Source organism: Dipodomys spectabilis, unplaced genomic scaffold, assembly GCF_019054845.1.
Source record: "Dipodomys spectabilis isolate Male_0828 unplaced genomic scaffold, ASM1905484v1 ptg000169l, whole genome shotgun sequence".
NCBI lineage: Eukaryota > Metazoa > Chordata > Mammalia > Rodentia > Heteromyidae > Dipodomys > Dipodomys spectabilis.
The window spans coordinates 4,825,085-5,113,442 of NW_024870846.1; positions in this window are offsets into that span (position 1 = coordinate 4,825,085).

Genomic DNA, 288,358 nt, shown 5'->3' on the forward strand with positions numbered 1-288,358 from the left:
AACCACAGTGCCTGATGATGTCTGCACTCAAACTGCTCCTGAATTCCCAGTGACGTTGGGCTTTTTTGTGAGCTCCACTTTCTATAGTCCCCGCGTCAATTTTGACATTCCCCCAATTGCATGCTTATCTGTCCCATTTTCTCTCTGAACATTTCTAGACTTGTCTGTGTTAAAAATGGTAAGTTTTGAATGGTCCAAGAAGCATTGTACTCACAACCTGGCTTATAGAATTGTAACACTTTTGCACACTGAATAATAACAATAAGAAAAGTTGCTTTGTGAAGAACATTATCAAAAAATAGGAGTTTCAATTTGATTGCTTCAAAGTCTTGATGATGTCAAGGTATCTATAAAACACTACTAGTTCATATTTATTCATAGTTCTCGGTATGTTTCTGTGTGGCTAATTTGTACCATTTTACTTCATCAAGTTGTCACCCATCCATGAGAGGCCGGTCCTTGTGTCATTGGTGGTGACTGATTGAGCCTATCAGTAGATGGAAGAACAGCATGCCGTCCCCCAACAGAGCCAAATGTAGGGTGGCTTCTGATGTGATGTTTTTGGCATTTGTGTCGAGGCTTTGCAAGTTCATCCTGCCTTAGGAAAGAGACCATATATAGTTTTGCTTCATTATGTACTGATGGCTCCAAATTTATCTCTGCTTGACCTTACACTAGAGTCTGATCAAACAGAGCAAGGCTGGATTCTGCACCTTCTCTTTCCTGATATTTTATTTCCACCTTGAAAATCCCTCTCGTGTTGTCCTGTCTCCTTCCCCCCACCCTCCTCACCTCCACCATGCCGTCTGCCCATGGTGATCTTTTAATTACCCAGCAAGTCTCAGGGCAAATGTTTTCTCTTCTCTGAGGGCTCTCCTAGTTTCCTTCTCTGCTCCCTAAGTACTCATGTCCCACCACTTCTGAAATCCCACGGATGGATCTGTTCTCTAAAGTTGCTGTCTTTGATTTTTGTTGTTGCTCTTTCTTTGACATGGCCAATGGACTCAAAATGCCAAGTACAGGTGACATTCTTCCCCAGCTTCCTGAGAAGCTGGGACCACAGGCAAGTGGCACAGTGGCCAGCTTATGTTCACTATAGAGGATGACTTCATTGCACACTGGCCTGCATCTACAACACATGCTATCAGGTGAACACAAGCCTATCAGGTGGACGCTTTTTAAGTAGAAAAGCATTGGAGAATGAAAAGACTTATGGGATTTTATGGCAAGATGTTTTCTGGATATCCTTTTCTATTCTACTTCATTGTCTACTCAGACCTTAATTCTTAGCCAATGTCTGTAACCTCTTTACTTGTGTGTGTGAGTGAGTGTACGTGTGTGCTGTGCACATGGTGTGCATGCAGTAGGTGCCTATAGGTGCATAAAGTACTATTAAGTTGCTGAAGAAACAACTATGTGGTAGTATAATGAAACAGTGTAGCAATTTTATGTAGAGCAAAAGGCAATTTGGAAGCTTTCAGTGATACATTTCTAATAAAAGGGACTATGATCGTTCGTACAAGATGATGAGACTCTCTCTCTGGGCCTTTTTACTTTGACCTAAGGGTTCACTCCATCTGATAAAAGGCGATAAAAGAGCAGACTTTGAAATAATCCAGCTAAGGGATGTTAGGAGATGAATGGTGGACCATGTCATGAGCAGGAGGTTAATTGCTCAAATGCAAAACATCCTAGGGGAAAATGCTATGCAGAGGCATGATCTTTCAACCCTGAGGTGTGAAAATCCCAATTCCTGTCATCAGATATTCTAATTACATGCTCTGTGCAAGAACTTCTTTATCATGAAGAATTTGAAATCCTCTAATTAGCTAGGATTTAAAAAGCAAACAGAAAATTGAAGCGTCAAAGGTCAATACAAATAAAAGCAAGGCTACACCAAGCTGAGGGATGAAAAGGAAGCAGGAAATCAGAGAAGATCAGTGTATTCAAAAAGAGCTAATTAGCAAAGTCCAGTCTTTAGAATAACTAAGATAGCAATTATAAATAAAGATATAATGAATGGAGAGCTTCCTAATTATGACTGGTTTAAAAGCATGACTGAATTTTAGCAAGTAATTGCAGCTTAGTTAAAGTTTATACATAATAAAGAAATGATAAATCCAAGTCAGTGCATTTTACATTTAAATATAACCTTTGAATAAAAATGGTTTGATTTGTGAAATATACTTAATGTTTATTTGGCTTTATGGGATCACAAACATTATATTTTATGATATAAAGTCCAATAAATTCTAAATACTCTCTTTTATTAATTCTTTTAAATGCCTGGAAGATATCCATCCAATGCTTTTCTACTTCTCCCTTTCTACCTTATCAGCACCATGTGTTCAACACTAGATTCTCTGTCAGTATGAACAAAATTTTCATCCCACTTCAAAGCAGGAACAAGAAATAACTTAATTTAGCGAATACATGTTTAAGATTTAAATGTTCTCTTGTAGATGGAGGTTTCAGGATCATCTGAGCAGGTGGATGTTGAGATTTAGAACTATCTGTGGTATAAATTTGGTTGGGTTTAGCATGCTGTCCTTGATTGCCAATCTGGTACAGCTGTCACTGTCCACACTGTTTCCTTGGGTTCTTCTCTTGTTCTACCGCCTTCCACAGCCTTGAAATGGAAGGTGTCCCAAAGCAGTTACGTGTGTCCTTCTCCATGTAAAGCGTCCATTTTTGTCCTGTGCTCCAGCTTTGTTCCAGCAACAGGTCCTCCTTTCTTCTCTCCAGTTGCTCTGCTGCTCAGGCCCAATGAGCTCTATTATTATTATTGTTATTATTAATTTATTTGTCAGTCCTAGGGCTTGAACTCAGGGGTTGGGTGCTGTCCCTGAGCCTCTTGGTGTTCAAGGCTAGGGCTCTACCACTTGAGCCACAGAACCACTTCCAGATTTTTCTGAGTAATTTTTTGGAGATCAGAGTCTCACAGACTTTCCTGCCTGGGCTGGCTTTGAACCATGATCCTCAGATCTCAGCCTCCTGAGTAGCTAGGATGACAGGTGTAAGTCACTGGTGCCTGACTTCAGAGACTTTGTACCAACCATGCCTCCACTTCAGACATTTTTTAAACAAGTATCCAGAGTAGTTTACTTTCTACAGTTTTCTGCTTAAGTATACCCTTATGCACAAGGACTTCACTTGTCACCTTTAATTAAATAAGGATTGCTATCTTCAACCTAGCATTCCTATATCCGGTTTTATCTTTTCCCTCATGAAACCATGCCACATATGGATACACACATCTTATTTTTCTCATCTATGTACTTATTTATCTATCATCTGCATACATACATGCGTGCACACATGACACATGCATACATACATGCCTGTTTTGCCTTGTCTTTCCATAAAAGCAGGACTACTTTGTTCCTGGTAATTATGGAAGAAGACAGTGGTACTGGGGCTTGAACTCATGAACTTTTGTTTTCACTTGATGTTTTTCCTTTTCTACTCATGACTGATCTATTACTCCTGGTTCTCTACGATTGGATCCACACCTCCAATTCAGAGTTTTACTGGTTAATTAGAGATAAAGTCCTATGGAATGTTCTGCCTCAAGTTGGCTTTGAACCTCACTCCTAAAATCTCAGGCTCGTGAGTACCTAGAATGATAGGCATGAGCTCTCAGAGCCTGGGTAAATGCCAGTGTTTTAAAATTGATTTTTGAGTTATCCTAAATTCTACATATTCATTATCTATATACATTATAATAAGATTTTAAAATATACAAGATATAAATCTCTGTGTATTTATGTATTCTTTGTAATAAATCATGCATTCTTTGTAATAGATCGTGATGATCACATACACTCACAAACCTGAACAAGGTTCCTGGAGAATCCAAAAGACAAATTTGCCTTGGTACTATGCACTGACTCTTCAGTACCCACTCAGTCACTGAAGTCGTCTCAGGTAGTTGATGGCTTCTATTCAGATTCAAACTCAGGAGACTGATTTTGATCCTTGATTAAGAATGCATCCTGTGTGCAAATCTCAGGTTAGCCTTTAGCTGCCCACCTGAGGACATAACTTTTTTCTCTGGGTGCCTATTGGTTTCTGTTGTGTAATGCAAATTATCCACATGGAACATTATGACCATTTCATATCAAATGTATACTCAAAGCTGTGAGCACTATGAAGTGCTCTATAAATATAAATGGACCATCATTAGACTTAACTGTAAGAGTGGGATTTATGTATTTCTGCACTTCTTTTTGTGTGTTTGTCTATTTGTGTTGTGTTTTGCATCAATGAACATTTACTGGAATGTTACTCAATGCCAGACGCTGCTAGATTATTACCAGTGTTTCTGCCAACAAAAACAGGTGTGATCCTTGCTCATCTGAATATATTTCTTTCGACTCCATCCAACTGAGAAATGGTACCTGTCGTCAAGTGCTCTTGTAATGCTCTTTATGTGAATATAATTTCATGACACAAAACAAACCCCTGAAAAATGGTACTGTGTAATTCTAGGAAACCTGTGATTTCTATTATCTTATTGTTGCATTTTAAATTTGGCATAAACCATTTAATTACATGCAGAAAAAGTGCATATGCACCTGAATGTTCATGTGGTTTATTCTAGTGATCTAAAATGCCTTCAAATAATCAATATGAATTATTGTCATTTTTAGCATTGACATGGCCATGAAACCATCTGTGTGTATGCTGAAGGTAAAAATCTTGGTTTGGACTGAAGATGCAGTTTAGAGTTGGACTCAGTATCTACTGTTTCCAAATATATGTGTGTGTGTGTGTGTGTGTGTATGTATATGTATATATATTTTTTGGGGGGGGGGTGGTTGGTCATAGGTCTTGACCTCTGGGCCTGGGAGCTACCCCTCAGCTCTTCAGCTCAAAGCTAGTGCTCTGTCACTTGAGCCACAACACCACTTCAGGTTTTCTGGTGGTTAATTGGAGATAAGAGTCTCATGGTTTAGTTTATTGAGATACCACCTCACTCCAGTTAGAATGGCTAAAATCAAGAACTCTAATAACAACAGATGCTGGAGGAGATGTGGACAGAAGGGAACCTTACTGCATTGTTGGTAGGAGTGTAAACTTGTTCAGCTACTTTGGAAAGTAGTATGGAGGTTCCTCAAAAGACTCCACACAGAGCTCCCCTATGATCCAGCAATCCCACTTTTGGGCATTTACCCAAATGTTCACAAACAAGACCACACTAAAGCTACCAGCACAACTATGTTTATTGCAGCATTATTTACCATAGCTAAGATATGGAACCAACCCAGATGCCCCTCAGTAGATGAATGCATCAAGAAAATGTGGTATATATACACAATGGAATTCTATGCCTCCATCAGAAAGAATGACATTTCCCCATTTGTTAGGAAATGGAAAGGCTTGGAAAAAATTATATTAAGTGAAGTAAGCCAGGCCCAAAGAAACATAGGTCCCATGGTTTCCCTTATATGCAATATCTAGTATATGTCTGAGTCAAGCAGAAAAGGTCAGATAAGGTGATTTTAGGGAAATGAACCCTAAGATATGTATTCAAATGTTCTTTTTTCTTTCATGCGATTGTTTCTAATACATTTATAAGATTATTTCTTTGTTGCTTTGTATGTCCCTCCACCATGGTATAACCCCTGCTTTCACTGTATTTGATGTTGGTATAATTTGTGGAGGGGAAGGGGAAAAACAAATCATTTAAATAGGGATACAGACAGACCCATTGCAACAATGAGATGTACAAGTTGTTATGTTGAAAACGAACTTTACAACTTTGGTGCAGGGCGGGGGGTGGAGGGGTGGGGTGGGGTGGGGATTTGGTGGAGGGCGGGGGGGACGGATGGGAAGGGATAGGAAGGGGAAACAAAGGAGGAGGCTATAATGCTTGATAAGAAATGTACTCATTGCCCATGTAATTGTAACCCCTCTGTACAGTATTTTCACAATAAAAAAAGTGAAAAAAAAAAAAGAATCTCATGGACTTTCCTGCGTGGCTGGCTTTGAACCGCGATCCTCAGATCTCAGCCTCCAGAGTAGCTAGTATTACAGATGTGAGCCACTGCCACCTGGCTCAAGAATATATTTTTTTCAAAAATAGTTTTGCTACATAAATATGCAACCACAAGTCATTTTCATAGCTCCAAAGAAGGTTTGATAGTATTAATCCCTTTGCACTTAGTTTTATGAATAAGTGATACGTTTTGAACAGTTTTCAGAACACAAGTTGTCTATTTTTACCAATGGATACTATTTCATATGAAGTCAATGTACTTTCTTTTTATCTCCATTGCAGTATTTGGTAATTATTTTTCATTTTATAAACAAGTAAAAGCATTAATTGGCACACCTATAACTTGTAGTGTGATGACTGATCTTTAAATGGTAACTCTGGGCCTCAAACTTGCTACAGAGGAAATTTACACCTTCAGTCATGCTCCAGTTATTTTTAAAATTTATTTATTGTTATTGCAAAGATAATGTACAGAGGGGCTACAGTTACATAACTCAGGTAAATAGTACATTTCTTTTTGAACAATGTCACTCCATTGCCTGCTATCTCCTAGTTTGATTTTTTTTGTCAGTTATGGAACCTGAATTCTGGGTGTGGGCACAGTCCCTTAGCTCTTCAGCTCAAAGCTAGTTCTCTACTATTTGAGCCACAGAGCCACTTCTGGCTTTTTCTGCTTATGTGGTGCTGAGGAATTGAACCTAGGGCCTTATGCATACAAGGCAAGCACTCTACCACTGAGCCACCTTCCCAGCCCCTATTTCCTAGTTCTAACCTTCTGTTCCCATCCAGAAGTTGTGTAGTTCAATTCAACATAGTGTCTAGTGAGTACCACTGCTACATTTGTTCACCCATTGTCCTACTATTTCTGTGTCCGTCTTATTCCCCAAAGACTGATAAATGAACAAACAAGAAAAAGAAAAAAGAAAACAAAAACAGCAACAAAGAAAAAAAGTCTTGTTTCCATTTCCTGGAGTTAATTTTGATAATTATATAATTTTTGATAATTATATGATCAGATGCACATAGTTATTGAGCCTGTGTGATCCTCTCTTAACAATGTCCTCCTTCTGTTTCACTCTTTGTGAATGCCTAGAGATCTGTATAATTTATCATGTCCTAGTGTCCTAGTGTATTTTTTTCTTTTATCATCTAATGTGTTTACTTATAGATTTGTAGACACATTGTAGTTATCACAGATGAGGGAAACTATGTAACCTATGTTTCTCTGTGTCTGGTTTACTTTGTGTAATACATTTTTTCCAAGTCTTTCCATTTCCTTTCAGATGGTGCAGTATCATTCTTTTGATGGATGGTTAGAATTCCATCATATATAAATATATCACATTTTCTTGATCCATTTGTCCACTGAGGGACATCTGGGTTGATTCCATATCTTGACTAGGGTGAACAATGCTGCACTTAAACATAGTTGGGCTGATAGCTTTAGATAACCTCTTCAAAAATGGTGTTTGAAAAACTGGATATCCACATGCAGAAAACTGAAGCTAGATCCAGATAGATACACACACACACACACACACATATAATACATATATCTGTATATTTGTATATATATATATGGATCTCTATTATCTATTTATCTATTGATATATATATCTACATCTCTCTCTCTCTCTCTCTCTCTCTCTCTCTCTCTCTGTATATATATATATATATATATATATATATATATATATATATATATATATCACCCTGTACCAGAATCAATTCAAAATGGATCAAAGACCTCAATCTAAAGCCAGATACCATGAAAAAAATTGCAAGAAGGAGTAGGGCTTCTTTGCATGGATAAAATCTTCTTAAGTAAAGATCTAGAATCACAACAAATCAAAGAAAGACTGTATAAATAGGATTACATCAAACTGAAGAGTTTCTGCATGGCAAAAACATAGCTAACAAGATAAACAGAAAATAAAAAAGAGAAGATTTTTATCTATGCAGCAGGCAAAGGCCTCATATCTAAAATATACTTTGAGCTCAAAAAATTAAATTCCTCACAAATAGATCCTCAGCAAAACAACAACCCAATTAACAAATGGACTAAAGACTTAAAGAGCGACTTCTCAGAAGAAGTAAAAATGGACAATAGACACATGAAGAAATGGTCAATATCTCTGGCCATAAAGAAATGCAAATCAAAGCCAGGCCCTGCTAGCTCATGCCTGTAATCCTAGCTACTCAGGAGGCTAAGATCTGAGGATTGTTGTCCAATGCCAGCTCAGCAGGAAAGTCCATGAGACTCTTAGTTAACTACCAGAAAACTTGAAGTGGTGCTGTGGCTCAAGTGGTAGTGTGCTCGTGTTGAGCTGAAAAGCTCAGGGCCAGCACCCAGGCCCAGAGTTCAAGCCCCACAACCAACCAAAAAAAAATGCAAATCAAAACAATATTGAGATTGTTCCTCAACCCAATTAGAATGGTCATTATGAAGAAAACTAACAATAACAGATGCTGGAGGGGATGTGGCCAAAAGGAAACTTGAATCCACTGTTGGTGGGAATGTAAACTGGTTCAACCATTCTGGAATGCAGTACAGACCTTCCTCAGTAGACTAAACCTGGAGCTTCCCTCTGACCCAGCAATTCCACTCCTGGGCATTTATCCAATTGACCACAAACAAGGCCACACTAAAGCTGTAGTTTATTTTCAGATAGATACTCCTTTTTTTTTTTTTTTTTTACCATGGCCAGCTTAGTCTCATACTCAGCTTTATTTGTTGAGATAGGGTCTTACCAACTCTTTGTGCGACTGACATCAAGCCTCAGTCCTCCTGATGTCATCCTCCCATTTAGATGGCATCATGTATTATGTTTTATATATGATGTATAGGTAATTTTATAATTATATATAAACATGAAATATCAATATCTTTTCTTCCGTTTGTGGACATGTAACTTAATTAATTTCTTTCTCCTAATACTAAAAATTGATTTATTTAAAAGATATTTGTATTGCCTTGTTCAAAGGAGTTGCCATTCAACAAAGTGCTTTATGAATATAGTGCTTCCTGACCCTAGCCACTCCTTTGCACATTCTCACCCATAAACCTGACTTCTTGTTCAGAACTGCAATAGTATATTGACGTATTAATCCACTTAAGGAAATATTTTTAAATTTCTATTTTTATTTTACTGCTTTTTAAACATTTCCTTATACTTATACTGGGGCTGATTTTCATAAAAAGTAAACTGAATCATCAGAAGAAAACCCATGAGCTCCTACATACACATCCACTGCACATCCATGCACATCCACGCATACAGAGGCATTTTCTCAACAAAAGCCAGATGGACATGGGAGAAGGACAAAAGATCATTGCAAACTTAATCAGATGGTGTTATTCATTGTTGCTGGTTTTCTGGATGTTCCATCTGTATTCTAGCTTATCAACATAGCCTCTGGCATCTGGTATTCAGCTCTTGGTCAAGCAAATGCTTTCTTCCATTGTTTGAATAGTAATAATAATAATAATAAGAAGAAGAATAGAAGCAGTTTGCTTCTAAAGCAGAAGGGTGTACCTCCATGGAATAGCTTCAGAACTGGATGAAACACTTGGATTCCACACATAATAATGTGAAGAAGTATCCTGATTACTTTGGAATGACATTGGTCATTAATAATGAAAATAAGCTGGCCCAGCTATTTGATAGGCTAAGATTGGTGGGTATCACCATTTGAAGAGAGGTGGGACAGAAGTTCACAAGATAGCTCCTCAACCAAGAGGGGTGAGTATGATGAGTTCTAAGGGAAACCTGACCTGGGCACATTGTAGCCCCGGCACATTCCTGACTATAAGTAAAGCAAGACCCTGCCTCAAAACTAGCCAGCACAGAAAGGACTGACTCATTGGTAAGGAGTATCTATTTTGCAAACACAAAGCTTCAAGTTCAAACAGTTTTGTTGGGAAGCCAGGGAATAACACATCTTACACAGACATTCTTGTGAGAGAATTTCCTCTACTCCTGCAAATGATGGCATTTCATTGGAAGAAAGTTGGATGCTAGTCTGGTTCACTTTGTGAAGAAAAAGGCCTGAGGTGTGCATTTCCAAGCATCTAGACACACCCACTAATTACTGTTTAGTAGCAAGACCAAAACTTGCAAGGAACCAGACATGGAAGTTAAAATATTTTTGAAGGAAAAAAATATATATAAACCCCGACATCCCATCAAAAGAAAAAGCCTCTCAGAGGATGTTGATCCAAACCAAAACAAATCTCATTTATTAGATGGATAATTATCAATTATCTTTCTTGGGTCACTGGGGTGTTTTAGTAAGGGACACTTGCATACAATGATCATGCAAACAGGATGCCTAACCCTGTCTAATCTCTCTGTATCCAAGCTGACCTGGGAACTTCTACTTCTGAATTCTCCACCTGCCAAAGAAGAAGCTTACACTGTACCTACCTGGAAGAGAGTCAGGCAGATGACAGGTTCATTATTCTGATTCCTGTGCTACTGGCATCCTCCAAAAATGACTACTAATGATCTGGCTTCAGAATCCTAACCTGGTATAATCTAAGAGTGGGCTGGATGTAGCATATCAAATTGCTTCTGGCTGACAGATATGCTAGGTAAAAATGTGCATTTTATGCATAAAAATGAGATACATTTCTCTTTCTGTCTCTCTCATTTCTTCTTCACACTCCCCCCCCCCCACACCCTGGGGTAGGAATGTGGAATCTGCTACATTGTGAATAGCTACATGCATTGACCACATGATATGGAAGTGAATCTCCCATAATATCTAGAACCCAAGTCTTTACAAACAAATATGAGCATTAACTAGAAATGGATATAGCCTCAATTAACACTTTACTTGTAAAATGAGAGACCCTGTATCACAAGTCACCTGTATAACTTCTGTTTAGGGTCAAGACCTGGCTAGGTCTTGGTATCATTTGATGCATAGCAATGGATGAGGGATATAGATCTTGAAGCATGTTTTCATAGCAAATTCCTCAACACAAGTGTTTTGTGAATTGAATGCCTAATGTTTTTGTGCTACCATAAAAGTGAAAATTCATAATTTAAACCATCATAACTCAAAGCGAACTGCATGTGGGAGCAGCGACAGGATTTTTTTGGAAAGCATGAGTCTTATTTGAGTTGATCTTGGTGTAGGTCTCCCAGGGCCAGGAAAAAGCATTGTTGAGGATCTTGGAAACATGTATCCTTTCCCTCCTGTGCCTTGTTTGAGCCCTAACCCTGTTGGCTTTGTGAAAAGCTCCAGTGAGAATCATCTATGTGTATGACACACTGAAATTATAGGATAATCAATATTTGTCATTTAATCTTCTCAATGTTGGGCTAATTATTATGCATCAATGATAATAAATACCTCCTTTTCTAGAAAGAGTGAGTTCTACCTCTATCTTTGTTGGGATAAACATATACTCTTCATGGAGAACTGTCTGTCAAATCTTCAGGACTTCTGTTAACACTGCTGGTGTGTGAACTGAAGGTCATAGCTGTTGCCGTGGTCTCCTGCAAATATTACTTCCAAAAGAGTCCTCAGTCACTCTGACAGTGTCTCACTTGATAGAAGATGACTCAATTTTAAACATCTGCTTGAACTCCTAAGCAACTGATGCACGCGTACTGCTGCGAAGATGGTATATACTCAAGAACTGATAGAGGTTCATTTCCCACCCCTCCCCCCCAGTCATAATGTTCTGATGAGGGGGTGATAACAGGTGGTAATTGTCTTCTCATTACTAACTAAAGAGAGAATTGTTTGTTCCCTGTTTTATAAAGTCTGGACTCAGTAGCCTTAAGGTTCTCTGGCTCCTAAGATTTTCTTTCTTTCTTTCTTTAATCAGAGAACAGTCATGGCTCTGCTGAATTGAAAGTTGAAACTGCTCCCTGGCCACTTTGAGCTCTTCATATGCATGACCCAATAACAGAGAAAGAGGTCGCCCCAGTGCCTGGATGACAAGTCCTAATTACCAGGGGGAAATTGGGTTGCTGTTATGCAGGGAGGAGGCGGGTGGAGAAGCCTATGTCTGGGTTCCTATGGGGTTCACTCTGGCTCTTTTTAATATGATCTTGGCTGAAAATTCAGGTCAGGCAATAGATTTATAAATTAAAGGGGAGCATATTGCTTTATAATTTATATTTGCCAAATCAACAGTTAAGCGTAACTCAAGGAACCATTCAGATACTCATGCTGGCCTTGAGGTAGGCTGCCATATTTCCATTAGGAATTCGTTACTACCCTACATGCTTGTTAGAGTACCTGGAACCTAGGCTCTGATAAGGCCTTTGTAGGTTGAAAAGACCTGTGAAAATGTCAAAAACTCTTTATTCAACTCCGTGTTACAGTTTCACTAAAATCCGAAATTTTGGAAAAGATTGCATGCTTCCAGCTCCTTTCAGCAAACTGATGTCACTTAGGAAGGGTAAGGTTTGTCCTACACAAGAGCTGGATCTCCAACTGTTCAGTTACCCCTCTCTTCTCGACCATCCTGACATCCTCACATTCAATGCCTGATGGACTGAAAGAGATCCACAAATAAGATTCACAAGGTACAGAAGCAAGCAAGCTTTATTACTAATGTAGCACAAATCAGACAGAAATCATTGGAGAAAAAGAGCCACCCTTTGACCTGCCACAGTCAGAGCTGAGGAGTCTGGGAATTGCTTTAGACCTGGCAGCCTAAGTGGATTCAACTTAGGCTTTCCCTAGATAACGGAAGCTTAGCAACCTTTCATTATTTTACAATGTTGGTGTTTTGATGTTACTATCCTAATATAAAGACAGAGCCAAGTGACGTGATCTGGGTGTCTGCTTCTTGTGACTTTGAGCGTTCCTTTCTGGTTGAATAATTACTGGACCAGTAGTACTTATCTAAGACAAAGAAGTGTGGTGGAAGGAATGCACACATGTACTTCCTTGGAAAGGTTAATTTTAACTTGTGCTGCTCTAGTGATTTGTTCCTCATTCTCCACCCCAGCTTGATTTCAGGTGTGTGTCTGGGCTCCTGGTCGAGGGGATGTAGCTGGCCTACCTTAGCCTAGCTAGGGCTTTGCTCTTGCTGGTGGAGACTGTCTCAAAGTGACACTGGTTTTGGAATCCAGGGCGCATCATCATTGGCTTGGTCCATTTGTGCTACTCTACTAGAACACTACTGACAGATAAATAAAGAATATCTCCTTTTTATTTTTTTATGTAGTTCTGGAGCCTGGAGAGTCCAAGGTTGAGGCGCCAGGTGGGTAGGTGCCTCGCGCAGACTCCTCTTCTGCGTGAGGCCTTGGCTGCACAACTTGGATGGGAAAAGACTGTGTCCTTACATGGTAGGAAGCAGAGGGAGGGCTTCTTGCTACCAGAGTCATTTAGGAGGCACCGAAGGCTCCGAATCTCATCAGGAGGACGGAGTCCTGCCTTTCTCTCCCAAGGCACCCAAGAGTCGTGTTTTTCTCATGAGTTTGGCGAATGCACCATCAATAAAACCATAACCGTAATTCCTACAGCTTACGTCTCCAGGCATCCGTGTGCTTTCGTGTTCAGCAGGCCCGGGCTGAGGGATGAAAAGGCAAACTCAGCATTCATTAGCCGCCTTAGGGTTCCAAAGCACTGCAGAGATGTACAGCCCCCTAGGACCCACTCCTGCTGAAGAGGATGCAAGCTCTGCTCCCCGGGATTCTCTCTTTGTGGAGACCCAACCATGCCAGTGGCTTCTCCTCACTCATCCATGGGCGCGTCCAGATCCATTAGGAAAAGTTTCACAGGACTTGATATATAGAAAAGTTCCTTTGGGACCTGTGGGCCCCAGTTTCAGTATGCTGCCTGCTTCTCAATGAACTTTATCCTCTAGCGCACCCTCACACCAAAAGAAAAATTCTTCTTAAGTTGCAGGTCCCACCTCCCTGGGGACTCTGCTTCATTTGATTCCTGAGTATTGACTTTAGGGGTGAAAGTACAGACAGTTCAAATTTACCTTCTTCATTTCATAATGTGCAGCTTCGCTCTAGGTTAATTAAGATGCTTTGATGTGGTGCTTGTGAAAGATGGGGAAATCTAGCAAATTACACCAAGTAGTAGATATAGAGTAGTAAAGAAATGAAACTCATACACAGTACCATTAGCTGAAATAGATTACAAGCAATGGCTTTAATATTGATTAAGCATATCTAATAAACTTTTAGCATGCACAGAATGCTGCACAAATGTATTAAAACACCATTGATCATGGGTGTTAATTAGGTGTTGAAATTTAAACGTATTGTTTTGTCAAAAATCAAACAGTGATTTTGCTGGTGTACTAAGCTCTTAATTGTCCCTATACTCTCTCTACGGACTCTTTGTTAGAAAAACACTGTTCTGAGAGGTAAGTTTTCTATACATGTCGGTCAACAGTGTCCTTTTCTTTTTTTTCCAACAAGCAACAAAAGTTTGTTTTATTTATTTATTTTTAATTTTATTTTATTGTCAAGGTGATGTACAGAGGGGTTGCAGTTACATATGTAAGGTAGTGAGTACATTTCTTATCAAACATGTTACTCCCTTATTTTTCTCCTAGTTTCCCCTCCAATCCCTCCCCCAGTTGTAAAGTTCATTCCCAATATATTGTTCCCCTTTGTCCTTTGTCTCACCATTTTATTGTTCCCCTTCCTTTCCCTAATTTGATAAACATATATACAATACACAGGGTACCGAAACCAAAATCAAATATGGTGACAAGAGAGGATAAATAGAACTCTACAAAGATCAGTGTATAAATTTACAGTAAACCAAAATAATTGTTTTGGATCTGGCTCTTTCAGAGCTGATCTTGAGTGCAAGCATACCCTTGTTTTTTGGCTCTAAGTTGTAGAGCACAAGCATTGCTTTTAAATTAAGATCTTCTCTGATATTAATAAACTAACTAGTACCAATTGTTAATTAGTGATTAGTCTTGAAAGAAAAAGTGTATGTTTTATAAACTTTCAGTTGCTATTACAGAAAATTACTTTGTTGTTGTTTTTTTAAATCCCAAGTGGAAGAAGCATTCTTTAGAAAGAAAAGAAAAGCCATCGTGGGTTTCCAGACAATGAAAGTCTGTCCTCAGTGTGAGCTCAGGAACCCAGGAAGGAGATGGCTAATTAAATTTACTGGAGACTGAGGCCTTGGAAATGCTCAAATGCTTTGAGAAATTGTGTTGTGCAGCCACCCTTTACTTTATACCAGTATCTCTCCTTGTGTTGGTCTATTTTAAGCTGGATAATATATGATCTGGATTACAGTCTCAATTTAGTTTTGTTCTGTAGCCACAAGAACAGTTATTAATAAAATACTTTTATCTTGTTGACCTTAACTACAGGTTCTAATTGTACAGGATAATGTTTAAACAGTGTGTGTGTGTGTGTGTGTGTGTGTGTGTGTGTGTGTGTGTGTGTGTGTGTATTGTAAGATCTTTAAACTGTGATTTTGTTATTTTACACTGATATTCTGTCTGGTCTGCTCATTAGGACTTCTATGCTGGATAATACAGAACACAACATTGATGTTGGAAGAAGTCAATTATTTTGGTGTGGTGTCTTGGGCTGATATAGGAGGGAGATGGAGCATTAGACAGGCGGGAGACATTCACATCTGGTCCCTAAGAGGATACTGACAAGGAAGTCTTCGCGTCAAGGTTATCTAACGAGGTGGCAAGGGGAAAGGCAGGAGTATGAATGCAAATGGCTTCACAACTAGAAGTAACTCCCCTCAGTCATGAGACACCTTTTTGTATGCCTTTAGTTTTCTCTGTGTGGCATTGAGATTTATGTTCCGATTTAAACTATTAACATTACTAACAAATAATACTACGTGGATGCCAGCAAAGGGAGTTCCTGAGATGAAAATTGAATTCATTCATTATTGTTGTTTATGAGTTATGTTATCGAATAGAGAGGTAAACCAGTACCCAAACATGCAGCCATCCTGCAAACTCAGCAACTTCCAGCACTATAAGAAAGTAAAAGTCTACCTACTGCAGTGCCATGTTATTTTGTTACAGTAGCCAAAACAACAACAACAACAACAAACCTGAGATGAGCATTATAACCAAACTACCAGCAGTACTAGGGGTTCCTATGATCCCATTTTGATACTTGGCCTCCTTGACAAAATACTGTTTTATACATTTATATTATATATATTTGACAAAAACTGAACTCTTCATTTTATTCCAGCAGAATAACAATAAACAAAATAAACTGACGATAGTTAAGTTTTCATTTAGAGTAACTATAACAAATAGGTTTAGGTCTATGGAAAGAGGCATCTTAGGTGACCCTGCCCAGTTATCATTTGTTTCGTGATTATTCATAATGTCATGGCCGAAGGAGACATGTAGAACCTAATGATAAGTAAATGTGGATTATTCTGGATTGTTTTAAAAACTAATATTGCTTTACCACAGTTAGAGGGAGAAGGCTTTGTAAGACTTTACATGCAGATTGCCAATAATCCTCAGGCAGTTTGGATGGCATGGCTGAGATGACTGCTTCAATAGTGAGTGATTGAAAATGAAATCCGCTTGAGCGTTAGCAGTAGGTTTTGAATCTGGCCTTATTCTCTTGCAATCCATTCTCCATTAACCAAGGGTTAAAAACTCCTTCAGCTGTATTACAAAGTCTCTGCATACCTGGCCACAGGAGGTCAGGAATGTCTGCTAACCAAAGTATGATGCCAGCAGGAAAGGACACACAGTATTTTTATCCAAATACATAAAGGCCAGTTAGCACTGCTAACCTCTTAAGGAGCTGTGTATCAGGGCACCGATGTGAACGCTTAAGCCACAGTTCACATCCATTGAAAGGGTCTCGATGATTAAATCCATTGCGCCATTTTGAATTCTGTGAAGAGTAAGGTAAACATACATTTAAAATGCAGTTATAATTCTAAACTGGCCAACTTTGCTGCTACAGAGAATTAAAATTGCTCCTGGAGATGGCAGAAAATAAACAATATCCACATATCTGATTTCACTGTATTTATTGAAGAAAATTTAAAAAACATTCAAATAGCTATGACTGAGAAGTGTTTTTTTTTTTTTTTTTAAGTTAAGATGAAGGAACAACAAAACAAAAACTGTAGCACTGTTATCTTAATCTCTATCTTTTCTTACATTTAGGAAATGTATTTCCCCCTAATGAGTAGTCAATAAATTGCTTCAAAAGAGCTAAAGTGACTTTGTTTAGTTTGTAGTTTGGGGGAGTCTTAGGGTTATGACTTAAGAGTCTTTTCAATTATTCCAAGGTTAATGATGTTCTTGATATAATTACCATCACTGCTGCTCTTTGCTTTTCTTTTCTGCCTGCATTTTGATTCATTCTTTTCCCCCCTTCCTTGGTTGTTTTATGAGAAAGGGGAAGAGCAAAGAAAGCAGACACCAACTTCTAGGGAGGGAAAATGTTATATAATCACTCAAGGTAAACGCTGTAATTCTAAGATAACCTCTCTTCAGTAGCAAGGGGTCTTGGCAGGGAAGATATCTTACAGTATCAACCAATATCAGGATTTTTAAATATAAACATAAACCAAACAGTGCTTGCCTATTGTTTTATAGACCCCTGCTACCCCGTGCAGTAACCCATAGCCACATGCGTCTATTTTTAAGAAAGCATTTCTGTGCTAAGCCTTACTCCCCATACATTGTAACCACAAAATAACATTCAGTCCTTGTTTACTATTTCTAAGTGTGTACATTTTGAGAAGTATAACTCAAAATATTCTCTCAGACACATTATTCCGAATCATTTTTGTCCTCATGGGTACTTGGGTGGGTCAGTACTGTGTGGGCATCAAGAAGGACCTCCAGACATGAAGCCTTTACACATTTCTCTGATGGAAATCTATGTAAGATTTTTTTTTTCTCTTGGGCATCGCTGATAAGACGTATTTCATGGTTGGTGAAAAACTCTTGATGAACTTTGAGAGGGTCATCCTAGAGTGCTGGGCCCTTTTTATCTTACAGCCAGGGCAGGCATGGCTATGTGGTAAAGCTCCAACTTCGCAGCCCGGATTCCCCATGCTGGGGAGGTGGGGTAAGGGCAAAGCCAGCAGGGGAACCATGGAAGGTCTGAGCTACACCTTCCCTGTGCACTGTGATGCCTTTGCCGGGGAAGAAATGGCGTGGGATTCCTACCAAACCCAGGGTTCCGACCGCAGTGAGTGAGCTCCTCGGCCTGCAGCGTGATTCAAAGCATGGCTCTCCTCTGGCTGTGAGAAGCAAGCTAAGACGCTGAGGGCCCAGGTTTCTCCGGGCTCTGCACTGTCCTTCTTGTTCCTAGAGAAGCCGCAAGGCTGCTCTCTGTCACAGCCAAATTTGCAGTTCCGCTCCTGTGCAGAAGTGTGTGCCGGCTTGGCCAAAGCCCCCGACACCATAGCAGTCTGTTGGAGAGATTGCAGGGCTCCACGAGGCTCCAGGTGCTGTGTTTCTGCAGCCAGACAAGCAGGCGGAGTGCTGGCCATACAGACTGCCCCTGGCCCCAGCCAGACAAGCCAGGACAGGCTTTTCTCTTTGCCAGAGTCTGCTTTCTTCCCAGGGACAAGCCTGCTTCTGAGGGACAGATGAGGACTGAATTTCCCTTGACAACGCTGTGTTGGCTGAAACCATTTGTCCATCAGCCAATGGTGCTCTTGCCAGGTTTGTGAGCTCTGGGTGCTGATTGCACACAGGACTCGCGTGTCTGCCTCCAGGCTCCAGCTTTCAAGGACAGGTACGTTTACCTGTGTGCTCCAGCACCTGCTCCAGCTAGATCAGCTAATAGCCTTCTCTCGCTTTTGCTTTTTCTTTAAATTACAATGTGCAACTCGTGTGCTGAGTGGGGCAGGGTCTTGTTCAATTCTTCTCAATCATCTCTCCATTTTCCCTGATTTCCAGTTTTGGAAGCGCTATTTATGTGTAAATAGCACCCTTTCTATCTCAATCTTTGCTAATTAACTATCTTTTGTTAACTGTTCCAAAAAACAACTTATCCATCTGAGAAAGAATGATTCAATTACAGTTTGATTTCCAGCTTTGAAACAAGCATTATAAACTCTCTCCAATTAGACAATTCCTTTTCATATTAGGAGCTAAATATAATAGAACCTGCTCATCAGACAAAATCTTAGGAAATGTATTAAGAAAGTTAATGATTGATTTGCTAACCTGAAACTTTTAAATCTTATTTGTCATTCAATGAATATAAAATAACAGTGTACAGAAACCCACTGAGAAACTCTTAGGAAAGTTATGTTAATGTAAGTGAAGAAGGTACATTTCTTTTCTAAAGGTTTTCTTGTTATTGTTATGTTAAACATAAAGTTAATATTCAAGATGAGTGCAGGAACTCACCTCTGCAATCTCAGCTTCTCAGAAGGCTGAGATCTGAGGATCACAATTTGAAAACATTTTTTCTCGTATTATTATTTAAAATATTACCTAGACTAGTTATTTAGGAGACCTTTAAATGTTTTCTAGTATTTAACTTAATCATCTGAATTGTAAATTTGCTTTTGCAAAGGTTGTTTATTTTTGTTGTTTTTGATTTTTCTGCACTTAGAGATATTTTCAACTAATAACTAAGAATAGACAACGTCTGGACTAGGAGGATGGAGCTCATAGAGCATCTGCCCAGCAGACAAAAGGCCCTGAGTTCAATTCTCAATGACACACACACAAAAAATTAAAATAAAAAAAAACTGAAACAGAAAAAAAAATCACTTTATCCGAAGATCAGAGTGATCTAAAAATAAAGAGGAAAAATGACAGAATCCTTCTAATTCAGAATCAAGAGATGATTTTTTTTTAAAAAAAGTAGAAAAAAATACACCTAGTGTTAGGTGTTTTCTTTGGGGTTCTGATGTTATGTTTTATTTAAGCAAATGTTTTTATTTCCCCTTAGTTGACTATAGAAGCATATCAACTTCTATTAGTATATCTTCGTTTTAGTTTAGTCAAGGTTTTTGGAAAATTTTAGCATACATGTACATAGAACCATGGTGTGTGTGATAACCCAAGTAATCCAATCATGTGTGTGTGTGTGAAAACCTGTGTATACACAGTGACTGTGTGATAATTAATGTATATAGAACCATAGTGTGTGATAAGCTATTCAGTACAGCTGTAGTGTGTGATATCTGTGTGCATATAATGACAATGTGTACAATTACTAATGTAAATACATAGTGTGTACATATACATCTAAAGTATCTTCTAGGAAACCAGCTGTATCTCTATTACACTAAACGTGAGTGCTTAATAACAGCTTCAGTTCTGCTGATGGATGGAATATTCTAGCCTTCCACACAGCTTGCTGGTAAAATCTCACATTATCCATGAGAAATCCAACTCCCAACATCCATGGCCACTTACTTATTTATTTCCAGTCTACCTGTTCACTGGTAATGGCGTGGTTAGCTTCTGCTAGCCTTGTTGTTTATATAGTTATACATGCAAGCCATGGGGACATAGATTATTTAGTGTCTCCACTTTTTGATTGGAGGTGGGTCTTAGCACTGAGCTAATGACCAGACACATAATTCCAGAAGTGTTTCATTAAGTGCATCTCGCTCCTATCCAATAGCTCTAGACTTGGGCGTGTTAGGTAGGACAAAGCCCCATCATCTGGAAGCACCGCAGATGCTGACTGGGATGTGTGCTCACAGGGTCACACCAGCACACGGAAATCCTATGGCACATGGCGGGATTTGCTGTGGATTTTGCTGCATGTCCAGTACAGGTCGGAGGTTTTAGATGAACTCTTGGAGTGGGGATAACAGATCTACTTTAACCTTTGGAATATTTTGCGATTCTCTCTGCTTGGTGCCTTGTCTGGTTAACCACCTGCTATATCATTTATATAAGTACATTTATGTATTTCTGTCCCATGGATGTGTGTCGATAATGGTTTTTATGTATAATCATGCTGATGTTATAGGATGCACACAGGACATGGATAGGATGGTAGTCCTTTATACACATGCATGGTCATTTGGTCAAGATTAAAAAAAATTCTAGTCACTTAAATACACTTAAAAGATGGCTCTTCCTGTTGACCTTACAATAAAATCGAATACGATTTGCTATTCAACAGTACCTCTGGGCTAAATTTTAAAGAAAGAATTTCTATAAGGAAAAAAAGGTTCCAATTAGGAAGCCAGAGACTAAGCACATGAATCACACGACACATTGCAACTCTTCCTTTGTTTATTTGTTCTTATTCTTTCTATATACAGAATGTTCCTGCATTGAGAAGCTTACCCATCCTCGCAGGACAGAAATTATGTCTTATTTACGTTTATGAAGCTTATACCCTCCATGACTTTGGAAATATTTTTGTATTGTCGTCTATAAATGTTTGTTTAATGGAATGCTAAAGGTAATCAGAGCAATGTTATTATTCTAATAACCTCTGAGTACACTCGTACCAGATCTTTCTTCTCTGACAAGCTTTCCATGAATTTTCCGGTCTGCACGGCCCGCCTACACCCTGTCACTGTTATACAACTTTGGTACTTGGATGTTATCTAACAGCTTCATGAGTATTAGATTTTATGCTTATCTAGGGCAGCATCTCTGTTCTGTTTTGCCTTCTGAGGAGTCTTTACAGCTCTCTAGCATCCCCTATTTATGGTAAGAAGTCAACAGAACTTACAGACTGAATCCCGACCTGAAATTCAGCAGATCTTTTTTTTACAGAGTCAAAATAACAGTCAACATTTTCAAGTTGAAAGCTTAAAAATACGTCTATTAGGCGAGAGCCGTGTAGTTTGTTTGTTAGATTGTGCTTGTTATCTTCACCATCTATGTTTAAGCATTTGAGGGAAAAAGTCATTAAGAGTTGCACCAAAGCAAGAAGTACTACTTTGTTTCAAGGTAAACAAAGTACAGATAAAAATTTTACATGAAGGGAAGAGCCATATGGATTGACACAAAAGTTCTCGGATTCTACAAAGTACTAGAAAAATACAGCAGAAGCCTTCAACTACTGCAGGCAACAATTTCTAAAGTACCCTCTCTTTCATCTCTTTGACAGACTGTCTCAGGAGATAGTCCTTTAGTCAGGCAGCACAGAAGGTTGCTAAAACTATGGCAGGCATCCTCCTTGCTTTAAATTTATTTTTTACAGACTGAAAGCAGATACTAGTATGCACTTCATTATTTAGGATACAATTTATTTGTAATGAGAGATTCATTGTCATTTTTGCCTTGATTATTTGAAAGAAGATTAAATTTAAATTAAACCAATCCTCCTTTTAGAAGCCGAGCTAAATGCGCCATTTGAATTCCACTTGTGCCCGAGGGATATAAAGAATTTTGGAGGGGACTGAAAATAAAAAAATATACAGTACTGGGTTTGAAGCCAAGTTTTACATCAATGTTCTTTTGGAGTGTTGGTTAAAAGGGGCATAGACCCAATCAAGGTATATCCTAAAAGGAGACAGGCAAAGATGAGCTGCATTATATTCTCCAGGCTGGGAAACCTAGTAGTAGAGGGTACTCTAAGTTTCTCACTTAATTCAACCTTGGCTTCAAGGAACAGAAACCTCCTATGATAAGTGTAGGACACCGTTTCTTGGATATTTTAAGACTAGATTCATCTCTCAGTAAGTCATGTCTTGTCTCCTGGTTTTAAATATGTCTGCTAATGACTTTTTTGGGGGGGGGTCCAGTTGTGGGGCCTGAACTCTGGGCCTGGGCGCTGTCCCTCAGCTCTTCAGCTCAAGGCTAGCGCTCTACCACTTGAGCCACAGCACCACTTCCGGCTTTTTTCTTTTTGCTTATGTGGTGCTGAGGAATCGAACCCAGGGCCTCAGGCATGCAAGGCAAGCGCTCTACCACTGAGCTACCTTTCTAGCCCAGCTAATGACTTCTGTTTGACACTTTGCTGCGGAATCTTTCTCTGCTTACTTGTAAAATTGCAACTGAACCCACTTGCTAGCCCAATCTAATTCTCAAACCATTTTTCTGTGTGTGGGGGGTGGGGATGGGCAGAGAGACAGGAGACAGAGAGAGACACACACAGATTTGTAACACTTAAGTCAAAAGAAATAGTTGACTAGCTAAAGCAGAACAGTACCCTTATTTGATCATCCAAGGGCAAGCTCTTACCTAGTTAAGGATTAGTTGGTAGTTTCCAGCCCTAAATTTTGTTTTACTAGTTTAAACAGAGAAGATTTTGGGTTTGCTTGTTAAGAAAGCCAGGATACTGGAGGTAAGTAGGTAACTTGGCCTAATGTTTTTGCAACAATTCTTTTTTCAAATGGGGTTATATGAAAGAAACTCTGCCTCCCCAGTCTCTCCCAGACCATGTGAAATCACAGCTCCACCAGTGTCCCCCCAGAGGCCTGGGGGCCTCTCTCCTCTCTGCATGCCCCTCGGCCCTCAGTTACTGCACTTGGACTCAGTCTGCATTGGTTAAAAACCATCTATCTGTATTAACACTGCATTTCTTAATATTTTATTTAAGGTCTTTGCATCAATAATCATGAGAGATATAGTAAAAAAATGGTTAATTACTCATCCAAGTCTAAATCTGATCTTAGTACCAGGGGATAGATAAAGATAAGAACCAATAATTCTGAATGTTATTGAGTACAAAAATATAATAGAGTCTAACATATGACTATTGTGTTATGTGAGCTAGATGTCATAAACCTTCCCATAGCCAAAATTTTCTTTGCTGTAGTGTAGCTTTGGGCTTCAGTGATTCATTGTCTCTTTGGTATTTTATTTTAAAGTTTATACTTCTGTTTCACAATTTCCATCCTGGATTTTTAATAACTGATGTCTTAACTGATAAACTCATACTGGAGTTGGTTAACTTGAAACAGTCATCTAAAATCAAAATGGAGTGAGTTTTCACACAATTCAGGGGATATTTTTAATGTTTATTTTAGCTGAAGGATAGGATGGTATAGACTTCATCCTTCTTCTCTTCATTCATCTGGACCCTACCCCACTCCAGGAAGTACCTACTTCCTGGTGTTTATTTTTTGAACTTTGGCTTTCCATTTCTAAGGAATTATACTATTTGAGGGAGTTTTGGTGGATAGGGGAGAGATGGGTGAAATGTTGAAAGGGGTTACACTGAACAGGATGCTTTGTAGTTATAAAGGGCTTTATTAAATGTCTCCTTTGCACAACTACCTAAAGATAATAATAATAATAATAGATTAAAATGATAGCAAAGACCCAGTAAAAAGTATAAGAAGCTTGAATTTTTTGTGATTATAAAATTAATTAAATATAATTAAATTTATATTTTTGTGAGACTAAATGTAAAACTAATAAAAACTGATTGGAGTAACGGGGAGTAAATGTCCACTCTTAGCACTGATGGAAAACTACTGAGATTGAAGCACCATTGTGACCTTACATGAAATCCCTAAGTATATTACTGGATTGAAAATTCAGAAGTCCATGGTCCAAGAGATAAGAATCTTCTGCAGAATACTTATTTATACTCTTTATGATCAGACATAGAATGTTTGGGCCAATCTCAATGTGTCTCTTTAAAGTTCCCCAGTTCCTTTGAGTGACTTCGTAGCCTCCCACGAGAGTTTACCTCTGATCTTCTTTTATCCGAAGGACAAAGTGTTCTACTGATCCTTGGGTATGTTTCTGACATCTCAGTAGCTGACCATGATGTACTCTTTTAGATCACTTCCTCTCATTAATCAACTCAGCCTTGTGCCATTGAAACAGTAGCCTCTAAGAGCAGGTAGGATCAGAACTCCTGGGACAGAACACACATGGCTAGCAATGCTTAACCTTTGACAACTGGGATGTGCCTGCAGAATTCTGCACGTATTTTTCTTGCCCAGGGTGTTCTATGTAAGTCTGAGTTCTTCGTCTTGTAGAAATCAGGCATATGTACAAACCCAGGAAATGTATGTCTTCTGGTTATGGCCACAGACAGCACTTGAAGTATCACCTTAAGAAACACAACACGTGATTAAACTTTTCCAACAAATGGTTTAGTTCTTAGCATGTTACCACTTTGGATGATTTTAAGTATTCCTTAGTTAATTAGAGGTGCAAAGGATTATTGCATGAAGAGAAAACACTGGAACGAAAATTATAACATGAATTAGCTTATGTGAAGGAATTCTCAATCTAAGACATAGTCGAAAGGCAGCTAGCCACTGTGACTACCATGCTGATGGGGAGACTATAAAATGTAGGCCAGTTCATGTTCTTCTTGTGGCCTGGTTACCATAGAAGCTGCATTAAAACTTCCCTTTTTTTAAAAAAATATCTTTTTGGCAGTATTGGCGTTCATGATTTCTAGGTAGGCACGGCATCACTTTTGCCTGCAGATCTTTTCTGCTTTGTAGTCATTTGTCAGATATGGCCTCACACTTTTTTTTAACCTAGGATCAGCCTCACTCTACTATCCTTCTACCTAAGCTTCCTCTAGAGCTGGGATGACAGGTGTGAACCACTGGCGTAGAATATACTCTGACTCTGTTCGACAAGAAGGGCCCAGAAAACCTTCTCTTCCACTGGGGATGAAGACTCAAGAGTTCTGAGAATCTTGGTACTGCTTTTCCTTTTAGTTCAATGGTCTTAGTAGAAGTAGTTTCTCTATCACTAGGCTTTCTAAGGTAAACGAGGCTGGTGGAATTCCAGATAGAACAAAGCAAGCATTGAGTGCTAACAATAGATATAGTCAATGCATTCCAAACATTAGGGATTTCTGGTGATGCCAAAGGTGATCAATGATACCCTGTCAAGTTGGATGGCTGTACATTTGGGCAGAGCAGGAATACCAATACCTGATTATATATCAGCTTAGATTATTAGGGAGCTGAAGAGAAAGAGACTGACATTAGACTTGAATAGAAAACCAGGATCCATAATTAGGGTTTTGGATATATACCAGTTAGTAGAACCAAAATGTACTGATTGGAAAACATTTAAGTTGCTTTGAAGAAGGACTCTGAGATTTCTTTTCAATTGCTTAGGCTAAAGGGAACTCTACTACCTTTGCAAAAATTCTTGCAACAAAACGTAGATGACTAGTACGTTAGAGGTGAAGGCTTAGAATGTTCTCAGTTACATACCCAGTCTCATAGGACACTGCCATCCAGAGGTCATTTCAAGTTATCCTGGGCATTAGAGGCCAAGTGACAAATGGAATTCTGGTCATCGATATCATCTTTAGCAAAGATGCATTTGTAGAAAGATGCCAGGATGAGGAGGAGCAGTTTTAGGATTCTGAGGTAGAAATGGCGGGGTAGTAGACACATGGGAGAAAATCAATGGAGCCGGACTTGCTTACAGATTCTTCTCTTATTTATGTCTGGAATCACTTCCAGCAAAGGAGAATTTAAAACCTGCCTTAAGGCAGAAAACGGGAGGGGAAGGAGAGCTTTTCCTGCATTTCCTGCCTCTTAATTGCCTTCAGCACAAAACAGTTTCCATATCAAAGAGGCATAATTTGGGATGACATATTCTGGCTTCCTTTGATAATATCGGTAATTCCTCATGCAGGGAAGAATTAAAAAGATGAAATGCAGCATCGATGATGCGGAAGCCGCGGTCCTTATTCATCCGGGCATGGCAGAAACAGATGCTTCATGGTGGCTGACAGTTCCCTGCTATAAATTTAAATGAGGGGTCAGAGTCCAGGGTTTTGCTCTTCTTATAAGCTAGTAAGTTGTCCTGTTAACATTTAATGACTGCCAGCAGATAGCTGGAGACTCACAGGTCAGACACCAGAGACCATTTTATTCCTCACATGGAAAGCCAGATGTGCAAGGTGTCCTGGGGGGGGGGGGGGAGGAATGTTGTTTTGCATGCATGCATTGAAGTCCCAAAGAAACAATAAACACAGAGACAGGGGATGGAGCCCCCAGAGGACATTACCTCCTCCTCAAGGCTTCTCATTGCGAGCCTAACCCAGAGAGGTGGCCCAAGGAAAGCATCAGCAGGTTGTTGCATTCTTGATACACTTAAGAAACCCTGAGGGGCCCATCTACATGGACAGGCCTGAGCCACCGATGTTCTATCAGATGTAATACGAGCATCGCTGCTTCTGCATCATCAATGGTTCCTCTTTTCTTAATTCCTATCTGCATGAAGAATTACTGATGGCCCTTGGTGTGTATCCTTCTGTCTGCCAACTGTCTTCCTCTCCATGACTATCATCAGGGAGGATTAAGAATGGTTAACATTAAAATGGCAACATCACCTACCATAACATATTTTAGGACAGCTAGGGGGAGTTAAAACTTTTCCAGGAAGATTTCCTGGATTTCCCTGTCTTTCTTCCCGCCTTTACTTGTGGATAGCACTCCCTTCAAATCCAGGTGACAAGAGTCTCTCTTGAATGGTCTGCAGTCTGTCTTTTGGCTTTCAGGAAAACAGGTGAGTGTAGATGGCAATTGGTTTTTCAGGAAGTAGTAATATCTTTTTTTTTTTTTTGGTCCGGTTGTGGGGCCTGAACTCTGGGCCTGAGCACTATCCCTCAGCTCTTCAGCTCAAGGCTAGTGCGCTACCACCTGAGCCACAGCGCCACTTCCGGCTTTTTTCTTTGTTTTGCTTATGTGGTGCTGAGGAATCAAACCCAGGGCCTCAGGCATGCAAGGCAAGCGCTCTACCACTGAGCCAACTTCCCAGCCCAGTAGTAATATCTTTGAACAGTAGTTTGCCTTCCGCAGGCATTAAGTCTTTTTAGAGTTCTGTTTATTTATAACAGCTCAGGACATATTTTGATTGCTAATGCTCTACATAAACTATAGGTTAACAGTTATAGATGGTGAGTGACAATGAGTTAAGAATAGCCCCGCTGGGAGTTCCGGGAAGATGGCGGAGGAGAAGCTGGAATCTGAACAAGCTCTTGCATAGAAAGCAGTTTTAGAGTTCCAGTGAACAGTCCTAAGCCAGAGAATCACACCAAGTGTGCCATCACAGGACAGAGAGTTAGTCAAGAGAGGGGAAACCAAGGAGACACATCTGAGCGCTTGCCAGCAGCTGCCGCTGCAGCGGCAGGGTCGCGGCGGCGCGACCACCGCTGCGGGGGTCATACCTGAGCCACAGAGAGTCCAGGACTAAGGAGCCAGACGCAGCGGACGAGCGGATTCTACTCAACACCAGCAAGAACCGACAAGGAGCGGACATATTCATCCTGCATTTTGCAGACCAGAGACAACCCAGGATCCAAGACTCGGCGTGAGTAGAAGCCCGACGTCCTCACTCCTTCTCAGGGAGCAGAGGAGGGAAGGCCACCCCTTCCCCCCCAGCACCGGTGATCTCCATCTTGGATACCGACAAAGCTCAGAGGAGCGGCTAGCTCCAGCTCAGGCCTTGGAATAAAACGAGTCATTTAGCAGGTCACAAGAACTTAACGGCAAAGTGACCTGCCAGACTCAGCTACCTCCAGGGAAAAGTCACCCAGCTCAGGCGCCAGCCATTGGAGTGGCTCTCCTCACTGGGTAACCAAAGCCAGAGGCTGCCTCTCCCTCTAGCAGCCACCACAATCAATTGAAAAACAGAAACCCTGAGAATGGCTCCAGGCTGGGCGCTGTGAGTTTTTTCACAAAATAGCCCCAGGGAAAAGCTACTGTTTGTTGAAAGGCCTCAACTCTACCCAGAACCTAGCCTCATCACTGCATCCCCCTCTTTTGTGATACTCAAAGCAGATCACCCTCCCAGTAAACTAACCTGGGAGGGGGAACTCACAAGCTTGGGTAAAGCAAAGCATTTTTCTGCCTGTTCCAACAAACTGACTTAAGAAACCAATCAAGCCACAGGACCTCAAGCTGACCAGAGACTCCAACAAGAGGCTGGTTACAGACAAAAGGGAGATACAGGATTCTTCCCACCCCTCCCCCCCCAAAAAAAATCAAAGAACTTTTTTTTTTCTTCTTCTTTTCTTTTGTTTTTTGTTACCTTATATATATAAAAAATTTTTTCCTTTTCAAAAACTTTTATTAATCTTTAATTTTTGCCTCTTCTGAAAAAATAATTGTTTTCCAGTAACTTTTTTTTTTCCTCTTCTTATAATTTTTATTTTAGGAATACGTGAATGTGCGTTTTCCTTTCTTTTCTTGTCTTCTTTCTCTTTTTCTTTCTTTCTTAATTATCTTTTTGTTTTTTGTCTAGCTCTACTGAACTTCTGATCTTTTTTCTCCCTTTCTTATCCTTTCCATCTTTTCCTCTCTTTTGATCTTCTTTATGTGACTTAACTCTTGTCCTGCACATCCTCAGATAAACCCGTAATTAACTAGTAGACCCTATCCCCCATTGTGTACACACTTAATCCACAAATTTATTACTCAATTCAAAACCTCTGAGACTTAAATTCATTAATAGCAGTACTACCTCTTTATACCTATATAATATTTTAAGCATTTTTTTAAAGTTTTTCACATCTCCTCTATGTCCCTCCCTTTCTCTCAATATATTCACATTCCTCTCTAAATAGATGGTCTTTTACTCTCTATAATAACATTAATTTTTACGTTTCTATTTTTTTTCTGGTCTCTTTTCATTCCCCTTTCCCTTTCTTCTTTCTCTCTCTCTCTCTACTTGCATCCTACCCAACCTATTTCCTGCATTGTGATTAGGACATAGTTAACTCTCCCTGTGCCTCCCCACACCAATCTATTCCTATTTTTTACCCACATCTCTTCCTAACCCTAATAATTTCTGGTTTTCCAAATTCTTCTCTGCGGTTCGAAGTCCTTTAACATATAGTTGTTTGATGTCGAATAGATGTATCTGTTGAACTAGATTGTATCTGTAGACTATTGACTATACAAATGCAAACTTTGGTTGATGGTTGCCTTAAGATAGTGTTCTAGCACAAAACTGGTGCTATCTTCATCTCAAATGGGCAGAGTAAGCCGGAAAAACACAAAAAATGGCAAATTCGGGTATCTCAATTCCCAATCTTGATAATCAGGGGTTAGAACAGATAATGAATAATCCAGAGGAGAGTTCCCAAATAGCTCTACAAACACTGCTGGAAAACATGATAAATGAGAAATTTGACAACGTACAAAGGACTCTGTATGAGCGTGATAGGGAGAGAGAGGAGGCATCCCAGAAGTTTATACAGGAATATCATAAGCGTGAGGAAGCTACTCAAAAACTGATACAGGATTTGCATGAACAACTTGAGAATACTCAAAGAGAAAGGGAGGAATGGCGTGAGCAGGCTGAGAACACTCAAAGAGAACTGCAGGAATCCCACGAACGGGAGGAAGCTAATCAAAGAGTAATACAGGAATTGAGAGACCAGGTAGAGAACACACAAAGATCACTAAAGGCATTCATGGAATCCATTAACAAAGAGCTGAAGGAAGTCAGGGAGACCACAAAGGGAATGCTGAATGGAACCCAACAGAAGGAATGGGAGTCCAAAGAAACCATAACCAATCAACTAAGTGATTTGAGAAAACCAAATTAAGGAAGTAAAGAAATTCATACAAGACCGAAAACAGAGCTTCAACAAAGAACTTGAAGCCATCAAAGCTGACCAATTAGAAGGAAAACAGATAAAAAACAAAGTAGAGAGTCTTGACAGCAGGTTAGACCATGCAGAAGATCGAATCTCAGGGATTGAAGACAGTCCAAGAAATATGATAGATCTATCCAACACCTGGAAGACACCATCAGAAGGCCTAATCTAAGGATAATGGGTGTAGAGGAGCACCTAGAAACAGAAGTTAATGGTCTAGGAAATTTGTTTAACAGGATCCTAGCAGAGAACTTCCCAAACATGCAAAAAGATAGGCCTATTCAGATACAAGAAGCCTTTAGAACCCCAAATAGACCAGACCAGAATAGGACATCCCACCGTCACATTATAATCCACACAGAATCAACTCAGACCAAGGAAAAGATCCTTAAAGCTGTCAAGGAGAAAAGGATAATCACCTATAAAGGGAAACCAATTAGAATCACCTCAGATTTCTCAGCAGAGACAATCAAAGCAAGAAGAGCCTGGAATGATGTACGCCATGCCCTAAAAACAAACAACTATCAACCAAGAATACTGTACCCAGCTAAACTCTCCTTCATAACTGAAGGCCAAATAAAAACCTTCCACAGCAAAGAAAAATTGAAACACTACATCTCCACCAAACCAGCCCTACAAAAGATTCTTAAAGATGTCCTACACATAGAAAACCAACAAGACTGCAATAAAGGCCAAGAAACTGCACCCAAACTGAGAATCCAAAAACCATAGGAAGAGCCCAGTTTTTGCAGCCCCAAGAAGGTAGATAACATGGCAGGAACTCCCAAATACCTCTCAGTCCTATCTCTTAATGTTAATGGACTGAACTCTCCAATTAAGGACATAGACTGTCTAGTTGGATTAAAAAACAAGACCCTTCTATCTGCTGCCTTCAGGAGTCACATCTTGCCTGTAAAAACAAACACAGTTTCAAGGCTGGAACAAAATCTACCAAGCAAACGGCCCCCATAAACAGGCGGGAGTTGCAATCCTAATATCAGATAAAATAGACTTCAAATTAAAATTCATGAGAAGAGATAAAGAAGGTCACTACATACTAATTAAAGGATCTCTCCTTCAGGAGGATATTACAATTCTAAATATCTATTCGCCAAACAATGGAGCACCCAAATTTATCAAAGAAACACTACTCTCCCTCAAATCCCATATAGATCCAAAGACATTAATTGTTGGGGATTTTAACACACCACTCTCCCCACTAGATAGATCAACTCGGCAAAAACTCAACAGAGAAACCGCAGATCTAAACAGCTGCATAGATCAATTAGACTTAACAGACATCTACCGAACATTTCACCCAGCAGCATCAGAATACACGTTTTTCTCAGCAGCACATGGAACATTTTCTAAAATAGACCACATTTTAGGCCACAAAGCAAACTTGTCTAAATTCAGAAACATTGAAGTTATACCTTGCATTCTCTCTGACCACAAGGGAATAAAATTAGAACTCAACACCAAAAGCCACCAAAGAAAGTCCGGTATCACATGGAGGCTGAACAACACACTGCTGAATCATGAGTGGGTCATGGAAGAGATTAGAAAGGAAATTCAAATGTTCATGCTATTCAACAAAAATGAGCACACAAATTATCAGCTCCTCTGGGACACAGCAAAGGCAGTACTCAGAGGCAAGTTTATAGCTCTGAGCTCCTACATCAACAAATTGGAGAGATCTGAAACTAACAATTTAATGACACATCTAAACCTCCTTGAAAAAGAGCAGCAAGATAAACCCCAATCCAGTAGACGGAAAGAAATAATCAAAATTAAATCAGAATTAAATGAATTAGAATCCAAAAAAACTATAGAAAGAATCAACAAAACAAAGAGTTGGTTCTTCGAAAAACTTAACAAAATTGACAGACCCTTAGCAAATCTTATCAGAAAAAGAAGAGAACACATCCAAATTAATAAACTCAGAGATGAGAATGGAAACATCACCACGGAAACAACCAAGATTCAGAACATTATAAGGGAATACTTCTCAAAACTTTATGCTAATAAGTTTGAGAACTTGACAGAAATGGACCTCTTCCTAGCAAATATTGACATGCCAAAACTAAACCAAGATGAGTTAAACTATCTTAACAGGCCCATATCAAGCATTGAAATAAAAACAGCAATAAGAGACCTCCCAGCTAAGGAAAGTCCAGGACCAGATGGTTTTACAGCGGAATTTTACAAGGCCTTCAAAGCAGAGCTCACACCAATTCTCCTCCAACTCTTCAATGAAATTGAAAGAGAAAGCTCACTACCGAACACATTCTATGAAGCCATCATAACCCTCATCCCAAAACCAGGCAGGGACTCATCAAAGAAAGAGAACTATAGACCCATTTCTTTGATGAACATTGATGCAAAACTTCTCAACAAAATTTTGGCCAACCGACTTCAACAATTCATCCAAGAAATCATACACCACGATCAAACAGGATTCATTTCAGGGATGCAAAGCTGGTTCAATATACGTAAATCAATTAATATTATTCATCACATCAACAGGAGCAAGAATAAGAACCACATGGTTATCTCAATAGATGCAGAAAAAGCATTCGACAAAATCCAATACCCCTTCATGATGAAGGTTTTGGAAAAATTAGGAATCCATGGAACATTCCTCAATACAATAAAGGCTGTATATGACAAACCTACAGCCAGCATTTTACTCAATGGTGAAAAACTAAAGCCATTTCCTCTTAACTCAGGAACAAGACAAGGATGCCCACTCTCTCTACTTCTCTTCAATCTAGTATTAGAATGCCTAGCTACAGCAATAAGACAAGATGCAGACATAAAGGGGATCCAAATAGGGAAAGAAGAAATAAAACTCTCCCTCTTTGCAGATGACATGATCTTGTATTTAAAGAATCCCATAGACTCCACTCCCAAATTACTCAAGCTGATTCAAAACTTTGGCAAAGTAGCAGGTTATAAAATTAACCCCCCAAAATCAATGGCTTTTCTGTATGCCAACAATGAGAAAAGTTTGGCTGAAATTAGGAAAGCAACACCATTTGTAATAGTCCCACAAAAAATAAAATACCTAGGAATTAACTTAACTAAAGAAGTGAAGGACCCCTATGATGAAAACTTTAAAATCTTGAAAAAGGAAATCAACACAGAACTTAAAAAATGGCAAAACCTCCCATGCTCCTGGATTGGAAAGATTAACATCGTGAAAATGGCAATACTTCCCAAGGCTATCTACAAATTCAACGCAATACCTATCAAAATTCCACCCTCATTCTTCAAGGAAATAGAAGAGGCAATCCAAAAATTCATATGGAACAATAAAAGACCCCGAATAGCAAAACTGCTCCTTAATGGAAAGAACACTGCTGGAGGAATATCAATACCAAATTTCAAACTCTACTATAAAGCCATAGTAATCAAAACAGCTTGGTATTGGCATAAGAACAGACCTCAGGAACAATGGAATAGAATTGAAAACCCAGAAATGAACCTACAGACCTATAGCCATCTGATCTTCGATAAGGGAGCTAAAACAATAGAATGGAAGAAAGACAGCCTCTTCAGTAAATGGTGCTGGCAAAATTGGTTAACTACATGTAGAGAACTAAAGCTAGATCCTTACATGTCACCCTGCACCAGAATCAACTCCAAATGGATCAAAGACCGTGAACTCAAAGCAGACACTCTGAAAACCTTACAGGATGGAATAGGAGAAACCCTAGGTCTCCTTGGCTCAGGCCGAAATTTTCTGAATAGAGACCCGGAAACACAACAAATCAAAGAAAGGTTGGACAAATGGGATTGAATAAGGTTGCAGAGCTTCTGCAGGGCAAATGACATAGCTAGCAAAATCAATAGAAAGAAAGCCCACGGATTGGGAGAAGATCTTTACTAGCCATACAACGGACAAGGGTCTCATATCTAAAATATATTTGGAACTCAAAAAATTAAACCAACCAACAACAAATCCTCAAAGAAACAACTGCCCAATAAATAAGTGGGCGAAAGACTTAAAGAGAAGCTTCTCTGAAGAAGAAAGGATGGCCAATAGACACATGAAGAAATGTTCAACATCCCTAGCCATAAAAGAAATGCAAATCAAAACAACATTGAGATATCACCTCACTCCAGTTAGAACAGCAAAAATCAAGAACTCTAACAACAACAGATGCTGGAGGGGATGTGGACAGAAAGGAACCTTACTTCATTGTTGGTGGGAATGTAAACTTGTTCAACCACTTTGGAAAGCAGTATGGAGGTTCCTCAAAAGACTTCACATAGAACTCCCCTATGACCCAGCAATCCCACTTTTGGGCATTTACCCTAATGTTTACAAAAAAGACCACACTAAAGCTACCAGCACAACTATGTTTATTGCAGCATTATTTACCATAGCTAAGATATGGAAGCAACCCAGATGCCCCTCAGTAGATGAATGGATCAAGAAAATGTGGTATATATACACAATGGAATTCTATGCCTCCATCAGAAAGAATGACATTGCCACATTTGTTAGGAAATGGAAAGGCTTGGAAAAAATTATACTAAGTGAAGTAAGCCAGGCCCAAAGAAACATTGGTCCCATGGTTTCCCTTATTTGCAATATCTAGTATAGGTATGAGTCAAGCGGAAAAGGTCAGATAATGTGATGTTAGGAAAACGAACCCTTAAATATGTATTTTAATGTTTTTGTTTCTTTCATGCATGTGTTTCTAATGCATTTATAAGATTATTTCTTTGTTGCTTTGTATGTCCCTTCCCCACAGTGTAACCCCCTCTTTCACTATATTTGATGTCAGTATAACATGTGGAGGAGATGGGGACAAACAAGTCGTTTAAGCATTCAGGTGGACCTGTTGCAACAATGAGAAGTACAAAATGTCATGTCAAAACCAGCTTTACAATGTCGGTGGGGGGGACTGAGGGGGGAATGATTGGGTGGGGGGGAGGGGGAGGCTGGGAAGGGAGGTGAAGGGTAAACAAAGGAGGAGGCTGCAATGCTTGGTAAGAAATGTATGCATTACCCTGCCCATGTAATTGTAACCCCTCTGTACAGTATGTTCTCAAATAAAATAAAGTAAAATTAAAAAAAAAAAAAAAAAGAATAGCCCCGCTGTGAGAATCTATCAGCACTGAGGTTGATTTTTTAGAGTCTTTGCTTTCTGAATGACTGTATTGAAAGGCATTTGGGCAGAATGGCCAACAGGGAGTTATTTTGAAACACATATGTTCTCTGTATGCCTTCATGCATTCGCACATCTTCCCACTGCTGAGAAGATTTTGATTAAATATTTTCTGCTAGAAATTTCTGGCAAAACTTGCTGACCCATGACTATGCTTCTAAGACTAAGGAAGAGCAGCCGCACTGCTGAGGTGAATTTCTTCCACCTTTATGGCACGTATCTTATTCCATCTTGAAGGCTTTGCTTTCGTTCTGTTTTATTTCTTGTTTTAACATTTTATATCCATATAAATGGAAAATTATGTATGATAAAGTCACTGTTTCCAGTTTACGTAAACCTGTAGGGATGCTATGACATAAATCTACTTGTAAGGGTAAAAAACTCAACTCCTACAACATATATAAATATAAATATATATATATATGTATACGATTATACAACTACACAACTATACAACTATATATATGCACATATACATAAATATATATATCCTATATAATATATAGTGATTAACCCCAGATGGAGTAAAGTTAATCATAAAAAACATTATTATAGCTGAGTGCTGGTGGCTCATATCTAATCCTAATCCTAACAACTCAGGAGGCTGAGATCCAAGGATAGTGATTCAAAGCCAGCTTTTCCAGGAAAATCAGTGAGGCTCTTATCTGTAGTTAACCATTAGAAAACCAGAAGTGGAGCTATAGCTCAAAGTGGTAGCATGCTAGCCTTGAGCAAAAGAGCTCAGGCATTTCACCCAGGCCCTCCATTCAAGCCCCAACTGACAAAATAATAATAATAATAAAATAGTATTATCAACTGTATTATAATTATAATATATAATATTATGATGAATTATAACATGATAATAATATTATATAATAAAATGTGGGAGAATATTATGATAGAGAACAAACTGTAAAGACAATCCTGAAACTACAAAGTACCTCCTAGATCTCACTTACATATTTTTTTTTAGTCCACATAATAACATATGCCATAACAAAATCAGACAGCCTGCCAATTGGGTGTTAGCTTCTCACCAATGTGACCGAAGCAACCAACCTACCAACTCAAGGGAGGCACAATTTGTTTCTGCCTCTGGTTTCAGCCGTGGCTGTCTCTGAGCTCTTGGGAGAGCATCAGGGCAGCGGGGTCCTGCAGGGGATGCTATTCTTCACTTTTTGTCAGAGAAGAGGGAATGAGGATCTAGTCCAACCTTCAGGGGCAGTCCATAGCAACTAGCTTCCTCTGGCCATGGCTCCCAACATAATTCCCACAACCTTCCCAGATGGAGGCTCCTGCTAGAGACCAAATGTCCAAACCAAGCCTGGGAGGAGGCATTTTATTTCCAAACCATCCTATCCTGCCCCTGGGTTCCAAACATCCATGGCTCTCATCACATGAAATTCATTTCATCCGTCCACAAGAGTCTTCCCAAGTCGCAACAGCTCTAATACTTTTCAGAACCCCAAGTTCAAAGTCTCTAAGACTCGAGGCAGATCTTGCCCTTGACCCTGGTAAAAATGAAAAGTCGCAGATTTCTCTCATATAATAACTCAGAGTACCCATTCGCCTGTCAAAAGAGGAAGAATAGGAGAACCGCAATGAAGGATAGGACCAACGCCAGGCCGAAACCCGGCAGGGCAAATCCTACGCCATGTGGCTGTGGCTGGCAATCCAGGCTCCTTGGTGAGATGATCTGCTGTCCAATGTGCTGGGCAGCCCCCGGCCGTGGCCTTGCCCGTTACAGCCCACACAGCCTCTCTCGAGTGCCATGCTGGCCCCTGAACAGGTGCTTAGAAACGGCTTCTCATTTGGGCCTGCAAAATACCAAAAGGGTAACAAATTCTAGGACACAAACTTGGCTTCTCTGACTCCATTTTGTATCTGTGCTCTTTGCTCTGTGCCATGCTCTCCTGCAGCCACCGTGGGACCACATTTGGATGGTGGAAGGACAGGCCTGATGGGAAACATCTTAGGACAGGAGTCCAGGCTACTCCCAACTACTGACCAACCCCCACTAACCCATCTTGAGCTAATGAGCAATCGCTCGCCCATCTGACCACCCCTGGGACCGATCAGTAATCAGTCACTCATGACTCTCATTCTCTGCTGCAGTTCCTCCTCCCAGCCTAAAGCTCCCTTCCAGACCTGCAGATGAGCTGACGGACTCCATTCGATTCCTTCTGCCATATTCCTACGTCACGGTAATAAGTCTCCTTTCTCCTCCCTTAACTACTATTTAACTATTTATTGGCAGTGTGGTAAATGGTAGGAATCTCGATACTGGGGCCTTTTGTCTAAAACTCCGATGATAGTTCCAGTTGCCTGTGGCCTCCCTCAAGATGCTGGCTGCTGTTTTTTTCTGGGGTCTCCACTGCATCTTTGGCTTCATTCTCACAGCTTCGTGAACATCCGCTGCTTAGGGGCTGGCCGCAGGAATCCTGAAAAGCTTTCCTTTGAAATCTGGGTGGCAGCTCTAGGAATGCCCCACATCCCCTACCCCTGCAAATGCTCACAAATCTGGCATCACAGCCTAGGTCTGCTGTGAACCCAAGTGGTACCCGAGTCCCCTTGGACTGCAGCTGCAGTGACCTCCCCATGCCTGGGCTGCGGAGCGTGGCCAAAGGAATCCTGGGAGAAAGCCTTGCCTGAGACCCTGCAGAGCAGCATAGCCAGAGGTGTGCTCTTCTCCAGGGAAAGTCCTCCAAGAGACGGGCCCAATCCCGAGATGCCCTTAAAGGTCTTTTCCTCTGTCCCAGTGCAGAGTGCTCCGCTTCCTCTCTATGATGCTAATCTATTTAATAACCACACCCCACCCAGAGCACAAGTTTTCACTTACTCCTCCTCTGGCCAGGAATGCTTTCAAATCCTCGGCTGTTTTGCTCCCAGTTCTCCCTGCAAGCTTCGGTAATAACCAGGCCACAAACTGAAGGCTATGCTGTGTGGAAATTCTGTCTGCCAACCTGATGTGTCCATTGTCTTTAAAGCCCGCCTCCCTCAGTTGCAGCAGGACTGAAAATGTGGAGGCAGATTCTTTGCCAGAATGTGCCAAGGAGGGCCTGGGATCCTGTTCCCAGGGTCAGTCCCGAGGCCACCCAAGGGCTCACGGCCAAGACTTCCCCGCAGGCCTTCTCTCCTCCTCCGCTCCCACCAGAGTCTGCTAACAGCAGCCCAGGGTTTTCTTAGCTTGGTTTTACCAAACTCTCCCAAATTCTTCCCATAAACCTCTCCCAAACGGCAAAGAACCAAAAGGTCAGTTTAGGTCTCATCTCTGGGACTCATCTTCCCTATTAACTTCTTCATTAATTTTGTTACCTTTAAACTACTGGACATAACAGCTTAAGGGAGGATGTTCTTATCTGAGGTTCATGCAGCCCAGGGTTTTGTGGCTTCCTGATGCCCCCGGGCACACAGTAGAGGCTGGTCTTGGAATCCTGGCAGACAGCAAGTGTCTTTCATTTATTTCATTTCATTTTCATTGTATTTCACATCTTCATACAGCTTCGCTTTCTTAAGAATACTCCTTTCCTTCCAATAGTGAAGTTGCAAGAAGTCGCTCCTCACAGTACTTTGATGGCTGTTTAATTCCAGCTAGAGAAAAGGGCCCTTTACAATTTCATTGCATTCTTCTGTAGTGTTGAGGAAGACTCTGGTAAGAGTGGAGTCTGTGTGTGTGATTAGTGCTCATCTCAGCTTTGGTATACACAACGGAGCGTGAATGTTTACCAAAACATCAATGGACCATAATTTATATATCACTGATTGAATCTCTATCGATATGAAGTTGGCAGTTGCCAGAATCTACAATGATGGTTTGGCCTTCAAGTGCATGATAACTATGAGCTGTTGGACAATGCAAACCTGTAAAAGCTGTTGTGTTTATGTTCCTTGTGAAAAAACAACATTTAGGGTGTGTGGTATTCTTATAATACTGTGATCTCTTATAAATTCCAAAGAAACTAGAGAAGTTAGAGTGGAATCCCAATCTGCGGAGTTAGTCACCATAATATTAGAAATCCCCGAGGAGATTAGAACTGCCTTCATCAGGCTGATGTGGGAGGCAGTCATGAATGAGCAGGCTGGCTGGATGAGGATGTATTATGAGAACAAGGATGTTAATTGGGTAGCATCCTTTCATACATTCAAGGACTTACTTCCTAATAAATGCATAGCTCAGCAGGGTTTGATATATGTCCTCTCCTACACATGAATGATGAGGTGCATGTCCTTATAATCCAAAAGACTCATAATAGGAGCAGTAGTTATTCCCTTGTTGTGCAAGTAATTGATTCATTGATATCATAGTCATAGTTTTTGACTAATAAAATATGTTTAAAAATTAATGATAAAGCAACTAAAATTAGTTCTATATATTGGAACAAAATGGAATTGATTGGGAAAAATAATAATTATGAAGACACAGCAGCTAATGATCATGAAAATATTCCATGTAAAATTTGAATTGGACAAATGTAAAACTGTCTTTAGAAGCACCAAATACATTTCATAGTTCAAGTATAACTCAGAAATAAATAATCCAATTTCTAAATTTAAGAACTTAGAAAAATAAAGCAAGTGATCACAAATTCTCAAATGTACATCTACTTAACTCTTAATCCTTCAGAGTTCATCTGAAATGTCAGGGTTCATCTGAAATGAGGGTTCATTTGAAGTCAGGGTTCAGTTGAAGTCTCACAGGAGTGAACCTTACCAGGGTTCCTAAGTTGCAAAAAACACTGGTGGTGTTTATAATAAATACAATTTCTGATTCAATGTGATATAATTGTAAGAGAAAAAAATCAGTGAGACTGCTAATAGAACCTAAATAATTTTTTAACAAACCAAAAAGAAAAGACAGATTTTGACAAGATTTACTAGGGAAAAAAATAGAAAAATAAACAAAATGCAGAACTGAAAACAGGTAAATAACCACAGATTTTTTAAAAAAAATTAAAATGAACAAAACTACATAACTAAATTTGAACATCAGATTTAAATAAGAAAAATTTAGAATGTGTAAATTGATACAAGAAAGATTAGATAGTTGAGTAAACATCACAGAGATCAAAGTACCAAGGAAAGACTGACTGATCCTCAAAGACTCTAAAAGACCAATTAATTCTTGAATCTGATAAGCTATTCTAAAACAGAGACAGTTAATTTCACTTCACGTTTCCAAGGCAGTACAGTATTAATCCCAAGGTTTGTTAGAGATAATTAAATGCAAGAACGGAATTAAGTTGATTCCACTTAATTTCACTCTGTGGAAATTACCACAGACCTGGGTCGAGTGGCGGATCTTTCCTTAGGCTAGCTCACAGACCTGCCACGGCATCTGCAGAAGTGAAAAAGAAATCTTGCCTTTCATATTACAGCTTTATTTTATAAATACAGTTTATTGTTATTGTAGAAGTGATGTACAGCGAGGTTACAGTTACAAAGTCAGATAATAACTACATTTTCTTCTTGAGCCATTTTACCCCTTCCCTCACTTTCTCCCAGTTTTTCCCTCCCATCTCCACCCACAAATTGTATCGTTCATTTTCCACAGTGTGTCTAATGAGTACCAATCCTGTATTTGTTCACCCTTTGTCCCTCCATTTCTGTTCCCCTCCCTACCCTCCCAAAGTCCAACTAACAAACAAGACAAAAGGAAAAGTCAACTTAAACAGCAGCAACAATAACAAAAATCACTTCTTTCCATTTCTTGGGAGTTCATTTTGTAACCTGTTATTTTATATGATCATATGCATATAGCTGTTGACCCTTTGTGATCCTCTCCTATGAATAGCCTACTGTGGTCTTGTTGTATGGATGTCTAGAGACATGTAAAATTTATGATATCCCAGTGTATGTTTTTCACCATTCAATGTGAATACAATCTAAGTTTCCTTGGGTCTAGATAACCTCACTTAAAGTATTTTTCAAGTCTTTCAATTTTCTCACAAATGGTACAATATCATTTTATTGTGGAAGAGTAGAATTCCTTTGTATGTATATACCATTATATATATATGTGTGTGTGTGTATATATATATATATATATATATATATATATATATACCACTTCTGAGAAGTCTCTCTTTAAGTCTTTAGCTCATTTATTCATTAGATTGTTGATTGTTTCAGGGTTTATATTTGAGGTGTTTACTTTTTTTGAGCTATAAGTATATTTTAAATATGAGGCCCTTGTCTGATGTATCGCTTATGAAAATCCTCTCCCGTTCCGGACTTTCTATTTATCTTGCTAACTATGTCCTTTGTCATGTAGAAACTCTTCTGTTTGATGGGTTCTCAGTTATCATGCCTTTCTTTGATTTGTCGTGGTACTGAATCTTAGGAAGTTTTAACCCATGCCTATGACCTCACGTGTTTCCCAAACCTTTCTGGTAACATTTTCATGGTGTCTGGTCTTACCTCCAGGTCTTTGATCCATTTTGAATTGATTCCAATGCAGGGTGATATACAAAGATCTAGGTTTCACTTTTTTTGCGTGTGGCTTGGCAATTTTGCCAGCACCATTTGTTGAAGAGGCTGGTTTTCTTCTAACCTGTGTTTGTGGCTCCCTTATCAAATATTAGGTGGCTAATATTCGATTCATTTCTGTGGGTTTCTTTCTGGGTCTTCTATACTGTTAGGTCTTTTTACATGCCAGTAGTAAGCTGTTTTTGTTACTATGGCTTTGTAACAGAGTTTGAAGTTTGGTATTGATATTGCTCCAGTACTGTCCTCCCTGCTAAAGATTGTTTTTGCTATTCAAGGTCGTTTATTATTCCATTCGAATTTTTGGATTGCTTTCCTTATTTCTTTGAAGAAAGTTGTTGGAATTTTGATGGGTATTGCACTGAACTTGTAAATTGCTTTGGGCAGTGTTGCCACTTTAACAATGTTAATTCTTCCCATCCAGGTTTTTCCATTTCCTTAAATCTGCTTCAATTTCCTTTTTTTGTTTTTAAAGTTTTCATCATAGAGGTCCTTCACATCTTTGGTTATGTTAATTCCTAGCTATTTTTTAAGGCTATTACAATAGGAGTTGCTTTCCTGATTTCAGCCTCACTATTCTCATTGTTGGCATATAGGAGAGCTACTGGTTCTTGTGGATTGGTTTTATACCTTGCTACTTTGCCAAAGTTTTGGATAAATTCAAGTAATTTGAGTGAGGAATCTATAGGGTTCTTTCAATACAGGTCATGTTATCTGCAAAGCAGGAGAGTTTTACTTCTTCTTTCCTTATTTCAATCCCTTTTTGTCTGTCTTTTGCCTTATTGCTCTTGCTAGGAATGTCAGTACTACAGTCAAGAGGAGTGGAGGGAGTGGACATCTTTGTCTGATTCCTGATTTTAGAAAGAATGGTTTTAACTTTCCACATTAAGTATAATGCAGGCTGTAGGGTTGTCATATGCAGCCTTTATTATATTGAGGAATGCTCCATGAATTCTTAGCTTCTCCAGAGCTTTCCTCATAAAGGGGTGTTGGATTTGGTCAAATGTCTTTTCTGCATTTGGTCTGATTTGATAGTGGGGTTCTTGGCCTTGCTCCTATTGATGTGTTGAATTACATTAAGTGACTGATGTATATTGAACCAGCTTTGCATCCCTGGAATGAATCCCATTTAAATCTGTGTATGATTTTTTTTTGTTTATTTGTTGAATTCATTTGGCCATAATTTTATTGAAAGGGTTTGCAATGATGCTCATCAAAGAGATGGGTGTATAATTCTCTTTTTTTAAATGAGTCCCTGATTTGGGGATGAGTGCTGTGCTGGCTTTCGTAAAATGAGTTTGGTGGTGACCCTTCCCTTCATATTACCTCTTTGTTTTCTGCTGGCTCACAATCTTGCTTTAACAACTGTGGCTTCTATTTGTATAAAAGGAATCTTAAATAAAAAATCACCCAAATGACTCCAACCATGCTGTTAAAAATAATGCCATGATCAAGATAAAGTGTGTTCAGGAATGAAAATAAGCTTCAACATTAAAAAGTGGACCCTCGCAATTCATCGCAGAAACAGACTAAAGAGAAAACAAGGCATGTGGTCATCCTGATGCAAAAGAAAACATGCTAAGACCACGCCTAGAGGAGGCGGGCCTTGTTGTCACTACTGGTGGTCACAACTCTGTGGAAATTCTCACCAGAACTATGAGAAAGCGATCTGAAAGTGATGTGTGAAATAGATCAGCAAAGCCACCCTAGCATTGTTTTGGATACTAATACAACAGAGAAAAAGAAGATAAAAAGGACAAATAGGAAGCCATAAACTGAATTGTAAGATTTCCACTAAAATCAGTTGAATTAGATTCATCTCTGGAATAAAATACAAATTGTATAATGAATTAATATACCCATTAATTATGCCATAAACTATCTGAGATTACATTCACATACACATCTCTACTAATGAACAAAAAATATCTGAGTAAATAAAGAGGAATTCTGAATTTTTAGGTCAGATGACCAAATACCATAAAAATAGGAACTCTTAAAAATTAACCAGTGTATACAGTAAAATCTAAATAAATATTCCAAATAAACCTTTAACTAAGTTGACACACTTGCTTTCAATTAAACCCCACATCAGTCTAGTAAAATAATAGTACAGAAGAACAAGAAAGTTGAGTATGGTGGGTGATACTTTTATGTCTCAGCTAGTAAGATACTGGGGTGGGAGGACTGCAGTTAGATAAGAGTTCACATAAAAATTGGCATGAAATCTTGTTTATAAAACAAACTACAAAGGAAGACAATGACAGAAGGCATGACCCAAGCAAGTAAGAAGCTCTGAGTTCAATACCCAATACCCCCAAAAATATACACAAGAAAAATGTAAAGATGTGCTATGTGCTTGGTGCTTCATCAATTGTTCTATAAAGTGTTAAATAGCACAATAGTTTTAATAGTAAGACTATATAATGTGAGAGAATAAGAAACACAATTCAGATTCATAATACCTATCTACCCACCTATATCTATATACCTATGCGAAGATGAACAAAATTAAAATGTGTGATAAAAATAGTATCACAAATTAATCGATCAACATCAATGGTTAGTATGTACTAACATGACATTGAGGAAAAAACAAGACTATCTGAAACTTTTAAACACATTAAACCCAAGACAGATTAAAGGCAATTCCATAGATATTAACTACATGTAAGAGGGAAACCCCTACACTGAACTTCAAAAGGACTAATAATATGATTAAAGAAGAAAATAAATCTAGACTTCAGGAAAGATACTATTTTATAGCAATAAAGAACATATGAACTAAGTTAAACAAAAAGATGAGAAGAAAGAAAATATTTGCTGTCTAAACTGCCAAAAGAATATTAGGGAGGGGGCTGGGAAGGTGGCTCAGTGGTAGAGCGCTTTCCTTGCCCGCATAAGGCCCTGGGTTTGATTCCTCAGCAATACATAAGCAAAAAAAAAAAAAGCCGGAAGTGGCGCTGTGGCTCAAGTGGCAGAGCGCTAGCCTTGAGCTGAAGAGCTGAGGGACAGCGCCCAGGCCCAGAGTTCAGACCCCACGACTGGACCCCCCCAAAAAAATAATAGGGGAGGCTAAATGAGAAATCACTATAAAAAAACAAGAAGACACCAACCTAATTAAAAAATGGGAAAAAAATAATATATTGGTCAAGAACAATGTAAGCTATGCAGCAGAAATAGGCAACTTTGAAGTCTGATGGCTTAAAGTCACAGTGATGTATTTTTGGCTATCACTGTGTCAGTCAGAGATGATCCTGTGTCTTTGTTCAAACCACCCAGGACACAGCCCAGCTCAGGATCCCTGCTCTGTTAGCAAAACAAATGGATAAAAAGAACTCATGTCAAAATGTGCAATGTGTGCTGTCTCTTGAAATTTCTCCTCGTAAGTGTCACACAATATGTCTGTTCTTTTCTCTCTGGCCAAAGAACTACCACAGTCAGAGATAAATATAATAGGGAACAAAAGTAAAATACTACACTGTTCTTTCACTGTATTTAAAAAAACCCAACCCAACCCAAATGAGCATGATAATGTCCAAAATGATTAATGAAGAAAGTGAGCATTCATTAGTAAATGATAGATATAGATGTTACCACTTTATACTGTCATTTGCTGCTCAGGGGCTCTATCATGTGAGTCATGATCAAGCCCTGGAGGAGTTGGAAACAGGAAGACAGCAAATAAAAAACAAGGAAGTAATCATGTCAGCGCACCCCCCCCCCCCCAGGGGAGGGCCTTGTGTGGTGCAGTGGTAGTGAGCACCATCAACCATCCCTGCCAGTGATCCTCACTCCAACAACTGCCACTCAGAGTTCGCCACTACCTCAGATGGCCATAAAGAAAATGCATGAAGTCATTGCTTAACACTTACTCCCACCGACTTCAAGTACCAATATTGAGGCAACCTTATTTTTCCCTGAGCCCTTTTGTATTCCTGTAAAGACAATATGTTATGTCTGTGGGTACAATGTATTATGTAATATACAGATTGTATATAATTTTAAAATTTGTGACCCAGTTTGAATGCTCATTGTGGGTATTTTAAATATTATGCAGTGAGTTTTAAATTCCCTTCCCTCCCTTCTCTTTTCTCTCTCCCTTTCTCTCTCCTTCCTTCCTTCCTTCCTTCCTTCCTTCCTTCCTTCCTTCCTTCCTTCCTTCCTTCCTCCCTCCCTCCCTTCTTCTGTCCCTCCCTCCCTCTCTCCCTTCCTTCCTTCCTTCCTTCCTCCTTCCCTCCCTCCCTCCCTCCCTTCCTCCCTCCCTCCCTCCTTTTTTACTTTTTTACTTCCTTCCTGTGGATAAATATTCTTTCACAATACCATTTTGTTATTTATTACAATTTTTGTATATTTTCATACTAATTACTTGAGCCATGACAATATATGTATACGAATTATTACAACCAAATAGAATGATATTTTATTGTTCCAAATGAAGTTTAGAAATTTTATTTTCATTTGTTTCTATTTTTAAGATATAGCTTTTACACTTTTTTCTACATACATTGAATCCTATAATAGCCACTTTATATTAAAACCGTATGAAGGAAAGAAAGAATTTTTCTCTCTAACTTCAGCCCTTTTTTTGTTTATTTCTCCTCTCTCAGGTCTTTACCTCTTTCTGTTACCACCTCCATTCCATTCAGAGATTTTCTGCCAGTTTTCTTTTTAGAGAATAGGGGTTCCTGACTTATAATGATCATATTCCTCCCGGCCCCAACATGAGACAATGACTTTCATTTGTCTCTTTGTGGAAGGATATTTCCTGCATATAGAACTCAGGACTGATAATTCTCCCTTTCAGTGTCTGGAGAGGCTTCTGTGATTCCAAATGAAATCCTGCTGTCCCTCATATTGTTGTTCTACTGCAGATAATTGGCCATCTTTCCAAACTTTCAAGAGTTTTCCTTCTCTTTATTTTTAAAAGATTGATTGTGGTGGATCTTTGAGTACATTCTGCTGGAGTTTTCTTAGCTTCTTGAATTTGTAGGTTAATGCCTTTGGCTAAATTTGCCAAATTAACCATGTTTCCCTCAGGTGGTCTTCTAGCACATCTTTATCTTCTGCACTCCAGTGAAACAAATGCTCTTTTATTTTCTCCCCATGCTTTTGAGATTATGTTCATTTATCTTCTTTTTTATTGTCTCATACTCTTGTTCATTCATAATTATTTCTATCAATCTGTACTTGAGTTTGTTTTTCTTCTATCATCTCTTTCTAGCTCCATTTTCATTTTGGTTTCTTTATTCCATTTCTTTAATTTTTCTTTTGCCTACTTTTTATACAATTTGATTCCTTTTCTGAGACTTCCTATATGGAAATATACACTTAATTGGGCATTAAAATGTCACGATTGTCATTTAAAGAGTATTCCGTAAACCCATCCTCTTAGCTATCTTACCGTTGGCATCCATTCATTTTGTTTTCTTATTCAATAGTGGTTAATCATTGGTAGACGGAAGCACTTCTGTTACTGGGTCCTCTATGCACTTTGGTTGGAATGCTGGGAGGTGGGTGTGGTGCTCAGTCTTCATCTTCACCACTAAGTCTCTGCGCATGTGCAGTGCAGCTTCAAGTCAGAGGCGTCTGCTCAGCCCCCTTCCTGCCCTTATTGGCAGCTCTCTGGGTCAGGGGAGAGATCAGCTGATTCACCTCCACATTCTCCATGCATGGATCTCAAAGTCCCTGCCCTGTGGGGCCCTGCAGGTGGGTGGAGGAGACACAGAGGTAGCTCACAGTGTCCTGGGATTCTCACTTACAAACTGCTCTGGAGATATGTGCAGGAGAAAGAAGGGAGAATTGGAAGGAAATTGATCAACTCCATTCTGGCTCAAAATTGCTCCCATTAATATCACCTAAATTTTATCAGTTTCTTGCAAACATACTCTCTCTCCTTCTCTCTCTCTTCATAACTTTGTCTGTCATTCTGCCACTACTATTCTTTTTGAAATCTTTCCTCTAATTAATACCATTCTTATTTTTCTAAATTCAATTGTTAACTTAATTATAGAATGATTGTTACCACAAAAACTGTTACGAATTTATATTAAAACAACTAGTCCTATTTGATGCAAAGAAACTCAAGTCTGGGGGTCATGAAGGGCAAAAGATATCTCTTGGGGCTGGGCGCTGGTGGCTCACACCTGTAATCCCAGCTACCCAGGAAACTGAGAGCTGAGGATCACTGTTCAAAGCCAGCCAGGGCAGAAAGTCCCTGAGACTCTGATCTCTAATAAACCACCAGAAAACCAGAAATGGCATTGTAGCTCAAGCTGTAGAGTGCTCGCCTTGAGCTGAAGAGTGCAGGGACAGTACCCAAGCCCAGAGTTCAAGCCCCACGACTGACAAAAAAAAAAAAAAAAAAAAAGAAAGAAAGAAAGAAAAGAAAAGAAAAGAAAAGAAAAAAAGAAATTTCTTGGTGTAGAAGATTTAGTAAAAGAAAAGAAATAGCTACGGAAGAAAGATAGTATTAAAGATAGGGAGGGATGTCAAGGTCGGAATAGAGGAATATCCTGTGTGGAGCTCTGCTCTGCTCACATGCACTCAGAGAGTATGAGAAGTTCTTCACACTTCTTCAGAGACTAGCTAGAACCCTCTCTTGGTTCAAGAAAAATAGGTATATATTTATGTAGTGAATAATGAGAGATGATTAAGTTTGGATAATCGCTGATCGTTAATGCTTAAAGAAGATGTTAGAACTTACCTCAGTAGACAGAGGGAAGTTGGCAAATATTTTCAGCCTTTAGGAGATGATTTGAATTTCATACTTCTGTACTAATTAAGTCTACTCTCCATATGAATACTAATTCTTTCGTAGAGACAGCTATGTTCAATCAACTGACTTTAGGGAAAAATAATTTTACTGTTAAAAATTTGCTAGTAAATGAGAAGCTCTTCTCTCTAAATGCAACTGTTAAATATTTCCATTTTGTTTGTACTCCATTATTTCCTTTTGCTTGATATTATGTTTCTTTGGTATTCAAGACCATTGGGCACTACATGGAAATATGTGAGTTTTTCTTTTTGTTGCTTTCTTACTGTCCCTAACAGTAAGACCAGATTTGAAATCAACCTCTGACTTGATTACCTTAAAACTCTCCTTTGCCTAGTCCACATGATACAGAGAATAGTTCAGAATTGAGATTCTTTGGCACCTGAAAACACAGTTCCCAAATAAATGTTGTGCAATGCACAGAAATGACATTATATACGATGAACCATTTCTGTCAGCGCCTCTCACTTGGCGGCCGTCAATGGGAACCTCAGTAACACTGAAGTTGGTTAAGGTGGCTGCCCTCCTCCCTGCTCTTACCACTGCACTGGGAGCACGAAGAAGCAATGGAGCCACTGAATGCCAACAGGCAATCCTGGGCAGATAAAGATACATACGATTATCTCATTTTATTATCTCATATTTAAAATCGGGTTTTGTGTTCTGAGTAAAAAACGTTCACCTTGAGTTTAGAATATTAGCTTTATACCGATCTTCTGAAATACCTTTCAGATTATTAACAGGTCTCAAAACTATGTAAAAGCTAACATTCAACACCTCATTTTCTAATAAACTCTTCAAAGCATTAGCCATTCTAAGTCAAAGATAAAAAGAATTTTAGTCCTCATTGGGAACCTAAGTGACAATGACTTCCAGAGATAAAACATCCGATCTCTTTTAAAACAGATTAAAAAGTTTTATTTCTAAGGGACTCATCCCTGATTACTGCAAGTGAATTTAATACTTCCAACACTCAAATTACAAAATGTACCACTTCACTTTATGATAGCAAATTTAGAAAATAAACTTCTAAATTATATATATAAAACTTCTAAATTAGATATAGATATAATATGCACAATATATGTGCATAATATGTAATTGCAATACATTATGTTAAAATATATAGATACTATTTTAACTGACATGTTTGCCTACAGAATTATGAAATAAGAACAAATTCCACATTCCAGTGACAAATGATAAATGGCTTCCGTTCTTCTACTCAAGAGTCCATCAATTATTTGTGGTGGTCTACTCTCAGATTTTAAAGTCAATCTATTTATTTGAACAGAAGATTTGATAGGTGCTGGCTCTGTATACACTCTGCATGATTGAGCAATCCCAGCACGCGAAGGGCGCTTTGATTACAAGCATGGCTAAGAGGGCCACGCCCGCAGTTGTAGCCAACCTCCTGTCTGCTTGTCCCCAGGTATCAAAGATGGCCAGCACACACAGCAAGCTGTCTGTCCCCATTGAGGTAATACAGAAAAAACACATCATATTAACAGATGCTGCATAAACTAACCATCTTTTGCAGTTTATTTATATGAACGAAGTTCCAAGTTTTCTCATGAAGACAAAGAAGACCCGCAAGCAGTTTATCCACTCCCTCTCCTCCCAAAATATTAAGTTTTTTTTTTTCCATTGGGAGAGAATTTATTGATCCACTTGCTAGATCATACTGGAAGTCAGCAACTTCTTTTTTTAATTTAATTTAATTTTTTTATTGTGAAAATACCATACAGAGAGGTTACAATTACATGGGCAAGGTAATAAGTACATTTCTTATCAAGCATTGTTGCCTCCTCCTTTGTTTCCCCTTCCCATCCCTTCCCATCCCCCACACCCTATCCTCCCCTCCCCATCCCACCCGTGTTCCCATCCCCCAGCCAAAGTTGTAAAGTTTGTCTTTCGACATAACATCTTGTACATCTCATTGTTGCAATAGGTCCACCTGTATCCATATTTAAACAATTTGTTTTTTCCCTTCCCCTCCACAAATTATACCAACATCAAATACAGTGAAAGCAGGGGTTATACCGTGGGGGAGGGACATACAAAGCAACAAAGAAATCATCTTATAAATATGTTCGAAACAATAGCAAGAAAGAAAAACCACTTGAGTCCTTATCTTGGGGTTCATTTCACCTAACATCAACTTATCCGTTTCTGCTTGTCTCAGACATATACTAGTTATTGCAAATAAGGGAAACCATGGGACCTATGTTTCTTATATTTCAAACCGACTACAGGCAAGAGTTCTTGGAAATGAAGGAAAACATTTTCCTCAGAATTCATGTGTTTTGTTCAATGATACGGTTTCTCCTTATGATATGGTTTCCCCTTGTTGAGATTTAGAAAATCTTTTCCTCTGTAGATACAACCCATTCATTTTTTTTTTTTTTTTTTTTTTTTATTGTAAAGCTACTATACAGAGGGTTACAGTTACATGAGTGAGGTTATGAGTACACTTCCTCTTGAACATTGTTACCCCCTCCATTGTTTTCCCCCTACCATCCCCTCCCTCCCTCCCTTCCCCGAGGTTCTTTTATTTTTTTTTTTTTTGATTGTGATTAAATGATTACATAATTTCAAAGTCACAAGTTCATTCTAACTTCCCTGGAGCAAATTGTCTACCACAGTCTGTAATATATAACAGTGTTCACATGTTATATACCATACTTGTGATCAGCAGCATGAGGATATTTAGTAGTGGTTCAACCAGATGAGCGGGAGTTCTTTGTTTCTTAAGTCCTGTTAGTTTTGTCGTATCACCTAACCTTTTGGATTTAGCATCCACTTATGAGGGAGACCATGTACCGTTTGTCTCTTCGTTCTTGGCTTACCTCGCTCAACATGATTCCTTCTAGCTCCATCCATTTCCCTGCAAATGCCATTATTTTGTCATTTCTAATGGCTGCATAATATTCCATTGTGTATAGATACCACAATTTTTGGATTCATTCATCTGTGGTGGGGCACCTAGGTTGTTTCCATATCCTAGCTATTGCGAACAGTGCTGCAATAAACATGGAGGTGCACGTGTCCTTGTATATTGGTTCCTGTTGTTCAGGGTAGATGCCTAGAAGTGGTATGACTGGGTCGTAAGGGAGGTCAATCTTTAGCTTTCTAAGGACCCTCCAGACTGCTTTCCAAAGTGGTTGTATAAGTGTACATTCCCACCAGCAGTGTAATAGGGTTCCTCTTTCTCCACATCCCCTCCAGCATTTGTCGTTGGCTGATTTGTGGATGTGGGACATTCTGACTGGGGTAAGGTGGTATCTCAGGGTTGTCTTTATTTGCATTTCCTTCACCACCAGGGATGATGAACATTTCCTCATGTGTTTCTTTGCCATTTTTATTTCTTCATTTGAGAAGTCCCTCTTTAGTTCCCTTGCCCATTTAGTAATTGGTTTGTTAGGTTTGGGAGGGATTAGTTTCTTGAGTTCCCTGTATATACAGGATGTTAACCCCTTGTCTGATATATTGCTGGTAAATATTTTTTCCCAATTAGTTGGTTGTCTTTCTAGCTTAGTTGCGATAGATTTAGCTGTGCAGAAGCTTTTTATTTTAAGGTAGTCCCATTTGTCGAGTCTCTCTCCAACTTGTTGTGACCCTGGGACTCTGTTCAGGAAGTTCCTTCCTGTGCCTATTAGTTCAAGTGTCTCTCCTACTCTGTCCTGCAGTAGTTTCAGAGATTCAGGTTTAATGTTAAGGTCTTTAATCCATTTTGAGTTGATGTTGGTGCATGGTGATAGGCTGGGGTCCACTTTTAGTTTTCTGCATGTGGCTGCCCACTTTTCCCAGCACCAGCGGTTGAAGAGGCTGTGTTTCTTCCATTGTATGTCTTTGGCTCCTTTGTCGAATATCAGCTGGCTGTAGGCCTGTGGATTTATATCTGGATCTTCTATTCTGTTCCATTGGTCTTCGGGTCTGTTTTTGTGCCAGTACCATGCTGTCTTTGTGATTATAGCTCTGTAGTAGAGTTTGAAGTTCGGCATGGATAGCCCTCCCATATTGTCTTTATCCCCTAGAATTGTTTTGGCTATTCTAGGTCTTTTGTTGTTCCATATAAATTTTTGGACTGTTTTCTGTATTTCAGTGATGTACGTCATTGGGATTTTAATAGGAATTGCATTGAATTTGTATATTAGTTTTGGAAGTATCACCATCTTTACTATATTAAGTCGGCCTATCCAGGAGCATGGGAGGTCTTTCCATTTCCTAGTGTCTTCTGCAATTTCTTTCTTTAACTTTTTATAGTTCTCATTAAATAGTTCTTTTACATCTTTGGTTAGGTTAATTCCTAAATATTTTATTTTTTGGGAGGTTATTGTGAATGGGGTTGCTCCCTTTATTTCCCTCTCTTCCTGTGCGTTATCAGTGTATAGGAAGGCAACTGATTTTTGTGGGTTTATTTTGTATCCTGCTATTTTGCCGAAGTGACTTATGATTTCTAAAAGTTTGGGGATGGAGTTTTTGGGATCGTGGAGGTATAGTATCATGTCGTCTGCAAAAAGGGATAGTTTCACTTCTTCTTTCCCTATGCGGATCCCTTTAATGTCTTTTTCTTGCCTTATTGCCCTGGCTAAGGGTTCTAGGACTATGTTGAAGAGGAGTGGAGACAGTGGACATCCTTGCCTTGTTCCTGTTTTTAGGAGGATTGGTTGTAGCTTTTCCCCATTAAGTATAATATTGGCTATTGGTCTGTCATAAATGGCTTTTATTGTTTTTAGAAATGTTCCTTCTATTCCTATTTTCTCCAGAGCTTTTAGCATGAATGAATGTTGAATTTTATCAAAGGCCTTTTCTGCATCTGTGGCGATAATCATGTGATTCTTGACCTTGGCTCTGTTGATATGCTGGATTACATTTATTGACTTACGTATGTTAAACCATCCCTGTGTCTCTGGGATGAAGCCTACCTGATCATAGTGTATTATTTTTTTTATGTGTTTCTGGATTCTGTTAGCTAGAATCTTGTTAAGGATCTTTGCATCTGTGTTCATCAAGGAGATTGGCCTGTAATTCTCCTTTTTGGTTGGGTCTTTGCCTGGTTTGGGGATGAGTGTGATATTGGCTTCGTAGAATGAGTTTGGGATAGCTCCCTCCTTCTCTGTTTCTCTGAAGAGCTTGAGGAGTATGGGTATTAGTTCTTCTTTAAAGGTCTTATAGAATTCTGCTGTGAATCCATCTGGTCCTGGGCTTTTTTTTGTTGGAAGACTTTTGATAGCTTCCTGTATCTCATTATAGGATATTGGCTTATTTAATTGGTTAACTTCTTCTTTGCTCAGTTTGGGTAACTTGTATTTCTCTAAAAATGCATCCATTTCCGCCAGATTTTCTTCCTTTAGAGAGTATAGCTTTTGAAAGTAGTCTGTTAGAATTGTTTGGATATCTTGGGTGCGTGTTGTGATGTTTCCCGTGGCATCCCTAATCCTATTAATATGGGTTTCCTCTCTTCTTTTTTTAATTAATCTTGCCAACGGGCCATCAATTTTGTTTATTTTTTCAAAGAACCAGCTTTTTGTTTGGTTTATTTTGGTTATGGTTTTCTGATTTTCTAATTGGTTAATCTCTGCTCTCAATTTGGTTATCTGGCTTCGTCTAGTAGCTTTAGGTCCCATTTTTTCTTGTTTTTCTAGCTGTTTTAGTTGCAACATGAGATTATTTACTTGGTCTGTCTCCATTCTCTTGATGTGGGCACTGAGGGCAATAAATTTGCCCCTCAGGACTGCTTTTGCTGTGTCCCACAAGTTTCTTTGTGAGGTGTTTTCATTTTCATTGAGTTCTAGGAAATGCTTTATTTCTTCTCTGATCTCTTCTGTTACCCAGGCCTTGTTAAGGAGTGTGCTGTTCAATTTCCATGTATTAGAGAAATTTCTGCGGTATGCTTTGTTATTGAGAGCTAGCTTGATTCCACTGTGGTCAGATAGGATACAGGGGATTATGTCGATCCCTTTGTATTTGCTTAAGTTCCTTGAATGAACTATGATATGGTCTATTTTGGAGAAAGTTCCATGAGCTGCTGAGAAGAATGTGTACTGTGTTGTTTTAGGGTGAAATACTCGGTAGATGTCAGTTAATTCCGCTTGAAGTATGGCCTCACTTAATCCGGTAGCTTCTTTACCAATCCTCTGGTTGGTAGACCTGTCCTTTGGTGAGAGTGGCGTGTTAAAGTCTCCTAGTATTATCGTATTGGGATCTATTTTATTCTGTAAGTTTGAGAGCATTTGTTTAACATATCTGGGTGCACCAATATTTGGGGCATATAAGTTGATGATGGTTATATCCTCCTCTTGGATTGTTCCCTTTATTAATATGTAGTGTCCGTCCTTGTCTTTCTGTACTGATTTTAATGAAAAGTTTATTTTGTCAGATATCAGGATAGCTACACCTGCTTTCTTATTGGGGGAATTTGATTGGTAGATCCTTTTCCACCCCTTCACTCTGAGTTTGTTTGTATGTTTGGCTGAGAGGTGGGTCTCCTGAAGGCAACAGATGGATGGGTCTTGTTTTCTGATCCAGTCCTCAGTTCGTTTTCTTTTAATTGGCGAATTCAGCCCATTTATATTAAGAGAAAGTATAGAGAGATGCATTGTTGTCCCTGCCATTCCGTTTTCCTAAGTTTTTCTTCTTTCCTTTCCTCCTGTGCTTGCTCAGTTAGACTTTGAGTAATGCCTGTTTGGGGCAGGTCCCAGTTCCTGGTTGCTTTCTTCAGGTTGTGTCCCCCCTCTTAGAATTCTTTGTAATGCTGGCTTAATGTTTATGTATTCATTTAGTTTTTCTTTGCTATTAAAAGTTTTCAGTTCTCCATCGAATGTGAATGCTAGCTTTGCCGGGTATATCAGTCTGGGTTGGCAGTTATTGGCTCTCAGGGCTCGTATGGTGCTTTCCCAGGCTTTTCTTGCATTCATTGTTTGTGTGGAGAGATCTGCAGTGATTCTAATTTTTTTCCCGTTGTAGTATAGCTCCTTCTTCATTTTTGCTGCATGCAGGATTGTTTCCTTATTATTCAGATCCATCATTGTTACTATTATGTGCCTAGAAGTGTTTCTCCTGGGATCTTGCTTGTTGGGTGTTCGATAAGCTTTTGTGATGTAGTTAAGATGGTCGTTTTTGAGGTGGGGAAAATTTTCATTGACTATCTTGTTAAATAGGTGTTGCATTCCCTTGCTCTGGAATTCCTCGCCTTCGTCCACTCCGATTATGCGAAGGTTAAATTTTTTAGCATTATCTGCTTGCTCTTGAATTTCCCTTTGGTTTAATTTGAGTGATTTTTCCATATCTGTCACTTTTTGGTCCAGTTGGTGTATTCTGTCTTCTGTATCTGACACTCTACCTTCCATTTCATTCACTCTGTTGACCGTGGCTTCTATTGTGGTTTGCATGGTGGAAATGGATCCCTTTATGGATTCAATGTTGGTTCTCAGAGTACTGATCTCACCTCTCAATGAGGTGATATCAGTATGCATTACCTCTAATTTGGCGTTTATCTCACTTCTTACTGAGGTTTGTGCAGCTTCTATTTTTGCATCCAATTTTTGTTTGATATCCTGTATATCTTTTGATAGTTCATCCTTGTGCTCTTTCAATTTCTGATCCATTTCTCGCTTTATTTCTTGAGTCATTGCCTCCAGCAACCCTTGGATGTAGTTTTTGTCTTCCATTCCTGCTTTGCTCCCACTGGGGCTCTCCCCTGCGTGGCTGCTGGCTTTTGAGGTGAGCTTGCTGTCCTGGGTAGTGGTAAACCTTGTGATTTTTCTCTGTGATTTTCGCATGGGGGTTCAGGAGACTGCTCTTCAATCTTGTTTTGGTGTGTCTGTCTTTGCTTGGTTGCTGATTCTCTATTGGTAGAGAGAGTCTGTGCCTGATCTGGATTCTGTTGGGAGCCTATTTCCAGCTGCTATTCACTTAGGATTCTCAGCTCTCTGCTGTAGCAATTCCCGCCTTTGGAAGGGTTGAGCAGCCTGGACTGCTTGTGTTTGCTCCTGCGGGTGCTCTTGGGAAGATCAGATGCTCTGGATGCACTCTCCCAAATACTGGAGTCTGCTATGGGCTCCTGATGTGTTTTTGTTTGTTTGTTTTGGGCTGGTTGTGGGCTTGAACTCTAGGTTTGGGTGCTGTCCCTCAGCTCTTCAGCTCAGGGCTGGCACCCTACCATTTGAGCCACAGCCCCACTTCTGACCCTTTTTGCTTTGTTCAGGCGCCGGTCCCCTGGCCTGGTTCCGGCCCCAGCCTGGAGCGCGCTCGTTAGGCCTGTGCTAATGTGTATACCACCTTGGTTATGCAGCCTGGAGGACACAGTTCAAATTTCTTCTACTGTTGGTAGTCTTGACCCAGGGGCACTGTTCCTGGCTTGAGCATTTAAGCTCCCTTCCAGGGGCGCTCTTGCTCTGGCCTGGCCAGCAGAGTGTGCTCTACCAGCTGGTGGAGCTCTCGAACAGTTCCCTGTTTTAGTGGGTCCTGTGGTCCGGGTGTTGGGGTAGGGAGTCTAGGTCAGGGTCTGGGTATTCCCTCCAGCTCTGGTCTCCCTTGATGGATTCCCTGTCCCCTGATGGGTACTCACCCTGTAGGTCGTCAGTTGTTGTTGCAGTCCGTCAGTTGTTGTTGCAGTCCGAGTTCAGTTGGGGTGGTTGCAGGCTGGGTTGGGCGGCCCCCCGCCGGGTCGTTGCGATCGGGATTGGGCGCAACCCATTCATTTTTAAGTAATATAACTTTATGCGTAACAAGATTCATTCATAGGGTTCCTGACAGGAAGTGAAGTCCACAAACACCAGATTCCAGCCATTCTTCCTTCAAGCTTAGGAGATGCTGGAGAATGGACACGTATGTAAATCTTGATTTCTTTGCCAGCTTTTTATGAAGGCAAATGTTACCCTACTTCCAGTTTTCTAATCAAAACAAAATAAGAACAAATGGAAATTAGTAACTGACAACAAGTCTTATATTCCAATGTTATTTTTACTTCCAAAGGCAATACTTTTCTTCGTTTAAAATGTTGTAATTGCCCACAAAGCAACAAGAAATTAATATTGCACATACTTTTCTCTGTGTTTTATGTTTCAAATTTAAAATAAAACTAATGAGTCATAAATTTCATAGAAATAATTTTGTTACATGCATCATGGTAATGGCTCTGAAGATAGACAAGAGATTGGATATCAGATAGACAAGAGATTGGATATCAGATGTTTATTCTTGGCTATTATTTCCTTGCTATTTGTTTGTTTTCTGCAGTGTAGAGTAGCTTGAAATAAACTAGGCTAATACCTCTTTATTATAAGAATAGAAAGAAAAAATCTAGAACATGATTCTTGTATTGTCAAAGCCTAAGGACTTTAATATATTGGAGTTCAAATTTTGAATTATTTTCCTTAAAGTGGCTAAGAAATTTTACTTTAATAATTACTGATAGTAGGTGGGATTTGTGCTAAACATATTGATGTGTCTGCTTATTTATTTGTAGTTCTACTAATTCACCCTATAAATCCATGTATGTTTTGCCATACTTATTATAGATTGTAGCTAAATAATTCATAATGAGGTAAGAAACAGCGTAATTCCTGGAATAAACATTTTTATCCTCACGGAGTAGTTTAAATGTAAGTTGGGTAAATCACCTCTCTGCTATAGCCTCTGCTTGCTTCAAGTGAAAGGTAAATCCTGAAAATAACTTACACAAAGGGACAGCATGCAAATCAGTTTTCTCAGAACACTGCCAATTAGTGGCTGTTACCCAAACATGAAGAATGACCATGGTACCACTGAGTCTCCTCCGAGCCCTTCTCAAACTATATGTGGTGGTCACTGTATCTACGGAGCCTTTCCTAATGTGCAGCTTCTCAGACCTCAGCATCAACCTCTCCACTCTTGATCCTTCTGAAACCCAGCCTCTGTTCCTCCCCTCCCACATATTCGACCCGGCCAACCTCAGGGCCTTTGCATTGTCAGGTCACTCAGCCTACAGGCCTCTTCTGTCTATGAACAGCTCCTCCCTCTGTTGAATAACGACCTGAAACTGAAGACAGTTGCTTTTAATGCGGTCATAGCTGTGCCATCAACACTTCCCAATGCTCCCTGTTTCCCTCCTGGATTTATTTTTTGCTTTAATGCTTCTCACTTAAATACGATGCATTTCCCTTCTATCCATCCCTATGAAGATGCAAAGGTTACTGTGAATATTTCATCCAAGGCATTATTGAATCTAAAATGAACTCTTGTCACAAAGGAGGTCCTCAACTCATGTTTCTAAGTATTAATCTTAATAAGAAATAGCCCCTTTAGGATAGTTACAACATGCTAAGGCTAGAACATGCAAGGGCCCCCTCAATAGAATCATGTGCCAGAGTTATGTTCCCATTGATTACTGATTCTCACAAATAAGGAAACTGACGCCTAAAAGGTTAAGCATGTGAATTATGTCACCTAATTAATAAGATGGAAAGTCAGGCTTCGGAGTAGGAAAGCTGCTTCTGGAGGCTTCAGTGTGGCCTGTTGTGCTACACTGAGAATTAAATGAAACCACCAAGTGCATTCTTTCAATCACGCCCATGTGGCCTCGTATGGTGTGAGTTCCAGCCAAGTATCCGAGCGGGCTTCGCGATGAGGCAGACGGATTGCTATTGGACTGTCTTTAAAACGCTCCCCTTGAAATGAATGGCAAGCGGACTGGCAGCGTCTGTCCTCTGGGATGAGCTGCGAGTCCTCAAGGGGACACATCTCATGGCTCTCAGAGATGCTGGCCGGAGTCAGAATGCCTTTGGAACACAGCCTTCTCTTGGTTCCCTACAGCAAGGATTCAAGAACAGCAGAGCCTTCATTAATGCGGTGTCAAATGGTTTGCATTCTTCCACTCAGACTGCCCAGTGTGGTGTATATGCACACACACACACACACACACACACACACACACACACACACACACAAAATCTTCAGACCCAAGCCTCTATTTTTCTTGTGATTAATATTTTATTAAGCATTAATAAATACAAAAAAAGACTGTCTGGAGGAACTATAATCACATTCATCTGCACCGACGCAGAGGGAGATAATCTTTCTTGATATACAGCACATATATACTACTGTAATATTTATCTTGGAGCTTCTCCCTCAGATTTTAAAACTGTCTCAGAACAAAAGACATTTATTTAAAAAGACAGTACATTTTTTATTCACCAAATGGGGAAAATGAGTCAGTTTCAAATGATCTGAAAACCTTTTCAAAAATATCTTAGGCTGCTTCTTCATTTATAAAATGAAAATTCGTGTGTCCTCCCTGGCTCTGTCTGCGCCCTCTTGAAACTAGGAAGAACTAGATTAAAGAATTGACATGTGAAGACAGAAAGGCCACACTTCAAGGTCATCATTAGACTTCTGGAGATAGTTCTCTGGGCAAATAACTGCTCACACACACACACACACACACACACACACACACTTTTTTACATTTGTATCTTCTTGTGGAGTTTTTACATGTTATGGAACTTTGTATCATTTAATTTAGGAGTTCTAAAATCATGTTCTATCACTATTTCAGGAATGACAGGAATGACACGTTAGGCCCACACCTTACTACATATCTATGAAATAAGTGTTCTTTTTTGTTTTAGAAAACAAAAGTACTGAATATTCTGAATATAAAAGCTTTTCTTTGCTGATTGGGACACTTTTCTGCCACAAAGGTGGGATAGGGAAACTACAGGAGACAGACACACTGCCTCTCTCCTGCCTCTCTCCAGCCTCCTGGCCTCCGTGCTTCTGTTATTGAGCCAAACAGGTGAAGAGGAGGGACAGAGTTCTCCCTCGAATCTACCTTATTTCAGTTCATACATTTGTATACACTTCTGTACCACCCCACATACTCACTTTAAAGTTTATAAGTGAAATCGACCTTCCATATAGAAGGGAAACTATGGATCCTTGTTTCTCTAGGCCTAACTTGCTTCAATTAATGTAATTTTCCCAGGTCTTTTCATTTCTTTACAAATGATGCAATATCATTCTTTCTAATGGATGAGTAAGATTCTTTTCTTGATTCTTTCTTTGTGTTTTTGACATGGGAGAGTTTAGCCTCTTCATGAAATTCTGGGTCCATCCTAGGCATGACTGACTGCTTATGCGGTGAGAATGTGGAAGAAGCCCTGTGTGATGTGCCTGACTTCAGGCTTCATGGAAAGCAGATTCTTGGCTCTGAGAAGAATAAATTCAGGAAACTATTGACAAATGGGACAAGCACTGTTCACGAGCAATGCAATAATCATTGTAAACAGAATATTAATGACTGTAAATATCTGATCATACTAAAATTTTATTATACTGAAGACCATAAGACAAACCATTGCAAAAAGAAATATACAGTCTACCAGATTCAGATTTACACACACAGACACACACATACACACATACACATATATACACACACACATACACACATATACACACATATACACACATATATACACAGATACACACATATACACATACATACACATATATATTTACACACAGTGTTGTGGTATGTGTGTAAATCTGAATCCGGTATATGTGTGTGTATGAGTGTGTGTGTGTGTGTATATGTGTGTGTGTGTGTGTACACATATACTTTTCCGGACAGTAAGGAACAAAGGAGAGCTCAACTCTAAAACTGAGAAGCTAGGTTGTCTATTTCCCATAGCTGATTCCCTCTCTAAGAGAACATTTTAGCACGTCAGTCATCTAAGGAGTTTAACTAAACTTTGTTTCTCATCTTCAAATGCTGTTTTGTAGATTTTTACATCCATTGAGATCATCATTACATGTCTACTATGAGTAAGGCTGTGGTTGTCAACATTTGGCATAAAAAAGTAGATCACTCTAGTTAAATTTCAGGTATTTCCTCATGACGGCGGCTTCCTGTTTGGTAGATAAAATATTACCCTTTCAAGCAGAATGATATACCACATTATTTTCCTTAATGATTGAGATCATTAAATAAATACTTTGATAACTCAACCATATATAAAAATGAAGCTCTGTCAGGAGCATCAATGTTGTGTGACTCTTGTAAATGATTTATCAAGAATTTCAACTTTTTGTGGGATGACAAGTTGGGAATCATGGATATATAAGTTCATGATCAAGCACACAGGAAATGCAGCCTGATCTTGATGGTGTATTGGCTGTTGTGTTTATGTTTCATGGCTGCTTCTCCACATTCTTTCTGGTATTGTCGAGATCAGATTTCTTCAATGCATCAAACAACATCCATTAGAGAATATTTTGAGCAAATTGCTCAAGGTGTCTTGTTCCAAAGAAAGAATAATTCCTTGGTTAATATTTTATAGCTTCATGCTAATGAGGAGATTCTTCAGCTAGCACGAGAGCAATTTAGGCCACAAGATAGAAGTAACTTCATAACTAGAAGAAAATAAAAAGAATATTGAACTCCTCCCTAGAATGTTGAATGCTTCTGCAATGTTTCCAGCTTCTGCTAATAAGATATCCTGCTTTGCTACCAATCTATTTGGTCTTCGGTGTCTCAAGGCTTGATTTTGAAGACTGAAATCTTCCTTAGTTAAGGGAAGAGATGAGACGAGGCAAAGGAACATTAAAGACAACAGTACAAATGAGCTCTGTTAGCAATGATCAAAAGCGAAATGTGAGGAAAGGTTAGCAGGGAGAGGGGGGCACTGCTTTTCCAACTCAAGCTAATGATCTCTCCTCTGGGTTCCACTAAGGACCTAACCTCAAAGCCCCCAAGAGGGAAGTTTTTGTTCTTGTTTTGGTTTTAAATCTTATCCTTAAAAATGAAATTTCTAAACTATATTAACAATGTGGAAAGAACAGTGTATTTGAAATCTAAGGATGATCTTTATTTCATTTATTTATTTTTCGGCATGCGTTTTAAGCTTTCTGGGTCACTAGAGAAATTTGATTTATAATCCTAGACAGAAGTATTGTTATTATTAGAGAGTTTAAGAAACATTTCCACGCGTTTCCTTGACCTATAACCTAGATTCAGGTGTCTGTGGAATGGAATTGCCCTATTAACTGTGTTAATACATTGTCATTCCTGTGTTGAGTGGCCCTTGTTCTCCTGGCTCAGCAACATGAGAGAATCATTGTGCATCCCATTGCATTTCTTTAGCACTACTTGCTAATCTTATGAGCCGTGTAACGAACCCCCTGTCCTTTGTCACACTTCAGATGAAATGTAAACGTTGTTGCTTTCTCATTGACTTTCATGTTCTAATCATGACCTTGAATACAGCTGGCATGATACCATGCCACATGCCAGATTTTTGATATTGAAGCAAAATACACCATTTACCTGGTGAAAGGGTACATTTACCTGGTAAAATTTCACTAGTTATCTGGGGCAATCTGTTAGTAATTATATTAAACAGGAATTCATACAAAGTAGCTATAAACCTTATGGTTAGAAACGCCAAAAATACTAACTTATGGGGTGTATACATATAGACAGATATAGAGGTTGTTAGGAAAGCATTGGTAATCTCACTGAATTTAAAATAATATTAGAAAAGTTCTTCTTCGTTTGATTAATTTTGTTTTAGGATTCTCCAAAATGACTTCTTATAAAATAGAAGTGATTTTTTAACCACTACCTCTTAAAAAGCTTTGAGGATAGACTAAGATTTTTTTTTTCCACAATACCTGACCAAGGATCCTTTTCAGAAAAGAGAGGTTTTGCATTTTCTTTTATCCTTTTTGTTGTTGTGGTAATGAATTTGGACTCAGGGCTCATGATTGCTAGACAGGTGTCTGCCTCCTGAGCCAGGCCTTTAATCCATTTGTCCTTTTAGTTACTTTTAAGTTTGAGGGTTGTGATTTTGCCCTAGGCTGGTCTTGGATTATGATGGGTTACAGCTTCTCATATAGCAGGGCTTACAGGCACAAACTACCATGACTGGCTTATTTATTAAGATGAGCTCTTGATACTTATTTTTCCTAGGCTGCCTTCAGACTTCAATCATCCTGATTATTACCTCTCAAATAGCTGGGATTATAGGCACAAACCACTGTGCCTATAAGGAAACGTATTTCAAATCAGCTTGTTATTTGATGTTGAACACTTACATACACCAATACAGTTTATCTGAGTAATAAATATTCTCTTATCTCTACAGACCCAATGACAGAGGTAACGGCATTTGTTGTTTAAGGTAGTGCATACTAAAACAGAATGGAGAGCATGAGGGAGCTGGTCAGTGTGTTTGTTCCCTATTAACCCCTGGCTGTTTCCTGGAAAGTGGTCATTTTAATGGCATGTAATTGTATGATGATAGATAAGAAAAGTTCTCTCTCAGTCTCTGCTCAGTTGCTGTGAATAGCAGTATGTGGACCAAATTAATGGAGATGCCTTTGTCTTTGTCTCCAGCTTCTCCATCTCCCTGGGGCCACTGAACTGACGTGCATACACAGGCAGAAGGATTGGCTGCTTCATTCTGGAACTGTCCTTCGGAATGACCTTGTTCCAGTCACATTCTTGGAAGGGAAGGTCAGGAAAGTGTAGGCCATGATCAGAGGTGGGGCCATATTGGCCTCAGGAGCAGGAAGGATGCAGGGAAGTGTGCTCAGTGATGAAGAGCATGATTCCTACCCACAGAGAGGGGACAGTGATCAGCCAAGATCACTGGAAGCCAAGATTCAAGTCTAGAGCTGTTGGCAGTGTCTGTTTTCAGTGGAGGGGAGGGAAGCTTGCTGTGTGCTACGTAGATCCCTGACACCTTCTCTGCTGACAGCCTGACACCCTCGGGCTGAGTTGCCTTGAGGTCTCTGTCTGCTTGACAGGCCCTGGACAGATGGGGAGATTTCTTCAAAGATCTAAAACTCAGAAGCTTGTCATTCATGTCTTCACACTTATATAAGGATGGCTTTTTCATTAGGATGCCATAGCACCAGGACATGGTGGTCCTCAGGTCACACCTACGGGAGATCACAGTAAAGATCCATGCTAGTTATAAGCGATGGAGATTCAATAGGATTTACTTCTGTCATTCATTTGTTTTCCAGAATCCATTCTTACTGAAATTAGGTCAAGCTGTTTGTGTAAGGGATGATGTATGTCCATGGATCTGACGTGGAGCACAGGGAGCAGGGGACGGTCAGGCATGTGAACAGGAACTCTAACACGTCTCTGCAAGGGCTCTTCTGAGAGCTTCATTTGTTTATTTGCTTATTTCCTCACAAACAACTGGAGTTGCTTCTTTACCAACTGGTTTCCTTCAGCTCTTAAAGGAGAGGTGTATGTAACTCTTCCCATGCATTGGAACCATCGATTCTGAAAACAGTCATTTCATTCTTCCTTTGAAAAGAAGAGTAGTTTCCACATCTGTATGTTTACAAATCTCAGCATGTGTACGGGAAGCTGAATGATCTCCAGGGGGTCTGGGATACCTAATGGTGCACCTGAACAGACAAAAGGTGTGTACAGTTGTGAGTTGTATCACAAGCAATAGCCACCAGACAACCATAGACAGTCAGAGAGTGTTTCAAGTGCAAATAACTTATTCCAGTAAGGGAGCTTTCCATTGTATCTGAGCACATGTAGCACAGGCTAATTCTCACTAATGATGCCTGTGTCTTCTTTCTGCGGGAAATGGAGACCTGGAGAGTCCTCCCCAGATGAACCTCCAAGTGAGGACCCAGCCCAGCCCTCACTTTGATTGTCCCCCATGTGGTCTTAGGAGAGAATCCAGCAAATATATTTTGGATGGGCCGCTCAATCCCCAGAGGCTGTGAAGTGACAGGTAACCGCTGTTTGGATCAGCGATGCTGTAGTAATTTGTCATGTAGCACAAGAAAACTCACAGGTGAATCTTTCCATTTCAGAAGATAGAAAGATTGACTTCAAACACATGGCATGACCCCGATGTAATTCAAACCCACGGCTAACGTGGGTGACTTCCGAACAATCCTTTATTCATCTTGCCTCTCTTTTGAGTTATTTTCATCATATTCCTTTGATCAAAGTCTCTTCTGAAATCCGTCTTAATCTGTAAATCAGACATCGAATGTATTTATTCATGTTAATTTAAAGTCAGTGGACATCTGTGATTGTTAGCAAAATAACGCATCGCCTGCCCCGAATAGTCCTGGTTGAAGCTGGGGCTGAGGTTCAGGCCTCCTGAAGTTCCCTCCCTGTCAGCCCCTCCCTGGGGACTCCTCACCGTGTCCTTTGGGAATATCAGCACACCCCATCTGCCTCCCCCTCTCCTCTTCTCTCTTGCTCATGGCATTGTTTGTCATCATAGACATCAGCGTATTTGAAAATCACAGCTCTCCAAGTAAGGATGACACGATCCTAAACACAAGGTATCATTCAGTCATGCCTTGGTAGTACTTAGGTCCCACAGGTAGTCAGCTGGAGAAGCTGTCTGGGATCAGGTCAGTCCTGGGGCTGTTCTGGCCTATAGTCGCCAATCCTCTGCTGACCGCGAGGGCAATTGCTAGAGTCCCCGCTCAGGGCCTCGCTGTCATCTGCTGCTCTCCTCTCTTCTCTGTCACACGGGACCTGCATCCTTTCATGGACAGTTTCACACAGTCATGTCCAGGGCCATCTGTAGTGGCTGTTCAACGCCATTCCTCCCAGGCTTCTGTCCAATGGCTCACTCCTACCTCGCTGTGTGGTCCTCCCCCTCTGGCAGCCTTGGTCGGGCGGAGTCCAGCAGGGGACCGCCTAGCTGCAGGCAAGCGATGGACCTGAGCTCCTCAGCCAGCACCATGAGGCGGCTACCTGCAGTCGGTTCCTCAGGAACTATGGCTTGCTGCTTCTGGATACTCTATCTGTTCTATGTACGAGTAGATAGAATTGTGCTGCTCTATGAATGAATTTAGATAGAGTAAATGTGTTTAGATAAGTATGTATTTATAATAGATAAATAAAATCATAGGTAAGTAGATAATAAATATATAAAATACACAAATCTGTATTATATACATATGTTATATATGTAGATTATATATATATATATTTGCAAAACATTCTGTTTCACATTTTCCTCATGGTTCTAAATAAGCATTCACTGAGTGTCTCACCACACATGGACATCTAATCTTAACCCAATTTGTCACCAGTTATCCACCAATGAAGTTGGAAACGCTACATTGGACTAGATCCAGTGGTGGTGTTGAGCGACATGCAGGGTTCACAGTGTAGAAGATGCTTCGTGAGTTCCGTGGACACTTGCATCCGGCCTGCTTCTCCCCCTCCCCCCTGGCACTCCAGAGCCTCGCATGTGAGTGCCTCATTTACGAAGAGAGCTAGAAGCAGGCGTGCACAGACATGGTGTGTTCTGAACTGGTCTATCCCTCCGTGCAGGAACTTCACATGCAATTACCTTCTCTTCATGGTGGCCTTGCTGGGCACTTTCCACCGCACACAATTACTGATTTGTTTCCTGGGAGGATTATATTTTTCTGTCTCGTTTCCCCTCATTTTAGTAAGTTGTACTAGGATGTACTGAAAAATGATTTTTGGTCTTCCCTCTTAACTCCTGAGGGTGTTGGAGGATTAACTACCAAACAAAATTGCTATTTTTCCCTTTGCACACAAGAGCCATCCACTGAATGGAGACCGAGGCCGACAGCTCTCCCAGAGCACCGTGGCGTGCAGTGAAATATTGGTATTCGAATTAGAGTCTAATCAGGAAGAACAGACAAAGTGACGTGTCTCAGCCTTGTCTTTTTTGTAGCCAATTACCCCAGACTCCAGCGTTCATGCCTTCTGTGTACTTTCTTTAATTAGTACTCTAATAGCCTGGCTTCAGAGAGCTGGTTCAGGGGAGAACTTTCCCCAAGCTGCCAAATGGTCACAAGCAGGCGCTGATTAAATTTAGTCTCAAGCACCAGGCATCTGCATGAGTTCTCTGGCACAGTGTGCCTCACAAGACATGTTTCCAATAATGCCCAGGCCAGGGACAAGGTGCTGGAGACAGCCAGCGTCCTCAACCACAGGCTGATAATGTCCATTCCCATCTATGTTCATAATGAGGTTCTTGACTTTCCATTAAGCACTGGCTTATGCTGGATGGACAGGGAAAAGAAGAAGAAGAAGAAGAAGAGGAGGAGGAGGAGGAGGAGGAGGAGGAAGAGAGGAGGAGGAGGAGGAGGAGGAGGAGGAGGGGGAGGAGGAGGAGGAGGAGGAGGAGGAGGAGGAGGAGGAGGAGGAGGAGGAGGAGGAGGAGGAGGAAAAACATTTGTGAGAAGATTATTGTTTTATTAGCCTTGAGCCAGGAAAAACAAAAGAGAAAAGAAAAAAGCAAAAGGAAAGCCCACAAAATTCTATGCTTGAACTTTCTGTTAGACTTTCCTGTATTGTTTATGGGTGGTCCATTGTTTGTTTAGAAGCTCAGTTCTTTCCATTTTAACACTCATTCAACTTTAGGGAAATTGTATTGATAACCAATAATTGAGGCCTAGAAAGCTTATTTTCATGCACCACAGAGGATCGGGTGCAGTAGGTTTTATAATGCATGCAAAGAATAGGGCCTTCCCTGAGCTACGGAGAACCCTTCCACGTTAAGACTTTGGATGTTAATATTTATATTTCAATAATAGTGGCAAGAGAATCACTTTTACCTTAATTCTGCAGAAGATATAAAATAGTGCTCCACACAGTACCACTAGTGGCATTTCATAGTGAAAGTATAGTTACTTCGTAATTGTCCTGCCATACAACGTAACTTCTATTAAAGACTGTGTGACTTGTTGGTTTCACAAATTATTTTACCCACTTTCTTTGCTTCAGTTAAAATGGTTTCTTACCTTACATTATGCACATAGCAAAATTCTCTTATGTGAAGCTCAAATGACTGGTCGTATGTTTTTCAAGATGGAGTTAAAATGCCTACATTAAAGCAACTTGGTTACTCGGGAAGATTGAGCCAGGCTCACGGAGTGAACGAAGGGAGGATGGATGCTCTCTGTGCTCACAGTGCGGGTAGAGGGGGCACATGCTCTCTTAATTCTGTGGGTAATGTAACTTGGAAACGAGATTAAGGTAAAGGGGGATGGCATTTTTAGTAAAAAATTATACTACGTTATGATAATAAAATTTCTATATGCACACTTTAAAAGAGTAAATTCAAAGGAAAATATTAATATCACACATTAGTATTTGGTCTATAGCATAGTAGATAATTTTTATAGTGTACAACAGCAGGATAATAGTATAATACATTGCTATTTAAAATAAGTTTTTCACTTTAATAATATTATTGCTTGTATTATCTTAGAACCAATGTAGATAGACTGTAGATGGTACTAGTGAAGTATAATAACTATAGCATTCTATTTTTGTGGGTAAAAATTAATAACCAAATGAGAAAATGAAGAGATATACTTAAAAATAAATTGATTGTTGGTGCTCTGATAGTACAATATTCCTTTATAATATCATACATTTGCCAGTACTATTTTCTTTTAAACTTTACATTTTTTATCCAGCCACGTTATTTTAGGCTGAAAGAAAAAATTCAAGAAATGTACAGACAATACTAGTTTCCCTTCAATCAGATTTTCCAAATGTCAGTTTTCTCTCTGTCTGTCTGTCTTCTGTCTCTGACTCTCTCTCCTCTATAAACATTGCTGGCTCATGAAATCAGAAACATGATGTAGAAACACAGTTTGCTCCTCTGTAAAACTTCCACAGATTGTCTCACACTGTCCTTGGTAGGACATCTCACACCATTCCTGTCATTCACTCTTCATGTCCCATCCTTCTTCAATCAGATCAAGTCCCTCTGCCACTTAAAAGAGTAAAACAAATACCCAGATGTGTACAGAAAGCCTTTCAGTACTGGGACATTTTGTGTGAGACTAAATACAAGAGCAATTGTGTTTTTGAGTAACCACTTCCTGAGGTGTGACATGGATTTGCTCCATTTCCTGTGCTGCTGCCACGTCCAGCTCTGTCTGTTGAAAGGCTAATCACTGTTTCTTTATAAACAATAAATTGATGGCAATATTTTGTACAAAATGAACATGTCCTTTATCCCCTCAAAATTCAGTCCATTTCACCACTTATTGATGCCTCTTTAATTTTTATTAAGATAAAAGCTGAATAATGATTTTATAATTATTCCTTCCCCATTGATTTCTGTGACGATCTTCCGTTATCTTCACAGGGAGAGGCAGCTGTACACCGATGAATTAATTACACAATGTGTGCAGCTTTTGTTCATCATTGAGTGACACTCCTCTTTTCTCACATTTTCAGTACTCAAACCCTCTCATAGTTGGCCAGTGGAAATGCCTACAATCTGCTCTGTGTCTTGAGATGTTTAACATGTCTTCTTAACCTCTGTGTACTCTACTGCTTGGCAGAAGTGTGCTAGAATAACCGTACGTTTTTCCAGTTTCTGCCTGAGATCAGTCATTTCCCAAGTTTTGTTGTAGTAGATAATGTCATTCAGAACACAAGATATGAGCTCTGAAAGGACCCTTTCAACCAGGCCCTTCAAATGCATACATTCTGAATGATGAAACTTATTTCTCTTTCCTTCACTCCATGTGGCAGATATATATCTATTTAGGATATATCTGGAAACATAGCTTAATTATATATATGCACATATATTAATTATATATATATATATATTTATGGAAACATCACCATTCCTGCTTCATCCATTAACAGTCATGCTGAAAATTATGAAGCCCAGTTCATTGAGAACCCCAGTATCCATAGTGTACCTACGATATCTGGCACTGGAGAACCTTGTTCTCCATAGGAAATAAATACATACTGAATTATTTTCTTCTTCTCAGAATGCACAGGAAGTTAGATTTTGAAATTCTGGTCCATGACTTCTACACACACACACACACACACACACACACACACACACACACACACACACACGGACACACATTTCTGATGAAATTATTACCTTGCAGCGCTAACACACAGCGTAGCTCCTTGCGGGAAGGACTGTGTTTCATCAGATGCTGGATGTCACCAGGTCCGTGTATTTTGAAGGCTTGGTCTACAGAGTGGAGCAACTGGAACTGGTGAGGGTAGAAGGTGGGTCTCACTTCTGAGGGGTTCATCACTGAGGATGTATCCTCCAGGAGCATCACGGGATCATGGGGCCCCAGCGGATCCTTCTTTTTCTTCTTGGCTCACCATGAAACCAGTTTGCTCTGTCATTTTCATCCACCGTGATTTGCTGTCTCTAGCAGAGGTCCAAAAGTAAAGGGAACTCCATTACAGAGTGGAATCTCCAGAACTATAGGTCCACACCCTTCCTCTCCTTAACTTGACTGCCTCAGGCATTTCTTTGTAATGTTGGTAATCTGAGAAACAAAGTTGACAACGTGGCTCACACTACTCCCATGTCTTCAGTGGGTTTAGTCTACTGGGTGGTCTAATCTGAGAGGCTGCAGTATGGACAGATGGTTAAGCCATGTTTTGTTGTTTATTTTGAATGCATGTAGACTCCTCAGCATCATTTTGTCTGCATTTACATATGTATTTACTATAGCACCTTCACTTTTTAAATTATATCTCTCTTAAAGTACACATGTAGGAATATATACTCATTGAAGAGCTTAGTATTAGAGCTAGATCCTGATACAAGAGATATAGTAGCCTCTAGAGAGACTAACTTTGAAAAAAAACTAAATTGTAGATTTCATTGATAAGCTGAACAAATGGTCTCTTGACATGGAGTGAAGAAAAGGCTTTATATAAAAATATTATAATTCAAAGTAAATGATGTCACATTCACATATTTCTAGGGACAGATACAAATACACACAAGCGCACACCTGTATCCTATACATATAGACTTATAGACCAGAATTTTTGTCTTTAGTCATTCTTATTCTTGACAAAATGTATTCTCATTTTTTTTGGTCAAATCAAGCCTACAGAAATACTAAATGATTTGTGCCCTTTTTTTATTTTCTGGAAATCTGGGTTGTAATCCCAGGCCCTCTCCTGTTCCAGTTCTTTCTGTGGTGTCATGACGCCAGCCCTGGCTTTCCATACCCTTCATCGCCAGCTCCTCGCCTTGTGTTTGCCACACTCACGATAGCACAAAGCAGTATGCTGGACTTGGGGCACACAGAGATGCAAAGTGACTTTAAGTAATCATAGCTGCATAGATTTATTTCTAAATAAGTTCCAACTCACAGGTAGAGGATGTAAGAAATTCAACATTTTGTTGGTGGAGGAAGGACACAATTATATCCATTAAAATAATCACCATTTTTAGCAAGCTCATACTTATTCCCAAATTAAAAACAATATATAATATGATAAAAGAAAAAAATCTCTTCCCAAGTCAGAAAGCTCTTGATGAAAAGTAGGAAAGCAGGAAAACAACGTATGCTTGAATAAACCTTAAACGCAGGAGTTTACAAAGATGGTGGGCGTGCCACCATTTCCCATGGTCAGCAGATACAGCTAGCACCCCGGGTTAGCTCTTCCTCAGGGAAGGCACAGTTGGCCCAGCACACACCAGGGCACTGTGCCCCTGTGTGGGCTGACCGCCTTCTTCCCAAGGAACAACAAACCCCACCCATCCCTGCAACAGGAAGGATTTCGCTCCTTGGAGAGAAAGCTGGAGGAAGCTAGACACCCTCCTTCCCAGAGCAGGTGAAGCTTTCCCACAGGGCCTCCTAAAAGTAGGGAAAGAGGTCTCTTGGCTTAAAGCTGGTAAAAGCCCTTCCTTAATTTTAAAAACATTTACATTCATTTCAAAGAGACAGATAAAGAGCTTCTAATTAGCAAGGTCTGTAAAGTAAACATAAGAAAAGGGAGGTTGACCAGACTGTTCTGTGATTTCCAACAGGCAACATGAGCCTTTTGTTTTCAAGTTGCATTTGTAGTTCCAATTTTCATGACTTAAAAACATAAATAAGTGAATCAAAACAGAAGAAAATGAAATGGAAATACATGGCACGAACACATTCCCTGAGGAGTTGAATGGGCATAACATATGTTTCAATAAATTGTTTTCCATTTTTACATTAGTCTTTCCTTTTGCCAATTAATGAGAACATTTAGAGGACAATAAATTAGAAGGGATCACATTTCAGTTCCGGTTTTGTCACGATTCATATTGGATTTGAAATAAGTATTTTTCAGATGATATTTTAAAAATTTCATTGGAAGTTTTATCTCTTTAAAACTAATCTTAACCAAATTTGATTTAAAGATGTTATTAGGGTGTTGGTAACAATTCATCGCATCTAAACACTTGGGAATGGACTCACTGGACCTGACAGATGCTGGGGGAGAAAGTAGAAGGTCACTATTCTATCAAGAAAAGGGGACATCAGATCAGGAAAAAGTGAGTTGGTTAGGAGCAAGTTGCCCCTGTCTACCTTCATTGTCAAATTGAGATGAGGAGTTCTTGAGCATCATGGCTCAGGCGGGCTTTATATACACATGACTATTCACCATCTCCCTCCTGATCCCTCCTGGTGTTGGTGAATGGAAAACACCTCATATTTCTGCAAAAATCTTCTCTGGTTGCTCACCGATGTCAGCGTGATTGACTCTATTTTGATTCAAGCTGTTGGGTGTAGTACTAGATCAATGGTCTCCCATCACTTGAACAGTATCGAATTTTTAACAGCCCAAATTCCTTTGGGGCCAGTAACACCTCATCGATGTATGAATCTTGAATTTCAGAACTGATGCCTTTTTGGTGTTGAGCTTCCTATCTTTGCACAGGTAATAAATGCTCTAGATTATTCAGTTTTAAGGTTTTTGAGTAAAATTTTATTATTTTCCATTATAGGCCTTGTGTAACTTTTGTTACATTTATTCTTGGGTATTTTGTAGATTGAAACTTTAAATGCTGACCTAAAACACACATAAATGGTTTATTTGCTTCTGAGCAAAATAAACTAGTTTGCAATAGGGGTGTTTCTAATGAAATATGGGGAAATAGATTTTAAAGCATACATTTAAAGCCCCTGGGAAATGGATGGCTCCAGAGCTCATTTGCTAACTCTAGCCTCGGCCGGAGCAACAGCAACTGGGTTTCAACAGAACACAGAGCTTCTACCTTGACACAAAGCTAAGACCTGACTGTTCTCAGACACAAGGCTTGTTGCCTGGGTGGCACACAATGCATCAGAAGTTTACTGACTGAAAGATTGAAGGGTTAAACTAAAACTCTACATAATCAGGTTAGTGTTTCCTGTGCACTCACGGCTATGACAGTCAAGCTATAGCATGAACTCAAGAACAAAACCATACTTAGGAAAACAAAAGTATTTATTACATACTATAAGGACAAAACTGTATCTATGACTAAGCTTATTATATTTTGTTTCGGCCAGTTGTCAACAGTACTTTATTCACACACTGAGAGGTATCATATATATATATATATAGATAGATAGATAGATAGATATGATATGATATGATATGTATGATATACATATGTACATATATATATATGTATATATATATATATATATATATATATACTCATATGGTACTGAACATGGGGTTACAGTTACAAAAATAAGGTAATGAGTACGTTTCTTTTTAAACACCGTTACCCTTTCCCATATTTTCTCCCACTTACCATTCCTCACTCCCCTCACCTCAAGCTGTGAAGCTCATTTGCAACAGTGTCTAGTGAGTATCATTGTAGAATTAGTCATCCTTGGTCCTGCTGTTTCTGTGATTCACTTGCCCTCCTATAGATCAGAAAAGATTATATACAAGACAAAGGGTACAGAAAACAAAAACAGAAAGAAAAAATAGAAATAACTACATACAGGACATAAAAAGAACCTCTTGTTTCCAGTTTTTGGAGTTCATTTTGATACCTTTCATTATATATGGTCCTATACACTTACCAATTGGGTTATTGTGATCCTCTACTAAGAATATCATAGACATAATCTAGTTATTAAAATGAGGAAAACCGTGCAACCTGCATTTCTTTGGGCCTGGCTTACTTCACTTAACATAATTTTTCCAGCTCTTTCCATTTCCTTATGAATGGGGCAATGTCATTCTTTCTGATGGAGGCATAGAATTCCATTGTGTATATATTCTACATCTTTTTGATCCATTCATCTATTGAGAGGAATATGGGTTGGTTCCCTATCTTAGCTATGGAAAATAAATGCTTCAATGAACATGGTTGTGCTGGTATCTTTAGTGTAGCTTTGTTTGTGGTCATTTGGTTAAATGGGTCATAGAGGAGCACTATGTTTAGTCTGTTAAGGAAGAGAAATGTGTTTTTATCCACCCTATCTGTACCAAATAGTTATTTATGTTTGTATTTATTTGAACTCTGACAGCTAATAATCATACATTCTTTTTCTTTAAATTCAACTGGCTTTAAGTCAACCATGTAATAAAATTCTGAGAAGTACCTGGGCTGGTTTTAAAAATCAGATTTCTCAGAAAAATGAAACTGATTCCCCTAAAAGAAATAGAATAAAGAATAGAATAAAATAAAAATAGTCTAAGAATATACACTTTTAATTTGATGTCATAAGATTTGAAGATAAGCAACCTACAAATATGAATATAAAAATCACTATAAAAATAAATAATATGTAAAATATATCAGATATGAGAGGGTTCCAATCAAGGAGATTATGACTTAAAAAGTAATATACTATTTTAAAAAGATAATCAAAAATAAGAGTTATGTCAAAGGAAAATACAGTGACATTAAACAATTAAATAAATTTTGAAAGAACTGAATGATTATTGCAATACAAGTCAAAATGTTTTGCTTTTATTATCCAAAATAAATTTTATAAAATAAAGATTCCAGAGGATGAATTATTCATCTCACATGGGTGGGAAATCACCAATAATAGTTCATTCCTGCTGTTTATAATTAGAGTAATTTATGTTCAAATACGTTGTTTAAATCCTTGAAATTAGCAATCAAGGGATTTGAACATATCTATTTCAAATCATAAGGAGATAAATAAAACAAAAATAAGACAGTGAAGCAAGAGATAAATAAGACAAAAATATGGGAAGAAAATACAAAAACAAAAATAAAATAAAATCAGAGATTCCCATGGGTGTGCTTTGGTTTGGTTCACGGTTTAAGGTTGACCCATCCTCCTTAATATCTTCCATCATATTGTCTAGGACTTTTTTTTGATAATGAAAGCAATTTTTTAAAATTACAATTAAATATAATATAGTTTTTAACCACTTACCACTAGCATTCCTTTTGTGTTAATAATGTATTTAAAATTATGTTAAATGGACTAAGCGAGACTCAGAGAGACAAATTACACATGCTTTCTCTCAGATGTGGAAGCTAGATCAAAAGCACAAACTTACATGATAGCAGGGCACCATGTATACGCACTAACTAAAGGATGGATTCGTAGGTGCACTTAGGGGCGGAGACCAAAAGTATAACTCCTGTGAAAAACTAATATACTGTTTATCAAAATGACTCCCAGGAAGTAGAAACATGTTTATTTTGGGGGAAGGGCAATGAGAAAGGGCACAGGAATGAAGAAGGGTGAGCAAATGTGTTAGAGCAAAATTACGTTATATAAAAACCGACCAGTATGACTTCAGTCGGGGTTGGGAGCGGAAGGAGGGGGAGGGGGAGATGGGAGAGGGGTGACACTGATCAGGAAGAATGGTACTCAAAACCTGACAGATGGAGTGGAAACTGCTTTCTGTAAGTACTTAAGAATAATCCGGAAAAAATGTATTTACTCTTAAAAGCAATGCTTTTTGAGTTTTGTTGAACTTAATGCCAGTTTGGAATTAGCATATTCACTTACAAAATATACATCTGTCACTAACATGATGTCCAGTCACATTACAATAAATTAAACATGAATTCATAGGATATGTCCAGTCCATCTGATATATATTGATCATTTCCAAATGTTAATAAGTCAGAGTCTGAATGGCCAGCTTTATGCAAGTATTAGATATTAGAGTCAGAGAAGAAACTTACATTTCTTTGTCTCTTCCCTCTTTTTATCTTGAATTACTATAAAAAATCAGAGTATTGTTATAAAAAAGATAATCACATTTTTCTTGAAATAGAGAACAACTTTACAATTCTTTTTTTCTGTTAGCAAATAGTCCTTAAAGTATAAAATACCTAACTTCATAAGTTCTGGAATTGCACTCAATAATTTAGGCAACTCTTAAAACAAATGGAGAGCTTCTTTAAAACACTTGTAAGCCAGGCATGCTGGATCATACCTGTAATCCTAACTACTCAAGAGCCTGATAAGATCTGAGGATCACAGTTCAAAGTCAGCCTGGGCAGGAAAGTCTTTTAGACTCTGGAGAAACAGACACAGAGCACGTCATAAGATGAGAGAACCTTGTAAATTAGTGCCCATTTCAAATGTCACCCAAGCCCTGAAGGCAGACCTCACACAGCCACCAGGGAGGGTGAAATGGAAGCTGGCTGACCCTGTGTACCCCACACCTCCCCGCAGAGGTAAACGCAAAAAAAAAAAACCCTCGAAAATCTCACATTCTCCCCACAGTTTTCCCATTATAAAAATGAAGCCCCATCCAAGAAAACTTTCCAATAAGTAAACTTGCTCGTAAGAAAAAGAAATATGCCAGACACCAGTAGTAGCTCATGCCTGTCATCCTAGCTACTCAGGAGGCTGAGATTTGAGGATCTTGGTTCAAAGCCAGCCTGGGCAGGAAAGTCCGTGAGACTCTTACCTCCAATAAACTACCAGAAAACTGGAAATGGTGCTGTGGTTCCAGTGGTAGAGCACTAGCTTTGAGCTGAAAAGCTCAAGGGAGAGCACCCAGGCCCAGAATTCAAGCCCCATGACCCTCCCTCCAAAAGAAATGTATCAAATGAAACCAGCAGGTAGAAGCAACAACAGTGATTTTTTTCCTTACAAAAATAGACAGTAGAGCAAAGATATGATCATTTTTTTAAAATATGAATGCAGCAAGAGTTAATGGCAGAGCATTATAGTTTTAATAGACTTCATTTTAAAAAAGGATTTGTAAGTGAATACAATTTACCTTGATCAGTGTCAGCCCTTTCATCCTTCTCTCTCATCCCTCCCTTTCCCACCCATCTTAATTTTGTAGGATATCCATTGCTAAAAAGAAACTCTAGTAAGAAAGCACACAACTGGGAAAGGTTTGCAATCAAGCACTGATCCAAAAAGAATTCCCTTAAAATAGGAACAGGGAAGGGCTTCAAAGCCATGACCTTGTAACTCCTTTCTGCCCCATTGATCAAAGCTGAATTCTTGGTTTGCTACTTAGGTTAATGCCAGTCCTCTGGGAGGTGGCCAGCTATGAGAGATGACCCACCAATCTGACCCTGCTTTGTTCAGAACACACCTGAGGTGGGATTATGTCCTAATGGGCCCAGGAGGCTGAAGGGTCTGCTTAGGATTGACATCAGAATAGTGCACAGATGCTCAGAAAACATCCATTAGAGTAAAAACAATAAACTCACAAGAATATAAAATAAACAGGCTCAAAATGGGATTGGGTATATGTTTACTTATATTTATACATGCACAAATGCACCAACTAGAATAATTGAAAAGATCAGTAGTTGGATTGAGGTAGTTGAAAAAATTAAGAGTCAGAAGTAGTAAGGTGGAAAACAAGATGGAAATGTCTACCCAAGATGCACTACACTGGGGTAATGTTTCAAATCTGATAGATTCCTTATGCTTATTTATTGTATATTTTGACCAATGATAAGAATGTATCTTCTTCTGACAAAGCCAACAGGTTGTCATAGGTTTCAGAGAGAGAAAACAAAAGTTATCCTTGGAAATGGATCCCTTAATAAAACGGATGGGAAGATGCATTGAAAGTTGCCTACCCAGGGGCCATAGATCAGTTCATTAATTCTCCCATGAATACTGCCAACCAAAGAACAGACTAGTCTGATTTCAAAGCATTGTCAGGCTATTTGAAATGATCCCAAATAATACAATTCAATCTAAAGGTCCAGAAGCAAAGAGAGGATTAGAAAAATAACTGACACAGAAGAGGAGAGCAGACTAGTTTGTATGTAGATAGATGGGAAGACAGGGAGAGGAGAGAGAGGGAGAGAGAGATGGAAGGGGGGAGAGAGAAAGAGACAGAGACAGAGAGAGAGAGACAGAGACCAAGACAGAGAGGAGAGAGAACAAAAGAATAAGTACAGGAAAAATAAATAGCAAAAACAAGCATATTAAAGAAAAGAAATAGAGATTGTAGCCAAAGGTTTTTTCCTTCAGTGGAATAAAACGTTTGAAAGTGAGAATCATAAACGCAAAGTATAAAATTCAAAGCTTGAAGCATTCGGAGGAATCATTAAAATTAATGAAAATATTTTTCACCTCACTTGGCATTGTTTTTCCCTTTTCATAAAACCCTGACATAATGTTTTCTTACTAAATATAACTATTTCACTGTCAAAGAAAAGAGAACAAATGTGCTCCAGCTAAAATAAACAGAAAACGGGAAATAAGAGCTTTCCTTTCCATTGAAATTGCTCTCTGCCAGATGGCTGACACTTTAACAAGAATATTAAAATAATGCTCGCCGAGTGACTGCCGCCGTCTCTCCCAATCCCTGAGTTGCTCCGATTCCTCCAATGTCACTCACCCAGGGAGCTTTGGGGAAGGAATATTGGGAAGAGCTCGTTAGCATCATGACACTCATCGTTCGTGTATGTGGTACCGACTTCATGTACTTTATAAAATTACATCATCATCTGCACTCCATACCCCAGTGCATGGGGGACACATTCACCAGGCATCTGCCCAAAGACTGAACTGGCTGTTCTTGCAGCTTAGTTAACTTGCTTCCTGAACCATTTGAATTCTTTTTCCACCATGTTCTCTTGCCATGGATGGAGATATTCCTGCCTTGAGTGGCTGAGGATCACGGTGAATATGAAATGATAGGATGATGCTGTTCAAAGGGGAGGCGCTTTATTGATGAATGCAAGCCATGGGGGCGGTGATCAGGTTGTCTGATGGAGAAGGTGACAGTGACATGGTAGAGAGGCTGATGGTGAGATTCAGAGTTTAGGAGGTACACTGGATTCATTGCAATTAGGTGCGTTTTGCACTTACGGTGATGTCCCCATAAAACACTTCTGACAGACTGCTACTACTCTGGGGAGGGTGTTTTTCAAAATGTCACTAGTGCATAGACCTATTTTTAATGGTCTAAATGAGAAACCAGGATAAACGGGAACTGACATATTTATTTTCCAAGTACTTTTTTGCCTGACAGTGGTTTGCACACTCCTTGCTTAGCAGCTGGATTCACCATCCAACGGCTCTCCTCAGTGTGTTTTGGGGGGGTTAAGAAACCCAAGATGTCATGGTTTTACTTTTCATCCCCCAAATAGGCAATGCCTTTAAGTCAGGCAGACAGAGTCTCCAGTGCCTGAGCTTATCCTATGTCTGGGCTGAGATGCTGCAGAGCTTTCTATCCTAGGCCAAAGTTTGTTTGAGAGTAACACGCCCCAACATCTGCTCTGAGATGGGAGGTCATTCGCTCCACATTGCAATTCTTCCGTGCTGTAAAGTTCTTCTTCCTTTCCAAAATATTTCCTTTAAGAAAAGCCAAACATCATAACCATTAATACTGAGCTCCACAGAGCAGCTCACTAGTACACATCCACACCAACCACAGAGCAGCTCACTAGTACACATCCACACCAACCACAAAGCAACTCACTAGTACACATCCACACCAACCACAGAGGAAGCTTCCTTTCTCCCTATCAGGACCCCCAGGTCTCCGCACCATTTTTTGTTGTTGTCTTCTAGAAACACAGATCTTGTGCCACTTGTGTAAAATGCTGGGGTTTTCTGCTGCTGCTTTCCTTGCCTAAAGCACAGAACCTTTTTACAACGAAGAACAAAACAAAACAAACAAAAACCTCCTGACAAGTTCTCACCGACTCCAAAGCCTTCTACAGATGTATTCTCATCTCCGGTCCTCTAGATGCATGGTGTAAGGCTCTGACCATGCTGCCACACGGCAATGAGTTGTGCTCCCAACATGTTCTGTCTGATCAAAGATGCTTTGCATCTGTGTTTGTCCTCCAGCACTTGAGTTAATTTTCTAAACACAAGGTTGGGATATAAATCGGTGGTGGGAACATAAATTAGTCTAGGCATGGTGGAAACCAGTATTATGGAGATTCCTCAAAAACAGTAGGAGTAGAATCACCCTGGGGGCTGTTTATTTTTACTCTTCTTGTATTTCCCCCACAGCTGGGTCTACTGCACATTAGGGTCCAATAGTGACCATGACCTACTCTACTATACATCTATCTACACATTATAGTGGGCATTATAGTATACAATAATAAACTATACATGGAAAAATACAATAGGAAGGATTTCATCATAAAAACATTGTGGTGAGAAATGTGTTTAATACCTCATAAGCTTATTTGTTACTAAATATATATGTATGTATTAATTTACTAGTGAGTGTCATAGTGATACACTGTAATATACTAATTCATTTATTAAGTAGCATATATATATATATATATCATGTCCCATTACCTCATTAGCAAGTAAAATTTCAATGTCTTTATGTATTAATAACAAAACAATGAATCTGATAGAGGTGGAGAAGGTTGTAGGCCCTGATTGCCAGTCCTGGCCCCGAGGTGCACGGCAGGACTTTCCACTAGATTTCACTGAAGTGTGGTCAGTGGGTTTAGAGGAGGCAATGTAGGCTCCTTTAGTTTGAACTTTTTCAATGCTTACATTGTCTAACCCAGGGACAATGATGTATCAGGGCAAAGAAAGTTAACTGTTTCTTGCCTCCACATTTCCAAAACTCAGTGGGTGGCAGACAGCCTGAGTGGGAACACGAGTGGACAAGACCCTGTGGCTTCTCTGCTTGCTCCTTTCTGACACAGGACTGTTGGCTGCAGCTCTTCAAAATAATGATGCAGAATTCGGTGGAGGTGGGTGCATCTAGAAGATTCTCCTGGAAGCGGCTCAGTCAGGTTCATTCCCTGTTGGTTCTACAGCATAGACCTTCTCTAGGATTTCCTGGGACAAAGGGTTATTATTTATTCTTCAGCTATTTCACATTTATTTAATCTTCCACTTAGCTTTGCACAGTGTCCTGAAGGGAAATTTAAATACCTTGTTTAGAATTCTACTTTAGAAGGGATTTCCTATCATTAAATAGTTCCCTGGCATGATGCTTCTCCGGTTCTGTCAGTTACAGCTGACTTGAATGGTAGAAGAATGATCATATTGAAGTCTGGTCCGACAGCACTGCAGGAAGCTCATGTGTCACCCAGCGTCATCTGGCAAGCACCACTTTCCCAGCCTGTGCCGCCCTCTCGGGCAGAGCTGCCAGTGCCGGAGATGTGCTCTACCCACAGGCAGGCATTATGACAGTCACTCTTTCCCCAGACACCGGTGCCAATCTCTAAGCATAAGAGAATTGTATACTGCCAATTTTCCACTTTATTGTCTGTCTCCTAATTCATGTTTATAGCTTGATCTAAGAAAGTATGAAATGTCACTAGCACTCCAAAGTGGGTTCAGGTCAGACGTCTAGAAAAGCAATACATTACCTAAACCTCTTAGTTGTCGAGAAAGAAAAAATTAAAAAGTCAGATTTAAAACTTTCCTAGGAGGTGCCACACACACACACACACACACACACACACACACACACACCCCGTTTCTAAATGAGTTCTATACATGACAGTTCTCCACAGTTTGGGAATAACAAAACTGTCTCTGAGTTAAACATTCATTTGCTAGATGGTAGTTTAATCACATAATATTTAAAAGAAAGAGAGGGCATGACACTTATATCTAGGCAACTAAGTCACTGTTTTAACAATCTCTGGTGCTCATTTTTTTTTAACCTGGACTGAGATAGTAAGATAGATTTCTTAGGTTCAAGGTTACCATGGCAACGAGTCATTATTTCCAAAAGTAATTTGACACATCTCAAGATTTTGGCTCTTCAGTATTCCTATATGGTGCTACAAAGAAAAAGTGTTAGTTAACTTTAGAAATATTTTCAGTAGTGGCAGCAAGGGAGAACTATAATATTTTGCTTCAAAGCTGCTAGCCCTAGAGGAAAGTTAATCTAGATTTTTAGGAAAAGTGTCTATAGGGGAATACACCGTGCTGACACCACATTTATTTTTATTAACCTTGCAGACTTTGTAGGAAATGTATATCTGATTAGTTGCATTTTTCCGTTAAAATTAAAAGCAATAAAATATAAACCATAGCCCACTTAAAGTTTCATTTCTTACATCTTACTTATAAAGATAAATCATAGTGCATTTTTTTTACTATGTGCCTAGTAACTCATGGGAACTTATGCTGTCTCACAATCTACCTTTTGCCTTTAAGGTTTAATGCTAACTATCAAAATATACTCCATAAAGAATTGTTTTGATGATACACTGATTTTATTTGGTCATTATCTTCTAGTTTCCAATAATTTCTAATATTTCTAAAGCCTTAGGAAGTAAAACTATCAACTAAAGTACAATCTAGCATCTGAAGATATTTGGACACCATCAATATTGAAGGATATTAACTTTTGTTTCAGATCTACTCATGGTTGTAAAATTTTATTGTGTACTTCAATATATTTAGTCTCAGTAAAGTTAAATACACTTTCTATATTTAGTCAAATAGAGAAGGTAGTATGTTGTGAATGTGTGTATATAAGTGTGTGTCAGTACTGGGGCTTGAACTCAGAGCCTGTATACTATTTAGCTTTTTGCTCAAGGCTAGCCCTCTTATACTTGAGCCACATCTTCACTTCCTGCATTTTGCTGGCTCATTGTAGTTAAAAGTCTCTCAGATTTGTCTTCCTCTGCTGGCTTCAAACTCTAATCATCAGACCTCAACCTCTTGAGTACCTAGAATGCAGGTGTGAGCCACTGGGTATAGAATATATACTATGCTTGAAACGATTTATTATGACATTTCCTTCTTTAAACTATTTCCTTTTCCTTCCTTCCTTCCTTCCTTCCTTCCTTCCTTCCTTCCTTCCTTCCTTCCTTCCTTCCTTCCTTCCTTCCTTCCTTTCTTCCTTCCTTCCGTCTTCCTTTCCTCCTTCCTTCCTTCTTTCCATCATTCCTTCCTTCCCTCCCTCCCTCTTTCTTTTTTCCTTCCTGTTGTCTATCATTTACCTATCAATCCATCATTTGCCTGTCCACAGACAGGACTAACTTTTCCTGATAACGTACTGGCTCATGACAGGGTATGACTGAATGTTCTCCATTGGTTATAGGCAAAAACCTCGTAACATCTTATTTTTATCTTCTATATTCTTAGGAGAAGTATGCATTCTCACCATTTACATGTAAAACCTTTGTGTAATAATATTTGATTTGTATTTTATTTTCAATTTAATGCCAGTATGTTTATAAACATTTTAATGCATAGCAGTCTTTGAGGTTGTGATGACAGTGATGAAGAAATGGGCAGGAATTCATGAACTGCCTTTCAACTTTGCAAACTGTTTCATTAATGACCTAAATTTTATTTTCTCTTTCATTTCTTATATATTTGAGAAATGGAAGTTCACAAATATCTATCAAGATAGCAAAGTATCACAACATAAATTAAATGGAAAATAAGTAGACATTGAATCTTGGAATTTAAAAGAAATGAACATACTCAACAAATATTAAGATGTGTTACCTTTCCACTTAGAGTTAAGCAGCTTTCAGATGAATTAATGACATTTACAGTTATATACAAGGTAGAAAATAATCAAAGCAATTAATAATGAAAAGAATGAAAATTGTTAACCTAGAGTAATACTCTCCTCTAAATTAGTGTCTTATAAATGAATAGATTATTTTGTTTGCATAGTATACAAATCTCATACTTTCTATCTTTAGGTACATATTACTTCTAAATCCTGCTACTTAAAGCAATGCGAAGTGGGGTTATTGGAATCTAGAGAGCCTTATATTAGCAATAAACTACAATCTACTAAATTTAATATTTTTCACATCCTTTAAAAAGGCTAGGGTATATGAACAAAACATTTAGAAAAGTTGCTAAAATCCTCAGCTAGTATGAATTCTTTTGATAATTTTTGAAAAGTGCCACACTATATTAAATGTACTTTACTAAAATGATGCAGTTTCTTAAAAGGGTTATGTTTCTCCATCTGTGCCCACTGGAAGTGCTCCTTTGACTACTGAACACCAGATGCTAGATGCAGTCCTAGTAGATAAAAATCTACTTTTTATTATTATTTCTGTGAAGACACACTTCTATTTCCAACAGCTTTGCAATTAAGATGATCCATATGGGAGAGAAACTGAAAAAAAAAAGATTTTTGGCCATGATAATTTTCTATTAAAGTATGGACAGAATTTATATGGTAAAAATTAGCTTGATATGTAACAAGAGTATGTGTCAGTGTAAACTTAGTGCAGTATCATGAAATTGGAGGTTTGTATATCTACCATGACTTGATCTACAATGTAAATAAGTTGATTCATGGAACTGTAAAAAGTACCAAGAATTTGTAACACAGATAGATAAACACACAGATATTATTTTAAAAAAATTAAAAACTAATTATGATGGATGTAAACTTGTTCAATTTGGATGAGGGTTTTCGATGTTTTCTCAAAGACACAGATTACACAGAACTGTGAAACGGAAGCTGGCCAAGTCATCTCAGTGAGGACACTCATCCGCATTGTGGCAAAGAAGCCCTTAAGATTGTGGCTCCGAGCAGGTCCTTAAGCAAGAGGACCCAGGATGCTCTAATTTCACAGGGCAGCTTTTCCTTCCTCCACCTCCATGTGCACTGTGTTCTGCAGAAATCAACGTGTGAATGCCTCCAGTTTGCAGACTTGCTTTTGACATGGCTATCCAGAGAGTATTCATAGGGCAATGGGTGTCTACTTATAAAGAAAAGTACAGGTCATTAGGAAAGAATTGTTCTTCCCAAAGAAAATGGCTTCACAAATGTGGACAGCCAGGCAGAATCGTTGGGATTAAAAATAAAGAAAACTGATCTTGAGATTGTAAAAGGAGGAGCCATTTAGATGGCTAGTCATTTGGAATGTTTCTTTTCTTATAAGACCACATAAGCTAACCTTTGTCACAGTTCCCTTTTTCAACAATTATTGCACTAGCATCAAAGACTTGACTTTCCAGTCAGTGAACATTCTGGGCCTTCCTGGACCAGGGAGCTCTCCAGCTCATAGATTATCCTTCTATTGCGCAATGACAGATAATGAATGTAACTTGCACATTGGGAGCAACTATCAAAGTTGTTACTGTAGCCAAAGAAGTTGATACTGTATTTAGATTTGATTCTGCTCTGTTTACAGCTTGGAGCTGCACCCTGTTCTTTTATCTATAAAATTTGTGTGGTCTCTACTAGGAGTCTAGTACCTCAATTAAGATCATGGGAAAGATCTACTCTTATGGAGCAAAGGATACGTTTATTTATTTATTTATTTTTGGGTCCGGTCGTGGGGCCTGAACTCTGGGCTTGGGCACTGTCCCTCAGCTCTTCAGCTCAAGGCTAGCGCCCTGCCACTTGAGCCACAGCACCACTTCCGGCTTTTTTCTTTGTGCTTATGTGGTGCTGAGGAATCAAACCCAGGGCCTCCAGCATGCAAGGCAAGCACTCTACCACTGAGCCACCTTCCCAGCCCCCAAAGGATACGTTTCGACAGGGAACACAATGCACCTAATAAATTCCTTTTCTCCCTCGATGCAGGTGCACACTGTTCCTTCCTGGTGGCAGTTGTAAAGTTTATTCAGCAGTTGCATCTCCTTCACATTCACACATTCTTTTATAGATAGTTGAAAAATATACCTTCCTTCTAAGTGCAAATGAGAGAGAGATGCGAGTCAGGAGGTCAAACATCCTCTGGTTTCCCGGCTAGATTTTTCCTCCCCATTTCTCCTTGGTTAGAGCCACAGCGGAGAATGACAAAGACCTTGCCATCTGACCTGGATGCTGGTGTTTCTCAGCCATGACCCCATGCGATATAAAACCTACCTCCAGGCGTCCGGTACAGAAGAGATACAGATGGTGCCAGGTACAGCCATTTAAAGTCAGGATTTCTGTTACTGTGGCTGTTTCTGTTGCCAGACTCTGCGACTCATTGGACTCTGTGTCCCTTCTCAGCATTAAAAGCGACAGGAAAGGGGAAAAGTTTTCAGGCTGGGTGGCAGTTTTGTATCCATTAGTTATCAGTGTAGGAATATTGGGTAGATTGAAAGTTAGATCTTTCACACATGAAAGGAATCAAAGACATGCAGTAATTTTGGGGTGTGGGTGAGTTACCTATTACCTTATCAGGGAGAAGAAAGAAGGATAAGATATGTGAATGCATTTTATAATTCATAATCTGTGAAATGAAAACCTGATGACCCTAAGGAGAGAGACTTACTTGTCACCTGGCATTTAGTAACAGGGCCAAAGTGCTAGCCCTGCTCTCCCGACAGCTCACCTCCGCTTTTCCTCACGCACACACTCCATCGCAAGTTTTTCTATCACAGTGGTTTTCTCATCCAATGATTTCAATGATTTGACCTCCAGCCTCTCTCTCCTTCCTTCCTTCCTTCCTTCCTTCACACTTTCTCTTTTTATTGGAGAGGTTATTTACAGAGAGGTTACAGTTACGTAAGTCAGGAAATGAGTACATTTTTTTTTTCTAACAGTGTCACCTCTTCCCTCATTTTCTCCCAGGTTTTCCCTCCCAACCATCTCCCCCACAAGTTGATTACTTCATTTCAACATAGTGTCTAGTAAGTGTCACTGTTGTATTTGTTCACCCTTTGTCCCACTATTTCTGCAATCTTCCTTACCCTCCACAAAACAGATAAACTTACAAACAAGACAAAAGCTACAGAAATCAAAAACAGCAACAAAGGGGGAAAAAATAAAATAACAAAACTCCTCTTGTTTCCATTTCTTGGAGTTCATTTCAAAAATTTCATTTTATATAATCATATGCACATAACTATTAAGCCTCCAATGTGTTTCTTATCTCTTAATATTTTTAATGTGACTTGATGTTTCTTTCTGTCCTTGCAAGATCATTTATAATCTAGGTGGATTCATTTTGGAGACATCAAATATTTAAGATTTTTTCTCAATATTTATAAAAGTTTCTCTCTACTCTACTTGTCCATATAGACATATACATATATAAACTAATTCATTAAGTATGTATACATATATTAACTAATGCTTCTGAGGAAATGCTTAGTGCAAGTTTACAAAACCTTTAAATAGAAATGGACAGCCACTGACAGCTTGAGGTCTAGTCAGGCTTAGCACCATTCTTGCTAATTGCTACCATTGCAAATTAATGGAAGTGTTTTGAATCGCTTGACAGTAGTTATGCAACTTTCTACGGATGGAACTCTAAGCAAAATATAACAGATGCAGCCATTAATATGCAGCTGCAGAGGCTTCGAAGCGCTGAGCTTTTCTCTACTTCATTATATGTCTCATTGCCAAAATAGATCAACGAGTCCTCGATCTGAGAGAGAACAGGACATCTAGTCAGACGGGTCTCAGCCCTTCCTGTTAAAACTTGAAGCAGTAACAATTCAACCTGCTTATGTCTACAAGCATATGCTTACAGTATTATTATAAATTCTGAGACTAATTTAATTTTGCTTTTTATTCTCACTCTGATTACTTCCGTACTTAAAATTCTCTTGGGACTTTTCATTGCTTCGTTCACATCACCAGTCTTTTGAGAAAGTGACTGGAAATGCCACACAGAATGTCATTAAAATAGCATGAATACAATGGGATTTTTCTAAGCAGCTCTCGTTTAGGTAGCCATTTATAAATGTATGTATATTCATGTGAATAAGCCGACACAGGTATATTTGTGTCTCTTTATATAAATACATATATGTAACCATGCATATATAGCTACTATATGCAAAGATAACTAATAATGAGTTAATGAGTAATATTAAATTTGCATTTTCCCTGTTCTATCTTTAACTGAGAATCGGATATTAGGTACTCTTAAATATAAATTGATCTATTAGATCTTCAAATGGAGAGTTGCATAAAGAATATAGGAAAATTTACACAACAACTTCATCATGGAAAATCAAAGAATTAAAAAAAAAACACACTAAAAACAGCTGGGTGCTAATGACTGGTAATTGTAGTTCCTCAGGAGGCTGAGATCTGAGGATTATGTTTTGAAGCCAGCCCCGGGCAGGACAGTTCATGAGACTTTTTCTCCAGTCAACCACACAAAAACTAGAGTGGAGCTGTGGCTCAGAGTGGCAGAGTACTAGCCTTGAGAAGTAAAGCTCAGGAACAGCAAGCACCTGGGCCCTGAGTGCAAGCCTCATTACAGACCAACAAAAGAGTATCAAAGAAACAAGAACACATGGACATCAAACTCTGATGTTGGAAGAACAGCATGTTAGTGACAACTTAAGGAAGCCGTAATGCTTGAGAAAGCCCCACAGGAATCTTTCCTAGAGTCTCCTGTCCTTCATCTGTCTCCCAACTTTATAGACTTTTTGTTTTCATTCCAAATATCAAGAGCTCTGTATTTCTGACTAATCTGCCACTCTGCTAAGAACTTAGATCACAAGATGATGAACATAGCTTCTTTCTGTGTCCCTGCCCCCAGCCTGTCCCGCACACTCAGGCCCATCAGTTTCCAGCACTGTGGACAGAGTGATCTTTTGCGTGGTATAGTGGCGTCCTCTCTACTCTTCTGCATGGTATAGCAGCCATCCTCTCTACTCTTCTATGTGAACTTGGCGGCTTTCCCCTTCCTCTCAGATGAACGTTGAGGCTCAAGCAGTCATCCCACATGGCCATGCTCAATACCTGTTTCCCACTGTTGTCATTGCCACAACTTTCTGTGCTTGTATATGAGGATCCAAATCCCATTTCCGTCCTGCTCACTCCATTGATCCTCTCCACCTTCTGCAATGTCCACTGAAGACTTCCCCAGCACCTTCCCGAGGCTCTTACACCATCCATAGCTCCGTGCCAGGCCGCAAGAAGCTCACATCCCTTTCCTCTGTCAGATCCTGTCTGTGAGATCTACTGACTGCCCTCCTAGGCCACCTCCCTGCATACTCTCAGTACCCCTTGGTTGGCTCTGTTTGCCAATTGCGTTGGTCACTTTACTTATTATGTTTAGTAAGAACCTCTAGGAAGAAATGGATCTAATTGATGAGAGAGAGCGTCCTCTTTCAACAAAGCTGTGGAATTTCCTTTGATGTGCTCAAAATATTGGTTGTGTTGCCAAGATGACATCTGAATTACTCTAGCATTGGTACTTTTTACTGGTACTTGGGATTGAAAAAAATACAGGAAATACTGAAGTTTTTCTGGGAGGCATGGCTAGAGGAATAAATACATTCAGAAAAGGAGGAACCAAGATTATATTTGAGATTGACAAACAGATGACAGGTTCATAATGAAATCAAAACTGGAATTTGGGTGTTCTAGAAAGGAACAACAACATCATTTGAAGGAGAATGTGCTTTAAAAAGCACAAGGTCTGACCTCTGTGGCAGAGTTTTCCCCTGCAATGCAGCTTGGCATGGTGAGCAGCCATCCCCAGCTGGGACCTTGATAGACGGTGTCCTGAAGGAATGCTCTGAAGGTGGAGAAAGTTCCTCAGGGGGTGTAGCAAGTAGAACTGCTCCAGGGGCTGTAAAATGACCAAGACAGTACAATAATGGAGCTTGATTAGGGGTGCCATTCAGAGTTACTTTAGAGCAATTTAAGGAAGTAAATTTAGATGGCTAAGGGAATTCACAATTTACAGGATGGAGTAAGGGCTGGCGCATTTCAACGGATGGCAAATGGATTGGCACATTTCAATTGGATGATGAGTGGAGCATGAATTCTCTATGGAAATTAGGTATTATGAAAGGGTCATTTCCTCGAGATCTGGAGAAGTGGACTCAGCGCCTCAGACAGACAATCCCAACCCCTGTCCACACCCCAGGTTCAAAACCTCTGTCAACTTAAAATCGACTACGTATTTATTTGTGATGTCTACCCTGTGAAAAGCAAAAAAGTCTGGTGACTCCTTACAGCGACGAATAACATATGGATACATGTGTATATATTTTTATGAATCTCTATCAATATTTAATTCTATGAGTTGAAGTGAGTTCTGCAGTTGATCTGAGAAAAAAATAACTTGTGTTCTGATTGTTTAGGAAAAATAATTAAGATGAATTACTAAGGAGAATAATTTGTATTATGTGTTTCCTTTACTGTAAAGCAGGTGTCTATGTTCTACGTTCCACTGAAAACTCAACAGACAAGATAGGTGCAGGTGGAATGTGTGAGATAAGAATTTCCTTGGAATTGTTCGTGTAGGTGCTTATACAATGGGTATTAGGAAATTCAGTCGTTCATTTGGCCAATCACAGGTTTTCAGTGATCAACACATTCCTTAAGCTTCCATGTACTTGCATACACACAAACGCATCCTTTCCCATTTCCCTATGAATTTCCACTGTGCGTTTAAAAATGTTCCAAGTCTCTGATGTTCAAACATGAGAAGACTGAGATATCAAGAGGAACATATTCAGCAGGCAAGCAGAGGAACGCAGTCTATGGCACCAATTGTTGAAAAGAAATCCTTTGGCTTTTGCAAATAGTAGATTGTGATGAACTCGTGGTCATACTGGCTAATGAGATTCACAAGAGATTATATCCAAATTCTCATTAAAGACAGATTTGAATATGCCGTGGGAGTTCATCATAAGATATTATTGTGGAATTGCTTCTGTGGCAGATTACATAGTTCACTGATCGTTTATTCAATTTCTTTCTTTTCTTACCAGAGTATCTTGAACCAAATAGAACATTGTAGATATGATGGTACATTTCAAAAAGTGAAAGCAGTCACTAGCTACCATAACCCAGTTTTTTCCATTTGCCATTTTTCCTCCTTTATTCTCCTATCCTTCTAACATCAGACCCCAGAAGGCAACACTGGTCACAGAGCGGGTCCACAGGAGTCTTTAAATCAGACATGCCATGCAGCATCTCCAAGAGCCTCAGTGCACATGGGAAACCACAGGGGGCTCCCAAGCCTAAACACAATAGGAACTTTGCTACATCAGAGGTTAATTTATAAGCAAGTCACCACTGGAGTTAATAACAAAATAGAACAACTGGAGCAGCAGACAGCTACTGAAAGTTATCAATTGTTTCTATTTGAAATTTCCATGGAATGTTTTAGCATGGCTGCTGACCAGGGATAAGCGATACTGCAGGATGTGCAACTGCAAATGGGGGCTGGAGAGACTTCCACGTGGTCTGCATGAATGACAGAGAATGTCACAGGAATGAACCAGAACCGTGATGGCTGCTGAGGGGAATTCTCCTGTGTTCCAGTAATAGGGTACAGCAGAGTCAGCAACTGTGCATGTGGGTGCACTTTTTAATAAGGTCTGAAAAAACATGTGTGCGTGTCTGCTGTGTAAACGAGCATAGAATTATTGCTGACATGGGTTCTCTACTGTGTTGGAAGTGTTCAGAGAAGGGAGAATAGAAAGATGGCAGGTGAGGGCAAGAAAGCAGAGGTTGTGCAAGAAGGGAGCCTGTAGTAGGAGACCATTGGGATAAACCCAGTGAGCAGGCCACAGGGGCTCAGGTGTGCTTCTTCTGGTGTCTCCAGCTCTCCACCTTGCTTCCCTCCGCTCTCTCCAGTGCTCTGGGCTTGTGATTTTAGTCCCCTCCAGAAAACACATCTCCCCAAGGATGAATAAAGCAGTAACTATATACCAGCCGTGGTGGAGCTCACCATTTTCTAGAGCAACGCATAATTCTCAGCTACACCTGGCTTCCTTGGGTGTTTCTTTCCCATGGTATTTGCATCCTTGGACTCATAGCCAAGCCCACTTCACTGCAGGAAGGTTTTGCCTTTTTGTCAGCAAGACCTTTAAATGGAGCTTGGAAGGTAAAATTCAGGAAGAGAACAGGAGCAGGTAGCTCACTATGGTAACCGTTGCTACCCAGGAGGCTCAGGCTTTAGGCCAGTTTGGATGTGGTGGTGTTTGCCTCTTCACCTAGCCCAATGCAGAAGAATCAGGCCCAGTCATGTGACTTGGCCTGGAGAGAGGAACTTCAAAAGGAAACGAATTACCCCAAATTAGGACTAGAAGCATGGTTCGGGAATAGGAGTACTTGGCTAGCAAGAGAATGGACCCAAGTTTAAAACAGTATTACCATACACAATGTCCTGTATTGGTATGAAATTTATTCATCTCCTTGTTCTTAAAACAATCTTTAGCATAAATTCATCATACAGTGGTCTTCCCTTATGATATTTACAAAATGCATATGGTGGACTTTGGTCAGTTTCACCCCGTCTATGTTACTGTTTCATAACTGCTCTCCTTGCCTTTTCCAAACGTATTTTTTTGGTGCTTTTCACAATGTCTAAAATAAAGTCATAGAAATATGACAGCTGATTTTAAAACACACTACATTACAGTTTTATTGAGGAAGCACTAATCTATCTAAGTCATTTCACAGGGGTAGGATTTCCCCGAGGATAATAATAGTGGGATTCCTGCGCCTCAGGTTTCCGCCAGGATTACTACGTCAAAAAGGAACTCGAAGAAGTGGAAACTAGAGGGTTTTTTTCATTGAACTGTTTGCAGTCATTTCTTTTGTCTTTCTTTTTCCCTGCTTTGGTTTATTCCCTTTTATCACAGTTTTTGTCTTGTTTACAAGGTTATCTGGTTACGGAGGGGAAGGGGAATGACAGACGTGGTGGGACAAAGGGTGAGCCAATTCAGCAGTGACACTCACTAGACACTGCGTTGGAAATGAACTGTACAGTGAGTGGGGAGGGGTTGGGGAGGGGAAAAATGAGGGAGAAGATAACATTATTCAAAAAGAAATATACTTATTACCTGACTTATGTAACTGCAACGCCTCTGTATATCACTTTTACAATACAAATTTAAAAATGACTACCAAAATAGTTTTACTGAGGCGTAGATGTGTGGACCAAAGCTGTGGAGGTGCTGTAGAAGCCAAGCCTAGGCACTGTATCAAATGGGACAGAATTAACCTACTTGGTAAATTTACTAAATTAAGAATTTTATATTTATTTACTTATTTACTTATTGTTGGTCATGGGGCCTGATCTTTGGGCCTGGGCGCTGTCCCTCATCTCTTCAGCTCAAGCTAGCACTACCACTTGAGCCACAGCACTACTTCCAGCGTTTTCTGCTTATGTAGTCCTGAGGAATCGAACCCAGGGCCTCATGCATGCAAGGCAAGCACTCTACCACTGAGCCACCTTCCCAGCCTGAATTCTATTATGTTTAAAATGCAGTTGAATTCAGGAATATCATCTTCTTAGCTGTATTGAGCACAAATAAATAAAACCAACCTATCAATGGTTTGCTGTAGAATAAAACACAACTGTCCTTAAAACTAGAACACTTATTTCCACTATTTGTTTTCCATCTCTGGACCTGGAAGGAAAGTTAAAGTAAGCTATTTATTTAATTAGAACAAATATGGGATTGAAGATGCTGAAGTTTGTATGACAAATTCTCTCTTTTCATACAGAATATTATCAAATATTTCTGCAGATGTAAACAAATCATAAAGTAATAATGTGAGTAATATCTTGGCATACCCCTAAGAAGAACTCAGATAAGTGGGCTGTGTATCTGCATCACATTGCCTGATTCCTACTTTATTCTCCTCAATGTCACCTGCAAATGACACTATTTCTAGCAGACAGACATTATCTGCAGCAGACAGAATATCATCCTATTGAGTGAGGTCTTTTGTGGAGTGTGACCAAGTTAAAGCTGGAAGAGGCAAAAAGGCTTTCTCCTAAGTTCTCTGAAGGGATGTATCCCTGGCCATTTAGATGTCTGCTCTTTGTAACTGTCCAAGAGGAAATTTGTACTCTTTCAGACTTCTCCTGTGGGCATTTATTATGGCAGTCCTAAGAAACTTGTGTGATCTTTCATAGCAGAAACTGAAGTCTTACGTGCTTCTAGCATTGTTTCTTGACATTAGGAAATGAAAAATGCTTATCCTAATAGGCTTTTCTGAAACCAGTTTTCTTAATTTGACCCTTTATATTTCTCCAAACAGCTTTAGGAGCTATTTACTTTGAAGATGCATGTCAACAATACATTCTTTTGTTTTTGTGGGTCATGGGGCTTGAACTCAGGGCTTGGGCACTGTCCTTCAGCTCTTTTTTCAAGTCTAGTACTCTTCCACTTTAAGCCACAGCTCTACTTCCAGTTTTCTGTTAGTTAATTGGAGATAAGAGTCATAAGAGTCTCAAGGACTTTCCTGCTGGGGCTGGCTTTGAACCGCAATCCTTAGATCTCAGCCTCCTAAGAAGCTAGGATTATAGCTGTGAGCCACCAGTATTCTTCCTATGTGATATCCTACTTTTGTATTTTCCAATTCATGTTTTGTCTACACACATACGCACATATACACACACACACACACACAGAGTATCTGGAATTTTTTGTTTGACATTCCATATTTAAGCACTTGATTTCCTACTATATGAATTTGAATAGAAATTCTCTTGTTTTCTTTTAAGTTGGCTTATTTGCATCTCTAAGGAGTTCAACATCTAGTATATACAAAAAGGAAATAATTCTCTAGACTGTTGGGAAAAGACTGATAAGCAAAAACATCCAACAGAAGCTTCCACATTCCCAGAGAGACATAATCTATAACGAGTAAATAAAAAGTCAATGACAACAGCTAACAAGAAACAAGTGGCCTTCTAAGAACACAACACTGGAGCTGGTCCCTTCTTGACTCAACCACAGTCAGAGCTGAAGAAAAGAGTTGTAAGAGCCTAAGGCTGTGCAGACCTTGCAAATCATTATAATAATAAGACAGATCATACATCCTCCCAAGCCTTAAAACAACAGAAAGTTATGATAGCAATGAATTCGGAGGTGAGCTTGTGACCAGCCACTGAAAGAATTGAGATGGATGACATTTTTCTTCAAATGTACTGTGATAGCATCGAAAAGTTGGAAGAGATGTGGGATTTGTCCTGACTTTTGGCTTTGAAAGTTGAGGAATTTTGTAGAAAAAATACATCTTCACATGCTTGTCGCTGAAGCAGATATGTGAGGGATTATGACGTATTGGATTTGAGCATTCTAGTATGTGTGGGTATGTATGCTTGAAGATGGCTATGATGTCTTTGGAGGTGTGCTTTTAGGCTTTGATAACAGAATGAATTAGAGAGGTCAGCTTGAAGAAATCAGCAGAGCTGAGGAAGCATCTAGGTTTTCTGATGTTGTCATTCGCTGACGTGTGGAATGGTTACAGAGGTGTGGCGACAGTAATGATGTACCTTTGAAAAGTATTTTTATTTACACCAGACACAGCCTCTACAGTAGTCTGAGAGGTCAATTTGAGAAAGATAACTTAGTTTTAGAACTAAGCCTATCAAAAATATTAATGCCTATCCATTTGTGTTCTGAATCATTAATGAACTCCTTCATGTTTGTCAAAATGAAGTTTAAAAATGCAAAAACATTCAAGCTATAAAAACAAAACAGCAATGAAAATGGAAATATCTCACGAGGGCCGAATAAGAATTCTTGGCTAAAGTAATAGACTAAAAAATGCTAGACGGTGCCCTCGGGCAATTCATGAGATGAAACAAACCTTTTCACTAAGAGGAAACTTCCTAAGAAGAGGGTGACGTACTGAACACCCGGCTTGCACTTAAAGGGCATTCGTTTGACAAATCCAGCCCATATTCATCGAGGTCAGTGAGATCCAAGCAGAGAACCTTCAGGACAGGGGCTTGTGAATTTTACTTCTGGGACAGGGAAGGTGGCTTTTATCAGCAGACGAGGCTCTGGCTCAGCCCTAGATATGAGGATTCTTCCCCTATTCCCTTCTGCAATGGAAGGCCTTCGGTTTTCAGTAATACCTGGACCCCACAGTTGGAAAGAAGGCTCTGGTTGGCTGGTACGTCATCATGAACTCTTCCAGTTATGAGATGACCACAGCAAAACTTACCTTGTGATCACAAAATGCTAGGTTCTATTCTTTCTTTATGTGTTCTCACCCGTCTCCTGTGAGATCTGAGCTTAGGAGTGGCCTGTGCTTTGCAACGAGAGTTGTAAAATGGCAATGATACTGGCCGGAAGGGGAGGCTTCGCTTGGCTTCTGTGCTCCACGTCTGGGGTGCCAGACCTGACAGACCGACTCAGAGCCATGAGTCACAGACATTGCTTCAATGGACAGTCATTGTATTCCATCTCCTGGCTTGAAATTGGGCTCCAGAGCGGAATGAGAGGTTAGGGTACTCCCACTGGTGAGTGGGAGACGGGTGGCACAGTAAATCAGTATGATTCTGAAAGGTAAAGGAAGTTCTTTTGGGTGTGAGTAATGCCAGGCACATCCATTTGGACAGATAGATCAGGAAAGAGAACCAAGAAAGGGATGAGACGGAGAGACTAAGAATCTATCAGGGGAAACAAGCAAAATTTATTGCTATCATCATCATCATCATCATCATCATCATCTTAGGTCCTTAAACAAACTAGGAATTGTGATATTTGGATTTGTGAGCCTGGCATATTTTACCAAACATTTTTATTCATGTTTTATGAGAACTCTTATACAATGACACATGGTATTCAAATACCATTTATTTATTGGTGTATGGGCACTTTATCAATTCTTAATGTTCACTATTTTAAACTAGAGTGCAACAAATGTTCTTCCTTATATGTACATATGTTGGTATATGTAGGCATTTTTCGTATGTACATACATGTGGAAAATCGTGCCATTTGTGTGTATTTGCCTATGATATTACTAGGTTTTAGCAAATGAGTTGGAATGAGTATAGAGATAGGCTCATTCACTGTAGCATTTAAATGTTTCTCTTCCATCTATCATGTTAGTACTACTTGGAGTCTGGTAATGAACTATTTTCTAATAAAACGAATGGAAAAACATGTTTAAATTTGTTTTCTGGAATTATTAATGAGGTAGAACAGATATTCATATTGCTGATAGATTTCCTCTTCTGGAATTGCCTCTTCCTGTGTGTATTTGTGTGTGTGTGTATGTGTGTGTCTATGTGTCTTTACATCTCTGTATTTATGACTGCGTATGTGTGCATGCATATACGCATCTGTATTTATGTTTTAGGTTATGTGTATGTGTGTGTGCATAGATTTGTATGTGTGCAGGTCTGTCATGGGGCATCTTCTTTTGCAGACATGTGTCAACCCTGAAATATGTTCTGCCCATGACTCTGTCTCCTGGAAGTGCTATAAATACCTTCTTGCAATCTGAGTCTTGTCTTTGCTCTGTATTTATACTTTTCCAGGCTGCACACACATACAAAAAGCACATTTGTCCACTTTGGGTACAATTTTCTAGCCTATATTTGCCAGAGAATTCCTTCCCTACACTGACATTCCTCTAAAAGATTAAACATTTTGCTGTCCCCATTATAGACTATGAATCACTGAAATTAGTTCGACTCTCTCCTCTTCAGCACTCCTATTTTTCTAACCTAACCTCTAATCCTCACAGCAGGGGACTACATCTTTCTTCTAGAATGTTCCAAACCAAGCAATAGCATCTCCACACTTCATTCTTCCTCCTATTCACAAACTCATGCCCCCAGGCTAGAGCATCACGCAAGGAAACCTTCCCTGTCCTGTCTTCCCTGTTGCTATCATGGACAGGGGGGAAGCAGGTCTCAGCCATCACACTCGCTCTCAAGAGAACTGAATTCCCAAATGAGTCATGTGAGGAGGACCTGCCACCGGGGCCTGGAGGATCCCAAGGGGTCCAGGTCCTCTCTGAACTGGGCTACAGATGACCATAACCTGATTACAGCAGCTTGGTGGTTTGTTTCCCTCATCACAGGCGGCAAACTTCCTGCTCTGGGCAGGCAGGGGCAGCGACTCCTTCCTTTCCAGGCCGATTCCATCCTCAGAACATGGTCCTTGCACACATCCTATGTAGGACCTTCAGAGACGGCCCTGATAAATGCACACTTCCTGAGTGATGCACTCATCGGGTGGCGTGATCTCAGGGCCCTTTGCTCTTGGGCACTCACAGCTAACTTTGTTTCTTTCCAACAACATAGGTGGTAGATGAACAAATGTCATTTTTTTTCTTTTTCACCAATAAGTGACATGTGAATGTGATTTTTGTAGACGTACACGTACTGATTGAGTGTTATAAAAGTATAGACAGAAATATTTTAGGGAATGTCCAGATTCTTCTTGACTCTTCGCTGAGTAACATTACTTGAAAAATGTCTGGAAAGGTTGTCTAAATAGCAAAAATGAATCTGTTTATCCTCAAATGAGAGCTGAGATGTTCACTCTTGGCTCCTCGGAGTATTCATTTTAGCTGATAAGCCTATTTGGATCCACTTGGTTAACTGTGACAGAAAAACAATCTTCAGCTACATCAACAGGGTCTTTAAGTATGATCAGACACAAAGAGCCATAAATAGACTGGAAAGAAATATTAATGCTGAGCACAGCGCTATGAATAAAAAATGCTAAGTGTCAGCTCAACCTTTACAAATTCTCTGCTACAGTGCCTGTACTAGGTGCCTATGGAAATGGTAATGCCGCGGAGTTTCCAGTTAAATCATGTTGATTTTATTAGGAAATGAATTGATTCTGAACTCATTAATTTATAAACATTGAACAATAATATGAATGTGATCTCCATCAAATTACATGGCCCATAATAAAAACTGAGAGACATTTTGCATTTGAATGACTTAAGTGGTCCTTTTTAAATGGTGAGAGAAATAGACTCAGAGGAACAATTACTTAGATTCCGACTTTTTTTTTAAGTAACAAAGTGGTTTGAGAAAATCAGCAATAATTCAGCACTCAAATGCATTTTTAAAGTTTAACTATAATCAGTTTAAAAATTGCAGCTATCCTGTACCTTAATATGAAATTTTACACAGTTGCTAAAGATAAATGATTCTTTTCCTGATCAAATTATATGAGGATGAATAATTTTATACTATATAATTGGTGAACTGGATAATTCAATAAGTCCATTTGCTGTGGTTGACTTCATTTCACAAGCAGAATTTCTATAATGAAGAAAGCAGTTGTGTCAGAACAGCTGCCTCATAGTGATAGCATTAAATTATTAACCAGTAAATTAATTAAACATTCTCTGGATAGAAAACATGTTACACATAGGAAAATGTAAGCAGTGTGACAATGTTTATAATGTTTTTACTCACGGGTTGTAGGAAACAATACCAATATGATCTTTTTGCAAATAGAGACATCTTTGTAATGACATCTTATTGAAATTCTCTTATTTTCAACAAATTTAATTATTGACTCAATTGTCCACATGCTACAATCACAGGTTGAGCAACAGTTATGTGTGACATAAGCTCTTATGTAGAGGTCTTCATCTCCTACATCTCTCTCTTTTCAAAAATTTATTCCAATATATTTTTTTGAAAATGTATATGTAAGATAGGATCTTGTCAGAGTAGCAAATTTTATCAACTTGCAGAAGTAATTATTTGTGACTATATATAATGTTTATGCTTCTTAGGTAGTTGGATATTCTGCTTCACACAAATCAAATCACCCATACATGGTGAATATTTGTCATCTTTTCAAGTAAACTCTCTCGCTCTGTTGGGGGCCTTACATCATAGTTCATAGGCTCTGCATGTTTTGTAAATACATGGAAGCTAGGATTATATATCTTATATACCATATTTTGTCTGAATCAGACTTTTAAAAATCAGAATTCTTTTTAGAGATAAATGATCGATAGCTATCTTTATTTCTTTTGACTCTCTAGTTTTCATTCAGATTCAGTTTTTCAGATTGGCGTGTAAAAATGATAGTCCCTGAAAATAACTGGGAACGAATTCCTAGTTCTCTTTTAAGGAGATCAACTTTTCTCTTTTTTTTCTTGGAAAATACTGTACAGAGGGGTTACAATTACATGGGCAAGGTAATGAGTACATTTCTTATCAAGCATTGTAGCCTCCTCCTTTGTTTCCCCTTCCCATCCCTTCCCATCTACCCCCCCCCACTCCTCCACCCAATCCTCCCCCTCCCCTCCCCACACCAAAAGTTCATTTTCAACATAATGACTTGTACAGGAGATCAACTTTTCATTCATGCTGTTTCACCTCTTCTTGCCTAGCATCACAAGAGTGTTCCACCTTGATCATGTGTTTTGCTGTGGCCAGGAGAACATTAGCAGATATAAGAAATCAGAGGCTTGAAAGCTACTTGCATGGGGATCTTTCCCTTCTGTGATTCTTCAAGTGAAGAAAGGAGCTTCTCTGAAGCACCTCAGGCCTGGGAGTGGGGACACAGGAGCAGCTGGAGTTCACCTGTAGGAAAGCACCACGTCTTGTACCTTGTAGACATTACTTTAAAAGCAGCATTGCCTGGTTTCATTAGCTCAACTCAGTCCCAAACCTGGCCACACGAATGAGATAGAATACATGGTCATTTGACGTTATGCCCTGAGAAGTTTGTATGTGTGTGTGTGTGTGTGATTGTGTGATTGTTTTATGAGTATTTTCACTGACAATTGATGGGTAGAGAGACCCTGTCTTCGGCATCAGCTCTGCATCTTTTCTGGGATATACTCTTGGTGTTTCTCAGAATCTCAGGGAGTTTTCCTGAGCGTTCCCCACCAGCTGTTCATCTCTGTCATTCTGAGTGCCTTTGAGTCCAATTTTCACCGAGTCTCAGCTGTGGGAATCTGTGGGCAGCGGAGGAGTGCAATCCCCTGGATGCTCTCTGACTATTGATCTCAGGAACCAAGAAGCCTGGTATCTAACCCTCAGCTTCCTCTTCTCATTATAGACCCCACATGCATCGAACATTTTAGTCCGCTGTTCATCATGACATGGAGACGGCAGGAGGATTTGTGTCTGGAGTTGGAGTTAGCACATCAGGTAGAAGATGACACAGAGATTTCAGGATGCTGCAGAGGTGAAATGTCGGTGGAAGGGGAATTTAAGGTGCAGATTCTTTGAAAGCTACCTAAAGGGGAGGAGTTCGGTAGTTGAAGGAATCCAGAAAATAGATGGTCCTGAAATTACAGCCACTAACTATTGGAGACCACGAGGGGAGTACAGTAAGAAAGGAACTTGTCTCTCACATTCCTTGAGTACTGGAAGGTAGGTAGTCCTGGCTCTTTGAGAATCTGGGCACCTAGAAACAGGGACCCAGTAGAACAGCTTCACACTGCAGGGGCTGCAGAAGCTACAGTGGAGAGAGAGACGCTGGGAAAGCCCCAGACTGTGTCTATAGCCAATCCCCATCCCATCGAATCCAGGACTGGATCGACAGCCTCACCCTCCCTGGTCCTTGGCTTCTTACACCTCTGTCTTCACCTGACGCAAACAAGAATCTTTTAGGGGCGAAAGAATCCTGCCCCTCTCCCTCTGTTTCTTACATTCTGTTCCCAAGGGCAGGACTTGTCTTCCCTTTGCTTTGCCCTTTCCTTCTTCAGGCTGAAGTTACTTTCTCCTACAACAAAATTTCCATTCGTGTCAGAGTTAAATCAATCAGCAAGAAGAATATTCCTTTACTAGATACAGTGATTGATTTCAGTTAGAAACGAGCAGAATTGGTGATAAGGCGGGCGTTTTAACTCTGGCTGAAGGAAAGGAAGACGTCATTTGGGTTTTGGAATGTTCAGAACTGAGATTGCATTAGAGTCAATTCTAGAGTTAAAATGAATGGAAGGCAAATGCCAAGACAGTTCAAAACACCGAACCTCCATTCAATACATGCAAAGAATCCCTGCCCACAAATTTTACAAATTTAGGGGGCTTAATTTGTGTGCACCTTACCCAAATTATAGAATCAAGTAGCTTATAGAACTTTATCAGAGGTTTGCAACCATCATCACATTTTTAGGGCATGTCATCACTTCAGAAAGGAACCTTACACCTCTTAGCAGCGATGCCCTCCCCCAGTCCCTCCATGGAACCTAGGACAGTGCTAAGGCACCTGTGACTCTAAGCCCGGCCTGGGGAATGTTTTACATAGGTGTAATCTTGCAATATGTGGTCTTTTGTGATGAGATTCTTTATTTTGTACTTAACACAGTTTTAAGGTCCATCCATACTGTTGCATGTATCAGTATTTCATTCCCATTGTTCCTGAAAAATACTCTATTGCATATATATGTATATGTATATATATAAATACACACATATACACATATATATGCATCACATTTTATTTATCTACATATATACATCAATTATTAGACATGCTCTTCCATGTGTACATCATTTCACTCAATGATGCATGTAGTAGTTATAATATCACAAATTCTAAAATTATAACATATTCACAGGTACCCATTTATTTTGTCACGCTCTCTGGATAAGAAATCTGGTCATGGCCTGCTTGTGTTCTTTGCTTAGGAGCAAACAAGGGAGACTGGGACCCCATGTTATCTAGGAGAGTCAAATTCAGAATATTCCTTTGATCAGTTTATTTGGGTACTTAATTAGTGTGTAAACTTCCTACAACTTTTACAGGACATTTTCATTTAATTATTGGATTGGCATGAGTCATAATTCGACTCATAGCCTAGCATATACGATAGGTAAGCTAGATGGTAGAGATCTTGGAGGCTAATCCTGAATTCTGTCTGCTCTAGTCTTTTCTGGTAGTCAGGGATTCCTATGTTTTCCAGGTGCTAAATGCACTCATTTTATCCCCCAATTCTATCCCATCTCACTCTTCAAAATCATATCATCTCAATAAACTAAATCAGGTATGAACAGATTGCTTGAGAGCAGTTCTTCTGTAGATCTATGAAACTAAGTAGAAAACTTGTTTTCCTCCTGTGCTCCCAGTATACGAGAGTGAGACAGGTACAGTATTCCAGATGATTCAGGGGAATCAAAGTGATGCATTACCAGTCCAAATTAATGTACAAACCAAGAGGACAAGGCTGGATTTCTCTTGGGTAGGGGTCAAAGTTTGCAGAGAGTCTTATCTGGTTCTCGTCCACCCTGTGAGCTGGATGGTGTCTACTTCGCTCTGATTTCACCGTCTCGTTCCCCCGAGTCATCCTCTTTTCATAACGTGAAGTTCATATTTCCAACTTAAAAGTTACTTACCAGACACTTACTGTCCACGAATAAAGAAGAAACTTGTCACGGTGGAAATCTGTCCATGTGAGTACCACCCAGAAGAGAACATAGGGGAAAAACCCATCATTTCCAATTCTGTGGCAGCCTCCTCCAGCTTTTTGGGCTTCTCCTTCCTTTCCTCTTCCGTGAGACAGACCGTCCTCAGCCTCTCACCGCATCCACGACGGTGGTGTGGACTTGGGAAAGTTCTGTGGTGCTTTGATTGGACAAAGCTGCAAGCGTGACAAAGTTGCCACAAACTGCACCTTGATGAGCTCTTCCCCCGCGAGTGAGGTGTGCGGTGACCCTCCTGCCCGTGATGGCAGTGGAAGTGAGCTGCGGATTCCAATCAGTGTCGTGACCGCAGTGTTCACAGCTGGTACTGCACAGTGCGCAGCCTTGCCAAGCTCTGATCATAAGCAGGTCAGGTGCGTTGAAGGAGTTTGCCTCACTCTCTTTCCAGTCGGTGAGGAGTTTGTCCGGACCACCTCTATCAGACACTAATTTTTATTGATCATATTTTGGTCAGCATTAAGTTTTTGAGGCTTATCCATAATTTTGCATAGATTATTTTTATGACTCCAAGGCTATGATCACGAATTACATTACAAAACAATGATGTTTCTCAGATACATGAAGGTAATGAACAATAATAAATTTTAGAGCTGAAGTAATCACAAATACCAGAGAGATATAGAGAATTGCAAAGGATACTGAAACCAAGAGGGGAAAAAAAGACAAGCTATGTTTCTGACTGCGCACCTTCAATAGTACAAGGTTATGGACAATTATATTGTGGAGTCTTAGTTCTTATTTTCACTTTGTTTACACATCCTACTTTAGCTAAGAGCTCGTGGAGCCATCGAAAATGTATTGTTCTTTATTCTTCTGGGAGTCTCAAGCCTGAGTTAATCTTGTATACCTTGCAATTTTCATCATTTATCCATTGTGACCTAGAAATGAGAAAGTGAAAGAAAATTTGGAGACTTATCTTCCGGTGAATTATAAGTGGCTAACATGAAAGTTTTGCCTATGACTTCAAAGCAAAGAAGAAAATTCTCTTCAATGCAGGAACACCAATTATGGGCTCCACCTGGGAAGAGGAGCTCTTGGCATATAAGCAATTTGCTTTGTTTGGTCTCAGCTTTGCTTTGATCTGTCTCTGTCTTCTTTTCTTTTCTCACTGATGTTTCATTATTCTTTATTCAACAGGCATTTAGTGCTCACTTCCCAGATGTCAAGCTAGCTACCAATGGGTGAGGAAACGAATAAAATAAGGCATCCTGGAGTAGGGTGCATAAAGGAGACCGATAAATAAGCAAAGAGCTCATAAGACAACTTGAAATTTCAAATTCCTGATTTCACACTGCTTACTTTTCAGGATTAAAAACCCACAGGACTCCAAGATCTTTGGCTAAGAGTGCATAAGCAAATTAAGCTGGATTAAATGCCTACTGTGTGCTAGAGACTCTGTCTAGACATTGCTTTGATTGTAATAGATGTTTTTTTGCAAGCAAAGGCCCATTTCCACACTTCTTCTTTTCCTAGCTCCATTGAAGGTTGTTGGTTTCTTCTATTGATGTTCATTTTGGTCAGATGACTTCTTTTGCCCAGTGCAGTATGATTGAAATGGCACTGTGCCATTTTCAAGATTTGATAGATACTTACCTCTGTTTCTGCTCATGCCTCTATCCTTAACCCCAAAGAGTACAGTCTCCAGATAGTTATTGCTCCTTGAGCCAGGCCATAGAATGTGATAGATGGTGCTGAATTGTTCATCCACAGACTGGTAGACAGGTGCCAAGTGTAGTTGAAGATATGCATGAGAACAGTCACCACCCAAATTCTGTCTTTCACTGTTTATAGTGGGGAGAAACTCACAAGAAGATGAGCATTGTCTCTGTCTTTGGAGAGGCCCACATTTTGCAAGATCATTTGGATATTTGGTCTGTCTTGGTGGGAAACGTTTCTCTGGAGATAAAATTGTTAATGAGGGTCTAGAAGTAGCCAGAGAGAGGAGGAGAGCTTAGTGAGAATGGAACTGAGAACATGCATAAAAAGCATTTCCAAGAAGGGCACAGAATGTGAAAGAAAAGGGAAAAATGTTTTTGTGGAAATCTATGATTAGTTTGACTGTGTTAAATAATCCCCAGGTAATAGGTAAAGCATTCTAGTTGTGACCATGATAGGATTTCTGGAAGAAATATGAATTGGAATAAATGAATTGATTAAAATGTCTTCCATACCAGTGTGAATGGGTATCATTCAAGCCACTGAGAGCCTCAGAGAACAGAAAAGTGGGTGAAGTATCCATATCCTCTCCTTTCTGGACCCAGGACATTTATTTCCATTTGCCTTTTACATATAAAGCTCCATCTAGAGCCTTCAAATTCAGGCTTAATTATACCACTGGCTTTGCTGGTTTCCCAGCTTACGCATCCTTGGAATTCTTGCCTCCATCAATGAACCAATTCCCATGAGTCGCTTCCTGTCTCTACCTAAGTCATACTGGTTTCTGAGCAACCCTGACTGACCAGTACGAGGCAAGGGTGAGCAAGAGAAAAGGTCAGGGGGCAAAGCAGTTGCAAGGCATCAAGGGGTCTTCAGAGCTACCCATCCCTGACATGTGCCAGTTACCAGTGTTTGCTTCTTTCCATCTGTTGTAGCTCAGTGTCACCTCATCCTTGATGCTGAGTTACAGTGTGTCTAATCGAGTTAAGAGGCAATAACTGCTAATTTTTACAGATCCAAAGTGGAGACATGTACATATATTATATGTTAAAGTTATTTAAATGTGTTTTTGGAGAAGTACACCAATGTAATTCTTGTGGTTTGATTGAATGACTAATGCAGGCAAGCAGATGGTTAGCCCAGTTAAATTAGTGTTTGACTCTTCATTCCATTGATGTTGGTTGATTTACACCTTAATAAAAATAATCATAAAACTAGACACATAATTTAAATAATAGAAATTTGTGCACTTTTCAAGTAAGAAAATACATAAGTTAATTTAAAAATCAGTGGTTCAGAACCCTTTCTGGCAAGCTATTCTAGATACATTTAGGGCCCTTTCATGGTCGTGGAAATGTTGTAGGAATGAAGATGAATATGTGCATAGAAAGAAGCTTTACTCAGTAAGGACTTTATTAATTATTTCAATCATGAATAAAATGGAAAGAATATCTCACTATTTATGGCTTATTAGATTTTTACTTAATTGCTAGATTATTGATGTCCTTAGATTGTTTATGTCATTAGACATAATATAATGTCAGTGGTGGTAGCTATAATTCAAAAATAGACACAGAGCCCTCTGCAATAGCTTTCAGCCAAGTCTAAAATCTACAAGAAAGTAGGGAGATGACCTCCAAGCATGCATTCATTTGAACACACACAATTTTAATAAAGTAGTTTATTTTGAATTAATTTTACACTTACAGAAAAAGAACAAAAACAAGATGGGAAGTTTGCTTACATGCTTGGCTGCTACAAATGTTATTACTTTATGTAGGTATATTGCAATTACCAATTAAGATTATTATGATTCATTACCTGAAAAGTAGAACTCATTCCAAATTCATCAGTATTTTTCTATAATGCACTGTCTCTGTCCATAGACTGAAGCCAACAAAGCCATGTGTAGGTGATTAATATTTCCCCTGTAGCCTTCTTCAGCCTATGCATCATCAGTCTTCCTCACCTGGTCTGAAGCTGACATTCTGGAAGATCAGTCAATTTGCAGGTGCTCCTTTGAGTTGAATTTGTCCGTTGTCTTAGAAGAAGTTCTAAGAAGACTAAATTATATATTTTTACAACAGCATACAGAAATAATGTTACTTCCTTGGTGAATCATATCAAGCAATTAGGAATGTTCCTTGTCAGGTGCTGGTGATTAATGCAGTTTAAACATGAATCTACTGTGCTGCTTTACATAAAATTGCTGCCTTTTATTGTGGTTCCTCAGGATCTTGCAAGGATATTCTTAGAGACTCTAAGAATCTTGTTTCTCCACAAAATAATAGTGAAGCATCTCCTGATGCTTTGCTGGAGCTCTCATTGCTCTGGTCTTTGCCCCGTAATTGTTCTCTGTCCCTTACATTCTCTCCATTATTCATTTGTTTACTTATCCATTGAAAGATTGCTATCAGGTTAGAGTCCTGGGTACTGATCTCATTCTCTAAGTGAAATCTACAGCATATATTTTTCGTTTGTGAGGCTGCTGGGCCCACGCTCAGGTTGGCTTGTGTGTGCAGGGATGAGCCAAACTTCTCGCCTCCTCTTCTGTCTCTTCTGTTTTCATCTTTTCTGGCGTGACATGATAATCCAGACTTCTCTTTTGTTTCCTCTGCCTCACACTGGAATCCATCACTTCCTCACACATCCCTGGTCCCTTCCATCATCAATGTCTAGAGACTAAACAGGGAGGTTATATTTAAAATGCAGAACTTCACATTATTTTATGTGGTTATAACTATCTTTAGGGATCTTTATTTTTACTTTTAAAGAACAAATGGCACGTTTTTCTTGTCATTAGAAGTATTCACTGAACATTTCCCTCGACATGCCATGTGGTGGTATCGCTAGTCCTTTCTTTGTATCACATCTTGGTTTTGAAATAAATATCCGTCCCACATGTGCTTGCTGAAAATTACGCACTCTTCAAGATCAACTGAACGGTTTCATTTGTGAAAATATCTATTTGTCTGAGAATCTTTTGCTTCCTCTTGATGATACTTATAGACTTTATCCTCATCACATTTATACTACCATATATATCATTTGCTTGAAAGATGGACTTGCAGGTGGGTTTCGTGTGTGTTTAATCACTTGCATGATATATTTGCGGCAGGTCTGGGGATGCCACATAGAATATTGGGTGCGTGATTTGCTCAGCATCCATTAAAACTCCGGCTCTCCTTTTATACATGTGTGTACTTCTTAGAGCTAACCAACCACCTGGTCTGTCACAAAGACCATCATGTGCCTGGTGTCCTTTGCAAGTGGTAGTTCTTTCCTTTGTCTAGGTCAGTGTTTCACATAATTGGCATTGCTCAGATAGAGTCAATCAGAACTCTTCATTTGACTGGGAATAAGGGCCCTGGCTGATTGTAGCTGTGGAAAGGTCAGGCTGAATGTGGTCCTTACTGTTCCTTGCCACAGAGAGAAGACATGGAGAAGGAAGCAAGAATGTGTGGATTCTATTATTTGAATAATTGCTGAAGACTCAACTTTTCTGGAGCATGAAGACGCGTAATCTAGTAAACTTCAATATTTTTTCTTATATTCATTTGGATTGGGTGCTGGTTACTTGAATGAGTCATATGGAGATAGAAGTATATGAATTTATATGAAAATTAATATGGACATCAGTATATTGCAGAAAAACATTGACCCTGGAAGTAAGGAAAAATTCCTTCACTCTAGCAGGGATCCCTATGAGTATGAGCACTACTCTAGCCATGTCCTGCAATGATTCACAACTCAGATTACGAGGTGACTGGAAACTGCAACATTAATAGCAGAAGAAAAAAATAGATTTTTATGTGACACAGATCTCAAGTCATTAGTTATCTTACAAAACAAAACAAAACAACTTCAGGTTAAGCATGACCATTCTAGAATCACCGTGCTCATCCAGAGCATGGAGCTTTCTCAGCGGAGGGTACATCTCTCCATGACCAGCACCCCTGGAGCTCCGAGATTCACATGACCACACATATTTGAAATCATCGGAGACAAGTTATTTGTATATCATTGAGTTTAAATGTGGCAAGTAAAAGCCAGTACCGGGGCTCGAACTCAGGCACTGTCCCTAAGCTTTTTTTGCTCAAGGATGACATGCAACCATTTGAACCACTGCTCCACTTACAAGTTTGTGTGTGTGGCTACTTGGAGATAAGAGCCTCATGGACTTTCCTTCCTGAGCTGGCTTCAGACCCAAAACCTCAGATCTCAACCTCCTGGGCATCTAGAATTACATAAGCCACCAGTACTCAACCTTAGGTATTTCTTTTTTAAATACTGCCTTGAGTTCATACCCACACTGGCCTGGAACATGACAGGTATTTCCTGCTATGCCTTTTTGCCAGAATGGCCTTCAACTATGATCCTCCTGCTCTCTAACTCTGAAGTATCTAGTGTTACAAGTATGAGCCACAGTAGCAGGCTCAGACTTCTTTATATCCTTGTAGCTTGTACATTCCACTAAGACGACCTTTCTATACTTTTTAGTGAAATTATCTTCTGCTGCAATCTTCTATTCACACATATTCTCCACATGTTCTATTGATAACACACAAGATATGCTTAATTTAGTAAGATGGAAGTAGATAATCTTCTGTATAATACGATCACATTGAAGTAAATTAACCAACTTGAATTTAAATGTTTGTGTTTATTATGAAGCTTTCCATGTTCAATAACATCATTTACTGGAAATAGAAGGCTTTTTGAGAGCAGAACAAGTCAAAGAAATAGATAACTGCCCATGTTCTGATAATTACCATGAATAATGAAATGATTCTCAAAATGCATAATCAAGAATGGACCTTAATTGCCAAATTTTGCTGATTTTTTGATGTTCTACAGTTTGTTCTCGTCTGATTATTCAGATCCTCATGTTTACATTCTTTCCATTTCTAAGTATGTCAGAGCACAGAAAATGACTTCGCAAAGTTGAAGTCACAAAACGATTAAAGATATTAACATTAAATATTATGTTTTAGGTCCATTCACATCTTCATAATTAAAGCTAGAAAGAACATTAATAAATACTTTTTATTTTCTTTCTCTACAATCAAGGCAAACTTGAATGAAAAATCTTAGTATTTAGAGATAAGAGCTAATAGTTCATATGTTTCAAATATAAGGAGCCAGTTCTTAAAGGGCCATCATACTTTGAAGTTGATCATGAAAAATTCATGATCACAATAGTAGAAATCTAATCGCATCTAATTAATTAGAAAAATAAAATTATATGATTTCACCTGATTTAAGAAGCCAAGGAAGAGGTTTTGGATTAGCTTGGTATAAAAGTTCAAGGGGTACAGTGTAAGTAATACATATATTCATATATATAATATCTATATCTATATTTTATATGTCTATATCGAATATCTAGTATATATTAGTATGTACTAGCATATTTATATACTAGATATAGAAATATAGGGTAGCTGGGAAGGTGGCTCATTGGTAGAGCACTTGCCTTGCATGCATGAGGCCCTGGGTTTGATTCCTCAGCACCCCATAAGCAAAAAGAAAAAAAGCCGCAAGTGGTGCTGTGGCTCAAGTGGTAGAGTGCTAGCCTTGAGCTGAAGAGCTGAGGGACAGAGCCCAGGCCACGTTCAGACCCCACGACCGGACCCCCCCCAAAAAAAAAGGAAAAAAAAAGAAATATAGTTACTGATGTACTTCCTTACTCAGCATGAAATAAATACAAATTAGGAGGCAGGGAGGGAAAAACTGTTGATTGAAAGGTAATATTAAAGAAGCTCTATTTAAGAAAAAAGAAAGTAACTTGAGATCTTGATATACATAAGCCTATTTTCCAAAATGGTATCACTAGCTAAAAATTTTCTGTGTTCAGATTTTTCACAGTTGAAGTGGTTAAATATAGAGTACTCTTTCATGAATATATCAGAGTTATAGTTTTAAGGAAGATAGTTAACATTGAATTATTTATGCTTCATAGTATGTTAAAATACTGGATATATATTATTTCTATATGTGTTTTTGGAAGAACTTCTATGTACAGTTTTACCAGTTAAAAATATGCAGACTTACGTTAAGCCCACCATGATCTGAAATCACGTGCCATTTGTGGAACCTTGATTATTGTTTTTAATCAAAGATTCTCAACCAGAATTATCAAGAGACATAAACAAAAATACGGAATATAATCATGCCACGTTTCTTTATGGCGTGCATTAAAAACCAGTGAGACAGCAACTAATACAAAATAATTTGAAACATTTCTCTGAATTGTCCTAGAAATATCACAACGCTCATTCTCATTGGCTTCTTCTGAATTTGCTCAGTACTCATGAATTTTATGTGGGGGTGGCATGCGGGCTGACTTTGCAAGTTAGCCATTACTGATTGGCCCCCATGCCGCCCCCTTCGCTTTCTCCATGAAGCTTAATAATCACAGCTTATTTCTTCACGCTGTAGCCTGGCATTCTGCCACCCTTTGGTTGCCATTTTTGAAAAGTGTAACTCCTCACATTTATTTTACTTCTGTTTTTTAAATAATTCAAGCAATATGGTTAGAACGCTATTAAATATTCATGCCGACTATGAAATATTAATTCATAAAGCAAAACCAACTCCACATTTCTTTTCTTCTTTTCCCTGAAATTCTGGATTTCTGTGTGGACAGCGCTTTGCTGTCTCTCCTTTCTCACTTGGACCTGTCATCCACAGCTAATGCGGCCACGGAGCCTCATCAGCTCTTTGTCAACGCTGTCCTGAGAACTCCACAGCTCTACCCAACACCCCGCATCGTGCACTCCTTTTCATCCAAGGGCCTCAAACAGCATATTCAGAAAGAGAATTATTCAGTCCTTTTAAGCCTGTTCTTTCTAGGGTCACAGTCTTGCTTTGTGTCTCCACTATGCCCATACATTTGTAGGATGGCATCGCTGTAGGTGAATGACATACTCTTGGTCCTAAGAGATACAAACATGGATTCTAGATGGGGTTGTGATCGGAGGTTTCTGGAGTTGGTGATTCTGTGGCAATCACTGAGGTATAGTCAAGGCCCATGTTTGCTATGAGACTTAAGTGTCACCTCTTTTGACATTTCCTGGATCTTACCCTCTACCAAAAGCAGATATCTAAGAAGGAAAACGACACATGAATTTGCAGTCTCTTTATTCCACCCTTAACATATAAAAAGTATTTCTTGCCTACCTTTGATTTTGTTTTAATGAGCACAATGCTTTTATTTAAAATAATCCTCCACAGTTTGTATAATTTTGATGTGTCCCAGCCTTTTGCTCTTTGACACGTAGCATTCCCTGAAGGAAGAGATTGTGGTAAGCCACTGGTTTCAATGAATGTCCGATTGTCAAGGAGACTAACACATGCAAGATATCAAGAAGGACCGACTAAGGAGAGGAAAGGGCTTGAAGAAAATGTTATTTGTGAAATAACACTGCTTTATCCTTTCTCGCTGTTTCTCAGCACTAACCCTCAGGCCCTCTGAAGCTCAGTTTCTGAGTTGGAATCAGAGTCTAGGAGCATTTAACACTGGTAGACCTCTGTGGTAGCCATCTTGGAAGTGACCAAAAACATCAGGACATTATACAGCAAGTAATAAAAGCTGGCATTTCTCCTCAGTTTCTTGAAAGCAGGCAAGATAGACACTCATTGATGCGACTCCAATAAATGCAAAAAATGTGTTGTCACTCTGAGATACTTTGATCTAACACAGACCCATTATGATGACGAGATCCCTGATATTCTACTTCCTTCAGGAAGTTTCTTAATAGGACATAGATAAGAGATGTGAAATGGAGATGTCCTTGGAAAGAGCCACTGCTTACCATGCTCAGTACGGTGGACCTGGACAGCCAACTAGTGCAGGGAGCAGGGCAAAGGAGAAGACAGGAACCGCAGAAGACCATTGGTATTTGCTGGCTCAGTGGCAGGCCTCTGTGGAAGGAGAGAGAAGAGTAGGACCAGAGGGAAAGGAGGAAGCATTGCCTTGCTCTTTCAAAACTCTAGAAGCACTTAAGAGGAGTGAGCAGTTGAACATTTCATGCTTTAGCCTGTCTTTGAGTTGTAATTTCTTATGTTCCTTAGAATTCCTGGGTGGCAAAACATAAAGCCAATGGATTTTGCCAAATTGTGTGACCTTGAATAACTATTTCAGAGAAGTTTCCCATCAGGGTGTTTTCTCCCGAAACATTAAACCTTCTGTGCTGAACGAAATGTCAGCAAGTGTGGCCGGTGAGATAACAGGGTCATGTTGTGTGTGTATATAAAGCAGCGTGTTTAACTCTCCTTCTATGTATTATCAGCATTAGTATTGCTCTGGGGCAGGGCATCTCTTGTTTTTGGTGCTCTTAGTTTTAACTAGAAGAAACATGAAATTTATGAAGTTGGCTGTCAGTGACCTTCAAAATCTCCCTTGTTTTGAAATTTTGGGGTTATTAAATTCAAAGGTCAAGATTGGGCTTCAAGGTAGGGCCATGTAAACATGATAGAAGGCCAATGTATTTTTTTTTTTGGCATCCCTTCCTAAAATGGAATATGATATAATACTGCGAAATAAAAGGGTGTAAGGTTCATATGACTTAAACTATGCAATCTTAGCTGAGATCAGCTAGAACAGTGACTTAATAACATCTTTGCAAAGGAGATACCTCACTATCCACTATTAGCATGATGATTTTCCCACCCCTCATTCCTTCTTAGTTTGTACTATTCCCTCTTGTGCCATCCTGATGTGGGTGTGAACCCTCTGATCACTTGTTTCTTGCCTGGGTTCCAATCCTTCCACCATGACCTTGAGAGCATACCATCTCATTTAATTCCTGTTCTTGTACTGTGAGAATCCTATTGACTCCAGTCTCAACCTCTCTATTTCTGCCTTGTCTCTTCCACCGTCTGTTCCACTGCTGAATAACTTAAGCATAAGTCCTAGTGCACATGTCTGTGAGGCATATATGTTGTTATGATAAGGATTTATAGTCAGAGCCTTAACTTTTTTTTTACAAAGTGCTTTAGAATATATATATACGTATATATATATCTATGTATATATATATATACATATATCTATGTATATATATATACATATATATATATATCTATGTATATATCTATCTATCTATCTATCTATCTATCTATATCTATATCTATATATATATATATATATATATATATGTGGATGGATGTATTCTACCTGAAATCTTATCTGGATTACCAGTTACATAAAATCAAAACAAATTAAGTTTTTTTTCCTTCAAATGCTTTTTCTTTCTTGCTATTGTTTCTAACATATTTATAAGATGATTTCTTTGTTGCTTTGTGTGTTCCTCCCCCATGGTATAACCCCTGTTTTCACTGTATTTGATGTTGGTGTAATTTGTGGAGGGGAAGGGAAAAAATTTGTTTAAATAGGGATACAGGTGGACCCATTTCAACAATGAAATGTAGAAGACATGTCGAAAAATGAACTTCACAACTTTGGCTGAGAGTGGGGGTGGGGTGGGGCAAGGGGGAGAAGGCTGGGAAGAGATGGTAAAGGGAAACAAAGGAAGAGGCAACAATGCTTGATAAGAAACGTATTCATTACCTTGCTCATGTAATTGTAACCCCTCTGTAAAGTATTTTATTTTAGGGGTATATGTGTGTGTGCGTTTTTATTTCTTTTTTTTGTTTTGTTTTTTTTTGTTTAGCTCTACTGAACTTCTGATCTTTTTTCTTTCTTTCTTATCCTTTTCACCTTTTTTTTCTCTTTTGTTCTTCTTTATGTGACTTAATTGTTGTTCTGTGTATCCTCAGATAAACCAGTAGTTGATTATTAGACCTTATCCCTCATTGTGTACACACTTAATCCACAAATTTATTACTCAATTCAAAACCTCTTAGACTGAAATTCCTTAATAGCAATACTACATCTTTATGCCTATATAATATTTTAAGTATTTTTATTTTTAAGTTTTTCACATCTCCTTTATATCCCTCCCCTTCTCTCCTTATATTCACGTTCTTCTCTGAATATTTTGTTTTCGTACAGCATAATATTTTTAATTTTTACCTTTCTATTTTTTCTGGTTTCTTTTTGTTCCCTTTCTCTTTCTTCTTTTTTTCTCTCTCTCTACTTTCATCCTATCCAACCTATTTCCTGCTTTGAGATTAGGACTTAGTTAAGTTAACTCTCCATGTGCCTTCCCACATCACTCTATTCCTATTTTTTCCGCAGATCTCTTCCTAAGCCTAATAATTTCTGGTTTACCAAATTCTTCTTTGTGGTTCCTAGCCCATTAATATATAGTTGTTTGATGCTGAATAGATGTATCTGTTGAACTAGATTGCATATGCAGACTATTGACTGCGCAAATACAGACTTTGGTTGATGCTTGTCTTAAGATAGTATTCTACCACAAAACTGGTGTTATTTTCATCCAAAATGGGCAGAGTAAGCCGGAAAAACACAAGAAAAATGGCAAATCCGGGTATCTCAACTCCCACTCATGATAATTAGGGGACAGAACAGATAATGAATAATCCAGAGGAGAGTTCCCAAATAGCTCTACAAACACTACTGGCAAACATGGTAAATGAAAAGATTGAAATCTTACAAAGGACTCTGTATGAGCATGATAGGGAGAGAGAGGAGTCAATCCAAAGGTTTATACAGGACTATCATGAGCGTGAGGAAGCTACTCAAAAACTGATACAGAATTTGCGTGAGCAGCTTGAGAATACTCAAAGAGAAAGGCAGGAATGGCGTGAGCAGGCTGAGAACACACAAAGAGAACTACAGGAATGGCATGAACGTAAGGAAGCTAAGCAAAGAGTAATACAGAAATTGAGAGAGCGGGATGAGAATACACAAAGATCACTAAAGGCATTCATGGAATCCATTAACAAAGAGCTGAAGGAAGTCAGGGAGACCACAAAGAGAATGCTGAATGGAACCCAACAGAAGGAATGGGAATCCAAGGAAACCATAATGAATCAACTAAGTGATTTGAGAATAAACACTGAACACCAAATTAAGGAAGTAAAGAAGTTCATACAAAATCTAAAACAAAGCTTCAACAAAGAATTTGAAGCCATCAAAGCTAAACCAACTAGAAGGAAAAGAAATAAAAAACAAAGTAGAAAGTCTTGACAGCAGGTTAGACCATGCAGAATATCGAATCTTGGGGACTGAAGACAGCCTAGATATTATAGAGAAAAAACATACAACCATCCAAGACAAGTCCAAGAAATATGATAGATCTATCCAACACTTGGAAGACACCATCAGAAGGCCTAATCTAAGGAAAATGTGTGTAGAGAAGCACCTAGAAACAGAAGTTAATGGTCTAGAAAATTTGTTTAACAGGATCCTAGCAGAGAACTTCCCAAACATGCAAAAAGATAGGCCTATTCAAATACAAGAAGTTTTTAGAACTCGAAATATACCAGACCAGAATAGGACATCCCACTGTCACATTATAATCCACACAGGATCAACTCAGACCAAGGAAAAGATCCTTAAAGCTATCAAGGAGAAAAGATTAATCACCTATAAAGGGAAACCAATTAGAATCACCTCAGATTTCTCAGCAGAGACAATCAAAGCAAGAAGAGCCTGGAATGATGTATACCATGCCCTAAAAACAAACGACTATCAACCAAGAATACTGTAAACAGCTAAACTCTCCTTCATAACTGAAGGCCAAATAAAAACCTTCCATAGCAAAGAAAAATTGAAACACTACATCTCCACCAAACCAGCCCTACAAAAGATTCTTAAAGATGTCCTACACATAGAAAACCAACAAGACCACAATAAAGGCCAAGAAACTTCACCCAAACTGAGAATCCAAGAACCATAGGAGGAACCCAGATTTCGCAGCCCCAAGGTCGATAATATGGCAGGAACTCCCAAGTACCTCTCAGTCCTATCTCTCAACATTATCCGACTTAACTCTCCAATTAAGCGACATAGACTGTCTAGTTGGATTAAAAAACAAAATCGTTCTATCTGCTGCCTTCAGGAGTCACATCTTGCCTGTAAAAACAAACACATTTTCAATGTTAAAGGCTGGAACAAAATTTACCCAGCAAATGGCCCCCATAAACAGGTGGAAGTTGCAATCCTAATATCAGATAAAATAGACTTCAAATTAAAATTCGTGATAAGAGATAAAGAAGGTTGCTACGTTCTAATTAAGGGATCTTTCCTTCAGGAGGATATTACAATTCTAAATATCTATTTGCCAAACAGTGGAGCACCCAAATTTATCCAAGAAACACTACTTTCCTCAAATCCCACATAGATCCAAAGACATTAATTGTTGGGGATTTTAACACACCACTCTCCCCACTAGATAGATCAACTCGGCAAAACTCAACAGAGAAACCGCAGATCTAAACAAATGCATAGATCAATTAGATTTAACAGACATCTACCGAATATTTCACCCAGTAGCATCAGAATGCACATTTTTCTCAGCAGTACATGGAACATTTTCTAAAATAGACCACATTTTAGGCCACAAAGCAATCTTGTCCAAATTCAGAAACATCGAAATTGTACCTTGCATTCTCTCTGACCACAAGGGAATAAAATTAGAACTCAACACCAAAAGCCACCAAAGAAAATCCTGTAACACATGGAGACTGAACAACACACTGCTGAATCACGAGTGGGTCAAGGAAGAGATTAGAAAGGAAATTCAAATGTTCATGGTATTCAACAAAAATGAGCACACAAATTACCAGCTCCTCTGGGACACAGCAAAGGCAATACTCAGAGGCAAGTTTATAGCTCTGAGTTCCTATATCAACAAATTGGAGAGATCTGAAACCAACAATTTAATGAGACATCTGAACCTCCTTGAAAAAGAGCAGCAAGATAAACCCCAATCCAGTAGATGGAAAGAAATAATTAAAATTAAAGCAGAATTAAATGAATTAGAATAAAAAAAACCATAGAAAGAATCAACAAAACAAAGAGTTGGTTCTTCGAAAAAATTAACAAAATTGACAGACCCTTAGCAAATCTTATCAGAAAAAGAAGAGAACACTCTGATATAAATAAACTCAGAGATGAGAATGGAAACATTACCACAGAAACAACCAAGATTCGGACCATTATAAGGGAATACTTCTCAAATTTTTATGCTAATAAGTTTGAGAACTTGGCAGAAATGGACCTTTTCCTAGCAAATATTGACATGCCAAAACTAAACCAAGATGAGTTAAACCATCTTAACAGGCCCATATCAAGCACTGAAATAGAAACAGCAATAAGAGACCTCCCAGCTAAGAAAAGTCCAGGACCAGATGGTTTTACAGCAGAATTCTATAAGACCTTCAAAGCAGAGCTCACACCAATACTCCTCCAACTTTTCAATGAAATTGAAAGAGAAAGCTCACTACCGAACACATTCTATGAAGCCATCATAACTCTCATCCCAAAACCAGGCAGGGACTCATCAAAGAAAGAGAACTATAGACCCATTTCTTTGATGAACATTGATGCAAAACTTCTCAACAAAATTTTGGCCAATCGACTTCAACAATTTATCCAAAAAATCATACACCATGATCAAACAGGATTCATTTCAGGGATGCAAAGCTGGTTCAATATTCGTAAATCAATTAATATTATCCATCACATCAACAGGAGCAAGAATAAGAACCCCATGGTTATTTCAATAGATGCAGAAAAAGCATTCGACAAGATCCAACACCCCTTTATGATGAAGGTTTTGGAAAAATTAGGAATCCATGGAACATCCCAAAATACAATAAAGGCTGTATATGACAAACCTACAGCCAGCATTATGCTTAATGGTGAAAAACTAAAGCCATTTCCTCTTAACTCAGGAATGAGACAAGGATGTCCACTCTCTCCACTTCTCTTCAATCTAGTATTAGAATGCCTAGCTACAGCAATAAGACAGGATGCAGACATAAAGGGGATCCAAATAGGAAAAGAAGAAATAAAACTCTCCCTCTTTGCAGATGACATGATCTTGTATTTAAAGAATCCCATAGACTCCACTCCCAAATTACTCAAGCTGATTCAAAACTTTGGCAAAGTAGCAGGTTATAAAATTAACCCCCCAAAATCAATGGCTTTTCTGTATGCCAACAATGAGAAAAGTGTGGCTGAAATTAGGAAAGCAACTCCATTTGTAATAGCCCCACAAAAAATAAAATACCTAGGAATTACCCAAAGAAGCAAAGGACCTCTATGATGAAAACTTTAAAAACTTGAAAAAGGAAATCAAAACAGAACTTAGAAAATAAGGAAAACTCCCATGCTCCTGGATTGGAAAGATTAACATCGTGAAAATGCCAATACTTCCCAAGGCTATCTACACATTCAATGTGATACCTATCAAAATTCCAACTTCATTCTTCAAGGAAATATAAGAGGCAATCCAAAAATTCATATGGAACAATAAAAGACCCCGAATAGCAAAAACGCTCCTCAACGGAAAGAACACAGCTGGAGGAATATCTATACCAAATTTCAAACTCTAGTATAAAGCCATAGTAATCAAAACAGCTTGGTACTGACAGTACTGACACAAGAACAGACCTCAGGACCAACGGAATAGAATTGAAAACCCAGAAATGAACCTACAGACCTATCGCCATCTACCTGAAATCTTATCTGGATTAATACTTACATAAAATCAAAATAAATTAAGTTTTTTTCCTTCAAATGCTTTTTCTTTCTTGCTATTGTTTCTAACATATTTATAAGATGATTTCTTTGTTGCTTTGTATGTCCCTCCCCCTCTGTTTTCACTGTATTTGATGTTGGTATAATTTGTGAAGGAGAAGGGAAAAAATTTGTTTAAATAGGGATACAGGTGGACCCATTGCAACAATGAGATGTAGAAGACGTTATGTCGAAAAATGAACTTTAGAACTTTGGCTGGGGGGTGGAGGGGTGGGGTAAGGGGGAGAAGGCTGGGAAGAGATGGTAAAGGGAAACAAAGGAGGAGGCAACAATGCTTGATATGTAATGTATTCATTACCTTGCTCATGTAATTGTAACCCCTCTGTAAGGTATTTTCCCACACACAAAAAAAATCTTCATTATTTTCCCTCTCTTTGAATTAAACTAATGTGTGGCTACACTAACCAGTCTTACAGATGTTGAAAGGGTTTTTCATGATTTTCTAACCAAAGTCTAACTAGCAAAAACAATTGAATAATCAGGAGATAGCATGAGTCCTATCCTCAGTGACTGTCCTTGACTGTTGCAATATTAATGCTGCGATATTTAAGTTTAATTTCATTTTTACATATGGGGTCACATCAGAGCACCTTACATATGTTGTTATAATTCTTACTCGCTAAGGAATACTGAGAGCTGCAGAAATTTCTGACATTTAGAGAGCTAGGTAATCTGAAACCTGTTGTTTTCTGACATGAATTGTTTTATTTATCAATATATCCTGCTAAGTGCATGCAAATTTTATGGTGTCTATGAGAAAGGGCAAAAATCAACTGAAATGAATCTAACCGGATTATCCTGATTAAAAAATAAGTTAGATCTTATAAGTCATTTATATATTTAATTAGAAAGAGATAGCAGTTTCTTTATTGTAAGTATTCCAACGCCATTATTTTTGGTTATATGTTACATATTGTTAAAGTCTGAAAAGAACCATTCATTCATGAAAATTCTGCTACATGAGATTTTGGGTCACACAAGGTCCCAGCTGGTTCTCTCTTACACCATTTCCTTCATTTCTTCTTAGAGGCAGCAAACAGGTCCAACCCCCAATCTGTGTAATATGACTGTGGAAATGGTAGGGCTAACTCATAACACACTTCTTCTCGGAACATTATGTTGAGATGCTTCTATATTCCCCAAACATGTGGATAATACAGTTAATTGGCCATGTGGTGTTTTGCCACGCTTCGTTATTGCGTGTAACCTAATTATTATAGAAAAAGAAAGATTGCTCCCGTACATACACTCCTGCTAATCTTGTTTTGGAAGAGCATTATAGGTGGTGTACCAGGAATAGCACATGCTCACTAGGTACAAGACAGAAGAAAATGGCTGATGCTTGAAAGATGTTTACACAGCCAAGAATCAAGAGAATTCTTGACGGATTTTGATTTGTTTACTTGTTTCGGCAGTATTAAGGGCAGGGCCTCTCATTCCCTTCTCTTGCTTGCTCAGCTAGCGCTCTACCACTTGAGCCAGGCCTCTAGCCATGCTTTTAACTGTTTTTGAGATGGATTCTCATGCATATTTCCTCTCACATCTCTTTGGAACCCAAATCCTCCAGATCTCAGACTTCTGAGTACCTCAGATTGTAAGCATGAGTAACCAGGGCCAAGCTTGAGCTGTTTTATTAATGATATGACAGTAAATAGAGCAAGAAGTTCCAGGTGATATAAATGCATGCAGCTATATTAAATAAGAAGTGTAGAAGCTGTGATTTCAAAACACATTTTAAACACTGTGTTTCTAAATTCAATAATGTGAAGGACTGTATGGCTATGAAGAGCCAAAATACATCATTCATTTTAGAAGCAGAGATTGAGATGTAGCCCATATCTAGAAGAATCTTATTCAGCCTATTCTTTATTCCTATTTTTCATTTATTTAAACCCTGTAGGGCAGGCTGGTCATGTACTTGGCAGCCTCTTGCCTCAGTCTCAGTTTTCAGACTGCTAAGGTTACAGGCATGGACCCTCTGGCTTTTAAAATATGCCTCCTAAGTTCTTTACCCATGACAGATTCCAACAGCAGTCCAAGCAGATTTGCAAGTGACACATGTAATTTAAGGCTAAACTAAGAATGGAGCAAGATCTCCTCCCATTAAGACCAACAGTGAATAGAAGAAGACTCTCATCAGTATGAGAGCTGTCCACCAAGCCGCTGGGCCTAGCTGTCCAGGATCAGATACTTAGATTTGAACCTGACACATCTTACAGAACAGTCTTCCCTGATACACAGCGGGTTTCCAAATGTCCATTGTCAATGACTACCCATGACTCTGAGATGAGAACCTTCTTCCTTCTAATCTTAAGAGAATCTTGTCCTGTTTACAACGGTGCCTTTCTGTCGGAAGGCACCAATAGACTCAGTGATTTCCACAGTATGACAATATATAGGTATGAGTGGCCAAAACTAGATCTTAATTTATTTTTTAAAGAATGAAGAACTGGTTGTAAAGGGACCCTAGGAAGCAAAGTCCTGCTCCTTCCCAGAGAGCTCTTCTTGTCTGGATTGGGGTTGGAAGAGCAAGGTTTCAACTCTTATCTTAGCAGACCATAACCTTTGTACCTACACTCCCCATCATACGTGGGGCCCACCATGCTGGCTTTTTTGTTGGGATAGGGTAACCTTAAATCACGATCCTCCTGATCTCTATCTGTGACTCTGGCATTACAGGTGTGAGCCACAATGCCTGGTTGCCCAGTTTTCCTTAACCTTGGCAAATAAGTCATATGTTGGTGGCTCTTTGTCCAGTGTAGGGATTCAAACCTGCCTAACAATGGATTCTGAGTCCCTCTCTACCATGTCTAAATTGGTATTGCAACTTGCAACTTTCCATTGATTTTTACTTTAGGATGTGAGTGTATTAAAAGTTTCCTTCAAAGGTATTCTCTCTTTTTAGACCTGTTCTTCATTGTGTAGTTGTGACTGAATTTTCCTCTGTGATTCATGGATGGAACACTCCCAGAAGATACTCTAATGTGTCCAGAAAGCCCTTTCTTTTATGTATTGACTTCTTGCAGGGGTCACACAGCAGTTTCCACCATCTGAGCAACAGCTCTGAAATCCAGTTTAAGTCAGCTTTACACTTTGCTTCCCAGTGAAAACATCCTCATCCAGGGTGGAAGGCTGCTGGACTAGCAGATTCTTCATTAAAACTTGCTGGCTAGTTTCTGGAAGCTAAAGAGAGAAGGATCACTCTTCCTCTCTACCCACTGAGTCCTACATCTATGGATCTTGGCTATGGGAAAAACATCATACATCAGATCCCAAGACAGATTTATAACATGGCACTGCTGGCCAGCATGGCAGATGGTCTCTGGAAGCCGATCTTAGTGCTCCATCAGGACAACTGTTTCAGGGTGATTGACTGGAGATAAAAGACCAGCTAATTTTATGCACATGAGGCTATTGTCCTAATTCATCTGCTACAAAATCAGTTATTTGATCAGAAGCAGTGCTGCGGGGAATACCATGGAGGAATAACTTTCTATAGTCTACAGAGGTTTTGTAGGAGCGTAGCTGACAGAGTAAAACCTCACATCTTTTAGAAAATGGCCTTGCTAGTGAGGAGGAACAAGTGTTCCTCTGTATTATGGAAGTGAGATCTACGTTTTGGAGCTCTGTGTTGACCTCTTATGGGAAATGAGATGCTGAACAATGGCTGTCATTAGATTGATTGTGTGGGAGGAGGTCCGCACATCACTCCCTAGCTAACCTCAATGACTGCTTCTGGAAGGGTCACACTGGACAAAGATAGTTGTGGACAGGGGTGGGTATGAAATTCTGGTGTTATGAATCAGTCCATTGGATCATTATTTTTTCATTTGTTTATTATGCTGCTTATGTACCAAGATTTCTCTGATGGCCATAGTCACAGACCAGAAACACATTCAAACTTGCTTTCCATTTGGGGAGTTCTATTTCCATCCATCTTCCCTGGGTTTTCTTATTAGCAGTTGTCTTTGTTCATTTCTCTGTTCTTTATTAGATCTCCTTTCCATACACAAATAAACTATTAGCCACTCAACAAAAACCCATGTGGCCATGTCTTCTTGAGCCAAGAAGCACGTGGCCACTGAGAACTGTGGTATAGTTGCCTGTGTGGCCATATCTGAAGACCCAGGCAGAATGAAAATATTGCATTGTGGGTCAATAACTTACAGTTATTTGGAATGGTGCACATCAGTTTTGCTCTGATCATTTCTTCCCTTTTGCTATGTTAACCAGTTTTTTTTCCACAAAGACCATTCCCATGTCCTGAGAAGAGGCCCACATTATAGACGGTGCTGTGTCTGTTTCCTATTCTCAGTCATGCTGCAGGATTTCAGGTCCCAGCATTGCATGGAAGTTTACCATGATCAAACACCAGAAATCAATACCACTCTACATCTATGTGCAGTCAATAGGAAGTATTAAGAGTTCCAGAAATAAAATCCTAAATTTTGAACAGAATAGATAATCTATAGCTATACATATAATTTTATTTTGCATTTATTCCCCCCAGTTTTGCTGTGAGAAGCCTTTGACTCTCTTTGCCTCTCATAGAAAATGCAGTCACGGGTCAAGTGCATAGCAATGCAGGCAGGGCTTGAACTCTGGGCCTGGGCGCTGTCCCTCAGCTCTTCAGCTGAAAGCGAGTGCTTTACCATTTGAGCCACAGCACCACTTCCAGTTTTCTGAGTCTCACAGACTTTCCTGCCTGGGCTGGCTTTGAACCATGATCTCAGATCTCATTCTCCTTAGTAGCTAGGCATGAGCCACCGGTGCCCGGCTTGGCTCAATGCTTTTCATTTAAAAACTTCATTCTTATCTCTAATTTATAGTGCATGTGTGTGCGTGTGTGTGTGTGTGTGTGTGTGTGTGTGTGTGTGTTTTGCTGGGAGGGGAACTCAGGGCCTGTGCAGGCTGAACAAGTGTTCTACCACTGCTGAGTTAAGTTGCCAGCCAACAATTCTGGTTACTGAGTACTACTGGAGATATGTAGAGACATGCACTATGAAACATGTTCAATTCTGATATCTCAGAGCCATCAAAAGTCCTTTTAGAACTTGACCTCATTCTCTGGCTGATGCTAGCTCCCAGCATTGTATCACAAACTTTTTTCTCTTTACTGGGAAGACCTTCCACAGATATGTACTTCCTTATGAACAGAATGCATTTTAGTAATAAATTAGTGCTGAAATTATTGAATACATTTTGGCACTATTTTTTTTTTTTGCTAAATAAAGTTTAGCAATAAATAGTGCAGGATATTTCCACTATGCTCAGTACCGAAATGTGTTAGCTTTCATGAACCTGCCTGTAAGATCGGTAACCGTAAGGAAATCCTCACAGTCCTGTCTTGCACATTCAATAAGGCGGGGGTGGGGAGGGTGGTGGTAACTGAGGTTTCTGCTCACCATTCCAAAGAGCTTCAGCACCGGAAGCAATGGGAAGATTTTCAACAACAATCTTCTTATTTTTCAGCTGGAAAAACGAAGCCTTGTTCCAAATCATCTAGGGAAGGAACGTGACCTACAGTAGAGATGAACTGGCCAAGCAAGATGGCCTGGTCCAGCTTTAAGTAAGTACTTTTACCTTTAAGAAAATGTGTCATCAAAAAAAGAAAATGTGTCATGCTCTCTTATATCATTTGTTCTGGAAGAATTACAAGCAGGGTAAAATGAAATTTGAAGGGAAAGAAAGAAGTTCCCAGATATTTTGTCAAATCAAACAGCACTTTCCAGATCATTCTTACGTAGGTAGAGTCGTGGGATTCATTCGGGCCAGTGGATTGTGTCATATCCCAACTAAACAGTCCTGGTTCTGCCCGTCTGTTCTTCTCTGTCACAGGGCAGGGGAGGAGCAAGTCTGCAACCAACACCTCTCCAAACCCTGAGCTTCTGCCTAGAGACACTGCCAAACCATGGGGTGTGGAGGGTGCGAGTGAAAAATACATACCTGTTTTATTACAACGTTGAGATTTGAGGGCTGGTGTTATTTGCTTCAGCTCCACACTCTAGCCGGTCCTCACCAGTACAAGTTTATCTGTACATATTTAAACATGGAAGTACTACACAGTGGCTTGGCAGATTGACCAATGAAGTTACCAATTGTTGTAATTCCTTTGATGATTATCTTTGATGAATTAAATGCTCTGAGCCAATATACTCAATTAGAACCTGTACAGAACATTTATTTAGAATATGCTTGGTGTCTTATAGAAAAGTGAAAACAAAATGACATTATAGATCATGTGTGTGTGTGTGTATGTGTGTGCATGTGTGTTTGTTTAACTAGAGATATGAATCTTGTGGACTTTCCTGCCCTGCTGTTGTTGAACTGTGATGGTCAGATCTCAGCCTTGTGGGTAGCTAGAATTACAGGTGTGAACCATCTGTATTCGGCAAGTCTTGAATTTTTAAAAAATGCAGGTTAGTCTAAATAGTGAATTCTGAATTCATGTGAGATAAAGTATCTGGCCAATAAACTACCTCAAACCTCAAACCATTTTAAACATTTGAAAGTCATCTTCACACATCTATTATGAAGTGTGTTAGAAATCCTGCAAAAATAATACCTTTATAGTTTGAAGGTGGAAAGCACCATTGACAGAAAATTCCGATTCCTTTTGTATACCAGTACAACTGTGATTGTTGCTGGGATAGGACCTATAAAATCCTTTGTCATTTGAGGAGCATCAGGTGTTTGAGTGAGGCCTTGAATCATAGTGAGTCTAGAGCTGCTCAGACAAGGACTTTCCTTGTCTCTCAGTGCAGACAGCTTGGTCTATAGTTTTCAGCATAAGGCTGGTCTCCACTGGTTTCTGAATATGGACAAAGTGAAGAAATGAATACACTTTAAAGGAAAGGATGTTATCAGAGTGTAGCAAAGCATAATTCCCTGTTGTTTCCATGGTTTATTTCTTCTGACAAATAGTTTTACAATTCAGTGATGGATGGAAAGGATGCTTTCTGCTCTCGTGGAAGGCGGAAGTGGAAAGGTATACCTCAGAGAACAAGGGTCATGCCTAAAGATGTGGAGAAGGGAACACAAGTTTTCAAATCACAACTTTGAACCGACTTCTTTGTCTCTCGGCATTGTGAATTGTTTCAGCCCCAATAGCACTTTGGCTCTATCCACCTCCAAGAAAAATACACGTGAAATAACCTCAGAATTCACATAGGTTGCTTTACAGATGCAAATAGGCTCATCTTGAGTGATTCCATGTTTGTCATTGTGGCAGCAGCTTAATTACTCACATCTGAAGTGTACAGATTGGGGTGGCGTTTTTTAGCTCCCCAATTGCGAGCTGTCCCAGTATTTACACAATCTCCCTGAGCAGACTTTCAGGGTGAGTAGGGTTTTCCAATATTTCCTTTACTTTTCCTTCACAGTCATGCTGGCACATTGAGTGCTTCCTGAGACAATTTCATGAAAACCACTCTGAGAGTTTGTTTAAAATTCTTATTTCTTGGGGCACACTTCCATGAGTGACTCAGTATCTTCTTGGGACCCATGAAACCACACATTCAGCAAGAACCCAGAGTCATTGTTGGCAGGTGGTAGTAAGATGACAAACTGAACAAAGCACGCACATAATGAAATGAGGCTTACGTTTTACAGCTCATGGAAGAACTCATGAAAATTCTTAGCAAGTAGAGACCCACAAAAAAATACCTGCACAAAGCAAATGTTTTTTACTTTCATGCAATTGTTTCTAACACATTTATAAGATTATTTCTCTGTTGCTTTGTATGTCCCTCCCCCACAGCATAACCCCTGCTTTCACTGGATTTGATGTTGGTATAACTTGTGGAGGGGAAGGGGAAAAACAAATCGTTTAAATAGGGATACAGGTGGACCGATTGCAACAATGAGATGTACAAGTCATTATGTCGAAAAATGAAAAATGAACTTTACAACTTTGGTGCGGGGAGGGGGGTAGTGAGGAGGATGGTTGAGGGGGGCGGAGGGAGGATGGGAAGGGATGGGAAGGGGAAACAAAGGAAGAGGCTACAATGCTTGATAAGAAATGTACTCATTATCTTGCCCATGTAATTGCAACCCCCCTGTACAGTATTTTCACAATAAAAAATTAAAAAAAATTCCTGCACAAAGCTAGTGTCAAGTGTTTCCCTGATTAAAAAATTGAAAAGCCTGATACTGAAATATGAATTACTCTGCTAGTGTTCACCATAAAAGTGTGCATGTCCAGTGAACATCATTCAAACACACTTTTTAGAAATTCTAGGCCGTGCGTGTTGATGATTCATGCAATCTGATTGCACTGGAATTGGGGGTTACAGCAGAATGCCAGCTAGGGCTCCTGTCCAGGGGGAACACAGAGCTCCAAGTTTTCAGCACTTGCTGCTTGATTTTTATGTAGTATTTTATTGATGGCCCAGGCATTTTTCTCAATGAACATTAATTAGCCTTGAAATATTTTCCTTGAATGATTATTCATTTTTTGGTGCTAAAGAGTAACAAACTTGAAATAATGCTAAAGAAAGAGAGGGGCTTGGTTTATTTGATAGTAGTAAAGCTATGCTGCTTAGTCTCATGTAAGTTGTGTTGAATATGTTTTCTTTCATTAGACTAATCTTATGGAATGTATTATTTCTATCTTATAGAATAGAACCTTGGTATTCAGGAAGATAAAACAATAAACTGAATCCTCATTGAAAGAAAAATTGAACACCAAGAAAATCTCTGACAATGTGCGATCTTGTCAGCATATTTTTGGTATCCTCATAGCTTTTTTTTCTATTTGTAGCTAATCTGTCCATCCATCCATCCATGCATTCCATTACTTTTTTTTTTCTACCTGCTTTTCTTACAATGAACTACGTTCCACTATCCTTTGGTTGAATGTAGGATTTTTGGTGGGTTTCCTAATATCTTACTAGAATATGAGTTATCATCTGCAAAAACCAACAGATTTTTTGAATAAAACATCAAAATCTCTCCTGTTATAAGTGAGATAAATTCACATCTAGGAAAATTAAGCACTTCTTTACACTGAGATATGAAATTATTGGCAGAGTCCGGATATAATTAGATATTTTGATTCATAATGTGTGATATCAGACAAAGCAGATGCTATGGTTTGAACAGAACAGGTCCCCGGTGAGGTACCTTGTTCCCAAGGGTGGTATTATTGGGAGGTGGTGAAGGGGCTGGGCTGTGGCATGTCCTGTCGTCACAGGGGTGGGAAGGTATCAAGAAAAGAAGAGTCAGCCCTTGGCCCTTCATTATCTTTTGCTTTCTGACCTTAAGTGGAGTGGTGTGCTAGACACTCTTACCCATGCCCAACGGAAACCCAAGGCCTCAGACACATCAGGGACTGGAAACTCTCAAACTTTCTCTTTGGACATTTATTATTTCAGATTTTTTTTATAATGACTGTAAGTGGACTAACATAGTAGTATTTTAATGAGGGCTGGAAATAGAGGATAAAAATCAAGCCCTGTCACTCAACATTTACATTTGAGCTCACTTCTGGGAGCTCAGTTTATGCAGCTATGAACTAGAGATGGTCTTAGAGCCTGGCTGCTGGATGTTTTGGCATTGCATGAGTTAAATTATGGATAACAACTATCACATTACGCAAGACATTGCCTGGAACATTTGTATTAAATTTCTAATAGAACTGAAGTAGATTCTGGAAGACATTAGCCTATATCTGTCATTGAAAATGATTAATTATTAATATGCTTTTAAGAACTGTGAAAATAGATTAAGTCAATTACGAACAGAAACATTCTTATTGCTATTACTATTATTATTATGCAGTTATTATTCAACATAAATTTGTAGTGGCTAATTTGGGAGACTTGCATTGCTGTCTGGAAGAGGAGATTTGACTAAGTAAGGACCATTTTTAAGAAAGCATTTTATTCTGGCTGTCAGCTGAAATGCAGTCTTTTCCTAGTTAGAATGAATGTTCATCGTCAAACATCGCAATGTCAGACAAGCCACAGCGTAGCTGAAGCAGAGGAAGAGGACTTGATTTGCCTTTGGCCTGGTGACAGCACCAGGCAGGAGACTGGCCAGGCCGGCAGCTCCTCTCCCACCTCAGGCCCAACAACACATGAAACTCGCATAGAGATTCTTCGGAATCAGAGAGCCCGTCATCTCCCCGGACAACTTCCTACATGTTTACTGCTTCTCACTGTGGGTGTCCAAAACTTAATTCACAAGCTGAAATTTAACTTTATAACAGAGAAATTCCAACTTCTGCCTAAATCTGTTAGTCCCTCAAAGTTAAATGTTTTCTGAATGTAAGGTTGTAATTTATAATTTCAGCAAGGATGGATAAAGTAAGATAGTATTATCCATATTAGATTTTTTTTCATGTACCATAGTCCTCACTGATTGATTCAGGATACATTTTTATATTTGATTCATGTGATAAATGTGTTAAATACTTACTGTATGTCAAAATAAGAACCATAATAATGGCTTATTCGCCAGAGGCCATAATTCTTGCTATTTCCTTTTACTATACCATTGAGTAATTAACCAATATGAATAGTCAAAAGAATTTTGTAATATTTTTTGGTAAATTAAGTTTTCAGCTATTGATTGGCCAGTCCAATAGACTAAAATAACATTACTTCAATTTACTCAGCTAAAAACTGAGTTGACACTTTTCCTTTGACATTGTATCAGGTATTATCTGCTATTAACTGTGAAGTTTTGTTTGGCTATAAAATATCCATGTTTTAATAAGGAAAATAGATTCATCCATGAAGTTTATCTTGCGGAAATTCACAATATGTTATGATACCAAAACATCTGACCATTTTTTCCCTGTCTCCACTAATTGGTGATGCCTTTCCCCTATTTATTCTGTCACTTGCTTCCATTATGTTTTAGTCTCCTTCTTCACAAAGCTCTTCTGATTGGTATCAACCTCATCTTCTTTATTTTATGAGAGGTTGAAGAGGGCTTGCAAAGCAATTCTCTGAGTTACACAGTATAAAAATAAACCATTTCTCTCACAACCAAACGATAGTACTTATTTGTTCTATCTTTTCAGTGGCTGCCAAATACTGGTCTCTAAATTAGTGCCTGAGTTTGCTAGGTCACAGGACACAGAATTGAAAATACAGGTCTCTACTTACCAAGCAAGTGCTGATATCCACTAGGTGTGGAGTGAGAAGGCAGTGCAGGGTCACCACTTCAGATTTAATAGCTCACGTGTCCAGACGATAGGACTGAGAGCTGGGAAGATCAGGCATCTCTGGTCACCAAAGACCACAGCTGGATGCTGGTTTGTCTTCATGCCTATTCAGGAACTAGCTCCAAAATTATCAATACCATGCCTTGTTCCAGTAACCAAACCCACCAGTAACCAAAAGTTTTACATAGTTCACATGGTATTTCCTTCCACTTAAGCTGCAAGATACTACCACGACTGCACTTGGTGTATGTCTATGACATAATTAGAGATTGCAGCCTGAATGAAGCTATCTCTGCAGAAAGCACTGCAGATAATAGTCTATTGTGACATAATTAGAGCTGAACAAATGTATCTCACCTAACCTGAAATTTTATCTCCAGACTTTTTAATTAGAAGCCAGTAAATTGTGTTTACTTCTAGGTTTGAACTGGCTTTCTATAATTAGCAACTTATTATGAATTGGTTGAATTGCATGACTGGCAATAAATAAAATAACAGATTTAAAATCATTTATGATTGTAATGATATTATGTAAAATTAACTGAATTATCATCACTGATTTATTATTGTCTGTTTAATCAAATTTGAAAATAAGCATATAGAAATATTCAGGGAATATACCATAAGGGGAAGAACACACAAAAGAGACAAGGAATCCATAGTACATTAAAAGTAACAACAATAAAGAAAAACCCCTGTGTCCATGTCTTGGAGTTCATTTCACTTAGCATCATCTTATATGGACATGTGTACATAGCTTTTGAGCTATATGCTCATCTGCTAAGATTAGTCTTAACGTATACTGATTACTGAAAATTAAGGGAAACCATGGGATCTATGTTTCTTTGGGTCTGGCTTACTTCACTTAATGATTTTTTTCTAAATCTTTCCATGTCCTAACAAATGGGTGGTGTCATTCTTTCTGATGAAAGCACAGAATTCCATCATACATATGTATATATACATATATACATATATGTATATACTCCATCATAAATTCGATCATATATGTATATGTATATATCATATCATATATCATATATATGATGAATTCTATTATATATATATATATATATATATATATATATATATATGTAACTTTCTTGATCCATTCATCTACTGGGGCATCAGGGTTGGTTCCATACCTTGTCTATGGTAAATAATGCTGCAATGGACAGACTTGTGCTGGTAGCCCTGATATTGTATATACATTTATTTGAATTAGGGAAGGGAAGGGGAACGACAGAATGATGAGACAAAGGACAAGGGGGAACCAATGCAACAGCGATACTCACACGACAGTATGTAGGAAATTCTGTACAATTTGCGGGGTGAGGAGTTGGGGTTGGGGAGGGAGGGAAAGTAGGGGGAAATTGAGGGAAGGGATAACAAGTTTGAAATGTACTTATTACCTTACTTATGTCACTGTAACCCCTCTGTACATCACCTTGACAATAAAAAGGAGAAAAGAAAAAAATATTCAGGGAAGTTTCTTTAACAAAGGAGTAGTTAAAATTTATTCATTATGAAAATATTTTTAAAAGTTAAAAGCCTATCATTATAGGCTTGTGTCTGCATAAGATAGATATAGAAATACAGACAGAAATATATAACTGTAAATGTTTTGAAAATATCTTTGAAAGATAAAATAACTAATCCAATATGACTTGGGTCATTGGAGAACCGATATGATCAAGAAGAAAATGTGTTAAGTAGGATTTGATCAGGACTTGAAATGTTTCCTTTCCAAGGCAGTGTTGAGAGACTGATGAAATGAGGAAACACGTGAGAATATATTCACGAACGAAATGCTTCATGAGAGACTTGCTTATAGAACACAGAAAACAATCCATCAAATTTCAGATTGCGGTAATACCAGGGAGTCCCCATCGCAGGTCACAACACTGCTAAACAACCTCTCCTTGTTCAGCATTTATGCTTTCCGTGTTTCCAACTATCTGCTCAAGCTCTCCAGGGGAGCAAAAACACTTTCACCAGAAACTGACCATAGGGAATTTGAGATGGCATTTCCTATGTAGAGGAAAAGAATATTCTTTAGTATACAAATAGGAATAAAATTATTTGATGTAATTTTCATAAAGGCTGCTTTCGAGAAAGTTTATCCATTAATTCTTATCATATCTTGTACTACCTCACAATTAAGAACTTAATATGTTGACTCAAGTTATATTCCCTGATCTGCCTTTTGTTTTCCTTTCTCTCTTTTTTTCTTTTAGTAATAGGACTGGGACTTGAACTAAGATTTGTGTGCTTGTTAGATAGCTAGTCTGTCTCTGGAGCTGCACTTGTAGGTCTTTCTGTTCTGGTTATTTTTGAGACAGGTTCTATATTTTTAGCCCAGGAAGGCCTGCATTGCAATGCTTATTTATGTATTCTGCCATAGGCTGGACAGCAGGTGTGTGTCACATGAGCAGGCTTTTCCTGTTCAGATGTGTCTCATGGACTCTTTTATTTTATTTTTTTTCAAACTAGCCTGGAACCACAATCCTCCTCCTATCCTGCTTTGATTGTAGTCGTGTTTCTGTAGATTTCCAAAATCCAGTCAACATTATCCTCTTTTCTAAAATTCAGTGAAGGAGGAGAAGAAGACCTGAGAAACGTGTGTCAATGATTCTAGTTACTTGGGGAGCTGAGATTGGAAGGGTTGTTGGAGGCCGTCCTGGGGTAGAGTTCTTTAGAGCCCCTTCTCACTGAGTGTACCTGGGAAATGCTGACATTCCAGTCACCTGGGAGGAGCACTGTGAACAGTTCCGTTGTGTAATTCCATACAAAGAATTAATTCTGTCCTGGGCTGCTGATTTCATTAATCCTCTCCTTCCCTTAAGAGGTATCATGCCATTCCTTTCTGACCTGATACCTTTTTTGTGTGTGATTTATTCATTTTTTTCTGTTTCCATGTCAAGACAAGTCATGAAATAGAATGTCACTTCTCAGTTAATACAAATAGGAAAAATGCATTGTAATCATAAAGCTATCACTTTGACTTGTTCCTGAGTTATTTCTGTTTTCTCCAAGATATTTATTCATCTTTGATTTTTTCCTAAGCTTCTCATTTTAGGGTTGGCTCCTCCCATGGAATGCTATTGCCTTTCAACAACTCTGCCTTTTCACAGCATGATACGCAAAACATAAACACATGACAGATGTTGTGAAATTTGCCTAATTTGATTTGGTGAAAGAAATTGGGTCATTTACCATAGTGAATTCCAAAGACAGTCTTAGTGGAATTTGTTTCTTTCTATAAAGATTAAAAATTGAGACAAGTCATGATCACCTAAATGTCTAAAAGTGTTGCCTTGTGATTCTAGTACAAAAACACTGTGTACATGACCAGTTTGGATTTTTATTGATTATAAAAGCTTGTGGTATCTAACAATCATAGGACTCTGGGCAGTGAAGTCATTATAAGAACAATTAGGTGCACTGATTTGTTGATCAGATTGGCCTTTTGTTTCAATATATTTGTGCATGAAAGAATATTCTTTTCCATATAAAGTCTTGATCTTTGCCTCTAGACCGGTGATGTAGCCTCACATCCCCTGTAGTATCCATCCTGGTCAAACTGCTTTTGTTCCCCTGGAAAGCTTGGACAGTGACAGATTGTTTACTAGTGGTGTGAATTATGGTAGGGGTTTTGTGCTATGTCATGTCACCTCATATCAATCATGATATAACCCAGGGGAAACTCCAGACAGCAAAGCTTGGGTGAACTTCCCTGGAGACTAGTGCTCTATATTTTACAACACATTATTTCTAGGAAAAATAGATATTACCATGACTCTACTGGGAGAATAGGATTGGAGTTTCACACCTGTGGATTCCTGGAGTCACCCTAACATCCTTCTTCCTTGGCTGGTTTAAATCTTTTTTTTTGGAGGGTGGTAATTAATAGTAGTGTCTCCTGTGCAATTGGTGAGTACTGCTAGTGAATTATTGAAACTAAATGTTGTCTTGGGGATTATCAACCTTTGCAGTATTTAACATCTTAACTATTTGTGAAATAACTTGCTCCCTTATTTGAATCCACATTTAGAAAGAAGAAAGCATGACATGTTTAACCATACCGTTGAATAAACTGAAATTCCATGTCGTCAAGGATTTTATATGATAAAATGAGGAAAGACAAACTCAATATCCTCTAATTATTTATTATTTATTCATTCTAATGTGTTCAAGGATTTGTATATCTAGGGACTTATGTGAAACTACAAAAATATTAATGTAATTTTATTACATAAATCCAAAAGCTTAAAGGATTGCTAAAAGGAAATTTATTGGAGCCACTGTTTTTTTGCTGAAACTAGTAATCTTACAAGTGTCAAGAAAGGCAATGACTAGCTCATATTTCTCGGTTCTAATTTGTTCTTATGTTTTAATTTTTAAACACAGTCTTTTTTAAAGAAAAACATGTAATATTTTTCTGATACTCTTGGAACTCTGCTTCTTTGAAATAGCTATTCTCAGAGTATATGTACTATCACAGAAAAATAAAATTTGATCAAGTCTCCTAAGATTCCCGAGAGAGGAGGAGATAGTGGTAGAAGAAAAACAAAAAGTTAGTAACAAGAGAATCCAGTGGGAGCTGGCTGCAGGGAAATATTAAATTATCATTGGCAAAATGTAATTATCTTCCCTCTGCAAGGAGAAGAGGAATATGAGAAGGAGCGACCTATTTTCACACAAACGTATAAAAGCACACACTTGCACACACATACCTACACACAAACATGAGATTTAATTTAGTTAGTCGAGGTCACGGGACCTCACTTTTATATAAGTATTCTTTTCCAGACAGAGAAGACTATCTCCTGAGGGCTTCTTCCCTTTACACTCTTGAATGAAAATGTTATTTATGTCAAAAGTTCCTCAAAGTTCCTCCGAGTGCCCCTGGTGCCTGTCGAACTTCAGGTAGGATGGTTCTTTCTCTCTGCAGTATTGCAGGTGTGGCCCCAAGTGTCTGCTCCAATGCCAGTTCACCTGGGAGAGGAAATAATAGAGAAAATGAATAGCACATAAGAAGTAAACTCATGTCAACATGAGGACTGTAAGGTGGCTGATGTGGGGGTACGAATGGCTTCCAAATCTAGGATATACCAAACCTTATATTTACAGTGAAAGCTGTTGGCTGAGTGTCTAGAAGTGTGTGTTTGGAACCAGATTTGTTACTCATGGCTGAAAATTCAGAGGCAGAAGCATCAGAGTATGAGACAGCTATTGCTGGTGGATTTAGATTTAGTAAATGCAATGGGAAGAAAAGTTGATATCTTACAAGTTAATAGGGCTCTGTGAATGTGTGTTATTGATTCTTCTATAATTTTTTTCAAAGAAACATATCTTCAAATGAACTCTTGATTTTCTACTTCAGAATACATAATTCCCCTCGGGAGGTAATGGGAATCAGTATTTGAATAGTATCTGACACGTATCTAGTATGATCTGTTTCTGTTAGTTACCTCTGAATCCACTGGGCAAACCAATTTTGACAGCCTTGACTTGAAAATTCATATGGGTCTGATCTGACCAACACTAGAATAGCCGCTACTGAGTAATTCCACATTTTCTGCTTTGGATAATATATTTCTTCACTTGCTGTTCTGGTAGTGCTTATGTTCTGAGTTGTTGATATTCCATGAAAGAGCAGCAAACTCCAGAAAAGTTGATGCATCCATACACACTCAGGCATTTCAACGTAAATACTGAGCAATACGAAATAACTGTAGTGACAGTACTTAATTTCAGTATATTAATATATGTTAATTAATATATAATTGATATTAATCACTGTTTTACCAGGGATAAAACTGGAGTTCTTTGAATTTCATTATCAGGTGTATATTACCTGACCCGAAATTGGACCCGATTCTGTATATCTAATTGCTCCTTTAAAAATATTTTGTTTATAGCTAGTCATTATTTTATGCATGTTTCCCGTGCCAACACAATTGCTGTTGTACAGTCTAAGAAGTCGTCACGTATCTCTGCAGTTGTAGAAATAAGACTGCTACTACCATTTCACACTTGAATTCATTATGATTTTATGGATGACGATGGATATCATAGCATCTGGCTTCAATCCTCACTCTTATTTCCTGTGGAAATATGCTGTCTCGTTTCTTCTTTAACTCTTGGTACATTTTCCCCAAGACTTCTCTAAAGCCTTCAGAGGTGGGTCTGATGGTTGGGTGACATGGAGGAATGGTGTTTCCACGCCCGTTCCTTCTCTCCTCCTTACCCGCTCTTCCCACTGCACACAGACTATCTGTGAGACACACCATCCACCCTTGGCTGGCTCCCATGCCCTTGGTCTGTGGTGAATAGATACGTCAGTCCTTGTTCAGTAATCTAGAAGACACAAAAAGGGCAAGAAGCAAATTCATGCAGAGGTTCCCCGGCTGGTTAGGTCAGGTGCTTTCCCGCTGGTTAGGTCAGGGTCTTCTGTGGTACCACACCCTGGCATCTGTCACCCAACTCCTCAGGACCTTCAAAAACAACTTCTGAGGGCCCCCAGCCTCCCAAACATCCATCTCGCTCTGTTCCTTCCCCAAAAGAGGGGCAAGACTAAGGCAGGGCAGGGAGGAGAGCACGGAAAGCAATCCGGCAGTGCACGCAGTGGTTAACTACACCTTCCTCCCAGCAGACAAGTGGGCCGTATTGCTCTGACATGCAGTCTATTATTTGGAAAAAGGAGCAAACATTTATTTCTCTCCATCTGTCTTTTTCCCCCCATCCATACATCTGGATCTCTGTCTATTCCGGGAAGAATTTTGTATGAATACTTTGCATTTAGAGGAACCCATAGAGCTTTTCTACCACTTGCATGGTTTTCAAACTAGTGGGAACACAGCGAAACCACCAAGGTCACGAAAGTAAAAGGGAAATAATAGGGGGAAAAAAAGGAAATGTAAAAAAAACATGGAGAAGTGGGCTGGAGACAAAAACGAGGGAGCAGGCTTGGGAGGATGGATGTGCTGTATCAGCTGGCAGGGAAATGTCTTGGAGAAACCCATATTGTGTGCAGTTTGATATATGCCACAAAAATTCCATACTTAAGAAGGTTAGTGAAAATTTACTTCCCCCAAACCATGATTATTTTTAGCCCGCGATAGCTATTGAAGTGGATTAAGCCTTTCTCCAACAAAACAAAACAAAAGGCAGTCTGGCATTTGTCCCTGCTGGCTCCTATCTTCAATCTTAGCTATTCGTGAGGCTGAGAGGTGAAGACTGCAGTTCAAAGCTAGCCTGGGTAGGAAAGTCTATTAGAAAAACTGAGCTGTGACACAAACGGTAAAGCTTTGAGTATGAACTCAGGCCCTGAGTTCGAGCCCCAGGACCAGTACAAAACAAGAATAACAAACCAAAACAAGCATTTCCCTAAAAAAAATAAACAAATAAAATAAAACAAAGAACACTCTTAAATCCAAATAAAGAAGGTTACATTACGAAATATTTATTTTTTTCTTTTTGGGCTAGCAACTGAGATATCAGCTGCCTATGTGGTTTTTCATGTAACTCAGGATCACAAGAATGAAATAGTTCTAGCTCACAAAACTGTTTGTGATAGTGTCTTATAAACACAATACTTTTCCTGGGAGAATTATTCTCATACCTAAAGACAGAAATTCTTAACAAAATCTTTGTGGTTGAAAGTTATTGTTGGAAGTGTGTTGCAAATATTAACTAAAACTTTACATAGTCTGGGCATCTAATTAGAAAAGGCAGATGTGAAAAAAAATTCTCTTGTCTGGAAAAGCTTCATAAACCAAGAGCTAAATGCATGAGTTATTTTGATAGCATTGACAAACTCCTTGCTTCTTTCTTCATGCTTGTTGATTTTGTGCTAAAGAAAATATCCTCAGAAATTTATTCAATCTGTGTTGACTTTTTCACTGAGTTTTATTTTGCTTTGGCAATGTTGTTTATGGTGTGTTTTATTTGCTAAGTTTATTCCTTCTAATGTTTATATGTCAATTTCATAAATTTTATTTTGTATGTGTCTGCTTTGTATTTCATTTTAAAAATTGACCCTTAGTAGAGAAAAGTTGTTTTCTTTTATTATCTTTAAATAGTTATATAAAAAAGTTACTATTGCAGAAGTTGCTCTTCATTTCATATTGGTGCACATTGCTTAATATATATCCACATACCAAGCTGTGGTTATCTTTCTTTCATGTAATGAATTTCCCCTTAAAATGATTAAAATTACTTTTTGCCATATGTTTATATTTTTGTTTTCATAATATCATAATTCCATTTATCAAGCTCTTCAATTGAAACATCAACTTCATCATTGTATTTCTAGTTTCCCAAGAAATCTTTCTTTTAATTTGATGGGCCAATTCTATTTTCAGTATCCAAGAACTCCATTTTATTCCATTTCCTCATGATAAAATATTTTATAAGGTCTTCTGAATTGCTAATTAGAGATTTTTGTGTATTTTAGTATGTTACACAACTTCTCTACTTGAAAGTATCAGTGTTCTTTGAGTTTTGAGTTTTCCTGTTCTCACAGGGTCAGGGAGCAGATTCTCCTTTGTGTTGTGGACATTTCTCCTGGGGCAGAAATCCGAGTGGCAAAGGGGCCGTCTGTGCCCTTCCCTCTGCACTGCAGAAGGGCAATGTCAAGTTCACTGTGGGTCAGCTGACTCAGATTTTAAAAGGGTGAGGATCTGAAGAAAGGTCTACATACTAAAGTCAAACTATACAGAAATGTTTTCTTATTTCTCAATTATTATTTCTTGAGAAAAGAGTTCTCCAGTTCTTTTTCATGGTGGTAAATCAAGTTGTGTATGTGTGTGTCTATGTTTCTGTGCATCGTGTGTGAAATTGTTGCTTCAGTGAGATTTCTATTATTATTCCTCAAATGTATACATTTGGGATCAAGTAGTTTTTGGTTCCTCAGCTTCCACAGATATAACCCTTTCTGAACTTTCTAGGACATTATAGTTTTTTTTTTTAAAAAATGAATTATCCCATTTCATTTTTGTTTTCCAGATTCCAAGTATGAGGTAAACTACCATATAATCTGATAGTCTCTAATTTATGTCTCATTCTGAGATAACGATAAACATTGCTCATTATTTTATGTACTTTCCTTGCCATATGGGAGACGAGGAGATATTCTTATTTAGTCAGTCTGAAAGTTTTATTTCATAAGTATGTCATTTGAGGATTCATTAAATAAATAGTTATCTACTATCCTTAATGACTTTAAGTAAATGCAATTAACTTTATTGTTTTATGATAAAGTTGACTTTCATAATGTATTTCTGAAATTTCTCTGGGAACTCTGATTACCTGAATGGCTTTTGGTTTAATATTGAGATGCCTACATAGACAAAGGCCATTGAGTTAGTTTAGTTGTCTCTATCTGGAAAATTCCAACTCTGAATCCTCAACATAGAGACTGATGCATTATTAAAATACTTTAAATTCAGCAACCCAAATAATCTATATATAAAATTCAGCAGAAGAATACTTATGGCAGACCCTGGGTTCAATCCTCAGCACTAAAGGAATAAAAACAATAAAAATATTTCTTTTTTGATTTGTCCTAAGTTATCATATCTGTATGTTTTGTAATTTAAATACTTAGTTTTGAAATACAGAAAGAAATTATATATACCTTTTTAGGAAATGATTTAAATATAGGCATCAGTTATATTGAATTGATGTATTTTTAAAAAGTCACTGTAAATGGTACCTACTCAGAACGAATTCTATATCTTTTATAAGCATTGCTAATGATAGGCTGCTACAATAATTATGCTTATTTGTCCTCGTGGATAAAAATAATCAAGTGTGAGTTGAAATTTTAAAACATTTAAGAATGTCTAAATTAGATAAACAGATACAGATAGATAGGTAGATAGGTAGATAGATAGATAGATAAATAAAATTAGATAGATAGATATAGATAGTAGATATAGTTATCTGCCTTAACCTCTTTTTTTTTTCCAGTCCTAGGGCTTGAGCTCAGGGCCTGGGCACTGTCTCTGAGCTTCTTTTGTCCTAGGCTAGCGCTCTACCACTTGAGCCACAGCACCATCTCTGGCCTTTTCTGTTGATGTGGTACTGAGGAATCGAACTCAGGGCTTCATGCATGCCAGGCAAGAACTCTACCACTAGGCCACTTTCCCAGCCCTTAACCTAATTCTTTGGAATAAAATACATGTGTGTGTGTGTGTGTTTGTACTTGTAGGCATATGTATGCAGCCCTTGGCAATAGGCAATCTTTCCATCAGCTTACTGAGATGGAGAGATGTCCAAGTGGTTGTGAGGCACGCATATACATGGGACTATGAGGGTGCTTGCAGAGATGTCTAGATCATGAGGACTCTGTGCTAATCAATGGCTTAGCCATTGATGGGCACCAGTTTTGAATAGACTAGGGAAGTGCTGGGAGGGTGGAAGGTGTAGCTTACTTAGAAGAAGAGGTCATGGGAGGTATGGGTTTTGAAAAGCATATCTCGGCCTCCTCCCCAAGGTTCTCTCCTCCCCCACCCAGCCTCTCCCACACTCAGCCTTGTCTGGGGCCTGAAGCTTCAAAGCCCAAATGACACTGTCTCCATTTAAGGTGTTTTCCATGGAAGTTGTTTTTCTTTGTCATAGCAACAAATACCTAACTAACACACTCTCGCAAAGTCCAGCTTCCAATTTCTATACTTCAGGCAGCTATAAGGATCTCAGTATTCCACAATGAAAAGCCATTAATTACGAATGTATTCAATAAAACATACCTTACTAGTAAACCACAAGATATATTTTGAAGTATTGATGGCAAAAGTAAAAGAATTGGCAAATGATAGTTTGAAAAGCAATATAACTAACAGAAGATGTGATACAATATTCTGATACAAGTCGTTATGTCAAAAACGAACTTTACAACTTTGGTGGGGGGCAGGGAGGATTGGATGGGGGAGGGGGGAAGGGGGGGAGGATGGGAAGGGATGGGAAGCGGAAACAAAGGAAGAGGCTACAATGCTTGATAAGAAATGTACTCATTATCTTGCCCATGTAATTGTAACCCCTCTGTACAGTATTTTCACAATAAACAATAAAAATTAAAAAAAGTATTCTGATGCATTCTCAGTACAGTTGTTCTCAGAGTATTCAATAGATGTAACTGAAAAAGTGTCAGCATCCTATAACAACCAAGAACACTCAAGAGAGGGAAGAAAAAAATAAGTTCAAGGTAGAAATGTCCACAAATGTGCTACTACCCTCTCAGCTCTGTGGGATTCTGTAGGAAGAACCATCATTACTCACTCATTTCTCATTACCTGAAGCACTATCAGTTCCCCAGAAGGCTTCCAATGGATGTTAAGTAATGACCTAGATGTCTGTAGTAACTGCACCCTTCCTCATAGCTCTGTTGCTAGGGAAGGACTTGTGTATTCTTTTTTATTGCTACTTTATAAAGTATCAGAAGATTCATAGGTTAACACAAACTTCTTTTTTTGCACCCCTTCTGTGGGTGGGGAGCCTGGTGTGCTTGATCCTCTGCACAGTGTTTGATACAGCTAAAATGGAGTCTGCTGGTCAAGTTACCTGGAGGATCTGATGAGGACCAAGCCTCCTCCTAGCACCTACAGACAGCTGGCAGAACTTAGTTTCTGCCCTACCATTGAAGGCCCTGTTCTCATGGTAGCTCTCAGTCTCCTACAGAGTCTCTGAGATCTTCACCCCAGATCTCTCCATCATCCCCCCACAAGCCGGAAGCTTTCCTGCAGGTGAGAGACTGTCTCTCATTCTTCCAGCTGCTCCTGCAGAAAGGCTACGGCCATTTAGAGGTCATCTGATGAGACCACACCCTCCACCTCCAGACAGTCTCTAGTCCAGTTAATGAAAAGTCAATTTACTTGATTTCTTAATTGTTCAAGTTGAATGCCTGCTCTTAGTTAAATCATTACTGGATTAGTTACCAGTTTCTTTTATTTTCATTGAGAAAGCAAGGAGGAATTGAGATGAATAAATGGGAATATATATATATATATATATATAAAAACTATGTGTAGCATATGTGTACTATATTCATGCACACACACGTGTGTGTGTATGTGTGTGTGTGTCATGGCTTGTCTGGTGCATGCTGGCCTGCCAGTAGGTGCACCATGAGTGACTTCCATCCATTAAATTGCCTCACGAGGCATTTTATGATACCACAGTTACTAGTTAACTAATGCCACCCTAGGTCCTACTAGTTATTCTCAATTTATCAGTGCATTTTCACAGGAGTTTTATTCTTTTACATATTCTTATTAACTCACTTTTGCAAGGTGTTGATGGCAAGCTCTGTGAAAGTGTTAAATTACTTCTGAAAACGTCTGATTTGTTCTTAATGAGCAATGCATTTGCTCAGAGAATCTGTTTGGCCAAATGACTTCATTAAATCGCCAATTCCTGCTAAAAGGAATCATATTAAAAAGGCAACATGAAGATTATCAATTGCAATTTTTTTTATTTTAGCTTATGTGAAGAAAAGATAAAATGGAACTGGGAAATTGACACAGACAATGGTGAGTAAACCTATTTAAATCGATCTATATTTTCCAAATGATTGAGAAAGCCTTAACACATGACAAATAATGATATTTAAAAACAGAATTTCCTCCATTCCAACATACTGTGAGAGAATAGTAAACAATTGATTGTAGGGACATTTTTAGGATGAAATCCAGGTAAACACATTAGATAAACTTTTTGATAAACAGAAAAGTTTAGTATTTCATTGTGTACAGTTTTATAGGGACTATTGTTTGAGACAGAGCTTAGATCTGCCCAGTGAAGGTGAAGAAGGCAATGAATACCTTCAACCCTTCTACAGCCAACGCTTTTCTGAAAGCACAAACTAATATTTCATAGAAAAGATGTGTTTGCTCTTCTTGACTTGTCTATCTAATTTCAATTAAAATTTTATTTCTCAATTTTGAGATCATTGTAGATTTTCATACGGTTATGAGAAATAATTCTGTGTAACCCTAGATGATGTTTATCTAGGTTCCTCCAGAGGGTCCCATGCAAAGCAAGGACAGCATCATACCCGGTCATTCCCAGCGATACGGCCCACACACTGGACACTTCACTGTATGTTGTAGTGATTGTACCCTTAGCACCCTCACCACACTTACCCACAGGCAACTGAAAATCTGCTCTCCATTTCCATAATTTCAAGAGTGATATTCAACCTGGGCATGATGATTCACACCTGTAATCCCAGCCCTTGAGAAGCAGCAGAAAGAGAATGAAGAGTTTGAGGACCACCTGGGCAACCTGATGAGACACTGTTTCAAAACATAATGATATTTAAGTGAAATTTCAAAGCACACAAACTTCTGGGATTGATGTTTTTTCCTTACAAATCTCTGGAGTACCCTGGGCTTTACAGTATAGAACTGTGTTTTATGGCTGATGGTGTTCCTTGGTAGAAAGGTACCGAGTGTATTGAAGCATAACAGTTCAGTTGGTGTAACCATTCCATAGAGGATTAATTTTGTTTTATATACAATACATTTTTTTCATGAAAAGTGCCATAGAGAAAGCAATGTGGATGTGTTCCAACTCCATTTCATTTATGAGAGAGGTAGAAGTATATGCAATGAATTCTTTTAAAAAATGTTATTTTATTGTAAAGATGCGGTACAGAGGTTTTACAGTTAGATGAGTAAGGTGATGAGGACATTTCTTGTTGGACATTGTTACCTCCTCCCATTATCCCTTCCCTCCCCCACCTCCCTCACTCCCCCTTACCACTCGAAGTTGTAAAGTTCATTTCCAACCTACTGTCCTGTGGGTGTCATTGTCTCAAGGGGTCATCCTGTGTCCTTGTTTCAGTGTGTTGGTATCCCCTTCCCCTCCCCAGATTGGACAAATGTATATTCAAGATGCAGGCACCAATGAATTCCTGACTTCATGCTTCCCCATCAGCCTTACTTCCTCTGCAATTCTTCCCTTGACTCTGCTCTTCCCTTGAATGTACTAATTTCCTCTTGTTGATTTTATTGGAATTTACCTTAGTCTTAAAGAGAGCTTTCTGTAGAGTCTATTATGTTAGTTCAATTCTGACTACTTGGATACCACCCAACGTATTACTTGTAGATTGATAGGTGAATTCTATCTAGGACAAATGAGGGAAGCTATGCAACCTATGTTTTCTCTAGGCCTGGCTTACTTCACTTAATATAATTTAATTTTTTTCAAGTTTTCCCATTTTCTTATTTTGTGATGTAATATCATTCTAATAGATGAAATTCTAATGTATGTAAATATATATGTATATACATATATATGTATATATACACATATATACACACATACATATATGTATATACACACATATATAAATATGTATGTGTATATATATATATGTATATAACATTTTTTTGATCCATTCATCCATTGAGGAGAATCAGGGCTGCTTTCATATCTTGCATATGTTGAACAGTGCTTCAATGAACATAGTTGTGCTGATAGATTTTATTGTTACTTTGTTTGTGTTCTATTGGATAAATGCCCAGGAGTGGGATTGCTGGGTTATACAGTTGCTCTATGTTTAGTTTTTGGAGGAACCTCCCTATTGCTTCCCAGTGTAGCTGAACAAGCTTACATTCCCACCAACAGTGTAGTAGCATTCCTTTTGGACACATCCTTTCTAGAATTTGTTGTTGTTTGTTTTCTACAAAATGGCTGTTGTAACTGGGGTGAGAGGGAATCTCAGTGTGGTTTGAATTTGCATTTCCTTTATGGCCAGCGGTGTTGTTTGTACTTCTTCTGAGAAGTCTCTCTTTAAATCTTTAGCTCACTTATTAATTGGATTGTTATTTCTTTGAGGGGTAATTTTTGAGGATTTAATTTTTTGAGCTCTAAGTATATTCTGGCTATTAGATCCTTGTCTGATGTATAGCTGGTAAAAATCTCCCATTCTGTGTGCTTCTGTTGTAATTGTTAGCTATGTCCTTTACCATGAAAAACTTTTAAGTCTGATGTAAATTCATTTATCATGTCTTTCTTTGACTTAATGTGTTTCTGGATTTTTTACTTAAAAAGCTTTGATTGTAGCCAGGCCCTGGTGGCTCACGCCTGAATCCTAGCTACTAAGGAAGCTGAGATCTGAGGATCACTGCTCAAAGCCAGCCTGGGCAGGAAAGACTGTGAGACTCCTATCTCCAAAAAACCACCAGAAAACTGGAAGTGGTCCTGTAGCTCAAGTGGTAGAGCGCTCGCCTTGAGCTGAAGAGCTGAGGGACAGTGCTCAGGCTCAGATTCAAGCCCTATGACTGACCAAAAGAAAAAGAAAAAAGAAAGAATGTTTTGACTGTGTCCAGGAGCCTTAAGGTTTTCCCTACCCCTCCCGTTATAGTTTCATGTCTTTTGTTTGTTTGTTTCTTGTTTGGTCATGGGGCTTGAACTCAGGGCCTGGCTGTTGTACCTGAGCTCTTCTACTCCAGGCTAGCATCCTACCACTTTGAGCCACAGCTTCATTTCTGGTTTTCTGGTGGTTAATAAGATATAAGAGTCTCTGGACTTTCTTGCCCAGGCTGACTTTGAACCACAGTGCTCAGAACCCAGCCTGTTGAATAGGTAGGATTATAGACATAAGCCACCAGTGACTGGCTGTTTTCCTGTCTTATATTCAGGTCTGATCCATTTTTAATTGACGATATTGCAAGATGATATATGAGGATCGAGTTGTGGTTTTCTGCCTGTGGGTCTCCAGTTTTGCCAGCACCATTTGTTGTAGAGGCTGTCTTTCTTCCAGACTACATTTTTGGCTCCCTTATTGAATAGTAGATGCCTATAGGTCTGTGGGTCTGTTTCTGCATCTTCTGTTGATCCTCAGGCCTATTTTTGTGCCAGCACAAAACTATTTTCATTACTGTTTCATTGTAATAGAATTTGAAGTTTGGTATTGTTTGGTATTATTTTCCTCCAACACTGTTATGCCTGCTTAGGGTTGCTTTTGTTGTTTGGCATTTTGATTATTCCATATAATCTTTTTGATTGTTTAATCTATCTCTTTAAAGAATGTTGTTGGGATTTTGATGGGTATTGCACTGAATTTGTAAATTGCTTTGGGGAATATTGCCATTTTTATGATGTTAATTCTTTCAATTGAGGAGCATGGTAGATCTTTCCATTTCCATAAATCTTTTTAAATTCCTTTCTTCAAATCTTTAAAGTTTTTACTACAGAGTTTCTTTACATCTTTAGTTAATGCTTAGATTTTTCTTGAGGTTATTGTAAATGGGGTTGCTTTCCTGATTTGTCTTGATCTTATTGGCATGCAGAAAAGCTACTGATTTTTGTGAGTAGATTTCTATCCTTCTGCTTTGCCCAAGTTTTAGATAAGCTCTAGTAGGTTTGGGAGGAGACTAGAGGATCCTTTAAGTCCAGAATCATGTCATCTGCAAGAAAAGGATAGTTTTCTTCCCTCTCTATTATTAACACATAATCAAACATACTTATGAAGTATCATGCACATCTGTGTACATTATGTGCTGAGCAAATCAGGGTAATTAATATTTTATTCTATTAATAGTTAATGGTCTTCAAATTCCTGATTCTTAGACAGTTTTTGCCAGAGTTTTTTCCTTAGAAATACTATAGGGTCAATTGTTAAGTAGAAATATAGTGGAGTTAAGTAGAAATTGGAGTGGGGCAAGAGATATGTGTACACAGTACATAAACTGACAAAGCACTGATGAAGTGAAGGACGCGGAACAGTTCTGTGATGGAGGAGACCTGGCTATTTGATTGAGGAAGGGGAAGAAAGGGCTACAAGTGCTTCTGGCTTTTATGATTGGAAAAGAAGACATTTTATTTATTAGCAGATTACATAACTGTACAAAGGAAAGTAAAATTCTCAGAGTGCAGTGAGATAATTATTAATATTCAAAAATCAATACCTTTGTAAGCAATGAACAGGAAGGAAAGATGGAGTTTATAAGATCCATTTTATATGCTGAGCACTGGTAGCTCATATCTGAAAATCTAGCTCCTCAGAAGGCTGAGATCTTAGGGTCACACTTTGAAGCGAAACCCAGCATGAAATTCCATGGAACTCATCTCCAATAAATCATTGAAAAGGCAGAAATGGAGCTGTGGATCAAGTGGTAGAGCACTAGCCTTGAACCAAAAAAGGTCAGGGAGAGTCTCGGCTCTGAGTTCAAGCCCAGGACTGGCACCTAAATAAATAAATGAATAAACAAATACATTTGCCACAAACTATATGGCATTAAGAACTAAAATTAATGAAATTGAATATCTTATAAAGAAAAAAAAAATCCACAGTATTTTCAAAGATGCCCAAGATAGGATGAAATGTTTCTACTTAGTATCACAGCTACTTCATCCACTGCCTAGGTTAACATACATATTTTACAATACTTTCTGATTCTGTAGTACAGAAAATAAATTTTCGAGTTTCTTAAGTTAATTGATTTATTTGGCAGTGTTGGGTTTTGAACCAAGAGTCTTATGCTTGATAGGAAAATGCTGATGCCACTGAGCTAGGCCCCAAGCTGTATTTTCTCTTTTAAAATTTATTATTATTATTTTTTTTGCTGGTCATGGCGCCTGAACTCTGGGCCTGGGCACTGTCCCTCAGCTCTTCAGCTCAAGGCTAGCGCTCTACCACTTGAGCCGCAGCACCACTTCTGGCTTTTTCTGCTTATGTGGTGCTGAGGAATCAAACCCAGGGCCTCATGCATGTGAGGCAAGCACTCTACCACTAAGCTGCCTTCCCAGCCCTATTTTGTCTTTTTATTGTTGTTATTCTAGTGTTTGTTTTTTATTTTTCAGTTGGTTTGAGGGAAATCAGGGACAGTCATTCCCCCAAAATCCCCTGGATACGTTTCCTGGTTGCTGTCAGGGAGATGTGTCATTTTGAAGAATTCTGGAGCTTTGCTTGTGAGCCAACTTTGTAATAATTCTGACTGTGGCTGTAAAATTTTCCATGCTTCACCATAAATATTCAATACAAATTTCATCTTCCTTTAGCTGTCAGCCTCTCCTCATCCCCTAACTTTAAAAGTTTAATAACTTAGATTTGTATAGCACTTAACTGTTTTCAAGTCTATTTCAGAAATAAAATTTCATTTCATTCTCAAACAACTCTTCAGATGTCAGAATTAATACTCCAATTTTAGAGACAAAGGAACTGAAATGCAGAGATAACCACTTTTTTTTTTTTCCTGGGCTACATGGACAGCAATGGGAAGGAATAAAGTTACAATTCAACTTTTCAGATGCTTCTGCTAGTGACAAGAAGACAAATGCTATATTGCTTTCCTTATGTAAAGAGAAGTAAATAGTTTGTCTAGCCTCTTTTAAGTGCACAGGAACTGCCTAGGTTCAGGAGTTCTACCATAATTCTACTGGTAGATGCCATCCGTCAAACACAAGGGTTCATCTTTTCATGGCAACTTATATTGGAAATGAAGAATCCATCCTACAGTATTATTGCCTGAAAACTCCAGGTGGTTAGAGAAACATAGAAGGCCCAGCTCACTGAGATCAGCATCCATTTAATCGATAAGTCCCCTTGGATACTTCATTCACTCATGCATTATGTCATCTTTCTTTTACTCAAATGTTTGTTGACCGTCTGCTTCCTCTTACTTTAAACCCTCACTGGGTTTTAAAACTTTGCCAGCAGAGGACAGGAATTTCTGTCTGAGATAAAATGAAGACTGAAGAAGAAGATGTTTAAAAATTCCAAGGACAAATCCATTATGTAAATCTTATTGAGTGTAAGAGAGATTCGGCTTGCAAGAAATGGTCAAATTCATCCCAGTTTGTAAGACATTTCTACATCATCCCTGTGGTCAGCCTTCAAGTGATGAATGAATCTGACTTTTATATACCTGGATAGTTAGGCTGTTTTTGCTAAATGATTCATTAAACTTCATAAATCTAGAATGAAGAACTACTCTGTGGAGGTACAGTATTTCGTGCCGGCTTGTTAAGCTCTCTCTGCACATAATGAGCAGACTTTCATAACTTTTGACTATACTGCCACTAGCAAGAAAATACTTTCCTAAATTGGATATTTCTCCCTACTTCTAGAATGTTCTTTCTGTAGATAGAGAAGGCTAAAAGCTCTTAGACCTGTGCTCCACTGTCTGAAAGAAATGCATATGGACTCACAAAGAGTAGACTTATCTTGTTTTGGCAAGCTTTAGCTTTATAAAAACTCATATAATTGCAGTCAATTTTGGAAAAGTGCTAAGATCTTAAATATACATTTATTTACTGTTTTAAGTTTTAAATTTTGTCTAAAGCCAAGCTGTAGAAGGAGAGATCAGTGCCTTTCACATGCTAGCCTAGCATTCTACCAGTAGGTACCTAGTCCTTTGTGATGTTTTTAAGTCCATGTATTTATCTTTATAAATAATTATTTCTATTTAAGAGAGTATGTCCTTAAATCTATTTTTTCATGGTTTTGTGTTTCATCTCAACATACCACTCTGAAATGTAGAGCAAACTTTGGAATGGAAATTTTATTTTAGAAATTATAGTTTGTATCACTGTTAAACATACACTTAAAAGAAAAAAAGGCTAAAATGAAGTAACTAGCTAGCTTAAATGCAAACCACCATGGCATTACATAATGTATTAATTGTATTTCACTGGCTGCTGGAAGTTTGGAGTTTCATAGATGGCTCTATGATAACTTAATTTTAAGATTCTATTAATGTTATATAACAATTATAAGTCTGAGTTTTCCTACTGACAACAGAAGCAAATTATCTATTAACATATATCATGGGGTTATTAACCCAGGCAATTCATTTCTTTTCATCAGGATACTGTAATCCTTATGATATCTTTAATAAAATTAATACTTTCACCTTTCTTACATGACATTCTTTAGATATCAGTTTTGGCTGTGGCCTGTGCCACAAATGGAGATGGCTTGGGGTCTCCGGAGAGAATGTATGTGGCAATCAGTTCCCACAGTCCCAGCCACACTGGTATGATTTGTGAAACCAGCTCTGGACCACTGCCACCTGAAATGCTTTCAATTAGTCCCAACGTGGGAATGATTTCGTAAGGTGGATTTTTACTTATACTTCCTTTTGGTTAAGTTCTGAAGTCTCGGCTTTTCTTCCCCCGTTAATAACATAACCACTTCCCTACAAATGGCATTTACAGTCTTGGGTGCAGAGAGCATTGTCAGTCAGGTCTGATCTGCTGGCAAAGACTTGTTAAGGTCACCTGCTCCCTGTGTATCTCCATCGGGGAGAGGTCAGGGGTGGAATGACGGCTCTCTCATTTTCCTTCAACCCAAATGACAATGACAGCTTGCAGGGCTGAGGCAGGTGAGGGAGAGGGCATTGCCTTCCGATTCAAAAGGAGTCTGTTTGTGGAGGGTAGCCATGATTGCGCAAGGCCCCTCTTGGGCACCGAGAGTCTCTGCAGGGTTGGCTGGGTCTCGCGGGTCCATATCTGCTGCGCCTTGCGGCTGGGGCTGGCGGGCACGTGGCTGAGAGCAGCAGGAGTCCCTTCCTCTCCCGCGTTACATCAGGATGGCAGGGGCTGGAGGGCCCGGGCAGTCCCTCATGAAGCGCCCTGGCCTTTGCCATGTGTGTCAGGCTCCCAGGAGGTCGGCGCCTTCTCCCTCTGGGACATCTGAGGGCCTCTTTCCTGGTCATGGCTGCTCTGACTCTGCCTGGCCCTTCTTCCTCATCCTGTCCCCTTCTCTCCTCCTCCTCTGGACTGCGATGTTTACGCACCATGAAGTCAGGATTCAGTAGGCTCAGCTGAAGCTTTGGAAGCTTCTGCCTACTGTCTGGGGGGTGAATTGAAGGATCAAACGTTGGCTATCTAGCAAATGCCTCATCTGTCTCTCTTCTGGCTACGAGGATTCTCCCTGGCTAAGGCTACAGCAGTGAGCAGGTGAACCGGATGCCCATCCGGATAAATCCTAGGCTAGCCCCACGACTTGGAACCCAGCTGCAGGTCTCCTGGTCCCTCCGAATCTGTACCTATGCGTTGCTTGCTCCGGTGGGTGTCAGCTGCTGGAAAAGGAGGTAGGAACCTTAACAGGGTCCCCAATCCCACTCCTTCTGAGCGCCGAGCAGAGCTGCCAGGGCCTGCGGAGAGCATCGGGAGGAATGAGGTACAGGAGCAGACCTGCGGGGGCAGAAGGAGGTGACCCTTCCAGAAGGCGATTCTCATCATACATTGAGCAATACCGGAAGGCTCCACCTCTAATATATCTGATTCCTGTAGCCTGGGTTTATTCTTGCCTGCTTCTCCCAGGTGCTGAGTTAACGGGGGTCGTACCATCTAATGCGCCCCAGAACGGTATTAATAAGGCTAATTGATGTTAGTAATCATTAACTCCCTAGGTCCCATGGGCATTTCCCCACTAGGAGGACGTTTCTGCTGTATGTGGAGTTGGTCTAGTTTACAGTTGCCTAGATGGGAGAGGCATACAACTTTGTCGGCTGCCCTTTGCCTGCCCTTCTGTCCTTCATGATGCTCCTTTCACATCCCCTTGGATTTCTTACTCATTCCTACAAGGTAAGGATGGTTGTCCTATTAATTAGTTGGCTTGCCTTGCCCCTCAGAAATTTGCGCTTCACCCAGAAATCAATCACTCCGGGGAGAAAACACATTTCTTATCACTGTGCCCATCAGGTTTTCTTAAAGTCTTTCTTTTATTCCCCCCCATTTCTCATATTTAATTCCTTTGAACCAGATAGAGAATTACCTTGGCCTTCCATGAAGACATCACTTTTTTCTATTCTTAGGGTGGTTCCCTTGAATATTCTAGAATATATCATGAAATCATCATCTTTAATTCTAAGGGTTTGGAGAAGATTGTCAGCAAGGTCTTAATTAGCATACTGCACAATTAGAAGGAGTAGATAGTTCAGCCTTTGATAACAGAAGAAAATCTCCAATGAAGGCCTGGCCTTGACCTGACTCTGACTTCCTGCATATAAACTTGTTTGCCATCAACCCAACATATACTAGCAAAAATGTAAGACAGTTACAGTATTAGTTTATGTCTAGCTGGCTTGTATGTTCATGTCTATTTAGACTTATACTCAGGAAATCATTTTGCAAAATATACATTCAACAGAAAGTATATTACCAGTATTTTTCTATCCTTCTTTTGTCTTATAAAATATACGAAGTAACCTCAGGAAAAAAGGAGGCCCATAACTGGAGGCCTCAGGGGTATTTGTAGTAAAGTTTTCATCTGGCTTCTACACTTAAATGAAGTTGGCTGATTGGCCACCAGTTTCCCTGTCACCCTGTGTAAAACTTTTCCATCAAGTCTCAGCATGCTGCAGGGTAGAATACTACTGATCTTTAAAAAACAAACTCTAAACAAATCGACTTTTAGAAACTCAATCCTGAAGCTTCTGTATCATTGGTCATTCTGGTGTTTGTCTCTTTGTCTTTCCTATTATTCTGATTGTACTTTGATTTTTTTTTAAGAAAATTGTTTTCTCCAGGCGTCTCTCTTCATACTGTTTCAGACAGATATTGAGTCCATTAACAATGTCATTTGGGCTGAGTGTTTTGGTGCATACCTGTCATCCCAGCTCTGTAAGAGCTATGGAATAGAGAGATTACTGCCTAAGCCCAGCCCATGGTTAAAAAAATGAACTCCTAGGTGGAAAAAAAGAAAACTAAAGCAAAAAGTGCTGGGGACATTATGGAAGTGGTAGCAAGCGCAAGAGCCTGAATTCAGACCCGCGCAACAAAATGCTGCTTCCATTGTCTTGTATAAAGAGAAAAAATACTGACACAAGTAACAGCAGTTAGCACAGAGACTGCTGGGCTCCCAAGGGAAAAAGTAGCTAAACACATGTAAGTTTCTGTGAAGTCTTGGCATAAGCCTCACCCCCGCCCCCCCCCCAGTTCTGTCTCTGGTATTGAAAATTGTTGTCCCTGTCCTTGTTTCAGTGGTTTATTCCCCTTCCCAACAATGATACCCACATGACAGTATATTGGAAATGAACTTTACAACTTCGGGGTAGGGGAAGGAGGGAGGGAGGTGGGGGAGGAGGGTGAGGGGTGGAGGAGAGAAGGGAGGGTGGAAGAACAACAGGGGAAGGGGTAACAATGCTCGACAAGAAATGTCCTCATTGCCTTACTCATGTAACTGTGACCCCTCTGTACAGCATCTGTACAATAAAAGAAAATGAAAGAAATTGTTGTCCAGTAGATGAAACAAGGGAGCAGAGCAGCACAGGTCAGGGTTTGTCAGTGGACATTTGGGATAGGACAGTATTTTGTATGGTAAGGCCTGGGCATTACATAGTATGTAGCTTCCTCTAATATAAAGAAAGAAAATCTCATAGCTGCTCCTCAGAACGGAGAGATACAGATTTAGAACTATGAGCCCAATTTTTGGAACTGTGGCATCCATGAGACCTAACATCACAGACACAGAGCTCAGAATGCTGTCTCTCTTGCATGCTTGGGGCACAGGAAGCATTTCTCTCTCTTTCTCTCTGTTTTGAACTGGAATGTGAGTCATCTAGCTCCAGCTCACCATTTCCTCAACAACGTGCTCTCTCTCTCTCTTTCTCTCTCTCTTCCCCTCTCGCTCGCTCGCTCTCGCTTTCTCTCGCTCTTGCTCTCTCTCTCAAACTCCTTGTTTTGCTCCTTAACAAAAGTACTGAGGATCGGATTTCTGAGCGAGAATTTTTATTTACCAAAGGCCAATGTGAAAAATCTGAACATCCAAATAAGATTTTGGTTTTTCATATCTTTTCCTTAGATCCATAATGATTCTTCAGGTGTTAACTCACAAGCAATTTAACATCTGCTCTCTCATGCTGAGGCTCAAGCTTCTGTGTTCCAAGAAACTTCAGCTCCTACTGCAGCCGTGGCCTGTGGAGCCTCAGTTCACCACCAGTGTATTCTTCCACCAGAGCTTAGTTTTGCTTAACCTGTCCTTGGCTTTAGCACATCCTCTACTCTTTCCTTTTTGTTGCTTGTGAGGCTTGAATTCAGGGCCTGGATGCTGACCCTGAGCTTGTTTGCTTACAGCTAGCGCTCTACCACTTTAAGCCACAGCCCACTTTTGTTTTTCTGATGGTTAATTAGAGATAAGAGTCGCATGGGCTTTTCTGCCCATGGGCTTTTCTGCCCAGGCTGGCTTTGAATGTGATCCTCAGATCTCAGCCTCCTGAGTAACTAGGCCTACAGGTATGAGCCACTGGTACCTGGCTACAGTTTCTAGTCTTTAAACACTCCGTCATCATGGTTGCTCCCCCTATGGTTACCTTAACTCATCTTCTTCCCTTACTTATCATTCATTGTAATTCCTTAGCTATGACATAGTATAAGTGTAATATTACAAAAATTATTTCTCCCATTCTGGCCATCTTTAACTCATCCAATACGTAACTGCCAAAATATTCTTTCAGAAATCAAATATGATGAGCTGAGTAGTGGTAGCTCACACCTACTTATAATCTGATTTTGTAGGGGGGACAATAAACAGGAGAATAATGGTTCAATGTCAGCCTGGGCCTAAAGGGTCACTGCAGCTGGGCATAGTGCCCCCCATCTGTCATCCCAAATTCTGCCGGAGGCTAAGATTGAGGGGGTCACGGTTCCGGGCCAGTCTAAGCAAGAAAAAAATAAAGAAAGAATTAATAAATAAAGTGGTCAGGAGATACATCAAATGTGACTATTTCAAAGTGCTGTTCAGTGAGAATTTGACAAAGATGTGCCATTTAATCAAGCAATTTATTCATGCAGAGCATCTTGATCAGTGTCGCCCTTTTCAACATTCTCCATCCCCTTGGACGGGTCCCTTTCTTCCTTTTCTGAATTTTGTCCTATATATGAATAAAATGAGTCAGACCCAGAGAAGTGATGGTTGCACAGTATACTTCATTTGTGGTAGGGAATGTGTGCATAAACCTATAAGTGAACACCTTGGGTGGTATGTACATGTTTACAAGTGAATTAACAGAAGTAGGATAGACTCCACGGAAGCTCAAATAGCAGGATTCTTTTAGAAAGACTAGGTCAAAGCCCAACAAAATCCACACCAGCATGTGGGTACTTTCAAGAGGGGGATAGGATCAATGGGAAAGGGGTAGATGAGAGGAAGGAAGGTGGAAAATGCAGTCAAGAATTCCTTTTCTATATTCCTGTCTTTTTTATGAACAAAGTCTGGTTGGAACGCACTCACATTGGCCTCTTTATGGCGGTTTTCATGTGTCTAGAGAGAATCTGAGTGCACACTTGCCCTTTAGAGACACGTGTGGACGCTCACTTTCCATCCGCATGCCTCCAGACACCGTCACCATTTCTGCTGCGTGAGAGATGTCTCACCTCACTGCATCACAAAAACCATTCCACCCTCATCCCTAATCCCAGACTCTGAGTTCATTGTATGTTATTTCACAGTCTCTATCCATGAGCCCATTTTCTCATTTCTGTTGATCTAAAGTATATTTCCAATTTTGTCCAATGGTAATTACATATTATTGCGAAAAATTCATTTCAGATATAGCTGCTTTAACAAGAGTCTTTTATGATCCCAGGAAGGTAAAGCAGTAATTTCCAAATGCCAAAACGATGACACTTTAAGGAAGAAATGAGGAGATTTTCATGTTTCTTCCAAAATGGATTCTCCTTTACATGATAGGTTAGTAAGAAAGCTCTCGTGAATATACAATCTCATCCTTTCAATTCTTAAATATCGTAATGTGATTTTGTTTGGGGAAATCTTACACACAGAATCCTTTCTGGGCCATTTCCTATATAGAGCATGATATGAATCAAACTGAAAGCAGCACTAAGACTGGTGCTGCTAGCTAGCTTCTGTTTAGTGTGCAGCGTCACGGGGGTGGTGGCAGGAGAGGGGTGACTGTGAATATCGAGATGTACGTGGAGTCGAGTGAGTTGCACCCTTTCTCTCTTGGGAAGCAGAAACCCTTCTGCACTGCATTCTATATGCATTCATTTGAAAGGCAATTAGGATTCCTATGGAAGTTGTTTTAGTACTGCAAATAGCATTCATTGTTTTTAGTAAAATTACAACAGATGCTCATAGTTTGTAGTTTTAATGGTAGAGATAACATTCCTCAATGTAATCAAAATGTTTTCAGCTAATACAATGTCTATGATGGCTTAATTATAAAACAGTAACTCCATGGTTACTGGGAAACTTTATGGCTCTGTCCTTGAATGTGCAAGTTTCTTACCATGATCCCTTAGTACGTGTGAGGTCCGGTAACAGTTTTATCCAGCCTTCTTCATAAAAGCAGGAATAGCTCTGCAACTTTATTACCATTGACTCAGTTACCCAGCCAGATAAACAGAGACTTGGCAGGCAGAGAGAGATGCTTTGGTGTGGATTTGGCCTGGGAGGCCTGGTGCTGGGTACTCAGTTTCCTTCAACTCCCAATATTCTCTTCCTTTGAATGGTCCACTGGCTCAGTCCATAGCACAAGACTTCCTGATGTTTCTGTGTTTGTTACTCTTTTAAGTCAAACAGCCCTCATCTCAGCCTGTATCTTTTAATTTATGTTTTATCATCTTCAAGGAGCAACATTTTTTTTGTGGTTCTGGGAATTGAACTCTGGATCAGGAGCTTCCCAGGCAAATTTTCTACAACCACCATACCACCAGTTCTTTTTGCTTTAGCTAGTTTTACAGGTAGAGTCTCGTGCTTTTGCTCTAGCCCACATCCTAAGCACTCATGAGTGGGTGGGATCATAGGAATCTTACCTTTCCAGTTATTCTAAGGAATACCATTTCATTCATGCAGATACCTGCAGGATCTGACTCATCGTTTCTGGATTTGAACATTAAACTTTCCCAAAGTTATGCCTTTTCCTGCCAGTGGACTTTGATTTTTAAGTGGCATATACATCATTGCTGAGCTCACCAGATCAATAGACATAATGTCACAGTTAACCTCTGTAGCTTACCCCTCTAATGACAATGGTAGAGGTAGGTTAATTTCCCAAATTGAGTTCATAACTTTTGGAGCTGTGTCACAGTATCTTCTGACTCATAGCCAAGTGTTCCTTAGCATATCTCACAGATGAGCTTGCTATTTGAGAAAAGATTGCAATGTGATTGCAGAGAAGAAGGAGATGTTGAAAAGATTAGTAATTTGCAGTTTTTGCACACAAAATAATTTTATCCCAGTAGAAATTTGGTTAAGGGGATGATGATATATATTGCTAAGTATAAATAGGTGAAATACAATGTTTGCTCAAAGGAGCAACTCTATCTTAGTGGGCTAAAGGGAGCATTTATCCTAAGTATATTACTTGTAGGTTAGAAAGTGAAACATAATTATATGTATTCCTGTATAATGCATTTTGAAAATTACTAGAAGAACATGGTATTTAAAATGAATAACTTGTTATTTAAGTCTTTGAACATACGCAGTCATTGTAAAAAATGAATCTTTGGGACATCTCTTTACTTTCTCATAAACAACATTCACAGATGACATCATGACTATCAGTGACTAAATTTTATGAGTCTTCAGAAAAACACAACACTGCTGGGTGTCTGAGATATCCTGCGAGGAATTTGCAATTCAGTCATGACATTAAGAGCTCACGGCTTCCCAGTCACAGGAACCTAACTCGAATTAGCCTGTGTAGATAAATATCTTACAAGCAGAGTACAAATATGACAGTAATTTCAAACATCATATCACAAATCTGTGTCGCCAGTACTTATCAATTTGCTTCTACAGATGTATTTATGACTGCTGTAAATGTCTCATATTTTAAATGATTATGTGGCATCTTTTTGGGACTAGAGTGTAGTTTTATGTTCCGGGCTACACCAAGGACTTCATTTCTCCCTAGTTTGGTCCTACGTTTAGAAGCCATTGAAAATGTTTAGAGATTGACATTTTTCACCTAAGTACTGATGGAATAGATTCTGCTGAGCAGAACATTAGTCTTAATTCATGGACTATCTTATAAAAATATTTTTATTTGAAAATGCTAAAGTCAGAAGGGTTACAGTTACATAAGAAGTCAGGCAAAGAGTACGTGTCCTTTTGGACAATATCACCCCTTCCCTCCCTCTCTCCCAGTTTTTCCCTCCCTTCTCACCCACAACTTGTATAGTTCATTATGAACATAGTGTCCAGTGAGTACCACTGCTGTATTTGCTTATGCTTTGTCCCTCCATTTCCGTGCTTCACCATTCATTCCAAAGACATGTAGACAAACAAACAAGACAAAAAGAAAAGAAAAAATAGCAAACAACTCCCATCTCTGGTTTCCATTTCCTGTATTTCATTTCAATAAATATTATTTTGTATGATCAGATGCACATAAACATTGTTACTTTCTGTTCCTCTCCTAAGATTATCCTCCTTTGGTCTCATTGTGTGGATGCCTAGACACCTGCATGATTTATTATGTCCCAATGAATTTTAGATCTAGCTTCCACATATGAGAGAAAATATATGCGTTTGTCTCTCTGAGCTTGGCTTATCTCACTTAACATGATTTGCTCTAGGTCCATCCATTTCCCTTCAAATTACATAATATTATTCTTTGTAATGGCTGTGTAAAAATTCCATTGTATATAGGTGCCACAATTTTTGGATCCACTCATTTATTGTAAGGCATCTGGGCTGTTTTCACAGCTTGGCTGTTGTGAATAATGCAGCAATGAACATGGATGTGCAAACATCTTTATGGTATCTTGGTTTGTGATGCTCAGGGTAGATGCCCAGGAGTGTTATGGCTGGGTCGTAGGGAAGATCTGTGTTTAGTTTGAGGAAGTTCCAGACTGCTGTCCAGAGTGATTGTAAACCTTACATTCCCGCCAACAGTCCAATAGGGTTCCTTCTTACCCACATCCCCACCAACATTAATTCTTGTTCAAATTCACAATGTTGGCCAATCTAACTGGGGTGAGATGGAATTTCAGAATTGTTTTGATTTGCATTTCCTTTATGGTCAGGGTTGTGAGCATTTCCTGACTGTGTATGGAAATGAAGCACTCAGCACATGCTTGTGACCTGAGAGGGAAGTCCAAGTCTAGGTTTTCCAAAAACAATGAATTTCAAAATTACACAAGAACTAGGCCAAGACATTGGCATCTAATCATAATGAGGAAAGATATTATTGCTACTAGAAATAGCCAGCCATGTAATATAGAGTAAATTTTACTTTAATAAAAATGTGATGTCAATATTAAAAGCACATTGTGAGACATTATTTTACCTGTGAATATATCTTATTAGCAATTTATTTTAAAATGTCCCTTGCTCAACATATAGAGGGACATACAATATGAATAACCAAGCAAATTCAAATGACCCTTATTGAAATCTGTAATATTTTCATATAAGGGACACACTTAAATTGTTGGTGTTATCTGAAAAGAACTGAAGATAAAAGTTTCCCCTAGTGATGCTAGGCAGTTTTATTCATATAATTACTAATAAGCACATTACATTTAAATAATATATTTGTGCGTTTCTTAGAAGCTGAAGAAAGCAGTACTGTGAATATCAGTCCCTATTGGAATAAGCAATTTCTATTCTAGCCCCTCCATAAAATGACTATCCTGTGAAAATAAAATAACTTTGGGAAGTTATTTATTATGCAAAATACTCTCCATAAGGTATTGAAGTTGGAAAGAAAAATAGGACAGATAATTAAGCTGCTTCTAATTTTTGCTTTAGTTTTGCACATGTTAAGCAAAACTTGTACCCTTCTTGAATCCTCCTGCGCTAGAAGGTTGAATAAAAGTAACACGATTGGGAGGTTTCCAATGTAGGCTTGAGAATCACGACTGGCTTAAGGAGTAGATTGGAATTACCTCAGCAAGAAGTGAGACTGGTGCAAAGCACTGGTGAGGGAGATGGATGAAGGTCAACCGTGGAATAGCACTTAGAAAAGCTATATTCAAGAGGCCTGGCGAGGCTATAGCAAAGAGGAAGGAGGCAGGGCAGGTTTAATGATTACTTGGAGGGCCTGGAACAAGCTATTCAAATGAAATACTACATCAGGAAGGCCAACACCTGTATGTTACAGTCAAAATCTGCTTTCGGGAATGGTTCGCTCCAAAGTGTTATGATGTAGTATTTACTATTTTGATTTCTGAAGGGTTTAGTTCTTCAAGTCACCCTTGGAAGTACTCCAAGGAAAACAAGCTCCCACTGATTGATATTCAAAAGGAAACGTAAAAGCATATAGCAGATCCCCAAAGATAACCCTGGTATGACTCTCAAGTGGAGTAGTTCATTGTTTCTCCATCTGTGCTATCTTGTATAACATTCCACACTCTGTGTCCCCGTGGGTCTCAAGGAGGGGAATCTGCCCAACCATTAACTCTTGCTGAAGGTGCTGACGCCCTATTGTTTCTTGATCTGAATTCTCCCCTTTACATATTTTGGACTTTTTTTGCATTCCCTCAATGTGGTGTAAATTCACTCATCCCTGTCTTCCCTGTCCCTAATAAATGCCGAGTTGTGAACGGTGTTCCATCCTTCCTGGTAATAAACAAATCACAGCACAAGGCACTCATCACCAGTATGCCAAAATGCGTTATTTTCATTTTGCCACTTAGGTTGCACAGTTTAAATATTTCTGAAGCACCAAAAGCCTTCCAATCAAAATGTAAGATAATTAATTGGCCATTGCTAGGATTAGTTCAAATGCACATGCAGGTTTCGTAAGGCCTGAGGCCTACACAATCTGGGCAAAAAAAATGCATATAGCATTACTGAAACTAAATTAGGTGCAAGTCCCTGGAAGGGACTTGTGCAATTGGAAGCCCCGAAGCTTAATCTTCATTAGCTTCACAGTAAATCCGCCTCCGTCCATCATGTAATTGCTCCTCACTTACTAGCAAGCAATGAGGAGAGAGTGGTGTCCGCAAATGGCTGGACTCGAAGTGGCAAGGAGACCCGTGTTGGCCTCTACCTTCAGCTGGCTGATTGCACTCACAGGACAGCGCCACAGAAATATCATCATCTAAAGAGCACAAGAGGGCTAGGAACAGCAAATCCCACTCTATTTTTGAACTTTATACCGCTACAGTGTCTGTATTGTGGTGAATTTTATTTTTAAAGACTCACTCTTCCTGGCATAAAGCACAGGTTAGAGCTGCCTTCCTGTACCACAGAAATGGAACACTTTTTTGTATTTGCATATATTCTTACACTGTAAGTTTAAAATAGATCCTCTACACTTTCATCACTTATTTAAATATTACTATTGCAGCAACTAGAATGCTTCGAATTGTATCTTCTAAATAGGTTGAAATGTTAAACGCTGGACCCACAGAATGTGGCTTTAAGTAGAAGCAGTTACTAGATAAGATGAGGTCATAGATCAGTAATATGTGCCTCTCTTCCAGTATGAGTGGTGACTTGGTGAAATTAGGAAAAAAGACACAGAGACACAGATCCACCGAGACTATCCTGTGGAAACAGACAGATTGGAGGACCAAGCTGTGAGCCAAGGGACCCGAGGTGTTGCCAGCAAATCACCAGGAGCTATGAAGAGGCACGGACAGATTTCCAGTGTCAAGTTGGAGAGGAGCATGGCCCTGCCAACTCTTTTATGTCAGACTTTATGTCTCCAGAGCTGTGAAAAAGTAAATTCCTCTCATCTTCCTCCACTCAGTCTGTAGAACAATTTTACAGCAGGTCTAGAAAACGAATCTTTCATCCCAATTATGGGATCTCAGTTCTGCCCTTATAGTGGAGAATAAGATGACATATTATATACTCGGAGTTCACAGTGTGAGTGAATCTATTGAGGCAGAATGACTAAAATAGCTCCGTGTCATAAATGCAAGTTAAGGACTAACCCATCCATCACATCCCAGTATCTGTCTCTTTGGTGTAATAATACAATATCTCACTTGCAGGGCTTGCCCTAAATGTAAATTTCAATCACATACATATCAAACTTTTGTAAAATGGAAAGAGTACCGAATAATGGGTGCAAGATAGTGCCCTGGAGTTAAGAAGCTGATTAAACCAGGTGTTGCTGGATGCAAGAGGCAGCAACCTGGCCAATATTCACGCGGAGTCAGATCAACCTCAGGAAATTTGACGGGGAAACATTTGGTGGTGGAGGAGTCATTTGTTCTCTAGGAGTAAAAAAAAAAAATCACATAAGTACCTAAAGTTCAAAAATAGAATCTTGTAGCTAGAGCAAAGGAAATGTATTTTGTATTATAGGTGGGGATATTTGTCAGAAAAAAATCTGGGTTCTTCAGTTTACATTTGATTTTGACAGCCCCCCATGTACTACTAGATCTTAGGCAAGTTTGCATTAAGAGCTTAGAACATTATCTTCCCAGCTGAACAGGTGACCATTCTCAAGAGCTATTGTAAAGGTTAAATCAATAAGTATATATACAACATATTTCCTCATCACAAAATGTAGCTGATTTGGTATTGTGGGAATAATAATAAAATTTATTCCCCATTCCAAATTAGATGCTTCTATCCTAATCTTAGCAACTGGGACAATGTCAGCTATTATAAATCTACTACACTCAATACCATCCATTATAATTAGCCAGCTAATTTATTAAGATATCTATCTAGGAGAGTGTTAAAAGAATGAATGTACTTAACCTGGCTGTGCTCATGCTAATCTGTTTTCTTATTCCCTGTAGTGATTTAGACAATGTTTTATTTTGCTTAACTAACTTAATGAAAACAAAAGCAAGCCATTTCCCTTCTTGACCTTAGCTCGATAAATATGCATTTTGAATCATAAACCTTGAGGAAAACTTGGAATTGTAGCACCAAGTTATTGTATGTTTAATTAACAAACTTCACTTTGAAAGACAAAGCACTGACTTAAAGGCATTGATTTCCAGTTTACCCAAATCGTTACTTCTAATTAGAAACATGCTACCTTTATATCTGTGTACATTTCATCTTTTCCTTCCATGACTTACTTAACAGATGACTTGAAATATCAGAAGCGAAAAGTGAGTAATAATTTGGGTTGATACTTTTCTTATTTAACTTTTTTACTGAATTCATAGTCCTGGGTGTTTTCAGAAATGGTGAGCCAATTTGTTTGCCTCTGAGCTCATTAATGGCCTTCTATTAAGTTAAATGGCTTCGGAAGAGAAAATCGATAAAGAAACAGCAGAACTACAGGAACTGTAATGGAAAGAACTCTGGAAATAATGTTTTACATAACAGAGATTATAAAATAGTTTAATGTGCCATCAATTTAACTGAAGAGATGAATTCATTTGGGATATTTATGTATTTCTCAATGTTTAAGTGCTTATTGAGTGAAATTATTTTGACTTGTTCACATATCAAGTCATATAGTTAAACTATTATTAGGCCATTTTGTGAGTCAATGTGAATATTTACTATAGGAGACTTTATAACCAGGTTAATATGTTAAGTTATAACATTTCTTTCAGCATTGAGTTCTGAGGACCTTTTCTTCTGCCATGTTCTCAAACTTATTAGCATAAAAATTTGAGAAGTGTTCCCTTATAATGTTCTGAATCTTGGTTGTTTCTGTGGTGATGTTTCCATTCTCATCTCTGAGTTTATTTGGGTGTGTTCTCTTCTTTTTCTGATAAGATTTGCTAAGGGTCTGTCAATTTTGTTCATTATTTTTGAAGAACTAACTCTTTGTTTTGTTGATTCTTTCTATGGTTTTTTTTTTGGATTCTAATTCACTTAATTCTGCTTTAATTTTAATTATTTCTTTCCGTCTACTGGATTGGGGTTTATCCTGCTGCTCTTTTTCAAGGAGGCTCAGATGTCTCATTAAATTGTTGGTTTCAGATCTCTCCAATTTGTTGAGGTAGGAACTCGGAGCTATAAACTTGCCCCCTGAGTACTGCCTTTGCTGTGTCCCAGAGGAGCTGGTAATTTGTGTGTTCATTTTTGTTAAATATGATGAATATTTGAATTTCCTTTCCAATCTCTTCCATGACCCACTCGTGATTCAGCAGTGTGTTGTTCAGCCTCCATGTGTTACAGCATTTTCTTTGGTGGCTTTTGGTGTTGAGTTCTAATTTTATTCCCTTGTGGTCAGAGAGAATACAAGGTATAACTTCAATGTTTCGGAATTTGGACAAGTTCAAGTAAGGTTTCTTACACTACAAGTTCTAAGGTAATTCTAATGAGAGTCAGGTTTCTTAAACCATAAGTTGTAAAGTAATTTCTAATCAAAGAATGGTAATGAGTTAAATGACAGAGATCCTATTCTTAAGACATATTTTTCAACAAATAAGTTTGTTTCAGATTTTGTAACGTTGTTTCAGATTTAAAGGATAAGATTAAAAAGAGACATTTTCAGTCAAGTATAAGTATGTAACATTATTTTTGCATGATTGCCATTGTCACTCAGACAAAATAAATGACGATGTCAAATGCCCACATATTATAACCATTATCATACCCATTACCAAAGAGATTCCAAGACAGCTTTCAAGTTTTGTTTACAGCACTTGACAACCCTTGATGCTGAGATTCATGGTGTAAGTTACCTCTTACATTTATTTCTGTTTTCATTTATTTATTATGTGGCTCAGAATATAAAAGAAGCCCCTTGTATTTTCCATATTCCAAAGAAAGCAGGATCAAGTCCTTCTTACTCTTTGTTTTCTGCAAAAATGCAGATAACAACACTGATTTAAGTTCTTATTTTCATATATACAGTCACTTAGCCAGCAGATTTGTGCAATGGAAGGCAATAGAGACACTCATTTGTCACAGAAGAATACCCAGGAAATACAGGGAATGCTTTTGGAAAAGTGTACAAATGATTTTTTTTCCCCTTCACTTACAGCAGATCCTGTGCAATCTGCACATGCTGGATATGGACTTGTGGTTGTTATTTCTTTTATGACTTTTTCTTTTTGAGAATTGTGGGGTTTGAACTTGAGCTCTTCTCTAGGCTGGCAATCTACCAGTTGAGCTACAACCTCAAGTCCCGCTTATAACTAGTTATTTTGAGTCTAGCAAATATTTTTTGTCTCAGACTGGCCTCGACTTCTGATCATCCTGAGCCGAGATTCCTTGATGCTAGGATTCCCTGCATGCACCTCCATTGCCAAGGTGTGACAGTTACTTTTGCAAACCTGGAGTGAAACACCTGACAGAATCAAATGAAATCTGGCTCATGGCTTCAGAAGGTTCTGTCCATTCTCACTTGGCTAGAGCGTGATGGTGCGTACATGTGAGTGAACATGTTCTCACATCACGACAGACAGGAAGACTGAGCTACCGTGTGTGATGCTCCACCTTTTGCCAGCTCCCAAGAATGCCATCCATTAATTATTCCTTGTATTGGGTTAGAGCCTTCATAATCTAATAGTGCCTGCAAATGCCACCATGGACATACCCATAGGAGCTTGGTACTAATCTTCTAAGGCTTTCTCTATTTAAAATTTTTATTGTAAAGGTGATATAAGGTGTGTTCCTGAGGATCATTGTGGAGCACATTTCTCTGATTTGCTAAGAATGTGAATCCTTAGATTAAGAGGCATAATAACAATCCATTTTGTTTTAAATGAGGGGTTACAGTTATATAAGTCAGGTATTGAGTACATTGCTTTTTGAACAGTGTCCTAGGAGTTTCTCAATCCAATAAGGTTAGCCATCAAAACTGACAACTAAATGTCCAATGATTGACAACTTGACACCCACATTCATCTGCTCAAACCAGAACATTCATCCTGTGGTGCACAAAGACGTGTCTAATTCATGACTCAGATTGCACTGGTATATGTGGAAGAGTATCCAGGGCAGTGATACGTCCAGCATGGTTCCTCAGTCCATACTCAACGTCTGCCTTGAGACTAGAGCTCAACCCTGAGCTATGGCTCAGAATTTCTTTATTTTTTTTTCTTGATTTTGTTTTTGGTTGGTCATGGCTCTTGAACTCTGCCCCTCGATCCTGTCCCTCAGCTCTTTAACTCAAGGCGAGCGCTCTACCACTTGAGCCACAGTGCCACTTCCAGTTTTCTGGTGGTTAATATGAGATAAGAGTTTCATGGACTTTCCTGCCTGGGCTGGCTTTGAACTGCCATCTTCAGATACAACCTCCTTAATAGGTAGTATTACAGGCGTGAGCCACTGGTGCCCAGCTGACTTAGAATTTCTCAGCCATATGTCTCTTTAAACATAGAAATGACCTTCCTATAAGTCTGGCCATAATACTTCAGCCCTCTCAGGAGGCCAGAACATGATGATCCATGAAGCTATTAATCCAGTCACAAAGTCAGGGCACTCAAGTTCTAACCTGGTCCTGGGTCAAACCTCCTACATGCACCTGAGGTATATGCCACTCACCTCCAGGTCTTCATAATCCAATCATGTTGGCAATCAAAGTCAGCCATTTGAATAGTTAGAAGTTGATGGATTTAGTTAGTGAAAAGTAGTGTATCAGATACTATAGACAGTAGAACTATAAGAATATACTTTAACGGAAAGCAGAGGCATCTGAATGCTCCAAAAGCAAGAGTCTTATGCCTCAGGCTTACATAACAGCATATAGTAAATTCAGATCTCATTACCTCTCCTCTTTATGTCTTACCAGAGTCAAAATATATTCATATTTTATGCCTCAATTACACATTGTAATCAATCAACAGTATGTAATAGCTAGCTGTATGTTCTTTCTGTCATGCAAATAATTTACAAAAGGACAACAAACTTGTGTTTTTTTTTCCTAGCTACTCTCTGAAGACACAAACATTTCTACTTGTTGCAATTCTGGAATGGTTGCAAGTATTTCATTGTTTCTCTAAATTCTTACACTCCCAAAAGAACCAAAAGGGAATTTGTTATTCAACTTGATGTGTTGAATTAGGAATCTGAAATCATCAGAGGATGGTGTTCTCATTCAAAATTGAATCTTAAACCCAGAACAACATTGTATGAAAAATCTCACTTAATGAAAAAGCAAGTACATATAGGAGGTGGTTCTCTGGGATTATCCTTTATTAGTATCCTTCTTAGATAATCCCACAGAAACATTCGATGTACATAGGTGAGCAAATATTCATGGGTGCTTGAATATACAGGCTTATTGGTTACATACATTGAGTATGACTCTCAGAACCTTTGAAAAACCCTTATTTTAATAGGGGAATAATTCAGCTGAATGACATTTAAGGAAGACGTGCAGAAGAGGCTAGACAGACAAATGCTACTGACATATGGCTTGGTAATTTGCAGAACACCTTGTCTTCGCACTAAATTGTTTTTCTTCCTTGACATATTGCAAATGAACACAGCTTCCAAAAAATGGTGTTATTCTTGGTGTATGGTTTGTAACTTAACTGTGTGCTGAAGCCTTCCTGGTGGAAGGTTTGGGCCCCTGTGCAGAAGTGTTCTGAGCTAAGGGCCTTTGGGAAGTAACTGGCACAGGGTGAACCTGACTTACTTATTCCATGCTGACTATGAACTCAGGACCTCTGGGCCTCAGGGAGGGGCTGTTTTGTGAGAGAAAACTCTTTCTAGGCTTTTTGGTCACCATCATGGAGAGGCGCTGCTCTATTGCTTGCTCTGTGCTCTAGTCATCAGCCAAAAACAGAAGAACCTGGCAGCCCAGCACTTAGGTCTCTCCAACTGGGAGCCAAAATAAATAGTCCTTCCTTGGAAGTCGCTCAAGTCAGGCCTTCTGTTGGTGATAGAAGAAAGCACACTGACACATTGATGTCTCTCCTCCAAACCTCAATCTTCACCGATAGTAAATCTGACAAGTGTTTTATAAACACAACTGTGGTAGCTAAGCATAAAGCCATATGTGAATGAAATTAACATTTACATCCCTGATTGTTGTCTAGTTCATTTATCTATTCAATTTTTCTTTGATTTATTTTATATACAATTATTATTATTTTTTAAGGATATACATTGCATTCTTTTTTCTCTCTCTCTCTTATTGTGCAAATGTGTACAGAGGAGTTACAATTACATGGGCAAGGTAATGAGTGCATTTCTTATCAAGCATTGTTGCCTCCTCCTTTGTTTCCCCTCTCCATCCCTTCCCATCTTCCCCTCCTCTCCGCTCACCCACAATTATTTTTTTCTACAGTTTTTTTTCCCAGGGCTGAGGACCGAACCCAGGGCCTTGTGCGCTCCGTGCCGGCGCCCTTCCGCTGTGTAAACCCCCAGCTCTACAATTGTTTTTGTTGAAGTGACTTCGATATTTATATTTGCTGTCATCATTGTAAGTAATTTTTTTCCTTATTAAATTGCTTTTGGCACATTCTCCCTGTGTAAAATTGAGATGTGGTCACATCTAAGTAATAAAACCTACTTTTTTAGTAAAGATTGCCACTGCTTCAGTTTTTAGTCTTGAGGACCAAGTGAGCTGAATTTTGTTATAAAATGTTTACTCATCAAAATTTCACAGAATCTGAACAGATGTTTGTTAAGTCAATGATTAACCCCATAGGGCTACTTCATTTTTACTAGATCTATGGAATAATACTTTCATTTAAATAAGGTCTCAGTGTGTTATGTCTTGACATTCATTTTTTATTTTTATATCTAGTGTAAGTTATAAAAGCAGGCATGATTTCAGCTTTCTAAAATATTTAGACCCTGTTTATCTTATTCATTTGTGTTTGGTTCTAAATACCTTTCACATTATATATACCTTTCTTTTAGTGGATTAGCCAGAATTAATTATAATAATAATAAATTAATTTTAATAATTTAATTATGATAATAAAAATTATAAATAACACAGAAATTTAGATGTAAGTAATCAATTATGATATCACTTTTTGAATGATTACACTGATGTTATAAAATGGATGTTTTGTATTTACTCTGTTTTTATTTGTTTTTGCTAAAGTGTCTTTTTGCTGAAGATTTTTTGCCTATAAAATTTTTCTTTTACTAAAATAAAGCAAGATTATGCTGACTCCTCAAAATATGACTTTCATAGCACATCATTTTCTGTGCCCTGATTGCACCAGGAATTTATACTCTTTCCAAAATTACATTTGTCTGAAGAGTCACTCATGAAAATTGGGATGGGTATTTGATTGTGATCAAAGCAGATTGGAGCTGTGCCTACTTTTTATAGACATGTATTTACCAATATCAGCCACATTTAATCGTTTCAAAAATCCACAATTATTATTTGAAGCAAAATTATTGAAAGGATAAACATTGTGACAGATTCATGCTGGTGCCTATGGGACAATAACTCCCTTGCCATAATTACCCACATTCAATCAGCATAGCACAACTAGAATGAAGCCTCCAGGCCAGGGGCTATCTCTCAGCGGGCGCTGAGAGACATGACATTGAATAGCAATAACACTTAACAGATTTACATGTGGCAAATGAAATCCAGGCCCACACAGTGCCTAAAGTGGGAAAAATGTCTTCTCATTCCCTAAAACCTTAAATGAAGTTATAGGATAAAAAATAAATGAAAGAATATTTATTGTTGACTTTGTTTTTCACTGGTTGATTGTTTGCCTGGTCAAAATTAAATTAATACAATTAATGATGTATGACAAACAAATTGAGTTGCTTCTCAAACTAACCATTTATTGAACTGCTTAATATGTCAGTGAATAATTTTTAAAATTTCATCATAAACATAAAGCAATCTGTGCAAGGAAATACCTTAGTGTACATAAGGAAAGTACAAAGATTTTAGAAATAGAATTTTATCTATTATATTTCCTTTGATTAGATTAATGATTTCTTTCGTTTAATTTTTATGTGAAATTTAAAAGCAGTTTGAATTAGAATTGTAACATTTTAAAAGAATAGCTCAGCTAAATGAGTAGTTCCAGAACAATGCTGACACTTGTTTCAATTTTTATATGTCTTAGTTGTATCACTCAAGGAGTCGTGTGTTGAAATTTAATCCCCATTGTGAGCATTAAGAGTATGGAAACTTAACCTGGTGGTGGTTTTTCAGAGATAGGGACTTTGGACATTGATTAGGACTTTATAATCCATTAGGGTAGAGCAGAAACATTTGTAAGATTCTTTTCTCCACTAAATTACCAAAAGGAAAAAAAAAAAGAACTGGAAGTTGAGCTGTGACTCAAGTAGTAGTGTGTTTGCTTTGAGAAAAAGAAAGAAGCTCAGGGACAGTGCCCAGACCTGAGTTCAAGTCCCACAACCAGCATACACAGACACACCACAGACACACACACACACACAGGCACACACACACACACACACACACACATCCTGAAAAGCAGGGAGTGAGACCAGAAGACACAAACACCAATTTGCTGTCATTGCCAGGCGATACCCCAGGCTGCTGGAAGACTCACCATCAGATCCAGTCTCTCAGCCTCTCACCTACTGAACCATGAGCCAACATAAACCATTTTTTATCTTATAAAGTTACCAACCTTAAGTGTTTTGTTATAGCAATGAGAAATTAGTTTAGCAATTGAATGGTTGGTCTACGGCTCCTGTCTAAAGTAATTTCTCCTCACTGATCAATGCCTTCCACTATGGATGATGGGCCTGTGTTCTCATCTACTCTGCGAACTTGATAAAAAAGATCTAGGAGACATCTTTAATGTTACAAAACAAAAACAAAAGCAAAGTACCCAAACAATAAATAACCTGTTACCAAGGTTCTACTTTTCATAATCCTTCTCTTTCCTTGTTTCTGTTTGCACTATTTTCCCAGAGAAGGGAATGCAGCTAGTTATAATGAAGGGATGGACAGGCAGAGAAGGCTGTGGCAGTGCTGATTTGCATATCCAGCAGAATGGTCCTCAGTCTATAGAGCTGTGGTCACAGCAGGCCTTTCATTAGCAGGGGGGTTGTCCAGGAAGCTGCTTATTAAGCTGATCTTCTCTTTTCCACTGTGGTGCAATTAATCCAAACTTCACCCCTGGAAGTAGGAACCTGTGGAGAAATTTTATAACAAAGGCTTACAAAATCAACTTCAAAGTATCTGGAAGTGAAAAATCTCTATTTACCTGGATTTTAATTGAATTGTAACCTGTAAGCTAAAAAAGTAAATAGAAAGGTTTTCATTTTCATTTCTCATCTCATTAAGCCTCAAGGTATATAGAAAGTGATTGGGCATTCATATTTTAGTGACTGAAACCTCCGGTATACAATGTTAATAGCATTTTTTCTAGCATGTATATAAATGCCTTTTTATCCAAAATTGTGGAACATATTAAAACCAGGAAATACCTATAAAACCCTAAGTATGGTTATTTAATTGTTTTACTTTCCCGAAGTGTTTTGTAATCTATCTGTGTTCATATTCTGTTATTTTGGAAGGGCAGTTTTCTCACTGGTTTGTAGACAGGTGCCTTCATTATGAAAAATATGTGAACAAAATAATCTTTCTGATGACAGCTGTCTTTGGAACACAAAGGACAAGACAGAGCCACACATGTTTTTCAAATTATTTGTCTCAGGGAAATGTTTGTTAGAATAGTGCACAATATAAATCATACTCTTTATGTTCTATGGCATCCACATTCTCTCCTTGCAAACACATCCTTAAAAATGTCCTTCTATAGTCTTGCAAGTCCTACCTTTCATTTTGAACCTAAATATGTTTACATTTTACTTTACACCTAAATGCATGTGCCAAAGAAGTACTAAAAGGAAAAAGTGATCCCATCATCATTTTGTTTTACACATTCCTGGTAATGATGTTGCCATTTAAGAGCATTAAAGAGTAAGTCTCAAGAACTGGGCCTTCAGCAGCTTATGGCTGTGACCCTTAGCTACTTAGGAGGCTGAGATCCAAAAGATCCTGATGCAAAGCCAACTTGGGCAGAAACATTCTTGAGATTCCAAAATGAACTTGCAAAAGATGGGCTGGAGGTATTGCTCAAGTGGTAGAACACCAGCCAAGCAAACTGAACAAGTAAGACTCCCTGATTTGAAGCCCTAGCACCTCAAAAAAAAAGTTTCAATGTTCTTTTGTCTGCATTTCTTTTATGGCCTGAGATGCTGAACATTTCTTCATGTGCCTATTGGTCATTCTGACTTCTTCTTCTGAGCAGTCTCTCTTTAAGTCTTTAGCTCATTTGTTAGTTAATTGGCTTGTGCTATTTCGTGGGGTGTTTATGTTGAGGGTTTTAATTTTTTGAGTTGTAAGTGTATTTTAGATATGAAGCTTTTATGCATAGCTAGTAAAAATCTTCTCCCATTCTGTGGGCTTTCTATTTATCTTGCTAGCTATGTCCTTTGTGATGAAGAAACTCTTCCATTTAATGCAATTCCACTTATCCAGTCTTTCTTTGATTTGTTGCGATTCCATCTCACCCCAGTTTGAATGGCCATTATCAAGAAAACTAACAATAACAGATGCTGGAAGGGATGTGTCCAGAAGGGAACCCTACCACACTGTTGGTGAGAATGTAAACTTGTTCAACCCCTCTGGAAAGCAGTAGGGAGGTTCCTTAAAAGACTACACATAGAGCTCCCCTATGATTTAGCAATTCTACTCCTGGCCATTTATCCAATACAGCACAAACAAGGCTGCACCAAAGCTACCACCACAACCTTGTTCATTGCAGCATTGTTTACAATAGCCAAGATATGCAATTAACTCAAATACCCCTCAACTGATGAATAGATCAAGAAAATGTGGTATCTGTACACAATGGAGTCTACACTTCCATCAGAAAGAATGATATCGTACCATTTGTAAGGAAATGGAAAGACTTGGAAAGAATTATATTAAGCAGTGTAAGCCAGAGCCAAAAAACATAGGTTGCCTGGTTTCCCTCATTGATGCAGGTAGAATGTGCCTATAAATTTACAAGCAAACACACTGAATGGTAAAAGACAAAAAAATACACTTAGACATGATATATAGGGCTGTAGACATTCACACAGTGAGATGAAAGGAGGATATTCATAGAAGAGGATCACAAAGGCTCAAAGGTTGTGTGCATATTCATGTCAATGACATTTATCTAAATGAATTCCAAGAAATGGAAGCGAGTTTTTTTTTGTTGTTTTGCTCTTTGTTTTAGTTTTTGTTTCCTCTCCTTTCTCCCTGTTTTTGTTTTCTGTACCTTTTGAGTATAATTTTATCTGTTTGAGGAGTGGGAAGGGGAGCACAGGAATGGTGGGACAAAGGGTGAACAAATGTAGCAGTGACACTTACTAGACACTATGTGAAAAATGAACTACATGCCAGGCACTGGTGGCTCACTCCTGTAATCCTAGCTACTAAAAAGGCTGAGATCTGAGGATCATGGTTCAAAGCCAGCCTGGAAAGAAAGTTCATGAGACTCTTATCTTCAAAAATCAGCAGAAAAACAGAAGTGGCACTGTAGCTCAAGTGGTAGAATGCTAGCTAGCCTTTAGCTGAAATGCAGAGGGACAGTGCCCAGGCCCAGAGTTCAAGCACTACAACTGACAAAAAAAAAAAAAAAAACAACTTGGAGGGGGAGGGGAAATGAAGAAAATGAAGGAGATGACATTGTTCAAAATGAAATGTACTCATTATCTGACTTATGTAAGTGTAAGCCCTTTGTACATCACTTTTACAATAAAAAAAAGAAAGTTTTCAAGAGAAAGGGAACAAAGCTTTTAAATTTCTTTCTTTTGATTTTGAAATTTTGCATATGATTATGAGTGTATTGTTAGCTTCAGTTCCTAACTGATGCCAAAGTAAGCATTCAAGTAGACTAAAGCTTTAAAAATCACTGAAATTTTAATATTCCTTTGTGTCTCTGCTAATAATGTTTGTGATATCTTTGGATTGTGTTAAATAATTAAAAGTCAGTGTCATTTAGAATTCTTGTTCATTCTGCTGAATGTTATCATTAAGACACCATGCAGCTCATTCTTGCTTTTTTATTTTTAGTTAATTTTTTTATTGTAAAGTTGATGTACAGAGAAGTTACAACTACGTAAGTAAGGTAATGAATATATTTCTTTTTGAACACTGTCACCTCTTCCCTTGTTTTCTCCCAGTTTTTCCCTCCCAGTTTTGCCCTCTTCCCTACAAGTTGTATAGTTCATTTTCAACATAGTATCTAGTGAGTATCACTGCTGTCCTATATTTCTTTGCTCCTCCTTACCCTCCCCCAAACAGATAACTTACATTCAGTAATCTTTCCTTATGCATGAATCCTTTCTCAGAGAATCATCTCATTCTAGGAAATTCATTGCAAGCTGAGACTAGGGCCATTTTTTTCAATAAATAAAGCTCAAATTATCATTTAGATTCAGAACTTTTAACTTATTTTTAAACGTATTTTTTATTTTCTTTAGGTAGCTGTACAAAGAGTTGCCATTCAACAGAGCAATTTATGCATACAGTGCCTCTTGAATTATTATCACCCCTTTCAGAGTCTCACCCACCATTCCCACCCCATCCCTCCCTAACTTTTCTTAATTTTTAGGTCACATATTTAATTTTTACCATAAAAAAGTCCTCCCTTCAACATCTGCATCTCCCCTCCACCCTTATTTGTGTCAGATCTGTGGCATTTACAAGGGATTCATGCCAGCACTCTACTCATTTTCCCCATTCACTCTTCTATCTCTCTCCTTCCCCGCTCTCACCTCCTCACTACCCATTTGCTAGTACTGATTTCATTACCCGCCCCCACCTCCTCACTACCCATTTGCTAGTACTGATTTCATTAAGCTTTAACTTGGTCATCCAAAAATGTGGTATATACACACAACAGAATTCAACTCTTCCATCAGAATGACATTGAACCATTTGTAAGGAAATGGAAAGCCTTAGAGAGGATTATGTTAAGTGAAGTAAGCCAGACCCAGAGAAACACAGGTTGCATAGTTTCCCTCTTTGGTGGGACTTAGAATATGTGTATAAATCTGTACGTAAGCACACTGTGTGACACCCAAGCAGTTACTAACTTCTAACACCTAAAACAAGTAGCAAATGGATAAAATCAAAGTCCAGTGCAAAGTCCAGTAACTCATGCGTGTAATCCAGTTTCCTTGGGAGACTGAAGGATCATAGTTTCAGGCCACCCAAGGCAAAAATTTCACAAGACCTTACATTAACACAAAAATGCAAGGCCTAGAGGCCTGTGCCTGCCATCCCAGGTGTAGTGGAAGCGTAGATCAGAGGACTGCCGCCCAGGACCACCTGGACAAAAGCAAGACCATCTCAGTAAATAACCAAAGCCTAAAGGACCAGAGGCATGACTCATGTAGTACAGTACCTGTGAGATAAGAACAAAGCCTTGATGTCACACTTAGTACCACTTGGTACTTAGTAAGTACCACTGCGTCTGCTTCCTGAGTGCCAGGGAGAGTCACATCACCATCTCATTGCATGAGGGATGGAGGAAGAATGCTTAGTTTGGCTCTTGACCACATGCCATGTGAAAGCATTTCCTGTTTGGTGACACAGCATTCATTTTCTCATGAGAATTCTAGTACTGCCAGAAAAACAGCTTTTACTGAGGAATCTATCTCTATCTCTATCTCTATCTCTATCTCTATCTCTGTATAATAACTTCCCTCAAGAGGGCTGTCGGAAATAATCACCAGTGTCAGAATATTAACATTTAATTTATTTATTTACTTATTTGCTTTTCCAACTGTGCTTTACATGTAAATTCCTACACTGTCAGCCAAACGAATCATGAACCTTTGCACGCTTTCTGGGTCTGCGCTTCAAAAGTAAGCCAGGAGTCAACAGCAATTGAGACTTGACTATAAAGGTCTGGAGATCTTTATAAACTTCCTCATTGTCTGGACAATCTCAGTCACTGTTCGAATGCTTTAGGACTCAGAGCAACACATAGCATCTGTATTTTTTGTTGTTATTGTGAAGGTGGGCAGAGGGATTACAATTAAACACACTGGAGTAATGAGTACATTTCCTTTTGGCTAGTGTCACCTCTGCTCTCATTTTCTCCCAGTTTTTCCCCTGCCGACTTGCCTCCCCGACAAGTTCATTTTGAACATACTGTCTGGTGAGTATCCCTGCTGCCTTTCTTCACTGTTATACTGAACAACCCGACTCTGTGTTTGAGTGTGTCTAAACAAACCAGGGTGACCCGGTAACTTAACACAACCTCACCGTCTTGAGCGTGTCCAGCTGGAAGGAGGTCAAAGCAGCCGCAGAGTGGCTGTCTTCGGAGTTTCTTGCTGAGGGTTTCTCCCAGGCCTGTCTTCAAGCTTCCCTGTGCCATCCCCTCCCTGGCTGTGTGCCAACTTCTTCCTTCTCATGACACACCACTCCCATGGATTCACATCCACCTTTGGAACTATATGTTCACATAACTATCTCCAAAGACAGGAACTATCTCCTCAGTCAGGAACGGAGGGCAGGGACACAGCAACACGTGCAGTACCAGTAATTTTTATGCTAAGGAAAATTTAAAAATATATTCTTATATTTAAGTAGTTAGTTGTACAAAGGGGTTGCCATTTAACAAAGCAGTTTCTGAATACAATCTATCTGTGTCAGTGACACCCCTTTCCACATTCTCACCCATCTGCCCCCTTCCCACCCCTTCCCGCTTCTTAATCTTGTAGACTATACACTGGATTCTTGACTACCTTCTCCCTATCTTGTCCTCTTCATTTATCCACTCTCCTTTCCCCTTGTTCCACCTGCTTCCTAGTGTTTTATTTTGCTGGACTTTGATCTTGCCTTTCTAAGGAATTACACTATTTGAAATCTCCCCAATCCACCGTATTTTGGGTAATACATGTGTATACACTTGTGGGCCACTCATCAGGTTTACTTAGAAGTTTATCAGCCAAATCTGGCTTCCATGCATAAAGGAAACTTGGCTCTTTTGTCTCTCTTGGAAACAGTGGTGATTTTGTAAATAGCAGCGATGGCAGCTTTGGGACAGTCAGCAGACAGCAGCGGCCGCAGAGCACTGAGTCTCCTTGTTACATTGCTTCTCTGAGGCCTAGAGCCCTGGAGGTCACCTGTGTATTTGTCACCATGCAGGTGACCATTTGTCCCTTAGTGACAAAGACCACAGCTCCCTGGTCCAGGTGTCAGGGCCCGGCAGCTGTGGCTCAGGTGTCCGAATCCTCATCATATAACTTCACTGGTCTCTAGCTTGATAACCATGATATTTGCCTGAAGTGGCACCAGAAGCTCTTGCCACTGGAAGTGACCGTTTGTCCTTTGTATTCTCTACTTGTTTACGTAGAGGAAAGGAAGATCAACTTCTCAAAAAGGCACAACTCAAGAAAACTATAGGCCTCACTGATGAATATTTTTGTGGACGTAGTATCTTAGAGGTTGGCATGCTTTCTACTTATTTTTTGAAAGTTTTAGCTAATATTTTGACAACCCACTCACTCATCCACAAGAATTGTCTGTGGCATTTTTTTTTTTTTGGTTAAAATACTCTAATGATTATTTTACTTTTCTTATCTGGTTTATATTTAATGTTTAGAAATCCACTGCAGGGAGTATTTCCCCTTATCAACCATTAATTATTAATTAATTATTAATCCATTTTGTATTCATATCAATGTAAGTCATTTACTTTATTCTCTAAATTCTCTAAATTGTGATTCTGTTCTATCATTTTTTTTACAATTTTTGTTTCTTCTCTTTCTTGCTTGCTTTCTTGCTTTTTAGGTCATGGGACTTGAACTCAGGACCTAGGTTCTATCCCTGAGTTCTCTTGCTCAAAGCTAGTGCTCTACCACTTTAAGTCAGAAGGCCACTTTTGAGGATGAATTGGAGAAAAGAGTCTCTGGGACTTTCCTGCTTGGACAATCTCAGATCTCAGCCTTCTGAACAGCCAGGATTACATCCGTGAGCAACCCATGCCCAGATACATTTTTGTTTCTTATATGATCATAATTTTGCGTATTGGGGATTCTTTTACTCAACCATAGAATACATTGGTGTTTGATTTACAAAAATTATGATAGAAAATGAAGTTGGTATAGAGGAGGAAGTGGACAAGGAGATGATGACTAGCATAAATAAATTCCGCTTTCTCATAGTAAATGATAGTTGCAACATTAAATTACCTCACAGACTCAAATTGAAGTACAGATTTAAACTGCGAGCAGCATAAGTTTACTGATACATAGAGCTTTTTTTTTTTTTTTCCCAAGTAAAGGCTTTACAATTAATTCACCTTAGATTTAGTGTGGATTAGGTCAAGGAAGAATAGACATTTCTGACTAGTGCAAAACGAAGTCCTGTGTCTAAGATTCCTTGAATTATCATGATTTCCAAAATGATCTTCTCAATGACTGTTGTGGCAAACATGAGCAACAATGAAATAACACAAAGATAAAGGTGCGTGCAATTACTGAGGAGTATAAACTGCGAGTTTGCATGGTCACCATCAACCTCAGCTCCCCTGTTCTCTAAGCAACCATATTTTACCAGGCTACATTAAATGCTTATTCAAGAAATGAATGCATTCCTTTTATTTTCCTTAACATCTTTTAGTGGTAAACTCTGAAGGCTACAAGCATCAATAAGTCATGATAGTTTTGTAGATCAGTGATGTAATATCCCAAATATATTTTCCCCTCTTAAAAAATAAGCCAGAGGTGGTATTTTGAGGTTAATATAATTTGAATTTGCAAGGTAACTGCTAGCCATTTGGAAGGTGTTCCTTTTTTTACCATGTATTTTCTAATCTTTTTCCCATTTTAGAGTGTGTTGAAATTTTCAACTGCTAATAAAGCTTTCAAAATGATTCTTAGGTGCAGAAGGCATGGACTTATTAATTGGCTACATTGTGAAGTAAAAACTGCTCTTCATAACCACAGTAATTTTGGTCCTCTTAATTGCAGCAATTTTAAAGTTCAGAAAAATGTGAGAACATGCACCAATATTTGATTGGTTCCAAGAAAAGAAAATAAGCATATATAAACCAAAATAAATGTTAAATTATATCCTGCTATAGTTGTAAATGGCACCTCAGGTCTACAGGGAACATTAATATATTTAAAATTCTTGAGTACACTTCATGTGATCAATTTTTTAAAAATCCCCAGACCAGTATTTACTCTGTATTTTCACTGAGGCATATTTGATCATTTAAGTATACCTTATGAATAATGAATGCAAAACATGTGAAAAGGCATAGAGAACTTGGCTTTTCTTAGGAAGCCTTATGAAATATGTTCATGACGATGAATAGCCCTGACATTTAGTTTCAAGTTTGATATTGGTAGTATTAACAATTAATTCTTATTTCCACACATTCTATGTGTCTTAAAACAATGTAACCTTTGAATAAACAAATTATAAATGATTGAATGAATAATGAATGGGATTAAAATATAAGGCAATATTTCTTGAATATTATTTTTAAATCTTCTACCTTATTTTCATGTTGAAACACAATCACCTAGTTTTTGATGAACTACACAGATGAAGGTTAGAATAGAAAATATTCTGAATTTTATTTTTGCATTACATTTTCCATCAATATTCTTAAATCTTTATGAATCCCTTCTGACAGATTCTCTGATACTCATTGTCTGAATTTGGTATTGTCTTAATATGACCATTAATTTTCATAAAAGATGAAATATTCTAGATAAATTTTAAAGAAAATAAATGATTCCTAGAACTCTTAGTCAATAACCATAATATTTCTGCCACATTATGGGGCTCCATAGAAGGGATGAGGGTAGTATAAGAATGGAGAATTCAGTGTCAGATAAAACTTTGATTCAAGAGTGACATAACCACTGTTTTCATTGTATTTGGTTCTGGTGCCCTGCATCTTGTTTATACATTTTTCTAATTTGGGGAGAGGAAGGGAAATAACAAAATGCTGAAATAAGGATACAGGTTGACCCATTGTAACAATGAGATGGATAAGATACTATGTTGAGCCGGGCACCCAGTGGCTCACGCCTGTAATTCTAGCTACTCAGGAGGCTGAGATCTGAGGATTGCAGTTCAAATCCAGCCCAGGCAGGAAAGTCCGAGAGACTCTTATAAACCACTAGAAAACTGGAAGTGGCGCTGTGGCTCAACTGGTAGAGCGCTCGCCTTGAGCTGAAGAGCACAGGGACAGTGCCCAAGCCCAGAGTTCAAGCTCCACGACCGACAAAAAAAACAAAACAAAAAAAACAAAAAAAAACATACTATGTTGAAAATGAACTTTACAACTTTGAGGGGGGGAGGAGGTGGGGAAGAAGGGTAAAGGGGAGCAGGGGAAAACAAAGGAGGAAGTGACAATTCTCGATAGGAAATGTACTCATTATCTTACCCATGCAACTGTAACCCTTCTGTACAGTATCTTTACAATAAAAAATATACTATTAAAAATTAAAAAAGAATGACACATCCCACTATCTGCCATCAATCCCTGATTAGAACTAATCCATGTTTCCTAAGGTGATTGAAATCCCTTTGCAAAGTCCTGGTAGTTGAGATGGGCTTGCTGGAGATTGGAGGCAAAGCATGAGAAAAATGTTAATGGGATCCTATTTCACCACAAACTTTTTGTGGAAATATTATTTTGGTCATTCTCATATGAATATCAGACTACACATTTATTTTCATTATGCATCATTTTGAGAATTTTTTCACAAAAGATTTTCAAATGTATTTGCAAGTCAGAGAAAAATAATCAAACCAAATAATTGTTGACTTCTGGAAATTACATTCCATTTTCTGACAGATAAACATGTTTTAGTTCCACTTGATATATGTAAGATTCACTTTAAAATTGTTATTTATTGTGCTTTCACTGGAGTATCATTTGTGTTCTAGAAAATGATTTTATCTGAAGCACACTTTTTTTTGTGAGTTAGAGTATTTATATCCTGTGGCCACCTCAGTGACAATATATAATATTCTAGTTCTGTGTATATTCTACATCTCCTTACTGAGTTCAATTCATACTCTTTCATAAACTTTTAAACCGAAGTAAGTATTTTATACCAACATGCAAAATAAAAGGCATCAATGTGTTTACAAATAAAATCTATTAGAAATAGAATTTACAAATGGAAAATACAGGCAGCTGGAAACAAGTGTGTTAATAGCTTGGGACTATGTTATCTTATAAAAATAAATAACTCCAGAATGACCGAAACTTGAAAGTTTTTCAATGTGCTCACATAATGTGTTCAGTGAAGATTCCACTAGCTAAATCACACATGCGAACACACTTTCCTTCTCTTCTGAGGGAAAAATCAAGGTTAAGAGTATCTCCAGGAAGAACCTGGAACATTTGATCATAAATAATTCCTAACAGAGATAGCCCCAAATAATGAAAAATACACAGGGGCACCATAATGATGCTAAATGGATTTTCTCATGAAGATTTTGATAGGTATGAATAATGATGTGATAAACATCGTGATAAGAACATGGAAACAATTGAGTTATAAATACACAAAAAAAGAAGACTTAAAAATCTCATGTCTGTGAAATCTATGAAATTGGATACTATATTTTGGAATAAACCTGGAAAATAGTTAATTAGAATCTAGTCTAGGAAAACCCTCAGGTGTCTGATGAGATCTATAAATTCAGTTCATTGAGTTTTACTTTCTTTAGAATTAGCTGCAGCTGCATAAGGAGTCTTGAAGAATATCTGCTTTGTTGTACATGGGACAGAACATGGTACTTGGACAGTATAAGAATTGCATGTGCAAGAAAAACATTTGCACATTTATTTGCTGATAAGATTGAGGCACTCTTTTGGTTTCCCTAGCTTTAAATAGGGCATGTTTTACTTTAAAAATAAGAGTCTTTTAACCATTTCACACTTGTTTATCTGTACTTGATGTTGGTACCCTGGTATTGTATGTACATTTATCTGAACTAGGGAAGGGAAGGGGGACACAGAATGGTGAGACAAAGGGCAAAGAGGGAACCCAGGCCACAGCGACACTCACAAGACAATATTGTGGAAATGATCAGTACAACTTGCAGTGGGGGCAGATAGGGTGAGGGAAGGAAGGAGAAAAATGGGGGGGGGGGAACAAGTTAGACAAGAAATGTAATCACTACCTTACTTATGTGACTGTAACCCCTCTGTACATCACCTTGACAATAAAAAATTAAGAAAGTTTGTAATAAAGTCTAAGAAAATAGACAAAAGCTAGTTTAAAATCCTTTTGTGATAGCACACATACAGAGCTCAAAATACCAACATTATTTGCATGAGATTATTTTGAAATCCAGGAGCTAGTTCTCCTACGATCATCCTGCATATTTTACAAATCCTTCCTCTTAACGCCTTATGTTGAGCGACTTCAATCCGTTCTGAGTAAATGATCATGGTGTGCTTCCTGCATCTGACGCTGACAAAAACCCAGGAGCAGTTATAATCCGAGTCCCCGAGGGGAAGTGCTGAGTCCTGCAGCCACAAAAATGAGTGGATCACACAGGCTCTGCCCCATGGAGCCTGCATGTGGCATGTTTAATGTGGTGGGGAATAGAGATAAACATGCAGCATCAATTAGGATAGCTAAGAATCATCCAGAAAGATATTAGATCCAAATCTACCTCTGGTCACCAAAAACAGCTAAAAATGGATTAAAGATTCAAAGACATATAAACATGAAACTGCTAAAAAAAAATGTGTGTGTGAGAGAGAGAGAGAGAGACAGAGAGACGAGAGACAGAGAGACAGAGAGACAGGGAGACAGAGAGAGAGTGTGTGTATATACCTCAGGAGACTAATTTGGGTAGAAACCTTTGGACACGACCATAAAGCACAGGACACAGGAAAAAATAGACAGGGGGGGTTGCCATAAAATGTAACCGGCTCTGCAGAGCCAAGACAGCAACCAGCTGAATGAAGAGTCCATCTGTTGGAAGACAGAGCAGTAAATTAAACATCAGATAAGAAGACAATGCTGAGGAAATATAGGGAAGTCCCAAAGGTCAACTGCATACTCAGCACAAGACAACAAAACTGAAAGGAAATTAGATTTTAAGTATCTAAGTAGATACTTCATCACAGAAATACATATGGACAGCCAATAAGTAAAAGGAAAACACTGAGCATGCTGATCATCAGGAAATGCATATCAAATTAAACATAAATGATCACCCATGACAGTGGGGATGCTATTCTCACACAATGGATGCAGCTGTCACAGCGTTGTGCAACGAGTTACCTAGAAACCATCTCAACAAATACATGTCAAGTGGTAATGTGTGTCTGTAATTCCAGCTATATAAGAAGCACAGGTAGAAAGATTCTGGCCAAAGTGGCTGGGCAGAAACATAAGACTTCATTTGCAGAGTAACTAATGGAAATAATTGCTGGGGCATGGCTTAAGCAATAGAGTATCTGTCTAGAAGTGAAGGATTCTTTTTATTTTATTTTATTTTTTTGTCTGTCATGGAGCTTGAACTCTGGGCCTGAGCTCTGTCCCTGTGCTCTGCAGCTCAAGGCTAGCGCTCTACCACTTGAGCTATAGCACCACTTCCAGTTTTCTGGTGGTTTATTGGAGATAAGAATTTCATGGAGTTTCCTGCCCGGGCTGGCTTTGAACTGTGCTCCTCAGATCTCAGCCTCCTGAGTAGCTAGGATTACATGCATGAGCCTCCGGCGCCCAGCTAGAAGTGAAGTATTCTGAGTTGAAACCCTAGTATAATCTAAATAGGTAAGTATATATGTGTGTGTGTGTTTGTGTGTATACATATATATGTATATATAAATAGGTAAGTAGATATATGTATACAATATATATAGTATATACCTATATATTATAAACACATATACAGTATATAATACATAAAATTATATATCAATACATATTTTGCCTAAATGTATTTATTTAGGTAAAATGCACCAATTAGAAACAGACAAGTAATTTAGGGATTCTTAGGATAAATCAAAAGTAAAGGATTAGGCATTTCATAATTTCACAGAGAAGTACAAAGTAGATGAACATATATTATAAATCATTTTTTCTCCTTTCCAAAGTATGGGAAATAATACAAACAACTGAACAGATGATAATTCTTGATGGTGGTGTTTCTGGATATGTGTGGCTGATCTGTGTTCACAGTTTTGCTTTCTCATTTCAGGTAAGATGGAATGTGGATGGCAGGGTATGCAACAGCCACACCACTGGCATTGTGGGTTGAATTCACACTCAGCTGGTATATACCTTGCACACTCAGTCATCAATACTGTCTCAGGTATACAAGTTCTTATAGTTTGCACAGTGCTTTTACGTAGGCTGTCTAATAGCACACCACGGAGCTGCCTCTACATTGAAAATTCCTTAAAGCACTGCAGGTTTGTAATGTCAAGAATCAGATCCTAGAGTCCTCACTGATGGCGGAGTGATGCATTCTCTCTCTCTCTCTCTTTCTCTCTCTCTCTCATTCTCTCTCTCTCTCTTTTGGCAATCTTGCTCATGGAACCATAATAAACCAAATTATTGGAACTGCAAACATTTCCCTCAATATTTCAAGTCCATTTTCATCTTCACTCCCCAATTTCACTATAGAAATGCATGGGATACAGTTGGTAGGCTATTAGAAATGCGAAGCCCAGGTGAGCTGCTCCGTGAAAGCATAACTATGGATGCCATTCCCGTGGCATATATTTCACAAGTCTAGAAGAAATAAGTTTGGGTTTCTTACCCCAACGAAATGACAATTATTACTGGATCTAAATATTTTTGACTCAATTTCAACATCAAAATCTATACCTATATCCAAACCTCACATAGTATTTATTTATTATATACAAATGCCCCTGTATGTCTCAGATAAAGTGAATATAATTTAAAATATTCTGATGACTTTTACTGGCATAAGGAAAATGAAAGTAGTGTTTTCTTCAAAGAATACACTGTCACAGTCTGTCTAGGATGTCAAAAGGGTGACATAGACCATTTTCGGTGAAAGATTGAGCAAGGCTTTAAGACTGCTCTAAGTGCCAGTGGAGAGATGGACTCAGGTCATCTCTATTAAAACTCACATTTTATTGCCCTGAAGATAATCTGGAGCCAAAGATGCGATCTCCCTTGTCTGAATGTTTGAATAGCTGGAGACACAGGTACTGGCGAACAACTTAATTATGGATTTTAAAAACTGGCATTAATCTTCTCTTTCCTGAATATATTCTCTCTTCTAATGCCACAAGTCACTGAAAATTGCTCATTAAATTTCAAGCAATGCTATGTAATTCTTGCTACCACTTATAGGCAGAGCTCTCCAACGTACAATTAGAGGGAGTATTATGACACAGAACAATGGAGACAATTATTTCTGAAGTTTATTAATGCTAATTAGCATATGGCATCTAAGACAGCTGCTGATACTTCATGGCTAAATACTGAGGGACTAATTAGTGCTCTCTGTTAATTAGCTTCTTCTTCATATGCATTGTCCTTAGATGCACATGCACTGTCACCACTGGGCTGTTAAAAACCTGGGCCTGCTCTCTGCACGAACATGAAGTGCCACTTAGGAATTCTTTTAGAGTTTGTGGTGTTCTTCTCTAACATACCTGCCCTTCCTTGACTCCACAAGAGCCTTCATTAGCCACTGTACTGAAAACATGCTAGTACATCATACGTTTTTAAACACTGAGGTGACAAGGACATTTTAGTTTGTCTTGTCATCAGGACTTTTGAAGAGGAGTAATTACGATTTCTAAAGACTACTGCTTTAAAAAAAAACCACCATTGTTGCTTTAGTTAATTCAATAATCAACTTGTCCATTTACATGGGAGCATGTTTATGACCGACTGACTCATTATAAAACAACCAGAGTAGAAGATATGCACATCTTATCCAAGAACTAATTGGATAACTTTCTTAGGCTGTGTCTTTTTTCACCCTCGAAAATGTTCAGAATTTTCCTCCGCAAAAGTGGTCTTTTGGAGGCCCTAAATATAGAAGACAGAAAGTCAATGGTCTAGAAAGACTTTCCCTGTCAGTGGTAAGAACGTGTTGAAGGCGATGTTTCTCCCTCCCTGGCTTGTCTGGGGCACGGTGAGTATCGGGCACTGTGTGCTCACCCACCTGTCTTCATGCTGGGTGGCAAGCTCAAGTGCCATCTAACTTCCCCTTCAGCAGAAGCGCCTCTGTGCTTGGTACTTAACTTCAAGTTCAGCCCTACAAAGATTGACCACAGAGACATAGTCCTTATGGTTTGAAATTCTAATGTTGAGCATTGCTATTAGTTTGATACAGGGATTTTTAAAAAATATATTTTAATATTTAGCAGTTGTATACGGAGGTTACAATTCCATAAGTCAGGTTATAAGTACATTCCTTCTTCATGACTTCCACCCATTTCATCGTTCTCCCCTTCTTTCCCCTCCTTTCTCCACCCTTATAGTCCATTTTTACATAATGGACGGTGACTAGAACAACTGCATTTCTCACCCCTCCTCCCTCCATTCCTGAGCCCTCTGGTTCTTTACTCTCAAACGCATTTCCACTTCCTGGTATTCATTTTGTTAAACAGTCATTGGTTGTTCATAGGAGTTACACCTTTGGAACCTCCTCCTTTAGTCAGTTTGTTCCTAGATGCATAAACCCTTGTACATGTTGCCATATATGTTTGTATTTTAGATCTAGTTCTAGTTTCCACATATGAGAGAAAACACACACCATGTGTCTATCTGAGCCTGCCTTACAATGATTTTTCTAGGTCCATTCATTTCCCTATGAGTGATATAATATTCTTCTGTCTAATAGATGAGTAAAATCCTATTGCATGTATCTTGATCCACTCATCTATGATGTTACCTACAGATGTTCTTCTTGAACCAAGATGAAGAAGGTTTAGAGTCCACAATTTATCCAAATATTTCTGATCATTACTTTAGACATTTTAAATACTTTTAGTGACCAAAGGAGTGGTGTAAAATATTATGGTCCACACCATTAAAAATAAGGTGTGAAATGATAAAATTACTGCAGTGACCATGGTAGACTCACGACCAACATTGTGAACTTCACTGTGCTCTGACTTTCCTGGGTCAGGAGGCATCAAGAGCAGACCAAGAAAACCAACAGCATGGGAAATGGCTTCCAATACCTTCACATTGCAGAAGCCCCTCAACATTCGATGCTATACACATTGATAAACATGAATGGAAAACTAAAATCTTACATAAATAAACTCTAATGTTCCAAGTTTTGTTTTTGTGTCAGGTGATTGCTCTGTAGTTTGGGCTGGCCTTGAACTCAAAATCCTCTGGCTTCTGGCATCCACCTTGGCACCCAGACAATTCCACAGTTGAGATGAAGAAACTCTCATTTGGCATCAGGAGCAGAGATTGTGTGGACGGCTGTTCAATGGTAGCCCACGCCCAAAAAGCGTGGAGACCCTGTCTCACACACAGGCTGGAGATGACATCATGTACCTGCTGATTATGCAGCGACTCAGGGAACACAGTATCTCAAAAGTAACTAAAGCAGGCCTAGAGTCCTAGAGTCTTAACATTGGAGACGTGAAAACTGTAAGTTTAGATCTAGTACTGGAAAAATAGATATTATGACCGATACCAGTGAAATTCAGAGTATTAGAAAATATTTTGAAAATAAATATTCCAATAAACTGTATGATATATATACTTAGGTGATACATATGATATTTAATCATATTAGCAATCAAAACTGAACAAATAGGACAGAAACAACTTAAGCAGTTCTATAACAGTAAAGATTAAAACAATAATAGTTTCCAAAGAAATGCCTGAGACAAAATGGGTTCATGCCTTCAGTTGTCCAAATCATTAATAACTAACTAACACCAGCACTTCTCATACTAGTCCATAAAATAGGACAAGAAGGAATGTACCACATTCATTCTAACATGGTAGTATTGTCAAAATACCAAAACAACATATGGACATCAAGAAAAAGTCAATTATAGAATAATTGCTGTACAAATTCTCAATAAAATACTGGTAAACTAAATTCAACAGCATGTGTTATAAGGATGGCTCAACATAAGCAAATCAATAAACATCATCTATGACATAAGTAGAATAAAGGCCAATAATCACATGATTACCTTTGAACTGCAGAAAAGAGCCATTGACAAATTTGGCATCCTTTCAGGATAAAAATCTTTGAAGAAATAATAGAATGGATTCATGAAAGGATAGGATGTATGAAAGAATAGCATGTATAAATAGAATTATGGAAGGATAGTATAAATATGATAATCCCATAGTTAAATGGTGAGGACCTGACAGCTTCTCCTGAAAAATCAGAAATCAAAGATGTCCATTTTCTGCACTGTGACTCTACAATGCTTATTGTAAGAGAATGAAATAAAAGAGATGAAAACAGGAAAGAAGTCACATTTCCTATTTGCTAATAGTGAGAGTCCCTAGCGACTCTACCAAAATTTTACATCTGAATTTTCTTTAGGCAAAGTACAAGTTACCAGCCAACATGTAAAAATCAATATCTTTTCAATATATCAACAGTAAACATGCTGAGAATGAAATGAGGAAAACAGTCCAAATCCCAATAGCTTTAAAAATATCTTAGAATAAACTTATAAAGGTGAAATACCTTTACAAAGAAAGCTTTGAAAGTGGTAGAGTGCTGGCTTAGCACGCATGAAGCCCTGGCTTGATTCCTTAGTACTATATAAACAGAAAAAGCTGGAAGTGGCACTGTGGCTTACCTGGTAGAGCCCTAGCCTTGAGCAGAAGCAGACCCAGGAAAGTGAATCACTGACCACAAACCCACAGGAAGTGAGTTCAAGTCCCAGGACTTGCAAGAAAAAAAAAGAAGTGATAAAAGAAATTTTTAAAAGACATTAGGAGATGGGAATATATCCTATAATCATGGTTTGGTAGAAATAATATGATAATAGTTATTAGTTAAAACTATTATAAGAAGTTCTCCAGGGGCTGGAAAGGTAGCTCAGTGGTAGAGTGCTTGCCTTGCATGCCTGAGGCCCTGGGTTTGATTCCTCAGCACTACATAAGCAAAATGAAAAAAAGCCAGAAGTTGCACTGTGGCTCAACTGGTAGAGCACTAGCCTTGAGCTGAAGAGCTGAAGGACATTGCCCAGGCCCAGAGTTCAGGCCCCACGACTGGACCCCCCCCCCCAAAAAAAGAAGTTCTCCATAAAATCCAATGATGCTCCTCACAGAAAGTTACAAAATTGGGCTTAAAATTCACGTATAAGCACAAAAGTTCTGACATAGCCAAAGCAATCCTAAGCAAAATGAACAATAATTGTATCATAATATATACCTTTAATATGATAACTAAACAGCATGATATTAGCACACATACACATTCATAGATACACACACACAAATACAACAGATATGTAGACCAATGAACTATAGTAGAAGACCCAGAATTATCTCCACATACCCACAATCAGCTGACGTTCAACAACGGTGCTAGACACAAACACATTCATTGGAGAAATAACAAGGCTCTTCAACAATTGGTGTTGGTAAAACTGAATAATGAAATGTAAAAGACTAAAACTCACTCTTATTCTCACTTTCCACAAAAGTCAGTTCAAATGGTCTCCAAAGACCCAAATTTCAGATTTAAATCTTTGAAATTATTTTTTTTAATGGAAAAGACTAGAAGATGGAAGGAGAGCAATGAATTTCTGCACATATCTTCTCCTTTTTCAGGAAATAAGAGCAGAAATTCACACCTAAAATTGCATGAAATTAAAATGTTTCAGTACAACAAAGGAATAATTGTCAAAATGAAAAATTCTATGCTACCTAATCATTTGACAAGAGAATAATATCCAGAATATATTGAGATGATAAAATTAAACATCAAAGAACAATCTAGTTGATAAAGGAACATATAGTTTTCAAAAGAATCGTAATTGGCTAAGGAATACACAAAGTAATATTCAATATCCTTATTCCTGGAGGAAATGCCATAAGAAATGACATGGTGATTCCCTCTCCCTATTCAGAATGGCAATCATGAAGCATGCAAGTGTTGACAGGGGTCTCGGGGCAGGGGCAGGAGGATTCACACTGCTGGTGAAAATGTACATTAGTGCTGTCCCTGTAGAAATCAGAATAGAAAGTCCTCAAAAACCCTAGACTTCACATGCGAGTATCCTGCTCCGGCGTGTACATCAGTGGTGATGAAAGTCAGCCGACGGAGCGCTTGCATCTCCATGTCTCTGCTGCACTACTGACAATAGCCCAGCTACAGAGCCAGCTTAGGGGTCCATCAGCAAGGAAAGGACGATTGAAATGCGGTACAAAGAAGAGCATGGTGTAGCCAGAAGAACAAAACCATGTCACCTGCAGGAAAATGAATCAAGCATGTGTCAGGTGAAACAAAATAAGACTGGCCCACAAACCCAAGTACCACACATTTGCTCTTACATGTAGAATCTAGATTGAATTAAAAACATGAATACAAGATGGGGACTATTTTGGAGGGAAGTCGGAAGGGAAAGGATGATGCACATTATTGGCACATATGAATGTAGAATAACGAAACCCATTATAATGTTTAAAAATTGGGCTTTAGGGAAGCTCAGGGAATAAGAAATAAAATACTTGTGCCTTATAGGACCTAGATTGCTTCCTAAAAAATCAGCTGTTTTTAATAATAGGGGTTTTGGTACTTCTTATCAAGTAAGTATTCCTATAAGAGAGATTGTAAACTTTATTTTGCTTTTCTCTCTTGCCATTATTTATCCAGGAAATACTAGGTGAGAATGCAGTTTCAGTCGCCATTTTTTCTGTTGCAAAACTCTACCCTTGGCTTCTCCCTGTGGTGTACTCTAGCCCTTGGGCACTGCCATCACCTTCCTGAGAATTCCCAAGCTTCCAGCAATTACAACATAGTGCCCGTTCACAACAAAAGCACAAAAGGCCTGTTTTAATCTTTATACTTCGCCGCAGATCAATAACTCACATTAAAATGATCCTTTTTATCTTTCTTTCTCCTGACCCTGCACTGACCCATGATTGGAGCAAGTTACAAGTCAGAAATATCCAAAGAAAGTACCTAATTATGTCCTTGTACTAAAACACCTAATTTAGCAATGTGGCCAGTGAAGAAGAAGCTCACAAATATTTTGTTAGAAGAACGTGTCCTTTGTCGGATTAAAAGCAACTTTACTACTTTAATGAAGCGGCCTGCCCAGTGTTGGTATAAATAGAGGCCACAGAAAGGCAGGCCTTGGGCCCTCAGGCAGAGCAGTGACCTGCATGGTCAAACAGTGGGCTCTGCTCTCTGTTCCTTTATTGCTGCTTCTTAGGCTTTTATTTTGGGTCCTTTTCTGCACAGAAATGTGTATTTATGGCTGTATAGTAAAGACAGCTAGCATCTGCTCCTGAATTTGGAGAGGACCCAGGACACGTTTGGAAAGGAGGTCAGTGATGTCTTTTGTAGGGCTTGTAAGGGTATTTAAATACCTCAGAGGTTGAAAAGTTCCATCTTTTTCATTATTATCTTTAAGTAATTGTACAAAGCATTGTCATTTAACAAAGCGGTTTATGAGGACAGTACTTGCTTCCTGGTGTTTTATTTTGCTGAATTTTGATTTTGCCTGTCTAAGGAATTACCCCCATTTGAGGTCTCCCTTAAAACTACCATATTATTGTAAATGTTTAGGAAAACTCAGTTTTAGAACACCCACAACCAAACAAGCAAAGAGAGGCTAGGTAGGGCTGGAATGTGTTGGTATACTGACCTAGCTGTTTGCAAATGTGATCTGACTAGTATATTTAAACTATTACTGCAGGAAATAGATAATGCGCCGGAACAATGCAGCTTCAAAACGAAATTCGTCTCCATTACCACCTTTCTTAATGTTGAGCACATTTGAAGCACTGATATGATTAACCTAAGGAAAATGATTCTAATGGCTTATCTTTATATACTTGGTGATGATTTTCAGATGACCATTAATTATGAGAGCTTTAAAGCAGCATATGGTAAGCAGCAGCGGGAACAAATCCCTCCACGACTTGTCTCGAAGGCTAGCACATCATTGACCCATCATGGGCCCAGTATTAAAATGTTATATCCAGTTTAAAAAATAGAAACTTTAACTATTGTAAGAAAAAGGCATCTTATTTCTCAGGAGAGGAATATATTCAAAGATACAGGCATTGTGCTCACGCACACGTGACCCATGTGCTCCCGTGTGTGAGTGTACAAGCCGTACCAAACTCTGTGTGCCAAGATTCTGTTTATTTAGTGAATTCTTTTCAGTGTAGATGTCACTTCTCATATGAGTACAAATAAAATAAAGGGGAATGATTTGTGTATTGGGTAACTTAAAAAATCCAGATATCTATTTTCAGTTGGATATGATAGATTGTGAGAGATTATAGATGTCCCTCAATAAAACTTGAGCTGTGATTATTTTTTAATTGTATCAGATACAAATGATACAATTATTATGGTTTGTCTAAAGCACCATAGAGTTGAGGAAACAATAGAGTGGCTAAAATTGTGCAGAAGCCTGGACTTCAGAAGGGTTTGCCGGCCTCTTTTTCTACCCTGGAGGATTCACTCATCCCAGCTCAGGCTGAGACTTTAGCTTGGTGACTTGACCACTTTGTGGAAAAAGGCGAAACAGAAGAAACCTTGGCTGTTTCTAGAGATTATTCAACAAAGCAAACAGAAAACAAAAGAAAAATGGCTCACAGGCCGTGAAGAAGTATTTTCTCACTTGATTTTCAGTTCTTTTCCTCTCCAGCCCTGCCCAGGCTTCTGAAACACAGGAGGTCTCTTTCTCATCGTCCCCCTGCTCCTCTCTGAGATGTGCACCAAGGTTTGCTTGGTCTAGGAACTCAAGAAGGAGGTGCTTTCTCTAGGATCGGACATTGGTGCAAATTTCATGGCAAGTTGTATAGAAACTGTCTTTGACTGGACCCTTTAGGTTTCCAATCTCACACGGCAAATCATATTTGGATATTAAAAAAACTTTAAATGCATGGCATATCATATTTTCCCATGTTTTCATGCCTATCGTGGAAAAACAAAGAAATGGTCGCTTTCCTAGAAAAGTCTGGACAAATAGTGTAGAATTTGGACTATCAAGTTTCTTTGCATCTGCTCTGTGATGGGAAGGGAAAAATGTGTTTTTATGAATTATCTTGTCCTTTTCTTATTTGAGGGTGGTTATCTCTTGTGATCATCCCATTTTTGTTCTTTTGTTAATATTGTAAAGGTGAGGGACAGAGTGGTTACAGTTACATGAGTAAGGTAATGAGTACATCTCTTTTCAAACAATGTTACCCTCCCTCATTTTCTCCTCCCCCCTAACTCCCCTCCCTACCACGTTGTAAAGTTAATTTCCAATGTAGTGTCTAGTGAGTATCACTATTGCATTGTGACCATGACGTTTTACCTAAAAACTGTGGGATATTTATTTATTGTTTTCCTGTTAAAGTCTGAAAGATAAGGAACTTACATCTAGCAACCTTAACGTTGGCATCCCACAGTTTTGATTGTGTCAATGCTGTGGAGTCATGGAGAGGGTTTGCATTTGTTTCTCTGCTTCATTCTTAAATATCTGTGCATTGAATACGTTGAACAAGCTTTCATACAGGCGTATTTCCTGTGAGAGCCAATTAATTACCTAAATCACAAGGGTCTGGTTATTATTTTCCTCTTTTACACTATGGTTCATTATTTATGCATTTCAACAGGCTTCAAAGTTATAAAAATAATGGCCTGTATAATGCAGAAGAATTAGTTGCTGGTGCTTGCTGCAATTACTTCAGTCCTTAAAAGTGACAGTGCCTTCCCTTTCTCAAATTCCTGTCTGTGTGCCCATGAATCATGGTAAATGGAGACAAAATCAAAACATGAGCATTTGAATAGTCCAACCTGATTTCTAGGCAAATAACTGCTTATTTTCTTTCCCTGAATGGTCAGCCTGCTAGCATCACCAGGCAGAGTTTAGGGATTCTATCTCTGTAGAAGAGTGGTTTTTTTCCTGTTTTGTGTTCATGAAGCTCTTAAGTAGAACTTCTTTGACAGCTTATCCAATGATATATTTCTGCACAATTGTTTAAACAGTAGTTACAGCAATTAGTGTCTTCTCTGTATACTTTTGCAATTTGTGGTTAAGTCTGTTTGCCTCACAGAATCAGGTAGTTTGGCATTTTAACCAAACTAATGTCAACACATTTATAGTTTAAGCTATTTTCTTGCCCTTTGGAAAAAGCCAACTTAAATCACTTTTCACTATTCGCTTTTCGTGATTTGACATGAGTTGCTGCCATACAGTTGTAATTGTTCCCCGCTCTCAGCCTTATAAGTTAAAATTAACTATAGTCTTTCTCAATTTTCAAAAGAAAAGAATATAAACATAGGGTAGCTTCCAATAATCTTCAGCTATGGCAGTCAAAATGGAGTATTAATATTGCCCACGCCAAATTTTTCTAATGAATAAACTGTTTAGACAGTATTTTAGCCAATCTACTTAATACTACTTTAACAATAAAAAGTGAAATGTCAGTGACTTAGAAAAATAATAGCTATCTACTATGATTGCAACCCTTGTAGAGCATGCTCTTCTCTAAATAGGGACTCAGGGAAAAATTGGTTCAGTCTTGTGGGTTTTCTTAGCTAATAGCACCAAGAGTTGTCTGGGAGGAACAAATGACTTTGGTTCTGTTGATATCCTCTTCAGAAAGGAGTCAAGATATTTTGCTTCCAATTCGATGGGTTACTTTTAGGGATCCAATGCTCCTGCTTGCACAGGAAGCTTGTGAATGAAAGAGGTAGATACAAACACCAATGAATTTTTATATCTGATGCAAATAGATAACCGAGCTTAAGTGAAAGCTGAGCAGTCCCAGGGTATGAAACTGTATTATGACTTACCTGTGTATTGTCTCATAGGAATTCACATGCAAGTGCTAACATTTGCTAAAAAGCTGTTATTTTATGACAAATTAACTCATTCATTCATGTATTCATTAATTATTAATTTATTAAGTAAATCTTGTAAATCAATTGTGAAGTATCACACATACTGAGCAAGTGGTACATCATTGAGCTATACTCTCAGTCTTTTTTTAAAACAAAATATTGTAGATTGGCAAATTAAATGTCACATGTAAAATGTGACCTCTAAGCTATGAAATTTATAAATAGCAAACAATATAGTTGAGCTCACATTTTTATTCTAGTTTTTATTAAGATCCCACTTTGCCCTAAATACACCTAAATCATGGATTCTTGTCAAGTTATTCCATTTTTTCTTTCTTTCTTTATAGTTAAAGAATTTTAGCAATGAGCTAGCATGAGAAATATAGTACCCAGATTTTAAAACACACACACACACACACCACACACTTTGACTTTTCCACCTTTATGTGTGACAGAGAGTATGACAGAGAATCATTACCATGATTCATTCTGTTGTAACTTTATAGCTGAGATAAAAGCTGTGCAATGCCGGAAATATTTCACAATTGTTAACTGTTATTCAATTTGGAGCTTTTCCTGCTAGAGTACTTGACAGTGCCCAATGAGCTATACGTGCAACTATTTTTAGCCATATGAGTTTGCTGCTAATATTAGAAGGTTCATATACTAAAGTAAAAAGGAGAGAAGGAAATCTGAGCATACAAAGCTAAGACAGAAACTCCATTAGGTTTAAGAATTCATCAGAAGATGGAAGGGAGAATATTCAGCAAATAAATGAAAGCGTGGTAGTCCAAAATGGACCCAAGGATTAGAGGAGACCTTGCGGCAATTGTAGCATTTACTCAGAGACATAAGGAGATTGAGCATGAATTCCACTCAGAGCTCAGACCAGCAAGTTCCATGGGGCACAGAGGTATCCTGGATATGTGGTCAAGTTCCATCAAAGCCAGGGGCCTGAGACAGGGGATCCTGACTGAGACACAGCAGAAGAAAGCAGGGGAACACTTGAGGATGACTGCAACAACCTGATATTTCACTTTACACTAGATGGATTTTGAAAAGCATTACCAGGTCAACTTTTTCCAAAATACCTCTGGGTGATATGTACAGGGGAAGTGGGAAGTGGGAAGTGGGCAGAGAAGGGCCTCCTAGATCCAAGGAGACCTTTCCGGAAGACTGTGCAGACAATCAAACAGAAAAACCACCCCTGGTGTAAAGTGGTAGAAGATGGCGTAGCCGGTGAAGGTACCGTTGACTCCGGATTGGGTGTGGGATGTACTGGACAGATGAGCTTCCACAGTGTTTTCTCTGGAGCCGTGGAGAGGTGGGCTTACCTTGACTCAATAATCACACTGGGGGCAAGAGCAGCCACCACAATAACAAAGCAAAGAATACTTGGCACAACGGACACATGCTTTGGCAGGCTTGTGATAGGCAGCATTTACCCAGAGACGGTGAAATGAGGTGTTCCAATACGTCCAAATGGAGCTGCGATTTTGAAAACCTTTCCTACCTTTAAACTCACAGTAAGGAGTGAGCTCGCCAGGCAGGTGAGAACGTCAGAAGGAAGGAACACAGGTGTACTGGAGAAATAACCCCAAAGGGCTGCAGCGTGGTGGTGGGAAGAATGACAAAGGGAATTGCCAAAAAGAATTCAGAACAGCAATCCCGAAAACCTGGAGACTTGGCCAGCCAGAAGAAGTTGTAGCAACTCGTTCAATGATTCGGGGCATAGAATGACATGAATTCCCAGAATTGAGCACTCCCTTCAGATGGGGGTGGGGTGGGGCTCCCACAGAAGCATGAAAATGAAGACACCTCACTCAACGCAGTGCAAGAAAATATCAGCATCTAAATCCCCCGGGGTTTCTGTATGATGTGAAGATTCTTGCACGGCTGGATACAAAGCACCGGTAGACAACAGGCAGAACACGCCTTCATCCCTGGCTACTCCACAGGGAGAGAGCTCCCAAGCAGAACCTCTGTGCAGACTGCTCCTAGGCTAGGGGACTAAGGAGCTGAGGCTGAGAGGTTCTCTGAACCCAGTGGGGCAGTGAGCAATGTTTCTCCTGCTCCCTGATTCTTGCTAATTTCAATGCTTTCACTGTCCGGAGGTATCTGAGACCCACCGACCTACCCCAGGATGATTTCAGTGCTGGTACAGAGTGAAAATGGAGACTGAGAGTCCAATAAAGGATGTGGCTGCAGATCTAATCCTAGGAGTGGGAACCAATGAGCATTTGGACAGGGCCTCCATACCATGTCAAGATAGCATTAAAATACTGACATTCATCTCAGTAGAAGTAATTACCAATGAAAGGATTGTCCAATCCTTGGACAACTGACAGCATTAAAACAGTTTTGATATTACAATTAAGGAGCAAAATCATGTATCTACTTATGTACTATTTGTATGCATTTCCACCTAGGTAAGAGATTAACAATCAATTACGACATTGTAAGTTTTTCCTCGAGCTACATTTTCCTCCCTTTTTAAAGTGCCAAGTTGTCATGGAAGAGAGATAGAAAGCTTTGTTTCTTCCAAAGGTAGAAAATGATATGCTCAAGTGTTCTCAGAGCAAATTTAAATATTCTTGCAAGATAATTTCTTTCCCCATTCTCACACATTCTATTTCCAAAGCAGAAAGCCAACCCAAGGGATTATTCTGGATATATTTCAATGCCAATCAAATGCTATCAGCAACCGCCCTGAGTCACTTTCTACTAAGTGAATGTCAGAAACTGACGTGTCTTTGGCTTACTGTGAAAAGTTTCTATCTGTAATAGTTATGAATTATAATACATCAAAAATCATGCTTACAAGCTAAAATGTTCAAATAGTATTTTATTTCAAATACCGCATTTAACAGGTGATCTTCAAAGTGACACTTGAGTGGAGCTTTTTGCCTGGCTGTCGATTGTGGCATCTGCTAATTTATTATTCCTCCTTTCAGTTTCTCAGCAGCACACTTGGACAGTACCGGGGTGACTGTCTTCAGAAGAACACAGCCCTTGTATCTAAATAAAAGTTCAGCTTGTAGAGAATGGTGGAATTATAAAGCACTTTATACCAAACTGTGGTTTGGTATGAAGAAATTCAGAAATGCAATGTTCACAAAGAACCAGATCTTTGTGTGTGTGGTATTTCCTCAGAACAGAGCTGGAATAAGACAATAGAGATTCCAGTTCATCATGTGAAACCTAAGTGGTAAAACATTAATAAAGTGATGCTCAAAGAAGAGATATTGTATGCTTTTCAAACTCTTATTATGACATCTTCAGAAATGACATCTGTGGGCTGATGCTCTAAGGATATAGAACCAGATGCAGTAATGAAGTTTGTGATCAGTTATCTCTTCCTTCCATGGGCTCTCCCATGACTCATTTGGCATTTCCTGTATGTGCATTTCTGAAATGAATTCACTTGCAACCCCTTCTCAATTTGTGTCACTCTTTCAATGGTTCTACAAGTCTTTCAGAAGTTTGTGGAAATTTCCAAACCTTCTAAGTCTAAAGGATTCATCTTAAATGAAAGTCTACAAGGACTGAGCTTTGGGTTAAAAAAATTCAAAATCTCAAATTGTATTGAAGCCACTTCTGTTTGACTTCATAGAAATCACTGTTAGCATCTCTATGTATTATAATTTTTCTTTTCGGCACCTTAGCAATGTCGTCATGAACATAGCTGTTTCCAAGGAGCTGAAAATTCATTTTTTCAAACCTGTATTTATTTATTTATTTATTATGATTTTTCTTCTAGTTTGGAAAGATAGACCTTTGCATTATCACCAAATATACAAACTGTACAAAGTTTTTATTCTGACCTTTCTATATATGCAATAAGATATTTTGACCATAACTAACTTAATACTTGATTCTACAACTTAATCAGAGGAATGAGAACCAGTTTTCCTTCCTGTGTGATATTCCAGCCTTCACACTCTTGTATGTCCTCTCAGTTACTCTTCTCATGAATTTTATGTTCACCATCTGAAGACCCGCTGTGCTTTGGGAGCCCTTAGTATGGATGAAGCATTATAAAATTTTAGTGTATTTGGTTATTGCATAACTGTTATGCCAATAAACATATTGAAAGGGAATGGTTGGTGTTTAACATGTAACAAATTCCTATCATAATGTGATTTGAATCCTTCATTTAATGCATGACTAAATCTTGTTTCACGGGCACAGTGGATATGAAAGAAAATTGTCACAATTTGACTGGTGACAACAAAAAATGGCCTCATAAAAAACAAGATGTCCGATGATGTAGGATTTGTGCTCTATCTGCCATGTACGTGGAAATAACAGGTTCACACACAAAAGCTGAATTACGAGAACATACAGCAACACTATAGAAGTGCACAAGAAAATGTGTGCTGTTTTGTTATCGTAACTAGATCAGGTTAGTTTCTCTTCTTTTTCTCGGTCTGACACAAGAGAGATTACATTCATATAGTTCAGAGGTAGATTAATTATGTATTATTTTCAATTGCTCTGAGATCACTGATGCCAGATCACTTTCATTGTCACAGTTCTGCGGTGTTAATAAATGCAGCGCAAGCTGTGATTCATGCACTAGATTGAAACATCGCTGCTCTTCATAGGCTTGAGAATTGAGAGAAGCATACAGAGGTTTAATTATGTAGTGTTGAATAATTCTAATAATGAAAAGAAAGTCAAACTCAAAGCAACACAGCCAATGCTCCTTTATTACAGTGGACCAACTGAATATTCACTCCTGTTTTATAAAATATCATCCTGGTCACTCTCGGTTTCAAAAAAGCATTCCAAACAATGTATTTTGAAATTTAAAAACTCATCTATGTCAAGAATTCTCTGGGGGGAATTTTAAGAGGTTCTTAGAACTCTAAAGACAATTTACACTATTTTACTGAGAGGAATATTGTGTGTGTGTGTGTGTGTATGTGTGTGTGTGCTCCTGTTTTCTTCCCTAGTTTACTTAATCAGACAGTTTTGAAAGGTATAAAGTTGTTAAGGCATGTGATTAACCTTCAACTGTTGCAAATATTCACTTCCTGGGTAATGTGTATGATCTCCAAAGTGATACCTTCATTTTTTTGTGAGTATAATATACTTTGTCCTAGTTTGAAATATAGAAACTTTGTAGTTAAAAAAATTATAAAAATTCTACAAATCTAAACCTGAGTCAGGAGAACACAGGAACATACTTCAAAGGGGGAAAAAGTACTCTGCGCATTGGTGGCATATTCAGTCTTTGGAAATATGTAGCTATTAATAAATATGGATGCTTAAAAGAACAGTGACTAACATCCTTTTCCTTCTCTTCCCATCGAACTCTGAGCCATTTTGTCTAATGATGAGTCAGAGCAGCCTCAAACTCAAAATACCACCTATGAGGAGACTAAGGTCAGCTTTGGGGCTTGAGTGAAGTCTCTCCAATGTTCTAATCATTCTACTTTACTGAACTCACCCAGCCTCAGGACAGTTGCCCTAGGGCCTGGCCTCCATTTCTGGGTGACTTGAGTCCCTTCCCAAAATTAATGTTGGCACACCAGGACTGGTATAGCAAACCCCACCCCTTTCTCTGGAAACTCATCCACCATGGAAAAGACAGCCTTATCTTAGGGGAAAACCTTGATTGGAACTCAACCTCAGCACAGAGAATGCATCTTCTCCTCCTAGTTCTTCCGGCTGTAATCCTGGGTCATCTGGACAGATGTTTGGGGAACCACGAGTTCTGTCCTTCTCCCACTTTCAAAGCTTCCCTTCCATGCTTCCACCTTGGGATTTGTGGGCGGACGTTTCTGCCCTGTCACTTGAGATAGGCTCTGCTGATGGAGCCAATAAGGGACACCAGAGTGATGCCAAGGACAGAGGATACGATGCTTGCCAGCTCCTCCTTCCTGCCTGTACACTCATGCCAACCAGTGGTGTAGCTTGTCCAGAGAGAGCTTCTCCCGCCTCAGGTAGCTGGACGTTTGTACCTCCTCCTCACATCTATGCCACAGATCAAAACCTGAGCTAGGAGCAACCATCTTCGACGTGGTTCTCAACAGGATACATCATTGTTCACCTTCTGCCTGTTAGTTTTCGCCTTGTGATCCTTTCCCCCGTATTGAGGGCACTCAATGTATTTTAACTTCCATTGGAGTTGAGAAAAAAATATTAATATCTCCATGACGTATGTTTTCAGACAGACAACATTGAGATGCTTTATTGGGAAATAGTGTCTTTGACTGGTTTCCATTTATACATCTGGTGCCATAATTCCTACTTACTAGTCAACCGTGGACAGGAGCCTTGTCAGCTGTCAAACTCTTCCCAAATATGCTGTCACACAGACTGGATTATAATTAAGAAGTTACTCCCAGAAAGCTTCGTGTACCTATAACTCTTCTTATTTCATAGTTCTCGTAAATGTTATCCTCTCAGTCACTCTAACCATGACACAGGGTTTTCTCCCTCCCCAGCTTGCTCTCTTCCTACTATGCATTTGTGAGCAGAGGCTCTGCATTCCATTCTCAAAATAATATATATTTAAGTTCACAGCGATTACATGTATTCAGTGATTAGGAAATATTTCCACTCCTTAGTAATTTGTTTGAAGGCAGATTAAGAAATCATCTTTAAATATTTGTATGCAAAGAAAAAATATTACACTGGCTTTGATATTCCTCCTGTTATTTATTCTGTTAATGTGATGAAGTACTGAACTTAGCATCTGTTTGGTAAATAGCTGCTAAATTTAACTTTTAGATGTGTTGTTACATTTTTTCCAAGTAATTCTTTATTAGTGTTGTGCTAATTTGATGTGCATGATGTATTACCAGTGAATGAATTTAAGAATTCTCACATGCTCTTTTGTAAGAAAATTCTTAAGTGATCATTTTATCTTTTGTCTACAAAGTTTACTGAGTTTCAATGTCCACCTATGTCTTGCTCCATTTTACCACTGTATTGACAAAGGGAGAGGAAGAGAGGAAGAGGAAGAAAGAAGAGGAAGGAATGAGAAAGAAGAAGAAGAAAGAGAAGGAGGAAGAGGAGGAGGAGGAGGAGGAGGAGGAGGAAAAGGAGGAGGAAGAAGAGGAGAAGGAGGAAGAGTACTATTGGTAAGCACACAATATTTTTGGGTGGACAGTATTTACTTTTGTCAGGAGACAAACCCATGGCTTCCCACATTTTGGAAACCATTCTGAAAATGGCTAATAAAATATTTTTATTTTATTTTATTTTCATTTTAAAGAATCACTAAAGCATTGATGATTTTTGAAAATTACGTCCAAATTTTTCAAGGTTTTATTGCAATAGCTAAATGATACAATCTTTTATTAATCATAATCCTTGTGATAGAGTTAATGATAAATGGTGGATAGCTAAAAAGCTATAGAGATAGTTATGTAGACATGTATAGAGATTTAGATGTATGTAATGCATCCGTGAATGATCAATAACACTAGCGACACAGTCACGACATAATGTTAATGATACTTATTCCTGTGCTAGGTCCCAATTTTCTTACGTGTGGAACTAACAATCTCAAATCAAATAAATACTTTTGATGGGTATTACGTGAATGATGCAAAACAAGGAAATGTGTAAAGTCTACAGACTATAATTTATCCAGAGTCAGCATTATATATCTATATCATAATGCTATATAATCATCACAAACTCAGCCTCATGGAACTGATAACCGGGTTTCACTTCATGGCTACCTTCTCAGACCAGGGGACCTGCCTGATTCACTCCCAGGAAGCCCTACCCGTGTCCATGTGTGCACACATGGAGTGGAATATGAAAAATGCGCTCTCACAGTCCTCAGAAACTAAGAAGCATCGTATGTGGTTACTACAGGAGTAAACACACCAGAGCAAATCCTTTAACGAGAAACAAGTGTTGCTTGTACCTGCATTTTAATTCTCCTTCTGTAAACTGATCCACTAAAGTACTGCTGGGTACCTTCCTCTCTCTCTCTCTCTCTCTCTGTCTCTCTCTGTCTCTGTCTCTCTCTCTGTCTCTGTCTGTCTCTGACTCTGTCTCTCTCTGTCTCTCTGTCTCTGTCTCTCTTCTTTTCCTTCCTCTCTTTCTCTGAGGCACTTTCTAAACATGGATTTTGATGTGTAACACTTTCTCATTTTTCTCTGTCATGCTTGGCTGTTTCCCAGTGCTGCCAAGCAGCTGGGTTGAGTCATCTCATTCTTCTCCACCATTCCCAGGATGGAATCAAATTCCTGAGCTTTGAATCCTCCATCTGTCTACAACTTCATTGTACACCCCTGATAAGTTTAGACTCATAGACTCAGGTCAGCTGGCATATCTGTGCAAGATGAATTTTTATAGGTTCATCGAAACATCTCTTTGAACTCCCAAATCCAGAAGCTTCCAGAATATTTCTTCTCAGTCCACGAAGTGCTCCCCCACTCTGCCGTTTCTCCTCCGACTCCAAGTCTGATCGTGACACAGCTCTGCCTTTCAGAGCTCGTGTGGTTCCTCAACCTTTCTTGCTCGTTGTCCAGGGATGGTTGTGGCAGCCTCCTCCCTCAGGCCAGCCTGGGGTCACGTTGGCTGTGGTTTATTGTGTGGGTTTCTGTGGTCTCTGTGTCTGGCGATGAGCAATGTTCTGAGGAACCTAGCAGAATTCTGACTTGTTTGAGCATTGAAACATTTTTTCCCTTTTAAGATCATGAACATAGTTGAAATTCATCACTTTACAGTTCAGTAAGGCTTCCTTATCAAGTATTTCTTGAAAACTATTCCTTTAATTATGATGCCAACAAAATGAGAGGAGCAATAAAAGAACTGCAGAGGGAGGAGCTCTGGAAGGATGATTTATTCCAGAGGAATAAATCACTGGGGCCTCGGGTAGCCCTCCACCCAAGGCTGATCAGGACTGCTCTGTGCAGCCACCAGGGTCCAGGGGACGAAGATGAGACCAGTTGGACATGTCCAGACGTAGGACAGCATCGTCACAGCTTTGGAAGAACCAAGTAGAATCAGGCCAGGCCTGGTCTCAACCTCATGGAGGCAGCCACGGTAGAAGGAGAGGCATCTCAGCAGATGGAGCCAATACTGATGTGAACACAGTACCCTAACTTTGGGGGAAGAATGGAAGGAATGGTGTGGAAGAGAAGGGAAGGTGTGTCAGTGGAAAAGCTGCCAAAAGTTAGTGAGCACAGATCATTGAGCTTGAGCTCTGAGTAGGCAAAAATGGAAGGCAGAACAAACGTTAGCTAATGAGCATTTGAGAGGTCTTCTCATTCGTTTCAGATGAAGTCTTCTGAATACGCTCTCCAAACTATGATCAGAAATGCATGGACCATATTTTACATTAAAAGGATGCATTGAGTCTGCTAATATGTTCTGATTTATGAGAAAAGAAGCGACTTCCATAAAGGATTTAAAACACAATTCATCAAGCAATGGACTTTCAAATTATTTTACTTTTCAAATTCTTTACTAATATGATAAAGAATCAAAGGATGCTTAACAGCTTTTCGGTATGAGTTCTTTGATTATGACATTTGAAACTATCACTATCATGACCAATATCATTCTTATAAAGTTGAAATCTTCCTTGGATAAAAACAAATACAAACCTCATTCCAGTTTGCGAGGAGCACAAGCAGAACATTGAAACATTTTAAAACACGAGTGAGATTTTTCTCTTGAGCTTTATGAACTTAGGATGCATTTAAGGAGTTCTAGGTTTGTTTTAACTTAAATCTTCACAGGATTTTTAAATGGTTCCTTGGACATTTTGAAACATTTGTGCTATAGCAGTCTTTGAGAGTAGAATGTCACTTATACTTTATGTATAATATAAAATTAAATATTGCCATAGTGTGAAAAGTGAAGCTTTAGTTCAATTTATTATTCATTGTAGTGTGTTTCTTATGAGATTGTGATTCTAAACTATTAATTTTAATTAATTCATTAGCTATAGCATAAGTACTTCTGTCACAGTCATTAATATGCATTGTTTTCTTAGGAAAGAAATGAGCATATGTTATGTAAAATTTAACAAATAGCTAGCAACTGTAATGAAGAATATAAAACTTCATAATTTCAAAACTCAGAAATATTTAGATAACTTCTGCTCGTGTTTTCACCATTCAGTGGAGAAGTGGTGTGCAAATGAATATATTTCATAGTAACAGAATCTGGACCCCTTGTATACAGACTTTTGTAAAATTTAAACCATTTTGCATTTTATCATCAATAAAAAACTTAATTATTAATGCCTTAAGATACACAGTTTCCTTTCAGGATTACACAGCTTTATCTTCATATCTTCATAGGGCAAAGAAAGACACAGAAATGTTTAGAAGCCTTTAGGAGGAAATCCTGCTTCTTGTTAGCTGAAAATGATTGCATCATGGCAAATTAAGTTTTGGGTTTTTTTTTTGCAATAAAAATGCCAGAAGGATCAATAGCTTTTTAGAAAGTGTAAAATGATCTGACCTGCTGTCTATGAATTACAGTGCAGGTGTATGGGAAAGGCTATATACTTTTCTAAAAAATTCTGATCATAAAAGGGAAAAAAAGGGAACTCAGAATTTTTTTTCAATGTATCAACAGCATGGTAAGAAAACCCATTTATCATAAAACAATAGAAACATTTTGGACTGTTGTTTATTTAATGATGGTTGAAATGATAGTAATTATCTTAATAATAACAGTAATTAATAATTATGATAGTATATTGAATAAAAAGAAACTTCTAATATATTGACTGAAAAAGTTAAAGGGAAAACTTTTTGTATGCATACATTTTTGGAAAGAAAATGCATCACTTTGTTATAGTCACTAATTTTAATAATGTCTGAACAATGCATGACCAATTTGGCAGATGTCCAATGCGAGATGCTGATGCAGTGTGCAAGTCTATTCAGATCTAAATATAAAATTGCCACATCATCATATTGCGAATGGGTAAACCTGAATAATTCAATACCAGTAATAATAAAGGATGAAAATCTCTTCCATCTTTCTGCATTATGATTCAGCTTGATAATTTGCCTCTAATAATGAGAATTTTTTTTTAAAAAACTGTCTTTGCTTCATTTATTATGTAGGATATAGTGAGAAAGAGAGGAAGGAGAGGGGAAGGGAGGAAGGGAAGGAGGAGAAGCGAGAATAGAAAAGAGAGGAGAGGAACAGGGTATCTGGGGATTTAAGTTAAAACATCAGGGTTTATCAAAACACGGATGTCTGGTCACTGTGTTTCAGGAGAAGCCTATGGACTTGGGATGGAGGGAATCGGGTGGCAAACTCCTATCATAGGCGCTGAGAAGTGAAGAAAGTAGCTTGGAAAAGTGATAACGAGATTCTTTCCTAGCATCATAGTTCTACTTTCCTGCTTCTCTCGTTTCATAGCCCATCATTCATTTAGAACTGAAGAAAAGAAGCCAGCGACATGGGAACACACCTTTCTTAACCTGTTATTTTAAAGTGCTCTCTCAAAAAATGAAAGAAACTTCATGATAGTTTTTAGAATACCTTGAATCTGTCAAATAAAATCATTCCTAAAATTTTTATTTTTCGGCATTGGTTTTCATTTCTCTATGTCTATAGAAGCACATTTTAAAGGAAAAATTTAGCAAGCTATTCCAATAAACTAATTTCATAATGATCACCAACTGTTACATGGTATAGACTGGCTTAGTGATATTTACATTCACCTACCGAATTTTTAAAAATATTCATTTGTTGTAGGGAGGCAGTGTAGTTCCAAAGTATGTTAAAAACATTTTGGAGGGAGATATACAGGATTGGGATTTAAATTAAAATATTACACTTTAATTTTGAGAAAAAAGAATTTTTCCAACAGGGTTTAGATACTGCATTAGTTTACTAGAGATTCTATAGAAAAATCACATAAACTGGGTTACTCAAACAGCAAAGGTATACTGCCTTCATGGACAACAGTGAATAAAATAATTATCTAGGGAAGATTTCTAAATCAGGTTACACAACACCAGATATATAATGTTTTCTGGATATTACTCTATGAAGAAGGAGACTTGTGAAAATGCCAGGTAGATTGAAATTATTGTTAAAGTTATGAAATATGTTGCCTTTGTTGGCAATATATTAGAGAAAATTACACTAAATTTATAATATGTAAATGTTATTAATAAAGCCTGAATGAAGAAGTCCCATAGGCATATGATAGTAGTTTATGGGAAGCTGTGGTTGGTGTATTTAGTATATTTGTATTTGGTGCATTTGTATTTAGTGAAAATATAACTATGATACCAATCAAGAATTCTGTTATCACTTTTCCAAGCTGTTTTCTTCACTTCTTAGCACCTATGATACTGGATATTTGTATTTAGTGGGTCATATTTGTATTTAGTGTATCCACTAATATAAAAAATCATATTGAAAAAGTACAATGAATAACATTAATAAAAACCCAAATTGAATCCTCTTCTACACTTCTGAAATCATGTCTTCTCTTGCATTGTAACAAGGAAGGGAAGGAGACAGATGAGCAATTAGCATTCTAAATCTCTTCCAGGTGTGGGCCGTGTAGGCGTGGGACTGCAAGTCTGCAGGGAGTGGAGGAGACCAGAAGGACAAGTCCAGGGCATGTGGTGCCAGAAGAGGAGCAGGAGCGATCCACCTGGTGTGTGAGTAAATGCTGACATGATGGGTGGGGACAGGAAAGGAAAAGCCCCGCAAGAAATCAAAATGAACAGCCTTCTGTATACTCACATTTACCTCTTCTGTATTGCTTGACCTAAATCTTATTCTGCAAAGGAGCTGAAGTTGTAGCTCAACGTTCTGTGGGCCACCTCACTTGACTGCCCACACCTCTCAGGCCCATTGTCCTTGTTGAACCTACTCAGAGAAGCCAGCTAGCAATACCAACCCCTTCCTTTTTGCTACAGTCAATAGTTGCATTGCCACAGAGCATTTAGTGCACAGCTACTTTCTCTTTTGTTTGGGAGCTGCTGGTTTCAAAAACATATCTCAGGTTGGGTCTTTTAGAGTGTCCAATACACATACTCAATCAGTAAATAGCACTTCCATTGTGGTGAAATAGGTACCCACAATGTTAGCCAAATTAGAAACCTGATCCTCTAATAAAACTCTAGTTAAAAAGGAAAAACTTTGCTTGCTTTATTTTTGTGATAAATTTAACCACATAGGGCTGATTATGTGTCTAGAAGAATTTGAACAGCTGGAATGTTGCTTTGTAGAATTAAGAGAGATGATGTCACCTTTGGGCCAAGAAATTTGAAGCAAAAGAAATAGCAAATATTTTAAGATGGGATGTACCATGAGGTATAATTATTTAAGCTAATTTTTACTACTTATACTAAAAAAAATCTAGTTTTCTTGGAATACAGACCATGTAATTATAACTTTTTCTTTGTGGATCTAAGACTTTATTTTGGATATAAAGATTTCAGCTAGCAAGGTACACCATTATTATTAGTCAAACAAAGTATAATAATAATATGTGCTGGCAACAAAAACTCTAGCAGTATTGCCAGAGTCCTTGTGCTTGAGTGGAAATTGTAGGCTTGAATTTGAGATGAGGAAATGCGAGGTATCAGATATATAATCAGAATAAAAAGGGAGTGCCTGAACCAAGTAAAGTGTGGAAGAAAAATTATATCCACATTTTCTGTATGTGGCTGTAATGGCCTGCAAGGAGAAAATAAGTATCTTTTCTTGGCATAAAAGTTATACAAAGTATCAGCACATATACACACAAACAGGTAACCGGGAGTTTAAGGTAATTGTACCAGCTGCTCAGGATGATATCTCTAAACAAGATGATTAACTTATACTCTCTCAAATGTCATGTTCAGCAGTCTAAGTAGATTTTCAAACTAAATAAAGAAAAGAGCAGTATGCATAGATGCAAAGTAATCTAACCCTAGATGTTAGATCAGTAAAAGATAATTGACATAGAAGTAATCAGAAGCAGGATTCCTTGTCCTCTCTGCCTGACCCCAGCAACAAAAACAATCAGTAGAGCACTTCCTGATTTATCTTGTTTGGTATGAGGAATAAACACATATTTAAGTGTTATTTTTCTTCCTAATAGTCTTAACCCATGAGGTGAAGAAAATCTGCTCTCATGAACTTATATAATGTATTACATAGGAAAATGGGAAAAGAAAAGGCTCACACAGCACCGTTGGAACTCATCCAGATACAGAGTCCCTCCCCTTATACATGTTGAAAGAAGCCAAGAAAACATAAACGAGTGACACTTTAAAATTACCTTGCTGAATCAACTTACATTAATCCTTGGAAGTATATAGTCACAAAAACAGGGAATTTCATTTTTCCCCATTTGTTACCATAAAGATGCAATTTTAATTTAGAATTAAATTCATCGGCTTTGGAATATTTCTTTTTGTGATGAATTAGAAAATTATAGAGAAAATTATATGCATATTATGGAAAAAGCGTATAATTTTGACATATCTGTATCTGTCCCCCATTGGTGGGGAATTTCTTTTCTTTCACTCCATTTCTTAGCCCCCTACTTTTCTTGTCTTAAATATCCTGTCCTGTCTCAAAGTCCTGTTATTCAATCTTCTTGTGACCTTTTCCAGAGGGTGTAGGAGAGTTAAAGTCTCTGCCCTCCTGGGCTTGTTTTTATATTCTCATTAGATATAGAGTCTGTGGTTTATGAAGGTGGATTTCATGACTTTGAAAACATGCTCTCTCCACTTACAAGCTCTGTACGTTTTTAGCAATTGTGTTTGTATGCCCTGAAAATGAACATCCTTAATTGGTTATATTCTGAAGTTTTGCATGAGATGTCATGTTAACATTTACTTTATACCAGGTAGGAGTTTGAATTCTGGTAATGTATGTGTTATATTAATTCTGAGAAGTTTTTACATTATTTTAATGAATTTTACTTCTATTATTTCTCTTAAAAATTTCAGTGATTGTGACTAGGCAAAATAATAGATTTTTCTTGTTTTCTCTTTTATTATCTTTAAGTACTTGTACAAAGGAGTTGCCATTTAACAAAGCAGTTTATGAACACAATATACCTTGGTCAATGTCACCCCTTTCAATGTTCTCACCCATCAACCCCTCCCTGCACCTCTCATTCTTCCTTATTTTACAGGAAATATATTGGCTTTTCTGCTTTTACTCCCTCTTCTCTTCATTCATCTCCTCCTTTCCCTTGAACACACCCTGCTTCTTTGTTTTATTTTGTTGAACTTTGCTTTTGCCTTTCTAAGAATTACACTATTGGAGTTCTCCCTTGAATGTTTTCATTTGTTAACTTGTTTATATACACTTGCATGCAACTTGTAATTTACGATCTAAACCTAGTTTCCACATAGAAGGGAAAGCAAGTATCCTTATCTCTTTGGGCCTGCCTTACTTTACATAATGTATTTTTCAGGTTTTTCCATTTCTTTACAAATGGTAAATTAAAGTATTCTCTCTAATGAATAATGAGTAAACTTCCATTGTGCACATTTTCTTCATCCATTCATCCATTGAGGGGAAATTAGGCTGATTTTTAAAATTGATTATCAATACACGTATCTTCTCAGATTTCTGTCTCCTTTATTTTTATTCCTGCCTTCTGAAAACTTTCCTTCACTTTATCATTCTGGTGTTATTTTATTGTTTTAGTTTCATTAAACATATTCTTAATTTGTAGTAAATCTTCACTGTTGCTTAATTACCTAATTTTCAGGACAATCTGTTCTTATCTCTTGGTTGTCTTAAGACATTTTGTAATTTCTTTTTTATTTCCTATATTGATGTGCTATGAAATTACGTTTCTTCTGTTCTCTTGCAGGCTATTATTCTAACTCAGTTGTGCATTATTATTTATGTTCCATTCATGCCCCTCAGTAAATAATGTCTATGAATATAGACGTTTGTCCTGGAGCTTCATTCACTTTCAACTTACTGTCCCTAGCGGGAGGAGACTGTAAAGATGAGGACGAGTTAAGTGGAGATTTCGAATCGCCATTGCAAAAAGGTAGATTTTTAATCTGCTGCACGCTCCGTGGGTAGCACAGGAGTGGGAGAGTGGCTGCTCGGTGTGTGATGGCTGCAGTTGTCAGCTGCGCAGACTGCATGCCACCCTTCCCACCCCTCCACGAGGAGCCTTCTGGGATGAACTCCACTTCCCATACAACCTTTTCTTCACCAGTGGTGGCTTCTTATATGTGGCTTAGTCACTCATGAGTGGCATTTAAATTATTGATAAGCATTGAATGTATTTGCAGCAATTATAGCTGTCTTCAAACATTTCCACAGCTATTATGAGTGCAATGGGTTGATTTTCAGGTGTGTGATTGGATTTCAGTGTTTATATAAAATGAGGGACCCAGATCTCCTTGATTAGTTTAAATTCTATGCCTTTTTAGTGTAATAAATCGGAAACATATTCCTTTGTTTAAGGCCGGCAGAAATACTGATGAGAATCAATAACAGTGACTTTTAATATGCATCTGCTTAGTTCTAACTGGAGACTTAAGTGGGAGGTAAGGACCTATCTGGTCCTAGAAGAAACAGCAGTGCAGGAGACTTCTGATAATCTAATTACAAGAACTTAATACAAATTAGTTTATTTTACAAGCAACAGTGGAAATATTCTGCCTTCACACACACACACACACACACACACACACACACACACACACACACACACACACACACACACACACACACTGGATGATAGAGATCAAGTTAACTTCAAGAGTTCACATGGCCAAGAACTTGACCACTGCCTTTCCAGCATGCCTGTTTCTCTTGCCTGATTCTTTTTGCTCCTTCTGCAGTGGACAGCAAGGGGCCTGCTCATGAAAAGATCTCAACCGCACTGACTCATTGGAACAAACTTTTGGAAGCAAACATTTCTGTATTTTTATAGCATTTTGAATATCCCTTATAGTTTTCCTCATTTGTGCTGACAAACGTGGTTCAGGTAAGTCATTCATTCGTGCAGTCAGTTTATTCTGTAGGTTCAGGGAAGGAAACCACAAACACACCAGGAAATACACACTGCAGCGAGATCTCAGTTAACAGAGATGGCACCAGTACTGATTGAGGAGACTCCAAGAATCATTTTTATAGAAAAGCACTTAGCTCTGCTTTAGGAGATGGGATAAAAGGACTAACTTAGTTAAATTTTACTCGTGCAATACCACGACCTTTTTGAATAGACGTTATTCAAATAAGTGCCTTGAATTCTGGAAAACCTCCTGTAGCCTGGACCTTTTATTTATTTTTGTTTTGTTGTTTGGGCTCTGGATTCTCTATCAAACTCTTTTGCATTTCAGTTAGATAGTAAAACCAGCCGAGATGCATTGTGCAGTAACCCTTATTTCATCCCCCATAAACTCCACTTTCTGTCTTCAAGGGTATAATAGCATTGAGAGTTGAGTCCTTTCTCTCTCTCTCTCTCTCTCTCTCTCTTGAGAAAATCTAAAATATCTTAGGTTTGAGAACTAAGCAAGCTTCCTGCAGATGTATTTTCTAGTCCATTTGTTACTCCTGCAGTAATAAATGTCCACATTCTGTAGTTGGCAGTAATAAAATGTTTGCATAAGCATAGGAAATGTCTAGAGCTGGGGAAGATCTTTGCCTCACATGCTGTAGGACTGTTCTCACTGGTTTTTGTTGGTGGTGGTGGTGGGAAGGGAGACAATATTAATACACCGCAGGTGCTAAAGGGTTTCATTTGTGGTAGCCTTCCCCTAGAAAAACCTTGCAAGAGAAATAAATGTGTTTTGATTTATGAAGGCTCATATGGCCATTTTTATTAGCTTTTCAGCCTTGTGGTCAGATGTGTTTTATAAGGGGAACAAGCATCCACAATAACCTGCCATCTGGAGCAGCAGGCTCCCGTCTTTCTTCTTTGTCATCAGAACATGCCAGTTAATGCCCAGTCCTGCTGATGCTGGTGTGTGCAGCGTGCCCTCCACCAGTCTGGCACCTAAAGATAACCCGCTATGCAATTTGCAATGAATATTTTCAGGAAAATAGGACGAGGCGTTAGCATTTGTTTGACTTCAGATCACAAAAGGCAGTAATCTTCCAGACGCCCAATGTTATTTTTTAAAGCGCTATGGACTAGGGTGCATACTCAGCTTGATTTTGCAGTGCTGTGAACTATGGGGCTATGGACATTTATTCTTCTTCAGTTTTCTAAAATTATCTTTAAGTAATCGTCCAGGGGAGGAGCCACTGAACGAAGCAGGTTATGAACACCTTGATCGGTGTCACCTTTTCGACATTCTCAGATGCCTTCGAACCACCTTGCCCCCGCCACCCTTTTTTCTTACTTTCTTGGATTATACAGTGGATTTTTGGCTGCCTTCTTCCTCTTTGCCCCCTTCATTCATCTACCCCTCACACCTTGGCCCTATCCCCCTTTTAAGAACCCATTTCCTGGTGTTGATTTTGTTGGGCTTTTACCTAGACATTCTAAAAGATCCTACTCTTTGAACTCTTCATATAGAGTCTGTTATGCATGTTAATTCATTTGTAACTACTTGCATACCAACCAACATGTGTACTTCTAGATTTATAGGTACATTCTATCTACCACAAATGAGGGAAACCATGCAACATTTGTTTGTCTGAGTCTGGCTTATTTCACTTAATATAATTTTTTCCCAAGTTTTTCTCTTTTGTTATGAATGGTATGGTAGCATTCATTTTTATAGCTGAGTAGGATTCCATTGTTTCCTATACCACATTTTCTTAGTCCATTCCTCCACCGAAGGGCATCTGGGCATCCGTGATGAATAGTAAGTACTTCAGTGAACATGGGTGTGCTGGTGGCTTTACTGGAGTCTGGTTTGTGCTCTATTGGATAAATGCTCAGGGGCAGGATTGCTGGATGTTAGGGTAGTTCCACACAGCAAAGTTTCTGCATAGCAAAGGACAAGCTAACAAGCTAAATAGAAAGTTCATAGAATGAAAGAACATTTTTACCAGCTCTACATCAGACAAGGATCTAATATCCAGAATATACATAGAGCTCAAAAAATTAAATCCTCAAAAGTTAAACCCTCAAAGAAACAACAACCCAGTTAATTAATAGGCTAATGACTTCAAGAGAGACTTATCAGAAGAAGTAATAGTGGCTAATAGATAGATGAAGAAATACTTAACATCCCTGGCCATAAAGGAAATGCAAGTCAAAACAACACTGAGGTTCTACCTCACCTCAGTTAGAATGGTCAATATCAAGAAAACAAACCACAACAAATGCTGACAAGATGTGACAAAAGCGAACTCTAATACACTGTTTGTGGGAATATAAGTTTGTTCAACCACTCAATAATGTTCTCATTTTGTATTATTCTCTTTATTTTGTTTTCTTGATATTTTTTGTTGTTCTAGGTGAATGGCATCCTTGAACTTTTATCAACTTATATTATTTCAAAGTAAATTACTACTTGTAAACAAAACTTAATATAGTTGTTTATATATCTAAATAATTTGGATATAACAACTTAATTTTGATATCTATAGGCGGTAACTTTGGAAATTTAATTATTAATTTTTAAATTGATTCTTTCTGATTTATTTTCCTGTCACGAATTTCATTCACAGTAATAGTTATGAGGGGTTTCATCATGATATTTTAGACATTAAGTATTGGTTTAGAGATATAGAAAACAATAAATAATGTTTCTCTCCTTGATATTTTTTGGAAATCTTTAACTATAGATATCTTATTATTTGATCACATATAAATATGCAAAGATCTACGAGTATGTATAAATAAGTAATCCAAGGAATGTATTCAGAGTATAGTTTTTAATTCTTTCATAGCTCTGGAAAACTTACATATACAGCAGTCATTAAAGTTATAGGATGGTCAACCTTTAAAATTTTTCAGGGAATTGTTCAAGGATAAATCCTTTTAACAGAATTAAAATTCAATAGTAACTCTTAATGAAGATAGTAAATGAAATATACTAATAAAACGACAACACTGGGGTTTGAAGTCGGCCTCCCTCTTGCTTATCAGATGACATCTATAAAGAGTGATTTATTTTTATTTTTATTTTTGGCTGGTCCTGGGGCTTGAACTCAGGGCCTGAGAGCTGTCCCTGAGTCTCTTTGTACTCAAGGCTCCTGCTTTACCACTTGAGTCACAGCACCACTTCTGTTTTTTTCTGAGTAGTTTTTAGATGTTAAGAGTCTCACAGACTTTTCTTCCCAGGCTGGTTTCTAACTGTGATCCTCAGATCTCAGCCTCCTGAGTAGCTAGGATTACAGGTATGAGCCACTAGTGCCCAGCTCTGGACAATGATTTTGACAGTCATGGTATGTAATGATGGACTTAGCTCCTTATTTTAAATTTTTTTTCTTCTTTTTGTCATATAGGGGAAGTTCTCTGAAATTCCTCCTTTGCTAACAGCAGAAATTCAGTATTCATGAACTGTTTCTTGTTACTTGTGAATACAGTGAAGGTAAGCTAGCTAGTTCAAGGCCAACCAAGTCGCCAACATGTTCCCAACTTCTAAAATATTAGTTAAATACATGGAAACTAAAAGATGGTAAAGTACCTTTATTATTCAAAGCAATTACACAATATACTTTCATTTACCCTACTATTCCAGAGATGAGATTTATTTTGACTACTCTGTGCTTCTAGTAGGCAAACACCTTGCTGCTCCCACAAAATCTATGACCTGAATCTTATAAAATTTGTACAAATCAATTCCAGTGTTGAGTTATGCTTGGAGAATTTTTGTCCTTATTAATTTTAATTAAGAAGTTATTAGATAGTAATGGTTGTAAATAAGAGAAACAAGCCTTGACTACTCACAAGGCAAGGGTGGATATGGGAGAAATGGGTCAGAACAACGGATACATTTCCCAACAGCGAATATCTCCCACTCTCTTCCTGGCTCCTCTATTTGACTCAGGTTAATTGCTCCTCTCTCCCAGCCCCTCCTACTTGCACTTTCCTATCTACTGTGGCCAACGTACACTGGGACAGAATGACCAGCCCTGGCTCAGAGTCCCTATGGTGTTTCAGGTTGGATGCTCACCTCTAACTAATCAAGTTGATGCCTCTAACCTTTGGTTTAGGCATGGGCTGGCTCCACTGGTTCTCCTGATAGAATCGGCTGTGACAGGAGGCGACAGTCACCTGTGACATGTGTCATTATCTGGATTCTGCATATGGAGCCCATGAAATCTCAGCATCCTGTCCGAAATCATGGGTAAAGAGACTGCAGACACGTTTAACTTTCCCTCTTAAATTGGATCCTTTTAAATTTAGCACTGTTTTCGCGCAATGTGAAGAGCTTGGGATGTCTCATCTTTGGCTGTGATCTAATGTGGACATCTGGATGTTTCACCTTACTATACTCGTGATGATGCTAGGAGAGATTATTGTTAGGTGATGAAATAGTATTTACGAGAAAGTAATTTACACCAGTAGTTAGGATTAAAATGATCCATGTTTATATCAAATGTGTTGGATTAAATTTGAGAAATTAAATATGAATGACAGTGAATTTCTCCAAATGCTCAGTATCAGCATCACAGTTCTCTTTCTCTGAGGGCATCTGCTTTAATACCTTACATCTTCTTAGCCGTGTTATCCTGTTAAGGTCCTAGAAAAAATGATTTGATTTAATGTAAATTGTTTTATATACTTATAACCATTAAAGACAATATATTCATATTCATTATTGTGCTATAAAATAGTAAAATTATATAAATATACATAGGATCATGCTTAAAACCATCTAACATGTTTAATTTTTATGTAAATTAAAATAAATCTGGGTTAATCCAAAGCTTTATAAATGTTTAGGAAGATATTTTCTAATCTTTAATCCAAGCCTACATATGTTCACTATGTATAATTTACTTTTCATGAGACATGCATTTTTAGAAGACAAAGAGTTAAAAATTACTCTGGTGGTAATACTTGCTAATAAAAACTATCCTAATGAACTAGATTATCTTAAGTAATTTTTCTTCAAAATAGGTCCTATTTGTAATTTCTAAGCAGCTCTCTTTCTCCAAGAATTATACTTCATTAGGTGAGTAAACGTTAATAAACATGAGTGCTCTCCTACAAGTGCTTCTGATTAAGTCTGCAGTTGTTGGTGTAAGCGTCTGGGCACGTGTCTGAATTGAAAGCAGTACTGGTCCCCAGGAAACCAGTGAAGCGTCCGAGTCTACCTCTGGCTATTCATCAAGTGTATTTTGCACATTCTCATGTCCTCCTCAGCACTTCTGCCTGGTAAACTCCATTCTCATTTAGTTTTCTTCTCCCAAGCTCTCTTTAGAAATTAGCTTCAGGGCTAGTGTTCCTTGTGATAATTAGCTATTTTAAAATTGCTTTCCACAGCTGTAACCTTGGATAAAAGTATTTCAGCTCTCTAATGGTTTTCTGGCAGTGAAGATTATAACAGTTCAGAGCACATCACTTTGTGATGAGAATTGAGTGTGAGAACTCCTGTGAACATATTAACCCAGCATCTGGAACCCAAAAATCATTCTCTGTGTGCCGCCTACTTCCTCTGAGGGCAGTGTGTGCATGCTCTAAGAGCCAGCGGAGTGCAAGTTCAGAATCACCCCACCCTTCTTGTAATGTTCGGAGTGTGTGTCTTCGCTTGAACAGGGCCTTCACTCCTTACAGTAGAACATCACATGCAGCACTGCACCTTTCTTCCTCTTCCTCTTCTGCCCTCCTATGTCTTCCCTTCCCCCTCCTTTGATGAATGTAAAGACAGCATCTCTTCAGGTGCTATTGTAATTTCGTTTTGGAATTGCTTCCTTCCAGGATTCTCTGATTACAGCCTTCCTAATGAGATAATGTGATCAAACCTAATTGGGTTTGCTTCATGATAGTGAGATGTCAAATTGTGATGTGCTCTTCTCCATGTAGCTTAGTTAACTTGTTATAAAGGAGTGACAAGGTACATATCCCACGAAAATTGCCAGGGTTTTTTTTTGCGGGGGTGGAACAGGACCTACACAGAGATGTTCCCCACTCCTGGATGGCTTCAAACAAATTTTTCTTCATTTTCTAAGAAAACTGTCAAAAATAGAATTTTTTCTATTTGTTATTAGCTAATAGCAATCACAGTTAATATTTATTTATTTATCATATTTACAAATTATAGTGAATATAAGTAAACATTATTTTGTTATGATAGTAATAATTATTATCCTATTTGAAAAACATTGAAACCTGCAGATGTGATGTCGGTGCCTTTTTAATACTAAATAGGCTCTGCTGCTGGTTGGCTGTCTGCCTTCTCTCTGGTGTGTCCTTTGGGATCGAGGCTACCTGAGATATCTTCCTCATGAGAATTCAATCACACATCAAGATGCACGTGTGTGTTCCTGAGCTCCTTTGGTAGAAGTGTGTCTATAAAATATATGCCCCAATTTCAGGGAAATGCTGCATGAGAGATCAGGTTGTGTTCTCTTACTGAATTAGTCCTATCTTGGTGTAACTTCTATATCTTAATTCTCATTATGCCTCAGGACATGGTTTTATTTCATTCTTAGTTGCTGATTTTTAGTAAAAATATTAGATTAATCTTTTGAATCCTTCACTCGCTTTAACATAGTAGTGGTTTCTTACACTTCTTGGGAAAGGCTCATATAGGCAAGGGGTACTCACACTTTGTATATTTCAGATGATCATTGAAACAGGAGCCTACATGCCTGGAAGTCAAATAAGTTACTTGCAAAGACTTTAAATTAAATGAAGATACCTTACTATCTCCCTCAGAGATTAAATACGTTTGGTCCAGGTATTGAGCTTTAATGTTTTTTGGTGGTACCGGGTACCGGAGTTTGAACTTAGGGCTTTCCACTTGGTCACCTAACACACTACCATTTGACCCATGCATCCAGTCCTGCTTTTTGCAGAAGACTAGGGAACTTTTCTGTCTGGGCTGGATTTGACCCATGAACCTCCAGATCTCATTCTCCTGAGCAGCTAGGATTACACATGGGAGACACTGGTTCCAGGCTTGATATTGATGCTTTATGAGAATCAGCCCCAAGAACAAATGGATTAGAGGCATGATGTAGAGTTGTTGCTGGTGTTATAACAAACTAGTTATAACTAACTGTTGGCACTCTGACAAATCTTTCCCTTATAAAAAAAATCTATCAGTGGTTGAAAGGAAAATACCCTGAAGTTTTGAAGTTGTCTTTTTCAAATAATGAATGGAATTGCATTATATTTACAAAAAAGGAGAAATTTGACATCTTTAATACTGTTCATATATCCAATTTGTATTTACTGATTGTAAGTGGGAGATGGGACACACACACACACACACACACACGCACACACACACACACACACACACACACACACCACAGTTCTTGTGTGCAGTTGTCTAAGGAAACTTGTAAAAAGTCCTTTTCTAGCAACATTGAACACAAACATCTAAGAGCAGTACTTTCATTTTGTCTATCATTTTCAAATAAAATATACTTTTCTTTTTGTGGAATGTTTTAAAATTTATTTAACGTCTTAAGATTTCATTGAAATCTCCTGATGGCATCTACTGTTTTTAATATTAAGATGGAAAAACAATCCTATTTCCTTGTATAAAGAGCACATTTGATTCATTAACAAACATATTTCTATTGAAATATACTCTCACATGAAAATAATATAGCCTACTGAGATGAATGTACATTTTAGATACGTAATTCTTTGGCACATTCTATGCCATCTAAAGAATATTTCATAAATGTTATTTTTTTTGACCAAAGTCATCCAGTAACCAATTTTTTTAGGACTAAATTAAATCCTGAAGCTCCTGCTACTTTAAGAGAACATTTTCAAATATATTTTAGAATATTTTCCACTTTCTTATGCATTATTTACAGAAAATAAAATCAGAGAAGTAGAAAATCAAATTCTAAATATAGTTTTATTTCAGAGGTGTGATGTAGACAGAATAATATGCTGTCTGTTATATATTATAGGCATCATTTCTCCATGGAAGAGTTGGTCTCTCTGCAGCTGGCCTCTTCATTAAAAGGCACCCAGATTATTGAAAACTAGCTAAGGCTTACTTTGAGAAAGGCAAGTTGTTGGAAGTATCTATCATAGTACGGTTTGCACAGTTTTCTCTAGTGTGTAGAATTCAATCAGGAAACACAAGCCCTGGAGAAGTTTCTGTAGCTCTGAGAGGGAGCCATAATCATGCTTCTTCTCTATATGATCCATCTATTCCTCTGTCCAAATACAGAAAAGACTCCATTGAGGCTGTTCACAAAAATCCCTCTCTTGCAATTAAACTGGAATTAAAAGTACTAAAATTCAAATAGAGTTAGATGACCAGATGCTGGGGTGAATTCTTCTTCCTACTTGTAGTCTCTCTTTCACTTCAATCAATACCTACAAATCAGTCATTAAGAGAAACAGTGCACATTATAATATCCCTTAGTAATTAGTGAGAATGTAATCTTCTAAAATCAGAAAGTATAAAGTTAAAGCTATCTGCCAAAGTATTGATTGCATATATACCATTTTTTCTTTGGGGGCAATGCTTACATAAGATTTAAAGTATTTCAAAGAAAAATAAGACAGTATAAAATGTACAGGTAACAAAGGTTCAGAAATATTTACACTCTAAAATTTTTCATTTTTAATGAACTTAAGTGTGTCTTACAGAAGACTGCTCTTACCAATGTTTCTGAATTATTTGCATGTAAAGTTGTGTTTGAATCAATAATCACTCTATCTCTTGATAAACAGCAATAAAGTATTCATAATAAAAGTTATTCTTGCTTGTTTTCCTTTGCAGTTCTAAATTATAAAAGATAGGCTCTGTAACTTAGCTTTCTTTCATACTAGTTGACCTGATAGGAGACAGTGGCTGGGAGAAAGCTGGTCCATTTTTTCAGGTCACCCTGGAAACAAAGCTTTATAATTTTCAGCATTTCCTTAGGAAATGACATAATTTCAAAAATTCAGAAAATCTCTTTTCGCGACTCAGGAAACATACTGCATAAGAAAACTGGTTTCCCTTATTTGCAATAACTAGTATATGTCTGAGACAAGCAGAAATGGTCAGCTAAGTTGATGTTAAGCGAAATGAACCCCATGATAAGGACTCAAATGGTTTTTCTTTCTTGCTATTGTTTCTAACATATTTATAATATAGTTCTTTGTTGTTTTGTATGTCCCTCCCCTACAGTATAACCCCTGTTTTCACTCTATTTGATGTTGGTACAATTTGTGGAGGGGAAGGGAAAAAACCAATTGTTTAAATAGAGATACAGGTGGACCCATTGCAACAATGAGATGTACAAGACGTTATGGCGAGGTGGAGGGGGTGATGGGAAGGGATGGGAAGGGGAAACAAAGGAGGAGGCAACAATGCTTGATAAGAAATGTGCTCATTACAATGCTCATGTAACTGTAACCCCTCTGTATGGCATTTTCACAATTAAAAATTAAAAAATTTAAAAAAAGACAACTGCAAGTGAGCACTATGTACATACTTTCAAAAAGGCACATACATGCAAATAATACTAAAATCATCATTAAGTCTTTATGAAAATGTTTACCTTAAGGAAATAGGGGAAATAAATTTAACATATCTTTATTTCAAGAAACCCCAGATTTCCTACTTAATGAGGTCACGCTCTTAGCACAGTACTAAGCAGTAAGAATAAGCAACGACCAGGTGTTCCTGAATATCTTTAACCTACAAGTGTTAATTATAGCATGTTATTTTAATGACACAGTTGAAGAGTAAATACTGCACAGTGAAAATAGGTGTTATGGTGTAAGTGCATAGCTTGCCTTTTCTCCGTGTATCTTTCTGATTGCTCACGAGTACACAGGCAGTATTCTTGGTGGGCGATAACTTTATAACTTCTGTTTTTTGAATAGGTCCTCTGTGTCTACATATGGGACTTCACCAAAATACCCAGTATTCTTTATCTGCATTATAAACAACATTTCACTGTCGAACTCCAGTACCATGTTGCTTATGGAGCCCCCTTGAAATGTCCAAGGAAAATGGATGTCCCTCTCATTAAACCATACCTCCTGTGACCATACCTCCTCTCATCTACAAACCACAGTCCGGCTGCAATTACATCGTTTCTTTTTCTTCATAATTTTAATTTTCAAAAAGCCAATTATAAAACTCATCTGTTGAAGGTCACGCTGAGTCCCGCGATTTTCTCTATGGACAGATTAGAACGATGTTGTCAGTCTGGGTGGCTGTGGTCTGTGTGTTTTCTGTTGGACGTGATCCCCGTGTACCCCTCCATCCTGCCTCTGCGGACCGTCCAGCGGTGATCACGCTGAAGTGTTTGTTTGCTTCTGGAAAGCCTCATCTCATCTGATCTTTTGTGCCAGGGAAAGGATGTGTCATTCGCGATGCTCAAATAGTCTTTCCCTGATGGCACCGTTCGGATGAAGTGCTTCGTTCGCGGCAGTGCGCCCGCTCCAGGACCGATTTCCCTCATTGGCCAGGGTAGGAGGTAAACAGACTCCTGCCCGCTCCCACACGGCGTGCCGCAGGTGGGGACAGAAGAGGGCCATTAGGAAACTGGACATCATGCTCCAGACTCTGAGGTCCGGTGTGTGTGTGTGTGTGTGAGTGTGTGAGTGTGAGTGTGTGGTGTGTATGAGTGTGTGCGAGTGTGTGTGAATGTGTGCGTGTGAGTGTGTGGTATGAATGTGTGCGTGTGAGTGTGTGTGAGTGTGTATGTGTGTGTATGTGAGTGTGTGAATGTGTGTATGAGTATGGTGAGTGTATGTGAATGTGTGTGTAAGTGTGTGTATGAGTGTGTGGTGTGTGAGTATGAGTGTGAATGTGTGTGAGTGTATGTGTGAGTGAGTTGAGTGTGTGAGTGTATGAGTGTGTGTATGAGTGAGTATGACTGTATGTATGTATGTGTGTGTGAGTGTGTGTGAGTTGTGAGTGTGAGTGGTGTGTGTATGTGTGTGTATGAGTGTGTGTGTATGTGTAGTGTGAGTGTGAGTGTGTGTGTGAATTGTGAGTGTGTGAGTGTGATGTGTGTGAGTTGTGAGTGTGTGAGTGTGGTGTGTGTATGTGAGTGTGTGTGTGAGTGTGTATGAGTGTGAGTGTGTGTGTGTGACTATGTGTGATCCTTTTGGGATTCCAGGCACCGCATCCAGAGCCTCATCTCCGGCTCCGCTCGCCTGCTCAGACCTGCGGCGCTCACACCTGAGCTGCTCTTCCAGCCCAGCTGGTTGCTGGTCCTTTTGAAGAAGGCTCAAGGAGTTTTCTACCCAGGCTGGCTGGGTTCCTTCAGGCCGGCGGGCGCTCTCCTCCCGAGACATAGAGGACTCGCCTTCCCCAGCCAGCTGCTTCTGCCAGGGAATACGTCCCTGGCCACCGGGGCCTCTGCGGCCTCCACCTGGCCGCTCCTCCCCTCCACCGGCGCGGTTAAAATGCTGTACAATCAGATGGAGACGAATCTCGTGAACATAGTATAGCGACAGAATTCGCTACTTGGAGTGAATGAAGCTTACGGCATGACCATGATAGATGCGAAATGATTTAGAAGGGACATTGGCAGGGAATCTATTGAAGGGATCAATTCAAAGCAGCAGTAAATCAACATAAACAGCTTCCATCAAATAGTTGCACAGTTGGTGCAGACTGCTTACGTCTAGCAATGACACTGATGGTTGGGTGTTCATCCCATAGGAAATGACATTTGTGTTGTTCTCATACAAAGCTGTAAGTTAATGTGCTTAGCAGCTGTATTTGGAGAACCCAAACTGGAAAGTACTTAAACATGCTGTCATGGGATAAAAATGAATAAACCACTGATGTATGTACCAGCTTGAAAGGCTCCCTAGAAAATGATGCTCAGTTTACACAGAAAAGCCAGTCTCAAATAGCCCATACATGTAGTTAAAGTGGTAAAACTATAGCGAGTAGCTGTTGGAAGGGTTTAGGCGTGGGATGGGTGGGCTGTGGGCTTGGAGGATGGTTATAAGCTCATAATAAGGCAGTTACGCTGAGGAGTGAGTGGAGTGAGTGCAGCGTTGTAGCCATCCTGCGCTGTGCTGTACACACTTACACACAACCGAGTACAATTAAACAAGGGACAAATGAATAGCAGTGATTTTATTTCCAGTATTACCCAGCTATGACCTTGTGTGATTATTCTGAACAATCGCCCCACAGTCACTGGTAAAGGGACTACAGAATCCCTCACTATCATCACCTCCAGCACACGTGAAGGCACTGATACCTTCCAATGTAAAATGCATGCTTAAACACTGAAATTAAGCAGTATTCTGAAAAGACCTTAAGTGTGTTCCCACTATGCACAAAACATAGATATCTCACACTCTGGAATGGTCTGATGGTGACAATCTACTCTTTCAGTGTGCTCTAATTCCTTCTATAAATTGTCAATATGGTAGAACTTTTGCGTTTTGATTTTCTTTTTTATTTATCTACTGGCATATATTTCTTAACCTCCCTAATGTTGAAAAGATAAATCTATTCAAGAAATGACATGAAGTAGAGAAATTGTGAAGACTTTCAATATGTAAATCTTATTTAAACATGACAAATAATTAAGTCTATCTTCACATTAGAACCCGTAATCCCATTACTCAATATTTCTTTGCTGTTTGTATACTGCTAGGTTTCTATATTAAGAATTTTAAGAGATACCACATAATTATATCCAAAAGCTGCAAATGAACATCCACAAAAGACTTTAGATGCATTTTGCATGACTTGCAAAAGGAAGGAAAGAAAATAAAAAGCAAGCATCAGCATTTTTATTAGTATGGTACATACTAATCAACACTTTCAATTATCCCTACAATTTTTGTATTGCTAATTTATTCTATTTCTGGCTATAGGTACTTCCCATTTGAATAAAACATTCTTCTTTTTAAATATATTTAAAACAATTTTCCTTTCTTTTTCTTTATTGTGAAAATACAGTACAGAGGGGTTACAATTACATGGACAAGGTAATGAGTACATTTCTTATCAAGCATCATTACCTCCTCCTCTGTTTCTCCTTTCCATCCCTTCCCATCTACGCCCCCCCCTCCCCGCCCGTGCCAAAGTTGTAAAGTTCATTTTTCAACATAATGACTTGTACATCTCATTGTTGCAATGTGTCCACCTATATCCCTATTTAAACATTTTGTTTTATCTCTCCTCATCCACAAATTATACCAACATCAAATACAGTGAAAGCAGGGGTTGTACCGTGGGGGGGGGGGGGGACATACAAAACAACAAAGAAGTATCTTATAAATATGTTAGAAACAATAGCAAGAAAGAAAAACCATTTGAGTCCTTATCTTGGGGTTCATTTTGCCTAACATCAACTTGTCTGACCTTTTCTACTTGTCCTAGACATATACTAATTATTGCAAATAAGGGAAACCATGGGACCTATGTTTCTTTGGTCCTGGCTTACTTCATTTAATATAATTATTTCCAACTTTTTCATTTCCTAACAAATGGGGCAATGTCATTCTTTCTGATGGAGGCATAGAATTCCATTGTGTATATATACCACATGTTCTTGATCCATTCTTCTACTGAGGGGCATCTGGGTTGGTTCCATATCTTAACTATGATAAATAATGTTGCAATAAACATAGTTGTGCTAGTAGCTTTAGTATGGTCTTGTTTGTGATGATTTGGGTAAATGCCCAAAAGTGGATTGCTGGGTCATAGGGGAGCTCTATGTGGAGTCTTTTGAGGAACCTCCATAGCAACAACAAATCCTCAAAGTAACAGCTGCCCAATAAATAAGTGGGCTAATGACCTAAAGAGAAACTTCTCTGAAGAGGAAAGAAGGGTGGCCAATAGACACATGAAGAAATGCTCAACCTCCCTAGCCATAAAAGAAATACAAATCAAAACAACATTGTGATTCCACCTTACCCCAGTTAGAATGGTTATAATCAAGAACTCTAATAACAACAGATGCTGGAGGGGATGTGGACAGAAGGGAACCCTATTGCTTTGTTGGTGGAAGTGTAAATTTGTTCAGTTTTCCTTTCTTAAGTTAAACACTTTATACATGTATGTTCATAATAATTATGTAATAAAATAAGATCCTATAATATTTATCAATTGATGTAAGTAGGTCTTACGTTATATTATAATACATCCTATCTTATATAATTAATTCGTATTATTAGGAACATACTATACGCTACTATATTCATACCTCTTTGCCTGTTGGCCTGGTCTCTGAGTTTTGCTTTTTCCCTTTCTCTTTTAGCCTCTCCCGTGAGCTGCTCTTGGAGTCATTTTGGTTTCTTGACTTTCCTTTCTATCATTCTGTTCCCTCTCTCTGTCCATTGCTTCAGTTGAAACCAACAGAGTCCAGTGCACTTCCTTAAAAAAAACCTTCCTCCCAATTTTGCTGTAAACATTGTGTGTTGCATACATGGGGGCAGCCCGTGCCTTCCTCCAGTCAGGTGAGGCTCAGAGTGCTGAGCCACTGGAAGATGGGCTGAGCTTTAGGGCCAAGATTTGTTAACAGGTCTCATAGCAGCAAAAATGGAGAGCAATTCTCAGTCATTCCCCCAGAATTCATTTGACCTGAAGAAGTAGTTTTCCCAGAAAATAGAAACTGATTTTTCTCTACTTCCATTCAACTCAAACAGGAGACTTTGACTTTCTTCCTTTGATCTCTCCATTGTCTTAAACTCCCTCACAGTTCATTTTGTTCTATTATTATAGTACAAGCATACCTTTCTGAAAAAAAAAAGAATACTATAAAGGTCTGTTCTAAAATGGATCTCCTCTCTAAAGACACAGACAGGTTATTTTTAAATTTCTACATTATGCTAGAGATATTTTTGTCATTCTGTAGATGGTATTTGTCATTGTTCTACATTAAATTTGCCTTTTTCTGTTATTAATATTGACAAAAGGTCAATAACAAATACTAACATCAACAAAATTATACATATGTGTATATATATATATATATATATACACATATACATATATACCTTGCTCATGTTAAGCAAGAGCTATACCAATGAATCAAATTATCAGCCTGGTTAAAAAAATATTAAAAAGCTTTATTTTTTAATTTAAAAAGTTTATTTTAATATTTATATTTATTTATTAATTATAATAACTAAACATTTTTTTAAAAGCTGCAGTTGTATAATATGAGGCATGGAGCAGTGGACAAGATGCTTTTCTATGCATTTATTATTTATTCAATGATTACAACAGTAAAGGTAGGGTATAGTTACTGCCTCCTGTTTATAGAACATCGTTTTCAGCAGTCTTTATATGCATGCATTCTGTTGCTTTCTCAAATTGACTGAATTTATGTCTTGATCAGAAACTACAAAACGAAGCTTAGTGTTTTCTCCATGCAAGCTTCACAAATGCAGTGTCCAATTTCCTCCTGGGAGGGCTGGCTTTTGAAGAAACCTACTGAAAGTCCCACAGGACCCTGGCTCCCATGTTTGTCAGCTGGAGACACAACTATTCAGCTCAATGCGTATGCTTCCCGGGATTTGAGGCCCCCAAATGTGAGTAATGACATTGTAGCTTTGTTGACTTTTTGAGATGTTATTGGCTCATTGATTATTATTGTTATGCAGAGATCTCTTTTCTGTTTCTCTCCTAGGGTCAAACGCTGGGCTTCACTTTTATCTCCTTACAAACTCAATGAGAACACTACATAGTTATGAATACAGAAACCCATATAGTTTGCCTTCCTTAAGAAGAAAAAATAGTCAATATTAAAACCTTAATGACATGGTTGAAAACAGAAAATGGAGACTGAAAATAAGAAAATTTATTTTTTAAACTATTAATCAGTTGAGACTACTTAAAACTATAATGAAAACTGAAATTAAATATCCAAAAAGTAAATACTTTCCAGAAAGCCACACGCTTCTTGGTCATTAGATAGTGCAGTTTCAGATAAACTTTATCTCTGTATGTAATTTAGTTTTAATCAGTAGATTGAAAATATAAGAATAAACAAGATTTGATTTAAAAAAGACAAAGTCAAAAAATGTTCTTTTATTTTTAGAGACAGGCAAGATTTATGTTAAGTTAGATAAATTTACTCCAATGGATGCTTTCTCCGCTGGTTATTTAAAATATTAACTATACTAGTATTACATGTATAACAGTGTAGCAATTCTATAAGCTTTCGATTTATTGCGCCAGGCCAGGGTTGTCTATAAGGCTTTGCTCTATTCACAGTGCACTATTGATTGAAGGCACTACTCTAATACAGACAACCGTCTTATCAATCTCATTTGTTAGTCATTTTTCCCGTGAAAATGGTATAGAATTGACAACTGAAGACAGGTCTCTGTATGAACTCAAGTCCTTGACTGCAAGGTTCTCTGTCATGGGAGTCGGGCCCACAGGCCTCTGTGCTGTAGCTACTTTTCAGATAAGGCCTCATGCGTTTTTCTCCCAATCAGCCTCTGTCTGTATAGTTGAAAGTATAGACATGAGCCAGAAACACCTGCCCCGTGAGAACATTTTATAATATAAATTCTCCTTCCTTAATGGACATAAGCATGTCATCATCATCTATTTTTCTTTGGTAACCTTTCACATTTTGTTCTCTTCAAGGAATTTGTTCACTTCAGAGAAATTGTCTAATTTATTAACAAGATGTTCTTCAAACCATAGCCTTTGAATTACTGTTGAATGACTTTTGAATGATTAAATATCTGGAATTATGCCCCCAGCCCCATTACTGTTACATGTAATCAGTGTCTTCTCTCTTTTTATCTTGATCAGATTGCTTAGAAACTTGACTTACTCAATAATACATAAAGACCCAATTTAGGGGTTCATTTTTTATTTTTCATATATTTAAAATGAACATTTCTGGTACATTTACATTTTAAATTATCTTTTATTCCTGTTTTTCTAAGGTAGAAGTTTAAACCAGTTATCCAAATTTCTAATTTAATATAAAGTTTAGATGTTATACATTTTAAAAGCTCTTTTAGCATCATTTCAATAAATTTTGACATGTACATGTTGAATATAGAATTTAGGGAAAACTTTGTGTAAGTTTTCTTTTATTCTCTTCCATTTCAATACTTTGAAGATAGTTTTATGTGTTCTCCTGATCTGTCTCTTTCTCAAAAGGTTTCTCAAGAACTTTTTAATTTGATTTTATTTTCAGCTTATTATGCAGCCTGCTGTCTCTTAAATCCTCTTCCATAATCTAATTAAATGAATACATTACTATTTGCTATAATTTACTAAATACCAACATATATATTTATTTTATAAATATTATTATATGTTTTTCAATTGGTAATATTTGTTAATGTATCATTATTTCTTTTGGTTTAGTACCATCAGTGAACTGAGTGATTATTTCCAGTAATTTTTTCTAGTTCTATAATATCTCATTCTTAATATATACATTTCCCAAAGTTCTTTGGGAAAAGATAATAAATCTCGAAGAAATCACTTGAATAAATATCATTTAACATGTTACAAACAGTTACACTAATGATTAATATGAAAATCATAACTTAAAAGCCAAAACTCTAAATTAAATGATAAGAATGTTTCAGAGAAGTTAAATCTGAACATTGTTGGAAAAGTCTATAAAACTCCATCTCCAAAATAGCTAGCAAAAAGCTGGACTGGAACTGTGAATCAATCTGTAGAACATCCATTAAACAAGCCAAGCCCAGAGATGGCAAGGCCCTGAGTTCAAACCACATGTGTGTGCATGTGTACACATATATGGTAATATGTGATGTATTATATATGATATAATATATAGCATATAATTATAATGTATATTAAAATGTATATTATATGGTATATATTATATGAGAAACATACAATATAAAATAGTATTATATTATATAATTGTCTGGAGGAATACTCAGACCATTTGTTCAAACTGTGTGTGTGTGTGTGTGTGTGTGTATTTTAATATATATATGTATATATATGGTTTCAAACCATATATATAGCATATTATATGGTATATATAACATATGGTATATTATATATTATATTATATATCTTATATATTATATAAGATATATAATATATACTATATATTGCCATATGCTCTATCATGGAAATTCACCAGTGACATTCAGTCAAAAAATGAAAATGCTACATGATTTCATTTATATGAGTTATGTAAAACATTCAGAATCTAAGTATAGAATGATTGTTCCTGGGAACTGCTATGTTATGAGAGTATGATTAGAAGATAAAGAGTTTTAGTTTTTCAAAATGTGTTGTGGAAGTTGGGCCTAAAAGTGAGCAAATACTTAACACCACCTTACTGTATACTTCATACCCTAAATTTTAGCAGTGTTATTTTTCCCATTTTCAATAGTTACTTGTTTATTTAATAAACATATCTGCTGTACTACTTTCTATATCCTACATTGTTTTTACAATAATCACAAAACACTTTAAACATTTTGGTTTGGTTTCACACTTGGGAAAACTGATGCCTGGGGATTTAAAGAGCTTGTCAGAGCTGAGCAGTCTTGTCAGGTGTCAGGTTCCAGCTTACAGAGCAGCATGAGAACAGTGTCCTGGCAAAGGCAGGGACTCGTGGCTCCAAGCACCTTCACAAGTCACTCTTCTACTGTCCCTTACACAATATTAGTTTCAAGGAAGAATTTCTATATCATCAATAACAATTCCCTTCAAATTTGGTATTTTGCATGAACATTGTTGGCTTAGGTTATTTGTAAGATTCTGAGTGTTCGTGTTAGTGCCCTGTACCATGTAGGTGCTAGGTGAATCATTTTTAGTGGTGTTCATAACCTTCTTTTACAGAAAGATAATATCTCTAAATTTGGAGAACCAAAACTGCATTCATACTCTAGGTCAGAGAAATAAAGAGACTTACTCAAAATTTGAGTTTTGGTGAATGCAGTTGGAGTCAAAGAGACTTTTTGTCTATCTATGAAGGGCATTTTCACCAAAGAAACCCTGTGCTATTGACAGGGGCTGGTCAGCAAAAGAAACTGCAAAATGGGGTTCCTGGTAAGAATCACCAAGAGCTGCCGCCATAGTATTCAGGTCAGCTACATGAAGGAAAATAATGTAACCGAATTAACCAACCCCAGAGATCGCATTTGTCCTTGAAGAAAGGACATACCGTAATGTGCAATGTTCTCTCATGTACATAGTGTGCCTTTTTGTGACTCTGATAGCACTGTGGAATTGGTTTGATTTTGTTGGTGCATTTAAGAACTTGTCTTCTGCACAATAGAAAGCCCATTTACTTTCTCCTCTGAAGCATTTATTAATGCCAGGTAATCATTGCACCTCTGCTGTGTGGTGTTTCTCCAGAGTCTCCTGCATTTTTGATATATTTAGTCACTAGAGAAGAGAAAGTTGAAAGTCGCATAAATCAAAAATACATACACACTAATATTTCAAAGGTTTGAAATCTCTGTTCTGTATATTTTAAAATTCTAATCTTCTAACATAGTCTATCAACTTTTTCTGTGCTAAGGACAGAGCTGAAAATGTCCTCAGAATATAAACAGAACTCACTGTTGGTCTTGCCCAAGAGATATTCTTCCCATGTTCAAATGTTATACATAATCATCTTTCTTTTTTCAAGGTATCAATTAGGAGTTGGTAGGCATATCTATATGATTGCTTTGTATAAAATATTTTCAAATTGCTGCTGTTAATTATCTATGTCTCATATTGTTCTTAGAATATTATATGTGACTTCAATGCAACACTTATACTAAAATGCTCTGCAAAGCCCAGTATTCAGAAATTTGATTTTTTTTTTAACATTAACAGGTTTACTCAGTGTTTATTATTCCTCTGGACATTATGGTCAATTTTCCTCTATTCTGAAAGTCTTACTGTTTCCATCAAGTATGCATTTTTGTTAGCCTAGTTAATATGTTTTAGAAATATTTTTGCTATGTTTAAAGAATATTTTGCTACATCTTCCCAGAGCAAATTTTAGAGAGGGTCTAAACAATCTTCTTGTAAAACGGAGTGATAAATTTGACTAAAATTTCATTGAATGAGTTCTTTTTGTTGTGCTAATCACACTTGACCCACATCCTAAACTTCTCTTACTTTCTGTTTTTTTTTTTTTTTTCCAGATCAAACTGGACCATGAGCTTCCTATTTGTGTTTCCTACCTACTAAAATGACAGGTACCTACACTGTGCCTGCATTGTTTTTGTTTTTGTTGGATATGGGGCTTGAAATGAGGGCCTATGTGCTGTATCGGAGCAGTTTTGCTCAAGGCTGACATTCTACCACTTTGAGCCATAGCCCCACTTCCAGTTTTCTGGTGGTTAAATGGGGATAAGAGTCTCAGACTTTCCTGCTGGTTTGGCTTTGAACTGTAGTCCTCAGATCTCAGCCTCCTGAGTAGCTGGGATTACAGACATGAGCCACCAGTGCCTGGTTTCAATTTTTATTTTAAATAATTTGAATTTTATTTGAAATAAAATGGGAGATGACTGAGATAGAGTTTGAGGAAATTTTGACTGGACCTACTGCAAACCTCTCCAGCTCTCCATCTTCCAAGGAGCAAATATCACACTGCACCAGGCTAACTTCAATTCTTCCATGGAAACTTAATATTTAAGGCAGTTTCTCTATTACACAGCACACACACACACACATTCTGGCATTCTTGGTATTCCTATGAAATGTATTTGAATGAGCCATCAAACTAGACACTGTATGAATCAGTAGTGATTCATGCTAAGGAATTTAGGATGGAAATTAGCCAATCCAATGAGAAATGGGTTTTCACAGAGATAGTTAACAAAAAAACAATGAAAAACTAGCATTAGAAAGAAATGTATAAAAACCATGAAAGGAGGGAGGATAGAAAGAGGGAAGGAGCGAGAATGGAAGGGAAAGAGATAAGAGAGAGGGAGGGAAGAAGGAAGGAAAGAAGGGAGGAAGGGAGGAAGGAAAGAAGGAAGGAAGGGAGGAAGGAAGGAAGGGAGGAAGGAAGGAAGAAGCGAAGGATGGAAGGAGAGAAGGATGGAAAGAAAGAAGGAAGGAAGGAGTGGGGAGGGAGGGAGGAAGAAGAGGAAAGAGGAATAGAGATGGAAGGCCTTATTCAGCTGTCCAGAAATGTCAACGCAATGACTAAAGAATGTACTTGTTGAATTATTTGTGCTGATGTCAGGGTTAGTTCTCAGCTCTACTGATGGTTGACTGAGGTTGTTACTAACATTACCAGTACTTTAACAATGTCCAGCAGCTCTTTAGAAATGCTCCAGTGAACGCTTTGTCCCTCTCATTTGTCTCACACTTAGTTGAAGTAATAGAATGAAGTTCAACATTTCTGAGCATGTTGCTGTCCTCCCAGACACCAGGTGGCTCACCGGGGAAGAGCATTATGCCTACAGCTTCTGAAACCTCTTATTAACCACAAACACCTGTGGGATTCTCCTGAAGCCTGCCAATAATGGAATACATGTAAGTGTGACAATAGATTTAATTATGTTCATAATTCTTTAGCTAAATATGTCAAATACATGAATCATTAGTGATGTTGGCTACAACCATACCATTTTTCAGGATTACAGGTAGTTATATTTAATTTTTATCCTATGTTTGGCTTCAAGAGAGAGAGACAGGAAATTACACAAAGTGAGAAGGGACCTTCCTGTCACATGGCTATCATTCATCCACATAAATAAATAAATAAAGGCATGCATACCAATATGTCTATAAATATATGAAGTATGTTTATGGAAATATGCTAAGGTTTTAAAGGAATTATTGTTGCACATCTGTCTTTCACTTTATTGTATCAAATACAACCAAATATAGTTTTACATTCTTAGAAAGAATTTGTCCCTAATTTTGATACTTTCTATTTTGCATTCAATATATGGCTCTATCCTTGACATCTGAGTACAAATAACTTGCATTGCAAACACGTGTGATGTGCTCTCTAGCTTAACCTCATGCGGCAATGTTGTTTCCACGGTGTTTCTTCCGTTCAATAAACTAAATGTTGAACAGTAACGTTAACCTGGCTCATAAGTCTTCCTATTTGTTACGTTATATTTTTTTCTCTGCAATAAGACTGACATTTTTATATGTAATGCCAACTAAAAGCAAAGGGACATGGGGAAAAGTTCGAGGCACATATTCTCATAAGAAAGGATTGGATAGGGAACAGTTGGAGAATTCTTGTTCATTTTCTGTCACATTTTGGTCCCTTGTTCTTGCTGCTTAGTCCTACTGCCTTACGTTTTAGTCCCAATTCCAACCACAAAATAATGGTCACTAAATCGCAAAGGAAAGATGATCACAATTTCCTAAGTTTTCCATCAGACCTAACCAACGAATATCAACTACTGATTAATGTTTGTATTTCCTCAACTGGCCTCTTCTAATCATGGACAGAGCATATCTTACAGCATATTATATATCATTCAACTACTTGGTCAGACTGATGTATGCATAAAAATTGGTATCAAAATTTAAGAGACTTATCTGAAATTCCAATTCATACTTCAATTTTATACTCCCAAATAATTAAGGCTAGGGTTTTCTACTAATCACAGTATAATATTTCTAGCATGAATATTTAATTTATCTTCATTGGAAAAAATATAAATCACCACTTTTAATATTGTTTTTTACCATAAGCAATACTGGAATAATTACAACTATGTCAAGTCATCTAATTTTTGGATAGGAGCCTAAAATCAGAGGCAACAAAAGGAAAATCAGACAAAAGGGCTTAGATCAAACTACATCGCTTCATCTCAGCCACAAGACAATCAGTAGCAAAATCAGAATAAAGTATTTGTGAACAATACACCTGAAATGTCATACAAATAAATTATACAAGGAACTCAAACACTTGACACCAGTAAAATACAAACAGAAAGCTGTACATGCAGTGTGAAAATTATCCACTTTTATTTGTATTTAAGCTATCCTTATCTATTTAAAATTAACATTTTGTACAATTATTTAGTAATATAGGTAAATCTGGATCTTTTGTGCCAAATGCGTTAGCTATGATAATTGTGTGTGAGTAGACTGATATATATATATATATATATATATTAAAACATACAATTAAGCATCAGTGTACGTAATCAAGAAATTGCAGACGTGTCTGTGTATGGGGAAAACAGAAAAGAAATTAATCTTAAATTCAATTTAGGAGAAGAAGTAAAAGAAAGTTCTGCTAACTCAAGGTGTAGGACTAACAATTTCAGGTATATATTTGGTGTGTGGAATAATATCTTTAAATTACCTAGAAGGGAAAATCACACCCTGAGGATACTTTCAAACTTTGAACTAAAAGATATTCACTCTCCTGCAGAAAACGAAATGCAGATGTTGTTTGCCATAAGAAAAATATTTTGTTCCATAGTCCAAAAGCATTGTAGTTACATTCATGCTCAGCATTTCTCACACCCTTAATATGTTATATATTATTTATTGTTTAAAACTCTTCTGTGGACAAATCTGTGTGCATTGTTAACCTTTGTATTTTTCTACCTCATGCCCTGGTGGGTAGACTGCTCTCTGAAAACAAGACAATTTCTTTTCTGAGGGTTTGCTTTTTCTCCTGGTCATTATAGACAGAGAACATGTTCACTGAAGAGAAAACTCATAGCTAGTATCAAAGTGACAGGAAGTTAATACTTTTTTGAAAATGTAAGATTAAAAGCATGACTCTCAGCTTGAATCTTTTTGCAGATAAAAATTATGCTAGAAGCAAGATGGCGGGGAAATAAGGTTAAAGGAAAAAAATCTTTTCTTACCTTCAAATTTTCATGAAGGGCATACACGTATAATGTATGCATTGAAAAAACTAAAACAAATCTCAAAGAAATACCGTAGCTAGTACAAAATGAACATACAAATAAAAATGATCAGTAGATACTCTTTGAAAACTGATGTACTTAATATAAATAACAATGACATGGCATCTTGTCTTCAAAATGTCTGTGCTCCCAGTGTGTGTTTGTGTGAGACAGTATAAACTCTGAAAACTCATTTACAACTTTCATCTGAAAGCTGCCGTGGTTCTAGTGGTTGATGTGTTTGCTTCTGATCCTGCTTCTCCTCCCCTTTCTGCCTTTCTCTGTCCAGGTACCCTGGCAGCTCTCGGTGGGGGTTTCATGTGTGTCTGAACACCACAGTAACGAAGGCTTTGCCTTTCCTGAGAGTGTCTTACATCCTGCATTTCCATTCAGAACCTCTCAGCTAGAGGCTGTGGCAGTGCAGGTGACTGAGGGTTAGACATATTCTTATTCTTTTACCATTCCTCATTTAGTATGGCGACTCTTGCTGATGTTTAAACTTGCTCTAATTTAATCGCCTCAGGAATGGAATGAGACCAGTTTCGTTTATTTTTTCAACCTGGTCTGAAGTTGCTTTTCTTTTTCCCTATCCTGTGAAAGAGCTTCCTAGCAACATTTGTGTTACCCCCACATTCTTAGTGGGAGCCAGAAGACTCTGAGCTTTTGCTTTATTTTGTTTGCTTGTTGCACTGGAAGTTGAATTGAGAACTTCTTCCTTGCTTAGTGAAGGGCTCTATTGTGTAATAAATCCCTCCTCCTCCAGTCTTTTGGCTTTCACCTTGTTGTTTTTCAGATATATCCTGTGCTAACTTCGCCTGGGCTGGCCTGGAGCTAAAATCTTTCTATCTCTGCTTCATGATTAGCTGGGATTACAGGCATGCACCACGTCTCCCTGGCTAAGAGACTGTTAATTTTGATCTTCTTTAGCTTATATTACATTTGGAGATGTTAGTTTTGTTTGGTTGGATGTCTTGCACTGCCTTTTGTTTGTTTCTGCCTTACACTAAGTAGCATAATCTGTGTTCCAGGTATAACCTTTCTAATTTTAAGATTGTGTCTGATCTTCACTGTGTAACTTTGTGATTGCACACTGATTTGTATCAAACTACACTGAACAGAAATTTTAGTAAAAATAACTGAAATTGATGAATCATGTCGAGGTTTTCTCCATGGATATGAATGGGTACGATGAGAAAATTCACTTATTTTACTATTACTAATCCTTCCATTTGAGTTTCCAGCTTTTCCTCTCCTTGGCATGAATCACATTGATGATTCTTCTGAAATTCAGACATGACAGAACGAGCAGTAGCTAGGCCAAAATAATATGTTAGAATTAATTTGCTCAAATAATACAGGAACATAGGTTAAAAGACCCAGTCCCAGTACAGATGCTAGACGATATTCACTGTAAGTCAATTTGAGCCACACACATGTTGCCCTGAGTTTCTCCCTTAAGTATTCTTATTTACATATTCATCTAAAATAATAAAAAGTGCATCATCAAGATATTCTTCATAGTATCTCTAAAGGAAAGATACAGACAGTGCATTCGTTCCTCTGTGAATCATCCTGTGTTTTATGGCACCCGAGGAAATAACTGGGGTGTATTAATAATTTTCATGAATCCAGGAAAAATCTTAACATGAATTTCATATGCATTAATTCATTTAAACATAGTAGTGAAGCTAAAAAGCATAATAATAAACACAAATTTGGTAAGCTATGAAGACAAGAAAACTGAATTTTATAAAATGCCCATTTAAACTGAGAAAAGACACATGGAAGAGACAAGAAGTAACAAGTAAGTAAGTATGAGAAAGCACAGCAATTGGCAAACAGTTGTGGTGAATATGGTTGATTTGTGCCATAGTACTGAAAAGCACTGTAAGTGTAATTGTTATGTGAGGAAATCATGGAAAATTTACTCAAAATAATAAGCAATCTCAAAATGAATCTAGCATATCTAATCACCACACAAATAACATCTTTTGGCCTTTCAAATAACAAAGATGTAATTATTAGTAAATTAAATCAAGTAATTAAGCATTTGATTTATGTTGTTTTACAATGGTCCACCTTTAAGAACTTGGAAAGAAATGACTGATAGGAGATTTTGCTGCAGCTGTGAATGGACTGTTGATTCCATTTTGCAGACTGGTTCTGAAATGAGTTCTCAGCAGCTATTAAAACTGCCAATTTACTTTCTAATTTCCCGAATTGTAAAGACAGTTTGACATTAAAATTTTTCTTCACACTTCCTCCTTAATCACTTTAGATACTTAAAAGTCCCTCTTTCCCTGTTTATCTAAATGTTACATTTACATAATGCCAGATATAAAATACATTGCTTTATGTACATGCGTGGTATTGTGACATTTGTTTTCTTTCTTCTCTTTATATCCTATCTCTATCATTAATCCATCTATTTTTCTACATATCATTTATCTTTTCCTTCATGCTATTAGAATTTATATTGGTGCCATGTGTGAATACTAAATCATAATATTGTCTTCTTGAAATAGCATAATTTTCCATACCTGGTGCATATGATTAATCAAAACATGCTGATCACAGCAGCATAGATAATTAATTATCTAGTAGATAGTTTTGTTAGAATCTCTTCAATGATCCTTAGAAGACATCACATTGTAAGAACTCCTTGGCTCAGATATGAGCTCCTCAGTGGATGTAGTGATATGAATGAGCAAGGTAGAGTCCATATGAGATTTCCAGGCTGAATTTTGGAGTTGAACGCATCTTCCTCAGGGACTCTGGTGCTTTTAGCAATAACACTTTCTGGCCTCTAAATTTAATAAAAACCACCTTTTGTGATTGTTTGGTACAAAGATGGATATACACTGGTGCACAATTGAGATGTAATAAGAACAAGATAAATGGTCTCAGGAGAGATGGGGGAAGATGAGGAGATTTTTGTGTGGAATTGTTTAAGATTATTCTCCAAATCCTCACTAACCCCTGTCTGTGTGCGCGGGCAGGAATGTAAGGGTGGGGCATGGGGCCTCTTTGCCCCTCGTGGGAATGGAAGGACAATCTACAGGGAAGACGCTTCCAACCTTTGTAAGCCCTGTTCTTTGTACAGGTATGAAGTATTCTATTCACTAGCTGCATGTTGCATTGTGCCTTTGAGATTCTTTCTAGTTGTGCAATTGTGTGAAAACTTATCAAAGATATTCATTTGTTATTGACTTTTATTTAATGTTATGTAAAATAGAAAATTTTCAGAAAATAGCATTGAAGTAATCTTCAGTGAAGAAAAGGGTTTTGAAGTTTTTCGGTAATATAAATGAGTCTACACACACACACACACGCACACTCACACACACACACACACACACACACACATTCAATGTTTATTTCCATTGTCGCTGATGTCTTTACACATCAAGTGTGAGACATGTTTTATTATGTCTACTCTAAGAGCCTGTAAACACAGAAATTTTTTAAAATGCAAACACAGAACTTCATGACCACATTTAAAAAATAACATGAACATATTCTTCAGATAAGGACTCTATGCATTAATAGCTTTTATTAATAGAGAAAAAAGAGGCATGTGCTCATTAAAAATAACACTTAATTTCATATTTATGAGTCTTTTCAGTTCTTCTTTGACTTTAACTTTTAAAAATATTTTATACAAAAATTGTTTACTCCTTTAAATACTATTTTGCCCAAAAAATGATGACTTTTTATCATATAAAAACTTGTAAAACTGTCACTCACTCCAGATAAAATAAAGATTGAAAAAAAAAGATTGACTTTAAACAGACATACAAACATACAAAATTTGGAAATCCAAGTGATAGGGTGTGACCTGTGTAAAATAAGTTACTCTGCTGGTAGATTTTAGCTACAAATCACCCTCCTGTTTTGCAGTTCACCAATATGGTGAGCACTAATTTCAATTTATATACATTTTACAAAGGACTGTGGCTCACTAATTCAATGAAATATTGGCAAATCTTTTCCTGGTGTCAGAGATGACATATGTTACCCAGATTTGAAGTCCAATGAGACCATTTTATTAGCAGTGAATGCTTGACACAATATTCCCAATAGTGCTTCCTCTGTCTTTCCATCCACAAAATTAACATGTTCATGTTAATTTCAAAGAGATCTGGGCCAACACAACTGTAGATGCAAACCCCCTAGTGTCCTAAGGTAAATTATCTGAAAAAAAAAAAAATAGAGGAAGAATTACTTTCAGAAACTTGAGCATTAGGACATCACAGGATATGCGTACATGGAGAACGAGGAGTCGAGGCCTGACTGTTTAGAAAATTTTCCCACCAAGGTCAGAGTAAGAAGAGAAGATTTGTGGTGGCTGGGCCACCTGTGGCAAAGCATCAAGCAGGATAATTCAGTGGTATTCTTTCTGATTGGTCATTGGAACCTCAGCAATCACAATGTAGTACTGAAGAAAAAGTAGTCATTATGCCACAAAAGATCGCGTCCTTTTCCCATTGGAATGGAGATTTTATATAAGTATTATCAATTAGGCGACAATCAAGATTCACTGTACTTTTATAAACTAATTTGTTGAACAGTATCTCCATTGCATGACTCCTTATGGACAATAAACATATAATTGAAAATACGTATAATCTTAGTGCAATGTCTGAACATTAACCAGTGCTTTAAATTCAGTAAAATAACATGGACAATTTTTTTTTTCACTTTCAGACAATATATTTTGAAACTCTTCTAATAACTGGTTATAATCATATTAAAAGAGGAATAACTTTAAATGCCTTAAAAAATGAATATATCAAGTAATTCCTCATCTGCCTCATGTTTGAGAGGATTGCATCTTCTGATTTCTTCACTTTTTTTCTTTCTTCCTGTGACATAATATGAGTAGAGTCTGAATCACCATAAACTCAATGTCTGGAAGTATTAAGATATCTTTTCACATTTAACAGTACTATGACAGCTGTCTGGCAATCACGAGGAATCCTGGTGTGGAAGAATTTCAGGCATGGCCTGGGCATCAATTTATGCCATTTATCATCTCGAGACTTCAGCCCTGCTAAAATGTTCAAGAAAATGATAGGAATCAGGTTATTGTGATGAGGGTTATATAAAAGCATAATTAAAACTTAGATATATAATAGACATTTATTGATAGTGTATCAAAGAAAAGTACTTGCTTAAGCAAACTATTAACAAATTATCTTGATTAAGAAACTGATCAGTTACACAACATGAAGACGATTATAAGGTGTGATAGTTAATGTCTGAAAACACAGTATGTATTTGTGGGCATGTGTGTGTACACAGATGTGTGCAAACATAGTGAATGTAAAACAATATTAATATCTTTTTTTGGTTTATAGGATGTACATTTATTATTTAATATTTATATTAAAAATACTCATTCTTTTTGGGGGCTGGTACATCATACTAAGTCTCTTTAGCAATTTGCATATATTCAATGGCAATGTTTTCATTACCTATACCATACTTTTCAGTCATTTATACTAGTAATTTGAGTGACTTAACCATTTGAGGATGTAGTTATTTCTCCTCTGATCTATGAGGTCTGGAGACCAAGAAGACAGCAGACTTGCCCAGATTAGAAAAGTAATCATTCTTATTTTTATTAATTTAAAGCAAATTATTAGAACTCCAGCCACTTTCATCAAAACCACTTGCAAGAATTTATACTTCGAGTATACAGCTTAAATTACTTCCCTATTTTGCTGCTCACATTGTTTTTCAATTCAAACGACTTTCCATCCTTTGAGAGCTCTCTCTTCTCCAGCCCACACCAGGGAGGCAGCACCTTTGACCTTTGATGTGTTGGGTTCTGGGAAGGAATGTACAATGGTGGCCTTTCCCTAGCACTAAGCTTATCTAAACCCACATTGGTTGCTTCTCTAAAATGTCAGATCGTATCTAGAACCTTCTCTTAGGAAGGCTATGCTTTCTAAATCTGAACTGGTTTCAGAAATACTTTCACATAAAAATCACACTATAGTTCTTACCAAAGATCTGGGCTTTTATCTTCCCTTTTCCATTTAGTTTGCATTGGGAAAGGGTTTTTGACCACATCACACAATTCTAGGTCTCTTTTTAGCTGGTGCAGCAGTTTCTAACTTCATATTTGGGGTCCCTTTAAGTTTCTTCAGATAGAATTTTTAGCTCTTTATGTTTTGGTAACTATGAAATCATAGATCGCATTTGTTTATTTGTTTGTTGGTTTATTTTAGTACCTGTCCTGGAGCTTGGCCTCTGGGCCTGGGAGCTGTCTCTGAGTTTTTGTGCACAAGTCTAGTGCTCTACCCCTTGAGCCACAGCTCCGTTTCCACCTTTTTGCTAGTAAATTGGGGATAAGGGTCTAAGAGTCTTCCTGCCTAGACTGGCTTCAAACCTTGTTCCCAGATCTCAGCCTTAAGAGCACCTGGGACTTCAGGTGTGTGTCACTGGCTCTCCATTAGAGTTGATCAGGTTTGTTGCAATTATTTTTCCACTTATCTTTATTCTACTACCCTTGTAGCTCAGTTTCCCAACAGTCTTATGTAGAATGTCCACTGTTCTACATTCTCATCAATGGATAGTTCGTTTACCATTTCAGAAAATTTGTTCATGAATACCTCCTGGTGCTGTGTGGAAGAAAGAAAGGAAGCTAAGGGAAGGGTGCAGAGAGATCACCCACAGTCTGTGGAACACAGCATGTGTGGCCCTCAGTATGAAAGGGAGCATAGAAGAACCATGCTAATAGGAATGTCTTAACAGTCCTTTGACCTGGCCATTGTAAACAAGGTCAGATCCACTTCCTGAGAACCTTTGAGCCTTCACATACAGCTTCTGTGTAGTGGGTGTGCAGTAATGTGAATAGAGACATAATAATGGACATAAACCTAAGTGAAGGCCTACTTCAGATGTGTTAGTACATAATTCATCACTACAGCCACTTGTTTTTCTAAATAACTGCTACATCTGTGTTATATGTTCTGAAAATAAATACTTTTTCTGTGATGGCATATTTAGCCTGTCTGAGACCCTCTGCAAATCCTGTTGAATGGTTTTCTGTTCCCTGTTCTTTTTCCTGTGACTCTAGTTATTCATTCTCTCTTTCCCACTCTTTGTCATTCAAATCTACAGCTGGGATGGCTATGCAGATGAGCAGGTTTGCATGCACCACACACACACATACACACACACGCACACACATGCACACACACATGAGTGCCTGTTAAGCATGCACTGAATATGCCTTTCTAGAGGAAAAATTATGTCTAGCCATTCACTTTCCATTTTTAATATGTGCCAGAAAAATTGTGCTCACAATAAATTGTTTTATAGAGGACAAGTTTACTTAATTAAAAAAAAACTTTTAGGGACAATGATTCCCTATATACTCTAGGCCTTCTGCTGTATATTAAATGATAGTTAAAATTGAGTTCATCACTTAATGGACCTGCAAATAGTCAAGAGATTTTAATTCAAATTCTGATAATAGGCTATCAGTCAGCACAGTCAACCACATCAAATCCCTGTCACCTTCTTTGGCTTAAAAAATCAGGAATTTCTTTTTCACTGTTATGGAATAGTCCAAGATCAAGGTGCCAGCCCTAACGTGGTCAGGAGCTGCCTCTCTTCCTGGCTGGCTTCTTGCTGTGTCCGCTATCCTGTCAACAGCCCGAAGAGGCCTTCTCCTCTTCTGCGGACACTAGAAGCAAAGGATTCAGACAGCTGTACGTCTAGAATCCTCATTCCCTTCCCAAGGATCCCCCTTCAAATGGCAGCGCAGAGAGGTGAGACTGTGCACTTGGGAGGTTCACAGGCACTCAGTCACCGCAGGTGGGTCCGGTAAGGAGAAGTGAGCCCATCGCCGCCCTTCTTAGCTCCTCTGCCGGAGCCACGGCCGCGCTCCTCCTTCCCTGCTTCCTGTTCGCCGCCCTTGGCGCACTCTGTGTGCTGGTGCACATCTGGAGCTTGCTGTCTGCTGAACGCCACCATGCCCTCGGCAGGCTCACAGGTTTCCAGGCTGCGCAGAGTCCAGAAGTGAATCGTGGCTGCTTGCTGGGGTTCACGCTCTTGGGGAGCCCTCCTCTTTCCTCTTTCCAGTGGGAGTGGCTCCTGTGACTCACCTGCCATGGGTAACAAGCCCTCTCTCCTGTGCTTGGGCGATGTTAGGAGGAAGCCTCCGTCCTCTCGTTCTCCCTTCCTGGTTAACTCGGAGGACGTGAATGGCCAAGAAGATGACAGCCACGTGGAAAGAGTTTCTTTCAATAACCCTTGGAAATATGGCTGGGACGCCTCTACTGTGAGCTTCTAACCACTGACACCCTCTGCCCCGAGCAGCCCAGATCCCTCCCCTCAAGAGCCGGATGACAGTGCTCCCTTTGTGATGATTGGTCCCCCCATCACTGAAATCTCCCATACATGCATTTCTTTAGATATATTCAGAGTCGAGGAAACAATCACCAAAAGCTACATGATGCACTCGAGGGAAAGAATAAATTGAACAAAAATAAAATGCTCAAAAGTCCCCTCTAGCCATCGACTGAGATCCTTTGCTGGGCAGGTGACTATCCTGCTTTTCCTTGAAGCTCCATGGTCGTGCGTGACCCTGAAAGTGGCTGTTAACGGGACAGTCTATCTCCAAGGCCTGGGACTGGGGAGGCCCGAGACTATCTTCCAGGTCTGAAGTCACAGGCTTGTGTTTTCTGAGGAATGCCCGTCCTGCCTCCAACACAAGGAAAATCGCAGCAAAGCCATCAGATCCGCAAGGTGCCTGCCCAGGGCTGATGGCACTGGGAGACCATTTTCCTCCTGGTCCATCTCCCGCCACAGCCTTCTCTGCAGGACCCCACTCTGACCTTTTCTCTCATGAGCACTTAGGCCTCTTGAGAGTAGCACCGCATCACCAGCTTACAGGACAAACATATTCAGAAAACACAGTAATGACGCCACCTTTACCAAATGAAGATCTGGGTTCTCCCTACCCTGCATGTAAAGGAGAGAAAGTACCCAGCAGGACTTCCTGGCATGGAAGAAATGGTCCCAACATTGCTGTGTTTGACAAGAACTCTCTTTGTAACCTTACATTTCTAAGAGGAAACAAGATAAACAAGTCTACCTGCAGAGTGTGTCATCTGGCATTTGACTGTTTCAGGAACATATAAAGTACTGCAAATGGACTCCTAGGTTCTATGTAGCAGGTTTTAGTAGCTGAGATGCTTGAGAAGGAAGAAGATAATTTGATTTTCTTCTTTATCCTAAAATGCCATTTCCTTCCTTGAGCTACCCATGTGGTCAGGGATGAGGATGTTGTCAAAGCACCAGCTCCAGCAATTCATGCTGTCTGTCCTTCTACGGCACGCCACGTCATCACTGACATACAAGAAGAGGAAGAAGCAGATGGCAGCCATGACTTCCAGCTCTCCTTTCCCAGCAATGCTGAGGACCAAAGAACAAGGCCTTGCTGAAGACAGATCATGGCTACTCATGATCACTCATAAAACAACTACCAAGTAGGCTCAGAGAAAGAGTGAAAAAGAAAAAAAATACAACAAAGAGAAAAACAAAGTTTGTTCCTTGCTTCTTTCTTGTCAGGTCTACATACACCTTGAGCCCACATGCTACGTCAGCAATGCCTGGAAGGGTAGAAAATGAACAACTCTCACGGTTTTGGCTCCTCTGTGGGTAGGGAGGAGAGAGAAAGGCTATGGTTCATTCCAGCAAACACATTGCATCTTGCTGTTATTCCTACTCTCCTAATCGTCTGCCCAGGAATCCATGCTGCATAATAACTATATGCAAAACTCAGAACATATGGTGCAGAAAACTAATTACTGTATCAATATTTCACTTTGTTGTCAGTGTTGGAGTCCTTGTGGCAATCGTACAACTGCAGCTCAGTTGCAATGCCAGCATCTGAAATGCTGTCAATAGTCATAGGCAAACGTTACAGAGCTCACTGCCATGTCACCGGAGTTAAGATTTTCGGGTATTTATGAAACAGTGTGACCTCTAGGGGGTGCAAACTGACCTCTTAAACACACATCCTTTATCATGATCAAGCCTAATTAGGAGCCATATGCTGCCAAGGTTTGCACGCCATGGATATATAATTTAATACAGGACCTGCTCCAGCTCCAGGCTCTAAATCAAAACAACCGCTTGACAATGGCAAGGTACGTTCATAACTCAAGCAAAGCCGTTAGGCAAGATCACGTAGACAGTCCTGGTAAGCTGCCACAGACGGGCAGCACGTGGCAAGGGCCTGGTACTCACTGTGAACATTGGCTGAAGATGGATTTTCTGTTAGACAAAGTCCTGAGCATTTTTCACAGAGATTATCTCATTAACTGCTTAAAGGAATATACCAGGCAGACATTATGGCATGCGTCTATTTAATAACTGAGGCAAGTAAGGCAAGAGTGTTTAAGTCTTATTTATCCACCTGATTGAATCAACCGGTGGATTAGTAAGTTGAGATTTAAATACAGTTATCTGGAAATTACAGTTTGTGCCATCAACCAGTGATGTATTTTTCACCTCTGCTCTGACTACAGTCTTCATCTCAAATGATCAAATTAAAGATATGATGTGACATAATTGAGAAAAAGTAATAACAATGCACAAGAATTTGGGAATAGAGATCCTTTCTGTAGACATAGTTCTAATACAGATGTGTAAGTCCTTATGGCCTGGTTATAGTAAAAACCTATGGAAAATGCAAAATCATACTAGAACTTCCATATGTAACTAATAGTTGTTCAGAAGACGATAAATTTATGTATTAGGTATGGTGTGATTGCTGTGATGTATTACTAGAATGAAAATAAAGCTGTGAATTAATGTGTATATGTGGATAGATGATTGACAGAGGATAGATAGATAAATGGTAGGTAGAGAGGTAGACCGATGCAAAAATACTAATACCAGATAATAACTCTGACCTTGGAGTACAGGAAAATGGGGAGGCTGGTATTCAGCATGATGCCTGGGCTCAAATTTCTCCCATATGGGAAAGTTCGTGTGATGACAAGAAGATGAAAGCTGGTAGGTGTGCTGGAGAGTGGGCAGGAGGCAGTGGTTTGGCTCCAGGGTGGGCTGCTGGGTGGACTGGTGCATGTCCTCTCCGGCCTGAGACTCCTGCAGAGCTGGTGGTGGCAGGTGGGGGGAGGAAGAGGAGGCTCACATGGAGGCCACAGTGGGCCTGGAGCACGAGGCGGCCTCCCAAGCTGGGGAGGCCAGATGCTGTCTGTCTGTTTTCTGGAGGAATATCTTCTTCACCTCTCCTGGCAGACGCAGGTCTTACTGGCTTGAGGCCTGGCGTGTTTCCTCCTCATGTCAAGCACAGGAAGCTCAAGGACACTATCTGACACATGACACCCCTGCAAGAAGCTTGCTGGAGCCCTATCAGTAAAGCTCTACACTGGTATCTGCAAACCCCGTGGGATTTTCTGCATACAACACTGGCTTTCAATCAGCACAAAAATAGCCTCAGCTGCTCAAGAGCCTCAGGCTCAGACTTGTACCCCAGGCCCTTTGGTGGTGCATAGGTAAAATGTGCCAAAGCCACCAGTGTGGCTTGGGCAGGAAGAGCAGCTTTCCTGCACACCCCAAGCAGGAGCCCGGAGGAAGGACGGGCAGCCAGGCAGGAAGGCCTGGCCTGCAGAAGAAGGCTCTCCATGAAGCTCTCGCCCTCACGCTAACTGCTGCGAGGATCAGAACACAGAAAGGCAAGAATCGTGACATCTATGAGCTATCCAGAGGCAGCCCTTCCATGGTCAAACACACATTCTCAGACATGGCTCAGCCTTCAGCCTTTTGTCTTAGCTTACTCACACAGTTATACATACATATACAACGCTGCGAGCACAACACCCCAAAGAAAGATCACATGAAGGAAAAGACTGTAGGATGCTTGTTTCTCCCTATAATGTTTTCTTAGATGAACTTCAGGCTTCCAGAGGCCAAAGGCACTTGAAAAATGCGAATCCTTTCATGTTTCCTTACGGTAGGGCACAGATGGCTCACACCTGTAACTCTGCAATCTGAGAATCCAGTTTGAAGCCAATTCAGGAAGAAAAGTCCTTGGTATGCTCATCTCCGATTAACCACCAAAAGTCAGAAGTGGAGGTATGGTATAAGTGGTAGAGCATCAACCTTGAGCAAAAAAGTTAAGCAAGAGTGTCCTGGCTCTGACTGTAAACTCCAGCATGCACACACACACACACACACACAAACACACACACACACACACACACACACACACACACACACATGCGCTTACTTTAATTTACATGGGCTGGTTTATGATTAAACTTAAAATGTATATAAATATTGCTGGAAGAAAATGTGATCTAAATTCCAAATACAAGTCTTCTGTGGATTAGAAGTGAGTGGTCATTTAGGATTTCTTGCATTTTTCTTCTAAACTTTTAAATATTGAAATTTAGTTTTATTACATTTGATGCTTTAAAATGTCATATTACGGACCATGCAGTACTTATCCATCATCTAGTTCATATTATTTGGCCTGCAGTAATATCCAAAATTTTCTCTCTTTTTTATTACAGAGAACAATGAAGCTACTTCTAAAAGGTTCTAGAATAAAGTATTCTGATACCACCTGTCTTGACTTGAAAAACTCACATACAAAAGAATAGCTATTTAAAAAATGCTCTTTATATAAAATAACATTAACATTTAATGACCTTTTCTAAACATGCTGCTCTTGACTAGAGGGCATTTTGTAGTTTATGATCATTGCTACTGCATTTTATAGAGCTTCCAGTTTCAAAACTTTGTAAAAGCACACACACACACACACACACACACACACGTGCACACAATCAGAGAAAATAAAAATTGTTGATTAAAATTACTGAGTTCAATAAGAGAGGCATCCCATTTTCATAAAACAGTGTTCAAAATAGCAACTACTTGAGGCTGAATCAATATTAAATACTTCAACTGACTCATTTAGGTAACAATACAAACTTGCAACCAATCTATTTTTACACTGACAGAAGCCAAAACTATCAGCCATGTCTTACCAGGTAACTGTTTTAATTTCTGGGTCTGGTGCTTAGGCTGAGTATGTTTTCCTTGTAGATAGCTACATCACATGTGTGGATTAATTACTGGGGATAAGGATGCTCAGTAGCTTTGCCACTGAAGGCTTCTGGGAGTCCAGGGGGGATAGTGGGGAGTTTTTCAGAGTCCACGTCTTGTGGGAATGTGGAGCCATGAAATCTGTAGGCTGAGAGAGGCAAGGTAGAAGCAGGAATTTTATTAGGTGTTCTTCCTGTCGAAAAATCCTACTAATTTTTGTACTTTGACTTTATATTCTGCAACTTACTGAGCTCATTTTTAATTTCTCATAGATTCATTAATACATCTTTGGACTTGTCTCTAAAGATGTGTAAGTCTGTAAGCTGGGTAGTTTGGCTTCCCTCTTTCCTACCTGGTTGCCTTTATGTTTTTCTCTTGCCTTCTTTCTCTGGTTTGAGATTTCTAATGGTATTTCAAATAGTATTTCTTTAGAGTTTAATGGCTAAACTTGTAAGTGTTCAAATTACTTTTTGAGGCTGCTCCCAGCTTTTGCTTGGTATTCTGCTTCAAGTTTCTTATATCCTGTGGCAGCTATACAAAGACAGGGAATGTCCCTGTCTCTCGTCTTAACAGGACTTTTTCTTGGGCTTGCTATTACAATTAGTGGCTGCTACCAAAGACCTATAACATCTTTCTAGTGATTTGAAGTTTCAGATGGGAAGGAAGACAGTCATTATGTTACAGAAGGCTGGAGTAAAGAAAAGAAGCTTTGTTTGGGATGTGGATATCTAGTCTCAAGGGCTCATTAAATTTTTAGAATTCAGAGGCCAACTTGAAAATATAAACAGACAAAAACAATAGAGAATAAAGAATAAAAAGGAAGAAAGGAAGATTTAAGGAGCTAAGAAGAAAGAAAAGGGAAGAGGAAGAGGGGAGGAAAGAAAGAAGGAAGGAGGGAAGGAGGGAACAAAGGATAGAAGGAAGGAGGGAGGGAAGGAAGCAAGCAGGAAGGATGGAAGAAAGAAAGGAAAGAAAGAAGGAACGAAGGAAAGAAGAAAAGAAAAGATGATAAGCATGACTGGTGGATGTGGACCCTGTGAAGGAAGAAGGTAGAGAGAGAAATTCCTCAGTTGTCCCCAGTAGCACACTCTAGTAAGGTTTTGTTTTTTGCTTGTCTGTTTGTTGACAGTCATGGAGGCATGAACTCTGGGCCTGGGCGCTGTCCCTCAGCTCTTCAGCTCAAGGCTAGTGCTCTACCACTTGAGCCACAGTACCACTTCCGTTTTTCTAGTGGTTAATTGAGATAAGAGTCTCATGGACTTTCCTTCCTAGTCTGGCTTTGAATCACTGTCCTCGAATCTCAGCCTCCTGGGTAGCTAGGATTACAGGCATGAGCCACCAGTGCCCAGCCTCTGCCAAGGTTTTGCTGAAAGTTTTAAGTGAACTAAAGAACAATTGTCAGGTTGATGATTGTATGATAGACTCAAAATGCTTCCCACTGACACGGGTGGAAAGAAATTGTAGAGACTCATCGAGACTTATTTTTAAGAAGTAATAAGAAATCTGAGGAGGAACAGGGAGGCACCCAAGTTATATTTGTGAATAACTTCCTAAAAACAATTTTAGCTATAAGTAATATGGGAAATATAAATTCAAATAATAGTTATACAGCACTTCTTATTGCTCTGATTAGCAACAATTATAAGCAGAAAATATTGCTCCAACGAATGGAAACATCATAGTACTTTGATACAGTGTCATTGGATGCATAAATTGTTTCACTTTGCAAATAGCTCTTTTAGCAATATGATTTATAATTAAAAGCACATTAGTTTAACCCAACAACTCTACTCTCAGGAATTTATTCCATATAAATTCCAGCATACATACTTAAGCATCTTACCATCAAAACATTTGTAGTAGCAAAAATAGTATCAAATTAATGTCTATCACTGGGGAAGAGCTGAATAAAGGGAGGTAAGAGCCACTGATGGTATCCAAAATATAAACAAGTAAAGTGATGTCAATTTATATAAATATATTACATTAACTAGAGACACTCATTTACTAAATAAGGATAGTTGTGCCACAAAGCTATTTATCAACTTATTTTCTAGAGAAAGTTGTTAATCTACTAATCCCTAAATTATTTGAGCACTGTAAAAATAAATGGAATGGATATTTATTTGGGACCAATGCCTGCAACTAGATACTTTCCTGCACTGAGGTTGAATTTGGGATAAGAAATTGCACCTACTTTTGAACGAGTTGAGAGTAAGTTGTGGTGGCATCATAAATTCTCTTAAATCCAAGGACCGTCCTCTCTTGTGTTACTAATGTACTACAACAATCTTATTTCTTTGATGATTTAAATTTGACATGTTTAAAATGTCCAACATTAGCCTTGGTCAAATACTACTAATGGTAGTGTCCATTTATATTCTTTAATCATTTATGAAGCTACTCTATGGTGAAATGGAAGTGCAAACTACGGCCAGGCGATGTGTCCAGGAAATGTTCTGTGCTCCTGTTACTCAACCGTCAAGGCAATCACAGCCTGCTGTCAGAGTTCTCAAAGACGTTATCTGAACATCAGCAGAATGCTCGCCATGGAAATGTGACTATCTACATATTTACAATACTAATTAATACTGGCATCTGGCGCATTAACCATCTATTTTAACAATCTTGGTGCTCAATATTGATTATCACACACATTTATGGTGGCTCCTGTCTCAGATGGGTTTTGTTTCCCATACAGTAGGGAGGACAAGTCAGCAGAAAGGAGACAGAAAGAGAATGAAATCTTACTATTTCATTGGAGACTGGGACTTAATAAGAAAGAGGCCTCTCTGGTCTCGGGGTGACAGACGGGAGTTCTGTGACACCTCTCTCATTTTCAGACCAACTACACTGAGCATCTGTGAAAATCAGGTGTTCCAGGGTACCAGCTGGCCCTGGTGGCTGCTGGTGATTAAGGACAGCAGGAACACAGGTGTTCGTGTGCACAGGTACCAACACCACCATGGCTCCTGGTGCCTGTCTCGCTCTTAGGCAGCTATTTTATTCATGCGAACAGGAGGCCTGGGTTGTGTGGAAGGTATCAAACCTGGAAAGAAGGCCCAAGAAAGGCTGGTGTTGTGGATAAAAACAGTGAAGGAACACTCAAACCAAAAGTTGAATCTTTTAAAAAAAAATTTGAAACAGTCTCAGGCTGGTCTCAAACTCCTGACTCTCTGGATTCATCTGCTCCATTGGTGGGAGTACAGCCATGTGCTCAGCACACTGTTCCAATAGCTTTCCAACTGCTCTGAAGAACACTGCAGAACCTAATCACAGTGCAGCAAGAACACTTTGGAACATGTATTTCGTATCTATTTATTTATCTGTACATATGTTGTTTACATATTTGCATGAAGAACAAAAGGGAAACAGTGACCATTAATTCAGAGTAGATCTATTCCTAGAGATTTCCATGTTGGTGTAGTGATGGACAGAAGGATGTGCTATAATTGTCAATCAATGATCATTCCGATATAGGTACAGTTGCAGAGATTAGAACAGTTACTAGACAGGTACAAAATTACTAGCCTGATCTCTATGGTTGCTTAGAGAGAATGAAGCTGGCAGTGGGCAGTTGGGGCCATGGGTTAGGGATTCTGTGCTCCTGGGTTCTTCTCAGCTCTCAGGCAGTAGTTGGTCTGTCCAAGCCTCTGAGGAGAGTCCTAAGCACAGGTTAGACCAGTGAGTCCTGCTAGCATCCTTGGTGCTCAGACAAGACAGAGCAATGCCAGGAGCAATACTGAGATGTGGAACCAGGAGAAATAGAAGAACCACTAAATTTATTTTCTTGTGAAATCTAATGATTAAAGAAATATCAGACAATATCAGAAATATCAAGCAATATCAGACAAGATATTGCTTTTTAAACAACACAATACAAAATAGATCTTTGAAAAAAAAACTGAAGATATATTTTTTAAAATAAGAGGAAAACAAAGACATTACTTCTAATCTACAAGTAGCATCTGTAAATTATAAAGGAAGAAAATCAATGTTGGACATGTTGGTTCTTGGGTGTATGTGTATCTACTTGGGAGGTAGGATCATGATGTGAGGCCAGGCTAGGTAGAGGATTAGTGAGCTCCTATCTCAAATCAGAAATGCACCAAAGTGGCTGCAATTAGAGCTTCCTAGTTCAATAGCAGTTTGAATAGGAAAAGTACGTCACACCACATCTCAAATTAATCCCCAGTAAGCAAACTGACCAAGAGTGTGAGACATTGTGCTTCAATCCACAGTACAGTCTTCAAATGACCTCACATTTGTGACTGAGTTCTTATCCTTCTTGATTTTCATGCTAAAATTAAAGCCAGCATTTGAGAAATATGCCATAATGTTCTAGAACAGAACTGGTAGCCTTTAGACTTAGTCGGTGGCTTCACTGGCGTTTTTAGGGGTAGACCTGGATGTAGTGTCCGTGGTCCATCCTGTGGCAGTGTGAGATACAGGTTTTATGACGATACACTATAGAGAAGTGCCCCACCCACGCTGTCACATCCCTGGCCTGAATGCTGCCTTTGAGAATAAAAAGACCTATCAGTGGCATGGACCAAATTTTCACAACAGGAGAAGGAAAATAATGACACTGGTTGTTATATTTAATCAAGAATATGTCACTGCATATTGTATAAAGTGTTTCTGGCACAGTTCATTTGTTTTTGGATATAAATTCAAAAGATTGGATTGAATTTATATCCAAGTACTGACCTGAAGAGTTTCAAGTATTTTAGCTTTTGTTGTAGCAAGTATGAGGCTACAAGGTTGACTTGCTGTAGATTTCATAATACCAGTTTCTTGAGTCTGTGAGATTCCTAGTTTTCCTTCCTGTCTCTACATCCTACTTATGGAGATAACATTTTTATTGGGATAGTCAAGGCTTAATCTTAAGTGACAATACTAAGAGCAAGGACAAATATGTCTTCTGTCTTTTCTGCTTTTCTATGGCAACTCCTGATTGGTTGTAGATGTTATGGTCTAGGTTCACACATGGTCAGTTTCTTTCCTCACACTCTCCAATGTCCTGCCCAAAGGCATGGGAGACATCAGTGCAGGGATCCTGAGCAGCTATGAGTAGTTTGTGTTGGGGAAACAGGAGGTGAGGAAGTGCAGAAAGATTCCCAGCCCTGGTGGATATATGGTTGGGGCTTTACTTCATTGCTTTATTCAAGGACAATGAAGATACAGTTCAATGTCATGTGCTCTTCACTAAGTTGTCTTTTTCAGTTTCTCTCATTTGAGCCCTTCCTCCCCTTACATGATGCTAACCTGGCTAGACTCAATCTTGACTGCATAACACTTAAAATTTTAATGCTATCTTGGAAGTCATTTGGATATATAGTTTTTAAGTGTTTTTGACAGTGAGATTAGATATCCAAAGTTATGGAACTAAAGAAGATTTTGACTTCTTATTTGGCATCAACATGTTATAAAAAGATCTTAGAAAAGTGATGAGTATCATTTCATAAATACTAGCTATTCAGTTTCTCCAAAATTGAGTTATGAATTTTTTACATCAGAGATAAAGAGATATCAATTTATGGCCTAAAGCATGCATAAAAGATAGGTAAAAAGCATGCAGCATCTTAGTATAAACATCTGTATTACTGTCTCCACAAAGGTGAGAAACCCTTGTATGTGTACTTTGATTGAAAAGATGAAGCAACTGGCTTTAGACGCATGATTAAATGCATTTACTCCAAGTGCATTTGCCTCAGTGTTACTCTCCTGGGGCTGTGTGTTTCCACTGCTTTGTTGGTTTGTGTCCCCTCCAGCTCAGAGGGACACTGCTCTCATTTTTTCATTTTTCAAAGAAGACAAAGAAAGCCTTTTTTTTTTTTTTTACAGACCTTGCTTCAGGAGAAGGAAAGTGTGAATTCTTGCTGGCTCCTCACTGCTTGGGAAGGAGTTGGCCTGGGGTGGCCCTGGTTCCTTCAGCCTCCAGCATGGCTCCCGCCAAGTGTCAAGTATATGCATGTGACCAGAAATGGTGGCCTTAGTCTTTGCAAACTTGTCTATGTACTGAAACAAAACAATGACCTCAAAATGAGCCAAAACCCAACAGAAATTTTTCTGGGCGAGGTCAGGAGGAGGATTAATAATACCTGCAGTGATGAGGCCGAGAAGCAAAAGGACTCCATTGCTGAGGGCTACAGGAGGAGTGTGCAGCTGTTCTAGGTATCATTTTACAAAGAAGAACTTGACTTTAAAAATAGTTAATATTTTTCACTATAGGTTCTGTGTTTGGTTTTTCTCATTTTTCAGGTGGGAGGGTTTGTACTGGAGTTTGCACTCGGGTTGGGTGGCATGCTATACCATAGCAATTTTAGCTCAAGTTCGACACACTGCCATTTGAGCAACAGCTCAGTAACCACTGGCTTTTTGGTGGTTAATTGAAGAGAAAAGTCTCACAGATCTTCATGTCTGGACTGGCTTCGAACTTATTCTTAGAGCTCAGCTTCCTGAGTAGCAAGGATTACTGGGTGCTGTCCCTGAGCCTCTTTGTGCTCAAAGCTAGCGCTCACCGTTTGAACCACAGGCTACTTTTTTTTTTGAGTAATTATTGGAGATTAAGCATCTCACAGACTTTTCTGCCTCACCGGCTTCAAACCTCAATCCTCAGATCTTAGCCTTAACTAGGATTACAGGTGTGAGCCATCAGTGGCCTGTTTGTTTCATTTTTATTTTCATCAGGAAAAGAAATAACAACGCATGGAGAGACAGAGAGGAACAGAGGCAAGTGACTTTCATCTCTCCCCTTTGTTTTCCTCTCTCCCTCCCCTTCTCTCCCTCCCTCCTTGCCTTTCTTTTTTTCCTTATTTTTTTATTTTTATTTTTAGTGGGTTTTGTGGTTTGAGCCCAAGACCTTATACTTTAGACACAACCAGCCTGTATTTGAATTATTTTTTTTCTAATGTAGTCTAGCAATTCTTGCTCAGGATGACCTTACTCAACTCGCTGGGATTTTGCTCATGGCAATTTTTTTTTTTTTTACCATAATCAGCATCAAGCCATGAACTTCCTTCCTATCTCTGCCTCTTAAGTAGCTATGGATTTATACATTTAAGTAAAAAGGAGAGCCCAGAGTGGGGGCAAATACCTGTAATCCTAGTTAATCAGGAAATTGAGGTAGGAAGACAGTGGTTCAAATTCGGCTTAAGCAAAAAAGACAGACCTTATCCAAAAAATATAGCTAAAGCCAAAAGAACTTGAGCATGGCTTGAGTCGCTGTCAAACATGTATAAGTGTCTAAGTTCAAATGTCAGAAAGCTGCACACAGAAAAATTAAACTAAACAAGACAAGAATCTCGGAGACAGAATAAGCATTTCTTTTATTTGGGGTTATATTATGCATTGCTTGAAGATCCCACAGCAGAAAGGGTAGGAAGAAATATTTCCAATAATTTTTTTAGTTTACTCTTTCCTTAAATGAGGCTCTTTGCTTCTTACTGCCCAAATGTTTTTGATTGCTGGCTTGTGTTTTACCCTGCAGAAGGCAGATCCCTGTAGAAGGAAGGTGACTCCTTTGAGTCCATGAGGATGAATGAAAGAAAACTATAATGAACTATTAATATTTCAGGAATAGAGTAAAATGTAATTTACCTCATGAAACTTTCCAAGGTGCTTAGAAATGGTTAGCCATCTTTATTATGATGAATTTAAGCCAATGACAGCAACTTCTCTATTTGTTTTCTAGCTATCACCCATATTAGAGGAAGTACGTGGATAAGTAATAGTTTTCTTTGAAAATATTGTTACATTTGATTTGCTACTAATTTTTTAGAATGTGTGTGTCAATGTTTACTATCGTAAACTGGAAAGCTTCAATTTATTCTGAGAGCTACAATTCATACAATGTCAACTAAGCAGAAAAATACTGAACTGCACTTGGATATGCACAAGATAAAGTATGAATAACTCAAAAAAGGATTATTTGGTGAGCAGAGGATTGGAAGGACATATATGTATATACATATACATATATTCCCTTTATTTATTGCATATATTACAATATATATCCAATAACAAACAATATTGTAGAAGTAGGATGATATCTCTATCAGGTTTCAGCTTATAGTTCTTCCATATTTTTGTGTTTCAAAGATTTTCTAATGAAATATCCAAAACACTTAAATGATAACATCTAAAGAATAATAACATAGTGCCTCATTATAGATTTCTTATCTATGAGATCCTGGAGACCTTTTGTTGACTCTTCGTAAGGCCATGGCTTTCTGTGACATCCTTCAATAATGTTGGGCACTGAAGTGTCCTGGGTAGAATGTAGGTTCCTTAGCTGGGACTTCAGAGGTAAGGCGCTGGCTCATGTTACACTTACAGGGTGTACTCTGAATGCCACTCAGCCTCACCCTGTCTGTGAATGGAAAACTGTAACCGAGTCGTGGAAAACTCCAATCATGTGCCATTCACCCTTTTGAGGCAACATCCCAGGAAAGACCTGAAGTAGCAATTTTTGTCTGCAGACTTGGGAATTCTGATAGATATCTTCCCTGGATAACTATAGGAAAACCTTGAATTCTTTTTCTTTACTTTTCTTTTTTTTCCCCTTAGCAATTCTAGGGATTGAACTATAATGAGCTCTGCTCTTTGTAGGCAGGAACTCTCCTGTTGAGCAATCTTCCAGCATTGAATGCTCTGAATATTTTACTATTATTATTGTTGTTGTTGTTGTTATTGTTATTATTATTATTATTTGGAGCTAGACAGCTCTATGATCCTTCTATTTATGCTTTCCTTTGTGGCTGGGATGATAGGTTCATACCACCTCGTCCACAGTTTCTATTGAGATGGCATTTCATGAATGATTTTTGCCTTAACTAGTTTAGAACTTTGTTCCTCCTGATCTCATTCTCTTATGTACAGAGATGACAGTGAGCCACAGTGCCAAGCTAATTGGCTCAGATGGGCTTCCATAAACCTTCTATCAGTGCTGGCCATGAATCACAATACTTCCAAACTTTGTGTCCCAAGAGGTTAAGACTTTAGGTGCCAGGACTTGAATTCTTGAATGACTTTTTAATATGCTTTAATATATTGACCCATTAACATTTACATTGTCATATTAAGAATTTCCTCTCAATCTCCCATTACACACAGAGATTTGACAAGATTAAGTTTTAAAGTATTCAAACCTGAATTACCTGTGATATCCAACGGGACTATGAATAAAAATGTGAAAATTACATTTTTGGCTCTCAGCAAACAAGGTATGATTGTGATAATCTTACATTTCAAAAATATGCATTTAGATTTCTCAGCTTAATTATTTTCTACACATTTTTATATTATGAATATTCTTGAAACAAAGTGAAGGAGCACAACAAACAGGTTTTCCATGAATGATCAACTAAGGGCTTAGAGAACGTATTCAACTCCCGCTCCTTGGATTTGTTACCACTTCTTCTCAGAGGCAAGGAGGTGGGAAGATGGGGGCTTCCACTCCACCTCCCAGAGCATGGCAGAGCCGTGGGCTGCTTCACGAGTGAGCAGGTTGTATTGTGTGAGATGCCAGCAGAAAACTCGAATTGCCATTGCTAGGGGCTTTCAAGAGAAATGTCAGTCCTCACAGCAAGTGATGAGATTTGACATATGGCATCAAAGCATCATTAAAACTCCACCTGCTGCAGAAGAGGCTGTGTCTTTCAAGAGATGCTCAAGCACGAAAGGTTACCTTGAAAATTCCGAAAGACTGAGCTTTACCGTCTTTCTCTGCAGACAATTAACAACTCTGAAGAACAAAAAACTAAGTTGCCAAATATACCCAATACAGAAGACCTTTGTTTTTGCACCAGAGTTTTACAATGCCAGAACATGCAATATAACCTACCATCATGTATGTCCAATTATTTGGTTTCTGTGAGAAGATGTTGCCTAATATACAGATAACTGAAAATGCTACAGCTTTGTTAGGTGAGAATAAAACATACTTAAACAATTTTAATGTATGTTCTATGTTAGATTTCCAGTGGCAGGAAGAAAGTCATTCACTACATGACAATAACCTACAGATTTTAAATTCTATTCCCTTCTCTCCTGGTATAGAGAGGGGAAGAAACTATGTCAGACAGGTAAACTACATTCCACTAATGTCTTCAAGATCACATAGCCACAGTGTTGGGGGTTGGAATGTAAATTTATTCTTCTTCTCAATTTTTAAGCATTCATTCTTAGGGGTTTTTTTGTGCTGCTAAGTCCAAGATTGCAATGTGTGGAAAAGGAAAATATATGTTGGCCTCTATGATAAAGTATTTTATTTTTCATAGCATCTTCTTTTATGACAAAGGAGTGGCTGCAAAAGGGAAAGGGAAAGAAAAATGTCGCATGGATTTGCACTAGTAAACTAGCACGTAGTGTTGCTCAATCGACAAAGACCAGTCGGCAGTGCGGCAGCAGGGAACCAGGGTCACAGGGGACAGCAAGAGCCGGTGGGACCCCCATGAGGCGAGGAGGAAAGCGTTAAGTGACAATAATAATATTTTCACAGCAATAATGGCACTGCTACAGACATTATTGCTTAGATTTTTACTTTCTGGCCCTACTGAGCTTTGAACGAAGGGCCTTGCACGTGCTAAACAGGTGACAGATGCCTCATCGCTGACCCATGACCCCAGCACATTTTGTATTTCATCATTTTGACTAGGGCCCGCCTGCACCAGAACCGTGATCCTCATATTGGTGATTCTTTTGCAGCTGAGATGACAGGCACATGCCACCACATCCAGATTTTTACTGGCTGAGAGAGGAGCCTGTAAATATATTTTCCCTGAACAGAAGGAGTCTTGAAAATATTCTCCATTTTAGTTATATAAAAATAAAAGCTATGCTAATAACTGTGCAGAAACTTTAAAAATCTCTGTAAAATATATTGTTCATGAGGGGGAAATGCTGTTTTTAAAACCATCATTTTCTCTTAAAATAATAAGTTAATGCAATATGATCGAAATATGTTTGGTAGGAGATCCTAAAGTACTCAGCAAAATGACCCCTGAGTTTATTTGTACCATAAATATCATGCAAAGTGATGAAGTTACATTGAAAATATGAATTAAAAGTGGGTAGATACGTTAAATATGGAGTATAAAGTACAGTAGCAAAAACATTTTATTTGGACACAGAGTATGTATGGAAATTAAGAGGACAGAAATGACATCACTCCACCATGGAGAAACGAGAACTGTGAAAAATGCATCAAATCATAAACCAAGTAGTGTTGGCAAATGACACCCCAGCAATGACTGTAGGCAGATTAAATTCTAAAGGATAAAGAAAGGTTTAAGCTCCATTTAGGAGGTTATTTCTGTGGCATTGTATTAATGAAGAAACATTTCATGTGTATTACCTCTTTGACACTAAGACTTTTTTCAAACTGGATAAATACATTTTCAGCTGAGGGGTTTAAGAATGTCTAAAATTAATAAGGCACCATCACCTATTGTTCAGAAGACAAAATTGGTCAAATGCCAAGTAAAAACTCACCAAGGGAAACTGATTACTGTTTTGAAATACCAAAAGGGAAAAAAAGCCTTCATGCTAATTAGCATGGTAAAATGTAAGAAGCTGAGCACACCAATGTTGTTAAGGATGGCGGGGGTGGGGGGTAGGACCCCAGAACTGAAAGAAGAAACGTCGGTCGTTTTAGGGAGAATTTCAGAGGAATATAGAGTTACTACCCACAACTTCCCAGCTTACTGAACTGTGTCTCATGCATAGGCAAAGGACACTCGTAACAGTAGTTTTTTTGTAGTTGAAGAGCAGCTAGTGAAGTAATTGCCCATCCATAGAAACATGGAAAGGGTACAGTGAGGTAGATACAACCTGAGAATGAACACAAAGAGAAGTATACCGCCGAAAACACTTCAATTAAAGTAAAAAGGAGGATGGAACTTACACTACAAAGTATTTTCATTAAATTGCACAAGCATTAAGCAATGTCAAATTGCAAAGATATTCATTACATTTTTTAAAGGAAAACAAGACTGAGCTGAGAGGGGGAACTGAGCGTTGTTCAATATTTCTGGGATTTTGTATGGACCAATGATACCAGTGAGTCACAATTTAGATCATTGTGATCATATAGAGGAAAACAAGACTAATCTTTACAGTCGTTACAAGTCAGAGTGAATTCAGAGAAGCAAGGAGAAGAGAAATTTTCAACAGAGAGTATCCTATGGTTGATCAGAAATGAGTGAGAATCAGGTGTGATGGAATTTGTAAACATGGCAGCAATTGGTGGAATCCACAGGATCAATTTCTGAGACCATGGAACTTTGACAGCAACTAGAATAATCTGAGAAGCAGTAAGAAAGTTGTTGTGAGGTACTGACAGGAGGGGGGAAAAGAAATGTTTAGTGGGAAATATTCCTTTCGTGCAGAATTTATCTTTGTGTTCCCAACAAGGGTCTCATGTAGTAAGGGTTACAGGGAACTCCACATCAACTGCACATACAGTGCAAGCAATCAGAGATAAGCCAACAATAACGTAGTGCTAAATAAGAAAATGTCTGTAGTGCCTTTGAAAGAATACAATCTGTCCAAATCCTAGAGAATGCAGGTGACGTTTACTTGAAAACACACATTCAGCTCCTTCATATAATGCAAATAGATCATTTTTCTAAAAAGAAATCACTGGAATTTTTCCCCCAGAACCTATATTTGTACCACTCAGGGAGAAAATAAGAGAAAATTGAGAGCTGTCCAGTGGCAGAGGTAAATTCATATTTCTTGGAGTCAGCTATTCAGATATTGTAACTTGATGGTGGTAATGTTTGAATTGTGGGCTAATCATTAGTTCCATCCCCTTTAATATCATTAAAAGGAGCTCTGATCATTTGTCTGCATATCAAAATGCCAGGGAGAGAATGTACTGGACAAATAGTATGACTGGTTTATAGTTAAGTCCATTTATCTTTGTAACAAATTGAAAGACATTTTCAATTTAGACATCAATCTCCAGCCTGGGCTAATGTGACTCTCAGAAGCAGGGCCAAGGTACATGGGCTGACTCAATCTAACTCCTTGTTTCTCTGGGATAAGGCCAGACTGGGGCTCCCAGCAAATAAATATAGGTAATTGCATCCTGGCAGCTCTCCTGAGAAATAGCATTACTTCTTCTTCACTTTCTGCAGTTGACATTGCTGGCCCTGGGACGTGTAGCACATTTACCTCCTCTTCACAAGCTCTTACAATGTGTAACAGCAGAATGATGCATGTGGAACAAATACTTCTTCTAAATGGGCTATTTAGCTAGCATTACCGAGAATATTGCAGCCAACCTGTGGGGAAGGAGTTAAATAAAAGGAAACAAGGCTAACTAACTTGATTAATTTCACAAATGAGCTGCTCTACAGGAAAGACAACAATGTTGATTTCACTAATATTTTTATCATTAAGAAATATGTTGATGAATTATGTTCCTGGCCAAGAGAGAGTAACAGGAAGCAGACTGCTCCTGATGAACAAAATAAGCTAAAAGAATAAGATATGAATTAGAGAAACAATGAGAGAACCAAACAAGAGTTGGCAACCATTGGGAGCCCAGTGGTTCAGGAGTCCAGAATCAGAAGAGAAACAAGGGAAGCCCATAGCCGCTCCAGCTCCTGCTCCAGCTCACCACCTAAAGAGAGTTTGTGAGGCTGAGGTCAAAAATGGTGACTTTGTTTTCTATAGCTGTCATCATAGAATGAATGATTTTCCGTCTCCACATTCTAGATTGTGCACATGGCTTTTGAGTACTATCGAGGTGTCAGTCTGTCTTTTCCCAGCTGATATGGTCCTTTCTCATCTCTCCTGGCTTCTGTCGGTTTCTCACATGCCTGAGCTTGCCTTGCTTTCCCTTCATCTTCAAAGACTGCTTCTTCACACCGCACAGATCTGAACATTTCTTTTGTCTTTACATCCTTTCCTGAGGAATCTGATGCAATGGCTTCACTTTCATTCGATCAGATGTTTACAAAACGGATTTTCTTCTGCACACTGATTCTACACTATTGCTGCACAATGCCACACAGCCACAGGTCCATAGACTAGAATGTGGCCATCTGAGGCCCCTCTGCCTAAGTGCCAACTGGAGTGAGCCCGAGAAAGGACTTGAAGGATCAGTGTTACTCTTTATCATAGAACACAAGACCTGGAAATTGCCTAGCACCACAATATAACAAACAGCATCTTAAAATACCCAGAGAGTTTCTCACACTCTATCAAAGAGTCTGCTCAGCAATGCATACATGATTCTCCCTCCACTGACAACTACTTTGATTCCACCAAACAAATCTTCAAAATACAACCTGAGAAAATCATAAGAGTTTTTAGTTATCCCAATACCAACACTAAGTTTAAGAATATATAGGTGTATAAAAGTATCTACAACCTAACAAGGTGATATTCAAAATGCACGGCATGAATAAGAAGTTACCAAACCTGGAAGGAAGCAGATAGAGACGCTGCACAATGGACAGGTTCATCCGTTCTTCAATTGAACTGGTTCTGAACCAAATGGAGAGGTGACATGCTCACATCATGCATTGAAGCAGTTGCTGAAGCTGTAGTTCTCTCCTCCAAATGTAAATTAGGATAAGCAAGATATTACATGAATTTTAGTTACAGTAGATGAGATTAAAACATACATTGGCTGAAATGGAAGGTATATTTGCTGTGTGAAAAGAAAAGATTGTTGAACTTCAGGGCATCAAACTACTTGTTGAAATCAAGGATTTTAATTATGAAACCACAGCTTTTCCAACTATACTGAAAGAATTCATCAGCAGAAATCTTTCAATAAAAATGATAGAAAGGGAAATTTATATAGAAGGAAGATTATACAAGATATATATCTATATATACTATATACACATACATATTTAAATCGTAATCAAGGACATCACAGATGGTAAATGTATGGACAAATATTCACTTTCTATAATTTGAATCTATTTCAAATATAATTAACTGAAACAGAAAATTAATAGCAATGCAGTGTGATTTTTTTAGGAAAAAGAAAAATTAAGTGTTTGGGCGGGGTAAATGAAGGTATTGTGTTAGATTCTTACATTATTACAGGCATTCAAATTTATTAAAGGCTGAGAAGATGGCTCAGTGGTAGAGTGCTTACCTTGCATACATGAGGCCCTGGATTTGATTCCTCAGCATCACATAAGTAGTAAATGCTGGAAGTGGCGCTGTGGCTCAAGTGGTAGAGTGCTAGCCTTGAGCTGTAGAGCTCAGAGACAGTGCCCAGGCCCAGAGTTCAGGCCCCATGACCGACAAAAAAATCTATTAAAGATCCATACTGTACATTGATTCATATACATATTTTTACTCTTTGCCTGTATTCAGTGTACATCATATAAAAATAAAAAATAAAGCTGGGCGCCTATGGCTCTCACCTATAATCCTAGCTACTCAGGAGGCTGAGACCTGAGGATCACAGTTCAAAGCCAGCCGGAGCAGGAAAGTCTGTGAGACTCTTATCTCCAATAAACCACTAGAAAACCAGAAGTGGTGTTGTGGCTCAAGAGGTAGAGCACTCACCTTGAGCTGAAGAGCTGAGGGACAGCGTCCAAGCCCAGAGTTCTAGCCCCAAGACCGACAGGAAAAAAAACAAAAACCTACATAACTGGAGGGTAGGAACAGGATGGGAAGAGTAAGGGAGAAAGAAGGAAGAAGCGATGTTGATCAAGAAGCATTGCACTCAGAACCTGTGTTATAGAATTGTAAACCTTGTGTACAACCACTTAAAAGTAAGAATAACACATACACAGAGGATGATAATACAAGATAATAAGCTATAAATTTATTTCAAATGATACATATATTTTGACTTTTAAACCAGTAAATTAGCTTACTTAGAAAATTAATGGTGCATGAATTTTTGGTGTGATAGATGCATGGAAGTTCTACCCAGTCAGCACGGATTATGCGACAAAATCTAAACCTGTGATAGGAACAATGGTCAGAAGGCAGTCCCAGACGTCTTCCCAGAAGGTTTATAGTCCACACTTCTTTGTAAAGGTAAGACACATTTCTTCAGCCTCCATTTTACTTTTCCCAGCCACAGAACTTGTCACTTGATATTGATAGCAATTCATTGATATAAGTATGGACAATGCTGCTTGACTCAGTTAAGATGATGGCATATGAGGAAGTACTTTTCATGCCTTTAAGATGTGCACATTGTTCCAACAGATCATTTCATGCAGCCTTTCCCCACCTCCACCCCATCGCAGCAGTTCATCAGAGGAGGACAGAGTCGTCAATCTAGGTTAGCCTCTCATTTACAGCTTCTCTCCCAGCTCTTTCCTGCGATGGCCTGGAGGTTATTTCCTTTGCCTCACGTTAGTATTCTAGCCTCACTTTCTTGGCTTCCCTTCTTGATGCTTTGCCTACACTGTGGTTTCCTCTGTGACTTGAGAGCAGGAACGTTCAGGGCAAAGAAGTGGAAGGAAGGGAAGGAGGGCACTCCAAGGAGATGCGAGAGTCCCAACCAACCATCCTCTGCTTTGGCGTTGGCTGTGCCCTTCTACCAATATCTTCAAATAACACATGCATTTCTAATTGTGCATTTATTTTTATGCAAATATGATATGCCTGTTGTGTCCCCGGTGGTGTTCTTTTGAAAATTGCTTGTCCTACCTGAATAAAATCATCAAATTTGTGCTCATTAACTTATAATGAAAAGGATGTGTGTTCAACCAGTTCTTAACAGCTGTAGCTCTGTCTCTCTCTCTATGGGGACAAAGTGAGAAAGATATGGACATAGAAAGAGTAAGTTGAAATGTTCTTAGTCGTCTCCATTCTGTGATTCCAAATCTCTTTTAGAAGCCCCATGATCAGTCATTTTTTCCTTAGTATTAAAGATTTCCCCATGTATTGCTTTTCAAACATAATCCCAAATTTTATACTTAAGAATACACTTTCCATTTATATAACTATTTTATCTCTTTTCAGATATAATCCCCAATTCATAGTCCTAAACACATGACTTTTCTCTCAATGCATCGGATTCTTCCTGAAAACTTGTGAATACTTTGAACAAGTTTATTATCGGTTTCTTTTCTGATTGCCTCCCCTTTCCAAACTCTTCAGAGGCGATTTCTTGTTCTCTGCTTCCTTGGAGTTCTTGAGAACCCACTGGTGCAGACGCATGTTTGAAATAATATGACTTTTGTCTCAAGGACAACACACTCATTAACCTGTTTCTTTTGTCTGGTATCTTAAGTATGCAAGGATTTGTCAAAATGTAAGTTGCCCGTGATATTCAATGGATGTATGTAAAAATGGAACCCAATAACTTGGAAGGACAGTGGGAATTGTAACAGATGGGGATGAATACTAGAAGGGGTGACATTCATCAAGATCCATTCTACTTGCAAACTGACACGTTGAATTGAAACCTTTTTGCACAACTACTTACAGATAACTATAATAAAAAGATAGCCCAAGAAAGAGAATAAAACTGAATTAAGGAATTTATAACCTCCCATACACACAAAAAGAAAATATGTAATTTTAGATTATAAGCCTTTGAGCTCAGTAAACACATACATCTCTGGAGATCTCCTGATAAAACCTATTAGCATGCATTTAAAATCCTCTCGGCGTAAAGATAATGGATTCAAACAGCATGGTTATAATGCCTCCATCTCAATCGTGGTAGATATTTCATTTAAATGTAATTCCTTTTCCTTCAAGATACTAGGATTGAAAATAAAACAAGTGGGTGACAGGTGTTTGCCCCTTTCTCCTCCCATGTTCCTTTGCCACTCCAGCTGAGAGAACTCATAAAAATGTCAGCTCTCCACTGGCAAAGCACACTGCACCTGCTTCTATGTGCTTATGGACTACCCACATTTATATATTGGCCTATTCCAAGGCAAATAAATTGATCAGATGTGACTCAAAATGCATCACATTGCATCTCTAATGCTTCCCCCCGCTTCTTTTTATAAGTAGAAATGCTTTCTACCCCAGCCTTAATACAAAAGGGCCATTTCTTACTCTAGTCAGTAAGATGATGGCCACTTCGATACACAATTTAATTTGGAACAAGGTGTTGAAAAGTTTTAAAATAAGATGCATGCACGTAACCTGACAACACGTGTCTCCTTAAGCAACTTTAGGATTATGTGCTACTGTTACCGAATATGCTAACCCAGCCAAGGTTCCATTCTCAACTATGGCTTTGTAAAAGTTCAGATGTGTCCATTCAGCTGATTTTCATGAGAGAGGGTAAAAGCCAGCAGTGGGGACAGGAAGTAGCCATGGCACATGATGCTGCAAATGCTGCTCTACCTCGGCCTTTCATTGCAGGAACATGTAAGTCATGTATTATTTTTTCCTCGTTTGCCTCCATTGGCTTTCGTGTAACCAACTCATTATCCAGTTTATCAAATTTGTGTAAGAAGAAGCTTCTGAATTTTTCTCTAGAAAAAAAGTATTTACCCCTCACCCTAAGGAAGATAGCTCTCTCAAAAATAACGAAAATTAAGTCATTAAAATTGATTGATTTAATTCCATTTCTTAAAATTTAAACTCATACTTTATTCCAACCTTTGAAATGTAAGCCTTATGTTTGCTGGACTTCCTTCAAGGCTGCCATGACATTTCTGAGAAGAGTGTTGAGTGCCTGCTCTGTCTCTTCTTGTACAATTCTTGAGAAGGCAGATGTGTGACTCTTAGGAGTGTTTCTTCCTTTACACTGTTTTTATTTTTTTACTTTTTAATGAATGTCAAGTCAGAATCTCCACGTAGACAACCCACTCAGTTCTAAACCAAAGAACACACATATAAAAGACTGGAGTGGCCAGAACAAGAAAATGAATGAAGAAGGCACCCAAAGGAATGGCTCTGATCTTCATGAGATGTGGCACTTAGTAGTACCACACAACCTGGCCCTCAGTGTCACCTACTAACTGCATCCTGAACTCCATGTCAAATACTATTTGCATTCAATAGAACTCTTTGTAAAATATGCACTGCACTTCCTGCTTTTTTGCCCTATATATTCCTATCACTGTAAAAGACAAAAGACTGATTCTGAATTATTCTCATATGGCATGTCTAATGTCTTACACAAGGTTGACATTCTTGAATAATTGTTGAATTATGTAACTGTTAATGGGGTGTTCATTCTAAATGAATATTTGCTTTTGATAGAAATGTTGATGGCATCATGAAAAATGACCACTTATTTGGGAATTCAGAAGAAAACTTGTACTATGTATGGGCCTGAGCTTTGTGTGTGTGTGTGTGTGTGTGTGGGTGTGTGTGTGTTTGTACATGTGTGAGTATGCTGGATTTCCTCTGTTAGTACAAGCGACTGACTCCAATACCTCTCTGAATCAAATATCTGTGTTTGAGCACATCCTAAATATGTTATAGCACACCTTTCATTTTAAAAGTAATCATTTAAATGTAATATGGAAGCCCATACTTGAAGTAAATGCATCAAATTTTATATAAAATCTTAGAAAAATTGGCAAGTAAGAATAATGACTCACAGATTGCTATAAGTCAAAACCTTGGATGTGTATTTCTTCCTATGGACATGTGCACAGCAGAGAGTTGGAAAATCACAGTTGTGTGCTAGTGCCAAAGCTAATATATGAAAATTGTCAGATTTTAATTTAATATTTTAATGGCTATGCAAATTTCTCAAGGAGAAATGCATATATTTCCAGCTCAGTGTTCTTGTGGAAAAGAAGTAATCTCTAGAAAACCTTATTTATTCTGAGAAAGGTGATTCATTGAATGAGAAGTTATAATGTCATAGATACTTTACAATGCAGTTTTTTCAGTAGATATTAACTTGACAGAACTGACACTACAATTGCATAAGAGGTTCATAATATCAAAATTGGAGACACCATATGTCTAGGGGTAGGTCTAGGTTTAGATCTCTGGTATTTCAACTTTTTAAGTCAATTAAAAAAATCTTACATGAAGGATTTCATTAGACAACGGACTGTACTACAAGGATTCAATTTCTCAACTCAGCTCTGCTACTTTAAGTTAAGCTAGTTATTTGGCCACACAATCTGATTTTGATGTTGTTTCCTTCCTTACTATTCACAGTAATAGTCCCTTTTGGTTACTATGACAAAATACCTCAGGTAGCTATTAAGAAAAAGGACTTCCTTTGGTGTTGAGTTTAAGTCAAACATCAAAGTCCTGCATTTGTTAATGACCATCTTTTTGGTAGAGATGCCATACCAGCTGAGCCATAACATGGTAAACAGTAGTTTACCATGTGTGTGTGTGTGTGTGTGTGTGTGTGTGTGTGTGTGTGTGTGTGTGTGTGTGTGTGTGTGTGTGTGTGTGCAAGCAATAGGATTCTAACACTTTCCTCCATTCTAATTTTCATCCAAGGTCCAGTCTCTCAAAACCACAGTCAGCCTATGCTTCACTGGCTTAACATCTCACAGCAGAAACGGAGTTTTAACACTCTAGTATATCCAGTCCACAGCAAAAGATAACAAGAAACAAGCCCTCATACTGCTGTCTCGAAGATCATTTCTGCATCCCATTATACCTGGGTGGTGCATGCTGAGCGTATCCTCCACAGCACCAAATCCCAACTGGCCAGCCATTCACCCACGGGTCTTCCAGCCAGGCCGGGCGTGGTAAGGGTGACTATGTTGCCTGTCTCTAGCCTGCAAACTTAACTGGGCAATGATTACTCATGAAAGTTTCAACTCTTTTTATCTGAGTTGTACAGGTGCTTGAGAATTTCTCACAAGCTTGTGGTTTGATTTCTTATTACTTTCAGAATTATCTACTCATAGTTTAGTCTAGTGTATTAATTTAGCCAGTATTGTTTCCTCACCTATCTGTGCTAAGAATCTTCAGTGTACCCCTGCTAGCTCTCTTTTTCATGGATTAAATAATTTTAATTACTAGCATATAGGAAAACCACAGCAGTACTGTCTAATACACACAAAAAAGGAACTTGGGTAATTAGTTAACAACAGAATTCACATGTAGATTTTTATGTAGCTTTCCTGTTTTGATATGCAACTATTATCTTTAATCTTTGTGTAATGACTTTGCCAAACTTTTCTCATAACTCGTACAATAAAATAATATGTCTGTCTCTCTGATGCTGAGTCTCTCTCTCTCTCTCTCTCTCTCTCTGCCTCTGTCTCTGTCTGTCTGTCTGTCTGTCTCTCCAGTTGCATTTTCCATAATTTACATCTTAAGCATTAAATGCATTGAGGTCCACCCTTGGATATGATGTAAAGTGGTTGATAGTTATTTTACTTCTTATATTAACAGCCAAAGTTAAAAAAAAACTCAGTCACCGAATGATGCATCTTTTCTTTATTACTTTGTCAAATCATCTCTTTATCGTTTGTTTCTATATAAATATCTCAGCCTTGTTCATCTCCTATAATAATACATTAAACATTTGTCTACTTAACACCAATCCCCTATTACCATTACCTAATAAAAAAGGTGATATCTGTGAGTCAAACACTTTCCCTCTAACTCCTAATTTTTAATGGCTAATTTCACAACAAGTAGATTTATTTCTCCTTCAAAAATATGATATATATTATCAATCTTTTCTTCTCTGTTTTTAAAAATATGTTTTCCCCCGATCCATCTGTTAGGATGTTAAAATGCATAGATATGCTTAAAATGTAAAATTATATATGAAATGGTAAAACTCATAGATATGCTTATAATTAATCATCTTTTGTCTCTCTGAAATAAGTTACTACACATGTTATGTATTTAAAACATGTAACTAAAAGGAGGCTACTATTTGATGATTTGTATTTTCTTTTCTTTTTTCTTTTTTGGGTCTGGTCGTGGGGCCTGAACTCTGGGCCTGGGCGCTGTCCCTCAGCTCTTCAGCTCAAGGCTAGCACTCTACCACTTGAGCCACAGTGCCAGTTCAGCTTTTTTCTTTTTGTTTATGTGGTGCTGAGGAACTGAACCCAGGGCCTCAAGCATGCAAGGCAAGAGCTCTACCACTGAGCCACCTTCCCAGCCCTGATTTGTATTTTCATAGTTGAAGTATATCCAGAATTTTATTTTAATGTATTCTAGTTCTTGTTTGATTTTCAAAAATATGAATGTGACAATCTAACTAAGTGAATAGGTTTATTCTCAGTACATTTTCATTTTCTAGCTAATCTTTAAAAAAGAGTTAGCTATTTCTTGAACATTTGACAAAAGTTGCAGCAGCCACATTAAGAATGTTGTCACGTGACCACAGATTTATCTGTTCACAGTGCACAGTGCTCTGTGGGGGAATTTTCCTCACAGGACGCAGGTCAAGAAGTAGTATACCAGCCAGCGTGCTCATGTTTGGTGTTCTGCTGCCTCTTCAGATGATACAACCCATTTTCAGAGATTGGAAGGAAAGAAGGAATTAAAAAGAAGGATGAAGAGAGGAAAGACAAAAAAAGATAATAAAGCCTTAAGAAAATAGGCATCTTGCTTTATATTTTTTCCACTAATTAGTTTGAAAACTGAAGCTATTTGTTCTCTGTGTATCAGGGTTTTCTCTGTGTTTAAGAAGTAGAGAATGTAATGTTCAAACTTGTTCAAACAAGTATTCCTCTAAAATGGAGAAATAGTCTCAGAGTAATCAATGTGAGGACACATTGAGAAGCCTCATGTTGGGTAAGTGTATTATTCTTATCTAATAAAAAGATAGCATCACAGTACAGCCTTTGAATGTTTCTAGATGATAACACTTCTAACATGAAGCTAAATAATTTGGTTTGTTATCTTCTTGCTAGGTTATTCAAAACGATAGGATTAGAGAAAGTAGAAAATGAGTTGCTCATTTGGGACAAATCATAAAGTCATCGAAATTTTATTTTGTCACCTTGCAGTCCTCTGGCTTATTTTTAGCATCTGGTCAAGGACATAGGATGTAACTTTATTTTAAAATTTTAATTATTTGACCTTATTTTTATTTCTATTTCTACTTCTATAATTTCTATTTTGATATTTCTGCCTTTGTGCCTGTACTGAAGCTTGAACTCTGGGCTTTTTCACGTAAGGCTGGGACTCTATCAACTTAGGTCACAGGTCCACTTCTGCCCTTTCCTGGTTAATCACAAATAAGACTCTGAAATTTGTCTGCCCAGGTTGCTGAACCTCAGTTCTCAGATCTCCTTCTCCTGAGCACTGAGGATTACAGGCATGAGCTACCAGTGCCCCACTAAATTTTATTTTACTTTTAATGAGGGGATTGCTATGCTAATTCCAGACACACATACTGAATGACACACACTTCCGAATGAGTTTTCCTCTTCTTTTATGTTTCCGTCCCTCCCCATGCTCCTCTCAATACTTTAGATTCTGTAATTTCGCCAATCTTTTGGATAATTTGAGGGAATAAGACATTGTAAGAGGGGTGGTCTGGCATTCCCAGAATCAGGAGAACAAGTGATTTTTATTCTTGGCAATTATGAAACAGAGCCACATATTATGTTATGTTAGTACTAATTATATTACGTTAGTACTAATCAGTACGTATCATTGTCTAGAATAATGAGCTCCAAGTAAGAATACGTTTCTGGTCTGGGTAGTTTATAAAAAGATACCAAGACCGTTAAGAAGTGATACTTTAGGCTCTTGCAGTCATGGCCTTGAAGGGGATTGTAGGACCGGTCTCTGGGTTGCGCTGAGTTGCTCTGAGTCCTGGCTCATGATATAATGGATCTGTTCTTCCATGTGTCCTCCACGATGCATCGCTATTACCAAAGCCCAGAGAAATGTGGCTGCCATCCGTGGACTGACCACTCCAGAGCCTCCAGCTCATCCTCAAATTGGACAAAATTGTCTGATGTGACTTTGTTATTGTGACTTAAAAAATAATCAAGGGCTTGAAGGTGGCTCAGAGGGGCTGGGAAGGTGGCTCAGTGGTAGAGTGCTTGCCTTGAATGCATGAGGCCCTGGGTTCGATTCCTCAGCACCACATAAGCAAAAAGAAAAAAAGCCGGAAGTGGCGCTGTGGTTCAAGTGGTAGAGTGCTAGCCTTGAGCTGAAGAGCTGAGGGACAGCGCCCAGGCCCAGAGTTCAGACGCCACTACCTAACCCCCCCCCCCCAAAAAAAAAATCAAATCCAAACACACTCAGTTGTAACAACACGAAGTAGGTGAAAGGAATCACATTTGCTTATAATCTTTTCTAGTTGTTCTAACTGCCCTCTAAAATTATCATTGCATAATAAGTTAAGTAAATGTGATTACTTATAAATTAAGTGAACAGAAATCCACTCCACTCCTATCTCCAGTGCAACTGGAAGCAGTCATGTCCACTCACATCTCCATCTTCTGAGGGGCAGTGTTGGGAGATCAACGCAGCTGAGCTCAGCTACCTGCTCTAGCACTGGCTATATGGCTTTTATTTGATGCTACAAAGAAGACAGCCATTAAAATGAGATTCTCCGATAGCATATTGCTGTGTAAATGGATTATGGATATATTAATGCAGTGACGAGGGCGTTCTTATAGATGTTTTACATTTTGCTGCAGTGAGTTCTTAATTTAATAGATACCTGAAAACCATGATGACTTAAATACGCAGTGAAAGTATGTACACTAAAGGAATGTGTCATGTGACAGCTTTAAAAATATTGCCTCTTCAAATGTAAGGCAACTGAACTGTTGAAATTAAGCTTACTCTAGGTTTTAAAAATAACAACTAATATATTTGAGTGTAAGTACCTTTATTTATTGTTGACCTATTTTCCTGAAATGCCAGTAGCAGAAGTGTCACTTCAAAGAAGCATGTTACTAAACTATATTGACCAGCTTGTTAAAATTCTAATAATATTACGTAGAACATAGAACAAGCATAATCTAGATTGCCTATCTGTTCAGCTAGCAAGAGACTATTTTTATAATATATTTTCTAACAGTTTATGATAGGATTATAGTTCTTAAAATATACTCACACAGAAGTGAATATAAGATTAGAGAAAAAAAATCCAGTGACAGAAACAAACCAATTTCCCATTTGTTTACATTTGAAATTATCTTATGCTTTCAAAATTAAATTCTAATCTTTATTTTTCTTTATGAAAAAATAACTTTATTGTTACTATTAAGATGCTGTACAGAGGAACTACCATTTCGTAAGTCAGATAATAAGTTTCTTATTTCTAATTTTTAAAGTACTACCAGATAATCTTTTTTCCCTCAACCATGACCTAAACATTGTCAATGTATACCTTGTACAAACCCAAATTAAAAGTTGATGGTGTATACATTGTGTTCTGAGCTACTTGATCAAGGAATTTTGTAGTTTACTGCAAATCTGATTGATAATTTTTTAAAAATTCATTATTATTGTTATTTTATCAGTCATGGGGCTTGAATTCTGGGCCTGGGCACTGTCCCTCAGCTCTTCAGCTCAAGGCTAGAGCTGTATGACTTGAGCCACAGCACCACTTCTGGTTTTCTGGTGGTGTATTGGAGATAAGGGTCTAAGAGACTTTCCTGCCTGGGCTGGCTTTGAACTGTGATCCTCAGATCTCAGCCTCCTGAGTAGGTAGGACTACAGGTGTGAGCCACTGGTGCCCAGGTGATTGATAAAAATTTATCATTTAAAATTTGGATTACAATCACAAGCAACTCTAAATTGTATCACTACCTGGAAGTGAAAAAAATTCAACATCATGATTAGAGCTCTTGAAATTATGGTGGACACTAAGGAAAATTGTATTCCTAGGCCATTTCAATGTAGCCATTTGAATCATTCATTTATATCTACAGTATGAATTCTATTTTGTTTCACTTACTTGTGTTTTCCAAATTATGTTCCCATTTGAATCAAGTAGGTGAGAATATCTGTGAGAAGTGAAATCATGGTTATTTCTTACATTTATAATACAGGTTGTTTACTGCTATTGTAAAGGTGATGTGCAGAGGGATTACAGTTACATAAACTGGTAATAAGTACATTACTTTACGAAGAATGCTACCTCTTTCCTCATTTCTCCCAGTTTTCCCCTCCCAAGCCCACTCCCCAACAAGTTGTAAAGTTCATTTTCAACATAGTGTCTAGTTAGTATCATTGCTTCATTTGTTCCATCGTTTCTATTACTCCTTACCCTCCCAAAGACAGGTAAACAAACAAACATCACAAAAAGAAAGGAAAACAAAAATACCAATGAAGAAAAACCATCTTATTTCCATTTCCTGGAATTCAGTTTGATAAATATTATCTACATGATCAGATGCTGTTGTACCTTTGTGTTCCTCTCCTAAGAATATCTTCCTTTGGTCTCACTGTGTAAGAATGTCTATAGACTTGTATAATTTATCAGGATAAATTATGATTTGTATTTTTTATATTAATTTATTAAAAGTTTCAGGTAGGCTACTTTTCTACTTGCTTTTCCCAGCTGGGCTCAAAAATTACATGTAATATATGATATATATATTACATATATAAATATACATACATGTGTTTTAGCTATATGTATTTTCATAGATACATACATATATTATTATTACATTTTGTATTGCTCTTGGAGATTAAGCTCAAGTCCTAGGCACTGTCCCTCAGCTTTTTCCGCTCAAGGATAGAGATCTACCACTTGAGCCACCTCTCCACTTCTGGCTATTTTGGTAGTCATTTGGAAATAAAAGATTCTAACGTCTCTTCTTAGGCTGGCTTTGAACCATGATCCTCAAGTCTCAGCCTCCTATGCTATGATTACAGGTGTGAGCCACTGGTGCTGGCTTCCCAGTACTTTCTGAATGCAGAATGCAGCTGGAAAAGCTGTCCTGAAGCGCGGGCATGCTCAGAGCTCCACTGCAGAAGGCCCAGATCACCGAGGCATGGCAGCATGCTTCCAACCAGTGAGGCAGGCAGGACAATGTGAATGTGTTCCTCAGACACATGACGGGGGGGGGGGGAGGGAAGGGGTCATGTACCAACCTGTCATAAGGAGAAACTGATATTTGATATCAGTACCCCAATCATCTCCTGCCTGCCTTCTTCTCCATAAAATACTTCCTTCCATCTCTTTAACTTTCTCCAAAGAATTCTGCACCCTGGAAAGCTGAGAGTGGAGGAACAGCTTACTTCTTGAATAGAGACATTTTAAAGGCTGCCATGTGTGTACGAATGCCTGGCTCTGTGTGTAAGTCTACACAACTTTATCATATGGCATTTAATCCGATATGTTTCTTAACAATAAACAAGATTAGTTACATATCATTGATTTATCTGGTATTTACCCATAGTCTGTGCCTGAATTTGAAAATCATTTATTACCAGAGGTGAATTAGATTTTCAAGTGTAAAAGTTCTTAATTTTTGGATTCCTTTTTTTTCCTACCCACAGTCAATTGCAAAAGATCATTATATGTTTCCTCAGTTTATTTTTTTTATTTTAAATTTTATTGCAAATGTGATGTACAGAGGGATTACAGTTACATGAGTCAGGTGGTGAATACATTCATGTCCTTTTGAACATTGTCACTCCTTCCCTCATTCTCTCCCAGGATTTTCCCCTCCTGACTTCCCTCTCCACAAAGTTGCATAGTTCATTTCCAGTGTAGTGTGTAGTGGGTTTCACTGCTGAATTGGCTCACTCTTAGCTGAGTTTCTTTCTTGTAGAAAAACGGAACATTTTTTCTCATGATGTCTGTATTTTAATATCTTTCTTCATGTTAAGAACTCAGTCTCCTTCATACCTTAAGGATTTTTTAAATATAATCTACTTTTCTATCTTTGATTTATTTTCTTTATAGCTATGTGTCATGTGCTTAAATATTCATTCTAGATTCATTGCCTTAGCCAGTGTTTTTGACTTGGCTGAAGTGAAGGTGGAGATCAGTACATATGAATTTACTTCCAGGGCTCTGATGCTTCCTGTCTGAACAGCCACAAAGTGCTAGATTATTAGGTATTCACAAATTGCTAGATTATTGTGTATATAAAACTGATAAATTTTCATCCTTGGCTCTTGTTAGCTCATTTTTCAAAACTGTTCAAATCCCATAAATAGTGATCATAATGTGCACAATGTGTTTCTGAATTATCTTTGTCTGTTTGGGATTCACCCTTAAATGGCTTTATTTATAAAGTATTTTTGGAATATTTCACATTTATGGAAATGGAAATCACCTGTGTGTTTAAACTGGCTTCTAAAGTAAATCGTCTTGGTTGGCACTCACTTGGTTCAATTTACAGCCATTTCCAAAAGGTCAGATCTGCAACCCCGACGCACCTGCAGAATGTGGACATCAGGCTGGAAGCCACTTATCCGAGCCTAGTCAATGATTCCCCTAATCACCTCACCCTTTATTTTGCTCCTTTGATGATGAATGTTTTCATAAATATAGGTCTAAATGCTGTCTGTTGTGTACTAAGTATCAGAGATCACTGTGTAAACTTCATATGTGAAGATTTAATATAGATCTTTTTCCTAAAAATTGAAATGCCCTAATTAGCATTGTGAATATTTATGTGACAGTATGTGATGCCTTGATGTATGTATACATTGCATATAATGTTAACATCTGGGTCTACTTATCTGTCTTGAACAGTAATCGTTTCTTTTGGTGGATTTTAAGAAAAATTTGTATAGACACAAAAACTCCATGTTTTTGGATTTTGTCTTACAAATGATGAAATATATTTCTCCATATTCTTCTTTCTGCTGCAAATTCTTTGGAAAGGTTTTTTGATTCTCACTGCACTTGCTTGAGCCTTCCTTTCTTGTCTAAATATTATCAGTGGGTAGTTTCTGTCATTTCTTTCAATTAATTCAGGCTGTTGAAAAATAACATCAATAATTCACTTTATGTCATTTGCTTTTTATTCTTATACACTATTTTTAACCAATAGTGTACATATTCCATATTCACTATTTTACACTACTTATGACTCTATTGTAGCTTTGCAATTTACCTGTTAGATGCCTTTAGGAAAGTTTCCCTCACAAATATCATATTCGTGATCTGTAACATGTACTAAAGTGGTGTTAATCATTTTGTAATCATATGGATTAACTTTTCCATTCTGCAAAACTCTGTGGAAAACATTTATTGTCTATTGTATAAAAACAAAACATATATAAAGTTAATTACCTGACTTTCTAGCACTGATGTGATGTGATTTTGGAGATGTATAAAATCACTAGGAAGGCTGAGTTTGGGCAAAAGAAAGCCACAAATTTAACTGGTGATTTCTTCTAATAAAAAATAATGCTGAGATGACAGATGGGTGCACAGTGGAAAACTTTATGTAAGTCATTCAAAAATATACAGTGTAATTTTTAATGGTATTAACCACTTAGTAGACATATAACTATCATTTGCAGTTAAAATAGTATTTGCTTTGAATATTCAAGCCTATTGTAGGTAAAGCTTGGGCTGAAAGGGAAATGTAATCATTAACAAGAAGAAAAAAGTTATAGAAAATATAACTTGGCAATAGTTAGTGCTGATTTTTAGAAAGTACAGGAAAGCTGGGAGGTAGGCTGGAGTAAAAGTAATTTTTATTCTTAGAGCCAAGCTTCAAGGAGCAGTCTGACTTCACAAAGAAAACACTGAGCAAAAATTCCTTCTTAAGAATTCTGTTGACTACAGGTTTATTTTTTTCTGAGTGCACATTTATAAATATTTATCCACATCTTCTAATCCAGGCAGTTTCTGAAAAATCTTGACTATTTTCTGTCATGGAAATTCGTAGTTCATCCTTTACCTGTGAGCCAGTTTACCTTTTGTGCTTTAAATAAAACAAAAAAGGTTGACAGAGTATGGCTTCTGGGTTGAGATGGAGAATAAATGGGATGATTTTTTTCTTTGTTATTGTTCATAAATCTCTTATAGAATAGTGTGGGGCTACACACCTATCAGTCACCGTATTTTCTAACAATATCTGACAAAATATCTAACAGTATTTAAAATATTTAAATATTTAACAATATTTAAATATCTAACAATATTTAAACTAATGTTTAAAAATGAAAACAGAAAAGACTAATATTCTCTGGCTCCATAGTCTTTAAAGTGGTGAGTGAAGCAAAAAGAAATTAAAAGCACCAGCCAACTTTAAAAATACTTAGCTTTTAAAAATACTTTTTTTGTTCCTCTCTCTTTTCAACATGTTGAATGACATTGTCAAACATTGGCAGCTTTCCTTTTAGTCTGGCGAATACGCTGTGCTTTTTAGACCTTCCATGCTATCTTACCAAACAAATAGTATCTATAATCCATATTGATGTATTCAACAAACACATAGTGAGCTCCTCCCAAGGTTTAAAGCAATAATCGATAGCACAGCTAAGACTGTAACTTTCTCCTTCTGTCCTAGCTTTGACCTGTATTAGTGCTACAACTGATCTTGTTTAGCCACGTTTTTAGTCCACGACAGTTCTGCAGGGTGTCACTTCCTCTGTGGACACAGTTATAAGGCCCACAAACCTTTTCTCCATGTGGCTTTCCAGGGCAGAAACCGCCCCCCCCAACACCACTGCTCATCTCTGGGTTACTGCTCAGCACCGATTTCCCTCACTCCAATCTCACATCTCCACACACTGCGAACCATCTACTGACTCACCAGTGCAGGTGTTTTCTGCCAGGCGAACAACGACAGCAACAATAACATTTAAAAATGTTTAGCAAAGGCAAGAAAAAGATGGTTTCAGGGAAACTAATCATAATGAATTCTAGATTCCGTGGTTCTGTGACTACCAAGAACCTTCTCGGCTACCTAACCCAGCTTGTGAACTTCAGGCCTGTGTAGGCCATTGTACGGCTGCTGTCTAGGCAGCCTGTACCTTCGGAGCGGTCTCTTCACTGAACCGTGTGCTGTCTGGGCAAGTAGACTGTGATCACCACGGGGAAGTGGGAACTGCCCGGTTAAACGAAGTATTTACCAACATTGGAGGGCTATTTATACTAATTATTCCTGTCTATGCTCCCCTCTCTGTCTCTCTCTGTCTCTCTCTGTCTCTGTCTGTCTGTCTATCTGTCTCTCTCTCTCTCTCTCCAGTGATTGCCTGTTTGTCCCCTAGAATAACTTAGTACTATTTTGAGATTTTTCTTGTCATGGCCATAAAAAGATTATTTTCTAAGTAGTGTATAACCTGGCCCTTATGAACATAGACGCGGCTTGTTTCGATGGATGCATGTCTATAGACCCTTATTAACTTTTGAGACAGTGCAAGGGTACAATGACATCATGATGTAAATACAACCTAAGTGTAACTGTGCTCCTTTAAGTTACTTTTCACTGTGTTTATCGTATTATGATCATTCTATTTCATTTATTTTGGACAGGGACTCCATGTGAAGTGCCGATTGTCTACAAACATACACCTCCTTCCTCCATGACTGCAGAACTGGAAATATCGGCCTGCACTCACACGCCTGACTCCTAAGAGTAGTGTTAAAGATTCACGTTCTATATAAAAAATTTAGAATAATAAAAAACAAAACAACATTAAAAAGATCTAGAATCGTGCATAACTGCTGCTTCTTGTTGAACTATGCCATCCTCGATTTCCCTGTGTTCTAGTAAAATTCAAGGCTTTGTGATAGGAACTGATTGGTGTATTACTTGTGGCTTAGTCCTTGCTCAACCACACTTACTCCAGTAAAGGTGTGTGGGTCTCACACACATAATTGCTCTGCCCATCGCGGTGACAGCTCAGAAACAGAGCAAATGCAGAAAGACAAACAGAAAGCTTACCACACTTGACACCTGGTTTGTGAGGCTCCGGAGGACACTGGCTGAGGGCCGGATGTGGCACCCATCACAGAAGTGGCTCCGGAGGAATCTGTGGCTCTGGAGGGAGAGCCATGCTCCGGAGGCTCCTTCAGAACAGTTCCTTCTCCGTGTTCTGGTGCTATGTTTTGTCAATGCAAGAGATTCGCTTTGCTAACGCAGAAAATGAAAAGCTTGATTATAGCCATTCTAACTGGGGTGAGGTGGAATCTCAATGTTGTTTTGATTTGCATTTCTTTTATGGCTAGAGAGGTTGAACATTTCTTCATGTGTCTATTGGCCATTCTTCTTTCCTCTTCAGAGAAGTCTCTCTTTAAGTCTTTAGCCCACTTATTTATCAGGCAGTTGTTTCTTTGAGGATTTGTTGTTGGGATTCCATTTTTTGAGTTCCAGGTATATTTTAGATATGAGACCCTTGTCCATTTTATGGCTAGTGAAGATCTTCTCCCAATCCGTGGGCTTTCTACTGATTTTGCTAGCTATGTCCTTTGCCATGCAGAAGCTCTGCAATTTCATGCAATCCCATTTGTCTAACATTTCTTTGGTTTGTTGTGTTTCTGGGTCTCTATTAAGAAAATTTCGACCTGTGCCAAGGAGACCTAGGGTTTCTCCTATTCCATCCTGTAATGTTTTCAGAGTGTCTGCTTTGACTCCCAGGTCTTTGATCCTTTTAGAGTTGATTCTGGTGCAGGATGATATATAAGGATCTAGCTTTAGTTTTCTACAAGTGATTAACCAATTTTGCCAGCACCATTTACTGAAGAGGCTGTCTTTCTTCCATTCTATTTTTTTAGCTCCCTTATCGAAGATTAGATGGCTATAGGTCTGTGGGTTCATTTCTGGGTTCTCTAATAACAACAGATGCTAGAGGTGATGTAGACAGAAGGGAACCTTACTGCATTGTTGGTGGGAGTATAAACTTGTTCAACTACTTTGGAAAGTAGTATGGAGGTTCCTCAAAAGACTCCACATAGAGCTCCCCTATGACACAGCAATCCTACTTTTGGGCATTTACCTGAATGATCACAAATAAGACCATACTAAAGCAGCATTATTTATCATAGCTAAGATATGGAAGCAACCCAGATGCTCCTCAGTAGATGAATGGATCAAGAAAATGTGATATATATACACAATGGATTCTATGCCTCCATCAAAAAGAATGACATTGCCCCCATTTTTTAGGAAATGGAAAGACTTGGAAAAAATTATATGAAGTGAAGTAAGCCAGGTCCAAAGAAACATAGGTCCCATGGTTTCCCTTATTTGTAATTACTAGTATATGTCTGAGTCAAGCAGAAAAGGTCAGATAAGTTGATGTTAGGCGAAATGAACCCCAAGATAAGGACTCAAATGGTTTTTCTTTTTTGCTATTGTTTCTAACATATTTATAAGATGATTTCTTTGTTTGCTTTGTATGTCCCTCCCCCACAGCATAACTCCTGTTTTCACTGTATTTGATATTGTTATAATTTGTGGAGGGGAAGGGAAAAAAACAAATAGTTTAACTAGGGATACAGGTGGACCCATTGCAACAATGAGATGTACAAGTCGTTATGTCGAAAAATGAACTTAACAACTTTGGTGGGGGGTGGAGGGAGGATTGGGTGTGGGGAGGGATGGGAAGGGGAAACAAAGAGGAGGCAACAATGCTTGATAATAAATGTACTCATTGCCTTGCTCATATAATTTTAACCCCTCTGTACGGTATTTTCACTATCAAAAAAAAAAAAAGAAAGAAAAGAAAAGTAAAGAAAAAGCTTGCTAAGAAAGCAACATTGCTAGCTAGGACCTGGGAACAACTTAATACAGAAGAAGGCTGCACTGTTCCAACAAGACCAAGTGATGTTTTGTTCTCGTGGGATAGCTTACCACCCATTTAAGAGAACGTTCAGTAGAAAAATTAGAAAGAGGAAGGAGTGAAGTTGAAATTCCTTGTAATGAATTAAGTTGGTATGATTGTTTATTAGAAGAATACTTTGATGTTATTTACAATTTTTCTGGGGATAGAATGAAGAGCCCAAATAATGCTAACCTGATTTTCATTCTTTTGGAAAGGAGCTTATACATACATGACCTAGCTCCTCTAACAAATCACACGAGCTGAGTTCTCAATGAAGTCGTCTTAAACAATAACACAGAACTGTTCCAAGCGCCCTCAGCACTGAGAATTCTAGCTGAGCTGTCTGATGCACTGTACATATGTCTTGGGAGTCTGAGGATTTATGTCAGGTTTAATTACAAGATAGAAAGGGAGTTCGTTCTCTCTGAAATACCAAACTATTGAAATTAATTCACAGGCACAGGAAAAATGAATTCGTTACAGAAGAGAGTCTGCAGGTGAATGTTTGACAGATTGCTGATGGAGATCAGGAGTTTACAAAGTTCACTCTATTGAATTGCACTTGGCTTCTGGGGACACCCATACATATATATGGGTGGTTGAAGACTGTATACAGACATTTAAGAGGATAGTGGAGTTGGGTTTGGAGTCCTTGGGCTTTGGGGAAGGTTAAGCAGTCTGCCGAGAGCTTCAAAGAAATGATGGTCATCGAAGATGGCTTCCAGGGAGTATAGTTCCTGAAGACAATTGGAAAGATAGGCACAGATGCTATAAAATTCTCCTAAGCAATGATCCAAGAGACTGAAGCCAGGTGGGGTGGCACAGGTCCTGGAATTCAGAGGTCAAAAGATGAAGAGGATAAACCTGGGATCAACTGAGGAAAGTTCTGTCCTTCATGGAGCTCCCTGGGCGGAGTATGTCCCCCAAAACACAGAGGGCCTTGGAGTGGGGCTCGGTGAGTGAACGTTTGAAGACTTGGCTTTCATCCACAGCATCAAAATAGTAACAGTAATCCAGGAGAACAAATCCAAAAAATTAAGGAGAAAGCATAGGAAAGGAAGAAAGATGGGAAAAAATTTTATTAAGTGAAGCAAGCCAGGCCCAAAGAAACATAGGTCCCATGGTTTCCCTTATTTGCAATAACTAGTATATGTCTGAGACAAGCAGAAATGGTCAGATAAGGTGATGTTAGGTGAAATGAACCCCAAGATAAGGACTCAAATGGTTTTTCTTCTTTGCTATTGTTTCTAACATATTTATAAGATATTTCTTTGTTGCTTTGTATGTCCCTCCTTCACGGTATAACCCCTGTTTTCACATATTTGATGTTGGTATAATTTGTAGAGGGGAAGGGAACAAACAAATCATTTAACTAGGGATACAGGTGGATCCATTGCAACAATGAGATGTACAAGATGTTATCTTGAAAATGAACTTTACATCTTTGGCGTGGATGGGGGGAAGAGGGTGGGGAAGATGGGAAGGGATGGGAAAGGGAAACAAAGGAGGAGGCAACAATGCTTGATAAGTAATTCACTCATTACCTTGCCCATGTAATTGTAACCCCTCTGTACGGTATGTTCACAATAAAAAAAGAAGAAAAACAATGGAAGATATTTTAGTGAACCCCACACTGAAATTATTGTACTAATAGCATTTGTAGTTCCTTGGTGTGGTTTGTAGATTTATTTGTTGGTTCTTTGGAATGAGAAGAAATGAGGGTTTTCCCCGGGAAAGTTCCTGGAGAACTACAGACCACAGACTCAGAAAACCCAGAGAAAGGGGCTGGGAAGGTGGCTCAGTGGTAGAGCTCTTGCCTTGCATTCATGAGGCCCTGGGTTCGATTCCTCAGCACTACATAAGCAGAAAAGGCTGGAAGTGGTACTGTGGCTCAAGTGGTAGAGCACTAGCCTTGAGCTGAAGAGCTGAGGGACAATGCCCAGGCCCAGAGTTCAGGCACCATGACTGGCAAAAAAAAAAAAAAAAAGAAAGAAAGAAAACCCAGAGAAAAATTTCCCTCAGTTTCAGACACTCCAAAGTAGCACAGATGCGAGGAAACCCAGGAAGCAGAAAAGAAAAGAGCTTGAGTCTTGGGCTCTTGTCTCTTAATGAAAGAATCTTATTTCTCATTAGGTGTGTGTTAATTACATCTGTTTACATCTGCTTATAATGCTACCATCATAAATCAACACACAGGGTGATGTAAAAGTATAAACGTATCATTCTAAACTCAGAGGTGGTAAATCAAGCACTGGTCAAATTGGGTTGTACTCAAAGTGTCCCTAGAACGGTCTACTTTAACAGAGTCTTCCTAATCCCATCTATTTCCTTGTCTTTCCCCACCATGGAATGGCTCATGGCTGCCTCCTAATCAAAGCTAGCCTGCGTTTCTTGCAGAGTTGGATTCTCCCACTCACCAGACCTCAGGTGAGGCAGGTTAGTTCAGTGGTTCCTCTGCCTGAAATCAGTGAGACTAGCTAATTCAGAATAGTCCCTTCTTGACCAAAATCATTAGTTATTTAATACAATGTAACGTAGTCCCGATTTCCTCCATTCTGACACAGATCTTACCAGCAGGAAAGACAGGATACATCATTCTGCAAACCACAGAAGATATTTTTTCTTTACCTCTGGTAGAATGAAGGAGGAGGAAATAAAACTATTACCACTATGGCTTAGAAGTCTGTTGCGGCATGTGGGGTTCTCTGTGTTAAAACATTTAAATTTGATCAGTAAGAAAGCAAGCTCAGAATCACAATATCTCACGATACAATCGAGAGTAAATGGCCACTTATGGTCACAGACACAGGTTCATGCACAGTTTAGGTAAATTAATTTCTTCACGGTGTTTCTTAGGCAATTCAGAAAAGGAAATCAGTGGTGCATGTTATTTCCATAAATTTTGTATAAATGCTAATCTTTCTGAGACTGAGTAAATTTCTAAATGAGTGGCTGCCATTTTCACTTTGCTCAGTCTTTGCCTTCTCTCCAGACAATTACATCTCAGATCTGGAATGAAAACTAGAGGCATGGCCTTCATGAAGGCACTATTCAAAAAGAAGCATGAGCTTCTTCTCTCTCTCTCTCTCTCTCTCTCTCTCTCTCTCTCTCTATATATATATATATATACTTTTATATATATATATATACACATATATATATATGTGTACTTTTTCCTGATAGGGCAATTTTTTTGCCACTATTTTAAGACAGAATGTTAACCTGAGGATCACTTTTAAGGAATTCAAAGGGGCATGGAGAAGTTTGGAAATTCAATGGTTATTGTGAAGATATCAGGCAGTACAATTAAGATGATTTAAGTTCAGGCAAATGTGATAAAATATGTCTACTGGGTGATAAAAATCTGAAACTCTTGACTACATCAACAAAATTCATAATTATGGTTACAATTTTGATAAACCCTAAAACAGCATTCTATGTAAAATTGAGGTAAGCAGTCTCTAAGATTGTGTGCACTGTGTTTTCATCCAAAGAAATGAAGTAGATTAACCAATGTGATTTTTTTCCTTGTTAAGAATTAGAAGACACATATGTTGATGAGCACTCATCACTAAGTCTGTAGGTCTGATAATAATTTTGGTTCCTTCTCTGGTATAACCATCTTATAAAATGTGAAGTTGATCTGCATGTAATTTGAAATGAGTACTGATAGAAAGAAAAAATAAGTTGGAATCTATTGGGGAAATATTTTTAATTAAAAAACAGTGTTCTTTCATTTGTGTGGGATTACAGCAATAAAATAACTGACTCGCATGTTGAGCTGCAGAGTGATGGCATATATGGAGCTCTTCTGGAATGGCGATCGTTGGTCATTGGTCGTTGACTTCTGCAGCTGGGTGTTTGTGTGTTTTCAGTTATTCTCAGGAGACAATTGCTTAGCGTTGGGCTTGTTTTCATCCTCTATGGAGTTGTGCTTGTCAAAGACTTGGTACGGACTTGTCAAGGACATGATTAGTTTTCTATAATTTTTATTTCTGACTATGCAGTCTCTGTGATCCGAAATTTAAACCTCACTTCATTTTATGTGTGAAAGGAAACTATTTAAAATATGGATTTTAATATATACATTTTAATCCCTCTAATAGAAATGGAGTTGTGATATAAGAATCAAAATCAAGTAAGCAATATCTTTCACTTAGTATTTGAATTGCTGCGGACTATGAGTACAACATTTCTGCGAAGCAAAGAAGACAACAAGGAGAAAGGCGAGACACTGGAGCATGTATGTCATCTACTCTGTAGTTTACCAAAAAGACCAGGTGTGGAAAAGCAAGAGTTAGGGTAGTCTTTCCAATGCCAGGAATGTCCTGTGGAGTTCATGGTGCAGAAGACATCGCATAGAGGTGAAATCATCTCATGTATCTCAGCGAGAGTATGTGAAGCTGAAGGAGAAGCTACCCTCCTCAGGTCACTGCAGAAAAGAGAACCACAGACTAAGTACATGGAAATGCCATTCTAGATTGAACAAGGCCCTGGCTTCCCATGAGGCATTGGACCATGGGGATTTGATGTTCTCCTGATGCTCAGGAGAATGATTCCTGAGGAAATACG